The 212,782-nt window shown below is 33.4% G+C and overlaps 14 protein-coding genes, 1 long non-coding RNA gene and 1 pseudogene across 25 annotated transcripts; 9 read left to right on the forward strand and 7 right to left on the reverse strand.

Annotated features, from left to right (window-relative positions):
- The first annotated feature begins 2,630 nt into the window (after positions 1-2,630).
- On the forward strand, positions 2,631-7,796 carry LOC149910310 (uncharacterized). 3 transcript variants are annotated; one of them, XR_016457725.1, is made up of 4 exons: positions 2,631-2,835; positions 6,990-7,043; positions 7,419-7,486; positions 7,606-7,796. XR_016457725.1 is itself a non-coding variant. In XM_090112312.1 (3 exons), exons 1-3 carry the CDS (start codon positions 2,821-2,823, stop codon positions 7,699-7,701), a joined length of 165 nt encoding a protein of 54 aa, XP_089968438.1. In that variant the 5' UTR covers positions 2,638-2,820; the 3' UTR covers positions 7,702-7,796. The 3 variants fall into 3 exon arrangements, 2 of the variants coding, with proteins under 2 accessions (XP_089968438.1, XP_089968428.1); XM_090112312.1 differs by lacking the exon at positions 7,419-7,486 and having other exon boundaries at positions 2,638-2,835; XM_090112302.1 differs by lacking the exons at positions 2,631-2,835; positions 7,419-7,486 and adding an exon at positions 6,628-6,870.
- On the reverse strand, positions 7,751-8,546 carry EMC4 (ER membrane protein complex subunit 4). Its single transcript, XM_090112291.1, has 2 exons — positions 8,364-8,546; positions 7,751-8,269 (listed from the first exon to the last, which is right to left on the reverse strand). The coding sequence occupies exons 1-2, from the start codon at positions 8,417-8,419 to the stop codon at positions 7,807-7,809; spliced, it is 519 nt and encodes a 172-aa protein (XP_089968417.1). The 5' UTR covers positions 8,420-8,546; the 3' UTR covers positions 7,751-7,806.
- Positions 8,547-15,043: 6,497 nt separating this feature from the next.
- On the forward strand, positions 15,044-18,239 carry Tat (Tyrosine aminotransferase). The gene is made up of 5 exons (XM_090112327.1): positions 15,044-15,299; positions 15,579-15,907; positions 16,662-17,135; positions 17,358-17,540; positions 17,962-18,239. The coding sequence occupies exons 1-5, from the start codon at positions 15,155-15,157 to the stop codon at positions 18,160-18,162; spliced, it is 1,332 nt and encodes a 443-aa protein (XP_089968453.1). The 5' UTR covers positions 15,044-15,154; the 3' UTR covers positions 18,163-18,239.
- Positions 18,240-25,260: 7,021 nt separating this feature from the next.
- sicily (NADH dehydrogenase (ubiquinone) complex I, assembly factor 6 homolog sicily) lies at positions 25,261-27,103 on the forward strand. 2 transcript variants are annotated; one of them, XM_090112337.1, is made up of 5 exons: positions 25,261-25,550; positions 25,630-25,867; positions 25,955-26,187; positions 26,480-26,642; positions 26,774-27,103. In XM_090112337.1, exons 1-5 carry the CDS (start codon positions 25,432-25,434, stop codon positions 26,951-26,953), a joined length of 933 nt encoding a protein of 310 aa, XP_089968463.1. In that variant the 5' UTR covers positions 25,261-25,431; the 3' UTR covers positions 26,954-27,103. The 2 variants fall into 2 exon arrangements, with proteins under 2 accessions (XP_089968463.1, XP_089968471.1); XM_090112345.1 differs by having other exon boundaries at positions 25,424-25,550; positions 25,626-25,867; positions 26,774-27,101.
- A 166-nt stretch (positions 27,104-27,269) lies between these two features.
- Positions 27,270-29,765, reverse strand: Paf-AHalpha (Platelet-activating factor acetylhydrolase alpha). Its single transcript, XM_090112357.1, has 4 exons — positions 29,567-29,765; positions 29,169-29,375; positions 28,974-29,096; positions 27,270-28,889 (listed from the first exon to the last, which is right to left on the reverse strand). Exons 1-4 carry the CDS (start codon positions 29,630-29,632, stop codon positions 28,608-28,610), a joined length of 678 nt encoding a protein of 225 aa, XP_089968483.1. The 5' UTR covers positions 29,633-29,765; the 3' UTR covers positions 27,270-28,607.
- Positions 29,766-30,723: 958 nt separating this feature from the next.
- On the forward strand, positions 30,724-31,801 carry LOC149910315 (deubiquitinase OTUD6B-like). Its single transcript, XM_090112385.1, has one exon. It carries the CDS (start codon positions 30,813-30,815, stop codon positions 31,677-31,679), a length of 867 nt encoding a protein of 288 aa, XP_089968511.1. The 5' UTR covers positions 30,724-30,812; the 3' UTR covers positions 31,680-31,801.
- On the reverse strand, positions 31,798-34,930 carry LysRS (Lysyl-tRNA synthetase). 2 transcript variants are annotated; one of them, XM_090112373.1, is made up of 8 exons: positions 34,795-34,930; positions 34,218-34,590; positions 33,891-34,142; positions 33,404-33,796; positions 32,961-33,143; positions 32,697-32,857; positions 32,136-32,376; positions 31,798-31,968 (listed from the first exon to the last, which is right to left on the reverse strand). In XM_090112373.1, exons 1-8 carry the CDS (start codon positions 34,827-34,829, stop codon positions 31,870-31,872), a joined length of 1,737 nt encoding a protein of 578 aa, XP_089968499.1. In that variant the 5' UTR covers positions 34,830-34,930; the 3' UTR covers positions 31,798-31,869. The 2 variants fall into 2 exon arrangements, with proteins under 2 accessions (XP_089968499.1, XP_089968493.1); XM_090112367.1 differs by having other exon boundaries at positions 34,658-34,796.
- Positions 34,931-35,381: 451 nt separating this feature from the next.
- Positions 35,382-39,442, forward strand: Mo25 (calcium binding protein Mo25). Its single transcript, XM_090112395.1, has 7 exons — positions 35,382-35,485; positions 35,704-35,891; positions 35,967-36,083; positions 36,173-36,315; positions 36,787-36,955; positions 37,312-37,581; positions 37,981-39,442. The coding sequence occupies exons 2-7, from the start codon at positions 35,763-35,765 to the stop codon at positions 38,158-38,160; spliced, it is 1,008 nt and encodes a 335-aa protein (XP_089968521.1). The 5' UTR covers positions 35,382-35,485; positions 35,704-35,762; the 3' UTR covers positions 38,161-39,442.
- A 15,020-nt stretch (positions 39,443-54,462) lies between these two features.
- Positions 54,463-63,740, reverse strand: LOC149910318 (uncharacterized). Its single transcript, XM_090112405.1, has 14 exons — positions 63,579-63,740; positions 63,180-63,222; positions 62,893-63,091; positions 62,758-62,816; positions 62,494-62,680; positions 62,210-62,382; positions 60,837-61,152; positions 60,639-60,744; positions 60,452-60,569; positions 57,200-60,131; positions 56,904-57,111; positions 56,692-56,820; positions 56,388-56,579; positions 54,463-54,735 (listed from the first exon to the last, which is right to left on the reverse strand). The coding sequence occupies exons 3-14, from the start codon at positions 63,085-63,087 to the stop codon at positions 54,581-54,583; spliced, it is 4,770 nt and encodes a 1,589-aa protein (XP_089968531.1). The 5' UTR covers positions 63,088-63,091; positions 63,180-63,222; positions 63,579-63,740; the 3' UTR covers positions 54,463-54,580.
- Positions 63,741-64,364: 624 nt separating this feature from the next.
- LOC149910319 (uncharacterized) lies at positions 64,365-67,352 on the forward strand. The gene is made up of 3 exons (XR_016458157.1): positions 64,365-64,416; positions 66,700-66,787; positions 67,215-67,352. It is a non-coding gene; the product is annotated as an uncharacterized LOC149910319 (long non-coding RNA).
- A 19,372-nt stretch (positions 67,353-86,724) lies between these two features.
- Positions 86,725-190,943, forward strand: LOC149910320 (uncharacterized). Of its 4 annotated transcripts, XM_090112731.1 has the most exons (16): positions 86,725-87,282; positions 120,417-120,447; positions 144,280-144,335; positions 146,133-146,193; positions 164,447-164,653; positions 165,676-165,804; positions 166,357-166,474; positions 166,563-166,671; positions 166,924-167,246; positions 167,322-168,883; positions 170,468-170,610; positions 173,649-173,846; positions 175,937-176,063; positions 176,265-176,452; positions 182,934-183,005; positions 190,122-190,943. In XM_090112731.1, exons 4-16 carry the CDS (start codon positions 146,147-146,149, stop codon positions 190,208-190,210), a joined length of 3,312 nt encoding a protein of 1,103 aa, XP_089968857.1. In that variant the 5' UTR covers positions 86,725-87,282; positions 120,417-120,447; positions 144,280-144,335; positions 146,133-146,146; the 3' UTR covers positions 190,211-190,943. The 4 variants fall into 4 exon arrangements, with proteins under 4 accessions (XP_089968857.1, XP_089968840.1, XP_089968845.1 ...); XM_090112714.1 differs by having other exon boundaries at positions 86,726-87,282; positions 166,563-167,246; XM_090112719.1 differs by having other exon boundaries at positions 86,726-87,108; positions 166,563-167,246.
- LOC149910321 (putative RNA/DNA demethylase ALKBH6 pseudogene) lies at positions 142,884-143,510 on the reverse strand (annotated as a pseudogene).
- Positions 190,944-191,001: 58 nt separating the features above from the next.
- chic (profilin chickadee) lies at positions 191,002-194,914 on the reverse strand. The gene is made up of 4 exons (XM_090112819.1): positions 194,694-194,914; positions 192,328-192,499; positions 192,102-192,201; positions 191,002-192,020 (listed from the first exon to the last, which is right to left on the reverse strand). The coding sequence occupies exons 1-3, from the start codon at positions 194,802-194,804 to the stop codon at positions 192,104-192,106; spliced, it is 381 nt and encodes a 126-aa protein (XP_089968945.1). The 5' UTR covers positions 194,805-194,914; the 3' UTR covers positions 191,002-192,020; positions 192,102-192,103.
- Positions 194,915-195,640: 726 nt separating this feature from the next.
- eIF4A (eukaryotic translation initiation factor 4A) lies at positions 195,641-202,090 on the forward strand. 2 transcript variants are annotated; one of them, XM_090112421.1, is made up of 8 exons: positions 195,641-195,837; positions 196,279-196,651; positions 196,762-196,976; positions 197,277-197,424; positions 197,684-197,815; positions 200,684-200,907; positions 201,361-201,506; positions 202,018-202,090. In XM_090112421.1, exons 1-7 carry the CDS (start codon positions 195,815-195,817, stop codon positions 201,503-201,505), a joined length of 1,260 nt encoding a protein of 419 aa, XP_089968547.1. In that variant the 5' UTR covers positions 195,641-195,814; the 3' UTR covers position 201,506; positions 202,018-202,090. The 2 variants fall into 2 exon arrangements, 1 of the variants encoding a protein (XP_089968547.1); XR_016457733.1 differs by having other exon boundaries at positions 195,643-195,837; positions 201,361-201,567.
- Positions 202,091-204,241: 2,151 nt separating this feature from the next.
- On the reverse strand, positions 204,242-206,727 carry LOC149910324 (uncharacterized). 2 transcript variants are annotated; one of them, XM_090112433.1, is made up of 2 exons: positions 206,494-206,727; positions 204,242-205,614 (listed from the first exon to the last, which is right to left on the reverse strand). In XM_090112433.1, the coding sequence occupies exons 1-2, from the start codon at positions 206,573-206,575 to the stop codon at positions 204,428-204,430; spliced, it is 1,269 nt and encodes a 422-aa protein (XP_089968559.1). In that variant the 5' UTR covers positions 206,576-206,727; the 3' UTR covers positions 204,242-204,427. The 2 variants fall into 2 exon arrangements, with proteins under 2 accessions (XP_089968559.1, XP_089968566.1); XM_090112440.1 differs by lacking the exon at positions 206,494-206,727 and adding an exon at positions 205,929-206,161.
- A 1,372-nt stretch (positions 206,728-208,099) lies between these two features.
- LOC149910325 (activating signal cointegrator 1 complex subunit 1) lies at positions 208,100-212,503 on the forward strand. Of its 2 annotated transcripts, none has more exons than XM_090112457.1 (7): positions 208,100-208,236; positions 208,430-208,608; positions 208,777-208,909; positions 208,985-209,113; positions 209,500-209,660; positions 209,828-210,000; positions 212,115-212,503. In XM_090112457.1, the coding sequence occupies exons 2-7, from the start codon at positions 208,526-208,528 to the stop codon at positions 212,381-212,383; spliced, it is 948 nt and encodes a 315-aa protein (XP_089968583.1). In that variant the 5' UTR covers positions 208,100-208,236; positions 208,430-208,525; the 3' UTR covers positions 212,384-212,503. The 2 variants fall into 2 exon arrangements, with proteins under 2 accessions (XP_089968583.1, XP_089968576.1); XM_090112450.1 differs by having other exon boundaries at positions 208,509-208,608.
- Positions 212,504-212,782: the final 279 nt, after the last annotated feature.

Here is a 212,782-nt window from a genome sequence, read left to right on the forward strand (position 1 = left end):
TGATAATAAAACGCTGTAAAATTTGTTCCCGAAAACAAAAAAAAAGATAAAGCATCGTTTCACAGGTTTTCTGTAGATTATTTGGCTGATTCATTTCTTTATACGAATAATAATTTTACAGATACGAAGGAATACAAAACTTCAACGTATGTTGCCAGTATTTTGAAAATGAATTTGCCATTTTTATTGGTAAAACGGTAAAACGGTTAAAAGATCTTCAGGGTAATGCTGTTGGATTTTTCGATCGTGAATGTGATTATTTGTAAAGTGCACTAAAGGTTCAAGATCATTATTAGATTATTTTAATAAGCATAATACATTATTTTGTTACTTTTATAAAGCTTAAAAACGCCATGGTCGTTTTCGCTGGCGATTTAATTTATGTGAACTCCATGATGGATATTATGATGAAAATAAAATGTCCCGTATTCTCGACTAAAAACTACCGCTATTTGCATTCTGAATATATTTTGAAAAATAATATAATTATTATAGTTAATATTGAAATTTTTTTAAGTGAAACTTCTATAACGGGGTTGGAAAAAAATTTAGTGTAACATTTTTTCGTTTCGTTACGTGCCATCTTTTTCTTGTCCCTACCACGCGTGATTCGACGTAGTATTTCTGTAAAGTTACAAATGATTTTTTGAAAAATAAGGTCATAAAGAAGTTTCACTTCTTACGTGTGTACACTAGTACACGCACAAATTTTTTATGTAATTTATTTAATTAAATATTTAATACAATTATTTTGTCCATATATAACTTTAGTAGGCAGGTACTTTATATAATAAAAGATTTTTTACAATATTATAAAAAAAAAATAATTTGGAAAATCCAAAAGTGCACGCCTCATAATTTTTTTTTAATAAATATTTATTAATTATTATTTTTGTTTATTTAATAACAATTAAACCACATCGAATCAGACCCTGAAAAATGAAAGGGTTCTATTCCTGAGCATACTCAAGCGTAAGAGAAAAAAAAAGACTCGATTAGTAAAGTATTTCGGTCGCTATCGTGTTAACAAGAAAAAGGATCCGCACATACAGACACACGGACGTCCAAGACAGAACTTTTTTAAACTGTTTTTTAACTAGTTTAAATAACAAAAATGACATCAAAAATATCATGAACGTTAAAAATAGTGTTTTTTCTTAATATGTGTGTGTATGTATTATCTTACAAGTGCAATGTATGATACATAAAGAAGTTTGAAAAATCAGATGTTTTGCGCGAAGTGACAGTAGTACCCACCTCAACGCTTCGCTTATGAGGCGTGCAATATATCAACAAACCCGAAATAATATTAAAATAAAAATAATTTGGAAAATCCAAAAGTGCACGCCTCATAATTTTTTTTAATAAATATTTATTAATTATTATTTTTGTTTATTTAATAACAATTAAACCACATCGAATCAGACCCTGAAAAATGAAAGGGTTCTATTCCTGCGCATACTCAAGCGTAAGAGAAAAAAAAAGACTCGATTAGTAAAGTATTTCGGTCGCTATCGTGTTAACAAGAAAAAGGATCCGAACATACAGACACACGGACGTCCAAGACAGAACTTTTTTAAACTGTTTTTTAACTAGTTTAAATAACAAAAATGACATCAAAAATATCATGAACGTTAAAAATAGTGTTTTTTCTTAATATGTGTGTGTATGTATTATCTTACAAGTGCAATGTATGATACATAAAGACATTTTAAGTTTGAAAAATCAGATGTTTTGCGCGAAGTGACAGTAGTACCCACCTCAACGCTTCGCTTATGAGGCGTGCAATTAAAACTTGACTGCTAATTTATGTATATAGCCTACGTCACTACCGCCACTAACATAATAATTCAGATGATTGCAATGAAACCTCACAACTCAAAATCGGTCCAACGGTTTATACTGCAGGGCGTGTCAAAGAAATATTATACATACATACATAAACTCGAAAAACATAACCCTCTTTTTTCCGTAGTCGGGGAAAAATTTGGGAAATTTTTCAATATCTGGTAACATTACACGCACACAGAAGCACCGTGTACGTACAGTGCAGCGGCGAAATGACAGCACACATAGCTTTATTGAAAATGACGATTAAATCATTCGGTTTAGTTCGGCAACGCTCCATCTGTCTTTTATTTTGTAATCTAAGATCAAGACATTATGAATCAAGCAAACGATTTTAATAACAGACCTTCCGATTTAAAAAACCAAACTGCAATTATTTATTGGCATTGCGAGTTTACGTCCAAAATGAAAGTGTCGTAATAATTGCACCATTTATATGTATAATACTAGCTGCGTTCAACGGTTTCACCCGCGTGGCTCCGCTCCTGTTGGTCTTAGCGTGATGATATTATAGCCTTCCTCGATAAATGGGCTAGCTAAGTTCTAACACCGAAAGAATTTCCAAATCGGACCAGAAAATATGGCTAATCCTGATCTGATCATAAAATAACATGCTGATATTATATTCTAACATGCTTTTGAAACCACAGATAACATGTGAGATTACTAAATATTTATATTGTACCGTGTACGCATGTACACATTGTACATAAATATTGGTACTCTGTACAAGTCACTGTGACAGATGAAATAGTAGATATATGTCAATTGTCAGATGTCAATGTCAATATGAAATATGAATAGTTCATTCATGACTTCATAATTCAAATAATACCTAAAGGATTTAGCTTAAAAATATCTATTTAGACGTAACAAAAACAAATTAAACGCAGCTGGTGATCTAGGCGTGATATAGATTTAAGTAATAAGTTATAATTTAGCCGCACGGTTTAAGGAGTAAAATTAAAAAAAATGTTTAAAGGACTGGTAAGATGTAAAGACTGATTTATTTGATATCTATAACCCACATTTTAAATAACATTTTTTTAAATTAATGATTTGTTTGTTTGTGATCACTGTGAGTTTCTTTGTTTACTTAATATCTGTGAAATTATTTAATCTTTCATCATCTCTTTAAATCCATGTCTAAAAAGAAGAAAAAACAAAATCATAATGTTTATTATATAATAAACTAGCTTACCGCCCGCGGCTTCGCCCGCTTTATCTAAAACCTTCCTCTTGAATCACTTTATCTATTAAAAAAACCGGATATAATCCGTTCCGTAGTTTTAAAGATTTAAGCATACAAAGGGACATAAGGACAGAGAAAGCGACTTTGTTTTATACTATGTAGTGATACTTAAATCACTTCTTCTAATCCTTTATAATTAAAAAATAAACTTTATTTTTGTTGAAAATGTTTTTGTTTTACAAAATTTACTCTCTGTTTTTATTTTGATAAAACATGTAAGTAGTTAAATATTGCCCAACACTGTGGATTTCCAACTTTAAAATTTAGATTTCTAAATTTTAAAGTTATTCTTATAGGAATTGTTTTTGCTAAATGAAGCTTGTAATTATTGTAGGAAAAAAGTTCATTGTATGGTTTTGAGTGGTTGTTGAGAGTCTTACTAACAACTATGTACATTTATTATCAATACAAATAATTAAACATGCATTATATCTAAACCATTCCAAAAATACAAGTGTGATCACATTCAGCCACCTTTATACTTTTGTACATATATTTTGATATAAGTATATGAATCTAACCTTAGAGAAGGCCTTATACTATATTTTAAATCACCAAAACTATTGTTATTTTCTGTGATGCCATGTGATGTAGATTGTAGGGTGACCCTCAAATGCTTGGGACTGAAAGCATGGACAAAGTACCAAATAATAAAGAGTAGGCATAGGGAAAAAATAATAAATTAGTATCTAAAAGTATATGTAGGTTGAGACCATAGAAATCTAAATAACAAGACACATAGAAGTGCTAGAATGTCATAATTCGTGTGAAAACCGCTGTCGCCAAAATCAACACATTCAAACCGAAAGCTAAACAGTACACACAAGTAAACTATGCCTTTTATTGGACAGCTTGATTTTAGTGAAAACTAACTTATCTATTAAATTAAGCTTTTGAATATGTATCCTAACATTCCTAACGCACGAATTTACGGTTTATTTTAGAAGAACATCCCTAATAGACTGGAGTAGATAATTTTTGAAACAAAAAAAAATCGCAGTCGGATGAAACCCATTAGAAAAGGAAGGGAATATGATAAAAATGTAAGGAAAAATAAATTACGGTCAATCCGAGTTCGGGAAGAGGGAGGGGGGAGCTTTTAAGAGAAAAAAATGGTTTCTCTCGATTTCCGACAAAACTACAAGTCCTACAGAAAAAAGTTTAATGGCAAAGTTGTAGGTAATTAAAAGTTCTACAACTTTTGTATTCACAACTTTTTCACATAACCTCAAAATTTAGGTGAAAAATTCAAAAAACCAAGTTTTTGGTCTTTTATTTTTATCTACTTCAAAATTTATTTTTTTTTCTACGAAATTTGGTGGAAACTTGCTTTATTATGTCCCAAATACACTGTAATTTATTTGATTGAAAATATTTATTTTTTCGCCTTATTTTGAATTAATACCAAAAAAACAACCTAATTTTCAATCGAAAAGTCACCCGTCAAAATATCAGCTTTTTTCAAAAACTTGGGATGCCTTTTATTCATTGAAATCTCTACTTTCATATGGTGTAAAAAAAATAAACACCACCATAGTAAATGTTCTCAGGAAAAGCATACAGACAGTGTGAAAATTAGCTTTTACTAAATCAGGCACACTTCTTGAACTACCTGAAATGTTTTTATCGACATCATTTTGCTTTTGAATATGCTGTAAAATATTAAACTTAGAACAGATAATTATTTTTCTTTTGAAATATTACCGAAAAGCCGATACAAGAGAAGATATAGAGTTCAAGAAGTGTGCCTGATTTAGTAAAAGCTCATTATCACACTGTTTGTATGCATTTCCTGAGAACATTAAATGTATCTACAGACGCTCCGATTTGGTTGGTGCCAACCATATCGGAACCGACAAGGCAACCATTCCAACATTGCTACAGATTGTCCGACGGTTGGCCTTCCAGCTGTCAGTTGACCATAGAGTAATATGTCAGTTGACCATAGTACGAAGAGAATGGGCTAAATTCTACTATAGAAATAGAGAAAATTACAGTCATATGCGGCTCTTACAACTTATTTTTTAAGGTTTTTAATGTAGCCGCACTGTCAATTTTTTTTAATACTTCTAACAAAATAAAATACGCTTGATTTCTGGCATCTCTATTTGCGTAATATTTGTTACTTAAGTCCCACAAACAGGGAAAGTCTTTATATAGTTCCAGCAATTTTATTAATATGTCACGTTCGATGACCGTAACTCCCTCGGCGTTCATGTTGACGTCCTACAGCGGCGGCGTTGCGAATGTGAATGAGCCAATTACCTATATTACTCTATGGAATGAGCCGATTTGGTCGGAACAAAGCTTCCAGACGTTCCAATTTGGTTGGATCGGATAGGAAGTTGGTTTGGTCGGTATCGCCGGCGCATCCGACCACGTCAAACCAATATTAATAATAATTATGTCGGACCGACCGCTCTCTACACTTTCCGATTTGGTCGTGGTCGGATGGTTGGCACCAACCAAATCGGAGCGTCTGTAGATGCTTTTACTATAGTAGTGTTTATTTTTTTTTACACCATATGAAAGTAGAGATTTCAATTAATAAAAGACACCCCAAGTTTTTGAAAAAAGCTGATATTTTGACGGGTGACTTTTCGATTGAAAATTAGGTTGTTTTTTTGGTATTAATTCAAAATAAGGCGAAAAAATAAATATTTTCAATCAAATAAATTACAGTGTATTTGGGACATAATAAAGTAAGTTTCCACCAAATTTCGTAGAAAAAAAATAAATTTTGAAGCAGATAAAAATAAAAGACCAAAAACTTGGTTTTTTGTATTTTTCACCTAAATTTTGAGGTTATGTGAAAAAATTGTGAATACAAAAGTTGTAGAACTTTTAATTACCTACAACTTTGCCATTAAACTTTTTTCTATAGGACTTGTAGTTTTGTCGGAAATCAGGAGAAACCATTTTTTTCTCTTAAAAGCTCCCCCCTCCCACTTCCCGAACTCGGATTGACCGTAATTTATTTTTCCTTTTATTTTCATCGTATTCCCCTCCTTTTCTAATGGGTTTCATCCGACTGCGATTTTTTTTATCTTTTCATTATTTTTAAAGGCTTCTACCCCAGTCTATAAGTATATGAGACTTTTTGCTCCAATACGAACAAACGTGATAATAAGAATGGTCGACTGTGTCATTCATTGTTATTTCGGTTACTATGGTGACACTCGTAATACTTGTAAATATTCTATAATTTTAAGGAAAAACGGCATTATTTCTAAAAAAAAATATTTTCCGAATTTCCGATGAAATATTATTCCTTTATAAGTATAATTACAACTTGTGGAAGAATTTCCGCAATGGGAATTGCTGAAACACACCATGTATACACTCATACGTCTCCAGAGCAACTGAACAGTGACGAATGCACTGGTGATGTGCAAATCACCTAAGTGGCGACAAGGTCACGCACGCTTACGACTTCTAGTGTCTTGTTATTTAGATTTCTATGGTTGAGACTACTTATTTCTACTAAGTAAGGTATAAATAATAATATATAAAAAATATTTTGTAGACTATACTACACATTTTTTAATGCTGTATTTTCTGGTATGGCAAATTATTATTATTATTCAAATATAGAACTAGTTTTATGTGTCAAAGCAAAGGTGTCACTGAGAAATACATCAATCAAAAATATTCAAAATTGTTAGTTAGTTATGTAAAAAAATTAAAAATGTAAATAAAGTTGAGAATAAAATAAACATCTACATGAATTCTTAATAATGGGTGTTTGTACATCACTTTTTAAAACTAGTGTGAGTAAAAGAATATAGAAATTCATGAAAATATAATTTCAACCATATTGTGTGTATTTTAAATATTTAATAGAATTTTTGCATATTGAGGATTAAAAGAAAACCTATACCTTTTTCAGATTATATTTGGATCTGGGGTATATACAGGTGTATATATAGCACAAACATACCAGGTAAATAATCTAAGGATTATAACTAAGCTACTAACATAGATACACAAAACAATATCATACATATTACATAGTACAGAATAGTATTAGGGTTTAATAATTATCCTATAGTATCAGATTTATACTGAGAATATTTTTTTTCAAAATGAAAATAGTATTTAGTTTTAAAGGCAAAGGAGGCCATGTTCTAGCACAATAATTTTAATAATCTAGCACTTATTGCAGATAAAGGATATAGCACCAGATTTAATTTTATATTTCTATCATGTATGATTAGTGAATATTGTTCCTGGTTCAATTCTCTATCAGAGAAGGTATGGCCTCTTTTGTTAATCACCTCAGTTTTTATTCTTAATGTTTTATTTCTATTATATGCAGGCTATTCTTGCTATATTTTGTAAGAAAACAGCAGAGGAATGTGAAAGAGTTCTGGATAAAAAGAAATGGTTTGTTTTTAATTTTTTTTTTTGGTTTTTACATTTTCATGTACATGAACCAGGCACAATATTCATAGTCATTTATACTTTATTGTTTGTTTAATTTGAATTATTGTTTTGCATTTTAGATAGACAAGGTAGAGTCTCCACAGGTTCTATTTGAAAAAGTTCAGGCATTTATCAAAGAGAAAATGGCTGACGTAAGTGGCAAAAAAGAAGAATAATGTTGAAGGGATTACCTTAGGCCTCAATTATCATTGTAAATAACGGAACTATGTAGTACGATTTTATTTTCCAATAAATACAAAGCAATTTACAATGCATTTCATTTATAACATTGATAAACCACCTCCTATGTGTTCTACTCTCGTTAATGGTTCTTCAAATGCCAACCAGTCACTAGAATGTGTAGGAAGTAATCCCATACTTTGGAACTTATAAAGAGCTAAAAATATATTAACAATGTTTCCAAAGATGTACACCAATTTTTGTCCAGCCGCTTGAGTGCCTTCTACCATTTTGAATGTACTTTGAGTCGAGAACAGTGCCTTGATGGGACGAACAATAAGCATACCCACCATCATGATTGGGAAAATCGAAATTGAATTTCCAGCCATATACATAATAAATAAGTTCATAGGCACTTGTTTGAGAGGCCCCAAAGCGACATCCCAAAGCTTCTTTATAAGGAGAAGGTTTGAATCTGAATCTTTTGACGATTCTGCATAGTTTGCGCTTGTCGATTGACTATATCCTGGGGGAAACGGTAATTCTGTTGTCTGGGATCGAGGCCTATAAAAAAATTGGTTCATTGTCATAATTCATAATTACATATAGTGAAATGTTAGTAAGTTATGCGAATTTCCTTTAATTGATAAGTACTTACTTTTGGTTAAAATCTAAGGCCCATTTGAACTTTTTGTTTGATTTCGTTAACGACATTTTTGTATTAATGATTTTTAGTAGGAAATAGCTTCTTTACGTTAGATTACAGGAAGAATTTAATTTAAATACAGCAAATACACAAAATTATATTTTGTTCGAAACGTCAAGTCACAAGTGTCATCTGCTTAGGATGTCAGCACCTGTCAGCACAGTATAAATATATTGTGATGTCAGTGTCACAAAAATACAAGTTAGGGCACAGACTAAATAATATTATATTTTTGCACATTTGAAACCGGCCCTATCATATTTTCTAGTTTAAAGATACATTATGCATATTAATATTGTGTATATACATACATACACAGACACGCTTATATACATAAATACATACATGAAAAAACACCAGGGTCGATAGATTTTATTTTTTCATTGTATTTACTTACCTTTATTTCTATCTATTGTTCTTCGTAGAAGAGCATTTCTGTTTAGATTATGTAATTATAATAATATGATGTTGTATCTTACTATATTGTTAATCCTATCTATAAATATAATAATAGGGGTGTCTTAAAAACAGCGCTGTAATGAACAGCAAAAGCTGAGACCACAGCTGAGACGCACCCTTTCACTTTCTTACCTATAACGAACTGTAATGATAATCCAATGAAACTCCTAAAATCCTGTGTAATTCAATGAAATGAAATTTATGAAGCAACAAACGATTTTATTACTTATTTATTTATACTTATTTATTTTACTAACTGTATGAATATTTATTTATACAATTGAAATAAAAGAAAGACGCAGGTTCAGATCCTAATCCTACCTACGATCGATTTTTTATATCCTTTATAAAATTTAAATTACCCAACTAAGTAATTATTTATAAACAATTTAATTCATGATATATAAATAATAAAAATAACTACGTTAAAAACAACCGACTTCAAAATCGGAAAAGTAAAAAATAAAAAAAAAATTAATAATTATTAATTACTATATACTTAATATTAATAAGATGTTCTATTTATTAAAAAGGTTTGATGTCGGTGCTCAGGCTTAATACTAAGTGCTTAGTGCTTGTAGTTATTTTTATTTAATACTTTTTAGTGTATTTTTCAACACGAATCAAACGAGCCCAAACTTGATTTCAGCTCAATCGGTTACCGGGAAGTGAATCAAAGTTAGAGTCTGTCAAGCGAGTCTAGTCCCATGAAAAAGGCGGCAAATTCAAAAATCTTTTAGGTGTCAACACTGATATAGCACGCTGAAAACTTATTGATACTTGAATTTTTGATAAAAAAAAAACATATTTGAAATAAATAAAAAAAAGCATTTCAATGTAAGTATTTATTTGTCACAATCAGAACTAAAATCAGAATCAAGAAATTCAATGCCTTCATATGAAAAATCACTGTCAGTATCATCATTACGCACAGAAATGATGAAAGTAACCTGTCATAGCAGCAATTTTTGTCAGATAGTCTGTTTCAGATTTCATTTTTTTATTGTCTTCTATGGCTATGACTTGCTTAACTTAATTACATATTATGAATTGTGCTTTTTATTAATTCATCATCCAAGGTGGCTGAAAAAAAACAACAATTTTTATAGTAGTTTTCACTTAAAGATGCCCCAGTAAGTTTCAAGGTCATGAACACGACGTCTGGATCTAAACCAAAACGGAAATCGTGATCACATCACAGTAAAATAAAATAAGTTAGACAATTGACAACATTTCAAAATTTTAAGCTACTTATTTTTTTATTTTAATGAAAACTAGATCAAAAATTATTATACACGTATTTTTTGCTTTTTCTAAATATGGAAGTTTTCATTCATCTTTTTGGGTTTTAAAATCATCTCATTCTAAAATGTCGTAAGCGCCAAATGACGTCATACATACGGAGGAATACATTTTTTCCTTTGCCACATACCTAGTTTAAATTAAAAAAAAATCTTGACAGTTTACATTTTGGCACATTTGTCACTTTGATTCGTCAAGCTTTGTAAATATTGTTATTTGTTATTTGCTGATCCAAATTTTAAACAAAAGAAACTTATTCACAAGTACTGATGATGATGACTTTATGCAGGATTTGTTAAGGGGTGCTGAAAATTTCTGGGAAACAAATATACTATCCCAAAAACGTTGGAAAGTGTTAAATAAATACAACTTTTAGTAAGTAAACAAAGTCTTTTATTTCAAGAAAATTATGAACACTGTAGGCACTATTTGTATAATATAAATGAATTAGTCCAACTCCAATCAAATAAATATCACGCTAATGAGATTAAATTAGAAAACCAAAACACAATAACACGATTTAAAAGTTTGTTTACATGAATAATTCACAAAAATGACATTATATGAAATTTGACACATGCCATACCCTGTAAATGTCAGTGATAGTTTTTTTTTTTAACTTTTTTTAAATTAGGCTAATGCGCATTTTTATTCCTCCGTATGTATGACGTCATCATCACATTTATCGTTTTTATTTAATTTCTCTTAAAATATGCGATTAAAAAATGAAATAATTTTTTTTCTGTAATCGCAAGAGCAAAATAAAGAAACGGTTTTTTTCTTTCATGGCCTTATAAAAAATGAAATGTTGTCAATTGTGCTAAAAGTATCAACACGTTGTTGCCAACCTACCTGATGTTGAAACGATTTCATCCAAAAGTCGTCGTTTTTGCGATAATACGTCGTCAGATTCACTCTGTACATGATTATTAATCATTGTAAACAACAAGCTCCTGACACTACTTTTAATAGGTTTCGGCATTATAACATTAAAAAACTCAACAAAAACCGGATTATTACGAGGTAATAACTGAATTTGTGACAATCTGTTTGACAGATCATAGTATTGCCATTATAAGAAATCAGTAAAAGGGTTGTGGACTCGACTCGCTTGACAGACTCTACTTGCTACATTATAAAATAAAAACAAGCGGGCCTATCCGAATAAAATTTTTATGGGACCAATTCGATTCCTCATCAAACAAAAAAAGAATTACTTAAATCGGTTCAGAAACCTCGGACTAATCGGTGTACATGTACATTAAAAAAAATATACCGGCTGAATTGATAACCACCTCCTTTTTTTGAAGTCGGTTAAAAATTTAAAAAGATCCATAGGTCGCTGGTTCAAATCCGGCTCGAAGGACCAAAATGTAGGGCGATAGACCCAGTGGTGGGCTGCGTGGCTAGTTTTGGAGGGATTTGTTATAAAATTAAACTAAAATTGACACTAATTAATTTATTAATAAAATCACTGTTCTACTTGTTTGTTACAAAACACTGTTATACTTGTTAATGCTATTGTTAATAATTGTTATATTATATGTTAATTATTCTGTTAAATTTTTATGTTCTGTTATATTAAATGTTTAATGTTAATGTTACGCGTCGCGACGGTAATATGTTATATCGTGGACTGCATTAATTTATGTTAAACGCCGCCCGCGATACCTAGTATTGCTGACTAGGCTGTTCGGTGGTCATTGCACCAAACAATAGATATTATTATAAAACCTTTTGTGTCGTACTGATTGTAGGTTTCCAAAAAATACATATTATATGTACATTAATTGGAACACCTTAATTCATTAATAATCAAATACTTATTAAAATAAAGAGGTTTTTTTTTATTAATTGTATGGATTAATTGTAAAGAAATTAAAGTCTTAATAACTACCTATACCAGACTTATCTTAATTAACGATTTAAATTTGAATATAAACGACAATTACCAAAAAGTAAGTTACCTATCTTTTTATAAACAATAAGAAAAAAATCAATTAACTTTTTTTTTCTTTAACATGTTCATTTCAAAATTAATATTGCATTTGTGTAGATAGCTTTATAAATGCCCGAATTGTAATGCAGTGCATGTGGGTATATAATATATAGTGGGTTTACCTGTGCAGTTTTACTGTGCAGGCAAACCTGAGCGTGTATGGGGCAGTTCGACATAGACGTCAGTTTTCCAGTGAGTGCTAGCAGGGAAACACGAGCATATGTGTAAAGGAGTCACAGCTGCTAAGGCGCGGGTCAAACACAAGCGGCGCGGGCGCGCTTGTGTTTGACCCGCGCCTTGAATAAGCGCACCTCTTCAACCTGTTTTGCACCACGTCCTTCTTCTACATTTTGTATGAAAGAACTTTGGAAATAGCCAATAGCGCACCCGATGCACGCCGGCAGTGCGCCCGATGCGCGCCGCGCCGCTTGTGTCTGTCCCGCGCCTAATAGTTTGAGATACGTCTTTTCATCCATTCGTAGGTAGTTGCAAAAATCATTTGGCTCAAATCTCAATTCTTTCAACAAGTTACATGAGAGTCCTCTTTTCTTAGCAATAACTATGGTTTGCACCATCGTTCACGGTATCTTCGTTTATATCTCTTTTTCTTCAATAAAATAAATAATAAACCAATAATTAACGCTACTGCGTCGATATCAAGCGCCGCGGCTGAGGTTTCAAATGAAAGTTTGTGCAGGTTTACTGCTGCGTAGTGCGTGTATGTCCTCTTCTCAACTCAACTTTACCTGACAGGCGTAACTGCAAAGGCAAACCTGTCCGGTACACCCTAGCGTGTATGGCCAGCTTAAGCCGAAATAATTATAATTGATTGATTCATATTTAAAATAAATATAATATGAAGTTCTTTTTTTTTACCTATATCACTAATAATTAATATAATTTTTTAGCATGTTTACAGTAAAAATAGCGATTAGTAATTAATTAAATTATTCTATTGTATGTTCCCGGCAACCGGTTAGTCCCTCATAGCAGCTTTACTTAAAAATGCCTCCTCTAAAACTTTCCTCGTAGTCTCTTATTCATTTTCATTGCTTCCTCTTCTTGACTGCTTTCATAATTTTACTTCAGCCATTTTCTTAATTTTCATTATTCCACTTTTCATCATAAATTTCATATCCTTCTGCATGTTTAATGTAAGAAATACTCATTGCCCTAGATTAATAAACTCATTAACATTTTCTATTACCTGGTTATCAATTTTCGTAGTAGTTATAGTGTAGGTATATTATACTTACCTAAATATTCTATGCCTTTGTATAGTCTAATTTAGAGAGCGCGCCTTCGTTCTTTTGGCACATACCTAATTCCTGTAGAATTTCTTCCAAGATATTCGGGCATTCAGAAAAAAGGTAGGTAAGTACGTACATTGTCGTCTGCAAAACAAAATAATTAAATTTTCATGTTTATTTTTATTAGTCTGTAACTATTATAAATTACCTAAATAGGACCTACTTATTTGAATTTTTTTAATTGTGAGCCGATCCAATTTACAAAACGTTTTCATAAATATATGAAGTAGATAAAAGTAATACAACTTTAATCATAATTTATCATTGAGCATGTATAAATACCATTACAAAGGTGATCACACCTATCAGTATCGCTGTTCGGTTTCGATTCGGAGACGGTTATAATAATTGTGTAAGTATCTTAAAGTTTTAAGAAGATTCGAATATAGAATATTCGAAGAATAATTTCTAATTAACGTAGGTATTATTTCAATAAGTACTTAAAACAAATACAAAAAAGATGTGTGGCACTCGGGGACTGCCGCGGTAAAGCTATTGCATGCTGTGCCTTCAAGCCACACCTCCGGGCCCGTTGGAGTGGGGAGCGTGAGGTTTTTTCGTTACGGAATTTCTGGATTCGGTCCCCGCGCTCAAGGCCTGCGATAGAAGCTATAGCTTAAAAAAAAGTTAGGGACTTTCCCATACGGTACTTTTTCAAATTAAATAACGGCTATTTTGTTATACTAAGTTAAGGCACACTAGGTTAAAGCACGATTGAACACGCCGTAAACACGCAAATAAGTTTGTTTGTAAACATTCATTCATTCGACATTTATGCAAAATCCTTCGTGCAATATCCAATGCGTCACTCAAAGGAGCAAAACAAAAATATTTACGATTATTTTATTATTGTAGGTAGGTATATAGTAAGCTTAGTACTCGCTGTAGGTAAATGAACGATTGCCCTGTATGCATCTAGCCAAATATATCGCCTTCAACGAAATAAATATTTAGAATACCGCCTGCATCCTCTCAATATATGTACCTTTTTTGTTTACTTACATTATAATTACTATTGGCCCGTCCGCGTCGTATATCTATGTCATAACACTATGGGATCGTGTTCGAATATTTGCGTGATAGGAGTAATAAAGATCCATCCCAATATCCGTGTTTATAATGTAACTAGTTACTAGGGAATCCACTTAGTAGGAGAAGACCTAACATTTTGTTGGTAGCTTTAGTTTAATATTAAAATGCTATTTAATTTAGGATCAAAATGTTTTCCGTCAAAGTAGAGATGTGAAATGAGAGATTACCGCTACTAAAATTTAGCCGCACTAAATGAAATAGTATGAATGTACAGTGATGAGTGAATGTATATATGTACTTTGTACCAACATAATACAATATGAAAAATATTCTTCTGTATCTTCGTTCATCCTGATTCCCTGTTGATTATGCCAGAAAAACTTTCTTTTACCAGAACTTTCGATGGTTAGATTTTTACTATAAACGAAGATTAAATTACTTATGTATCTTGTGACCAAGGGTGGAATATTTTAAATAACTCGCTCTGTCGTCATCTCATATACATAATCAAACCAGTTCCACGACTCGGGAACTGGTGATCGTCAAACGTTTTCATACAAAAGTAAGGTGTATCGAAAGGCGAGCTCTATTCTTAATTCAAGTGTTGCCGCAGTTTTTAATTCACCTCAAGTTTGGTGCCCATGTCGCGAAGGACTCGAGGAAGGCAGGAGTGGGACGTGCGCGCTTCCACATTAGCTCGTAATACCACTAACACCATACGGAACGTCGTTGAAAACCTACAAGTTGAACCGAACCCCCAAAAGGAATTGATCGCCCTTTCGATTGGTATGATATACGCAATACGAATTTATGACGCAAATTGTTCAAAGTGCTTATAATTATTTTTAGAGACTATCAATTATATTATAACAAAAAAGTGCTTTGAAATGAGTTGATAATGTTTTTTTTAAATAAAACAACATTAAAAACTACAAAGGCTGTAGATAATTCATTAATCGTAAAAATTATTTCTATTTATTAGGTATTTTATTGTTATTTTTTTAATAACAATTTATAAAAAATAACATCAAACTAAAATCAAATATTTCACTCTAATAACAACAGGTGATCCAACAACTTTTGGAAACCTAAATCCTCCTGAACAAGTATTGGAAGCTATTAAAGCAAGTGTTGAATCGGCGAAAAGCCGAGGCTATGCTCCTGCTAAGGGTCATTTAGAGGCAAGAGAAGCAGTCGCTGAATACAGTGCTCATCAAGGGAATGTGACCGCTAACGATGTTATTCTATCTAGTGGAGCTTCGCACGCGATTGAGCTTGCTATCACCGCTTTGGCGGATTCCGGACAGAACATACTTGTACCACGACCTGGTTTCATGATCTATCAGACCCTAGCTGAAGGACTGGGGATAACCGTAAAATATTATAGTTTATTGGTAAGTCAATTTTTTTACTTCGACTTTTAAATGATATTCTTTTAGTAATTTACATAAATAAAGTAAAAATGCCCGGTTTTCGGAGCATAATATGATCTATACCTACCCCCAAACCCTAATTTTCGGTATCAATGCGGATGTCAATGTAAAAACTATACTAATGGAATTTTTATCGAGTTCATTAATTCATTTTCTTATCCACGTAATGTGTATATATACGAGTACCTATACTACCTGTAATAACAGAACTTACCGACCTATATTGAATATTTTTAGGTAACTAAGTATAATACAAACTTATTAAATATTTAAAGTTTGGGTTTATTCTGATTAAACTAAAATCATTCATTTAGATATTCTAACTCTTTTTAGGCAAGAGAGTACCTAAATGTTAGGAACAAATATGTACTAAACTTTTTAGACAAATAAATGGGCTTTTTAGACAAATAAATAGACAAAAAATATTGGCCTTGAATAATTAATAATGCCATATTACAATTTGATGTCTACCGACAACGAAACAAGATTTAAAAAATGGCACACATACTAATCAAAAACTGTATAAAAAATAAATTTTCCAACGTATCGCTTGTATTTTATAACTTAACAACAAGTTTCTAGAAGCATAACAAGTTTCCAGTTTATTGTGGTTCTCGATTTGCATACCCACTATTTACGTCTTATTCTTTGAGATATCCTTATAAATATTGTTTATGATTAAAATATTTCGCTCTTACTATTCATTTCATTTCAGCCAGACGAACAATGGAAAGTAGATATAGATGACTTAGAAAGTCAAATTGATGAAGATACAGCTGCAATTGTTGTAATAAATCCATCCAATCCTTGTGGCTCTGTTTACGACAAGGATCATTTGAGCGAAATCTTAGATGTTGCCTCTAGAAACCACGTGCCGATTATAGCTGATGAAATTTATGAACATTTTGCTTTTTCCGGTCACAAGTTCCATGCCATATCATCGTTATCCAAAGACGTACCAATACTCACTTGTAGTGGGCTTACTAAAAGATTCTTAGTTCCTGGGTGGAGAATGGGATGGGTAATAATCCATGATCGTCACAATATATTCGGGAAAGAAATTCGCAATGGACTAAATAATTTAGCAACAAGAATCCTGGGACCAAGTGTCCTAGTACAGTTAGCACTTCCGTCTATTCTTAAATACACACCACAGAGTTTCTTTGATGACGTTATCTTATTTATTGAGGTAAAATATTCGACTATTAATATTTTATTAGTAAATAACTGCCTATATAAGTATTTTCACTATTTTCATTCAATTTTTTGTTTGCCTTATAATTTACGTTACGGAACTTAATGTCTAAGGACTAAGATAATTAGTGTGACAAAGTAACTGCTGACTGTAATTTTAATTGCTTTTAAGAAAATATAAAATTATGTTAAACATAATATTCTAAATTTCTTCCAGAATCAAGCAAAGTCGGCATATGAAGTATTACGCAGAGCTCCTGGTTTGCGACCAATTATGCCTCAAGGTGCCATGTACATGATGATTGGTATTAAAATGTCACTTTTCCCTACTATCAAAAATGAAATTCAATTTGTAGAGCGTCTTGTTAAGGAACAATCTGTCTTTTGTTTACCAGGAAAGGTAAGTACTAAGTACCCAGCTCTTAACTACTAAAGTTCATCCCGTATGTTACCCAGGATATGAGATGTCATCAACATTAATCACATTTCTTCTTATCAAAATTAAGCGGAATTTAGTAGGCTGTAAATTATATATTGGGAAATATCCTACTTTTCTTTAAGGTACTACTATCATCGTCATCAAAAATTTTGATCCCATTGAAATAATACAAGCATCCTCTCTTATCGAGCTATCCACTTATTCTGACTCACAGGTTAAGATCTGGGTTGTGTGTGTGTGTTTACAGAATGTCATTATATGTAATATCATCGACGAATTTTTTTCCATTAAATGCTTTCAGTTTCCAATCCTCCAAAATTATTACCGACTCTACCTCACTCCTAAATACATTTATTGATACTTAATATATTATTATTTTCAGTGTTTTGAATACCCTAATTATATGAGAATTGTACTAACAGTACCTGAAGAATATTTACGAGAAGCTTGCCAAAGGATAACTTTATTCTGCAAAGAGCATGTGGATTATGGAGAGAAGAGGAAAGAAATTGAGAACGACGATGTGACCGTAACAAATACTATTGAAGTTTTGAGTGAAAGTGACATATCAGTTCATCCATAAGATGAATCCTTGTTTCTGTTAATTACTTAGACATAATTGAAAGGTAATTTAGGAAATAAACTTTATCTTTATTGTTATTTTTTTTTTATTCTTATTTTACCTTTAATTTTTCAAATCATTTATTTCACCACATGGTGTTCACCACAATCATTATTTGAAAAAGGAATAGCATTACGTGAAAATAAAAAAAAAAATACACACGCTTTTTAATTGAATACCTAAAAGGCCTCATAAGTGATATGTATTTAATTTTGTTCCCTATCAACTTAATAAAAAAGTTCATAATTTAAATAATGAACTACAGAAGCATTGACATTTAAAATTTATTGGCAAAACCACAGGGCAAAACTTATCACGGCCTTTTTTTTTATTAAACTCAAAAATGTTATACTACTACTAGACTACGGTACACCACGTACGTGTGCACCACGGTCAAAAAAATGGTCCGAGTGAGAGCGTTCTTGATTCCATCTTGTCTCTTTTTAAATTAGGTGACCGTGGCTTAACAAAATAGGGGAAAAATTGCTTGAAAACCGAGCGAGTAAATATACTGTACACATTACATACATATTATATGGATGATACGCTACTAATGTATGCAAAAATAAACTAAAACATAGTATATATATATATATGTATGTTACCTAGAAGTGTAAACACCGTAAGTTATAATTTTCATACATAATACCATAGGCTGACCACTGCTGTGGGCTGACCGGCTGACCCAAGGAAAATTTCATACAATGTTCATAGCTGATTTAGAAGGAGTTGCGTCGCTACGTGCGTGCACTTTCATACTAGCCCAGACGTGATGTAAGAGATAAAATAATTGAAGAGACAGTATAAAGGTGCAAACAAACTATCGAACAAACTATCTAGCTAATATTTGTATATTGAGATGTGCAAACTATAAGACGTAAGTCGCGGACGAGTCCTTGGTCTGTCCTTGAGCGTTTCGACGTCCGACGCGAATCTGGCGAACTGGAATCTGGATTGCCCTACATCCATACTAATATTATTAATGCGAAAGTAACTCTGTCTGTCTGTCTGTTACTCAATCACGCCCTAACTACTGAACCAATTTGCATGAAATTTGGTATAGAGATATTTTGATACCCGAGAAAGGACATAGGATAGGTCTTATCCCGGAAATCCTACGGGAACGGGTTTTTCTTTGAAAACGCGGGCGGAAAGCTAGTACTATTATACATTATACTCTTTGATCTGGATGTTTAATACCTACTGCGCACACCTTTAAAGCGTCTTATTTACGGTCCATCTTGACGTACGTCCCGCCAAGGTCATACACGATGCACGACGCAAAACGACAGTGAATAGCGTTGACGTACGTCAATAATTATTATTATTATCTTGCTGGATGTGCACGACCAACTTTTCATCCAGCAAGCACCCCCACCACCGCGAACGTCGTGCAGATGGACAGTGAATAGCGCGGACGTACAGCAGATTAGTGTTGCCAACAGAAATTAATGTAAATACTTGGAAACGTGGCCTATTGATATGATTTTTTTTGTACACAGGAAATCCCAATTATCATTACTTTTGGATCAACCTTGTACACATGGACAGTTTATATTCAGAAGTTATTATTTTAAAAGAACTCCAAGGCGAATTGTTGAATAACACAGATTTTATGCAAAAGTCCACTGCAGAAAAATGGCAATTTATTTAAAAAAAATATCTTGACGAATTTGTTTGTTTAAAAAAAAATGATTAGCTATATACTCTCTGTTCCCGCCACTTTAGCATTTACTGAAAGAGTCTTTTCAGTCATGAATGTGAAGTGGCGGGAAGAGAGAAACCGAGCTTCATTAAAAATTAATTAAAAATGAGCTCTTGAAATATATAAATTTAGATTTGGAATGTTTGGATTCATATAATTCATTTAAAAATAATGAAAAATTCTTAGGTACTGTAAAAAGTACAAAAAATACATTTTTAAAAATATTTATTTACTCTTTATTTACCTCCTTTAAAATCATATATACTCTATTTCTTCAAATAAAAGTTGGCAACCCTAGCCATGCTTGATGCGCGCACGATCGTCAGTAGGATACATCCAGCACCGCGGCCTTGAGCCGACGTACGTCGGGGATGGACCGTGAATAAGACGCTTTAAGCGTTAAGATTAATTTTTAATGAAGCTCGGTTTCTCTCTTCCCGCCACTTCACATTCATGACCGAAAAGACTCTTTCAGTAAATGCTGAAGTGGTGGGAACAGAGAGTATATAGCTAATCATTTTTTTTAAACAAACAAATTCGTCAAGATATTTTTTTTAAATAAATTGCCATTTTTCTGCAGTGGACTTTTGCATAAAATCTGTGTTATTCAACAATTCGCCTTGGAGTTCTTTTAAAATAATAACTTCTGAATATAAACTGTCCATGTGTACAAGGTTGATCCAAAAGTAATGATAATTGGGATTTCCTGTGTACATAAAAATATAAAATAACCGTTTCTTGCTTGCTCATGTACTCACTAAGTTATCACAAAAAAATCATATCAATAGGCCACGTTTCCAAGTATTTACATTAATTTCTGTTGGCAACACTAATCTGCTGTACGTCCGCGCTATTCACTGTCCATCTGCACGACGTTCGCGGTGGTGGGGGTGCTCGCTGGATGAAAAGTTGGTCGTGCACTGTTGGCTGTTGCACATCCAGCAAGATAATAATAATAATTATTGACGTACGTCAACGCTATTCACTGTCGTTTTGCGTCGTGCATCGTGTATGACCTTGGCGGGACGTACGTCAAGATGGACCGTGAATACGACGCTTAAGGCACGTAAAACGTTTGGGTTTCAGTGTCCCGTTGATTTGACAGCGGTAGTTAAACAAAGATTAACTATAGAGAACTTGCATACTTATTAATATTATAATTTATATGATTTATTTATTTATAATTGACTTTATTCTAAAAAGTACGATAATTTCGAACCAAAAACGCGTAATGTACGATAATTTTACGCCCCTGGTACGATAATCAGCTCACTTCAGGTTGCTAACACTGCGGCGCAGGCCACGGAGTCGAGCGGTAGACGCGGCGACTACTCCCGGAGCGAACTTAATTTAAAATAGTTTGTTTTTTTTTTCGCGAAAATGGAGACGGAAGCTTTTATTGCAGAAATTCTAGCTAGACCAGCTATTTGGAAGTCTAGCCACCCGCAACATAATTTTTCATCATGCCTATATTTTTCATATTTTTGGTGGAATTCTCCGTCTATAACACGATTTCTATTTAATTCGTGTACTCCACTATATCTTCCAAACATTAAATCTTGAGCAAAAAAGCGGCAGCTACTCTCCAAACAACGTCGAGCTAACTTTGATAAAGCTATCTCGTCTCCTCGTCTACACTGGTCGCGGCGGCGAACGCAACTGCCCGTGGCATGCTTACCGCGCCGCGCGACTTGCCGCGCCGCCCGTCGCGCCGTCGGTCGCGCCGCCGGTGTCCGTGGCCAAGGTGTCAGTCTTCAGAAGCGCCAGCTGTCAACTGTAACTTGTCAATTGTAAATTGTCATTTGTCATTCGATAACGATAAAGTTGTAAACAAACCGCGACTTAAAGCCAGCGCGCACGAGCAACTTTGTCTCCGCAACTATTTTGTCCCCGCAACTATTTTGTCTCTCCACCCATGGACTAGTATGAAAGTGCGCGCACGTAGCGACGCAACTCCCCATAAAATTGATGGGAGAGACAAAATAGTTGCGGAGACAAAGTTGCTCGTGCGCGCTAGCTCTTACGGATACGGACTTAAGCGTCTTATTCACGGTCAATCCCCGACGTACGTCGGCTCAAGGCCGCGGTGCTGGATGTATCCTACTGACGATCGTGCGCGCATCAAGCATGGCTAGGGTTGCCAACTTTTATTTGAAGAAATAGAGTATATCTGATTTTAAAGGAGGTAAATAAAGAGTAAATAAATATTTTTAAAAATGTATTTTTTTGTACTTTTTGCAGTAACTAAGAATTTTTCATTATTTTTAAATGAATTATATGAATCCAAACATTTCAAATCTAAATTTATATATTTCAAGAGCTCATTTTTAATTAATTTTTAATGAAGCTCGGTTTCTCTCTTCCCGCCACTTCACATTCATGACTGAAAAGACTCTTTCAGTAAATGCTAAAGTGGCGGGAACAGAGAGTATATAGCTAATCATTTTTTTTTAAACAAACAAATTCGTCAAGATATTTTTTTTAAATAAATTGCCATTTTTCTGCAGTGGACTTTTGCATAAAATCTGTGTTATTCAACAATTCGCCTTGGAGTTCTTTTAAAATAATAACTTCTGAATATAAACTGTCCATGTGTACAAGGTTGATCCAAAAGTAATGATAATTGGGATTTCCTGTGTACAAAAAAAATCATATCAATAGGCCACGTTTCCAAGTATTTACATTAATTTCTGTTGGCAACACTAATCTGCTGTACGTCCGCGCTATTCACTGTCCATCTGCACGACGTTCGCGGTGGTGGGGGTGCTTGCTGGATGAAAAGTTGGTCGTGCACATCCAGCAAGATAATAATAATAATTATTGACGTACGTCAACGCTATTCACTGTCGTTTTGCGTCGTGCATCGTGTATGACCTTGGCGGGACGTACGTCAAGATGGACCGTAAATAAGACGCTTAAGTCCGTATCCGTAAGAGCTAGCGCGCACGAGCAACTTTGTCTCCGCAACTATTTTGTCTCTCCCATCAATTTTATGGGGAGTTGCGTCGCTACGTGCGCGCACTTTCATACTAGTCCATGGGTGGAGAGACAAAATAGTTGCGGGGACAAAATAGTTGCGGAGACAAAGTTGCTCGTGCGCGCTGGCTTTAAGTCGCGGTTTGTTTACAACTTTATCGTTATCGAATGACAAATGACAATTTACAATTGACAAGTTACAGTTGACAGCTGGCGCTTCTGAAGACTGACACCTTGGCCACGGACACCGGCGGCGCGACCGACGGCGCGACGGGCGGCGCGGCAAGTCGCGCGGCGCGGTAAGCATGCCACGGGCAGTTGCGTTCGCCGCCGCGACCAGTGTAGACGAGGAGACGAGATAGCTTTATCAAAGTTAGCTCGACGTTGTTTGGAGAGTAGCTGCCGCTTTTTTGCTCAAGATTTAATGTTTGGAAGATATAGTGGAGTACACGAATTAAATAGAAATCGTGTTATAGACGGAGAATTCCACCAAAAATATGAAAAATATAGGCATGATGAAAAATTATGTTGCGGGTGGCTAGACTTCCAAATAGCTGGTCTAGCTAGAATTTCTGCAATAAAAGCTTCCGTCTCCATTTTCGCGAAAAAAAAAACAAACTATTTTAAATTAAGTTCGCTCCGGGAGTAGTCGCCGCGTCTACCGCTCGACTCCGTGGCCTGCGCCGCAGTGTTAGCAACCTGAAGTGAGCTGATTATCGTACCAGGGGCGTAAAATTATCGTACATTACGCGTTTTTGGTTCGAAATTATCGTACTTTTTAGAATAAAGTCAATTATAAATAAATAAATCATATAAATTATAATATTAATAAGTATGCAAGTTCTCTATAGTTAATCTTTGTTTAACTACCGCTGTCAAATCAACGGGACACTGAAACCCAAACGTTTTACGTGCCTTAAGCGTCGTATTCACGGTCCATCTTGACGTACGTCCCGCCAAGGTCATACACGATGCACGACGCAAAACGACAGTGAATAGCGTTGACGTACGTCAATAATTATTATTATTATCTTGCTGGATGTGCAACAGCCAACAGTGCACGACCAACTTTTCATCCAGCGAGCACCCCCACCACCGCGAACGTCGTGCAGATGGACAGTGAATAGCGCGGACGTACAGCAGATTAGTGTTGCCAACAGAAATTAATGTAAATACTTGGAAACGTGGCCTATTGATATGATTTTTTTGTGATAACTTAGTGAGTACATGAGCAAGCAAGAAACGGTTATTTTATATTTTTATGTACACAGGAAATCCCAATTATCATTACTTTTGGATCAACCTTGTACACATGGACAGTTTATATTCAGAAGTTATTATTTTAAAAGAACTCCAAGGCGAATTGTTGAATAACACAGATTTTATGCAAAAGTCCACTGCAGAAAAATGGCAATTTATTTAAAAAAAATATCTTGACGAATTTGTTTGTTTAAAAAAAATGATTAGCTATATACTCTCTGTTCCCACCACTTCAGCATTTACTGAAAGAGTCTTTTCGGTCATGAATGTGAAGTGGCGGGAAGAGAGAAACCGAGCTTCATTAAAAATTAATCTCTTGAAATATATAAATTTAGATTTGGAATGTTTGGATTCATATAATTCATTTAAAAATAATGAAAAATTCTTAGGTACTGTAAAAAGTACAAAAAATACATTTTTAAAAATATTTATTTACTCTTTATTTACCTCCTTTAAAATCATATATACTCTATTTCTTCAAATAAAAGTTGGCAACCCTAGCCATGCTTGATGCGCGCACGATCGTCAGTAGGATACATCCAGCACCGCGGCCTTGAGCCGACGTACGTCGGGGATGGACCGTGAATAAGACGCTTTAATATTCATTATACTCTTTGGTTTTACGCGTGGTACAGACTACAGACCTGAACCGATTCCCTTCCCTTTCCACTTTATGTTCAATAAACGCGCCAAGTTTAAAATTCAATCTGACAAAATTTCACTGTTCCCATGAAAGTTCGATATGAAACACGTCAAAATTTCATATTTGTATGGGTGAAATAATATAAATTCTCGAATTTTGCCTGATAGAAATTATCGTAAAATCAGCGTACGATAATAACATGCTATCGTACATCGTACGTAGGCACCAAATTATCGTGTTTGTACGATAATTATCGTACGGTTGGGAACGCTGCTGCGCCGTAATAACTCATACATTTGTTTCGATCGCTAGTCGTGCCGCGCGATTCGCTCGGGGAAATTCGCCGGTCGTCTCGCTGGTCGCCGCTGCGCGTGGCATGCCCAGTACATTTCCATACATTTGATTCATTCGCAAGACGCGCCGCCAGTCGCGCCGCGCGAATTTTCGCTATAGCGAATTGTCCGTGGCCATTGACAATTTAAGTTATTGCAAATTTTTGTTGGGTTAAAAAATAATAATAAAATAAACGAAACAATAATATGAATATAATATAAAATAGAAATTTAAGGCTAAGTGGGAATACCACTCATAGTATCAAGAACAGTTGTTCAATTGAATTAGTTATTGTAACCTACAAAAAACAACCATGTTAAAAATCTATCCTAGCGTTGAACGATTCATAATACAGGCTTCTATTATAAAAAGAACTGCCTCTCATAATGCTCATAAAGAGAATGGTTTAAATTACTGTGCCAATATTGTAAGGTTCGTATTTTGGGAATTTTTGTCATTGAAATAATTTTACCTTAGTGATTCTGCTACTTTGTGATTATTTTCTAGATAGACAGCATGATTACGAAAACTATTTGGCAACTCTTCTTATGACAAAAACCATTCGATCACCAGCATTGGTAGTCAGAGCATTCAATGCAGAAATTGCTCGAATTCAAGATCAAACATCAGATCCACAGATAGCATCTATGAGATTACAATTCTGGCAAGATGCTCTTGGTACTATCTACAAAAAAGCTGAGGACTTATCTGGTATACCTGCTAATCCTGTAGCTCAAGAATTGTTCAAAGTAAGATTAGTAGTTTACAATTTGCTAGACATGTTAATGAAACATCGATTTAAAGCATACCTAAATTAATATAATTTACATTTTCAGGTATGTAAAAGTTATAAGCTTCCACAAATGTATTTAGAAAGATTAATATCATCCAGGAGTAGCATACTCAAAATGAAATACTTTCGCACAGTAGAAGATATAGAAAAACACTCGGAAAACTCAGTTTCATCAGTCTATTACCTCCTTCTTAGTATAGCTGGAATAGCAAATGTACATGCAGACCATGCTGCGTCACATTTAGGAAAAGCTCAGGGGATAACTAATATATTAAGGTAATGTACCTTATTCCATACAAATATTTAAATATGAAATTAAAAATGTGTTTGTATATTTTTAAATGAAACTTTATTACTGAATGATGTTAAATGTACCATATTGAATGGTACATATTTATAGTAATTTATGAATACTTCGCTAATTTTATTTAAATGTTCAAAATGTATAATATAATATAAATTTTTAGATATGTGTATGCATATTCTATGATCTTAATGAAACTAATAATATTTAAATAAAAAAAATATCCTTTTGTTGTGTATGTGTATATTGATTTAAATTTTACAGGTCTATTCATGTATCCAATCATCATAAAGTGGTCTCTTTACCAATGGATGTTTTAATGAAATATAAAATAAGCCAAGAATCAATATTGAGGGGAATAGATAATGAAGATATGAGGAATGTTGTTTTTGAAGTTGCAAGCAGAGCAAATAGTCATTTACAAAAAGTATGTCACATAAAATTCTTTGTACAATATAACAGCTTACACCTGATAATAGATAACATTTTTGTTATAAATATATGACCTGATAAATAATACTTGTAAGAAATTGATCACCAATAATATTTTTTTTTCAGGCCAGAGCTATAGAAGTGCCCAAAATAGTTCACCAAATACTTTTACCAGCTACTGCAGTTGAAAATTATCTAAAGAAGCTCCAGAAAAATAATTTTAATGTTTATGATCTATCATTGCAGAAGAGAAACCCAACATTACCTTTTCATTTATATTATAAAAGGCTTCTTAATAAATATTAATGTATACTTTCATATCTGATTATTAAATTATCTTAGTAAACAGCAAATGACCATCCAATAATAGTGTAAAGAACACAAAGAAAATATTGTACAAACATAGAAAAATGTTACCTTATTAGTCACAAAAATGTTGTTTTTGTTATTATGTCTAAAGGGAAATTAAAACAATTTGTAAGAAACAATTGCACTTTTACTTCAAGCTTAATCATGCAAATAAATAATAACATTTGAGATTCAAGCGTTTGGCAACTTGAGTAGCTAATATTCTACAGTAGTATGAAATTGTAATACTTTACACTGGAAACAAATTTTATCACTGTTTATGCCATACCTTCATACCTCAACACAATGCATTCATTTACTATTCTATGAACTGATTTTAAAACATTTTTCACTTATGGAAGTAGTTTTTTTGTAGCATTGAGCATGGAACAAAATTGAATGAGAATATATTTTACACAACCATTGCTGTAGATGAGATCTTGCTTATAACAACCCTTTGTGATATACATATTTCAAAGTCTGGTGTTAAATTCAACCTTTGGTAAAATTAATTCTTTGGTTAATTTAATCAATTCTCACGAAAAAGTTTTAGAAAAAGTAAATTTATACAATGCAAATTTTATTTATCTTTTTGCACTCGAGATCATAAATTTTATCAAATGCAAAATTTAATCAATCACACTACTTTAACAAACATATTCAGTTACATGTATGTCTTCACTCTTCACTAAGAATAAATTTTATAATAAGTACATAACCCTGTTAGTAAGTTAATTTTTCAGTAAGATTATTTATTTGTGGCAGTATTTCTTGATAACTTTGAGATGTTTTGTTCTCCTAAAAATAACCAATGGTTAATTGGTCCTTAAAATATTATTCAATATAACACATATATGAAACTATTGAAATAGATACAATTTATAATTGAGGAATTCCATAGGTGTCCTAAAACCCTGATATTTAATTCTAATTGTGATTCCAATGCATATTTTAGTTGACAATAACATTTATTTATGTTCATATCCTTATTTTCATAAAATTGACCATCCATTTATTGTTTTTTTTTTTATATAAAAAAAAATATTTCATACGAGGCCAGATTCATAAAGAAAGCTGCATTATTATTCAGTATAATGATAAAAAGCAACTTGATAAGACACTTAACATAATGTGATAAATATAAATGCTAGAAAGTAGAAACATTCAGTACAAAATTTACAGGCTTACCATGTATCCAAATTGTTGTCTAAATAATTATAATAAATGCAACTTTACACAGTACAATCCATTAGGACATAATTAAAATGTATCACATGCCATTAATTCCATATGAAATAATTAATCATTTTATTAGCCAATTGATAATTTTTGCAGATACAAAAATACTTCATTTGAAATGAGTTGAATATTTTACAATTATCCTCTTTAATAATCACATTTACTTTATTTTAGTTTTTTTTAATCAGATATGCCTAAATATACACAGCCAATACACATTAAAATCGGGAATGTATCAGTGAAATATAAACTATTCAAGACATTAAATTCTTAAGCCTATAATAAAAAAGCTAAATATAAATAAGTACTACTGTATAATCACAATGAGCTTGCCAAAAAAAAGCTAATATATATATCCTGAATATTATAAAGTTTATTCTGAAGGTGTTAAGTCAATTTCTGGTTCTCCTTCAGATAATAACTGATGTAAGAGATCATGAACGGGTTCGAAGGCCTTCCGAAAGGCTGCATTAGTTGGTATTAGGTAATCGTGCATATCATGGTGGCTAATTGTTCCATCACTCTGAATAAAACCCTTATCAATTGATACCATATCTACTTTTTTCATGGTGGTAATTTTTTCTCTTAATAATTGGTTTATTTTAACATGTTTCTCCCTTAAAGAATTTGGATGCCTGCCTCTAGGGAGAAGACTCTGAAATAGAAATTATTTTGAGAATAAGTACACTGCATTCATCACTTTTTCAAAATAACACTATACACTTTTTTATATACTTACAGGTATAACAATATAGACACTAGGATGTTTCTCTTGAATAGTATGTATAATTTCTATGATACCTTCACAAATTTGTTCAGCTGTGTGTTCTATATTATTAGTTCCTACGTGTAACACAATTACCTGTAAGTTAAATATTGTTTAAAAAAGGAAAGTTGTATAAAATACAAGTTAATTAATAAGTATTTGACTTACTTTTGGGTCTACATGGTCAAGTTCTCCGTTTTTAATACGCCATAGTACATTTTGTGTTTGATCCCTATGAATACTAAAGTTAAGGCAGTGTAATGGAGCAAACCATTGGTTCCATGTTTCTGTATGTTCTAATGCTTGAAGAATCGAGTCACCAATAAAGATTACATCGGCATCTTTTCCTTTGGCGTCGGAAAGAAATCTGTTGTGCTAAAATTAAAACGATTTTTAAAAAAGTAGTGTATTGCACATTAAATTATTCGTGAACTACTTATAATCTACTTTTTGAACAAGAATTTATACAATTTACAGCCATAAATGTATGACTGTAAATATATATTAATATCCAACCACGTCGCATGATACAGAAAAATTATTTAAATATTATCATAGTAACTTACAATGCTATTCCACCTTCCATCGCCTTCTGTATCCTGTTGGGGAGTTGCTATGGAACAAGGATTCATATTATCACGACTTTAAATATTAACTGAATATAGCTCAGGATTTTAAATTAAAATCACAGTATTTTCAGTTTTCCTATTTGACAATTTTCAAATAAAATGGCTTTGGCTTGATCCGCTGACTCTGAAAATCCAATCTGTCAACGTCAATGATTTTGTGATAGGTACCACAGAGCAAGTAATTAAAGTATAGAATCAGATATTTAGTTTACCTTCAAATGCTTTGTAAGTGAGAATTAAAAAAAACATAATGATTACTTGACGGGATTCAAAACACACGCTAACCACCGCCCGCGCCCTATGATTATATGATATTATTGATCATTACAGCAGAGTGCACAGGCAGAGTGCATAATTTTAGTGAGATTTGAGGCCGAGATTGAGGCGATCACAGAGGCGCTCAGAGCAATAAACCTATTATTCCTCTGAGCAGAGGCGATATCGAAGCAAAAGTGAAATGTCAATCACTGTCAAAATTAGCACATTGCGCATCGTGACATTTTAAAATAGACAATATTAGGCACGAGATTAGGCAGTTCAATAAAGAAACGAATTTCAATGGCGGCGTAGAGTGAGAATGAACCATTCTCACTCTACGAATGGCGGCCAAAGCTGACTTTGACAGATGGTAGGATCAGCAAAAAAGAAAATAAAAATAACGTAAATGGATAATTATTTTATTAATTATTTCAAATTGTTTGTTGACAAACTTTTTTGTTATGGTATTTGTGTATTTATATGAATTATCATATTTACGTATACAGAATGTAACAAAATACCCATAATATTTGTAATGAGCCCATAAAACTGAAGTCTGAACAACTTTTCCCAAAGAACATATTTTGTCAAATTCCAATAAAACATTATTTACTTTCGCAAATGCATAATTGTCATTGTAAATTTATGATAAAAACTATTATAGGGAAAATCAAATACATTTTAGTGATTTTATTTTTCCATTATTTTTTAGCATACTGTACGGCCGTGTGTGAGCGAGAGGGAATGATCTATCCTTCGCGCGAAGCTGTCAAAACTCAAAAAGCAAATAATTTAAAATGGAATAGTTTCTGTTATAAGTGAAGGTTATATAGTTTCTGAGTATATTAATTTATTATAATACGAGTGCCTTTTGTCTTAAATACCGGCATCGCTAAATAAGCTTTAATAATAAAATCAAAATAATATGGAAGATAATATTGACGACTTATGCAATTTATCAATTGAGGATAGACATAAAAAAGAGCGAAAAGAACTACAAGCCAGGATACAGGGTTTAAAAAAAGTTGCTAAAAATGATAAATCAAGGAAAAAAGAACTAACCGCTGAAATTGCTAGGTTAGAAATGGACATTGATATTCGCCATAAAAAAGAGATTGAAGAATCGCAAAAACAATGCCATAATGAAGATGAGTTAATTGAAGAAATAAATAGTAATGACAATGATGAAGAAGGTACAAAAACTAAATTGTCTAAAGCCCAAAAACGTAGGGACAAAAAATTACAACAGGAAAGAGAGCGAGAAGCACAAATAAAGCTACAAGAAAAAGAAAATCTGCATGGACCTAGAAATAAAGAAATTCAAGAAATTTCTTCCCGGCTTAAACAAAGGGGGCTCACAATTTATTCCATTCCATCCGATGGAGACTGTTTATACAAAGCAATTTCACACCAACTGACTATTAAAAAAGATTCTAGTGTTACAGTTGAACAATTAAGAAGTAATGTTGCAACTCATATAAGAAGTAACAAAGATGATTTTCTACCTTTCTTAACTAATCCAGATACATTTGAAATGCTGACAGATACTGAATTCAATGAATACTGTGATAAAATATGTAACACTAAAGTTTGGGGTGGACAACTAGAAATAAGAGCTTTGTCAAATATTTTAAAATGTCCCATAACTGTTATTCAAGCCACTGGCCCTGAAACTATTGAACAGGGAGAAGAGTACCCTGGACCTTCATTGATAATTACTTATCATCGGCATATGTACAGTTTAGGAGAACATTATAATTCAACTCAGATATTGAATGATAATCAAGAGTAATTTATTATAAGGTTTAACTAGTATTTAAGTAATATTTAATATACTGAATAAAGGTACTTTCACATAGTAAAGGTATACAAACTATTGTTTTTATAATTATCAAATAAAACAACTAGAATGAATGTGGTATATTTATTACTGGTTAGTATTACAAATTTCGATGAAACACAAAATTATCAATGCAATCAAATTATGCTCCATTCTGAGTAGGGGTTTGATTAGCTTCACCATCCTCTGTGTTGTGTTTATTGGGATCATCAGGTTTCATGGCAGGGAAAAGCAGTACCTCCTGTAAAGTTAATCAAAATGTAAATTAAAATATGTATGACAATCAATTAGTTATTCTTTTTATCTTATAATATAAATTAGTTCTATCATCTGTAGTATGATGTAAAGTAGTATGTAAAACTATAACATGCAATTTTATAATTTACAACTTGGACAAAGGTGCCATACCTTAATATTATTAGAGTCCGTTAAGAACATAGTAAGGCGATCAACACCGAGCCCCCAACCCCCAGTGGGGGGAAGACCATATTCAAGAGCAGTACAAAAAGCTTCATCTGTGGGTGGTGCTTCATCATCGCCAGCCGCACGATCCTTGGCTTGCTGTTCAAACCTCTCCCTTTGGGTTGCTGGGTCATTCAACTCTGTGTATGCATTGCATATCTCTTTCTTCATAACAAACAATTCAAACCTAAAAGTAGATATTTTTATAGACTAAAAATTAGTATGTATTTATATGACTTGTAATTGACAAGCATTGTATAGCTGTTTATTATAATCTCATAATCATAAAGAACAGTGATATTTTAATATGTTAATAGTTATGCAGTATTTGCTTATTATTGATAAGTAAATGCATAAAATTACTTTTAGTTACCATGCAAACAATGGTAACTAAAAATTTATCAGCCATTTATCAGTGAAGTAAAAAGTAAAAAGGTCATCATTATTAAAGTTGCTTAAATATAATTCAGCATGATGCTTTTAATATGTACTTTAACAAAAATTTACCTTTCAGTGAGTCCTGGAATATCTCTGTGATATTTAGACAGTGGACTCATAATTTGAGGATGATCTAATATAAAGGTTGGATTAATACATTTCTCCTCAAGGAATTCACCAACCAGTTTGTCCAATAATCTTGCTGTTGTTCTGGGTGGTGGACATTCAACCTAATGGTATATTAGAGTTATAGTTATTTAAATTTATTAAAATAATATTTTCTATAAGGCCATTTCATTTATATAATTTAAGGTTTAAGAAATCTGACCTTACCTCATGTTTTTCACAAAGTTGGCTCAAAAATGCATTGGCTTCAGCTGAATCAAGTTGATCTGCTGCTGGCATTTTAACTTTCAGTTCTTTTTCAAGTGTTGCAATCATGGGTACCCGAGCAAATGGTGGAGTAAAATCAATCTCAACTTCTTCACCCTCTGGCCCATCAGGGTGATATTTCACCTGAAATATTTCATCATTAATCTTACAATTCTTGGTACAAATTTAAAAATAAGATTTATCTATACTAATATTATAAAGAGGAAAGGTTTGTATGTATGTATGTATGGTTTTCAAGCATAAACTACTGGACCGATTTTGATGAAATTTGGCACAGATAATCTTTAGACCCTGAGAAAGAACATAGGCTACCTTTTATTGCGAAATATGTACCACGGGCGAAGCCAGGGCGGACCGCTAGTAAATAATAAAATGAGGATTACCTTGTAGCTACCATGGATGCTCTTTACCATCCCAGAAATCATGCTTTCAGTAATGGACATCAAGTCATGGTAATCAGCATAAGCCATATAAAATTCACAAGTTGTAAATTCAGGGTTGTGGGTTAAATCAATACCCTCATTTCTGAACTGTCTGCCAATTTCATAGACTCGATCCAAGCCACCAACAACTAACATCTTGTGATACAACTCTGGGGCTATTCTCATATACAGATCCATATTCAAATCATTGTGATGTGTAATGAAGGGCTTGGCTGTAGCTCCTCCTGGTATCATGTTCATCATTGGAGTCTCAATCTCCAAAAAGCCAAGGTTGTCTAAGAATCTTCTTACATATGAAATAATTTTTGATCTTGTGTAAAACGTTTGTCTCACCTGGGAACAATTTTTAAGAATAAATATGTGGTTCTAGTATTATTTTTCTATTTATTATTAGCATAACAAATATATTTGACATCATATTACTTACCTTGTCATTTAATATGAGATCCAAATACCTCTTCCTAAATCTAGTTTCCTTGTCCTTGAGACCAAAATGTAAATGAGGCAACATATGAAGGCAGGGAGAGAGCAATTTCACTGTTTTAGGAACAATAGATAACTCTCCTTTCTTAGTTTTACCAGGATGACCCACACACCCAATAATGTCACCTCTTCGTAATTTATCAGTGTCATGTATGAATTTTTCCTCAGACTCATACATTTTTGCATTAGCCATTACCTATTAAAAAATAATAAGTTTATTTTTAAATGTCATGCTTATCTATGTACTACATACAATAAGATAAAAATTAACCTGAATCTTCACGCCTTCCCCTCTTAAATCATAGAAAATTAGTTTAGCACCAGACTCTCTTATAGAATGAATTCTGCCAGCTACTGACAGAGTAACATTTTCAAGAACATCCCCACTATTTAAATTATTATATTTTTCAATAAACTCCTCCAGTGAAATTGTAACAGTAAATTTATGAGGATATGGGTGATCTTCCTTTGAAGCATTCTTAAGGGCTGCCACAGCAGCAGATCTCAATTTGTAATATTCATTAGGACTTATTTCTTCCTCCGCTTTTGATGATTTCTTTTCTACATTTACTATAGGTTGCTGAGAAGCTTTCTCAGCTTTTTCTTTTAATTTCTGTTCGGCTTTCAAACGCCGTTTCAGTTCACTGTAAATGACATAAAAATGAATTTCTCAATGTTTAGACAATTAAGAGGAATTATTAAAAAACCAACCGTGGATTTAGTGTTGAATATAACTGATTTAATTGTTTGGAAAATATACTTTTTCTGCACATTAAAGCACCAGGTAAAACTGATACCGTCCGTAAGGTAAACATATTGTGCTTATAATTCTTTCACACAATACTCACTTTTTTGATAACTTTTCAGTGGTAGTTTCTGCCATTATATTGTTCAAATCCTAGATTATAATTCACCTAAGAATATACAAATTTATAACCTATAAAATAGGACATACGAAATCGAACCCTGAGGTCTCAAGTCATACGTCATTCAACACTCGTCACTCGACACGTTCATGAATTTTTGCCGTATTCTCACTCTACGATTTTTGCAATTTGTTGTCATATATTTTATACTATCTGTGGCCAATTGATACGTAGAAGAATGCTGAATGACTCATTAAACTTCATTATATTTTGAATTCGAATCATAATTTCTTTAATTTGAATGCTATCTTCATTGATATAGTTAATTCAATTTATATACATATTATTAAATTTTTATTATGCATAATATATATATTGTTATATATTAAATATTATATTTTCAGTTTATGTTATGTACAGTTTCAGACTAAAATTATGAGCTGTGAATATGAGTATCATCAGAGACCGTCAGAGACATAAATGTACTATCACAGATAATATAATACTGTTGTAAGTTCTTAAATCTTTTTGTAGGATGATTATAATTTTTATTTTTTATGCTGGTAATAATTGTATTGACATCACAGCTGTTCGATGGCTGTTCGGTTCGTTTTGTGATTTGTCTGGCACTGATAAATGTCGCTAGGTGCGATTTTAATGTAATAATCAGAAAGTGAGTGTGTTTTTTTAACATTTTTATTTGTAAAGTAATGACAAAGTTTTTAAACTTTCTTTTATACCCTTTTGATTGTAAAAAAGTTGGCGAATATACCATTAATTTGTCAAACTCATTTTTATTTCTGTTTCATTCCAGTGGACATAGAGCAAGTGAATAGATCTGTGGATTCGTGATAATATGTTTTTGTTTTTATAAATAGATATCGTTTTCAGGTATAATCTTATGTGGACTGGATTATTCCGATTATCAGTGAAAAAATAATTAAAATACTATGCCTCTTTTTGGTAAGTCTCAGAAGAGCCCCGCGGAGCTTGTTAGATCGTTAAAGGATGCGGTAACAGCTCTGGAAAGAGGTGACAAAAAAGCTGAAAAAGCACAAGAAGATGTTAGCAAAAACTTGGTATGGTATTTGAAGAATTTACTTTGTTTTGTTGTAATAAGATTGTTTATATACTTAGCCTTGGTTTCATTATAGGTGTTGATAAAAAACATGCTTTATGGCACTTCTGATGCAGAACCACAAGCGGATATTATAGTGGCTCAGCTCGCTCAGGAACTTTATAATACAAACTTACTTCTTCTTCTCATTCAAGTAAGAATAACTAAATATTATTGCTTTTTAAGAGAATAATACTCATTTTAGGATTACTTAATAACTAAAGTAATACTTGTTCAATACAGAATTTAAATCGCATCGACTTTGAAGGAAAGAAGGATGTTGCCCAAGTGTTTAATAATGTGTTGAGACGTCAAATTGGCACCCGATCACCTACTGTTGAGTACATATGTACTAAGCCAGAAATTTTGTTCACCTTAATGTCTGGGTAAGATTTCTTTGTGTTCAAGATTGTTTGTCTTTACTATTTAGATTTACTTATCATGATTATTTAGTTATATTTGAAAATTAATTTTTAACTGGTGTTCTGCTTCTACTTTGATTTTGTTTATTTAAAACAACGGAAAAACCAAAAGAGAAGGTAAGAAATAGAGAAACAAATAGTGTTATTTAAAAGGTTTATCAAAGGTCTAAGAACAAAAATTCTGTTAAATTTATATTGAATAGATTTAGTTTAGTGATATAAAATGTTAAAAAGTAGTAATTAGTGTAATATTAACATTAACAAATGTATGCAATATATACTTAAGGAAAGCTGTATATATTGCATTGAGATTATTTTATAAAATCTAAAAAAGACAATTTTTGCTTCATAGCATCTTTGTACTAATAAACTGATTAAGTTTGTGATAACAACAATTGTTGTCCACATATTATCAATTTATTTGTATTATTACAGATATGAGCATCAGGAAATTGCATCAAACTGCGGTACCATGCTCAGAGAGTGTGCCAGATATGAGGCTTTAGCTAAAATAATGTTATACTCTGACGACTTTTACAATTTCTTCCGTTATGTTGAAGTATCTACATTTGACATTGCCTCTGATGCCTTTTCTACATTTAAGGTAAATTATATCTTGAATTATTCATAATTGTTTAATTACTAGAACAATTACCATATTTAATTTGTGATTGCATTTATAATTCAATTACCATGAAAAATTAACATAATAATTTAGACTATACTTACATCTTTAACAGTTTTAGAACATAGAATATACTATACTCTTTTACATCTGAATTAATTGTGATTTTGAGATTTATCCTAGAATAAAATTGACAAAAATCAGTTAAAATTGCATGTTTTGTTATTCAGGTTGTTGTTATTGTGACATTTTATTATGAATACTTAAAATTTCTCTTCCTTCAAGATCTTTCAATGCTCATTTTACAAACTTTTATAATTTTATATACTTTTTAGGAATTATTAACAAGACACAAATTATTGTGTGCTGAGTTTTTAGAAGCAAATTATGATAAGGTGTTTAGCCATTACCAGAGATTGTTGAACTCGGAAAACTATGTTACTCGACGGCAAAGTCTCAAGTTGCTCGGTGAACTACTCTTGGATCGGCACAACTTTTCGATAATGACACGTTATATAACCAACCCTGATAACTTAAAACTTATGATGAATATGCTTAAAGAAAAATCACGCAATATACAATTTGAAGCTTTCCATGTTTTTAAGGTAAGTTGTAGTTAGCCACCTATTACATGGTGCTAATGTTCAAATAGTTGTATGCGCTTATTAGAAAACTCTGCCTCCATATGGAGGTAGGCTATATATACAGGTAGGCAGAGTTTGGCTTAGCATAATTGTGATTCAGTGTTTATTGCATGTCATGACATGTATAGTTTTCTTCAGAATTCATAATCTATTTAAATGACAATACTTCCAAGCAAATAAATTCAAAGCTTGTTATTTAAAAAGTTTCCTGAAGAAACAAAAATACTCATTGTATTTTTTTTTATAACTGTAAACACAAGAAAATTTTTAGGTTTTTTTTTTTGCATTGAAAACCTTCATTACAAAATTCTTGAAGTACCATTTTTCGTTTTTATACAAAAATAATTTATTTTTTTACAGGTTTTTGTAGCTAATCCAAATAAACCAAAACCAATTTTAGATATATTGCTCCGAAATCAAGATAAATTGGTGGATTTTCTGACTAAGTTTCATACAGACCGCTCCGAAGATGAACAGTTTAATGATGAAAAGGCTTATCTTATAAAGCAAATTAAGGAATTGAAACCGTTAGAACACTAACATTTATTGCATTTTGTCACATCACCACTTCCTCATGATAGAAGTTAGTTATAGACGCTATATTATATTTAAACGCTTCTAAGTCACCAGATGGTGTCGTGCCGAACACTAGACTCCCAAATAATTATAAACGATATACATTCGGTCTGTGATGAGTCAAGAGTAAAAGTATATTTGTGCTACGAGCAAATTAACATTTGTAGGAATTTTTAGTGTTATTTCTATGGTTTGCTTATACTTTTTGTAAGTTGTTAAAACCATTTTAGTTATTATGACGTGTTTAGTGACAGTTCCTAAGTCACAATGGAAATAGTATATCTATATTATTGTAGCATACAAACAGTTGTTAAATTAGGACATTAAAAAGTTGATGAGAAAATCTGTTTCTAAAGATCTTTTACCATACTATTGTGTAATTTGTAAATATGACATATATTTTTTACTTTTTATCATTTTATTCATGTTTGAGCCATTAGGATTGAGCATCAATATCATATATATATCATACAATATTGTCAGTATTGGTTATTTATTCTTAACGATATATCTACATTATGTATATATTGCTGATATGTTGCTAAGTGCTTTGAGAATAACTAGTTTAATTTAGCAACACTGTTAAATACTTTGTAAATTCAATGTCTTGTTTTAAATTATAATTTATATAATCATTTTAAGAAACGAGGCATAGTTTAAAGATTTCTTTTGTCATCACATTTATACATTCTGTCAGCTGAATAAAATATTTATATCAGTATATAATATTTAATTTTATTTGCGAATGTTACAAATGAACAAATTGTGTTAGATGGTGTTATCGAAGTGCTATGTGAATCGGCCGAAATCCTAAGAAAATGCTTTAAAAGAACCAATAGAAAATTATTTTTACAGTGTTACTTATATCATTTTATTATTATTTTCTATTGGTTTTTTTTTTCAAAATATATAAGTTTTATTAGATGGAATTTTTAAAATGTCCACTGAAATTGAAAGTCACTGCACATGTTGCTTATCTATACGATTTATCGACAATTGAAAGAATCGCAGTGGTCACATTATATGATAAGCAATTAAAGAGTAACGTTTTGCATCGATAATATCGTAGCTTGCTAGGCAAAGATAATTTATAAAATAATTAATATAGACAAGTCGAACATATTTCGAATCGTAAAGCAGGGATAATGTCTTAAAAATCTAAATTAGCCACAATATACCTAATAACATAACCACATTTTGTACATTGGGCAAATTTTGTCACATGATGAATAAATTATTAGAAAAATGCTGTCTTTTTTTCTTTATTCCAAATCTTACATGATAAATACCCTATTTTTTGTTAATAATCAATAGGTAATTCCTATTCCTTTATTTATTTTCTAAAATGGGAGGAATTTATTACTAATTATAAACTACCTACATACATTATGAAAATTAATTTGTATAAATTCTGAGAAGATATGTGTTATTAAAAGATAAATAAAAAATGATATAGTTTTCAATGACAAATAAGTCAGTGGAGCAACGCACTTTCCACCTATTCAGTACTTTTATTTATGTTAACAATGTGTTAATTCTATATATTTTTTTGGAATATAGGAATTAAAAATAATAAAGTTCAGTTTGAAAATGGTATTATTTCAGATATTCGCATTACATTTGTACAAATAAAACGTTCAAGCTTTATACAAATAAAAATGGCCATGGCTGGTCCGATCGCGCTGAAACTTGGCACAGGGGCTTTAATCGAGCCGCACATTAAGTTGGCATACTCATAATCGAGTTTTCACTGCTGGTTTCCGAGTTTCATACAACGCGAAATTCGACGGCTCTCCGAAACGGCGCCAGATAGGTGGGAGGTGTAGAACTAAAAAATGATCAGAAACATGGGGCGCTACCAGGGCAATGGAGAAATTTCAAATTGGACGCAATTTTTTTTTCAAAAATGGCCAATTTTCAAAGCAAGATGGTGGCGCCGGTTACTTTACGATCGGTCTGAAAATTGACTTCTATGCTCTAATCGGCCAGATTTACAAAACTGCATACTCAGAATTTCTCTCCGACCCCCGGTTTCCATTTTCCATACATCACGAAATTCAATGGTTCTCTGAACTGGTGGCAGGTAGGTCAGGGTCGCCGAAGTAAAAAATGCTTCAAAACCTGGTCCGCTTCCAGGCATATAAAAATTTTTGGTAAAAAGCGAAATTTTTTTTTCGAAAATTTTGTATGGAAATTTCCATAGTAGGAAGGGTAATAGGAATATAGCAACGGAAAAAGATGGCACCGCGGGCTGCTTGCTGCCCGCGCACCGCGCAACCTCGAAGGTCGACAGCCTCCCGGAGTAGAAAATATTTATTAACTTTTGAACTACCGCACGAGCCAAGCGAGCGAAGCGAGCGAATCACGGCAGCGGCTGGCGTAAATATTCAAATTGGTAGCGAGGAGCGAAGCGACGAGCGAGTTAGGTTAACTTTTGAACTACCGCACTAGCCAAGCGAGCGAAGCGAGCAAGTCACGTCAGCGGCCGGCGTAAATATTCAAAGAAGTAGCGAGGAGCGAAGCGACGAGCGAATTAAGTTAACTTTTAAGGCTTTGTCAGACAGGACGCGTACTTAGCGCGCGTCAGAGCGTTAAGTTGACGCCGCGATATGACGCTAAGATGTGTTCTACTACCATCGTAGAATACCGTCAAACAGAGCGCCGGCGCTAGCAGTACGCAACGTTCTGTCGCGGCGTTAGGACGCTTTAACGTCGGGTGTTGTATTTTTTTACAAATTTTACTTTAGCGTCGGAGTTAATAGGCGTAAAATAATAATAAAATACTGCATAATGACCGAAAATTTGATAGAATTGGTTAGAAAATATCCATGCGAAGGATAGTTCATATAAACTATAAAGATAATATATCAATGAAGGCAAAATCGGAGAAGAAATTAATGAAACTGGTAGGTAAAAAATTCTTCCGACTCCGGAGTTAATATCGCTGTACCTTGTTTTGTTCGTAAGTAATAATTATGTAAACAACATGCAGCTTTAATAATATCAATTGCTGTGTCCTAACGCGCGCTAAAGCGTTCTGTTTGACGAAGCCTCGCGCGACGTTAAAACAGGACGCTGTAGCGCTACTACGCAGCGCTAAAATACGCGTCCTATCTGACAAAGCCTTTAAACTACTGTACTAGCCAAGCGAGCGAAGCGAGCAAGTCACGTCCGCGGCCGGCGTAAATATTCAAAGAAGTAGCGAGGAGCGAAGCGACGAGCGAGTTAGGTTAACTTTTGAACTACCGCACTAGCCAAGCGAGCGAAGCGAGCCAGTCACGTCATCGGCCGGCGTAAATATTCAAAGAAGTAGCGAGGAGCGAAGCGACGAGCGAGTTAGGTTAACTTTTGAACTACCGCACTAGCCAAGCGAGCGAAGCGAGCAATTCACGTCAGCGGCCGGCGTAAATATTCAAATAGGTAGCGAGGAGCGAAGCGACGAGTGTGTTAAGTAAACTCTTGAACAGAAGCGACTTTAGGGCGATTCCCAGTCAAACAAAAAAACTACGTAGGTTAAAAACTATTAAAACTACATTAAAAAAACCGACTTCAAAAACGGAAAAGTAGGTTCTTATTTTTAGTGCCGAAAGCATACTGAATTTGATTTTAAACGAGGCTACTAATGAAGTTTTCAATACGTAATAATATACACATCTTCACACATTTATTGAGTGAATGAGATGATTTATAAGCGTAGGACTTACACCAAGAGTAGTGTAGTTTTTATATCGAAAATAGCCAATTTTTTGTATTGCGAATAATGTAATTGAATTATGCAAGTAGGTAGTTCTTGTATCAAAAAATAGCGTAGTTTAATAAGTGCTTAGTGCTTGGCACCGACTTCAAACCTATATAGTGAATAACACAACTAAATAATATGTAGTAATTAATTATTTTTTACTTTTCCGTTTTTGAAGTCGGTTTTTTTAAAGTAGTTATTTTTATAGTGTAACGATATCTAATTCGATACACCCTTTGACTGTAGTCCTATGGCTTTCACTTAGATATTTTTAGTGCCGAAAGCATAATGAATTTGATTTTAAACGACGCTACTAAAAAGACTTGAAGTGTTCAATATGTTTTATACATCTTCACACATTTATTGTCTTGAACAGTTTATTATGATTATTTTTCCGACCCAAATATCGACAATAGGAAAAATCACTCGCGCTTCGCCCTCGTGATTTTTTAACCTGAAAAACTTGACTCCTTCATTTGTTTGCAACGAACCTTTCGGAAAATACCCGATAATTTTGAAGCTCTTGTGGTATTATAAGTGAAAAAAAGTCACCGCTGTGACACCTCAAATAAATGAAATTCGGGATCACGTTTCAAAAATTTAACCAATATTTGAATAAGTAATTTATATGCAGTTTCGACCGACTGTAGAATCGCTGTTAGCAGATGTAACAAATGGACAGGAAATTCGAATGCATTTTCAAATGACTGAAGATTTCTGCCCTGGGATGAGCCGCGAGCTGCTTGCAGCTCGCGCACCACGCACCCTTGAAGGTGGACAGTCTCCCGGAATAGAAAATATTATAATGGGGAATTTATAAGCACTTCCGATTGACTGTGGAATCGCTGTTAGCAGATAATAACAAATTGGCTGGGAATTTTAATGCATTTTCAATTGACTGAAGATTTTTGTCCCTGGGATGTACCGCGGGCTGCTTGCAGCCCGCGCACCACGCGCCCTCGAAGGTCGACAGCATTTCAGAATATAAAATATTTGAATGGGGAATTTATAAGCACTTCCGATTGACTGTGGAATCGCAGTTAGCAGAAAATTACAAATGGACTTGGAATTCTAACACATTTTCTAATGACTGCCCTATTGCTTCAACCCAGGGGCAAAAGGGGCTCGCGGGCTGCTTGCAGCCCGCGCACAACGCACCAGCTAGTAGTAAATATAAATATGTACGTTGTACATGATTCTAATTTATATAATGTGTAAACTTATTAATATCAGGCCATTAGTACTAGTATATGATATCAATAAAAAAAAATAACTACGTATCACGCATCATTGAGTACTTAATTGTCGTAATATTTTTTTTATACATATTTAAATTAATACTGGCCGTCAGACCCAGCTCCGTCCAAGAATAAAAAACAAGCTAGATTACTCGGTATAGTAGATTGTTAATTAAATGTTGTCAAAGGCTATAAAAAAAATCGACAACAATAATTTATTATCTGTGATATAAGCATAAATAACAGATTGGTCATACGTAGCATGGGAATATTGCTGCGGCGGATAAGTTAATCGTTATGTCAACCGCTGTCTTTGATCTGTAACATAATGAGTTTTCGGACCACAGCCACACTACCTTTTACGGGACACTGATCAACTTCTAAAACAGAGCTTGAGTAGGCACTAATAATGTCCATCTTCAAGAATCACTTGTTATTAGTAAATGTCGAGGCTAAACTTTATGTACCTACTGTTAAGTAGTAGGTCAGAATGACCTCTTGTTTCTCAAGACTGTAAAGGTCTAAATCGTTGAAGGTTAAATAAATGAGCATACCGAACTGGATAGCGTGCTTTATTATGGTTAAAGTATTACATTATATCATTATAGCTAAAATAAAAAATCATTTATAGAGTATTGAATGTTTGACTTCATGAAATTACGGTCAAAATCTTTTACAATATTGGGATTCTTGGTTTAAATGTTGGTGAGGAAGTTCAGAAAACAGAATTCATGGTACAATCTTAAAATCTAAAACTACAAAACGATATATATATATGTGATTGCATTTAAGAATATTTTATAACTTATTACTGCAAATATTATCCGATTAAATTTAAATTCCTTCAATTCTATCCGATAAGCTAATAAATGCTGGATATGATGACTGCAGCTATATTCCAAAACAGTAGAGCTACGTTTTTACTCGAGTTACTCTGTAAGAACTTTATTTAGAAAATATTTAAGGCTATTTCGATTAGGTATAACTAAAATTAATATTTTTCGGCAAGTTCAAAAAGTTCTTCTGATCTGTAAATTAAGAATAACTAGTGCTTGTACACAATAAACAATGGAGTTTTGTGTACTATTTACTCGGCATATACTATGGGAAACCTAATAAATAGTCGAATATATCACAAATGATTTGCATTACAATTTTCACATCAAGCACTTTTTGATAGAATATTCTCACATGCGTTCCTTAAAAGCTTCCCAAAAGATGCCGCCAGAACAACGTTTTATTCCCACCCTCATTTGTTATTATAATACATGTATACACCCCTTGACGATTCCATCAACAATAATACTACGGTTCGTTACACGACGTCAATTCTCTGTACAAAAAGTAAAATTTCCTTTAAAAATCTAACAAATCTGATATGTTTAAGGCATGAAATATATAATATTGACAATTAAAAGTTGCCCGAGCGAAAGCATGAGGTGAGGTGAGAAAGGCCTCTAAACTATCGTAGGGAGGAATGGTCAGACACCGGTGGTACGTGCACTCGCAGCATTGATAAAGTTGCACCGAACCAGAAATAAATGACTTAACTGAACGAGGTCTAACTTTGGAATAGCCTTTAATATTGTATGGTACTAAACAACGCATGAAGTTCAAACTGAATATGGGAGTTAGGCGGAATTCCGGCAGAAGCGTTGTTTGTAGTTACGACTGGTAAATAATTTAGATGTACAGGTATTATATGGATAAAGTTAAATCACTTGAGTTATACCTTTTCGTCCAAACGTCGAGTTTCTTTATGAGACTCTTTTGTTGCACCGTTCTTTTATGAAAATGGCATTTCTCACATAAATAGTACCTATGTACAGCTTTGCCGCATTACTTAACAGTATTTTTTTTAAAATAGAGAATACGAAATTGCCACAAATATGAAATAAGTATGTAATTACATAATATAAAATAAGAAACTAGCTGGTGCGTTGTGCGCGGGCTGCAAGCAGCCCGCGAGCCCCTTTTGCCCCTGGGTTGAAGCAATAGGGCAGTCATTAGAAAATGTGTTAGAATTCCAAGTCCATTTGTAATTTTCTGCTAACTGCGATTCCACAGTCAATCGGAAGTGCTTATAAATTCCCCATTCAAATATTTTATATTCTGAAATGCTGTCGACCTTCGAGGGCGCGTGGTGCGCGGGCTGCAAGCAGCCCGCGGTACATCCCAGGGACAAAAATCTTCAGTCAATTGAAAATGCATTAAAATTCCCAGCCAATTTGTTATTATCTGCTAACAGCGATTCCACAGTCAATCGGAAGTGCTTATAAATTCCCCATTATAATATTTTCTATTCCGGGAGACTGTCCACCTTCAAGGGTGCGTGGTGCGCGAGCTGCAAGCAGCTCGCGGCTCATCCCAGGGCAGAAATCTTCAGTCATTTGAAAATGCATTCGAATTTCCTGTCCATTTGTTACATCTGCTAACAGCGATTCTACAGTCGGTCGAAACTGCATATAAATTACTTATTCAAATATTGGTTAAATTTTTGAAACGTGATCCCGAATTTCATTTATTTGAGGTGTCACAGCGGTGACTTTTTTTCACTTATAATACCACAAGAGCTTCAAAATTATCGGGTATTTTCCGAAAGGTTCGTTGCAAACAAATGAAGGAGTCAAGTTTTTCAGGTTAAAAAATCACGAGGGCGAAGCGCGAGTGATTTTTCCTATTGTCGATATTTGGGTCGGAAAAATAATCATAATAAACTGTTCAAGACAATAAATGTGTGAAGATGTATAAAACATATTGAACACTTCAAGTCTTTTTAGTAGCGTCGTTTAAAATCAAATTCATTATGCTTTCGGCACTAAAAATATCTAAGTGAAAGCCATAGGACTACAGTCAAAGGGTGTATCGAATTAGATATCGTTACACTATAAAAATAACTACTTTAAAAAAACCGACTTCAAAAACGGAAAAGTAAAAAATAATTAATTACTACATATTATTTAGTTGTGTTATTCACTATATAGGTTTGAAGTCGGTGCCAAGCACTAAGCACTTATTAAACTACGCTATTTTTTGATACAAGAACTACCTACTTGCATAATTCAATTACATTATTCGCAATACAAAAAATTGGCTATTTTCGATATAAAAACTACACTACTCTTGGTGTAAGTCCTACGCTTATAAATCATCTCATTCACTCAATAAATGTGTGAAGATGTGTATATTATTACGTATTGAAAACTTCATTAGTAGCCTCGTTTAAAATCAAATTCAGTATGCTTTCGGCACTAAAAATAAGAACCTACTTTTCCGTTTTTGAAGTCGGTTTTTTTAATGTAGTTTTAATAGTTTTTAACCTACGTAGTTTTTTTGTTTGACTGGGAATCGCCCTAAAGTCGCTTCTGTTCAAGAGTTTACTTAACACACTCGTCGCTTCGCTCCTCGCTACCTATTTGAATATTTACGCCGGCCGCTGACGTGAATTGCTCGCTTCGCTCGCTTGGCTAGTGCGGTAGTTCAAAAGTTAACCTAACTCGCTCGTCGCTTCGCTCCTCGCTACTTCTTTGAATATTTACGCCGGCCGATGACGTGACTGGCTCGCTTCGCTCGCTTGGCTAGTGCGGTAGTTCAAAAGTTAACCTAACTCGCTCGTCGCTTCGCTCCTCGCTACTTCTTTGAATATTTACGCCGGCCGCGGACGTGACTTGCTCGCTTCGCTCGCTTGGCTAGTACAGTAGTTTAAAAGTTAACTTAATTCGCTCGTCGCTTCGCTCCTCGCTACTTCTTTGAATATTTACGCCGGCCGCTGACGTGACTTGCTCGCTTCGCTCGCTTGGCTAGTGCGGTAGTTCAAAAGTTAACCTAACTCGCTCGTCGCTTCGCTCCTCGCTACCAATTTGAATATTTACGCCAGCCGCTGCCGTGATTCGCTCGCTTCGCTCGCTTGGCTCGTGCGGTAGTTCAAAAGTTAATAAATATTTTCTACTCCGGGAGGCTGTCGACCTTCGAGGTTGCGCGGTGCGCGGGCAGCAAGCAGCCCGCGGTGCCATCTTTTTCCGTTGCTATATTCCTATTACCCTTCCTACTATGGAAATTTCCATACAAAATTTTCGAAAAAAAAATTTCGCTTTTTACCAAAAATTTTTATATGCCTGGAAGCGGACCAGGTTTTGAAGCATTTTTTACTTCGGCGACCCTGACCTACCTGCCACCAGTTCAGAGAACCATTGAATTTCGTGATGTATGGAAAATGGAAACCGGGGGTCGGAGAGAAATTCTGAGTATGCAGTTTTGTAAATCTGGCCGATTAGAGCATAGAAGTCAATTTTCAGACCGATCGTAAAGTAACCGGCGCCACCATCTTGCTTTGAAAATTGGCCATTTTTGAAAAAAAAATTGCGTCCAATTTGAAATTTCTCCATTGCCCTGGTAGCGCCCCATGTTTCTGATCATTTTTTAGTTCTACACCTCCCACCTATCTGGCGCCGTTTCGGAGAGCCGTCGAATTTCGCGTTGTATGAAACTCGGAAACCAGCAGTGAAAACTCGATTATGAGTATGCCAACTTAATGTGCGGCTCGATTAAAGCCCCTGTGCCAAGTTTCAGCGCGATCGGACCAGCCATGGCCATTTTAGCATTTGTATGGCGGCGGCCATTTTTTCCGCCATTTTGAATTTTTTTCACTATCTGTGGTAATTGCTCGAGATCTACTACAAGTTTAGTTTGAGCACCCCAGATGTAGCTGCTACCGTTTGCGCGGGCCGTTGACCGTCTCCGCGGGCTGTGAGAAAGTTCAAAATTTCGGATTTTTCTGGATATCCTGGGAGCTGGGCGAGTATGAATGCATCATTGGTGTGTTTCTCCGTTGCGCCACCTCGTCTAAATTTACGTTTTTATGTTTGCGCCAAAAATGGTAAAATTCCAAAATCGAGAGTCCCACTACGGCTCCCTGGTAGCGTCCCAGGGTGGTGATCATTTTTAGTTCCGGGACCCCCCAACCAACTCGCACCGTTTCCGCGGGCCGTTGGATTTTCCAATGTATGAAAGTCGGAAACGGGGGCCCGGAGCCACTCGAACGGGGCACCGATCGATTTGCCGGCTCGAACAGAGCACGTGTGCCAAATTTGAGACGTAAGGATTCATAAACGGCGATTTTGGCAAAGTACGGCGGCCATCTTGTTTTCGCGAAAATCGCCATTTTTCCACCACCCCTGGTAATCGCCACCAGTTCCGAGCATTTTTTGTTCAGACACCCCCCCTCCAGGTATCACCGTTTTTGCGCACCTCCAGGGGTCCACTCGGTTTTCGAAGGTGATCGAGATCGCTATATTTTTCCTCTGGTCACTCGGCGCACCTCTACACGATCACGTCGTTATCCCCCCCACTTTCCGCGTAGTTTCCGAGAAAACCGATGTCAGTCAGTCAGTGAGTGAGTGGTAGTGTAGCTTTATATATTATAACTAGCTGGTGCGTTGTGCGCGGGCTGCAAGCAGCCCGCGAGCCCCTTTTGCCCCTGGGTTGAAGCAATAGGGCAGTCATTTGAAAATGCATCAAAATCCCCCGTCAATTTGTTATTATTTGCCAACAGCGATTCCACAGTCAATCGGAAGTGCTTATAAAGTCCCAATTCAAATATTTTCTATTTTGAAATGCTGTCGACCTTCGAGGGTGCGTGGTGCGCGGGCTGCAAGCAGCCCGCGAGCCTCTTTTGCCTCTGGGTTGAAGCAATAGGGCAGTCATTTGAAAATGCATTCGAATTTCCTGTCCATTTGTTACATCTGCTAACAGCGATTCTAAAGTCAGTCGGTAATGCTTATCAATTCTCCATTCAAGTATTTTCCACTTCGGGAGGCTGCCCACCTTCGAGGGTGCGTGGTGCGCGGGCTGCAAGCAGCCCGCGAAGCATCCCAGGGAAGAAATCTTCAGTCAGTTGAAAATGCATAAAAATTCCCCGTCAATTTGTTAATATCTGCTAACAGCGATTCCACAGTCAATCGGAAGTGCTTATAAATTTCCCATTCAAATATTTTATATTCCGGGGGGCTGTATACCTTCGAGGGTGCGTGGTGCGCGAGCTGCAAGCAGCTCGCGGCTCATCCCAGGACAGAAATCTTCAGTCATTTGAAAATGCATTTGAATTTCCTGTCCATTTGTTACATCTGCTAACAGCGATTCTACAGTCAATCGAAACTGTTTATAAATTACTTATTTAAATATTGGTTAAATTCTTGAAACGTGATCCCCGAATTTCATCATTTTGAGGTGTCTCATAGTGGGCAGTGACTTTTCATAATAAACTGTTAAAGAGTTTACTTAACACGCTCGTCGCTTCGCTCCTCGCTACCTATTTGAATATTTACGCCGGCCGCTGACGTGACTTGCTCGCTTCGCTCGCTTGGCTAGTGCGGTAGTTCAAAAGTAACCTAATTCGCTCGTCGCTTCGCTCCTCGCTACTTCTTTGAGTATTTACGCCGGCCGCTGACGTGACTTGCTCGCTTCGCTCGCTTGGCTAGTGCGGTAGTTCAAAAGTTAACCTAACTGGCTCGTCGCTTCGCTCCTCGCTACCTATTTGAGTATTTACGCCGGCCGCTGACGTGACTTGCTCGCTTCGCTCGCTTGGCTAGTGCGGTAGTTCAAAAGTTAACCTAACTGGCTCGTCGCTTCGCTCCTCGCTACTTCTTTGAATATTTACGCCAGCCGCTGACGTGACTTGCTCGCTTCGCTCGCTTGGCTAGTGCGGTAGTCCAAAAGTAACCTAACTCGCTCGTCGCTTCGCTCCTCGCTACTTCTTTGAATATTTACGCCGGCCGCTGACGTGATTCGCTCGCTTCGCTCGCTTGGCTCGTGCGGTAGTTCAAAAGTTAATAAATATTTTCTACTTCGGGAGGCTGTTCACCTTTGAGGTTGCGCGGTGCGCGGGCAGCAAGCAGCCCGCGGTGCCGTATTTGCCGTTGCTATTCAATTACCCTTCCTACGATGGAAATTTCCATACAAAATTTTCGAAAAAAAAAAATTTCGCTTTTTACCAAAAATGTTTATATGCCTGGAAGCGGACCAGGTTTTGAAGCATTTTTTACTTCGGCGACCCCGACCTACCTGCCACCGGTTCAGAGAGCCGTTGAATTTCGTGATGTATGGAAAATGGAAACCGAGGGTCGGAGAGAAATTCTGAGTATGCAGTTTTGTAAATCTGGCCGATTAGAGCATAGAAGTCAATTTTCAGACCGATCGTAAAGTAACCGGCGCCACCATCTTGCTTTGAAAAATTGGCCATTTTTGAAAAAAAAATTGCGTCCAATTTGAAATTTCTCCATTGCCCTGGTAGCGCCCCATCTTCCTTATCATTTTTTAGTTCTACACCCCCCACCTATCTGGCGCCGTTTCGGAGAGCCGTCGAATTTTGCGTTGTATGAAACTCGGAAACCAGCGGTGGAAACTCAATTATGAGTATCCCACCTTAATGTGCGGCTCGATTAAAGCCCTTGTGCCAAGTTTCAGCGCGATCGGCCCAGCAATGGCCGTTTTAGCATTTGTATGGCGGCGGCCATTTTTTCGGCCATTTTGAATTTTTTTCACTATTTGTGGTAATTGCTCGAAGTCTACTACAAGTTTAGTTTGAGCACCCCAGATGTAGCTGATACCGTTTGCGCGGGCCGTTGACCGTCTCCGCGGGCTGTGAGAAAGTTCAAAATTTCGGATTTTTCTGGATATCCTGGGAGCTGGGCGAGTACGATCGCGGTGTGAGTGTGTTTCCGCGATGCGCCACCTCGTCTAAATTTACGTTTTTATGTTTGCGCCAAAAATGGAAAAATTCCAAAATCGAGCGTCCCACTATGGCTCCCTGGTAGCGTCCCAGGGTGGTGATCATTTTTAGTTCCGGGACCCCCCACCCAACTCACACCGTTTCCGCGGGCCGTTGGATTTTCCAATGTATGAAAGTCGGAAACTGGGGCCCGGAGCCACTCGAACGGGGCACCGATCGATTCGCCGGCTCGAACAGAGCACGTGTGCCAAATTTGAGACGTAAGGATTCATAAACGGCGATTTTGGCAAAGTACGGCGGCCATCTTGTTTTCGCGAAAATCCCCATTTTTCCACCCCCCCTGGTAATCGCCACCAGTTCCGAGCATTTTTTGTTCAGACACCCCTCCTCCAGGTACCACTGTTTTTGCGCACCTCCAGGGGTCCACTCTCTTATCCAGGGTGTTGGAGATGTCAATATTTTTCCGGTGGTCACTGGGAGCACCTCTACACGTCCACGTCGAAATCCCCCCAACTTTCCCCGTAGTTTCCGAGAAACCCGATGTCAGTGAGTCAGTCAGTGGTAGTGTAGCTTTATATATTATAATAATATATTTAAAATATAAAGTTACAACATAATGGAAGAACTGTAACATAAAAGAAAGGTTTACTACTTAAGGATGCACTACGAAGGAGCTGATACGCTCTAAAGACTTATTTACAAATTTCTCATAAGTTAGTTTTTACGTATTATAAATTAAAATATAAAGAGTCTGCAGACTACATTTTCTGCTCGGGATTAGATGTTGAAAATAACCATGGCTAGAGTAAGCACACTGACAGCTTTATTACTAATCCAATATTTAAATAAAAACTTAACCATTATTCATCTTAAATTTATTTTACAAACAATACTATTGTTTATAATCAATAATAACTAGGGTGGTAATTTTAAAACATTATTCAAAAGAAAACTGCGGGTAAAAATATTAGTAGTCTAGTTTCAAGCATACAACTCATTTGTTTTACTTAATATTAAATTATTTCGACTGCTAATTATTATTATTATTGAAAATGAAAATACAAAAATTTATTCACAATCAGGGAACATAACTTAATAGAAAACGCCGCGAGATAGGATAATAAACTTTTAATCTGAATCTTAAATTTACCAATAAAATGTTAACTTATAGAATATGTTTTAATTATATTGCATAGGTTCAATTTCAGAAATGATTGAGAATTTATTTAGGCCCATGGACGTATAAAAAAAGACGGACGCCGTATTACGAACAAACAACGTGAAGCCACCATAGTAAGCTAGCGATCGTGTAAAGACAATAAACACGCACACACTCTCACCATAGTAAGCTAGTCGGCCGCCATTACGTCGTGAACTACCGACTGATTAACTGCGTCACTGTATCACAAAAAATATTTAAAATGCCGTCTTGCGTGGTTAAATGGTGTCGTCAACAGTACAATTTTAAATAACAAAACACAAGGGATTACATTTCACAGGGAAGCAAGTTATTTCTTTTAAGTTTTAATGACAAAATTATTACGGCAAAATTTATAGAAAAAAATACAGCCGCCATTGTCATCAGGACAGCTGTTGCCATGGCAACATGGCACACACACATGGATGTTTCGCCGCCATTACTAGGCTTCACTCAATGTTTAGGCGATATACCGTCCGTCTTTTTTTATACGTCCATGTTTAGGCCATAACCTTTTATTAATTTTTTGATAATATGTAGACAGTTTTTAATATTATATGAAAGGGAACAGACACATTGTAACTCACCCTGTAATAAAATGGCATACAGAAATAGGATGATCTAAAATAAGAATATTATCAAGGTTACAGAGTTTATTATTGTATCGTAATGTCCCTATTAATAACTGACAGTAAATTATTGTTATACTCATCGCATCGCATTACTTACGATGCTGTTCGTTATCCTACTCGTATAAATTGTATAATACATATCTGCATGAGATGTTATTTTGTATTTGACATTGTAGCAAACGTTTTGAATTTGAGAATGTAGGCTGATGGATAAAAATTGAAAATTACTTCTTAAAATGTAAAGAAGTTAATTTTACTTTACATTGAATTAAATGTAATAATTGTGCTATTCTTGCTTGTTTGCTTTATGGCTGGGAATGTGATTAAATAGCATTCTCTGATTTTGAAAAGACCGTGTATTTACATAAAAAAACTGTTTATTTGTCGATATAATGTTTGATGTAAAGATCTAATCCCGAACCAGATACACAAAACAAAATAATTGTAGTACTTTAATTTTTATTTAGCTATATAACATCAAAGTTTAATTATTTATTAAGTATTAAGAACATGAAAGCGACATAAATCTTTGTACAGCATAATCCAAGTTCGGTTAAATTAGTGTGACAAATCGATATTCTTTAATTACCTATTACACAAATGGTTATTATAGATATAGTAGTATGATGTTATTATTGAAAAACAAAAATAAAAGACTTGTACAAAAAAAAAAAAATGAAATAAGACCACAGTCTCAAAAGATTAGGGTCAGTAGTAATATTTGTGAACTTAATTTAACAGTCATTGACTTTGTAACCTTCTTAATAATAAAGAAAATTACATAGCTAAACCGATTAAAAATTTTGGCATTTCCGTAATATAGTCGGATTGTTACATTCATAATCTGTATATTATTTCCACGAAATATATAAAATCTCGTGTCACAATGTTTGTCCTCAATGGACTCCTAAACCACCTAACCGATTATAATAAAATTCGCACACCATGTGCAGTTCGATCCAACTTGAGAGATAGGATAGGTTTTATGAAAAAAAAAACGTAAACATGTAGGTACCACGGGCGAAGCCGGGGCGTACCGCTAGTATTATGTATGTATAATGTATGCAATTCTTTATCACCTGCTAGTTTCGAATATGTAAAGTTGATCACCAATATACATTTTAATTAAGAAACTAAAGCAAGCACGGGGAGATTCTTTAAGGTGTTAATTTTAATTGAAATGAATATTTGAACACATTTACTTACCAAATACTGCGATGTGTGATAAAAAAAAGAATGTATTGAAAAAAGATCGCACGTTAATCAATTATTTTATATGGAGAATAATTAGATTAGGAGATTAGATTCAGTAAAATGCATGAAAAGTTTAACATATGAGTTGCAAAAGTTATATCGCCAATAAAGCATTTGAACCTACATGAATTATTTATGTAACAATCCTACATTTTAGGCTTTGTTAAAATAAAATTAGGATTACTTTAAATACATATTAACAAATTATTACTTAATTAGTATACAAACGATTAAATATCTACTTGCTAAAGGCGAATAGGCTTCAAGGAAAGTACATGATTTAGATATCTTATGAAAGGAAGCCTAAGCTATGTTTTGGAACTAATCTGGTAACATTTATAAATAAAATTTAATTTATAATTCGCATATTAACAAGCAAGAGATCAGTTACATTAAGACCGCTAATAGATGAACTACACAAATACATTTACAACAGTTGCGAGGGGTTCACTAAACATTTCAATCGACTTAACGACTCATTAAGTCTATGCTTAAATCATAACATTAACGCGCCGCGTCACGGATAATAGGCGGTATGTATAAACAATATTCGGTGTTATTGCGTTTAATTGATCTGGGAACATAAATTCGTTAGACTTAACTCATAATAATAAGTTGTCCCGTGTTATTAGCGTACACGAGGCCTTGTCCGGGCTGCGGGGCCCAGCGCAGGCAGTTGAGGCTTGTGAAGCCGTGCTCCCACGTCTGCTCCAACTCCTTTATCGGCGACAAACCGGTCCTACTGGAACTTTCTGCAATGATAAACATAAAATATTAAATCATATTAGACTAGAATATCATAATAAAATGATTTTAATTACTTTTTACCGCGGTGTAACATCTGAAAACACAAGGGGCAACAGGGTAAGAATGGGACAGGGGCAAATTAGCAAATAATTAAAAATAATTAAAACAAAATAATGAAAACAAATTCATCTGAATATTATAATAAGTACCTACAAGTACAGGTTAGCGAGGAGCGATGCGTCGAACAAGTTGACAGAAAACCAATACACGTGCTGAGCGAGCGTGTCGCAGCAGCGGCTGGCGCATGCCGGAATATATGATTTCTAGAATTAATATTGACGAGCACCGCCGTGTGCAGGCACTGCCTTAGCCGCGACCGCCCCACGAGCACACGATACGCACACGTGCACACGATTTTTTTTTGTGGTGTTTCTTAATGTTAGCCAGGCTTCTACATTTTAACGCGGACGCGGGAGTGAACTGAACGTTCACCCTGGTAGCGACATGCGCAAGGGCGTCCCCCCGCCACACAGTGTAAGGAAATCGCAATCTAGCGGGATTTAATTCTGATGATACGGAAATTATTAAGTTTGATTGAAATAGGTTATAATAAGTGTTTTTATAGTTAGTAAAACACTTTCAGGCGAAAAAGTTGTTTTTAACCAAATCACATTTTTTTCTAAAAAAAACGACCCCGATGACGATGGCATGTAGTCGATTTGACTTCAATTTGTTGGCATAATGCTCTCAACAAACCCTTGATTTTATTTTTCTAAAATCCATAATAAGTTACACGAGGATAATACCACATAAAAAATGAAAAAACTTCGTCAAATTGATTACTATTAGATGATCAAATTTCGAAAATTTGCATTTTCGTTATTTCGATAGCCATGCTGAAAATTGAAAAAAAATGTATGGGTGCCGCAAAAAAGCGCAAAATTTTTGAGTTGCATCAGTTAGTTTAAATCATCAGCTTTATTGTGATGGTATACACTTTGCTATATTATGCTATATAATGTGTTTTCGGGTCCAATGAATTTAAAATCTAAATAAATCGAAGTATATTTCGTGTCCTAACAGAAATGGTTGGTTTTGCCTATTATTGCCTGTTATAAATCAAACAAAATGTGCATGTACTTACGTATTAAACACTAACACTATAATAAATAAAGTAAAAAACACTATTGACTTAATAATCGCTTCGTAATAAGTAAACGGAATTGGCACAAATTAACACTGGAAAACACGCAGTGAGTGTGACTCCGTTTTGCTGCCGATATAAACATTTTTCATATTAACGTTGACCTTCCTACATAAGAAAAAAATAAGCTGTCCTATTAAGTAGTAGCTAAGGAATAAATAGACATCAATAAATGCTAGATAAATCAAAGTTCAAATTTTGAATTAAATCCCGCTAGATTGCGATTTCCTTACACTGTGCGCCACGGGGATCTCGAGCCTCGGCTTGGACTGTCGCTTGAGTGGAGGAGGCCGGAAGGGCCTTTCACACCAACTTGGCAAGTTAGGTGTGAAAGGGATAAAAAACATACAGGCGTCATTCAACGTCATATTTTCTTGTTACAATTTAATGGTCATAGTGCAATCTCCAGTGTATTAGATATAAGCTTCTTGGACGGGCCGATACGATACGCACCGAGCGGGTCGAGCCGGTACAGCAGCGCGAACACGTTGGTGCGCGCGTGGTGCACGGAGGTGAAGCGGCGCGAGCCGAGCCCCACGGCGAGGTGGCGCGCGGTCGGCGACAGCGCCACCGACACCGCGCTCTGCTCCAGCACCGCCGTGTGCAGGCACTGCCCCAGCCGCGACCACTCCAGCGAGTACACGCCTGCGACACATCAAACACGAACCATTGACGTACCATAAACGACTAGACTCACAATCGTAAATTAACCCGTCGACACATAATATTAAAGAAATCATATGAAAACATAGCTCACCTAACCAGTGATTAGTATTACGTAACCGAGGTACGGGTAGCAGAGCGACCAACAGCCTCCCATCTTTGGATATATCGATGCTTGCATCGTTATGGATTCTGCATCTTTGGACTACAACATTCTTAGAACCTGAAAAATATTGAAGTTTTAACATAATATAAATCGTGCATATAAAAACTGTATTAAAAACAGTTATTATTTTGAAAACGTACTATCGGCAATATCGGGTGTGTCGCCTTTGGTAAAGTCCCAAGCTTGCACTCGATGCGACGGCGCTGGGAACGTTTCGGATATGATGCCGGCGTCCAGCAGGCCGGCCATGCCGCTCATGCGCCTCGCACCGATACCAGCGATACCGTTGCCCTCTGCAGCACCTCCCCCTGCGCCATCACCGTTACCGTCTTCGTCGGCCATGGCGTTCTGTTAACATTTACATTAGTTACTTTAAGCAACAAGGATTAACGCGATTGCTTTGTAAATATATCAATAAATACTATAAGTTGTGTACCTGAGCTAAGATTATTGGCTGCAAATATTCATGAATCCTTGGCAATCTCTGCTGTTGATTCCCTTGTTCTTCCGGACTATCAGGATCATTAACTTGTAGAAGGGACAATGCCGCATTACTTATAACGGCGTGCAGTGGGCCAGAATCTTCTGATTGGGCATTCATAGGTAACCGTGGTAAAATTCGTTCTCTGCCAAGAATTGGTGAGCGACCGTCGAAAGAAGGTCTACGACTACTTTGATCGGCGTTATTTTGTAATGGCGATGGATTGCCTTGCTGGTTTTCATTATTCTCCTGAAGAGTAAACATTTCTCTCACTGACGACGGTGTATACAGACGAATGGTTTGCAAACGCCTATATCTGCTTCTTGCTACATTTCTAAGCCTTACAGCCTGCATATGGGCTATTCGTATTAAATTTATCCTATGTTCAAATTCGTTCATCACTTCTGGAGGAAGTCTAGATGGTTCCTGATTAGGGTTTTCTCCTGTGGAAAACCTTGAAGGACCAGCGACAGGTTCGGGATTAGCAGATCCAATTCTGGGTGTCGAAGGTGTTTTGATTATATTTTTACGAGGGAGTGAACGTAAGACCGGAATCCTGTGTGTGGCCATAGGAGGAAAAGCTCTCTTTTTTATTAACGGATGCGCCGTTGGATTAGTTCGGTGTAATGCTTTCAATCTTCTACTCTCTTGGTATAGTTCTCTCCTACTTCTTGCAGTTGCTGAATTATTTCTATTCGCTGCAGCTATAAGTACAGCAAGACGGTTACTCCATCTCTGTGTGACTGAATTTGGAGAAGATACAGGGGAATCATCTTGCGTATTATTAGCATTTGATCCTGAAGCTGATGTCGTTGAATTCTCACGATTTGTAGATGTACTTCCGCGAGTTCGTTCTTCTTCAGTCTCACTTAAAATCGAATTATGCGTACACTCGCTTTGTTCATTCGTATTACTAGTAGTAGCTTCATTGTTATCTACGCGATTTGTATTACGGTTGTCAGATCTTTGAGGCGATTGATTGTTACTGGCGTTTGTCCTACCACTGTTTCTATTAGACATTAGCATTAAGCACGTAATAGCTAAAGCTTTTTTCAGCGTTCGTAACATGTTAATGATGAGTTGGCTTAAACCTCGTTCTTCTAAACACATCATCATCATATTGAACATAACTGATAAAACTTGCATGGCGCGCATGCGTATCTCATGCCTTGTTGCACTAATTTCTATAGCCCGGGCAAATTCCCGGCGTGGTCTATTGTTATATCTTTGTGATAAACGATTAGATGCAGAATTACGCGTTCTTCGTCGAAGATCATCATCATGTCGCCATCTATAATTAGGTTGTAAGCGTCGCCTTACAAATGGCGAGTATCGACCTCCCGAAGAAGATCTTGTCTGTGAGGTCCTACTTGATTGTCTATTGTCATTTGTGTTGTCTGGTGTAGTACTCTGTTCATTTTCAGGAGTGTCTGAATTGTTAGAAGCATCTCTATTTGTCTCAGAATTCCTATCTTCTGACCTTTGACTACTTCTAGTCCTACTGGAGCCACGATTGACATTGTCAGTCACTTCAGTCAGCATCATACACCTTTCTAATAGAGATCTTGTATAATAACTAGTAACATCTTGTCTACCTGTTTCTCTGTGTAACATCAGAATACGTCTTCTCAAATTTTCCCACATGTTACGTAAATCCCGCATACTTATACGTTGACCTCGAAGCCAAAAATTCGTAAGTTGTTGTGCATGTTTCTGCAATGCATTGACACCACCTCTTACTTTCCTAAATGCTTCATCTGATGACAATGTATTACCACTTGACCAAAAATTATCTCTACTAGTTGATGGCATGTTTGGGTCAAAGTTGCTGTTTTGATTTCGATTTTCAGATGGCTCATCATTATTTCTTGTACTCGTACTCGTACTTGTACCTTCATCGGTTGCGTTATTTTGAATGCGCACATGAAATCTTCTACTGTTAGAAGACACATTTAAACCACTTCTTTCAGGAACATTATCTGAGACAGGTAAATCATTGTTCAATTCGAATACAAGTCTATCAGTAGGGTTTTCTAGCCTATTAGAATTATTACTACTAGATGTTTGACGATTAGTATCTCGTGTATTATCTTCTCTAAAAGTAGAATTTCTCGTTCTAAATATATTTACTTCAGGGGGATTGTCACTGTCTGACTCTGAACTAGAAGACAAAAATATTGTATTTTGATGTAAGCCACTAAATAAACGTGGACGTGGACGATTATTGCGAGTTCTCGCAACACCATCACTGTCATCAGAATGTGCTCTAGTTTCATTTTCTCTTCTTTGAATATTTCTTTCTGCCCGGGTCAAAGTTGACAGTGACATATTAGTTATTAAATTAAGTAACCTTGTTCCAGAATCTCTAAGAATGTCTCGTATTAAGTCTAGACTTTCATTAATTGTTTGAGCATCTACTGGTGTCGACATTCGGGCTTGTGTGTAAATAGAATTTGAAGGTCTATGAGCGCTAGAACTGGCAGAAGTGTTTGGAGTCGATGAGGAGCTGAAAGAAGAATCATTATCGTTGGTAATGGGATTCTCATTCTGATTGTTATTTGAGGGATTCGGGGAACATCTATGCAGTGATAAATCAAGAAGCAATGGAGATTCAGACCTATGTCCTGGAAACAAACGTGTGCGAGACGATCCTGCAGTAGATTCGTTATCCTGGTTATTGAGAGGGCTACTTGTAAAGGAAACTCGGGAAGGTCTCGGAGTGCCATTTGTGGACGAAAATGGATTGGGAAGAAGTCGTGTCACGCGTTCACTTTGATCTGTTTGACTTGCTGACCACAGGGATGTTCTAGAACTTTCACCTAAAGGTTGAAAAGCCGAAGGTCGGGATCCAAATATGGAAGATTCTTGTCGCGTGGTGTTTTGATCCCTAAAAGAAGTAAAAATCTTAATATCTTAATCTTAATACTATTATAAATGCGAAAGTTTGTAAGGATGTATGGATGTATGGATGTATGGATGTTTGTTACTCTTTCACGTAAAAACTACTGAACCGATTACAATGAAATTTAGCACACATATAGAGGGTAACTTGGATTAACACATAGGATAGGTTTTATCCCGAAAATCCCACGGGAACGGGAACTATGCGGGTTTTCCTTTGAAAACGCGGGCGAAGCCGCGGGCGGAAATCTAGTAATTTATAAAATTATATAAAAACAAATGTACTTCATTGAGAACAAGAATTACCTTGAAGGATCATTGCCAAATGATAAAGCATCAAGATTCAATAATCTACTGCTATTAGCTTCTACATCTGTGTTTTCTGCATTGTCTTGTCTATTTGATGTACCCGGTACTGGATCATCTAAAAATTAAAATATTATGATAGATCAAAATACACATAAACAATTTTTTAATAACAGTGAAATATTACCATCGTCAAAATTAAGTAATGTCGATAAATTGGGTCGCGCCATACGTGTATATCCATTGGCCTCTGGTGTTGGATCAGTTTCCATTGGGTCAGTACCTCTGTCCGTCTGTGGAATAGTTAAAATATATTAATATTTTATAACACACCCTAACAAAGACTGAATTTTAATTTCTCGAGTTAAATAATGCACAAGTATACCGTGCTGGGCGGTGGCGTTGTCGCGGTGAGTCTATGTCGTACCATAAACAACCTTTGATAGTTTCTCACAAGGCTATCATATCTTTGCACTAAATTTTGATAAGAGTTCACAATCACATCCCTTGTTGGTCCCGGGCTATCTTGAGATCTATTATTTCCAGGATTTTCATCAGGATCATCCCTTCTACGGTAATTTATTACATGTGGAGGACTGGAATGAGTGTTTCGTTGAAGGAGAGATGTGTGGCCGCCTGGTGATGTCCACAGCGATATGCCAGTAATCAATTTGTATCCGAGAGAATCAAATGCTACGTATCTGCAAAAAATAAAAGTTATTTTGAATAAAAAAGAATTATGTAAATCTTTTGTAACAACAAAAATGTTAAGTTGTTCAGGTAACGCACAGAAGATTAGCAAGAAGAATGTTCTTGTGCATATTACTGATTATAGCATTAGTTTAATAAATTAAAATCACTACATAGTATAAAACAAAGTCGCTTTCTCTGTCCCTATGTCCCTATATCCCTATGTCCCTTTGTACGCTTAAATCTTTGAAACTACGCAACGGATTTTGATGCGGTTTTTTTAATAGATAGAGTGATTCAAGAGGAAGGTTTATATGTACAATAACATCCATTAAATATTGGAGAAGTTCTGTTATTTTTGAGGTTTCTAATGTGATGTCGTAAATAATTACATTTTTTCCGCTTACATTGCAAACGCAGTCTGAACCCTACGAGTTTTATCAAAATAATGTACTAAGTATTGTACACATTGAAAAGGTCTACAGAAAAGTCCGCGACGGTATATGTCTATCTCTTATGGATAACCCACAACAACTTTTTTTTGTCGTTTACTTTTTACGACAAATGATGGCTAATTTTCGATGCGATTTTAACCAATACAGCATTAATCCTTAACCAATTAAATACCTGGAATACATTGTTCATTTAATAAAGATCTATATGGGCCTTTACACCGTATGATTTAAGTGAATATTTTCGAAGATATTACAGATTTAAAAATTGCGGGACGTAGCGTTTGCGACGGCCGGCCGCCATTGCACCCGTGCGAAGCCGGGGCGGGTCGCTAGTTTATTATAAAATATTTATTTTTTAATCAAATCAAAATTTTATCTTTCCAAATTTAATGTTGGAGTTCTTATATTTTTCTGAAGCAAACACCAATTTACTAATTCATACTTTTTTAAATTGTCTAGCAAGCAAACATTTATATTTATTTCTGAATATGACATTTCCATCTAAAGAAATAAAACTCCAATGGGAAGAGGTTGCATGATATACTTTATAGTTCTAGGTCAGTTAATAATTGGTGTTCAATCAATTATTGGTAATCTAATTTCATAGACATACCTGACTTTTTCATTAATATTATTTGTGGATACTTTAGTGAATGGAGCTGGTCGACTCCAGTCCCAGAAGTACAGTTCATTGTAAGTAGCGATGACTAAAAGTTGTTCTCGAGGATGGAAAGCTATGGATGCTATCACTGTTTCCTTTTGCACACTCCAAACTTCACTTCCACCCTATAACATTGAGTCAAAATATATTTTCATAAAAACATTGAATAAAATACATTTTTATTAATATTTATCATTTAACAAGCCATTTTTAATAAAAATAACAGGTGTACTTACACTAGAAATATCCCAAACTCTAACTTGTCCACCCAGACAGCCAGAGCCTATTAGTTGAGGGTGTGATGGATGGAAAGCAATACACCATGGTGTTCTGGGGTGTCCTTTCAATATCCTCACATGTTTGCCACTTGCCAGCTCCGATACATACACATTATGATTGCCATGTGTAGAAGCAACTTTAGTCCTAAAAAATTAATAACATTTTAATAAACACCAGTCAATTAAATCTCATACTTAAATGTAGAAATGAATTTGGCTTACCCATCAGGACTAAACACCATGAGAAATGTAGATCTAGGATAGCCTGGCAGATCACAACACTAAGAAGGTAAGGTTTTAATTAATATTTATATTTTTCATTATCAAGACAAGAAATTGAATGTAATGGGAACTTACTCTTATTTTGAGAGGTTTCTGCACAAGTATGTCTTCTGCTACATTCTCAAGCACAGTCTTGTTACTAGGAGAGTGGAGAGGATTGACTCCTCTCTCCCTCCATTGCCAACTTCTTGCAATATTGCCAATATTTTGAGCTTCATCAATTTGGTCATTTTTGCTTCCTAGCCATTCAGGGTCTATTATTGGATCCATTACCCTAACATAAAAGAAAAACTTGAATGAGAATACTACAACTTAGTATGGATCACATTTGATTTGACTTATGTAATATTTACAATTATTACCTTATTACTGGGTGATTAGTTTATCATATTGGGAAAAATAAACCTGAAACAAGAAATAGTCAATAAATTTCAATTTCCAGAGTTGATATCTTAAATTATGAAAAATCACAGGGCGTTAAAAGCTTCGCATGGACAAGAATATTATTTAATAGTAGTGTTACGACAAATAACATTGAGGATTCGTTGTTATTAGTATGCAAAATAAGTGATATAACTTAAGAGAGCCATATTGGAAAATCGTTACAGGTTATATTTACTGGAAAAATAAATATTACATGGAACATGAATAGAAGTAAATAGTACTTCAAGAAAAAAACATGTAAGATAATATTTTTTTGATATTCCATCTAGAATTGGAAGATTGGCGTCAACAATGTGTCGATAAACAACAACACTTACCTGACTCATATTGATATATTCACGTCGAGTAGTGAAAAACAAATGATATACCTGTAGGTTTACAATTACAAAGCTGTAAAATCACTAATTGCACTTTAATTTAGCCTACAAAACTATAACAAAACTCTTTTACGGTAAACACACAGCTGCGAGCTGTCAAAAAATTCGGATGTCGAATTTAGGGGTTACCACTACCCTATAAAATGTATCGAAAAGATAGACTATAGTCTATGTTCAATAAAAACATTTTTTTAATCCTACAAATTTTTGTAATTTATAAAATACAAAAGATACAATACTTTGTCTGTATTTGTATAAAATGAGTCTGTATATACACCTTAATCTTTTGATTTTAGACACTGATTTTAGAATTTAGACCAATAATGTAGCTTCTAAGCTAGATCTAGCTAGTATATATATAGAAAGTTCTAAGTAGTATATAGTAAGCTATAGAAATACATTCTTTTTCACGCGAATTTGTCTGTAAGGAAAACACGATTCTAAGTTGGTCAAAGATTTTATATTTAAATCACATACGGGCCTATTCAACATTGCTATTTTAATCTTGAAGGCGCTGCATAATGTTTAAGTTGATTTAAATTCAATGTTATTAAAAGTTAAAGGTATAGGTTACCATACAACATTGAAACCTCAATTGAAACATTCTACCTTTATAAATGATACACTATCGCCCACACACACCCCACACACGATTGGATGTCAATGTGAAATGAATCAATTATCGTGCGTGAAACAGTGACAACTGATTACTGAAGTAACATGTGCCTAATTCGCCACATTTTGACGTGCCACTCCAGTAATTATGAGATTTTGTAAAGTAAGTTTTGTAAACTAGTTTTGATAACTCTAGGTACTTATTTGAAACATTATATGGTAGGTAGTTAAATGGCAAAAGTAAACTTGTATAAATTCAAAAAAGACGGTGCGCAAACTAAGATTCCGTATTATTTTCTCCAATGATCAAAAGAAATTTTAGACTAAATAATATATCATTAGCTAACCTAACCTATAATAAAAAAAAAAAAAACTTCAAATTACATCTTTATAAAAATTGAAACAGATTGCGGTTTTAGTAGATAGGTAATGAGTAATGACTAATGTTAATCTCATTTTTCCTTCATTTTTCTAACGATTTTCCTTTTAAGTATTTTTATAAGTCTAACTACAAAGGAAGTACCTAAGTAATTGTTGTAACTTGTTCGATATCTAGTCGTGATGCGATCGTTCGTGGATACGTAGGACATCTTTGAAGTTGTGGTTATCATTGCTTTTGAATAAAAACTTTTATAATTAATTCCAAATGCAATGATGAAATCGACTAGGTATTCAAAAAATTTAATTCGCGCGAAATTTGCCAAGGTAGATTTCAATTTAGATGGTAGATTGGTATTATTCAATAACATACCTAATAATATTACGTTTTTTAGTAATAATTATTATCCATTATCTAATAGATTTCTAATTTTAATCAATTTTAGCAATTTTAATTTTATAAATGTAATTTCGATTTTGTATTGTTTAAAGTAAGAAAGAAAGAAAGAAAATACATTTATTTGTACCGATGCACATTAATACATAAAAATAAATAAAATTAACTTATAACTAACTAGTTACAACGGCACAAAATGGATAATATCCACTCAGTGGTTTGAGAATCTAAGGACATAATTATATAATACACTTAGATTCTCCACTGATTTTCAGTGGACATCACATTGAGATCCTGACAGTGGCAACTGGCAGTGTACTTATTATGAAAAAAATTAAGAATAAAATAAAAGCAATAATATATAAGTAGGATATAGGTAAGTAATATGATCAAGTGTTTATGATGATGAGCTTTTTTCCATAGAATAATAATTGTGTTCGTATTAATTTTTTAAAGGATTATTTATTTTTGTCAAACATACAAAAACAACCTGGCGAGCTGCTAGCTGTTATAATACTATGCGGGTTTTTATTTGAAAACTATATATTATATTACATAGTGTTCAAAGAAAAACCAGCATAGTTCCCGTTCCCGTGGGATTTCCGGGATAAAATGTGTTAATCCAAGTTCCCCTCTATATATTGTGTGCTAAAGTGGTGCTAAATTTCATTGTAGGTAATCGGTTCATTAGTATTTGCGTGAAATAGTAACAAACATACACACCAACACATACCCATACATCCATCCTCACAAAAAATTTCGCATTTATAGCGACCCGCCCCGGCTTCGCACGGGTGCAAAACGGGTGCGTTTGCAATGTAAGCGGAAAAAAATGTAATTATTTCCGACATCACATTAGAAACCTCAAAAATATAAAACATTATTGAATGAAGTTATGTTATTATGGCAATTTTATCTGGTTAAGGAAAATAGTTTTGTAGAATCAGCGTTTTATTATTAAATTACGAGTATTAATTAATCATCAGATTCTAGATTTCCGCCCGCGGCTTCGCCCGCGTTTTCAAAGGAAAACGCGCATAGTTCCCGTTCCCGTGGAATTTTCGGGATAAAACCTATCCTATGTGTTAATCCAAGTTACCCTCTATATGTGTGCTAAATTTCATTATAATCGGTTCAGTAGGATTTGCGTGAAAGAGAAAGAAACACACACACACATACATCCTCACAAACTTTCGCATTTATAATACATATTACTATGAATTACAATTTTGACATGGAATTACACATTATGTTTACATTAATTTATACGCGAACCTACTCTGGAGTAAGTGCTTCTCCACTATTTAATGGATGTTGTTATACATATAAACCTTCCTCTTGAATCACTCTATCTATTAAAAAAAACCACATCAAAATCCGTTGCGTAGTTTCAAAGATTTAAGCGTACAAAGGGACATAGGGACAGAGAAAGCGACTTTGTTTTATACTATGTAGTGATGATGATGATGATGAAGTACCACAGACATATACATGTCTGTGTGAAGTACCTAGGTAGATATAATATTATGTAGTAGGATTTTAATCAGAGAAATCTAGTCGAAGATAATGAGGAAGATATTATTAAGCAATAAAGGTAAATAATTATATTCACCATCATTTTTTTTGATTTTAATAATAATAATTGTTTTGTATTTCGTTATACTTTTACAGATATTAGGAATATGACGGCATGAAGATGATTGCATCCAATCAGGCGTGAAATAGCTTCGGTGATCTTTTCTGAATCAGATCTAAGAAAGTATGTATTAGCAGTATTATATACGTAGGTATGTTATATGTATAGGTAGGTGTTGAGATTTGATGGCCGCTATCACAGATCACAGGAGACCATAACGAAAAAAAGAAATACCTACCACAATCTCTGTTTTACCTAATATACAGGTACCTAATTAATTAATATTTAGATATTCCTTTTTTTAAAGTATTGTGTTGTCATTTTTAACATTAACTTTTCTGTGAAAACAAATAGTGACAAGTTTAATTTTAGAAGACTTCGTTTTAGATTCGATCTGCTTCTCGTTGCCATTTCTTGAAACGAACTGCAATTCACTTAAAGTCTGTATTATTAATGTCTACAAAAATATCCAAGAGGATATTCCGAGAATATTTTATGTTTCTACTCATTCTTATATTACGTTTTAAAATTAAAATTGATTTTATTATAGGTACGAGACCATTACAAATAACACTTCAATAAAAATATGTTGATAGTATGAAGTATCATATGCAATATAGGTAATATTGTAAAAGATATATTATTACGAGACGAAGAAACGAACACTGATCCCATGCCAGATTTGATTATTGTGCAGTGCGAGCTATATCACACTGTATGGATGTGTGAAAGATTTTAACTCAATCGAATACGGGGAAGTGGGTCACATTCAACTTGTAAGTATGATTATTCACATGTAGATTGTAGACTCAAACGAAATAAAAGCTCACGAAAATAATCAATACTGAACTGTAAAGCTCTGTATGTAAAGAAATTAGTTCACGTAATTGTTCGTTCAAATGTAAATATAGGCGTCATACATATATCTTATGACATGTTTGTAAGATTATTTCTACCTTCTTCCCAAGTAACGAGCTCTTTTCGGTACTTACAAATAGGTATCTACCTACATAGCTAACATTATGAAAATCATTTCCGTGAAAAACTCCTGACAACTGTTTGTTCATTGTTGTTGTTAAAAGGAGCTTAATAACAACAAGCTGCAACAAGTAACAACGAGTCATTCCATTAGCTTTATGAACAATCTAAAAACACTCGCGTCTAGATGCTAGTGTATTTTATAAGCAATATAAGCTTAAAGCTAAAAAGTTCAGACATTTAGGCAATATTTCATCGGAGGGATGGGCTCATTGGAAAAAGTGATTGTGTCACGTTTGGTCTCAACTTTCAGAGAAGTCAGGCAGTGAAGGGTCGTCTGAGGACGTGCGCAGTGCACTAATTGTTGTCAGAACCATACACTCCGCCCACTACGTTTTTCAATTTGTAGCTCGCTATATTGGTATGACGTAGCATCCCTCTCGAGCTGTAACCATTGACCTGGCAAAAATATTTTGCTACATAAGTTGGTACATATAAAATAAAGCATAAAACACAATAGGTTCATTAACATCTAGTTTGAAGTCCATAGCCGTAAAAAATTAAAACGTTATCCATAAATTGAAGGAAAATTCGTCTTCAAATTCTGAAAGGATTACCTACTTGCAAGACATGAAATTGTGAAATGTATTTGGCTAAAACATGATATGATTATTTTCAAGCCACTACGTTTATTTTATGCTTGGAGAAAACAACTTTCGTGAAAGTGAATGCAAAATAAATCTAAGGATATCGATATTGCGTCTTTGCTGACATGCCATCAATCGTAGCCCTATTCTTGCTTAGTGAATCGATTGAAGCCGGTTTCAAGAGTGATCGTGTTAGTACAACATATTGATGTAGCTTGGAACCATTGAAGATGTAAGTACGACTGTATAATATGAACGTTTTTAAAATGTGGGCTATCATTTGATATAGGTATGTAGTTAGTGACATTAGAATTTGTTCAATACGAGGTCTATGGTAAAATATTTTAACTTTAGTTTAAATATTTAAGTAGTTGGTTTTGTTTATTCGTCGTTCTTGCAAAACATTAATAGTATTGTTAATGAGTAATACAAAGGCCTTTGGGCATAATCTGCAAAAGCGTTGAAGCATAAATAGCTCTTATAAGGGTCCGAACGGGTGATTTCGTCCCTTGCATGTCATCAGAAAGGTCAACCGAACCTGTCACTACATTAGGGTAGCCACATTTTCCTGTGAAAAGACGGAGTAGACACAGCATAGTTTTTGTATCTATTTACGTATAGGATGCCCTACACGCCAAAATATAATACCCATACTGCTGTAATATTAAATATGAACTAAATTTATTCATGATTATTTTTACACAAACTCCACCGTTCGTAAATAATTTAATATTTAAACGAAACAATCCGTCGGATTCCACCCACCTGGCAACTCTACACCTAACACAGAGCAAAAATAAATGTCCCTTTTTTGCAAACGCGTCTATGTATTTTATACCTTTCAACCCAATTATATTTCCATTAATGCTAATTTAAAATTTAAAGGATATTGTACTATTTCTGTGTTTCGGGTTGGCAAATAAATGTGGAAGATATTTATATCCACTCGTTCATTTTTAAAAATTTCAAGGCATTATTTTACGAATAAAAATGGAGTAGGTAGTACCTAATTTATAAATATAAGTATGTTTTTTACGTCATTGGTAAAGAGTTATAATCTATATATAACTCAAATATATATAAAACTCAAAGGTGACTGATATATTATGTAGTGATCTATCAACGCACAGCCCAAACCACGTATACAGGGTGTCCCGCTCTTGGTATACTAAGCGCGAAGGAACTTGTAGTTTTGCATATACTGATCACGTAAAAAATACTAAAAAAAAAAATTACGTCCAAAATTTTTTGCTAAATTTTTCCTGAAAATCCATGTTTTCTTCTCTAGCTTCGCGCAGCCGGCATATACCGCTTCTCTAATATGAGCATTTTATCTATGAAAACATAATCTTAAACGATAGCTCACGTGCTGGTGGCAAAGTTGGGCGGCTCGCTTGTTATGGGTGTACACATAGAGTTTTAAGAATTCATCTATTTGAAAAAAAAATGCGTCTGGAATTTTTTAATTATTTTTTACGTACTCAGCGTATGCAAAACTATAACCTCCTTTGAGCTTAGTATACCAACAGTGGGACACCCTGTATATCGGGCTGAAATTTGGCATGCAGGTAGATGTTAGGACGTACGTAGGCATCCGCTAAGAAAGGATTTCCCGTAATTCTTGCGGGAACGGGGAAAAACGGGGATGCACGTACGAAGTCGTGGGCGGAAGCTAGTCTATCATATTTTTTGATCGATTCATGATTATTTATATCCAACTAGATTTCCGCCCGTGGCTTCGCCCGCGTTTCAAAGGAAAACCCGCATAGTTGCCGTTCCCGTGAGATTTCCGGGATAAAACCTATATGTTAATCCAAATTACCCTCTATATGTGCGCTAAATTTCATTGTAATCGGTTCAGTAGTACTTGCGTGAAAGAGTAACAAACACACATACACAAATGAAACCAACTTTCGCATTTATAATATTTGTAGGAAGTAGGATTGTAAATAATTATACCTTAGCTATCTATATAGCTATAGCATATGAACAATTCTTTCGAGTGCATCGTAAATTTAAATTATTGCGGTTGGAGTGTTGCCAAATCCATATCGCATAAAAGAACTTTGCTACTTTTTCATTCATACAAGTGATAGAAGCTAAACTTGTTGCAATAAAAGATAACTAGCTTTACCAGTCTATACAATAGCGGTAACTTTTTGAGATAATTCGTACCTACTCTAACAATAATCAAGACTAGCCGATCATCCCTGTTCCGGCTGAAGGTTTGTTTGTTTGTTTGAACGCGCTAATCTCGGGAACTACTGGTCCGATTTGTAAAATTCTTTCGGTGTTAGATAGCCCATTTATCGAGGAAGGCTATAAGCTATATATCATCACGCTAATACCAACAGCAGCGGAGCACTGCGGGTAAAAGCGCGGAGCACAGCTTAGTAAATTATAATATGGTCCATGTGACTAAGTAAATATCTGAGTATGTGCTTTCTAATCGTAAAAGAATTTATTAGCATATTTTTTCTCTTGAATGGCTATGTAAAGAGTGAAGTTATTGTAAACTTTTCATTAATCATGATCGATTAGTTATTCCCCGGGTAACATAGTTGAATGAATTCTATTCATATTTTTCAATACATGTCCACTAACGCACTGTGCCGTCGAGATTCAATTAAGGTCAAACAGAACGTAGAAATGTACTCATCGTGCATTCGTAAGTACATATTCACATTTTAATGGAAACTACAGTATGTTTGAAAATTAAATTGCACGAATTGTTTCGTAATTGAACTGTTTAAATTAACTGATAACACCTGAATGCATTTTCGTTGAATAATCTATGAAGGTAAATATTTTATCTGAAAAATTAAATAGTTATTGATATTTAAAAGAAATAACAATATTGCTCGTGAGTTTTATTTCATTTCTCTACTACCACGCACAAACTGCTGCACTGCATTTATCTATGAATGATCTGAATAAGGAATTGTTCTCTATGTATTATTTTCACATTATTTTACTGTTAGTGTAAATTACAAAAGGCAGTTTGAGTTTCAGTAAAAAGTAAAACATTATTCTTAACGTAAGGTTTCTACCTTACAAATTCTTTGTATTCGTCTGGCGGTATGTCGAACATAATTTTTATAACAATAAATTTTGTTCATTTTCCGTAATATCCGATCCATATCCATCTAATAGGATTAGTAGTGTAAAAGTTAGACTCTATGACATAACTCCATTAAAATAGGAACATAAAGGATGAGAAGATAGAAACAGATTAAAAAAACTCATTGTTTTAACCTCCTAAGGACCAATGGCCTCATATAAGTACATAAACACCATCACCATTACAACCCAAAGCACCAATAAGTTTTAACTAAATTACCAACCACCGTCCTCATCCGATGACAAAATCGAAAATTCGAAATATCTTAAAAAATACCGCGCTTTTCTGCCTATGATCACTGTGTAACGCGATTGGCTGAATTGAACTATTAGGTTTGGTAGGTAAATGGGTTATCCAATCACAGAATTTTAAAATACTTTAGTTAAAGTTTTTAAAATGGCTGGTCAACGTAACAGAGGTAAGTTAAATCGTTAATTATCATATTAATCTCTCACTTGATTTTCATTTGGCATTGAAAAATAAATAGTAAAAACAGTACAGGAACGTATTTTAATTAAATTTAACGAAACAATTCATATTGTATTTTTTAAATTCACGGATAATTTTTATGTGATCATGTGAGAACATTGGTCGTTACTTACAACATTATTTTCATTTTTTTTGTACTCAGTTGAAGACATTGGTAGTCAATGACTATAAAACATTTAATTAGTTAATAATTTATTTTGTTGTTTTACAGTAATTTTGAGTATAATTGTCCTGTTTTATGATTATAATTTATTTAAACTGTCAACAGGAATTACTATTGCAATCAAAATAAACAGTTATCTTCCTTATTTTTTCAGTTATTCGTGACGATAATATCATCGATTTCCTAGCCGACTGACGGAGATTTTATTCCTAGTGATGAAGACTTAGGAGACCCACCATTTGTTTCCAAATCGATTTTTAGTTAGCTATTGATATTTCAAGTTCCTAATATTGTACTTCCAATGTTTTTATTTCTTTTTTTAACATATGTTCAGATAGTTTAGATATTTTATTACCTAATATGTAGTAAACTTACACATTAAGAATTTAAGAAAAACTGTTTCTAATTCTTTTGTATACTTTTTAGAGGTTATTGTATGATCTCATATGTTATAACATAAGTAAATAAAAAAATCTACAAGTAAAACCTAATTTTAATAAAAAAATTTTTGGATTCACTTAGGTCTGATGTGATCACATGGGAACAAAATAAATCGAGTTTTTTTTTCAGAAATGTATTCTATAAGCTATATTTTACACAGATAAAAAATCCCATAAGTAAATTTTAACTCTAACAATAAAAAAAAACAAAAAAATACCATTGGGTGGCAGGTCTGTTGTATTTTTATGTACTCAGGTGAGAACAATGGGTGGTAATGCAGAATAGGATTTTTTTAGCTTGGTCCTTAGGAGGTTAAAAGGGATCTCGTTAGTCAGTCCAATTTATTACGCAAACAGGAGACCAGCAATCAGATAATTTGATGAACATTTTAAAAATCAAGTGACTATGAACGCCGTAGTCCGTATGAAAAACGGAAAATCAATTTTGCTATCACTAAGGGCGAAAAGTCACTAAACTATTTTTCATGGATAAGGGAATGTATGAATATATGGTATTAAATGACAAAATTTTTAAGATAAAGTAATTAATTTTTATCTTTTGTAACTTGGACATTAACACTAGGGTATTTAGAAATTACAAACATTGCAACGAAAGCAAATATGTAGATAATTAATTCCATGCAGATATTGCAACCGGAGATTATTTTTTAAAAACGCTGTAGTCAGAAACAACGAATGAATTGATTGGTCTTTGACTCTATGGTTTCTCGCATATTGAGCTGATCAAATCTTCATGAAATTTTGTACTGAGTACATTTTATTATACTTTCTTTTCATTCAGGCAACACGCGAGTGAAACGTAAAATTAAAATATATTTGACGTCGAAACGTACGTGGTACGGAGTATTATGTCACATCAGGAAATCGTTAAATTGAATGTATATAATATAATATATATTATATTATACTATATACATTAAACATATAATATAATATATATTATATTATATTAATGTAACGACTAAACGTTGTAGACATAATACTCCGTACCACGTACGTTTCGACGCCGCATTTCTCTTCAGAACAACCTACTGAAGACTGCTTCAATAAGATAAGCCGCTTTACACTCCTCCAGCATTGTTGTGAATTTGGGGTTCCATGTTACATATATGGAATTGTACTCGATGAATTAATGTTGAATAATTATGTATAGTATACATACGCCTATAAAATTTCCATCTAGAAATTAGTAAATTACCAATAAAATTATATCCAGATCAGACCGACATAATCAAATGACCAAATTTAGCCCGGCAATTGTCGAAAAATAAAAATACATTCCGACTTCATGTGGATCACCATTTTTGTACGGCATCTCTGTAGAAATAGTATGTTCTATACTGCTTTTAATCCATTATTCCGCAACGCCGTACAAAAATCATGGAGACAAGGGGAAAAAATCTCTACCTGAACTTTCGAATTCTCATCTGCACTCAGATGGACAGCTTACAAGTGACGTCATAGTGCTGAATCTTATTATTTTATGCTCTTATATATCGTTCTAGATAGGTCAGCTGGTGGGTCAAATGACCCAGTATATGTTAACCTAAAGGAGAGTAAAATAAATATATTTCATTTTTCAATACTATTTAAATTGGATAGGCCTAGTTATGACCTAGTTAGTTTTCTTAAGGTTGTTACGCGCTATTGATTTTAAATGGTTTCCCAATGGAGCAATTTCTGTTATGAAATTCATGGCATTTATTGCGTCGACGCGTGATACACCGTAGAAAGATCTTTTCATAGCTACTTTAAAACATTTTAAAGCTTCAACTAACATGGTTCGCTGATTCGCAGCTTACAATTCCTGAAGTTTTAAACATACTTTTTACCATTTATTATATCTTTATCTAAAAAAGCATGATAGTGTTTTCAGATTAGATATTGTTTATATGTATGTTGATTTCATTGTATTTATTAATAAATACCTTGTTACATAAAATATATTGTCTTTGTATACCTACTAATTACTACTACGGCTGTAATCAAATATATTATACTTTCCAAATTTGTTCAATAAATATTCACAAACTTTACATGAAATATTTTTGATATTTTTTATAGGAAAGTAAAATACGATAATTTAACGAAATAATAACAGAAACATTTATACATGCACGCCGATAAATTAAATATATATATATATATATATATATATATATATAAACATATCAAGAAATTAATTAGTGAAGTCGGGCGACTAGAGAAATGTTTCACGATTGTTTATCACGCTTGCCGAGACAGCCTGTGTCACCCCTCGACATTTATTTGTATCGTGATTTTCAATTAAATTAAATTAAAGTACATACCTACATCCATCATACTTTTTCATTTCATAATTTATTTTGTTTCATTTCGGTTATATATAGAAGTTTGTTTTGAAGCTCCATCAATATTTTTAATAATGTTGAAAATTGAAATATGTATAATATCATAGCCAAACAGTACTTAATTCAAATTAAAAAGACATCGATAGCCTAAAATTATACAAACAGAAGTACATTAACAAGTCTTATTTAAATTGATAATTTTATATTAATCTTAATATTAATTAGAACTAAATATAATTATTTTACGCTACAAATTATATCCATGCATATTGTGATGGTTAGTTGTACCAACTATTGTAACTTATTCTAGGTTCCAGGGATAAGTTTGTCTCTAACTACGACGAATGGTCATAACGTTAACGATGACCGATTACTTTGGGTATTATGATGGATAATATTATCTATAGGACTATAATTATCTGTGATACTATTATGTATTTGTTTTCAGTTTCGTTCTTGATTAGTTAAGGACAATAATTTATGATGATTTGAAATATTCTCCGTACCGTATTCATAAAATGTATATTTCAGTTTTGAAGTACATTATTTTTCATAATAGCGCGCAAGAAAAATAATTGCTATCCTTGAAGACGTTTGCTTTTCACGTAGACGTTTAATTTAAGGCGATTAATCATCTAACATGCAATTCCTTCATTACCACAAAATTATAAATAAATGAAACTTAGATAAAATAAGTAATTCTATCTACATATTCTGATAAATTGAATAAGATGTTAAAAATAATATTTTATGTTTGTTTTTCTCTTTACATAGCTAAAGGAGTTGCTTAAATTGTCTCAAGACATTAGCATAATTATAAAGCCTTAGAAAATTTAATGAAGGGGTGCAATTCGCAGGTGTTCCCAAAAACTTTCCCGTTTATTATAAGTTTTAAAATGAATATGTATTTATATTTAAATTTTTGTACTTAAGATTATTTGTGTAGAGGCTTATTTAGATATTTATTGTTTGCGAAATTATTATAAGTTCAAATTATTTAATAGGTATATCAATTACATAAATAAAGGACGAATAATATTGGATATAATGAAGCATTTAATACCAGGCTTTACACAAAACGTTTCGGTTTGTGTAAGCTAACTGCAATGAACACAGTTTATTACAGTTGGTGACGCGATGTTGTTAGTTCGGTATACTTATTTACATTCGGTGAAAAGGAAGACTCACACTCCGTAATAAGGTTAACGAGCTGGTTTAAAATGAAATGCCAAGTATTTCGCGCATTTTATTTTGCTTAGAACGCATACTTGAGATGGCGCGTTGGAAACGTTCGTAATATTTAGACACATTTTTAACTCCAATCCCTGAATGGTCTTTTATGCTATTAAATATTTCTCACAGCAATAACATTTTTTCTCAGAATGTGGATTGCCTGTTCTTAAAAGGGTGGTCTGAATATAAATCCTACAAAATCGAAAATCTTATTACAATTGCTACCAGGGTTGATTAACATAATAGCTTCGAGCTATGTTATTACAATCGGTTATAATTGTTTTAATTAACTTTCCAGGTTAAGACATTAGAAAGGAGAAATAGGAATCTCCATTTATCCAACCAAACCTAATACAACTAGATATATAATTGTTATAGATTGTTTTAACAACATTTGTTTTTAATATGAAAAGATTGACTAATCATTTTTGTTTTGATACAATCATAAAAATGAATCGCAGTCACATCCAAAGGCATCTTAGAAATACTTGGGCGAAGTTGATCCCTCGTATCTTGTCTCGGAAAGTTTTATGAGCCGGATAAGATAAATTGAGCTTAGAATGCATTATTGGCTATCTTAGATTGTGTCAAATCCCTTACGTAAAGTTTTTATTGATTGAAGGACAAAAAAGAGGACTCTATTTTAGTTTTGAAGAATTTACAATTCAACGTAAAAACTATTTATACTTCCCACTTGTTGTTCTTCATATCATCATATCAGTGAATGCAGTATTTTATTGAAAAGAAAAGAAACACCAAAAAGGGAGGTGATAGTAATAGTTTCAGGTTCTGATAGATAAAAAAAAAACCGTAAGGTTTTTCGAAATAAACAAGTGACTTCACTGTGTAAATTATTTCCCGGTAGGTACTATTCCGTTTAATTTAAAGCTTTATAACCGCAGCGAACCTATGATAGAGCCATGGTAGAGAATATTCAATTTGCTTCTGTTAAGACCCTTTATTATTAAGTTTACACGTGGTCAAGATTATGTAAAACTAATAGTTGAAACTCATAGTTAATAACTCAATTGCTTTAGTTTGTAACTTAAACCTTACTTAGACGTCTAACTATCAAGCATAAAAATATGAGAATGCGGGATTTATAATACATACTTGTATGTTTTATGTACAGACTAGCTTTCCGCCCGCGGCTTCGCCCGCGTTTTAAAGAAAAACCCACATAGTTCCCGTTCCCGAGGAATTTCCGGGATAAAACCTATCCTATCTCTCAAGTTGGATCGAACTGCACATGGTGTGCGAATTTTATTATAATCGGTTAAGTGGTTTAGGAGTCCATTGAGGACAAACATTGTGACACGAGATTTATATATATTAAGATAATTATCAGATATATATGTATATACCCCTCCATGATCTAAATCACGCTCGCTAGTGAATTATAATACCACTAGCGGTCCGCCCCGGCTTCGCCCGTGGTATATAGTTACGTTTTCTACCATCCTCGTACTTCAAGGAATATAATAAAAAAAGAATTATCGAAATCGGTTCAGCCGTTCTCGAGTTATGCGCTTACCAACACATTTTGCGATTCATTTTTATATATTATAAGAAGATTACATTTATAGACGCACTCTTTATAAATTTTGAGTTGTGCGTTAATGGTTAAATGACATAATTAAAAAATATAACTTATATAGCTAACACGCAATATATTAGTTTAGTTTTCATTTAAAATTATTTGTATATCCGTAATTTTAATCTAACGTCATATCATTTCACTTTTACTCAATTTCGTAACGGCGCCGTGTACTTTATTTGCCTCCCGGTCACATTAACAAATTGAATAGCTGATGTTATCCAGGTAGATAGCGAATGGGCGAGTTTGTCAACCAACCATTGACTGCATTTCTGTTTGCAATCCAATAACGAGATTGGGAATATTAAGATCGCGATGCGATTCCCCAGTTCAGCTCGGAACACAGTGCCTCCTTATTCAAATGCAGATTTAGGTCAGGCGTCAATTGATTTCCAACAATGTAATTAAAAGTTTGTTGGAAGTTTGATTGCGTTAAATAATTGTTGAAGGATTCAAAGGAGATAAGATCGTGGCAAAGCCGTGTTTTGATAATAATGGAGTAAGGGTATTCATTTATCCACAAATACCTTTGCATCAAATAGAATTTCTTACATTTTATGGCTTATTTCAGTGATAGACAAGGGTTTCATGTTATAAAGAAAAGGGCAGGTAATACATCTACCCATTTGTTACGTTTCAAGACTTTTTCAATAACTTCAAAATAATCTCGTTGTTGACAATATAATCCTCATTGAATTTGATAATAAGATATCTGAAATGGACAAATATATTTATGAAAAAAATATGTTTATATTTTCATATAATCCTGAAGAATGAAAATATACGAGAATGGATTTCTACAGGCACGATACCTTCGTTTCTTACGAAACCATTTAAGCGGCTTAATCTATACATATAATAAATCTGTAGAAGGGTCAATTCTGTACATTGAAAATATTGAAAAAATAAATAGTAGGGGGTGTTACTGGATCGATACCAAACCCAAATATGTGATAAAAAAAATTTTTGTCTGTCTGTCTGTCTGTCTGTCTGTCTGTCTGTCTGTCTGTATGTGAAGGCATCACGTGAAAACTAACGGTTCGATTTCGATGAAACTTGGTATAATTATACCTTATTATCCTGGGCATAAAATAGGATACTTTTTATCCCGGAAAAATACGTAGAAAAAAAATAAATCTTAATTTTTCCGCGCGGACGGAGTCGCGGGCGGAAGCTAGTAGCCTAATAAAGGAAAACCGTCTTGTTCACATTTATGTAACGTATAAATGAATGTAAATGCGAACGCACATGCCTCGTGCGGCGTTTCGGTTCGTAATGAAGTCGTGGGAGATTTAACATCTAATAGATTTCTCAAAGGGATGGAAATATAAGCGAGACAGGATTATAATCGTCTACGGAATCCGATTCGAGTTACTGTAGCAGAATTTCAATTATTCTGACTATTTCTTGCAGACAATATGGCTGCTGGACCATCGGCCCCTTCAAAAATAAATGTCTTGTTACAACATTCAGTCATTTATTTTACCTCTGATGCAAACGAAGCATATAGACCTATTATAGAATATGTTTAGGTATCTGTGCCTGTCTGGCGTCCTAATTCCCGAATTGACGAATTAATCAATAGACTCGGTAGATTTAAGTATATTTTCATTGCGAAATAGATTTCAGTTTTCAAACGCAGAAGCAAGAAATGGAGATAGAAATGTACTTTTAGTTTATGACTAAATTATTTTCCATTTGGCTACTATCATGACGTCGTGTTTCAATTTATAATTAATTATTATTAATTATTATTAGCACTTTTAAATTAGTTTTATTGTTGATTTTTTTAGAACCTATAATTTTAGCATTTTCATCGGCGCTAGGTATCTATAAATCATCATTTTAATTCATATCTATAACTTACATTTCCAAGAAAACTATGTTATATAATAACAGGAAATGCTGTAATATTAACAAAAACTAAACGCTTAACGAAAAGGAAACAAAATGTGTAGCATTGGTAATGGGTTGTGCGTGACCAATAGATGCAATAATAATTAAACAACTACGTGTGCGTAATATATTAAATTAATTAAACATTAGAAAGTATACTATTGCCTATAGCCGTGCAGAATTTTTACTTAAAAATAATATATGTTTTATCAAAGTATCAGTTACACGGTTGCACTTGTAGAGTGTAATACAAACAAATACATTTAAAATTACTATATGCGTGTATGCTACGAAAATAAATTATTTTAATTTACTTCGACTGTGCATTTCAAATTTTAGATACGGTGTAGTATTCTGTATATTGCTAAGAAAGTTAAAATGGACATGGTTATTTTGATAATAGATTTCTAAACATAAAAAGTATTCTTTTAAATTGTGAGGTCTAAATCTAAGACTACCAAAGTGTTACAAAAAATGTAGGTACTGTAAGAAATAACCGTTGCCGATCCGATTAAGCCAGGAGCTGTTAATTGCAGAGCCGTCACTTACTTTCCTGGCTTGTTTGTGGGAAAGCGTCTATAATCTCTTTAACACTTTTATGTAATGATCCCTTTGACAGCCGACAAAGTTTACCTTTCAATTTTGATATAATGGACAAGTTGAAAAGCTTTGTAGATAAATACTTTAAATTTATAATTATGTATTTACATTGCGCTTATCTGTGGAATGGGGGAACTGTGGAATTGTTGGCCTATAAAAACTGGCTGCCTTTTTTATTATGAATACTTCAGTTACGTGAAATGGTGTAGGCAATGATTATACAACTTTCTTACCTTGTTGTTATACTTTTCTAAATAAGATTTTTCGGCGAAGGTAATATGTATCCGTCTATTTCGGCTTTGCCGTCTTCTCGCGACCGTTGCACTCTTCATCATTTGTCATACACCTCGGGTGCCTGCCAGTGTGAATAATAGCCTTTGCTAGCTTCAAGAATGCCTTCGAGACAGATTTATGGTCCGCTTTATAATAAAATTATAATAACGATAATAACATATTTCGATATTTGACGCTTTAAATATACTTTAAATAGCTTGTTTGTTGAAAAACAACATTAATCCATGCCATTAATTTATGATACGGTTCCGTTTATTGCGGCTATTACTGTTTCCTTGCGGGGAGATATCTACATTGTGTGATATGGTGAAAATATATTATGCTGTTATCATGGATGGTGTTAAGTGGTGCAAGATTTGTGAAGGGGTGCAGACGGCGCCCGAGGGATCGTCGACCCGCTTAATTCTGGATCCCCGTCCCACATTTTTCTTTGCGGACACTATGCGTCTGCCGGGCCTTAGTTATGGGGCGTACCCGAAATACGCTTCGTCGCCAAAATATATTGTGACTCTATTTTACGTTGCAATGTATACTATCTTGACTATAGCAACACATGTTGAAACAGCAACATATACCCACGAGAAAAATTATAAAACAGTTAAAAATTTACCAAAAAGCACTAATAATAATTATTCTTTGATTTTTTTGTATTTGGTATGGTATTTGCGTACTATAAAAGGATGTTTCTAATGATGTGTTCTATATATTAAGTGTAATGCACAACGATATTTAAGGGTATCGTGTCAGATATATACCAAGTAACATTATGTCCATAGTCCATAGCAGAAATGAGTTAGAAACTTTAATGGCTTGCTGAGGGCCTTGATAATAGGCTTACTGATACTTATAGAACCTCTCAATTATGCTTTTCATGTTTTGCAGCGCAGTGTTCGATATATTTCATTTGAGAATATTGGAGTACCTATATAAAATACGCTAAGGTTCTTAGATAGTTTACTGATTGTCTCTTTCTAGATTTTATTTTTTAATAAGAACTTGAGAAGAATAAGAATTAAACAAATGTAAAAATTGCATTGAAGGGAGGCACAATCTTATTTGAACCATTTATAGATTGTACAAGAGATTGCTAATAAATGATTAGTCGCATAACATCAATTGTTCAAATAGACAAATTGTTTAAATATTAAAAAATGTGAAAACTGTCCGATTGAAAATCAACACAAGCCTTTTCAGGGAGCGCAATGGTGGAAGCGCTCCCGATAAAAGCTTATGACAATGTTCTTAAAGTTCGACTTTTTCAAAGCGATTGAGCCTTTCTTTTGAATAAAACATATAATTTTAAAGAGGAATCAGAATTATTGGACCCACAGGAAACACTATTTCCTCCAAGATTCTTATAAAATAAATTGAAAGTTATGAAAGGAACCGAAAGAAACTTATTTATGTGCGTTTGTGGCGTTCACTAGGAGAAATGTAATATTACGAAGTGTCGGCGGAGGAGTCTCAATTACATTTTATTCATAAAGTAACGAGCTCATGTGATTCGCAGCATTCATTTGCGTTTATCTTAAAGAAATTGAAATTCAACGTCTTCCTTTATAAATTTAGTATATTGAGCCAGCTCCTTAGGTATACTTTTTTGTATTCATGCGATGAATGAGTGGGACGAAGGAACTTTTCGTACAAATATACCTATAATATTCTTCTGGTTCTGTAGAGAGCTTGATAAAATAGAAATACAGAGTCTAGAACGTCTAGTCTAGTCTTCATTTTTTTATATTATTAGTTCAATTAGTATAAAAAAACAGTTCAGCAGGAAGTTTGCTTGCAGCATACTATAGGAAAGAGAGCGTCAATTCGCTATTGCCAATAGCGATCTTACGCTTGAACTATGTACTAATATGACTTTCAATAAAAATCTAGGTATATTTTTCTTACCTGGCCGTTAGCAACAAGCGTCTACCTGTTGAAATCTAATAAAAATTTCATATCGAGTAACAAAATGGGAAAATATTGCATAAGTAGTATTCTTCAGTCAGTGTTTTTGAAAACATTTTTTGAATTAAGTATCTATTAAAATTGGCGTTACTTAAATTTCAATGTGATTTTTTTATAAATGTCTCAAAATATTAATATCTATTGTTTTACGGTCTGATCCGTATATTACCTATATGTATGACCATTTATGAATTAGCCACCATTAATACATATTAATTAATAAACAGAATCCTCTAACTTTGCTTCAATCCTGTAAGTGAAGCTATGAAGATTAGTTGTTATTACAGTTCGCTGAGCTTTGGTCGCCTTAACTACACATATTGGGCTTATTGAAGAAACAAACGATCCACATGGGCTATACCAGTTCTTGTTACACACGGCAAACTGAAACTAACTAAATTTTCTGAGCCTCGGCCTTTTAGATCCTATCTATAGGTTCCGTATTTATTGTAAAACCAATATCCTAAATTCCTAACTCGCTTGTTTGGCATATACCTACATACTTGATGATTTTATAGATATACTTTCTGTGAACCATAACAGGGATAATATAATAGGTACTATACTAGTACCATGGCTTTGCCCGCAGGGAAAAGGAGGAGTCACTCATAACTATAAATTATTGTAATAATCGGTTTCGTCAGATGTTATTGCATGGGAATCAGATGATATCGCAAAGTAAGCTTATGTTGTATTCTAATACTATTTATTACCTCTACAAAAAAAAAATCATGGCAATTCCTCGTATCTCTTACATCTATATATTTTAGAATTTCGAATAAAAATTCTAAAGTAGGTATCGTTTTATGTTTGTCCCTCAAAATATATGTAAATATATGGATATGCATCTAAATTTATTATTTTCCTGTGCTTTCTATAGGTGGTTGTTTACTCATCTAAGCCCTAAGGTTTTAGCCCTAAGTGTAGTGTAGGTAGGTCCTGATACTTAAACAATGACGATACCAATATTTAAATAATATTATAATGATACGTTCATATCTATTGTACGAATACATGTTCCGAGCATACATGGTGTTGTCAACCAAGTTGAGTAGCAAATAGTCAAGGTAAACGAGGTCATCTCTATACGCATTAGCACAACAAATTGAAAAGCGGGTCAGACACGTTACATGACCTATCACTAAATTGCACGTTGTCAGTATTTCAGCTGTTTGCGTTTCTATTCCGACTATTTGAATTTGAATAATTATATGCAAATTGTAACAAGATGAGCTAGCAGCTAATTAGGGGTCTCGATGAGGCTTAAACGCGGCCTGTCCGAAATGCTACTACGGTATGACGTCAAAGTGTTCTCTTATTATGCGGTACCGTAACATCGGGGTAACTGGATAAATACAAGGACGCGGTGGGAGCACCAATGCAAATGAACGTTTTTATGTCTCCCGGAACGGCGCGCCTGCATTCGTCTCGGCGAGTATTAAACTTCGCATTTGAATAGGTTTAAGATGAATGAAAGCTGTGTATGCACAATGCAATAACAGTTCAGAAACAAGTTGTTTTTGTTGAATGAACTTGTACGAATTTTAATTTACCTGCAGCAGCCGTTAATGTTTGCTATTCCTGTTTTGTTTTATATTGTATCTTTTTATGGGATCATTTACGTTTAAGACTTACGCTCAAGAGTCATAAATGTGCAACTAACAATGTATGGCCAGAGCAGGTACTGCAGTACTGTTATTGCAATAATTTTTCACGATAATAATTTATCAATTTTAACCACTTAAACATAATGAAATATCTGTCTTGTAAAGTTTTGTAAAACTGTTATCAGATATTGTGTTAAGGTAACGCAAGATGTAAACGTGTTTATTCTGCATATAACGTGCGTTATCGTTAAAAATATTGCTTATTACAATCACAATACTTTGTTCGTTGCACTATAACGCACTTTCATAATGGGTTTATCCATATTACCTATTACTTGTTAGTAATAAAGATTTGTACACAATTATTTATTATCGTCAAAATATATTTAACATTTTAACTGTTGCGACTCTTCCATCATCCTCTGCAACCATCAGTTCATGCAAATTGCTTTATTTTTGTGAGAGACTGTTGGAAAAAGAAGGCTCTGACTTTGTAATTACAAACTTGGTAGTAGGCGAAATACAATTTAAGATCTACTTATTAATTACAAATAATATAGAAATGCGATATTTCATTAATTACCTACGTGAAATAAGTACCAAAATTAGACGCCATCAATTTTGATTTAGCACATAGCGTAACTTTTGAGCGTAGATACAAGAAAAATCTTAGTGTGGTCACTATTTTTCTAGTATCTACGCCTGAATATCAAGATGGGATACGTTGGTCGTGGCGGTTATAAATGTATGCCTAATTAAATTGATTATCACCATAATATAGTTATCAACTTCCGTGGTGATACATGTGTTGAACGGTGTAGACGTCTGAGCCCCGTCTGCACAGGAAATGGCCCCCAGATGAGCAGCTGTGACTGCGCGGTTCCGTACCGCCTCTCGATTACAGATGACATGGCTTGTAATAATCGTATAACTGTAATTAAAATTCAAATGTGTGTTTTATAGATGGTAATCGTAGTTTTTATTGTGATCGAGCCGATAGATCAAGCAAGAATGATTGTCAAACAGTATATTACGGATTCTTAGTTTAGATTCAGGTTCATGAATTCTTCAATATACCTTTATTTATAATACACGTGAATTCTTATTTCTTTAATACTTTTAATGGAATTGGAGTTTGTATTGTAGCATGGTTATTACCTACATAATACATACTTTCACAAATTCTTTGCTATTTTGCTACTGCTGCATCTTTTCGACCATTATATATAAGCTTCTACCATTTTTTATTCTGAGATAATCGAATATATATACATATAGCTTTATTCCAGGAATGGTAGAGTTTTCTATATTTTCTTGTTAGTTTTTGATTTTTTCATTCTTCATATTTTTACCTTTTCCGTAACCGGATAAAATTTAATTTAAAACCCATATAGCTACAAAAGTTTATTTATTATTAATATCTCTTTGTTTTTCTAATTCCTGTCTTCCAACGACTATTAAAGAAATGACATAGGTGCAGAAAAGTATTGATTAATAAATAAGAACGCCAGTAAATGTAAAAGTCTATTACGGAAAATTGCGTGTAATTCCACCTCTTATAAAGCTAATAGCAGAGGCGGTAAGTGGCCGCGACTTTCTTGGAAGAGAGGTTAGTAGGCTACCCCGAGATCTTATATAAACATCTCTACCTGTCTCCCTCATATATACCTGGCCATTTGTATTAGGACCCTTTCTGAGCTCGTTAACCAGACCTTTTTAAATAATTTAACTTAAACGTTTTTACTTAAAATTTTAAATATCGGTGCATTATTATTTTGCTAGATTTAGATATACATATTAACTTTAGTGACTCTATACCGGTTTATATTGGTAATCGGAATCGGACAAGATTTTAATTGACCAAGAATTTATAATTAGAAAATATTGAGCTGAGCTGAGTTCAACTAAAATTTTACAATTTATTCATTAGATTGTAGAGAAGAATCACGAAACCGAACAATCAAGGCAAACTTGCAATTTAGAGATCTATATTTACGGAAAAATCAAATATCTAGGTAACGAATGAACACTTAACACTGATTGTTTTTAAATAACTATTTGAGGTGTCGTTTACAGGGTGGAAAGTTGAGGTGGGAAGTTGATTTATCGGTAAAGCTTTAGTCAATGATTAATCATTATTGGTGAATGGGGATGAAGCAGTGACACTCGCAGGTTGTGTACACTTTTCACCCTCGCCTTCCTGACGTGCCGATAAGGTCTCAATCCTGTCACTATGTTCTTGACATTATCGAGTGGCTTAAATCTTCCTCTATTGGTAACTATAGTGTCAAATACGGTTTATCTGATCTGTCCATTATTCCTTTAGCTGGTTTTATCAGTCTAATGAAATCATTTTCTGACCAAAATCATTTTAGTGAACCTCCACTCTAGTTAAAAGCCACAAAAAAAATATATAAACAATTCTTGTGAGATTCTATAAAACATAATAAAACTGTTCAACTAGTTACTACAGCAACAGGTTTTTCAAGTTTTGAAGTATTACATAACTTATAAATATCACAAAGCTTATGTATTTATGAATTTATGGAGATGAAAATAATGTTTATTTATATAAACATCAGCGGAAGCTTCTTGTGATTGTTTTCGTTTAGAGCGGCGAATGCAGAGTGGCGCGCGCAGCCGGCGGCAGGCAGCGGCGGTGCCGGCGGTGGCGGTGTGAACTGTAGAACACGGCGAGGCGCGGGGTCCTCGCGCGCCATACGGTCGGCGGCGCCCTCGCCGTTCAGTCACTGTCTGACTACGAGGGAATGAGTGTTGTCATTTCGTTCGCGGTCTGCTACGACCGCATCACTAATATTTATACCTAATTCGCAATCGACACCGCTCACATTAATGAACTATTAAGACTGTAGACTCCTTATTACTTTACGAACCCGGCTTCAAAGTTGACGTGTGATTGTTTGGCCCAACTGACAGTGTGCGTGTTGTGCTTTATCGATAATATAACCTGTAAGACTTCAAGGGCACGGACAACTTTGTGCTTTGGATGCGGTGTAAGAAGCTGTTCTAGGGATTTTGGCCTTGTCGGCTGTTGCTCTTTTATAAAATGTAAGTGGGCGTATTCGAAAGTTTGAAAATCGATCGGGTGACGTGCGTGCGTGGGATTGCGTTTACGTAATCTTTGTTTACCTTGGGAATATGCACTGTGCTAATTGATTACTCCGATACACCTTTAATTCCTTCATCTTCGGCAATTGCGGAAACACCGATATCTTCTTACGGGTGAGTATTCAATTTAGTTGGAACGTCGTTTCTTTGTTTATGTATTGCTTCGGTATTAGTTGTATTGAATTCTATTTTGTTTAATGCCTTTTTAATTGCTCTATGCATCTCTTAGATTTCAATTTAGTTTTAGTATTTAGTTACTTTAATGTTATTACTGCTTTAAATTAAGCACTTCGCATTATTTTTGTTATATTTTTTGTATGATATAGACGAAAATTTATTCTAACGAGAATTTCAGCAATTGGTAATTAGCTACACCTGATTGGAACACTTGTCGGCTTTATGTCTTCAATTATAAAAACTATTCACCTAACATAAACCAACACTAAAATCAGAGCCTACAAATTTACTGTTTTAAAGCACTGTATTATTTCAATTTCTGCTTATTTTGTCTAGTAGTTTAATTTAAAATGTATTCCCGTTTATCAACCCCACGGATATTTCGCAGGGTTTAATGTAATAACTATAGTTTTTTTTTATTACTAAGAAGGTGCAGGTTTGAAAGTCACGAACTCCATTATACGGCGAGTAAATTGACTGGTTTTTTATGGGAATATCGTACAATGGAGACGGGTTTTGCATAATAGGCTGCGTGTGAGAAAGAAATAAAATTTAGACGAGTTTCGTTTTAGTGCCACGAATCACATATCACCCTTAGGCTTTTTGTGTCAATATTAGGGGTTATAGGCAACTATAGCGAACAAGCTAGGGACTTGTAGTTCTTTCAGGCGAAGCATTCATATTTCATGAGCACCGGTCTGAGGCACAATGGCGTCGCGATGAGGTCGTTGGACGGGCATAGCTTTTAACTTCCACTTCTCGCGTGCATTTTTTTGTTTATATGCATGTTTATTTACTATGCGTTAATAAAGTATCAGTTGTGCATTGGGTAGTACATATTTTAAATAATATATGTACCTATATCTACTTCGCAACCTGCTGAGTACATTAATAAGGATTTTAATAATTAATACCAAATATCTTAAGAACCTATAAAATGGACATACCCTAACGCTGTTAACACGCTCTGGAATAGAAATAGCTTTTAAGAGAATCATTAGTCCCATGGGAAATTAAACGAATTAGATACGAATAATATGTAGATAATATTTAAATACGACACGGTGTCAGAATTTTAGTGTGGTATACTATTAGCAATACCTAATGGAATTTGATTGTCAGCTGATCCTTATCTGTAGATTACGAATTATTTTAATAATTATAGATAGTGACAGTAATTAGAGCTTCATTTTTCTTTTGCGAGTAGCAGTTGTGAAATAAAATGTATGTTTGTAAACAAATCCAGACGGAATGAGATGTCATCAGTGGATCGGGCCGTGAGTCAGAATGATGCCATCGAGAGCACGCTGCACGACAGGAGCTGTGGCGCCGACCACTATTTTTAATGCGACGCTAACATAAATATTTTTACTTTGATAGAAAAAAATGGAACAAGCCATCGGCTACAATCGAGTGTGCTTACAGTAACCGGTAACGAAATCTCTGTCATTCTACCTACCTAGATAGATTTACTGTTTTGCTCAAAAGATTTATACTTTCTCTCACTTCTACTAAATGGATTGTAAAATGTCTGACAAGAGAATATTAATAGGTATTAGCTACTGTTATTATGATAATTTATCTTAAGGATTTCAGTACATTTCATATTGTGAATTGTGCGTTGAACCGTCGCGTTGGTAGTATTCTTATTTTTCAATAATACAGTTAAATATGTAATTTAATACTAAAAAAATAAATTATGACAAAATAACATTTTCTTCTACCAGTAATTCATCCATTTGCGATAGGTATTGACTATATTGCTTGAATATCAACGGCTCGGAAACTAGCTGCCGGCTGGTAGAGTATGCTTTCGTGTGCATGTTTCTAACTCCATATTGCGTAGTTAGTAGTTCCTAGGTAATGTATGAATGTAGGGTCTACTTATCTGCGACGCACATTAGCGCTCTCGAGGGACGACAATACGTACCTCCACTCACTTCGTACGTGTAATGAACTAGAGCGCTATAATAAACATACCAGGGTAAACTTCATAATAAAACCCCACTTCCGTGATGAGGAACACAACTTTGCAGTATTTTAAATATAAATGAGAATGTCATGGGAGGAACACCACTATGGACCAAAAACTTTGCCACTTAAGTACAACAATATTGAGATCCCAATGTGACACTTTATGAACAATATTTTAATTCGGATAGGTACATACCTGCAAGTGGCATTCATATAAATCTATTTATTTTCATATTATCGTTTGAATTGAATAATTTAGCGCATCCTGTTTCATTTAAGTATCTAATTGACATTAAAGAATTAATAATATAGAATAGCTGAATTGTTTTTGTAATATTGAACTTCCCACACACTCATTTTCGAGTTTATTGATTAATTATTTATCTAATAGGTGTAGGTAAAATTTTCAAGATAAAAATAATACAAAGTTTATAATATTGCATGAATAATAATATGAAGTTTTTATAGTGCAATGAACGTGTTGAGAAACGAGGAAATTATGTATCATGAGTAGGTTCTAGGTAATCCATACTAATATTATAAATGCGAAAGTAACTCTGTCTCTCTGTCTGTTTCTCAATCACGCCTAAACTACTGAACCAATTTTCATGAAATTTGGTATGGAGATATTTTGATACCCGAGAAAGGACATAGGCTACTTTTTATCCCGGGAATATGACGCAATCCCGGAAATCCCACGGGAACGGGAACTATGCGGGTTTTTCTTTGACTGCGCGGGCTAAGCCACGGGCGGAAACCTAGTATTAATATAATATGTCGCTATTATAGCGATAAATATTAAATACCTAGATGTATACTCAAATCGTGATTTACACTTTCCACAGTGTCAAAAAGACTAATGAAGGAGAACTAGTTTGTAAATAATGTATCGAAATAAATGACTATTTTACGAATTTATTAATTGAGACAGGCACATTAATTGCAAACACTGCCTACACTTTTTCGGTTTTATTATTTATTTTTTTCGAATAAACTAATAACTAACAACTTTCCATTTTATCTAAAAATAGCTTGCAATTGCACAACACACTACTACATTTAAGGAAATTATATTACTTTCTAGTTTCTCTGTATATTTATGTATTCACGGAATTGCTTTTACCGATGTAATAAAAAAGAAAAATACATTGTACATTTATTCTCCTTATCCCTGCCTGCTCTGTTATTAGACTTAAAAAGGACAAAAGAAATTTAATAATAATTTGAAATACATACAATTTTAAGTAGCCATATCCACCCTCGCATATAACATAAGAATACCGCTGACGTATAAATCTCATTATTTATGGCTCAAGGGGTCCGTTTCTTACCTCATCCTGAAAATCTTTTACCTTCGTATGGAATCAACTTTCTTATCTTACGGATTTGCTTATTATTTTTGCTCTCATATAAAGATGTACTGGCAGAAAATAAATCTTCTGATCTAATCGCAAAAATTACAATATTGTATTATAAACATGTTTATATTCTGTTATAGTTATACAAAGATATATTCTGTTACACAGAAATATATTACTAAATCTATCTATAGAATCTTCAGTATAAGAAATTCGATCACAAGAAAAATAAGTTACATAATAGTGAATCTAAGGTCTAGGCCATAATCTTGTTAATAGCCTGGGGTCAAATAATAATTAGTTTTCAAGCCAATTCATGTACCGGGTTCCGTACAATCGGGGTCGAGGCTAGACTGATTACTTTCATTAATGCATGACTTACCTGGACCTCGCGGACCTGGCTGCTTGAGTATTGGATTGCAGTAATGTGAACTCGGATATCAAACAAAAACCACACGAGATAATATAATTATTCACCATTCAATACATATTTATAAAGATGTTATATTTATTTTTAAAGATTATACCTACATATGGAGTAAATGGAAGTTACAAGGGGAACGAAGCATTTTTGGACATAATAACGTGATTTAATTTAAGATCAGTTGCATAAAATTTCGAGAATGCTGGTTTGGTGGAATTGCATGTTGGTTCAATTCCCATAGCTTTTTTTTTTTATTGGTAACAGGGAAGCGCTTGACCACAATCTCGCCTGATGTTAAGCTGAGATGTGGTCTAAGATGGAACGCGCTTCCCTAGAAGGTACCTGTCTGAGTCTGTGCGCCTCGACGATCGATAGAAGAACGGGGATGGCGGAACGAGATCGTGCAGTTCCGCAGCGTACTCTCCAAAGCGTATCCGATAGAAGACCGATAAGAGCTGGCCACTCTGCGGCGGTGACAGAGGCTCTGGAGCTTTTTGCCTACTAGGTCATCGTCGTTTATGAGCCTCTTGGCACACCTCTCTATCGCCTCAAGCGCCTCCAGCTGGTACTTGGCGGAACCGTCCCAGAGGTGAGAGCAGTATTCCATGCACGATCGAACTTGTGCTTGATAAAGGTTGAGCAACTGTCCAGGGCTGAAATACTGTCTTATTTATTATCACATCATGCACTTATCCTTACAGCAATTCCCCTTGTGTTATTTTAATTAATGGTTTTTTGTATGAGAAAAATTAACACAAATAGGTACATTAAATGTACCTATATTAGAGGACACAGACCGGAACCGACAAGTGCAGCCGAGCGAGGACATTTCAAGGTCGCACACGCCTTTATAATCTACTTTATCAATTTCAATTACTTAAAGAAATTGGAGGTAAAATATATTGATATTTTTTGCGAGCTTCCGTGAAAATGAGAAAGGCGTAGGTATTTACTTGTATTAAATTGTGTTCTATTACGTTTTCGATTACATGCTATTGTTATTCAAAAAATTCACGCAATCATTTAAACAAAATATCTAGTAATTATGTTACACGCGAAGGAATACTTTCAGTTTTCGAGCTCTTTAGTGGTAAACATCTTCATCTTTTTAGATTATGTAACAATTTTGAAATAAAAATTAAACGAAATTAAATTGTTAGGCCATATTTATGACAGTTGCGTGACTGCGGCTGATTGCAGCAAGATTTCTCTAGTAGACTTTATAAAAATTCTGTTTCTAATCATGGGCATTAAGATTCGAATGCCGAAATATATTTTTTGTTAGTTCACACTTATTTTCGGAGAAAACGCGTTCTGAACATGCGATTAGATCATAGAGCTCTATTTGGCCGTGTAATTTTGGCTTGAACTGTACAGCTGTGTTTATTTGATTACATATTATTACCAAAGAAAGTGTTGCTGTAAGTAGTGAACACATAGAAAGAAAAACGAATTAAGCAAGTATTTCATTAAGTATCATACACAATATGAGATTAACTAAACAATAGACACTTATTGCACCTATTTCACATTGTATGTCATAGAAAAAAAAAACAACACGTTTTAATGAAATGAAATATTTTAGGTTTATCAAAGTAAAACAATTTAGATTTCGTTAAAAGGCATCTATTGTTATTGATCGGAGCCTCCCTTCGGTACTGTGGTTGGACACGTGGAAATTGAAGATTACATTATATTTTGTTTTCTATTGGACCCTTCGTAAGACTACCAGAGACGTAGATAAAAGCAGGATTAGTAGCCCAACTATTCACTTAGGGGTAATTCCATAAAGTGGTCTGTGTGTAGTGGTGTATCTTAAGCTTCTTTTATTTATTTGTACAAAATAACAAAAAACAATTAAATTACATTTATGAAGCATCGATTGCCTTTTTAGTTTTTAATGATAACAATGCCAGAATCGTAACAGAATATAAATACAATGTTGCAAAGCCACAGGAAGAGCTTTTAATAGATCCGCTGTCAGGAAATGGTTCTAGTCTTGTTTCAGAGGATTGCTCTTAATAAATCTTCGGAGCCCGTCACGGCGACATTCAGAGCGCGGTGCGTATCAAGTATCGATCTAGTGAATGGTAGCTCAGCTGCGTCGCCCCACATTTTACGGTTCTTGCCAATTCAGACAGTCTGCTCTGATCATCGGAAAATATTATTCTACCGGATTACTTAGCGAATACGTTAGCGTGTATATGGAAAGGAAAATGGGCTAATGGAATTGCCCTGTCAAAGATATTTATCATTGGCTGCTTTCTCTCATTGAAAATACTGAAACTTTTATTTATTTATTTATTTATTTGTCAGAATTGTGGTAATATATAAGGTCACATGATTCAATCAACAAAACAGTCCACACAATTCGCCAAACAATTGGCATACAAATTTTCACGATTACATTGCAGATTATATAACATAGGTACATACATCCAATAACATCAAAATTAACAGATTTTTATTAATACATATCACGCTTTAAAAAATTCATTTAAAGAATAAAAACATTTTTCCGCCAACCATATTTTCAACCTTCTACGCATCAAATTTCCTGGCATTTCACGCAGCTCTTTAGGAATGTGATTAAATACCTTTATGCACATCACACTAGCATTGTTTTGAAAGAGCTTAGATCTACAATTTGGCAGCAATAGGCGAGTAGGATCCCTAAAACCTAATTGGGAATTGTTTTTGGTTGGTTTGAAGAGTTCACTGTGCTTTTTTACAAACATACATATTTCCAATATATACAAACCAGTAAGTGTTAAGAGACGTTTTTCTTTGAATTGAGGTCTGCAAGAATCAAGAGGACCAATATTACACAAAGCTCTTATACACTTTTTTTGTGCGAGAAATACGTTGGAAACATTGGTAGAGTTACCCCAAAATATAATCCCATACCTTAAAACTGAGGTAACGTAGCTGTGATATGCAGTTAGTGCAGCATTAAAAGTTACAGTTTTTCTCAACCTCCTTAACGCAAAGACAAACCTGTTTACCCTCCCAGCCATCGCTTCACAGTGTGCCTTCCAACTTACATGGCGCGAGCGCAACTTTTACGCATGTAGTTACATACAGATTTGCGTATTCATACGATGCGATTTTCCAATACAGGTAATTCAATGTAAATATATTTATTATGTATTATATTATTTATTTTGTTTTTGTTGATTTTGAATTAATTAATCGAAAGTGAGAATGATTTATTATTATACATTAATTAATAGTGCGATTTTTTGCCGATTAACCGATAATAGGTGTATGTATAACGCACGTATGGTCATCATTTACATAACTATACATATTATTTGAGCGATGCGGACGGTCAACGCATATACTACGAAGTACGAACATTCACATTGGACCATATAATGTGCGATTAGTTAAACGTTTAAATATAGGAACGTGCTTTAATGGGGTTACTGGTTACAGATTACGTAAACATGAGTGTGATCTTTTTAGTGCGTGGCCCACATAATGCATTGCAGTAAACATTTCGTCGCGTTTTGTATAAATTATGATTTCCAACAAGAAACATAAAACGCCATGTTTTGTTGCAACTTCAGTGAACAAATTTTATCGCGCAATATAACAAATGGTATTTATTAAATGACAGTTGATGGATGAAAGTTGTTATCGTGTTACAAAAACAGTTATCATGTTTTACGTTATGTTTTATAATTTTTAAAGCATACGTTCAATGCATGCAATGACATAATAATTAATTATTACTATGTCGTAATTATGTATGTTTTGATAAATATTTTCTTCATATTATTTTTCAATATACTAATAGTTATAATTAAATGATAAAGTATACGGTATTCAAAATTCGTACAAAAAAATATTCTTCCAAATCCTTATGGCCTTCTCTCTACAAAATCACATAAGTATACATTAAGCCTAACATGTCGCCTGTCTTCAAATGCAGACCAAATACTTCCCGTATGGTCAGGAATACGTACTTACATGGTAATGTATCGGAAGGTTTGCATAACACCAGATGTTCAGTGACTCAACGTACAAGTAGGTGTTTCTACTTTAGGGCTGAGAGCACACGTGTCGATGGTATCATAATATGCTAATACCATTAGTGAAATGTTGAATCATTAGTGTTGATAATTCGGACTAAGCTTCGTTTTATATTATACTAGCTTCCGCCCGCGGCTTCGCCTTCGTGGTGTTTTTTTGCAATAAAAGGTAGCCTTTCTCAGAGTCTAAAGATTGTCTGCGCCAAATTTCATCAAAATCGGTAGAGAGGTTTAAGTGGGAAATCGTAACAGACAGGCAGACAGAGTTACTTTCGCATTTATATAATATTAGTAGGGATTTTTTTTCTAATTAAAGTAAGTAATATTATGACCTCCGTACTCCGTAGTATTGAAACTCTTAACATTTATTTATTCAACAAGAATATTCAGATTGAATTTTCATCGTTTTTTATTCGTTTTCATCGATTGTTACAAAGATACTTCAAAATTTGAATAGAATGGGAAAATAATGCAAAAAGGACGGATACCCATGATCAATACCCGTCCCTTGATGTCTATTGATCGCCATTGTTCCTACTCACCCATTTTGATCTTGATAATTTCAATATTGACTCGCTCGTCACCTTTTGCTGTGCTCTATATTGCCATTTTGATATTTTAATTTTCTAATTACAATATTTATTTTTGCTTAAGTCGAGTTATTATATTTTTAGGTAAGAATTATATAATAATTATTAGGTAAACTGATAATCCGCTCACAAAGTTACCTTCAAAAGGTAATGCGTTAATTTAACAAAGTTGGATTTAATAGTAATTTATGCATGTTATGGTTTTACGGCTAAACCACATTGATTCAGATTTTTGTTAAAATATGTAATTGAAAACCGATGATCAATTAGCTATAGTCCTTTTCAACTAGGATGATTCCTGTGACACTTCATCGTGTTCCGAATTACGTATTTTATGTTTAAAACGCCAAAATAATTTTAGTGCATAATATCATATTTTATGGCGGCATTATTGCCAAAAATATAAAAATGAAACATCTTAAGCTTATAAATCAAAAACAGTATTGTTTAGTTTAATATAATGAAAAATAAAATAAAATAACACAAAAATATAATACCTACGCAATTCGTGTACATGAAATGGATCGTTGAAAAATCATAGAGTTGGAAAATCATATAATCGCGCCTATCTTGTGATCGTTTGTCAATCGAGTCAATCGTCTGTACGAGTGCGTCAGCCTTGTATACAAGTTGCATTTTTGTATTGATACTTTACGTGGTATTTTGTTATTGTTACTAATTGTTATTGTTGACTTTTTGTTGCTGTTGTTTGCTAAGTTTCCTTAGTTAATTGTTGGCGAAATGCCGAAAAAACTAATTTTGGTACTTTATTCAAATCGATTTCATTTCCATATAAAATATTATCGATTATCGGAAAAAATTGATATGATTTCAGTAAAGACATCTCTACACGTGTCAAAAATCGATGTGTCACAGAACTCATCTTAGGTGGAAAGGACTATAGTAAAACTCAAGGATGGATAATCTTCATTTGTTTTGTTTGTGAACACTATAGTCATATAGTGTGACTATAGCGACACCGGTATTGTAATCATAGCATAGGTATTCGATTTAATGCCTACCTAGTTGTTAGTAATAACACCCATGTAAAATGACCACTGGATTCCGTTAGTTGCAATACCTACTCGATATTTATGAGAACCGTGAGAAATGTTTAAAATCAACTTTCCGCTATTATTGCCACGCAAGAAAAACTGCATAAATAACTCGCTTAATGCTTATATTTCTTACATTCGCGACGCTAACTTGTACACCTTAGCTCGCGTATGTATTATTTAGGTCATTGAACTAACGGTTTTATAAGAGTAAATTTATTCCTTTATCGTGACTGAAACGACACGTAACATCATTAAGTTTTCATGCATCATTAAACAATCAATTATGAACAATAACAGATAATGACTTATAGCTAACTTGGAAGAAATGTTCTGTCGATACATAAGAAATATATCGGCATGTATTTGGCAGGTATCATAAATTATTTTCCCACTTTTACTGGCAAATCAAGCGGAACTAATATAACTGTTTGCCCTTTTAATTGGAATCGATTTTGTGCTGGACGGTGACACTAATCTCTGTCTATACGATTGAGCACGTTCTCTTTAGTTTCTGAGTTTGGACATATTAGCTAGGTACTATCTTCAACTTCGTCTATGTTTCGTTTTCTGACCACAGCTGTTATTTCCTAGGCTATTGTTTCCAAAATTTCAAAGCGATGGCATGAGAATTATCGCCGGAATAAAACTTTCATTTAAAAAAAGTTGCACTACACTTTACTAAATTTGATAAAATGTATACCTACTACAAGCTGCTCATCCTTGCTTTCTACAAGCACACATACCTATACAATTAGACTTATTGAAATAGTTAAAACATATTTTTTTTTTTATAAAAGTTATTCAAACCAATTCTCAATATGAAATAAACTCATGTTAAGATTTATCACAACCTAGAGGATAAATTAATGCCAATATATGTACATGTAGAAATATAAGTAGGTACATAACATGCAAAATACGTAAACATATTGAAATATTAAATGTAATATGTATATGAACATAGCAGTTGATAGCGACCGTGAACGTCAGATATGTACAAAATTAATATAAACTTACTTCGAGTAACAATGTCTGGAAATAAATGGATCAATAAATTGATAAAAAGCGTGGTCTCGACTCTCGACTCTCGGCGTATGTAGTGGGCGGTGTAAGGTACCTATCGAAGGCTTTTGTGAGGCGCTCACGTGGTGATTGACAAATTGCCGCTTAGCCAGTGTTACAGGGATATGCGCCCATCTACACCGATCGTACTGTGCTTCGTCAACTGAGCTTAAAGCTTATGTTGGAAGCACCTACTGTACTATCATGACCAGAAGTTGTTTAGAGTTAACGTTAATCCTTTTTAACATACTTATACTACGTCGTAAAACGTATGTCTACTTACAAAATTAAATATTCAATCCGATACTAATCTTATATATAAAAATGAATCGCAAAATGTGTTGGTAAGCGCATAACTCGAGAACGGCTGAACCGATTTCGATAATTCTTTTTTTATTATATTCTTTGAAGTACGAGGATGGTTCTTATGTAGAGAAAACGTAAACATGTACCACGGGCGAAGCCGGGGCGGACCGCTAGTCCCGAATAAAAAATAAAAAATAAATTGTAGGATTCATACCCAATCGGGTAGATCGGGAAAAACGAAAGCCTTGTCTGCGGTTAATCGTCGAAATCGATTAAAAGCACTACACCGAGTTCTATTTGCAAAGCGCACATAAGATATACGTACCAATGTGGCTCAGAGAGTTTGGAAATTCTGTATAAATATATGTTTTCAACGTCATTTCACGATCGTACACCTTCGACGGGTGGTGTCGTGATTTTACCAATAAATTTTACATTTCGATTCGCTCTTCAATTTCCTTCACCTAACCATACGGATATCGTCCTGTTCAAATCGTATTATACTTTTTCTCCGAATATATCTAGATATAAAATTGTATTGCACGTATTATTTTGTTGTAAACCAAACTTTACGTACGGATGGATATGAGCATAATTTATGATATACTTTATACTTAGATATAATATACTTAGATTAAAGTAAATGAATAGGTAACCAATACAAATTTTCATTACATATTTTTAATGTTTATAATATCGAAAATAATCACCGAACCTACTGCATAAAACTTGAAATTAATTACAGCCACACAACATGACCTCTGACTGCTATTTTTAGGTATCATTAATGCGGACAGCTAGTAATAAATACAGATGATTTCATCGTTTGGTAAACCTTGTTTATCAGAAGAATAGTGATGACGTGGTATGTTTTAATTTTTTGTACCAAAATGCGTAAAGCAATTTAAAAACCACCTTTATGCCTATTGTTTACTTGTTTATATCGAAATTTATAAAACGATAACAACGATGATGAATTAATGAGCATTCAGTACATGAAAATATTAGAAATATGATTTCAAAACGTATGAAGATAATCATTTTTATGCTAGATGAATTTATGGAATATATGTTTGTCCAGCAAAGATTTGTCCCCAGTTAAGATACCCGGAAGAAACCCACTTCGAGATGAATCCGCAAATAGACGAGATCAAAGAATACCGCGAAGGGCTAAACGCAGAGGCCATAAAATGAGGGATATCTGAATATCTTAAGATGTATTGTTAAGATTTTAGAAAATACCGAACATGGAGAGTGCTTGTAATTGTTGAATAAATGTAAACACAATTTTAATAAAAAATAAGAAATTACTTTCATGTAAAGAATAATATTTTAAAATGCTAATTTAGTAATGCATTTCATTTCGTTAAAAGTTAATTAATTAATTATTTTATATTAAACAATAAAACCACTTTCATGCCGTCTATTTTATATTTAACAATTTATACAATAAAAAAGCAAAAGCATCTTGAAATTTTCTAAATTATGAAATTAGAAGTAGGTTAATTATTTATCGACGTAAAAAAGTTATCTAGTGAAATAAAAAGTACTTATGCGTGTACTAGTGTACACACGTAAGAAGTGAAACTTCTTTATGATCTTATTTTTCAAAAAATAATTTACTATATGCAAATTTACAGAAATACGTCGAATCACGCGTGGTAGGGATAAGACAAAGATGGCGCGTAACGGAAAAATGTCACGCGTAACGAAAAAATGTTACACTAAATTTTTTTCCAACCCCGATAAAGAAGTTTCACTTCAAAAAATCTGTTTCAGGCAAGTTAAAAAACATGAAAAGTTACAAACATTATAATTTATAATATTGCGTGAGAGGATCATGCTAAATTAGAAACATTTAATTTGGAATTTGATTTGAATGTTTATGAATTTTATAGAAATAATCATAATCTAAGATATTATAAGAATTTTCACAATGTTTCGCAATAACTATAATTAGAATCGGTTTATAATTGTATGACAATTTATTTTATACAAGCAATGCAAATACTACCAAGCTCTAATACTATTTGTCGTATAACATCTAACTATGAGTTGTTATTGTAATTTGTAGAAGCTGTGTGTGCACTCTACAAAAACCGCAACGCCATATAAATCGCTGCGGCAAACAACGTTTATTTAATGTTTTATTATTTACACGTTCGTTTATTCGTGTGGAGTGACGTTATTTTTTGTAAAACTTAACTACGTTTTACTTTCCATATGTATTAATGTTCTATTTCCATGTTCCAATGTTCTATACCAGTGTAAATTTCAAGCGAATTTATTATTAAAATTATAACTTGAAATATGATTAAAAATTTAATTCGACCATACACGAATAATGGTTTTACTTTTACGTGTGGTGCATACTAATTAAGCCATGAAATGTTTTACTCGTTAAACGTAAAAAAAATTGTATGTGTATTTTTGTTAAAGGGAATGCATTTACATATTTTCTTCTTTATAACATTTAAGAATTTATATAAATGGGTCATGTCGACATCATAGTACCTAGATTACCTAGCTTATTTTTTTTAAAGATACGTACTAAATTGTATTTCCTAAATTATTGCTTATTTATGTGAATATACAATTATCGGCCAGATATCATTAAAATTGAGAATGTGTGCTCTACCTCGGCATACTTAAACTACTAAAAAGGCTTGGCCTACGAATACACCGAAAATTGTCGCTAATCAGCTTGTTTAGAAAATTCAGTATAAGTAAAAATGAAGTAGAAGGAAAACGCTTGTTTAGTTGCAATAAATTCTTATTGATTTTTGTTAAAGCCGAGTTTCTGCTCAATTATTTAGACGAATCTAGAGCTCGTAGCTATTTATATTCTATACGAAAGACACGTTTCAAAGCTTTACCTGATTTAATAAGTTGAACTGTACTTTCTATCTCTCCTGAGACATCAGTTCAGTTAAGTGTGATATAAAATAGTATGAAACTGCATATGTATAAGGGCCAGTTCTCGATGTGAATAATAAAGAACCCAGTTGTTGCGAGTTGAACGGAGGTCACGTCTTTACCACATGGGTGGCGGTTTGAAGCTTGCTGTATGTAATAAGTACACTTGTTGAACAGATAATAAATCGTCTATAATATTACATTGGTCTTTACACAGAATGAAAAGTAAACGCAAAACTGAACGCACTATGGGCCTCAACGTAGAAGATTGATTTTATGTTCTGATACATATTTGACAAAACTTATTTACCTGAACCATATTTTCTTTAAGATTTAACAATTACATGTATAAAAATTTTTTCAAGTTTCATATGAATATAAATTTTAAAGAAAAAGTTGTTTTAAACGTATAAATGCATAGTTTAAGATGCAAACAGCGTCCTATTAGGTGCTGTTGCTTAACTATCGTGCTTTTTATGTCAGCATTTCGTCTTGGCCAAAAGTGGCTCGTGACATAAAAAGAAAAAGTGAGCCACTAGTAATTATATCAGCGCGGTGAAGGGATCACGCATTCGATTGTTTATTGCCTTTAGCGCCGGATGTTTCTGTTCCCTTCTATTTAGACGTCAATACAGGTATTTATATCTCCAGCATCGAATGAATTATTCTTTCCTGCCTATATGGAATCTTTGTTTAGATCAATGATACATTATTAGATATCTTAACAAGAATCACTCTTCCATTTCGGAAGTACCAAGTAAACGGTTACTATTTTATATACATAAACTATTCAAGAAAGGCAAGTAATCAAACAGTCATTAAAACGACAGCACTTGCAACGTTTACCTCCTGAATACCAATGGGTTCGAAAGCATTTCCTTTTCACTCAGACAAGATTAGCAACTTTAAATGGATTCGACAGCTTGCCTCAACCTCGATGTCATAGGAAGCTTTCTAGAGAAATCCTTATGACATTTTGATCCAAATGCGATTATCATTTGATGTCCATTTGTTGAAAAATGTTTAATTCAGACACAGTGAGGTAGGAAGTTATATCAACATCTTGGATTGTCGCAATCTATTACCCATTCATTTTGATTGTATGAGAATAAACTAGTCCTTACAACGCAGTATCACGACTTCGTTTGACTGACTTTCTCTTGCACGATCGTTCTATATACCCTTAAGGTAGTTATGATGATTAGAGCTCTCATATTTTATATTATAGGGAAAGGAGTAATTTTTTAACTGCATTATGTACACTGGAAGAAAGAATTTATAATTTATGATATACATAATATAAAAAGTGTTATTTTTATTGATGATATTTCTTTTCAAACATTTTGTAATAAAAACTTGAGAAAAGTTAAGTGTATTGCTAGACAACTCTATTTAATATTTGTTAAAACATATAATTATTTATAACATACTTACATAACGGGGTCGGCGAAGCCGGGGTAAGTAGTAGCTCTGAATAATAACAACTCATACCAATTCGGCAATTCATCACATTTGCTACCTCCCTAAATCTGGTGCGACAGGTCTAGAGTGCGTTTGGTTGGAAGTATGATAACCGAAGTGTTCTAAACATTTCGGTTATCAATGGATTGCGTTGATGCATATGGAGACAGTTTAATCGCTTAAGCAAATAGTGCTAAAGGTTACTAAACTGTACCGTGAGAATTTGTGTCGCAGTCGATTGTCATTGAACGTTGGGTAATGCAGTATTTCAATTTCAGTTTTTCAGATATGGTTGCATTCACAAAAAATATGTTCTTGAAGGAAATATCTAGTCGAGATATTTCCATTAAAATATAATCGAGTCTCATTGAAGTATACGTCTAAATGAGCTTTAATTTAATTACACAATTAATATAATTAATCAGATGGGTACAGTAGTGTAAAAGTTTGAAGTTGAAGTTTTGGTATTGGGTCAAGTTGAACACTTGGGCATATTAAAATATGCAACATGTGCATGTACCCATGCGGCTCGGCTCGCTCGGAGGTCATGCACTTATCCTCCCACCACCCTGTAATTATAAACCACGAACCCACCCGCACGTTATCGTTTCTTTAGAATTATCTAATAAGTCGTGTGTTCGCTTCTAATTCGCATGAGAACACTTGCGCTTTCCCCCCGATGCAATTAATTACCAATGTTATTCAACATGTACCGCATTATTTTACGCTCCACGGATTTGCTAGTTTTTCCGGTGGTGCTTATGCTCGCTATAATGTCTCTCTCAAGGCGAATATGAACACGATTTTGACATTTCTGGTCCAATTCTCTCGGCTTATAGTCTTACCAAATGCCACGAGTGTTCGTTTCGTAACACGATCTCTATTTTAATTAAACATAGCTTCGCAAAAACAGAATATGGCCACATAAATAGTTAAATCCAGTAAAAATCATTCACTCTTCATATCTCGAAGGACTACGCTGAGGATTTATAGCTACTGGCTTTTCAGTTTAGATTTTATGTTAGTACGCAAGTACAATAATCGTAAAAGAAGGCTTTACGTCGAAAACTGTGTAAACTGTCCGCAAAGCGTTAAGGAAAATGCATTACTTCCTAAAGCGAATAGAGACCGTTTCCTTTAAGGGTCCTTTCGAATAACGGATCGGGCCATTAATGTTCTACTTAAAACAGGCCCAATTTAAAAATTCTACCGTCTACTTGTTATATTCGACCTTAAAAGTTGGAAAATGTTATATTTTACTTGATTATCATGGCGCAAAATTTGGTTATTTCAAGATACCCTTCATAACACAATATGCCCTCAGTAATAAAAGACGTCTATAAATTTATATTTCCTGTTTATGTTTCATATGTTTGGGGAATGACTTCTCCATTTGGAATAAATCAATATTATGAAGGTCTTCATATAAACTTTGTTCATGTTGATGTTTGCCATTATTTAGCATGGCTCTTTTAATGCGCATTACTATTAACTATAATAATAGGTACATGACTAGACGTAATACATTGCTGATATTTTAAGCTCATTGTGCTATTTTATGATTGTATCGTATGAGGTTTTATACGCTTGTGACTTATGTGTACTTATTTATGCTTTTGTAAATACCTTCTGTACAACACATTTTTAGGCATGTATTCACTCAGCAGCCCGCAATGCAGAGTTACGCTCATTAGTCGAAGAGGGTTGAGCTCTATAGAGCAATATAAAAAGCCTGTTTGCTTTGTGCGTCTAATCATGCTAGAAATTCTTTGCATGCGTGATACATGCAACAATTATGAGTAAAGTATAAAAGGTTGCAGTACTTTTGACACTGCACTATGAGATTTGAACTTTCTCATTCAAAATAATTATCGGACATCGAATTTTACTATTATTAGCTGAATATGTTAGTATTTTAACAATACATAATTTCAGGCCTTAAAATAGAATGTTTAGCAATACAAAGTTTTTTTACTTTGAGTGTGAATATAGTTAATGCTACCCACAAATGAAATAAATTATGTTGCAAAGATATACAGATATACTAAACAGCCAGTTATTACAGAGCGTCATGAAAAAGATGGTGCAAAAGGATGAGGCCGACAATTTGTGACTTCACAACAAGCAATTAAAATAGACATGAAAAAGGGATGAATGCTGACACAAGGGATAGAAACTTTTAAGAAGTAAGGAGAATATCTTAGAAATAATAACGACAAAGAAAGTGAATGTTGTATATTTCTCGGTAGATATTTAAGGCGATATTTCTTAATTAATATTGAGATTAATAACTAACTTTGGAAATGTTTTTGTTAACCACTAGATTCGATCCTATAATTTGAATACGTTGATGTTTTCAATTAAAAAATATCGGTACATTAGGTTTGATGTGTGTAAAATCATTCGCATGAAAGTTAACAAAATCGGTCAAAAGCAAACGAAATCGGTCGAGCAAAAATATAACAGTAACCGAATATGTACTTATCTCAATGTGACCTCTATTAAGTGAGCTTTATTCAACGTATCATACATATTTACGCGTGCTATCACCGTACATAACAAAAGCATCGTACGTAATGTACCTACGCTCCTTCCCCGAGTCTTGAGGATTTTCCCTCCTCGTCTGTCCCTCTCGAGGTGGTAGAGAGCGCGAGCAACGTGACAAGATTATAAGATAAAGTAGAATCAGGATCAGTAAAACTAGACGACCCGTGAACCTGCTTAAGGTTTTCTATTTACATTTGTTGCATTATATTTAAGTGTTATTTATCTTGATTCATTTTCGTGTTCTAGACCCATTAATTTGCGATAAATGATTGAAGATTCTTTTAAATTTACAAACGATCGTTATAAATTACAGTCTTGCTCATTTTTGCGATAAATAAAACGTAAATTAGATTGCCGCTGTTAAGAATACCGATATGTATTTAAAGTGATATTATGAGTACGTCTTTAAAACATACTTTATTGCTGGCTTATCCTAACTAGGTAACAAATGGTCTAAACTATAGTATAGTGCTTGGATATTACATAACGGATTAGTTAATACTAATTGTAATTTGCAGTAGTTACAGGCTCATGATAATGAGGACTATAGCGTATGTGCAACGTTGAATAATTGAAAATCAAACGAACTTACCAAGTGAAGTTCGATGACAATTATGTGAGCAGCTTCATTCGAAGCGATTTATATTGACATGGTGTAGTAGCGTTCCTAGCCTGAGCCTTGCACGGGTTTTTTAAAGTTATATTATTAATTTAAATTTATATTTTTATAATTTTTAAATTATACTTTTTTTTTTTTTTTTTTTTTGTGGCAACACTTTTTACCCCTACCATTTACCTACCCCCATCATTTCTCAAACGGTTCGTTACGATGTGTAGGTCATTTGTTGAGAGATATTTCACATTTTGTTTTTATATAGGGCAGGGAATATATTAAAATGTTATGTAATACGTTTGTTGTCGAATTAACTGTAATCTTAGGGTGGGTATCTATAAATCGCTTCGAATGAAGCTGCTCACATAATTGTCATCGAACTTCACTTGGTAAGTTCGTTTGATTTTCAATTATGTTTCGCAGCTTCATTCTTTGCGATTTATATTGACATGGTGTAGATGTTTAGAGTAAATAAAATGTGAAATGGTGATAAAAATTGAAATACTTTCGGTAAGTTTCATATTTTTATTTGTAATAATCAATATAAATATTATTAATCACACATTATTTTCATAAATTAACCATTAATTATTTTTCTTGCAGGTTACAATCATTATTAGATAACAATGTTTTAGCAAAGCTGGTAGGATCAGTAATTACATGTCTATTGTAAAACTTAGCAAATACTGCAGAAGAATCGAATAGACATTTGGCTGGACAGATTTCCGAGCGACTATTGAAGTAAGGAATACTTAAAAGAGGCTGTAACGAGTACGGCTTAGAAGTTTTAATTAAATCTGAAATCATTATTATTATTTCACTTGTGCCTCTTATATCAAGGTCCTTTAATTTAATAAGAGCAAGTGTTTGTACTCGATGCGCTGTTACCAAAGCCAATAGAGTTGCAGTCTTTTTGGAAAGAGTTTCCAAACTGAGTTCATTATTTGGCCACTGTTGGGCTAAATATTCGAGAAGTATGCTCGGATCCCAGGTTATATGATATTTAGGATTTGTTTTACTCTATCATCTTCTAAATTAGATAAAATTAATGATAAGGCAGACTTATAGGAGTTAATGGTACCGTATTTAGCACCTTTATTAAATAAATCGGTAAGAAAATGTAAAACTACAGGGACAGATGCCGAGATGTATTTATAGTTGTGAGTACTGCAGTAGTTTATCCATGTCTTTATGCAGCCATCGTATTGTTTGTAGGTAGAATCAGATAACGATGATAACATTATTTGTACCGTACTTGGTGACAAGCCTTTCCTTAGTAAAGCTTGCCTGAAAGCTTCGCGGCAACCAACTTCAGAGTTCTGTGTAGGTTGTGGTTGATCCTATATCTATATTACGGATCCACCAAAACATATCCGATTTTAAATTATCTGGAATTTTAATTATCTGTTCGTAGCTAGCGTTTTTAATCCTAGAAGCCTAATCTACGCCTGCGAGGCGTACAAGAATTCGAATATTGGATGTATCTTTTTAACGGTTGAAGCTAGCGCGTCGTACTCTTTAGTTATCTCAGTGGCCGACGGGAGCTAGAGGACGATGCCTGTATCGTTAAGGTAAGTCCCGCCATTTTTGATTTATCGAAGTGTTGCACGCCTGTGAGACGTATGTTTAGGCTTTGTGTAACTTTTAACTAAGATTAAGTGATTTTACTTTTGATTGTTATTCGTGTATTTTATATCTTTTTTAGGAATTGTTTCAGGTATAAATATGTCACGGTCCAATATATTAAATGAAGACGACATTATCGCGATTTTGAACGGAGAAGACGTCCTTCTCACGAGGATTCAAATTCCGAAGTTGTGGATGACCAGATTATCGACGACGTTCAAAGCGAGGACGAAAATAATGAGGTGTTTGAGTTCGTTGCGTCATTACAAGAATCTGGGCCCTCTGAAGAAACTAATCCAACCATGCATGTCAAAATTAGTATGTAATAAATGTAAAAAAAATCTGTGTGTGGCGAACACAAGGTTGATTTATGTGTAGACTGTTCCTAAAGTTAATCTAGTCCTTTACAAGTCTGGTAAGTTGTAATGTTTGATCTAAGAATATATAATTACCGTTAAAAAAAAAAAAAAAAAAAAAAAAAAAAATTGATACTCTATAAAAATAATTTATGTTTTAGTTGATTTTGAAGAAGTTAATTTTTGTTCCAATTTATGCATATTGTTTTTTATGTTGTAATAAACAACTGTGATTATAGTTATAATTGATAACAGTGTGGTTTTATTTTTAATTTATTTCCCAAATTCAAATTTCCGCTTTATTAAAATAATAATAATTAAACAATATATGTACCTAAAATAAGGGCTTTTATATGTGTACGCCTCTGAGACGTATATTAAGGCTTTGTGTACGTTCTATATAGATTAGGCTTCTAGGGTTTAGCAAACACATATTTATACTGTTCGAAAATTTTAGTATACTATAACCAAGCATATTGAATTGCGGGACAAGCTGAAATTAATAAACCGATAAATTGAGTAAATTCTCGTAATTTGCATTTTTTGCTTTTTAAGACGGTGGAAACTTTTTCTTTAATTTTTAACTTCTTATCGTCGGGTAGTTTTAAAAACATATTATTGGAGCCGAATACTTGCATTGCATCTTTGGTACTAGAACGAACTTTTCTCTAAGTTAATCAAAAAACCTAGTGTTTCAAAAAGAGTTTTGGTCAAAGTTATGTTTTCTTGGCATTCTAATAGCGTTCTACCAATACAAAAGACATCATCAAGATAAACGACTGATATCACACGATGAGTTTTTCTTAAAAATTCAAATATAGGTTTTAGAAGTTTTGTAAACACGAACGGTGCGGAGCATAAACCAAATGGCAAACAATTAAATTCGTAAAGGACTCCATCATACTCAAACCGTAAGTACCTTCTGTGCATTTTATTAACTGGCACTAAAAATAAGCATCCTTTAAATCGATAGTTGCCATAAAACAGTTTGGAGTTATCAACTTTGACGCAGTACGATAATCCTCCATTTTAAAATGTTAAGTTTCAATGAACTTGTTAAGGCATTTTAAATCTTATATATATAAAAATGAATCGCAAAATGTGTTGGTAAGCGCATAACTCGAGAACGGCTGAACCGATTTCGATAATTCTTTTTTTTTTTTTTCTTTTTTTTTTATTATATTCCTTGAAGTACGAAGATGGTTCTTATGTAGAGAAAACGTAACGTAAAATATTATGTACCACGGGCGAAGCCGGGGCGGACCGCTAGTCTTATATATAAAAATGAATCGCAAAATGTGTTGGTAAGCGTATAACTCGAGAACGGCTGAACCGATTTCGATAATTCTTTTTTTTTTATTTTTTTTATTTTATTATATTCCTTGAAGTACGAGGATGGTTCTTATGCAGAGAGAACGTAAACATGTACCACGGGCGAAGCCGGGGCGGACCGCTAGTTAAGAATAAATCTCTTGTCACCATTTGGTTTAGACACTAGGAAAATAGAGGATAAAAACTCGCCCGGTTCATGGTTACAATGCGATATCGCATTTATAGATAATAAGTTCGACAAACACGTATCAAAATCTTGTCGTTCTTGTTCCATTTTAGGATACACACTAGGCTTATCGGTTCTAAACGGATAAGACTTAAAAGGTATAGAATAACCTTTAACCCACGATAAAATGATCTTATCATTAGTTATATTACGCCAGTTATTAAAATAATGCTGAAGTCTTCCAGCATATCGCACCTGGTAGATTATTGCCTCCGCTGCGGTGCTGGTGTCTTCGAAGGCGGATACGTCCGGTCGGGGGGTCGTCGTGCACTGTTGCTCGGAGGTGGACGCGACGCCATGTTGGGCACACGAGAGAAACGGTTGTCGTGGCGTTTGTTGTCCGCCTGACGCTGCTGAGGAACATAGTTCAAACGGCCCTTGTTGACTTCATAAGTCGACACAGATACACTAGGTCTATTTTTAGGTAGTCTTCAGGCAGTGCAGCCTTTACCTCCGGGTTGAGAGCAGGGGCCAGCAACAAATCGCAATTATTGGGAACTAGATATTCTTTGTAAAGGATATCTTTTATTTCCTTAGGAAGTCCTTTGGAAAGGATGTCCTGCCACATGCTGGCGACATCCTTATGGATCGCAGGGCCCAGCGAAGTGTCGGTTTTTGGAGCGTCTCCTAACAATTGAAGGACGTCTTCACCCAGCTCCAGCTCTTCATTTCGTTTATCACTGTCCACCGACGTTCCCGGTTGCGGTTCAACAAACTCATCAGGTCGTGGCGAGTCGGGACGTGGCGCGATTTCTTGAGGTGACAAAGGACATGGTGATAACGGTCGAGGTGCCTCATCAGTTTGGTGGTCCCTCAGTGGCGAAAACATTTGCAAAAACATTTCTATATAGAAAATGTTTTTTAAAAACAGCGACAGTATCAGCCCAAGTATAGCAGTACGCGTCGCTTTATTTGTGATAGAAGAAACCCAGGTATGGTATCCTCGCATCACTAAGCATTGATTAATGTTGATGATAGTAACAGCCCAATTTTAGCAGTACGCATCACTAATTAATCAAAACAAAAAACCGTTGTATTTTTTAAAAATTACCAACTTACTTATCATATTTTCTTCCGACGAATCGCTTGTAGATTGATTTGCTCTTTTGGCAAGCCGATTTTCTAGTTTTTTAATCTTTCGTCTAATTTCTTCGTCCGTCTTTTCATGTTTCCTTTTCTTCCCCATATTGAGCACTAATTATTTTAATTTTTTAAAATTCAAAAATGATTTTATCGGAGACGTGCGAAGGCTTGAGCACGGAAACGCAGAATGACCTACACATCGTAACGAACCGTTTGAGAAATGATGGGGGTAGGTAAATGGTAGGGGTAAAAAGTGTTGCCACAAAAAAAAAAAAAAAAAAAAAAGTATAATTTAAAAATTATAAAAATATAAATTTAAATTAATAATATAACTTTAAAAAACCCGTGCAAGGCTCAGGCTAGGAACGCTACTACACCATGTCAATATAAATCGCAAAGAATGAAGCTGCGAAACATAATAATTGTATCCATGCAAATAATATTATGAATGTTTTATAGGTATTCATGTCTCCTTACCGTTACAAGTTAGGCTTGAAAGTTATCCATAGCACGTTGGAGCTAAGGCCTGGTTTACATTTGAGGTGCAGTTAGTAACTTATTAACAACACTAATGTTACCGGTTTAGATCTCATAATTATACGAATACGAAGTATTTATTGACCAATATTTTTTGCATTATTAAAAAATACGAAAAAAATAGATGTGCACTTGGTATTAGGTATTTTAAACGATTATGTAGGTACCTATAATAGTTACTGACCTTTCAGAATAAATTGAGGGGATCGATGGTATAGAACACTGGGCTTGTTTAAAATTATTCGTTTTAGAACTGTTAATCGTAGCGTGAAGTTAACGACCATTAAATTAATTTAACAATTATGATAACATGACATTATAAACACATGTTTATTATTCAAATAAGATTTTATGAACACGTTAAACAATTTTAATGGTCAAATGAAATTTGTAATCTAGGTTACTTTGTTACGGTTTGGGTAACAATATTGAAATATTCGTATATAAATAACAATGTTTATGATGTTCAAACGAGGGCAACCGGCGAATCGACCTTAGGTTGCGTGCACCGTGGTTCTTCCGCGCAAAAGTGATTAACGGTCCCTTGAAATCGCGGGTCATTGACCGACCCTTGCAATGTACACGTGCTTACGATATTATGTCAATGTATTCCATGTTATACAATACTAAGCCATGATACTGTAACCAAGGGAAATGTTTGGCTTCCGCTTTTGCGGTCAAACGTCTTTTATTTAATCGTATTAGATTGTATTACACGCCGTACAATAGAAAAAAAAAGCAGTAAGTAGATAAATATCTATTCTCTTCTTTCTTCTTCGATGATTAGCAATAAAAACTATGGCTAAACTGTACATTATAGGGCGTGGAGTTGAGAGTCGTAATTTTTTTTGTGGTTAGCTATTGTCCTATGGAACCTAAATCTGAAATTTCACAGCGCGAAAACTTTTTGTTTTTGAGTCACGAATTTTTGAAAATCGGAAAATTTTACTCCATTTTATCTTTGAAACGCGAACTTACTGTTATGACAGTGTCAAATTGACCTACAGCGATTGTCAAACGCGTTTCATTTCAGGTAAAACATTTCTATCTAACAAAAAAAATATTATAATTTAAATTTTATATATGAAATTTGTATATTTTTTAACAACAACATTAAAAATAATTATTATTAAGTATAGTTTTTGTAAAATAGATTAAATAAAATAAAATTATTAATATTCGCAATTTATAATTTAACAAAAATATTAATCGAAGTGTCTAGTCGTCCGCTAAACGGATGAATAAAATAAATTAGTCGTCCGATTACCGGATGAATAAAATAATTTAATCGTCCGATTATTCGGATTACTAGATAACCTTTTAACACTAAAGCTAGTTGGGTTGGACTAAAGCAAAGGGGGCGCAGGACTTTTGATGGAGTTGGTGTCATTTTAACACCTATTTATTATTGTTTTATCGTAAAGATAACGCTAATATAAGCATGTTTTATAGGAACAACTTTTCTCTAAAATCAAAAATGGCGGAGATATTCACCCTCAATTCGTTAGGTTAGGTTTAGGTTAGGTTAGCCTTTAGGTTAGGTTAGGTTTCTTAAAAACAAACTACACAGAAATAGGAGCCCCGCGAAGCGGGGCTCCGTCGACGCGCAAAAAAAAATCAAGTTAGGTTAGGTTAGCCGTTAGGTTAGGTTAGGTTAGGTTTCTTAAAAAAAAAAACTACACAGAAATAGGAGCCCCGCGAAGCGGGGCTCCGTCGACGCGCAAAAAAAAATCAAATACCTACGTGTGCCCTCCTCCCCCCACAAAAAACCTATAATACGTGCGGCAGTTCTCTAAAGAAACCCCGATAACCTAACTATATAGATAAATAGATGTTATCGGACGATTAAATTATTTTATTCATCCGGTAATCGGACGACTAATTTATTTTATTCATCCGTTTAGCGGACGACTAGCGCTGTCCAATATTAATTGTACGCTTTGTACCGTGGAACAAAACAATAACGACGTCATTTTCAGTTACCGTTCGTTTGCTGCCTTTCAGTCGAGATCGTTTCGTGCGTACTCCTGTTAAGCCCTAAAACTGTACAAAACTATTAAACTTTTACTTTTAGCATACAAATAGGTAGCGAGGAGCGAAGCGACGAGCGTGTTAGGTTAACATTTGAACTGCCGCACGAGCCGAGCGAGCGAAGCGAGCGTGCCGCGGCAGCGGCCGGCGAGTGCCAGAAGCGACTTTAGGGCGATTCCCACTCAAACAAAAAAAAACTACAGGTCATACTAATGTCTATTACATTAAATCTGTCATATTTCAAATCAAAGAGCTAATGCAATATTACTAGTATTGAAAACTATTATTGTAAAGTAATAATTAATATTAATTGCTTCAGATCAATGTGGAACTGGAAAAAAATACCTAAAGCAAAGGGGGCGCAGGACTTAGAAAATTTTTGATGGAGTTGGTATCATTATAACACCTATTTATTATTGTTTTATCGTAAAGATTACGCTAATAAAAGCATGTTTTGTTGGGGCAACTTTTCTCTAAACTTGATAATTACCAAGATACATGACGGATTGTAAAATGTAAATTTTTTCAATGATGGAATATTATGTATTCAATATTAAGCTGCGAAAGTCCGAATCTAGCTAAAAAACGTTACGCTAAAATAAGCATTGCATTATCATAAGACTTGCCACAGAACCGAAGCTGTCAACCCCGAATTCCACGTGGTCTTGTCTGCCCTACCCCTAGAGTGTATGTAAAAAGCCGGAGGCGCGGAGGGAGAGCAGCCCTCGCCCGCCGTGACAAAGCTCGGGAGCCGTGCGGAGCGGAGCGGCTGAGGCTGGTCGCCGAAGGCGACCAATAAGCTGAAGCTGCGAAGTGGAGTACGGGCGACCGTGCTTTGTCACGCAAGGGCGGAAGGGCTGCACTTCCCGTAGCGCCGGAGCTAAGGCAGTGTCTGAGACAATATAAAAAAGACATGAGGAGATAGGGAAAGGGTTAGGTTAGGTTTTATCATCAATCTTTGAGGGCGAATATCTCGGCCATTTTTTATTTTAGAGAAAAAGTTTTTTTTATAAAACATGCTTATTTTAGCGTTTTGAATAAAAATTATGTATTTTATGATTCCTATACAATTTTCACTTTAGATCAAAAATTTTCTAAGTCCTTACTTTGCGCCCCCTTTGCTTTTGGCGGACCAAAACTTAATTTGTAAATATCTCGAAAACTATTAATTTTCGCGCCCCCCCCTTTACAGGGGAAGTTCCTAGTACCCACCCCCCCTTTCTCCACCCCCCACTACCCCCAATTTCCACGCCCTATAATGTACAGTTTTACCAAAACTATTTTAGTAGGTAACGTCATAAATATAAATTTAGGTTACGTAAACTTAAACAAACAAAGGAGAAACTTTCGATACATAATATCATACCTACGCGGGCTACGATCTGCACATTGTACGAATGTGCTATTTTTAGTAGTCCTGTGATATACTACTACGTGACCAAGCCAACTAGACCCTTTTCAACTGTGACGTCACCCGCCCATGTCTCGGGTACAGATAGCAAAAAAAAAATATTAATAATATCACTGTTCGCTCTCCGCTATGAATAGTCTTATTTTTCCCCATTTCGAGGGCTGTCTATGAATAACAACACAGTAAAAACTTAAACAAATAACAACGAAAAACTTAACAGTCAACAACAAGCTTTAACGATTAATAATAAAAAGTACAGAAATAACTAGCGATGCGAAACGTACGAATGCGTCGATGCTGCGAACCGCTAAGGCGAACGCGGTACCTGAGGCGGTAAGCGGGCGGGGAGGCCGCATTCCACCCGAGCGTCTAGTTGGCTTGGTCGAATTAATATAAGTAGCGATGGATTTAATTGAGTAGATACTAGATAATAGAGAAATTAGAAACACATAGAGGTAGGTGGATATAGAAAACCAAACAGTGTACCCTAATAAACAGCATAACAAGAAACACGCATTTATACACGATTGAATAATTGATGTTGGTAAACAATCTGCCAAATATTTAATGATTTTATATAATGCACATAATATACTTATGCTAAAAGAAAACATCTCTAAAAATGTAACGTACATACTAAAATTAATTACCAATATTAAAAACAGCAGCGGCGTATATCACTTGATATTATAATTAAACAGAAGCATACATTATGTGGAGATAAGACAGCCATGTGGTCCAGGCACCATCTCGTGCCGAAAGATATTTTTGGCTTCATGCCATCGACTAATGAATATATTATTCAATACTAATATACTTGCCCGTTTTACTAGGAAATACGGAAGATTACGGGTATCTCATACATATTCTTCAATCAATAGATAAAGCCTGTCAAGTGCGTAATCCTTGGTTCCAACAAATCATGGCGGAAAAGTTCCCGATAACATACTATATTCGGCTATTTCTTTTCATGTGAATATAATCTTTTGTTTAAATTTTATCATTTTAATCGCGTTCAATTACTTATCATGATATAGATTATATACAATAAACATATTTTGCTTGCTCATTGGATGATAATTTGTATTATTTTCTAAACTAGGTACTTTATATACTAGACAGTACCATGTGCATTTTTTATTTTTTATTGAAATTATAGAAATACCAACTTATAAGTGATTCAATGCGTTTTCAAATAAAAATTTATGGTTCTACCGTTAAGTATAAATCTAGCACCTAATAATTACGCGGCAACTTTTAATGAAGCCGACATAAATAAAGCCGTTATTATAATTTAATTTGATATAAAAGTTTATTTACTTCAATATAAGGTCGTTAAATTTTTATGCAATAAAATTAATAATTGATGTAAGATTATTTTTTAAAAAGAAGAATCTTAACAAAAAAAATAATCTTGAAAAATTAACAATAAAAAATTAAAACGTGTTCCTGTAGGTATATCTTGGATAGAAATAATTGTTCGAGCTACTAGTCAGAGAAGCTTTTATAAATATGAACCGGTTAAAAACGAAATAACAATACAATTATTTTAACATGTGACAGTCTGAATCCGTTTCGTTTCGCTACAAAAAGTATTTGACTGTTCTAACAATAAAAACGTAACAACGTCTAAATAATAACGTTACAATAATTTCTCAACAAATGTTCGAGAACTTTGTTTCATACTTATTCGCGAACGGCAACGCGTTTATGTGTCAGAAAATCCCTGAAGATGAAAGTTATTTAGTAACATAAGCATTTATAGTAACGAAGGCGAACACTGTATTGTGTTGTATTCCCAGCTTTCAAAGCAAATTTTCCGCTTATCATCCTTGACACACTTGCGATCCCCGCTGCGGGACACGGTTAAGCGGGGTTATTGTTTTATAACGATTACAAAAAGCATTTACGGATAATCGAATTTGTCTAAGGGAAAACTGGTTCAACGGAACTTAATTATAGAACAGTATGGAGATAATTAAAAACATAACACATTTAAAGTTAATTGTATAGTAATTCAGGAACTTATATAAAATTTGTTGTGCTGAATTCTACATATTAGTATAAAAACTTGTTTTTCCGAGATAGTACGACTGATAATAATTTTTAATCAATGGATCTATAGGTAAATGTTTGTATACAGTTATTGCTCTATCTTTTCATAGCAATAAAAACTGCCAATTAACAAATATATTCTCTGTATAAATATAACTATAATATACGAAAACTACGTTAATATTATGGATGACATGACGATATTTGCGAATTGGGTCGTCTAATGTAATATGAGGGAGATGGAACCGTTGACGTCACGCGTACATATTGGGCTATTCATAATCATTTTATTTGGCTACTCGCTGGCCGTTGAAAGATATTGATGAACTCTGACGTTAGTTATCGAAGACAACGGATATCCTTCTGTATCATACGTCGCAATAAAGCTTAATGGGATGGGAAACGGTTCAGGCGTAAGCGGGAAGTTCGCCCTTATTAAGAATTTTAGATTCATAGAACCACGTTCTCGCGGGATTAGAGATAGTCCATTGAATGAGTCCCTCCAAGGGGGGTCTAGAGTGCGTGAGTTAGTAACGTAAGATGTTTCTTCGGAAACATGTCAAGAGTCCCTAGGTAATAAACATACTAAAACCCCGGGCCACTAGGAGGAGCCCCGGAGTGGGGGGAGGGGGGAAATGGGTCCATTTTTTCATTTTTCGCTTAAATCTCAAAAACGGTACATGTTAGAGAAAAACTTTCAAGGAAAAATTGAAAGGCCATAAAATTATCTACAAGTTGTACCTGAATCATTTTTTCCTATATCCTACCGTTTCTGAGTTATACGCAGTAAAACATGATTTTGGCTCAAACAATTTCAACATCAATCAATCAAAAAATATTTCTTTCTTCCAAAAAACTCAAATGTGCAACTTGTGACCAGTACTGATAGATTGCTCTTAATTAGTTCTATAATTGGTAAAATAAACACATTCCTCCATGGAAGCCTTTAGGAGGAATCGATTGTCAAAATATTATATTAGTTATATAAATAATATATTAGTATTTAATAATATAATATTTAATAATAAATTTATTAATAATATATTTATTTAATAATTTATTATTTAATAATATATTAAATATTATATTAGTTTGAGTTACTGAACTTGATCTTTTTATTTTTTTCTTCCAAAAAACTCAAAAGTGCAACTTGTGACCGGTACAGATAGATTGCTCATAATTAGGTCTATCATTGCTAGAAATACCAGATTCCACCACGGAGGCGTTTACGGGGAATTGAATTTTATCAGGGTAGTTACGATACATGAACTTTTTATTTTTTTCTTCCAAAAAGCTCAAAAGTGCAACTTGTGACCAGTACAGATAGATTGCTCAGAATTAGGTCTATCATTGATAAAAATACCAGATTCCACCATGGAGGCGTTTACGGGGAATTGAATTTTATTAGGGTAGTTAGTTAAAAAGTTCATGTATCGTAACTACCCTAATAAAATTCAATACCTCCTAAAGGCCTCCATGGTAGAATCTGGTTTTTTTATCAATGATAGACCTAATTATGAGCAATCTATCGGTACCGGTCACAAGTTGCACTTTTGAGTTTTTTTGGAAGAAAAAAAATAAAAAGTTCAAGTATCGTATCTACCCTAATAAAATTCAATTCCCCGTAAACGCCTCCATGGTGGAATCTAGTATTTTTATCAATGATAGACCTAATTATGAGCAATCTATCTGTACCGGTCACAAGTTGCACTTTTGAGTTTTTTGGAAGAAAAAAATAAAAAGATCAAGTTCAGTAACTCAAACTACCCTAATATAGTATTTTGACAATCGATTCCTCCTAAAGGCTTCCATGGAGGAATGTGTTTATTTTACTAATTATAGACCTAATTAAGAGCAATCTATCAGTATCGGTCACAAGTTGCACTTTTGAGTTTTTTTGGAGAAAAAAAATAAAAAGTTCAAGTATCGTAACTACCCTAATAAAATTCAATTCCCCGTAAACGCCTCCGTGTTGGAATCTGGTATTTTTATCAATGATAGACCCAATTATGAGCAATCTATCTGTACCGGTCACAAGTTGCACTTTTGAGTTTTTTGGAAGAAAAAAATAAAAAGATCAAGTTCAGTAACTCAAACTACCCTAATATAGTATTTTGACAATCGATTCCTCCTAAAGGCTTCCATGGAGGAATGTGTTTATTTTACCAATTATAGACCTAATTAAGAGCAATCTAACAGTACCAGTCACAAGTTGCACTTTTGAGTTTTTTGGAAGAAAAAAATAAAAAGATCAAGTTCAGTAACTCAAACTACCCTAATATAGTATTTTGAAAATCGATTCCTCCTAAAGGCTTCCATGGAGGAATGTGTTTATTTTACTAATTATAGACCTAATTAAGAACAATCTATCAGTATCGGTCACAAGTTGCACTTTTGAGTTTTTTTGGAGAAAAAAAATAAAATGTTCAAGTATCGTAACTACCCTAATAAAATTCAATTCCCCGTAAACGCCTCCGTGTTGGAATCTGGTATTTTTATCAATGATAGACCCAATTATGAGCAATCTATCTGTACCGGTCACAAGTTGCACTTATGAGTTTTTTGGAAGAAAAAAATAAAAAGATCAAGTTCAGTAACTCAAACTACCATAATATAATATTTTGACAATCGATTCCTCCTAAAGGCTTCCATGGAGGAATGTGTTTATTTTACCAATTATAGACCTAATTAAGAGCAATCTATCAGTACCGGTCACAAGTTGCACTTTTGAGTTTTTTGGAAGAAAGAAATATTTTTTGATCGATTGATGTGGAAATTGTTTGAGCCAAAATCATGTTTTACTGCGTATAACTCAGAAACAGTAGGATATAGGAAAAAATGATTCAGGTACAAGTTGTAGATAATTTTATGGCCTTTCAACTTTTCCTTGAAAGTTTTTCTCTAACATGTACCGTTTTTGAGATTTAAGCGAAAAATGAAAAAATGGACCCATTTTCCCCCTCCCCCCACTCCGGGGCTCCTCCTAGTAGCCCGGGGTTTTAGTATGTTTATTACCTAGGGACTCTTGACATGTTTCCGAAGAAACATCTTACGTTACTAACTCACGCACTCTAGAACTTTTTATTCAATGGACTGAGACCGTTTCATATTATTTATGATCAGGAAACTTTCGCACACAGGAACTCGAGGGAAAGTATAAGTTGAACACGATTTCCTATCAAATCATACACATAATATTATATACCTATAAGGGTTAAACTATAATGTCTAAAAAAAATATAAGCCTTTTTTTGGAAATTCTGAATAGACAAAATGATCGAGTTTTGAATATTAAAACTATATTGTTGTAATATGTATCTAAAATCAAGCATTTACTTATTTGTTAAGTATAGAGACATATACAATATACATAGCTAGGCGCCGTGTCTGAATGGAGAATAGTCATGAATTTGAAATACAGCAAGGAGTTAGCTACGAGTACCTATACCTAAGTCTGAGTTATAAGAGAGAGAGAGAACCAACGATATTTAAGGGACCTTCGCAAGCCTACTCCAAAATTATTTAGATTCGCCAAGTTTCTTTTACGACGCCCTCTGCATTATTGTACGGGACAAAGTGTAAAGTTATACGGATTTGAAGGACGGCACATAATTTTGTTTTTCAAGATACTTGACTAAATACAAAAGGAAGGCGTCCGGAGGGCCTATTGTTGTAGAGAATGCATAGCACGATACCACCGGAACTCTTGAGAAATACTCCTGGTAGGCAAACGATCACTAATTACCACTCTCAACACGCCACATTGTGTCGAGTATAAGCCATCAGCCATGCAATGCGTACAGCACAAATAGCGTTCATTATTAAACAGGAATTATTCTTATCGATTGTTCCCATGCGCCCAATTATATATTTTCAGTAAACATTTATACTCCAATTCTTTATAATTAAATATGCCAATGTTACAATAGCAGCCAGTCTCGTTATCTTGTTGTTCATTATGGATTGTTTACATCGCTTTTTATTCAGTATCAATTGCTAAAATTTAATAGCATTTTAAAACGCTTCAGGATCGTATTTTTTTTTAAAGCTGTTTTTTTATTATTTCAGATGCCGACATTATTTATTGAGCGGGAATAAGGTATGTATTACAATTTACAATAATCCATGTTATAAATCTCAATGAAATTATTTCTCACGCTTTTTAATTTCTTTCTTACACATTATTTGGACTTAAACAGAAATTCCCCTATTTTTTATACGAACAGCATTACGACGCGATGTTCAAAAAGAAGAATGGTAAAACTTCTAAATAAATAATAATGCAATTAGAGCTTTTTACACACTCGACCAACCCCTGTTTTAAGAAAGTTCTTTTGTTTTTGTTGGATGTCCTATAGCTCGTAAAGGGCTCCTTTCTTGATTTAGGGGAAAAGTTCCCTTGTTTTGCATTTTACGAAGACGCGTAAGTCACCCCAGAGATCTAAATAATATAGTAGTATAATAAGTTGTCTAAGTGTGTGAGATGCGTAAACATATAAGGTGTTCATTACGGACGTAAAGACAAAACATAAACAGTAGAGCGATGCGACAACTCCTCTCAGGGCCATTAAATGTATTTTCTCTATTTGGTCAGTTCCCATTTACGTTGCAATAATTTCATTTATCCACATGACCGTTCTGTTAAATATCAATGTCAGTGAACATAGGTTTTATCCCACCCAACGGAAACAGACAAAATAAATAACCAGATCACAGTAGGTATTGGATAAACGAAAATTCCACGTTCAGAGGAATAGAGATTTTTATCATAGGTTCAGTTTTTAATTAACTTTGTTACTTTTTCTGCGATCTATCCATTGACCTAGATGCTTACAGCTTGCACGTTACTGTGTTCATTACATTTTTGGTATGTGAATGCTGTCCGTGAAGGACTATTAATATACCCGTTGCCGTGCATTCATTTTTATGCGTTCAATTTAGCATATGAATAAAATGAATGTAAATATTATTTTGATTGATTCAATGTCTCGATTAAAGATTTTTTTGAATTGTACTTTATAGTTCAATTATAATAAAATATTAAAAGTGCTAATCACTTTTATCTTTAATTGAATTATAAATTATAAATAATACATAAAGGTAATTTAATTTATCATTGACATATAGGCGTGCATGAAGAGTTTGAAGTTTATTAATATTCTCTGTATTCTAACTATTTTTACATTATAAATAATTCTTCACCTCTGATATAAAATACAATAAAGAAAAACATTTCAATGTTTGTCTGGCTGCTATCAGAGCTTCCGCGTCGATGGCTGCTTTTTTGTTATATTTTTTATGAAATAAACGAGACTGCAACAGGCGCGCTTCGCCTTTCTTTGTTGTGTTTATATTCTGTAATGATTGCCAATATTGCCTCCCACCTACATTTTGTGCTATAAATCGTTTGTGTTTAGAAAGCTTTGATACTTTTCAATGAATATGCTTTGTTTTTCAATATTGAAATGTTAACACCGTTCATAGTTATAATATCAATAATTTATTTCGTAAACAATTTTTGTATAAAGGACGGTGAGAAAATTCCTATCTTCCTAGTGAATTAAGGTTCCGTAATGGCATAAGGGGATCCGGCAAACGACGTACAGACGCTGATGAAACTGTATCGAATTATATAATACACGGTAGAATTTGATGCCGGCTAGAGCACAGGCTAGATAGAAGGGTATGGATAATCTTTTATCAAGGTTTATTTTAATAACGCAGATCTCCCTGACTCCAAAGATTCTTGTTCGCAAAAAATAATTGTCATGTGAATATGTACTACATTTGTCTTTGCATTTGACGAGCATACTGCATAGTCTGCAATATTAAAATATTAAATAAACACTCACTTCCAGTCACGCAGCTTACCTACTCTAAAACCTACTCCTACATAAATATTACCAAAAAAATTGTTGAATTTTGGTTCAACCGAACGGATACAACATAATTTGCGCAGCGCGCTGCTTAATGCAGCGAACGGATTACAAACTATCCGATGAATTAATATCTAAATCCGTGAAATCCCATCGTAATATAATGGAAGTACGTAGAGTACTCTGTGGTCGTGTTTGCCCCTCCAGCCTGCCGACGGCGACCAATAATCCAGTTACGACCGCACGCGCCACGCCGCTGGCTCACCAAGCCCAGATCGAAGCGTAATTGGGTGTACTCACCTTCCCTACCGACCGATTATAAAATAAACAGCATTCTAGTCATTGGCTGCGACGTCAATTAATTTCTCCTTAACGACCACCCGACCCTACCCTCATATTTTAATTGCGGTGTTCGTGTTTGGCATACGGGAACCCTGATTGCGGAATGTATATTTTTAATGTTACTTTCAACTGCTTAAGCAGAATTAATTCTGCATTTAGAGCAATAATAATAAATTGAAGAATATAAACTTGATCAATATAAACATTAACATAAACATGAAACTACTAAATTATATTAAATTTTAGGTTTGAATCAATTCAGATAAAACATGTCAATTTAGAAATCAAAAACCACATAGAAAACAAATCCACGGACTTATTTAACGTTTTGAAAACTTACAACATGTGTGGCTACAATATGCAGTCAGTGAAACCCATTAACTTATTCTGTATTTTTCTAAGTTAAAATAAGTAAAATATTAAAATTCGGACACAGTTACAAAGGAGCAAAGTAGTGAATATTTTCAAATTTTAATACATTACATAATGACCGAGTCATCGAGATTTAATACATCTTAAACTTCGTATTGACTAAGTTTGAACAGAAACCATACAGAAACCCTTATTTGGTAAACGCAATTTTGCCTGCATGTGTGCCAGTGTAAAATCGCCATAGATTACCAAACCCGTATGAAATAAATTTGTTTTCAAAATTGCCATTGTTTCCAAGTCTTGTATCGCAGTTTGGTCCTAGGACGCAAGTTAGCCTGTCACATACATCGCTGAAACGATCAAAACTAGCTTTGCTTTCCACTACGGTGGCCTGGACAAAAAGCAAACTCAAATTGAAATGTCACTCTACTAAATTATATTGTTTTACGCCCCAATTCGTTTTCAACTGCGGCGTACACATAATAATTACTCTCGCAGGTGAGAAATCACCGTTGCAACTTTAAATCTAATGCTTTAGCTTATTCCTATAAAATTTAAAATTGATTAATAATGCCTCCATTAAAATTTAATGCTAAATAGCTAGGTAATTCAATAATGTATGACATTATTCTCAGCATTTAAATATGGCATTGATATAATGCATGATCCCTTATTCTAATGCAGTAACGACTCCGTTTATGACACTCGCCTTTAACACATTCAAACCACGTACCTATACGTATGTACAGTGTTAATTATTTTACTAACGAAATTAGGTCCAGACGTTGAGCGTTCTGTACGAGAGTTACCATGATATAACATTGGATGGTAAGCTACAAATACCAAAAATTATCTCGTTAAACTTTAACTATTATAATCCATCAGACAATATACAAAATAATAAATCATCGCATCTTCTGCATAAGTGACCTTTAAAGCAATCAAACATTTTAACCTAATAGAAGTGAATTGAACGAATCTATAAGAAGCGCAGTAATGCCCGACAAGCACATTGAAAGCTAGATCTTTGAATGTTGTCATTTGTTTCCGGGACACTCCCGACAGACTTTATTGTACCCATTCTAGTGCTGGCCTTGTCCGACATTAGATATAACTAAGGAAATCTTTGTATAACATCAGGAGCGGCGCGTGTAACCTTTTACCTTTTAATGTCTAGACTATTGAAACAAAAGTCCCTTCCACGAATGAGTTTAATAAATGGAAACGAAAATTTGTTGGAATAATGTTATTTAAAAATCAACTGTAGACCGGTGTTGTTTTTATCATAAATTTTAAACTTTTTCTCATTTCGTGCTTCTCTTTGCTTTCATTTTTAAAATCATTTTCAATCATCTTCTGGTTTTTCTGAAAATAAAATGCGTTCATTGAGCAAAAAACATGACGGATCGAGCGAATCGATTACTGTAGAATTAAAAAAATATTTACCTCTTTCGCCGCATCATTATTAATTTCTGTGGTATCTTCATCGTCTGCAGATGGAGACAATGCAGTAGTTGTCCCTGTTGTTTTACATATTTTATCATGTGTATTATAAATTTGTGTAAGTCATATAAAATATTATGAAATATATATTTTATACTTACGTTGTTCTTCCGCCATAACAATGCTATTAAAATATTCTGATAGACTTTCAATCCTTTCATCGGCATCTTTAATGTAAATGGAAAGAGGATATTGTTATTGGAGTTAATAAATCAATTTACATTACAAAAATCAATTGAATACTAATTATGTAAATAATTTCATTCGATACTAAAAACTTGTTTCACCTTACCCTGCAATTTATTTGGTTTCATACTAATAATCCGACTCTCCACTGTAAAAGAAAATCATGCATATGTATTTCCTTAATTATTTTAATTAAAATCATTTAACTATTTAGGTCTATTCATGCATATTTTAAAAACTTACATATTTTTTCAACTTCTTCATCCACAAGCGATATTCCTACTAATGGAACGAGAATTTCATTTGAATTTATTTTAAAAATAATAGATTGCAATATAATAGTTATGTAATATGTATTTATTATTACTTACACATCTTCCGAAATTGTTGAATTGCCTTTGAATGTTCATCGCTGGTGTGAGGAACTTTTATGTCTAAAAATAGAATTGCATAAAAGAATCAAGCTACATGTGACAATGGATGTGAAAATAGAAAGAAAACGGTTCTCACTGTCTTCTTTTGCTTCTTTTTGATCCTTGCACTTTGTGAACAGTTGACATGTGTCTAAATCAGTAGGATCGCTGCACTCGTAGCCCCAATGACAGGCTGATTGTTTATCCTTGGTAGTTGCTGAACATACACCATACAAATCAACAAAAATATGAACTATTGAGTATCAAAACCATTTTGTATTATGATTTTACTTACAATAATCTCTACTTACTGGTTTTATGTTGTACTTGGCGTCGCTTATTAACGATTAATCGTCTTGTTTTCCTCACTCTCATAAGTTTATCGCCTTAAAATTTTTTGATTATAAGTATTAATATAAGACAAATAAAGGTACCAAAATCGAAATTTATTTGCTTGTAAACGATAACACATGTCGGACTGTCGATCTGTCTGTCTATTCCGTGTCAGTCTGTCCGTCTTTCAAACTATTCCCCTTGAAATTGTGGAATGGATAAATAACGATTTGGTTTATTGATTTTTTATACAGAGGGAATATTTTAGATCGTAAGCCCAGACTAGTAATAACCATATAGTAATATTTTATATCGCGATTAAATAGTACAAGTAAAGAACGATTTTAAAAATATAGATTGAAACAGAAAACTTATTGTAAAATCCAATTTCTTAAATATTTCAAGATGTACAAAATACTTGTCTACAAGTAGAACTTACACTTGACCGATTTTTATTTTAACCTTATTTACCTGGTGCGCGTCGATGTTTGTTCACGACCAAGCGCCTTTTCTTCCTTAATTTCTTCGCTAGTTCAATGCCTTTGTTTAAAATGAAAACAAACTTATAACCCAAACATTAAGCTATACAAATAAGAGATTTTGAACAGTACATAAATAAAAAATATGTACCTCGTCGTTTTGAGTTTTTAGACTTGCTTTCTTTACTAGCAGTCCTTTTCATTATAACTGAAAAAATATACACGGTTGTATAAATCTATATGGAAATCAATAAAAGATTTGTCCGATTATAATATTATGATGCCTACGGTTAAATCTGCTTGTCTTTGGCTTGTTACTCATTTTGACAAATTGACCTGAAATTAAAAAAGAAGCAGAATAATATACTAAATAAATAAACAACTGTTATTATTGTCTTCGGAAGTATATTTAAAACGTACCTCGTAAATACTTTGTTTGTGATGGTGCGGTTACTGTTTCAGATATATTTTGGACCGCTAAGCAAGAAAAATAGTTTAATATTCGAAATATAATAAATGATTGTATTTTATTTATAATATAAACCACACCTTCACCACTGAGAGCCAGAGCTTGAAGGGCATCAAGTCCGGTAATATCAGGTTCTAAAAAAGGCATATTGAAATACTATTAATATATATATTTGCATTATTTTTGCATACATTTGAACATAAAAAAAATATTGTTCACGAATAAAAATATAAGTAATTCAAACCTCCAAGTGTAACAATACGTTTAAAAGTCATGACTGAAAAAAAAAGAAAAATTAAAATATTAAAATATAAATAATATTAAATCGTATTAAATAATAAAGCATAAGCTAACAGAATGCTTCAAATAACTTATCCGCTAATTGTTCAGGACTTTTCGATGAACTAACAAATCCTTTGCCACCTGAAAATATGAAAATAAATTTTAAAGATAAAAATCGATTCAAAGAAACACAATTTATAATTAGATACATACCTCCCGGTTTGTTCACTGCAAGTGAATGGTTTAGAATTAGTAAGAATATATTAAATTCATGAAACATAAAAAATGTCAAATAGTTTACCTTTTGCTCTCAATTTTATGGCCACTGGCAGCAATTCTTGTGGTGTAAACGTATCGCCTATTCGAAATAATATTAAAATTTGATTATATTTAAAGTACTACTTCAATAATATTGTATTGTATCACCTAGAATAAAGCAGATGGATTGAATTACATAAACATACATACCAACTTTAAATGGTCGTGTCTGATCTACAGGAACAGAAAATTAATTGTAATCAGTTTTTAATAATAATAACTCTATATTTTCTTTCATACTAATAAGAGAGCAAGTTTATCAATTAGATTATTAAGGAAATATACCTTCATTACTAATATTTTCATCTATATTGTTATCTTCTGCTTTGACCTCAGATTTAGTTTTTTTATCTCCATGGGATTCTGGTTTTTCATCGTCCATCACGTCGTTTTTTAAAGTTTCGCTATTAACGGCACTTTTATCATTGTTATTCTCTGTATCATTATCATTTCCTTGTTCAGTGTCATCGTTTTTATTGAGCAAATTGTCTACTTGGGTTATCGCATCTTGATTTTCATCTTTTTCGTTCGATATTTCTTCATTTGTTTTACTTTTTGCTTTTTCTTTAGTGACATTTTCTTGATCGATATTTTTATCCTCTTCATCTGGACCTGATTATTTATTTTGTTAATTTATACTTGTGTATAAATTGAATACAATTTTAGTTTGTGTATTTTGGAAATCACGAATATTTAGTGAATTGTTAAGTACTTACTCAGGTGACGTTTTATATTTGAATGTATAAGTCCACAATATACCTAAAACAAACATTTATCACAATACTACGCTAAATATTTTATAAAATCACATGTGTATAAAAGATTTACCAAATCAAACAATAAAATAATTAAATACAAAGTCACCATTCGGAATAACATTTTACAAAAAGTAACATTGCCTACAACTCAATTATCAAAAAGCAATTACATTTTGTAATACCTAAGCAACGAAGCATTCAACTTAAAGTCGATTAAATTTTATCTCAAAACAGGGAAAAATACATGCCAAATATTTGCTGGACTGTTTATTTTCAGAATTCTAAATATCAAACAACAATTCGACATGAATAAAAGGGAAGAAAAATATTACGAATTCCTTTGATTATTTCTATAAAACCGCAAATGAGACGCTTTATGTCGCCACACTTTTTTGTATTATTATTCTAACAGAATGTTCTTGAACAATTGAAAAAATGCTATAAAATTATGAGTACAATACAAGAGATGGTACAAATAGTACAATACAGAGTGCACAAAACGTTTTAGTGAAAGGTTGTGCGATGACCCGCGACTGATACGCTCGTACTGAGGCTGATACCATACTCTTGTTCCATTGTCGGACCGACTGTTTCGCCACTTAGCGCACTCTCACCAAAGAGAAGTTGATGCCAAAGTCCCACAAATTACTAACAAGTTTCGTAAAGAACGCATTGTTCTCTAATCAAGATACATCTGATTTTACGTTCTCGTTTTACGTTTTTGTTAATATAAATCATATCATAATAATTTTTATAAGAGATTTTTTCTATACCAGTGAATTCACCATTTTATCTTGACTAAAGACAAAATTTGCAACATTTAGGTAAAGTAACCTTAGTATATGGTATGATACATTCATAATTCAATTGTTTTTAGAGTAACAACAATTAATAGAACTGTTTCACGATAATGGAACATTGTTCATAAATCAGGTAGGTATTAATTAACTTTGAGACAAAGGCATTTTTGCAATATTCACATTCGATTGATCAATTAACATAACTCATGCAGAAAGTGTTATTTTAAAGTTATATTTCCGAGAAGTTTTTATTTGTGGTTACTTAACTGTATACTTACTGTATCTTTAAGCATGAATATATAATTTAGTGATACGGGGTCAGGAGATCTGAAGAAGATTAATGATTAAAATAACCTCCAAATCTGCAACAACGCCCCCGTCACATAATTTTACTGAGACCGATAGGGATCCGACGCGCCGTCTAGACGGGACGGGTGCGCTAGACTTGTTCCACAACTATAAACAGTATACTGCGGAGGCAATTGGCGCTACTCCTCGATCCATCCACCAACCGATCTGGTGGAAAATATAGACATCGGTGACGCTAATGCAAGGTTTTCGAACGAATTTAAATCTAGCAGCGGTGACAGCCTCTCGCAGAGGTAAGTGCAAGCAAAGAGTTGCTGTAGCTTTATTGACAGATTGAAAGCCCTGAAGTTCAGACTTGTAACTGAATTCTTTTCAAAATAGACTTCATTATTTCAGTTGTAGATATTATAAATAGTATGCTGATAAATGATAACTCTTATATTTTATACGTAAACAATGCTATACTAATAAAGTAAATGCTCAAACATTTTATATCAATTGTACAAAATTTTACACTTATATCATATCAAGGTGCTGAATGTAACAGTGAGATCACCGATATGACGTTACGATGGCCTTCATAAAATATACTGATTATTATTACTCGTTTGAACGTTTCATAATATGTTAGTCTTATTTACATTAAATTATGCAAATAGTATCTACAATGTGTACGGATAAATTGATTTTAAATTGGTTGAGTTTGCATTGCTTGAATATTTGTTTATTTTCGAGTAACGTTTCGATATAGGATTTGAAATTCAATTTTGAAGTTTTATTTTTAATGTAACTACTTGTGTGCGTGAGTGTATACCAATGACAATGTTCTTATCTATTTAAAAATATAAAAAGAAAAAAAATACTTACATTGATGTTTTTCTGTAGAATGAAACGTTATCAAATTCAATGTGACTAATGTTTCCGATGTTTCTAATTACGTCTACAATTTGCAATCGGTTCCAAACATTTCGCTTTCTCTTGTTATCGTGGGATTTGTGCATGTCGTCGTTTACTTATTTTTGATCAGTTAGCATGTATTGAAACGGATGTTATTTCATTTTTATTTAGTTCGCAATACAAACTTTGTGATTTAGTTTTTTTTAATCAATTCAGTTATTTTTATAAACTGTTCATTCATACTGAAAATCTCATTTTGCGATTTAGACAAAACTTTGTCACGTATTCATCAAAAGTTATAGTCGTATTAACAGCGCTCAATGATGCTCCATGCTTGTTACAAAAGCCGTTAAGGTAAACAAATAGGAATAAACTTTCCATAACTAAAAAGCGTAATCGATTTGTATATGATAAGATACAATAAAAGTGAGTCAAGTTCATAATGATTGACGTTCAATGTCAGCGCGGGCGGGCGGCGTGGAAACGGGCGGCACTTTCCCAGGGAACCGCTGCGTCCGGGAGGGGATGACGTCATTGTTCCCTTGCACTGCAAATGCACTAACTCAGGATTTCCTTCATTACACGTATATGTTAACTGGGCTAGAACTTTCTACACCTAATGATGTCATTATTCGAATTTTCTTTCTATTTAAAAATAAGTTTGTTTCAGCCATTTAGTAGATATTATTTATCATTAATACTAACATAACTATAATGGCTTCTCAAATTGTATTTGGTTGCATTTTGAAAGTGTGTTTACAAACTTTCGAATATACTTATTACCTTTCTCTAGAGAGAAAGATTCAATCGAACTAATTGTTCCATGTCATGCACATGCGTCATTCGTTTTACTCGATATAAAACAACGAAGTGTCTAGTCGTCCGCTAAACGGATGAATAAAATAAATTAGTCGTCCGATTACCGGATGAATAAAATAATTTAATCGTCCGATTACCGGATGAATAAAATAATTTAATCGTCCGATTATTCGGATTAATAGATAACCTTTTAACACTAAAGCTAGTTGGGTTGGACTAAAGCAAAGGGGGCGCAGGACTTAGAAAATTTTTGATGGAGTTGGTGTCATTATAACACCTATTTATTATTATTTTATCGTAAAGATTACGCTAATATAAGCATGTTTTATAGGAACAACTTTTCTCTAAAATCAAAAATGGCCGAGATATTCGCCCTTAATTCGTTAGGTTAGGTTTAGGTTAGGTTAGCCTTTAGGTTAGGTTAGGTTAGGTTTCTTAAAAAAAAACTACACAGAAATAGGAGCCCCGCGAAGCGGGGCTCCGTCGACGCGCAAAAAAAAACTCAAGTTTAGGTTAGGTTAGGTTAGGTTAGGTTTCTTAAAAAAAAAACTACACAGAAATAGGAGCCCCGCGAAGCGGGGCTCCGTCGACGCGCAAAAAAAAAATCAAGTTTAGGTTAGGTTAGGTTAGGTTAGGTTTCTTAAAAAAAAACTACACAGAAATAGGAGCCCCGCGAAGCGGGGCTCCGTCGACGCGCAAAAAAAAATCAAGTTTAGGTTAGGTTAGCCGTTAGGTTAGGTTAGGTTAGGTTTCTTAAAAAAAAAACTACACAGAAATAGGAGCCCCGCGAAGCGGGGCTCCGTCGACGCGCAAAAAAAAAATCAAATACCAACGTGTGCCCTCCTCCCCCCTCCTCCCCCCACAAAAAACCTATAATACGTGCGGCAGTTCTCTAAAGAAACCCCGATAACCTAACTATATAGATAAATAGATGTTATCGGACGATTAAATTATTTTATTCATCCGGTAATCGGACGACTAATTTATTTTATTCATCCGTTTAGCGGACGACTAGCTTTGTCCATAAAACAAAGCGTACAATTAGATAGGATTTAGCTGATTTAACTATCAATATCCACAAAAATACAACGCATATAATATGTTATTTGTAAATATAACAACTGCGTATTTATTCTCAATAAAACTATGTCTATTTTTTCAATAAAACGCCTGTGATTAACATTGTATTTGAATTCACAAAAGAGCGATATTAATAAATAAAAATTAACAAAATATCAAGAGCCAATACATAGGAATTTTCTTATTCGACTCGATAACGCTACTAAACGTAAACATTCCTGATACAAACAACAAGGGAAAATGCCAGTATACTCTATTACGCAATTTTCGATACTCGTGTTATTGGCATGATAAATTATCATGAAAATTTTTATTCTGTCGGTACCCCAAAACGTAACTCACATTTGGCTGTTTGCCAAAAGGAAGAGAATCCTGGCGCAGAGTCAGGACGTTTTGATATTATCTGTTTTATCGTCTGGATCTACTTAAGTTATATAAAAATTACTGTATACTTATATAATGTTGGCTAAGACATTGTTCCGATCTGAAGAACATTGAGGAAATATTTGTTCATTTCTTTCCGTACATGTATTAAAATAAACTCTTTAAAATAAGTATATTAAGTTTTTAGTATAGTCTAAGAAAGAGTACAGTCAATAACAATGGCATCCCTTTCTATCGATAAGTACTTACAGTATTTTGTTTAAAGTATGTAATACAAAGAATAATTACGAATTAAGTTGCGATCATGTTGCGATTAAGTTACGAAATATATTTCAATAATTTAAATTAAGGAGTAACTACTTCAGCAAAGGAGAGTCGCTAAGCGGGCGGCCATTAATTTTTATAGAGCAAGATTTAGCGACCCTCCGCCTGAGTTCCGCCGAGTTAAGCACTGAAATAACATTGCAAAACTTTCTCCGCTTCCGTGTTATTGTCCATTTCAAACTTTACGACTGTATTGACTGTTAATTATTTGATGAACGTCCAAAATGTAAACAGCCGGTCAATTGCCCCGAATTATTCATTTAATTTAAATTAATAAAGGGCCCTAAACTTTACAAATTAAGTATTCAATTAGACATAAATAATAGTGTTTGATATTAATTTAAAATTGAGAACAGTTAGTGACTAATCTTAATCAAAATCCGTCTTGAATGGTGTACTAATTTTGTGATTAATAAATGTAGGTAACAATTCATTTCATCCTTGTGTGCTTTATGTAGATCGCTACACCTTCGTTAAGGCTTTAATGACAATGTTCTCCTTTCATTAAGCCATTGTGAAGGTATTTCGTCACGTGTCTGTGATATGCTAATTTGCACCCGAACATTCAATATAGGCCGATCCGTGTATCCCTCGATGCCTTTTTCATCGATCAAAATGTATGCCGCTGCTTTGATTGTTATTACGCGTATTCTTTTAAAGTTTTTATTTTATATTTTGGCCCACTTATTCATTTATAGTTCATAGCTTCATTTATATCTTATATATTTTTGAGAGATAGGTACATATCTAAGTTAAGAAATTGAAAAATCTAGTGCTTTTTGAGGAGATTTCTTTTAACATCCAGCTTAAGCTTAATGTTATATCTCCGTTGTTCAAAAAAAAACAATAAGGTCGGATACATATCTCTGACTTTTTCAATTCAACCAATAGAACTGTAATACATTACTCAGACAAATTCATTTTTCTATTGTTCGATTCAATAATACCCATCCATAAACAGATACTTTAAATACGTAACACTACAATCGAATAATTGATATTTATGACTTCGTTAATAGGAATGGCTGTCGTAAATAGTGATTCAATAAACTTTTACAGCGCTGTCATCCTTACAGCTTATACTTTTAAGTTTTAACGATCAAAGGCAGCTTTCATTACCTCTTGTTAGTTCGTATATAATACATTAAATAGATATGTTTGGTGCGAAGCTTAGGCGATATGTAGGTCAGTGGGGATACTGCATTCTGTTGACACTGGTGTAAATCGATATGGTAACAATGCAGCCCAATTCTGTGCTCAAATTCCCGCTTCGGACATGAATAGTTCTTAGTCCAGGAGGAATCGGCGCATGAGTACCGAAAACTATTCCACCTCAATTTTTTTACGTGATCCTCTTCAAATTGCCCTACTGATGATATAAATGCATGTTGCCATGGGGCAACCCGGTGCCATATTGTTTAAACCGAAATTGTTTAAACAATTGCAAGGAATTGTTATTTTTCAACCGGACAAATTTTTTTTATATTTTTTATCGAAATACCAATAAAAAAGGTCCAATTACTTTTCACGATAAAGTTAATATTTTCAAAGATATGAATTTTTTAAGGTTTGAAAAATCTCAAATTTGGGTACTTTCGACCCATGAAAAATATATTTAAAAAAAAAATAATATATAAGTAATATTTTTTTTTCAATTCTCTATACAATAGTTAATAATATTGTTAATAGAGATTTAAGAAAATTTCATTGTTTATATCTGTTTTTTAATTGTTAACTTCGCGCGCTCACAAGTACGCGCCGCTTACCTTTAAGTATCGCCGTCTCTCTCTTACTCATGCGCTGCATCGGCCTCTCTGTGTCTTGAATCATTATTTATCATTTATCTTAAAAACTATCAACTTTATCAAGATTTCTAAAGAGAGCAATCTTATTAATAATTAAATTGTCTACAATTTGTTTCTTATATATTTTTTTCTGAAATCAATTTTTTTAAAGTTATTTAAGCATAAATTGAAACATGTAATTAAAATTACTTTTTTGTCAGTTTATATTACTTTTTTGTTATTGAAACAGCAAGTAAGGTAAAAGACCCAGTTATTGACACTGGCCTAGTTGTTTGACACTCGCAATTTGATTTTAATTAAAAGAATGAAATGTTCTCAAAAAACCAAAGATCTTAAAATTTTTAATTCAAAAATTATATTTATTAATTTATTAGAATTGATTTGTTTTTTTTTTAACTAAAATAAAATTTAAAGTGTCAATAACTAGGTCTTTTACCTTATTAATTACATTGAATAACTTCTTCAAACGAAAGTTATAGATGGAGAAGTATGAAATAATAAAACAAGATTTAAAAATAAGTATTTATTTATTATCAATATTATTTTTATATATTATATTCTTACAGTCTTCTGAATCACAACCACATAGAAGTATGCAACTTATATTATTTTTTTTACAATAACAAGCTTTGGTTTTACAGGCTTTCTTACAATTACACGGTTTTTTAAGATTAGTTGGGAATGGTAAAAAACAAATATAATAAAGGTAAAAAACAGATATAAACAATGAAATTTTCTTAAATCTCTATTAACAATATTATTAACTATTGTATAGAGAATTGAAAAAAAAATATTACTTATATATTATTTTTTTTTTAAATATATTTTTCATGGGTCGAAAGTACCCAAATTTGAGATTTTTCAAACCTTAAAAAATTCATATCTTTGAAAATATTAACTTTATCGTGAAAAGTAATTGGACCTTTTTTATTGGTATTTCGATAAAAAATATAAAAAAAATTTGTCCGGTTGAAAAATAACAATTCCTTGCAATTGTTTAAACAATTTCGGTTTAAACAATATGGCACCGGGTTGCCCCATGGCAACATGCATTTATATCATCAGTAGGGCAATTTGAAGAGGATCACGTAAAAAAATTGAGGTGGAATAGTTTTCGGTACTCATGCGCCGATTCCTCCTGGACTATCTTGTTTACCAACACTTCTCCATTGTATTATTTAACTTACATTAATACGTACCATGTGTTATGTGAGATCATGAAGAGACGTAATTATAACTGTAAGCAGCTTTTAACTCATAATTTCCCTATTGTTTTTCAGAACGTTTAGCACACTCAAAGGAGTTGTTAGCCCTTTTTCGTCACAACAGAAAAATCTCGAGAGTAAATTTTATGATCTTAAATAAAAGCTTTAAACATGTATTTTTCATTTTATTACACTCTGTTCTGTACACAGGTGAGTTATTGCAAGCACTTTAACTAGGAACAATATGTGCATTGTTTCCGAGGTGCGATTTATACACCGACCGCTCTCACGGTGAAACTTTCGTTTTTGAAACGCCTTGATTTGATCAGCTGCCTTTTGTTATGCTATCGGAAAGTATTAAGTGTGTTAAAATATTGCAGATATGTAATTTATTTTAATATGTATAAACATAAATTACATTTAGAAAACATATTTTACATGGTTACAACTTACATACCTATACATTATTACATACCGTTAGGTAAATAATAAATATATGTACTAAAAATGTTTAATTCAATAGGTACGCTGTTCACGTATTTGTGTTGATCCAAAACAATATCAATTCTGTACGTCGCCTGATAAAGAATTATTTTTGTTATAAAAATCTAACGATAAATCATAGAATATATCTAATAGCAAACACCGCGAGCCAGCTCTTGCCTACAATAAATCAACTTTTTTGTGTGACCGGTAAACTAAAAAGTGAATATGATTTACCTATTTATGAGAACATGATAAAACTTTAGGGATAAGTACTTTACGTGTGACAGATAATTGAAGTCGTAATATAAACATGAAAAGCTCTATTCCCAGACCATCAGTCAGTTACAATCGATATATTTTACGCTTATCAAAGATAATAGGCCGTAACTGTTCCGTACAAGTTATAGTCTTTGTGGAGAAGCTAATTTATTATTCACAATGAATTACTCGCGTTCTGCATTTTTCGCCCCAAAGGACTTCTAATGTCCTTTCATTTATTCAACAGGACCGTCTATTTAACGGCAATATTTCTTGCGATAAACGTTTAGAAGTTGAATGCCCAAGACGATACTTGGTCTCTTATTATATTACTCAAATATATCATTGTTGTATATTGTATTTTATCTATATTAAATATTTGGTTAATAATAAAAATAATAGACTCATCTATTCACCTATTCAGTTTTAATTTAACGTAAATAAGATTACGTTTCTTGAAAAACATCGAATAATTACATAAAATTAACTGTTACCACCTTTCAGGGCCGTTAACATTCAAGGAGCATCTATCACGTTGAATTTATGAGGCAATTTCTGCTGAATCCTGTTTTCATTAATTCTTATACGAATTCATTAGCAATTATAATAAAAGGTGAATACATACAGTTTGCTGTTGTTTGTTTTTGGCAGAGACTACGACATATTATGTGCTGCAGACTAATTCAAAATTTACCTATATCGTTCTATATTGTAGAATTGTATAATAAATAGATACTATGAATAATAATATAATTCTAATTCAAAGTAACTTTTACCATTTATTTTTTATTATAATTAAATTAATATTTATGGTCCAATATACAAACGTATCAATTTTTAAAAATAATATGATCGCTTATAATAAATTATTCATTGTCATTAACTATAAGTTACAAGAAACGACCTATAGGCTATAACACTAAAAATTAAAATGAACTACTCAAATAGATTGAAAAATATGTTTTCAAACTATGTCACTTTGTAAATAAACATTATGTAAAAATCTAAACTTTCCTGCATCAGGTTTGAAAAATGTTTCTTAACAAAGTTGTTCTGTCGTCCTTAAAAATTCATAGGCACTTTAATTAAAAAGTAAAAACTTTTCAATAAGCGCAGTACGAAGGTTCTATTCGCACACCAACTTTATCTTTTCTTTTTTGTGTAAGATACACCTTATTCATTATTCAAAGCATCTGTTTGTGAATTATGTAACATCCAACAAAGTTTTGTAATTAATAGAAATCCTTAACGTAAAATATTATCTATATTGTTGATCGAGATTTCTGTATTCCTAACAGCTACGCGTCTTCCAATTTCCGCCTTATACGTACCAAACTTATCGGGATTACACCTACAGTGTATTAGATTTTCATCGAGCTGGTAGATGAACAAACTTGCGTAAATATTTGTCCCTATGTTATCTGTTCTGTGCACGATATAGGCATAACTAGGTGATTGTAACAAACAACTCAAAGCAAACACACTCCATATATTTCTATTTTTCCGAAAATTGGCTTCATGTAAATTTGAACTGGCTGGCATGGCATATATTGAAGGGGCCCGCCCTGTCGCTTCCCTATATCCCAACACTCGTCTTTGATATACGCCTTTTGATGTCTGCTTTGCTTATTACAATGCTACTTTCGCTCCCCTAGCTGAAATAACTTTCTTTAGAGGTTTTAGCTACATTTTACCTCAATGATGGCCCTCAGCATAATGCTACGCAGACAACTTAACACGTGCTATATCAGCGATTACAGGCTAATTTCATATTACGGCATCGTGCTATTACGTGGCTATGTCAGATTACCATAAATTTGGAATAATTCTGTTGCATTTAAACTATTACACAACCATAATGACTTAATGCTGTGCAAATGAGAAACATTTATATTCTTCACCGCATTTTAATGACAAATGGCATAAAGCGGATAACGAATAGTAGTAAGTTGTAAACGAATGTACTGTAAGTTTTTCAAGTTATCAAAAGTGAGCAACATTAGAGAGTGTTCTTCCGCAACGGACTATTTTAGCCACGCACGTCTAGCCCGTGATCGAGCTATAAAAACTTTTACTACCTCATTTAACGTGCCGCCTCACAGATAAATGTCCATAGTAACGACTGAACTAACGGATTATGTTGTTTGGAAAGAAATGTAATCACAACAAGAATCGTCTTACATTAAAGGCAAGATCCCCTTTAACTTTCCCTTTCATTGACTTCACCATAATTTTTTAGCTTTCCTCGTTTTAAAAACTGTATTTAAATCTTTCGCTGTAGTTAGGTGCAGTAGCGAGCTCTTTCTTATAAGAGCAAGCTCGTAGCTTTGCGTTGAAGTTTTTAATATCTTCCTTTGTACTGGAATATTAGCAGAGATCAAACTGAAGCTCGTTGCTTAGGTGCGAAATTAAAACTAAGGAACTTTTCTTTTGAATGGAACTAGAAAGACTTTTGTTATGACATACCATAATATTTACCTATGTCCATAAGTGATATGTAATAAAAATGAATTTGTCCCGATCTACACCCACCTTATTTTTAATATATTATGTACTGTAATAAATTTAATATAACTGTTACATAAGATTAAAAGAAATATATTATAGAAGTTTACAGTATATACTCATTACAAATTATGAAAATACGCTCGCGTAAAATCTACAAATCACCGTGATATTTAGAGAAAGCGCCAATTTCTCTAAATATTAATTGAAATTGCGAATATTGCAAAAATCTATCGTGAATTTCTAGAAAGCACAAATGGGAAAATAGCAAAGTTTCATTAAATACAAAATAAATAAGTTTCAGTCAGTGCCGCCTCTTGTCATCAGATAAGGACCGAGCTATTTCGTTGAATAACATTTGAATTTTTTCAAGAAGATTGCAGTTAAACTTGCATGCAATGTGAAACAGAGTCGCGGCAGTAAATTTAACATAAAATCTGACTCGCATTTTTATATCTTATTTTATTATCTTTGTGTGATGTATTTTTATATGAATGATGTAATTAGGTAAACATTTACCTAATTACATCATTTATATCATCACGCGGAATGTATGTAAAACATCGCCTTTCATGTAAGTCATAATATTTTGTACCTACTTAAAATCTATACATCTACATTCTGTTTTACTATTGCATTACATATTATGTGATATGGACGTAATCCATACTAATATTATAAATGCGAAAGTAACTCTGTCTGTCTGTCTGTTACTCAATCACGCCTTAACCACTGAACCAATTTGCATGAAATTACATAGGAATTACATAGGATAGGTTTTAAATCCTACGGGAACGGGTTTTTCTTTAAAAACGCGGGCGAAGCCGCGGGCGGAAAGCTAGTAATTAATATATTGATTAAACTTCTTACTTCTTCTGTCTTTTTATTAGATTTGGTTATCCCTCGTATTCTTAAATTATTCATTGTTTTATTTTTATTATTTATTTGGCTGAAATTAATATCAGCGATTATCCCAACTTGAGTATCATTCACTAACACACATTTATTTTATATTATCCCATAAAATATAAAATAAACATTGAAACGGACGGACTGTAAAAGAGTTTAAAATTTTTAATTAAACCAACATCCGATATTTAATCCTTTATAAGAGAGGCTACCTTTCTGTTTTGTTTTTGACGGAATCCATTAGCAAATGAGCATAATATAAACGATGTTTATAAAATGTCCATAGTTGTAAAGTTTGCACAACCAATTTGAAATAAAAAATTGATGCCTATTTGTTTTACAAAAGTTATAAAATATATTCATTACATATTCTATATTGAATTTCGTTTGCTTTTATATAATTATGTGAATAGAAATCTGTGTTATTTATTTAACTTAAGAAATATTTCAATCCATCTTTTCTATGCCAAACAGAAATATGGATTGAAATATTCCCGCAAGAAATTAAAATAAAGAAGAATATTAAAATGTTTATATTATTTTATTTTTGTAAGTCGAAAATAATTATAATCTGGGTCGATAACAGAAAGCGAGCGGGCAAAATTAAAGTTTTCATTTTAATAATTTAAAATAGAGGATATTTGAAATAATGATTTGCTCATGAATTGAATAGACAATGCAGTGGAGCTGTAAATGAGATTGCGGTGTGCGAACTGGGGCTGCAGGCGGCTGCCGATAAGACTCCGCTTGCCTTAAAATATTATTTGTTATCACCAGTGTGCTTTACGAAATGAAAATGCATTAGAGTTCGTACATGTTTGGAACCGAGCCTTAAAAACTCGTTCAAATATAGAACACGACTGTTTCATAGTGCAATATGTTGTCGTCACGTCATTCAAGTTGCTTAACCTGTCCATTATAAGTTATAACCATGTTATAACTATAATAACCGTCTATTACAGATTCGTTAGTTTTTATATCTCATTATTATTATAAGAGATACCATGTATGTTTCAAATTTTTAATAATGCGAGTCTAATTGTATTCAACGGTAAGCTCTTTTGTAACATTTGAATGGCAAATATCAAATTACACAAACTCGTATTTCAAATTGCGCTTGTCTGGCTTTCTGAGTGTGTCGTCTTTCCGTCAATCGAAATCGGAATCTGAAAGTAAAAGAATACATAATATTGCGCGATTATGGTCCCTATTATTGATAGGTAGGTACATATTTCCTGCACAAAGACAAAATAGCGGTTATTCGTTGAAATTGACCGCTGTAACCTAAATTCACGTAGCAGGTCATAAATATACGTTATAATTGAATAAGTATTCCTAATTAAATATCTACCTACTTTTAAAAGTTAATAAACTTTTTCCCATATTAACAGCAATCCTATTTATATAAGCTATTTTTCTCATATGTACCTACACATTGTTTTATAAAACAGATATCATTATCTACTATAATGATATCAGATATAAGATTTACGTAATGTCCCCAAGTGATAAATGTTATAGAAAGTAGTGGCGCTCTGTTACAACGCGAACGTTAGCGCCCACATCGTAGCGATACCCTACATTTTGTTTTATTTCCCTATAGAACGTTTAACAGGCAACAGAACTAAACTGGTTAACACATGGACGACTCTAATGGCACTCTCCATTGTATCTCGCTAACTAGGCCACTTGGCTCCAGGATATAGGACAGTTTAACACCGCTCGCTAACCTGTTTCATCTATTTTTATGAGCAATTTAAATAACAATGGAATTGAAGTTGACACATTTAACGCACAATATGTCATGTTTGAATGAAACTTTTATACACAGAAATAGGTCTCACGTAGTGCAACTGTGAATTAACTGACTTTTTGCATTTGTTCGTTAATTTCGTAACGTTTTAATATTAAACTTGCCGCCACCGATTAGCAAAATACTAACTTCCTTCCGCCCCCCGGTTCATGAATCGGCGGATCTTTTAATATCGCCTTCGGGAACTGTCTGAGATCCGAATTCAGAGGTTTATTAGCTTACGTTCTGTCTGTGAACTATGGACCGTTGCCAACCCCTACTTAAACTTTCTTTTTGTTGTTATTCAATCGGAGCATTTAAAGCGTGAAAATTATATCTAACTTTAGAGTATTTTTGAACTTTAATCTTGAAGTAACTATGAGGTTTTAATATAAGTGAAAATGAGCCTATTTTTTTAATGTTTTATGTAAGGTGCCATCTCAATCACCAATGTGCATTGTGCAAGTAAGTATGTAACCATGATTTTTTTTAAGAATTTTTACGCCATATGTGAAAGATTTCAGCTCGATTTAGATGTTCTTAAAACAATCTTAGTCCTCCATAACATTAACTTTATAACAGCTATACAATGATATGTCACTAAACGATCAAATAAAGTATACCTTTTACATATCAACATAAAGATTTACGACCAGGAAAAATCTGAAACGTTCAAAATTTCGTGTAGCACTTCGTAGGCCGTAAAGTATTTTATTACAGCCACAGGTGCGGTTTTGGAGACCGCGGCTCACTTTGCTCGTAAATTCCTGTTTACATGTACGAGTAGCTCCATTGACTTCACAGTCAAGTATCAAGAGGCTTATCTTCCTATACTAAATAGTTAAGACCTTGTTAGATACATTTCACACGAAGTATTTGGTTTTAGAGTTTGTCGTGTATACTATACCTACTACCTTGTCTAGGTGCTTAAATATTCAAAATGGTGGATAATTATAATATGTAGGTGTTAATAACGATCATAACAACGACGATGTTTTGACTTTGATTTGATACGGTAATTAATTGTTTCCTAAAGTAATCACACTTAAATTTTAATAATATAAGCTTTATTTTATGTAGATATATTATCTGTGGTTTATATACTGCTAGTAAAAGTATGGCCATAATATCGGTATCGGTCTATAACTATTGGGAGACTGTCACCGACCGACTCAATAAATAAAAGCTTTTCAATTAAAATCATTGCTCTATGAAACATATCGATGACAAAATATTGGTTTTGCACGCCTCATAAGCGAAGCGTTGAGGTGGGTACTACAGCTGTCACTTCGCGCAAAACATCTGATTTTTCAAACTTAAAATGTCTTTATGTATCATACATTGCACTTGTAAGATAATACATACACACACATATTAAGAAAAAACACTATTTTTAACGTTCATGATATTTTTGATGTCATTTTTGTTATTTAAACTAGTTAAAAAACAGTTTAAAAAAGTTCTGTCTTGGATGTCCGTGTGTCTGTATGTGCGGATCCTTTTTCTTGTTAACACGATAGCGACCGAAATACTAAAAAAAAAAATATATAAATTTTAATCAAAATTTGTACACAGCCAATAAACAGCAACTAGTTAATAACAATAATATTTAAATTAATTTTAATTGAGTTCTATCTCTTCCCAATATTCAATTTAAACTTTGTTGTTTTAGGGACATGTCTAATAGTTAACGATATTCTAGTCTGCCGATCAACTACAGAACCTTTACTATATTTATTTGAACACATATTTAAATTTAAAATAGAATCATCAATTGTATCCTGCTTAACTTCATCTATACCATGCAAGTAGTGTTCAAATAATTTATCTTGTAACACTAGCAAACTCCTTGGTTCTAATAAAAAAGAAAACACTGGCTGCATAGATTTGTTGTCTGTTAACGGTTCATAAAAATTTAAAACTATATGAGAGGCTATGGAAATGGTAGTTATTGTTGGGTAGAATAGGGAACCATCTAGATGAGGTAGGATGCCTTGTCCTGGAGTATATTCATTGACTAAAACATGGTTTGGTTTGTTTCCCCCCATTAAATTTAAACTATGTATTCTTTCTAAATACTGATCGAGCCAAGGAGGTATTGTTTCAGCTATCATGCCCTTATTGTGAGGGATTCCGCCCCAGTTCTGTAGCCTACGGTTAGACAATTGAGTCCATTTTGGTTTAGGTGTTGCGTATATGTTGTTAATTATATTCTTTTCTTCCTCTTCAGATATAAATTCATAATCATCATAATCATTTATTCACCATAAATATAAAATTAAATACATAGAAATCATTATCTTAAATTAATTAAACATAAAAAATACAACAATAATATAATAGGACCTGATGATTAAAAGATAATATGACCTGCAGGCCTACACTAAGACAGCTTGTATCGTAGGCCTGCAACCCTTCCTGATGCAGATAAGGTAAGTGGTGCTCATTATATACTAATCGAGTCTTTTTTTTCTCTTACGCTTGAGTATGCTCAGGAATAGAACCCTTTCATTTTTCAGGGTCTGATTCGATGTGGTTTAATTGTTATTAAATAAACAAAAATAATAATTAATAAATATTTATTAAAAATAAATTATGAGGCGTGCACTTTTGGATTTTCCAAATTATTTTAAAGCTTTCATAAAATAGTAAATACATATTCAAAATCTTCTCTGCAATTCTGCATTTATTGATATTTTATCATAATTAATAATTATACAGGACAATCAAATACATAATTGTTTAATATGGCTTATGAGTTATTCTCGTGTTTGTCGGTAATAAATTGATCTGAGCGAAATCGAACACAAATTCAATAACAGACTTGTGTTTATGACGCCATTATTAGTGAGTTCCACTGCTTATAAATAAAACATATAGTAGGGGAGACTGGAATATGTCAGATCAGCGGTAGTGATCTCATTCAAATCACAGATATCGATTGCCAAATAGTGAATCGTGGAATTGTATTGTGTCTAGTCTCTGACAAAGGAAAAAATGTACTCACTCAATTTTTTTTTGTTTCAGATATTATTTGGAATGGTCCAAGTTCGAAGTCACCGAATACGGCCCCAAGCGTCCAGGTATTTTTTCAGATTATTTGAGATTGAAATTTTAAAACTGCTTAAATTTCCCATTAGGTAGTTAGTCGTTTCTTAAAAAATATTGTTGCATTTTATCTCCGTTTACTAAAATTATTTATTTTTCAGTTTCTAGTTAGTATTTAATTTCTGCCTTAGCTTTAACTTTTAACTATTCGCTATTTTCAAGACTCCGCTTATTTTTCATGTAAACATGGGCCGCATAAAGCAAAACAAAAACGTCGACAAAATTTCATGCGAGTTCCCGCATCAAAAGCTGCGTTATTTCGCATATAGATGAAGCGCTTAACTTTAACAGCATACAACAAAATTACGCATGAATTTTGTTTATCTCCCTTCATTTGTTTTCTGACTATAAACAATAATGAACGCGTTTTATTAGCCCATAGAATTAAACCCAACGTATGAGTTGTTTCAAAACATGACGAGCTTATATTATGGATGAGAACATGCCTCAAGGGACTGGTAAGGTCCAATTAAACGAAGAGCAGGCGGCCCTACTCCCTATAAGCAGTCATAGACTGACAAATCAAGGAAGTGTTTCATATGACGCAATGTTAGGACATGTACCTATGTGTGGGTAACGGCGGGATCGCGTGTCTAGCCGAATTATCGCCAACATTATACACAATGTGAACTGAAATCCAGTGATAAATATGGCTTGTAATCCACTTACAACTGCCCCATTAATTTCAGACATACGCGACGGTATAAATTAACTATATCGTTACGGCACGCGTCAAAGCGCTAATGTTCATTAATTGACATCAAACACAAATAGTAGATCTATGTTTGCATTATTTAGTATAACGCTTACATTTTATACACAATTATCTTGTAAGATTTGTTTAAATGTAATTTATATAAATAAGAAACCAGATTATATTGAATTTAATTTAATTGAATGTCCTAATTGTTAATCTATGTGCTCTATCCTGGTTTAAAATATATATATGTTATTATGTTAATAGCCATTATATGTACCTACTTAGTTATAATACAATATTACTTAACACAATTTAAACATAACAAAAGGCAAATAAATTGCTTAGCACGTTTGTAAATCCCAGGAAATTTATTTCAACCCTTAACATAACGAAGATACTAAAAGCACCATTATCTCGGCGCATTTCATAAACTATTTGTTGCCTTGGCTTTATCAACAGAAACGATGCTTTAAATCGCTCCCCATAAATTAACGTGTTGGATCAATCTGCACCTTTTGTTAAGATGTCGCTATTTGAATAGACACTGCAACGTTTCAACTGAAGTCTTCGTTAGTAATCCATCAGGCTCCAACAAAATTGATTGCTCATTAAACTGCCAAATCGGTGCTTTTGTTCAAATTCTGCTGAAAGTGCTCACTTTTAGTCGTAAGTTAATTACAATTATCATTTAGATTGTATCATTGTTTGATGGCGTATCTACAAAGTTCAAAAGAGATTTTAGACATATTAATTGATTTATGAAATCTATTAAATTGTAACTTAAATATAATGAAATATTTTTTTGACTGTTAAGAAGTCTGGCTTTAGTTATATGATTATGTTAATCACATACAATCTTCAACTCATAATATGCACTTATCATACCATATCAATGATTTGACACGATGTTAACGAAGTCCTTTTCCAGTCTAGTAAATTGGCCCGCTTAAATTACCTGTAATACGTTTGTCAGCATTATTGGTGAAAGAATAGATGATCTTGAGAGTATTTAGAGAGTTAAGACGCGGGAAAAGTCCGACGTCCAACGTTAATGGATGGTGGTTTTTTGCAGGGTGTGGGCGTGAGATGGCACGAGCGGGCATGCTGCACAGGGGTGGAAAAAATGCTGCCGAGTAAGTGTTCGCTTCTTTATATTTACTTGTAACATCTTATTGGTAACGTAGTCTTCAAATTTTAAATTCATCCATCTCTGTAGTCTGTTATTATTGATGGTGGTTTTTACAAGTAACTTATTGATCTATATAATGCAAATAGATCTTTCATTTTAGTCTGGCCTAAAATTATTTTTCGCGAACTACGCGACATAAAAAATTTTATATTAGCTTTCAAACCAAAAAGAAATAGCTCATTTTCAAATAAATTATAATAAGATATTACATAACATTATAGGCGGAAAACAACTGAGAAAATATTAGGACGTGTTTTATCCGAAATCAAATTATACTCTTTTGGACACGATTCAGCACTTAACATAATTGGCACATACTTGTCGCTAATGGTCACATATTAAGAGGCGAAAAGATGCTTTCTACGCACTTCTTTGATATCAGTAAATTCCTTGCCGCCATTCGCTATATTATATAATATGTATTTCAATAGATATATCAAGGGAATAGGGAGACTTGCTTGCGTAAAATAAATCTACATAAGCATTTTATCATAATGTTTTGCAAATTTTGTACCTGATGCAGCTAATATCTGATACGTATACATACATAATCGAGACTTGTGCGTAGACAAAGTGGATTGAAGTTCACTAGAGGACCGTTCACAACGTGGTACTTAAAAAGGGTGTTTTAGGGAAGAGGGGTGCGTTTCACCGGGCGTCAGGTGCAAGCTTGATAGAGCAATTACTTATTTTAATATTTTTATACGCTCTCCTGCGAACGATCTCGAGATGGATTATTATCTGGTTGTGTTTATTTAGATTAAAAAAAGATAGAAAAAATATTATTGCCATAAAAATATTAAGGTATATAAAATGTAAAATCTTTTTAATTCAAATTTGACGTCGGTAAATATTATTTTGTTTGAAGATTCGAATTTCGAAGTTTGAAAACTATGTATTAATAATTATTAATTATTATAATAGAAAGAACATAAGAATGCAATATTATAAAATTTACGATAATTTTATAATATAAATGTCAGAACTAATCACATTGTATTTACGGTAAACTTCTCAGACATCCCAATGGATCGGGATGTTGGGATGGTTACTTACAATTCATGAGGGATTACCTCTTGTTAAATTGACTCAAATGGATCTTTAAATGTCTATGAAAATATTTCAATATTATCTTAACCATTTGTATGTTTTTATCAAAATGTCTCAAATGAATTATTTCTTATCCAGCTATAAATTGCTATAATTTAATCGTATTATGTAAAATTTAAATTTCTTATTTTATATTATGTAAGTAATTACTTATTTCATATTTGTGGCAATTTCGTATTCTCTATTTAAAAAAAATAATGTTAAGTAATGCGGCAAAGCTGTACATACTATTTATGTGAGAAATGCCATTTTCATAAAAGAACGGTGCAACAAAAGAGTCTCATAAAGAAACTCGACGTTTGGCCGAAAAGGTATAACTCAAGTAATTTAACTTTATCTATATAATAAAATAAAAAATAAAATAAAATAAAAATCATTTATTGATCAATTTGTGGGTTAGGTACAAACATGTAACGTTTGGACCCCAAACTAGGACAGCCTGTATTTTGGGGTCCACCTTCCTTAATGACACAATAATAACAGAACTATAGCATAATATTAACTTAAATAATGATTTAGGCAATTTAGCTATTTTTATACAAAATTATACAAAATAAAATTTAAATTATACATTTTTTACTCAAGTTTAGTAGATATACTCATATGTTGTGCGTGCGTGTTTGAATGAGTGCGCGTGTTTGTATGCATGTGTGAGCGTGTGTGTATGTATGAGTGTGTGTGTGTGTGTGTGAATGTATGTGTGTGTATGAGTGTGTTAGCGCGTGAGTGGATGTAGTGGCCATAGATAGAGGTTTGCTAAATTTTTATTTGAACTATGTATTGTTCAGTATCTGAATAATTCTGGGTCAGCAACCACTCTGTAACCTTCTTTTTACATTTTACTAAGGTAAGACTGTGTATAGAAAGGCTTTTATTCACCTTTTTATATAAAAATATACTCATGTATGAAGATTGGCGACGAAGGAAACCAGTACGCGGAATAAGGTTAGAGCATACCAGGTCATTTCTTCTCTTACCAGAAGAGACAGCACAAAGAGGTGTTATTTTATGTTGTCTAAGTGTTATTTGCAATATATATGTCTGCCTTACATTCAGAATTTTAGCTTCCCTATACAGCTGGTCAGTTGGATATCTAAAAGGTTTATGAAGAATGACCTTGAGAATGCCTCTTTGTGCTCTCTCTAGAATTATTAACGACGTTTTGAAAGTGCCACCCCATACCGAAATGCAATATTGGATAATTGAGTGGCAAAGAGCTTTGTAAACCATAAATATGATATTGTGTTCCAGTAATACCCTAAGTCTTTTAAAAATCCACGACAGTTTCCGAACTCTAGTGGTTATAAGTTCAATATGTTGCTTCCATTTACAAAGGTTATCGATTATAACTCCTAGGTATTTAATGTGTGGAACCATTTTTATAGCAGAACAATTGCATAGTATATTCGAATTGAATGTATCACAGTTGTGAACTTTTAATATAAAATCATTAGGTGGTTGAGAAGAATTAGTGGGACTAAACGCAATAAAATTAGTTTTTTCCAGATTTAAGGTGAGTAGACTACTTCGCAACCAATTTGAAACAGTTCTAATGCCGTTCTCCGCGTGGAGGCACGCCTCAGCCCAACTCTCTCCATGAAAGATAAGTGAAGTATCATCTGCAAAACTAATAATTGAGCCATTGGCAAGATTTAAGTTACAGAGAGAGTTTATATATATTAAGAAGAGAGTTGGGCCGAGCACACTTCCCTGCGGTACACCGAATAACATAGGACAGTCATCACTAAGATGATCATTTATTTTAACACACTGAAATCTATTTTCGAGGTAGTTTTTAAAAATTTTTAACGGAACATCACGAATACCATACCTTTCCATCCTCTCCAAAAGTATCGGAACAGAAACTGTGTCGAATGCTTTTTTTAAGTCTAAAAAGATACCTAGGACCTTTTGTTTTTTATCGACATGATTACCTATTTGATTAACCAAGTGATTAACTGCATCTTCTGTGCACCTGCCCTTTCGAAAACCAAATTGGAAGTTTGAGAGTAGATTATATTTCTCCAAGAAGTTAACAAGTTGTTTATTAAGAATTTTTTCTAATATTTTCGAAAGGACAGGGAGCACAGAGATAGGTCTATAATTATTAGCATCTTTTCTGTCCCCACTCTTATAAACAGGATGAATAAGCGACTTCTTGAAAACATTAGGAAATATGCCTTTAGCTATACATGAATTGAATATATTAGTTAAATAAGGAATTATTATGTGTTTCGCCTTTTTAATGAACTTGGTTGGGATACCATCCCAACCACATGCACTACTATCTTTTAAATTACTTATAATACCATCGATTTCCAAGTCATTTGTTTCCAAGAGAACCATAGATGTTGATTGATTAGTTTGCTGATTTTCAAGAAAATTAGTACCAGAATTATTATTAGAATTTAGTTTAATATTAGCAGCTAGATTTTTCCCAACCGAACCAAAGAAGTGATTAACTTTATTAATAGAAATTTTAGGATCACTGTTGCACGAGAGTAAATCAATCGGAGGTGTTTTCGTTTGTTTGCAATTAGTTATCTCTTTTAATTTGTTCCATATTAACTTATTGTTGTTGCTTGCTTTTGAGAATTCCGATCTCTCATATGCTAATTTCAAATTTTTTAAAGTTTTATTACAAAAATTTCGATATCTTAAATATGTTAATTTTAGGGTCATGTTATTAGGCTGCTTTTTTAATTTTAAATGCATGCGGTCTCGCGTACGTATACATCGTAACATTCCAATAGTTATCCAGGGTTTAATAATTTTCTGACTGCGAGAAAGAGAAATAATTTTGGTATTTATTTTTAAGGAGTTCATGATTGCAGTAGTGAGATATTCAGCAGCTAAATGGGGATTTTTTATATCGAGAATTTTACTGAGGTCTGTATTATATAAATGACTAATGGCACCTTCATAGTTAATTTTATGTATGTTTTTATTTATACTGATATTTGATTTAAAATTTAGGTTAAGAAATACAACTTTATGGTCGGTGATAAATGTGTTAAAGACGAGAGATGTGCCAGTATAATCCGATTTCATAAAAATATGGTCAAGACAATTCATTTCCCTTGTAGGAAGTAAATGAGCGGGTAAAAATCCTTGACCGTGTAAAAAATCAAGATAAGGTGAGCTATTAGGGTCATTATTCTCTGGTTTAATATCGATGTTTATATCTCCAACAATATAGATATTTTTGAATTTATTAAGCTTAATTAATATATTTTCAAGAGAAAGTAGAAAATTATTTATACATTTTATAGAAGGAGAACGGTAAATTGATATAATTGCGGTATTACTGTACGTAACAATCAGGCATGTACCATCTAACAATTCCATCTCGTCCACATTACAAATCAAATGATTTAAACAGTACACAACAATACCATCATTTTGGTTACGGGTTTTTTTAGTCCAAAAAGAATTGTAGTTATTCAGTATAGGAGGTATTTTGTATTTATCCAACCAGCATTCCGTTAGAGTAATAAACATCGGTTCCAAGTTACACCGGTTCAAAAATAGTTCAAATTCATTAAAATTTTTATAAACACTTCTTATATTTAAAGTAATAATGAAGTTTGTAGTATCTTTGTTTGTCAGATAAAGGTGTGACTCATCGGGATTGCATGTGAACGATTGTGTCTTGGAGTAGTTGTCTATTTCAACCGATATTTTATTTAATAAGACATTATCCATAATTTTTATAATATGTTAAGGTTAAAGTGTTATAGGCATATGATCCCATTTTTACGCATATAGTTTGTAAGTTTAATTTAGAGAAAACACATATTTCTAACGCATAAATTATATCTATATAATAAGAAGGCTTCTGATAGGTCATTTTTGATACTTTGGTTAATTGTGTATATTGGGTTTTGATGTGAATTGAGGTGTATATATGATGTATATGTAAGGATGTTTTTATTTGTATACAAATTAAAAGATTGTACTTTGATTTGAGTGTGTAAATTTTGTAATAATTGTTGTAAGATATGTAACTTGAGTATATTTGTAGGAATGAGTATTTAAACATTATATTAATTAAAAGTATTATAAAATAATATAAGAAAAAAATTAAAAATAATTTTAGCTTAACATCTAGTCACTTTTTTAGTTTTAGTTGATTCAATTGATCTTCGCTTTTAATCAGAATATACGATGCCCCTTCCTTCTTCCGGAGGTAGACCCTGTCATTGCTCATCCAACAAAATAGATATTCCTCTGTCTTTGCGAATTCCCTTGCTAGGTAAAACAGTCGTCTGTCTTTAGGGGTAAGATATTCGGAGATGTACAATGGTTTTGATTGACCTTTAATGCCCAAATTATTGCTGTTTAATTTTTGTGATGGGTTATTTCTATTAAATTTCTTGATGGCGTCTATAACAGTGTTTCTAGTTAATGTATTAGAAAATTCAACAATCATGGTTGAGTCAGTGGAGAATATATATAATAAAATAAATAAATATAATACCTGTACATCTAAATTATTTACCAGTCGTAGGTAACTACAAACAACGCTTCTGCCGGAATTCCGCCTAACTCCCATATTCAGTTTGAACTTCATGCGTTGTTTATTACCATACAATATTAAAGGCTATTCCAAAGTTAGACCTCGTTCAGTTAAGTCATTTATTTCTAGTTCGGTGCAACTTTATCAATGCTGCGAGTGCACGTACCACCGGTATCTGACCATTCCTCCCTACGATAGTTTAGAGGCCTTTCTCACCTCACCTCATGCTTTCGCTCGGGCAACTTTTAATTGTCAAAATATTTAATTTTAATATTTCATGCCTAAAACATATCAGATTTGTTAGATTTTTAAAGGAAATTTACTTTTTGTACAGAGAATTGACGTCGTGTAACGAACCGTAGTATTATTGTTGATGGAATCGTCAAGGGGTGTACATGTATTATAATAACAAATGAGGGTGGGAATAAAACGTTGTTCTGGGGGCATCTTTTGGGAGGCTTTTAAGGAACGCATGTGAGAATATTCTATCAAAAAGTGCTTGATGTGAAAATTGTAATGCAAATCACTTGTGATATATTCGACTATTTATTAGGTTTACCTAATAAATAGCCGAGTAAATATTAATTATATATTATCAGTATATATAAGTAGTTGTTGTAGCTAGTGGTTAATCGAAGCTCTACTCTACTGTTTTGGAACAGGTAATCGTAAAATCCAGCATTTATTGGCATATCGGACATAGAACTATAGGAATTTTAATTCAATCGGAGAAAAATATTTTATTACTTATGCCTATTGGCAGCAATAAGTAATAAAATATTTTTCATTGTAATTATCGTATTATCGTTTTGTAATTTTATATTTTAAGATTGTACCTATATTTGTTCTGTCTTATTAACTTGCTCACTAATATTTTCTAATACAAATAATTCGAACATTCAATATTCTGTAAATGATTTTTTTATTTTAGCTATAATGATATAGGTAACGTAATACTTTAACCATAATAAAGTACACTATCCAGTTTGGTATGCTCATTTATTTAACCTTCAACGATTTAGACCTTTACAGTCTTGAGAAACAAGAGGTTATTCTGACCTACTATTTTACAGTACATATAGTTTAGCCTCGACCTTTACTAATAACAAGTGATTCTTGAAGATGGACATTATTAGTGCCTACTCAAGCTCTGTTTTAGAAGTTGATCAGTGTCCCGTAAAAGGTAGTGTGGCTGTGGAGTGTGGTCCGAAAACTCATTATGTTACAGATCAAAGACAGCGGTTGACATAACGATTAACTTATCCGCCGCAGCGGCCGCAGCAATATTCCCATGCTACGTATGACCAATCTGTTATTTATGCTTATATCACAGATAATAAATTATTGTTGTCGATTTTTTTTATAGCCTTTGACAACATTTAAGTATTTAATTAACAATCTACTATACCGAGTAATCTAGCTTGCTTTTTATTCTTGGACGGAGCTGGGTCTGACGGCCAGTATTAATTTAAATATGTATAAAAAAAATATTACGACAGTTAAACTGTACTCAATGATGCGTGATACGTAGTTATTTTTTTTTATTGATATCATATAGGTACTATATAGTACTAATGGCCTGATATTAATAAGTTTACATATTATATAAATTAGAATCATGTACAACGTACATATTTATATTTACTATAGATATTATGTCGGCATATTGCGGCCAATGTACGGACGGTCAATGTTGCTTGGTTTATACCCTAGGGAAAAACCCCACTAATAGTATGGATTTTTACATTTCATGTTTATAAAGCTTTATTATGTTATGCATAACCAGTATTATTTTCAGTCTTTATTAAAATTTATTAATTTTATTGTCCACATGTGGCTTCTATTAATTTTTATTATTTACGTACGTACTACAGATTCTAATACGAATAGGTACTTTATGCAACTGTAGGTGGGAATCAAATTGAATGCTCTGATTAAGTATGAATTTATGTTGTCGGAGGTTTATTGAAGGCATATATATTCATAAAACATAAAGTGTAGATTATATAGACATTGTGGGTCGCGATTGGAAACGGTTTCCAATTTAGTCGATTGCAAACGATGTAATTTCCGATTTCTGATGGCATTTCACCTTATCATTTATTCAAGCATTTATTACATTTATGAGGGAAAACGAATATGGCCTGTTTGTGTACGTTCTTACTGGCAGGGAAATACAAAAATTAGGAAATGAAAATGCTATAAATTGGTGTAAATTTTGATGTCTGTAAAATATTATGTATTTTTACTAGATTAATTTTAAAGGCGAAATGCATATGGTCAACAATCTGTATATCAATGTTAAAGTAATGTTCTTAACGTTCTTTACAACATACATAAGAAAATTTAATTTAAAAAAGGGGCTATTTACATCATCAATAGGTAGGTACATCTATTCAATATAACGAGGATTTGTCAATTTGTTTAGGATCACAAAAACTGACCCATCTGACGGGAAATCGATTTATTTTATTTTGTATCTTACTTAAAATTTATTCAATTGAGAATAAATTTCAAGAAGAATTAGTTATATACTACTTTTTATCCGCTATTCGAAATAACTCTACCGCCACAAACAATTCAGGCGATCGATTAGTTTTTTTAAAACATACACACCATTTGATTCTATTTTACCATATTCTAATGGTTTCAATATTTCGGGTGTCTCACAAACAAACCAAATCCAATGACTTTGAACAATTTAACCCATTAACTAATATAGACCACAACCTTTGACCCTAACACTTTGATTGCGGCATAGATATGACGGACGATAGCTACGCTATGGTGTTATCAAAACCCCTTACACGCCCGAACAATATTTTAGGGTGTGCCATGATTTAGTGGCTATTTCTGTAATCAAAAAGAGTGTTATATTGCATGTTAGTAAGAAGGCAAGTCACCGATGCGCATTGTTATAGGAACAAACCTTTATAAACTTGCCATACGGTATGTTAATTGGTAACTACCAAGATTCATTTCATTTCTCTTTTAATTTTAAACTATAAAGGTTTTACTTTGGAATTCTCCAATGGGTATAGTATTTCTTCCTAATAAAACCATTTTTATCTCCATATAAATCAATGTAAATGAATGAAATAAGCTTTTCGCTTACCAGCTGCCAGACGTGAAATAACAGTACTCGCATATAAAAGTTTTATGGGGAATGAAAGACAAAAAGGATCCAGAACACTACGGGAATCTCATTGTTCTATTTTAAAAAGCTAAAAGAATATACATATGTGTTCAATTAATAAACCATTTTCTTTTGGTATGAGTCGCATGTGCAGATTTGTTTTAACTTCACACAAACGGATGCCGTGTAATGATTTAACTGTGAATAGGTTCAATGCTTTGTTTTTCTTTATTGTATTTGTGTTTAAATGTGTAAAACTAAGCGCTTTAGTGCTTTTTCTGTAGAACCTGACTGTAACACAATGAGGACACAATTTTTTTATCAAGTTTGTTTTTAGAATAAATGCTTATACATGATATACGTTTTAGACAAAAACAACGTACGCATTTTAGACGTACTTTTTGTTATATTATTCTTAGTACTAAAATTTGGAAGGTCAACGTGCGTCACAAGTCGTGTGACGAAAATATAATCTTACCCCTGTACACCCTCCAGCCAGACTTTACCGCAGACGCGGGGAAACCTTCGCAGTAATGCTTGTTACATATATTGTTACATATCTCCATGAAAAAGTTTTCATTTTTACAGTACCTTTAAAATTTAATTCAAGTTCTATTGTGATTCGTGTTTTTTTATTCTTTTTAATTTTTCAGATTGTTTTATCTGCTTATATGTTAGTTGTAAAAAATATATATTTTTTATGAATACCTAACAATCTTTACGAATACATAGAAAATAAATATTATATGATAAACGATAATTAATTACAATTAAAATTGTATCTTAATCTATTTATTGAAATATTGAAATACATAAAGCATAATATAGAAACAAAAAGCTCCATTTCGGGAGGAATGGAAGTGTAAAGGGTAAAAATTTAATTTCATAATATAATTTATCTATTTGTAATTTTAGGTCTAAATCATCGATAGTGTTTAGCTACTATTATGTATTCTGTGTCATCGATATTTTAAATTTCATACTACCGATAATCAGTATCGACAGAAAAGGGTTCATTGACCTACAAAAGAAACATTTCCCTCGCACATTTTAACTAAGTTACGCGTTTGAGAGTACACAAATGTGGTATAATTTAACCTCTTCCACTAACGAGCTGGTACTCTTGCAGCCCCGTTCCTCATTCACTAGTTACCATGGCCCACATGAATAATTGTTATACCCCTTTCATTACACTTCATACTTTTACAGTCCGAATTGTTAATACTTAACATTTTTTGAAATGTCTATGGTATGTTTTATTTTATATAGGGATGCGACTGAAATTTAAATATTATAAAAGGATTGAAGGGATTGAACAGGTTTCCACGTAAGGGGATCCAGATAGCGTGTAAGATTTTCACTTGCAACAATGCCTACGTGTAAAGTGCTTCCGTGTCGTCGACCTTACAACGACCCAACTCTACATCAAATGCTTTTATCGTTTCTTTGGAAACCATCTATGACACTTTTGCATCGATTTACTACTCTTGGGAACATTTCAAACTTTACTTCATCCAGCAAACATCATAATAAAAATTACATTTTAAAGCTTAATATTATTACATAGCCTAGGTATATTATTATAGCTATGCATTTAGCTTTAGAAAGTTAAAAAGCATTTACACACATTTGCGAATTCTTTACTTTAAATTAAAAATGCTATGTTAAGACACAGTTAAGCATAATTTATATTGAATGGAAGCATTTAAATATTTAGATATAACTACCTACATGTGGCACGCGACATTTTTATTTGGCACAAACGAGGTATGATTTAAGAAATTAAGCCCACACGATTACCCTTTGGTGTGAAGATTTACTATAAATATTAAAATGTCTAAAATTATCATATTATAGTGAATAGTCGATGACCAAAAAATGTATCCTTTATTATTTATAGTGTAGGTTTTCTGTATTTTTACAATCATAACATCTTACTTACATGAATTTTAATCCATCAGTCCTCGGAATCACAGACACAATAGAAAATCTATTGTGTCGCGCCCCGATCGGGCCTTACGGTGGTCAATGGGTTAATATAAATTTCATAAAACGTTTAAAGTAACTTTCTGTTAGGAATTTTCCTTTCTACGCAATATATTTACGTCCTTGTAGCCGACATTGGTCCCCGAGATGGAAAATTTTATCATATCATCAAACAATGGAAATAAAATTGGTTAAATCCGAAATGATTGGTTTCTAAAATAGATGAAAATAAACTGTTACAATAACTATCTTCACTGAATGTAGGCGTAGGGTTAATGGAAACTTGTATTTAGGAAAACATAATTTTTACGACTAACTCTTTCAACCCGTGAGCACTTCGCGTTTTAGAGGCCGTTACGTGTTTCCATTAGCACCTGGTCGTCAAAGCGAGTGTGATTAATCTAATTTATCCGTTTGAAGCTTGAATTGCGCTCTCAGGGTGTACAGGCACAGAGGGCCGGTCTATTCTTACTGGTTTTTGCCTCAAAACGTTTGCCTCCTTGCCGTCACTTAACTCAATGGCTTAACGTATTAAACTTTTGAAAAAAAATCAGCCCTCGTTTTATATTTCTCTGTATAGGTAGGTATATATTTTTAAAATGCTTAACCTCATTTGAAAAGTTCGCTCAGAATGTTAACTTTTATTTAATTCCTGCCTTCATTTAATTGAAACGAGTGATTACACCTCTCTTCTAGATGGCCGCATACGAATCTTTAGCTTGACTAGTTACATCGGGGAGAAATTGGCATCGGCAACGTCTTCCCCCTTCATTCCCCTCCTATATAATTAACTGCAGATAGGTACCCCATGTCGTAGGGTAGGATCAAATTTTATACACCGCTTTTTAAAGAGCGGCGAGCGCCATCAGCTTTGGAGTGCGGTGATAGGGTTCAAACAATTTGTTAGGGTGGCACCGTAAACGGATGTGATTATATTGATTTTCAGCATGAATTTATGACTTATTTATAGCGCCCAAAGCTTTGAGCACATACGCATACATTTCTTAATTTCAAATTAATTTGTGAATGTTACGCAACATTGTCATATGTATTATTGAAGATCATAATAAAGAATACAAAATGAATTCGTAGGTATGTGATATGTAGACGTATACTTTCATTTCCTTTTTGTAGCCATTCAAATTCAAATCGTCCCATTGGAATAATATCCATTCATATGATACCTACTTATCCGATTTACATATCAATACTGTTCTCTGAACACGATTTGTTCGACGCGTCGTAAAAGGATGCTCGAGTTCCGACTAATATCGAACAGTGGCAGCCCCATTCATTGTTTGTGGAATTACGCAAGTACACACGCCGCCAGACAAATAAATCACGCAACTAATGCTGCAGCATCCGGCCCGTCTCTGCTTATTGTCGCGAAGAGGCGACATTTGCTTAATGCTGGTAACTCCGACGCCCTACGCGGGACCCTCTCACAATACCATGGCAACTCCAACTAGGAGGGTGCCGACGTAATTTATTAATTCACGTTCACACTTATTGTTTTTCAACGCCGGCATTATTATTCTTTGGTTGTTATCTAATTCCTATACCAACATTACCTTCATATCCTGATTCTTTTTTTTATAACTTTGTAACCAAGCAATTTAATATTATTTTAATATGTCAAAAAAAATAAACACATCAAATACAAACATCGTACATTTCATACTCAAATGCTTTACGTACTGCTCATAAAGAAATAACATTTGTACACACTGTGTATGACATGAACTCGTAAAATATTATTTAAAATCTGCACTATGGATGAAAATTATTATGCTTGTAGAATAATAAAAACAGCGTGAATGAAACCACAGTTTTTATAGGCACGTCGCCGTCTAGCCGCAGTCTAGGATCGATAGAGAATGTCGGCTTCCCGAAACCTAATTACGTTTTGCATGAAGTAAAATTTGCTATCTTGTCGTATAAATCCTGCGGAATTTTTTAAACTTTCTCTGAGCTTTAAGATGAAAGATTATGTTTTTAATCAAATGTTTTGATGCACAAAAAATTAATTTTACCGCGAAGTGTGATGTGTGAAAGAGTTTATAGACATTATATATTTAAAAACTCATTGAATTATTTCTGAAGTGTTTGAATGATTTATTAAAACATTGTTGAAAAAACTAAGTCATTAAAATTTTATTACTTATACACATTACACCATACACGTTACGAACTACATAATTTGTGATAATAATATTTTGTGTATGTAACACACTGAAGTTATACATATTATTATAATTGTTGTGATATAATTTTGTTATAAAAGGTGTAACGTATAATTTTGACACAAAGAAATGTCATCGCGAACCCTCACTTAACCTTATAATTGCTCCACAACAAGTAAGAAATGTAAATGGTAATCTCATTTGCACATGTCACATCAGTTGCCTGAAAACGTAAATTTCACTGAGAAATTGCTCTTCATCGTGAAATGAAAATGTCACGGTGATATAACAAAAATTTGATATTACCCACGCGCCCTTCCCAATGTCGCACACACACAATTCCTATGATTGTCTGGAAATGATTTAGGGCGTACGGTACACCGTACTCTCCCTCGCATCCTCTGGGCTCTGACCGTTAATGCGCAATAAATTACTTTGCTTATGAGAATTTAGGTTACGCTATCGTTAAATTGGTATTTTGGTGTGATAGAGGTGAATATGTAAATAGTACCTTAAGTAAATTTTAGTAAATGATCTGCATCAAGTAATTCCTTCAACTTGAGCCTCGCGCCGTGCATCGAAGCGAGCTGCGAGCCCACGCTAATTGCTTAATTAACACCTCCAATCTGAGGTCGTCTGGCATCGCTTTGCAACTGTTTGCCATTTTACTGCATTCAGCAGAATCTGTTTCTTTACTCATTTAACTATGGCAAATAATAAATACCGGCATATTGCAGATATCAATTCAATATATCTATACTAGTTAATCAATTTTCATTCTGATGTAAAACTGAGATTTTTATAGAATATATTCAAGATTATCATTGAATTAACCACTACCATTGTAGATTTACATAAAAAAAACTTGGCTACTAAATAAAAAAAACAAATCTTCTCTTCATTTTAACACAATTACGGTTTCTAGACAGAATTAATGACCTTAATAAATCGATACAATAATATTGAAATAATAAAAGGCTCGACGCTTTCTTAGAAAATTGATTGTGAAAAACATTATAAAACTAAAGTCATCAATAACATTGCCAACTAAACTTAAATAAGTTTTCCTACCAACAGCTTCTAATAAATTTAATCTAAAGAAATACATTTTTACATTTACACAAACATTTTTATAACATATTAATCATCATAAACCTCAAAGTTCTCTCTCTATTCTCTATCATCTTTGATTTATTTCAATGGGACGCATCGCTCCCTTGAGTTGAAAAGTTCAATATTGACTTTCAAAATTGCTTTAAACCGCTGCAGTTGATAATAAAAGTATATGAGGTACTTAAATATATACCTTATTTCAGGGCTTGAAAGCTTAAAATAATTTAAGACCTGTTACAGTAAAGTGTTGTTACAAACGCCTCGACTATTGGCAGGTACTCGAAGCTTTCTTAGGACCGGGTAAGATTATAGCAAAGTTAATTGTCTGGCAGTTGGCTGGAAGTTCAATCAATATAAACATAATACCAAGGTTGTTAAGTGCTTGGAAAACTTAACACTGGAATAGTCAATACCGACGCGGTTCTATTATTCTTTCTCTATTGAATGGTATCTCTACCATACACCTTTTTAATGTTTTTCACAGTTGTTGCTGTTATTGTTTTGTAGATATTAATTTCCTGAATCATGACCAGATGAGGATCTTTTTTCCGTTATCTGCATATTTTATTTAATCAATGGTCATTGTACATAGAGTTCTGCCATTGTCGTTAACGAAACATTATTTGATATCTTGATGCTGCTAATATCACATCACCTCATATACAATACATTATACCATTACCTTGCCTATTTCACTAGTGTAATGGTAGATAGATGGAATATTTGAAGAGCATTGCAGGCATTTGCATTTGCATTCATTACATAATGAAATAAAAGTCGACCTTCCGAGAAATCTTACTACAGTTCTATCAACAAAACTTGGAACCTCAGCTAGCTAATTGGCCAAGTTTTATGAAATTTAAAAATTTGTTGCGTTGAATCAAAAGTTTTTACGTGGGTATACCAAATTATAAGTTTGTCTTTATATTACTGAACTCTACAAATTAGTTATGGACCACTGTGACATGGCCTCTAGATAAAACATTAAATAAGTATTTATTGTAAACGTATTCTAATTATTTTTGAGATTTTAATGTATAAAAATAATCCAACTGATGAAAAAGTAGTCAAATAATACGTATAACCTACAGAAAAATGGGTCGCTTACAAATCGTAGGTATAGGTAGGTAAATAAGCAACAGCACCTACTACTCCATTAAGCACACAAAATTTAATATATTAGAAATCATCACGATTTATCAATATTTACCAGTTCTTTCAACTGCATAGTTCCTACATGCGCTATTAGGTGCGTAAGCTTCATAAAGTAAGCGACGCAGCCATTTACTGATTGATCGCAGATTTTGCGTTGTATTGGTAAGAAGACGCAATTCAGGCGGTTGCGGCGTGTACAACTCGACATTGCGGGTCGACGTCCGGGGTGCGTTACAGGGTTGCCACTAATTAATTATTAAAGATGGCGTTTTTTGGACATAGTTTTATAATTTAAGAGATCAAGAAACTTTTTAACGACCATTACCAGATTATTTTCAATGTATTTTCTGTATAGCGTACTACATTATGATAAAACTTAAAAGTATATAATATAATTTTTTATTAATAGAAATATTTACGACGAAATAATTAATTCATAAATATTATTCAAAAAGTCCCCCAAAATTGATATCCCACTTTGAATGCAATAGTTATATTCTTGCGTTAATTATTTTGTTCAATTTGATAATTTTTAATCAAATTATTCAAGTTAAAGCTCTAAATTACTATTATTTTAAAGTAACAGGATATAAACGGTTGGTAGCCCTGAATTACGGGCGTAAGGGGGGCGCTTTACACTTCCGCCTCGCTGCACTCATTTCCGCATAAACAGTACGTACTCAGTACTCACTGCATCAAGATGTGGGCCCTATGGATCATGCAAAATAAACATTTTTACTACATTGTGTTTATTTTTATTGAGATATCATTTTATTATTCATACAATATTATTTCTTGTTATACCTACGTTTTTAAAATGATCTGTTATAATTGACCTTAAATATTGTATAGATTGTTATTGTCTAATCTCTTATATCGTAATATATCGTAGTATCTCTTGCTTGTCGTAACTACGATTCTTTGGAAAATAAAAAATTAAATTGTTATAATGAGGTATAATATTATGTGATGGAAACCGTGATAAGTAGGTATATTATGAAGTGTCTGATGAATTGCTATGCATAACAGACATCACTTGAATTAGAATGATGCTTGAAATATGAAATCGTCTTATATCTTTCGCAACGCTCAAAATACTATTTTTCAAGAATAATATTCGAAAACTATTTAGGCAATAGGTACACATTCGCTTCATTTAAAAATTCATGCGCATTGCGTATTTACTTTACAACCGCTTGATTGCCGCGGAAATGAAACTTTTAACGAACTTCATGTAGCAACTAATCAGCGCAAATCCAGCGAGTTAAAACAAGGAACGCAATTTAAAGACGCTCTTAAAAGTTTCGAAAGCGAAGGAGTGTGGGTGAAATAAAACAAAGGCAGGCGCGCGGCGCGGCACTCACCCTGAGTGCTCTGCTTTGTGGCAGGCCGGCACAATGTAATAGGCGATACACACGCCAGCCTACCTTCGCCGAGCCTACCCCATGCTTCCCTGATACGGCTTCCTCTTACGCGCTCCACGAGAATACTATCTGTCTTTCACATTTCATTTCATGTACACTTTCATTGCATAGCCTCTATTTGCTTTTAATTCCGTACTTTTGAAATTCATCCCCATACGCAGTAGTGTTACCTAAGGGTTGTTTTTAACATTTGACATAACCTACTCAAAGCAGACAAAGAACAATTTCACTGCACTGTTTATTTTTTCTTTGTGAAGTTTGTAGCTTTTTTATTTTTCTCCTGATAAGCAATGTGCCTACGAAATACCTACACTGCCATTTTTCAAAAGACTAGGAAAATAACAGAGTCGAATCGCCGGTTTCACTACGTTGAACTGGCTTTTAATAAATTGGAAAATTGTTTTCTCGGCTACGTGCCTGACAAGATTAGTCTGAGGAAAATAAGTCTATGCTGTCTGCAAAAGGAGCACGCTTGAAAACAGCAGAGATCATTAGTGAGGTGAACTCTAATGAACCACTCGATCGCTACGAAGATCTGGAAGAAACAAGGGTGTACGGACTTTATCGCCGATCGCTCGGTCTTATGGACACATGGCTGTGCAGATAAACTTCCATGATCTTCCCGATAATATCTTGCTGGCAACAAATTAGCTTTAAATGTTGTACGATTATAATAAGAAAATAAAATTCTGAATGGATCTGAGGATATCGATTCAGTACAGAATAGTATGTAGTAATAAAAGAGAAAGCGCAGTAAGTATTCATCAAATAGCCGAGTTACAAACGAAATGCATTGACAAAAACAATCGCGCCCCTGTTTGGTATAAGGACTTATCGAGAGTTGGCGTGAAAGCGGACGCCTCTTGGCTCAAGCGGATTGCTTTGTGCCAGCCACTAGAACCACTTCAATGGTATTGGGAATATACTTCCCTTTAAATTCTAATGCATAAAATTATTAGCAAAGTAGTGAACCTCGGCTATGTAACATTTTGAATATCGACTGTTTAATAAAATAGTACAATCCAAAAAAGTAGACAATTTCACTATTTGCACAAATGAATTTAAACTAGTTGGGATGTTTTATTAACATTTATCGTAGTGAGATAAAATCACGCTAATAGATATTAAGTGAAAGCGGAAGATAGGAGGAGCTTGCATCGTTATCTTCTAATTCAGTCTAATGGTGCAGTTAACGGAAGCGTTCTAGGGTCAAATCCGATGTACCTCGTGAAGGAAATGGGTTCAATCTAACATTATCTTAGAGAATTTACTACCTCGACCATATCTACTCATATCGCTTTACTATACGTTTAGTTTTGATCTATAAGTAGGTACGTTTAGTTCGTAATTGTTATCTCTATTTTTATGTAGAGTCGTTTTAAACAATGTTCTTCCAGTATTAGTACAATTGAAACGGATTTTACGTAACTACATGCTACAAATCTTAAAAGAGAATTTTATAAGAGTTTTTGTATCTTCAGGGTATTCATACATCCAATTAACAATCATCTTCGTTTTAACTTTCTTTTACAATATCAACAATGAATTAATAGTTTCCTTATCAATTGCAGAGGGTGCGACGACGTGCAGCGTTCTCTGGAGCTGCTAGACCAGGTGCTCAGCGAATACGACGAAGGCGAGCCGCGGTCGCTGGAGGCGCGCGCGCCGCCGACCCCAGCGACGCCAGCCACGCCCGCCACGCCGGCCACCGACGACGACTCGCCGCTCGCCGGGCACACGTCTGAGGACGATGGATACATGAGCATGAACGGGAGACGGTAAGCGCTTTATACGAATCCTACTAGTAATATAAATGTTTGTAAGTAGATGGAAAGAACACAGAAAGAAGAAGAAGAAAGAACTTCACAGATTTGGATGAAACTTAACACTAATATGGGCTATGGAAATACTGAAAATGATTTTTACTGCGGGTTCGTCCGCGGCACACGCTGCACGGCTTACACTAGGTCCTACAATTTTTTGTCGCAAATCAATATGACGTCAATGGCAAAGTTCCCAAATTATGAAGGAGTGGTAATACTATAAGAATAGTATCGCAGATCGCTTTACTTTATACCTATACCTTCCTTCTAAGTTGTAGCGCATAATTATCTGATAAATGATAGGTCAATATTATAATTTATAACAAAAATGTTTGAAAAAATTTGACGATTCCATGTTTACTCAATGAGCATCAGTCAACGATTTAATTACATAATTTACTGACAAAAACAAACGTTTTATGACGCAAACGTTTGTATTTACGCAAATTTTTAGAGACCTTGTCGATTATAATCGGATGGGTGGGACCCTTGATCTTACCTAAAGACAATAATTCAAGTAAAATCTGACCTCGACGAACGCACTGGAAATCATTATAATATTATTGGAAATTAAATTTATCTCGTTTACTCTCCCTCAGATTAATTATGATCATAGCGACATTATTATTTTTCATAATCGCAGTACTGTAAAAATTATCAGCATTGCGATATTATTGCCGCCATACTATAAAAAATAATTATTATGTTTGTTTAAACTTAGTCTGGAGTTAGTCACAAAAATATTACCTAGCTAGCTTAGAAGTTAAAAGTTCGTTTAGTTTGCCATTAACTGCTAAACGGATTTCATGCTACTATAATTAAAATTAACTATAAGTGTAATAATTCCACTGCAAAAAAGTAATATTTTTCTTTAAAATTAAGTTGAAGTTACGTCCAAGTTTTCTTCATATCCCACATTTCGAATGCAACTTGTAAAAGTGACATTTTTATTTAGATTTTCTGAATATGGTTTTCAGAGCGAAGTTCGCCCTGGGGTTCAGACCGACAGAGGAACGTGAGGAGCCGTCGCCCCCGGACCCGCCTTCGCCGCACTCGCCACCACCTCCAGAAGAGGCTGAAAGAATTATTTCAACGTTGTTACCAAAGTAAGTATTAAAATAATTCATCATCATCACAAAAACAATAAATGTGTAGTTAAAAGAAAAGTGGAGGAGTAAATTAATAACTATATTATTATCCCAATCTTATTTCTTTATCTAATATTACCAAATATGTATAAATTTACTGTCTTAAAATTGAATTGAATTAATCCTCGAGATTACTTAAATTTTTTCATTTTTCCGTTTGGTTCGTAATTCTAGCCATCCTACGTAATTCAAAGCAATTATTATATTTGCAACATTAGATGAATACTTAGACTTTTTTATTATCTTTTATCATCATCATCATGATCATAACCGTAAAGCGTGACTTGATGTATATTAACGACATATTAACGATATATTAACGACGCGAAGTCTCCCACGATTAATTCAATAGTTCAATGAATTAAGTCTAGTCATACTTGTATTGTTGCAAAGAAATAATGTTTTTTGGAGGAAGTGTCGAAAATTAAATAAGTTATCACCCTTTATTTCATATTTGGTTTGTACGTACAGACTTTATATCGTGCGAATAAATAATGTTGCAATTTTCAGAGTATCGCCAGGCAATTCAGCAAAACGAACAATTTCTGTAGAACGACGGGAAGCTGAAGAAAAATTAGATTCGATTATTAGCGTTAATGGAATAACTGCAGCTACTCAGACAACATTTGTAAGTTTTTTAAATATAGGTAGTTACATGTATTTATGTATTTTTTTTTGTATTTTAAAAATTAAATAACCCGAAATTTACTTTTCAGCCGAAAACAAGACACCAGCGGCCATATGGATGGGATAAGGATGACTCGAATAACTTTCAGTTACAACAACCATCAGTACCACCTTTCAAATTTAGTTCTCTTCAGCACGGTACGAGACCACCACAACCTGATGGCATACCTGCGTGGCTTCCACCACGGCATGGAATGCAACCTACCGTAAAAAAATCACCTAGTCTAGAAAATCCACCAATTTTCCCGTTCATGGGATTTTCAAGTGAATTTAATGATAAACCATATAATGAACACCCTGTCACAATTTATCCAGGGCCGAGTATACAATTCAGTAGACAATCACATTCACCCACATATAAAATATCACCGTCCAATATTAAACTTGTAGATAAAAAGAGCGGTAACAAACGAGACAGCAGATCTGACGATGAAATTTTGTCCCCAAAAACAAAAATACCTCCGCGAACTCTCGCCGGTTCTATGGAGCGACATAGAGAAGTGTGTAGAGGATCTTCGGAGAACATTATGGAAAATTGTAAGATAAGAGGTTCGAATATAAGTAATGACGACGAGCATTTTTCGGATGATTCCTTAGAAGAGTTATTCCCACCGCCGCCGCCAACCGCTAATACACCTTCGAAACGTAATTCCATAGCTTGGGAAGTGTCTCTCGATGGTGATGATCCTCTTCTTACTCCAGGAAGTACAAAGGTAAATAAAAATCCTGTTTAATAACTTTATGATTATAAATTTACTGTTATTAATGACTGTCATTTACATTTACAGGTTATAGGTAGACGCAGAAGGAAATCTGGAGATCAATCACATTCTAGTACAAGTTCGATACCTCAACGATTAGATGATGACTGGGGTGAAGAATATTGGCCTCCACCTCCCCCTTTATCTCAATGTGATAGTCAAGCATCGCCCCCCTCAGATGCTGAACCAGAAACCCGCCGAGTTAATAATGACTTTGCGTGTGGCACGTACGTGATAAGAAAAGGAAAAAATCGTAAACAGTTACCAAGCTTCGCAAAAAGTCCTAACAATAAAACTAACATTACCAACAACTTAGCACAAAGCCATAGTCTCAATAGGAGCACAGAAAAATCTATAGATGGTTCTAGTATATCAATAAGTGGCTCGGGTTCAGTTGGTTCATATAATTCCAGACCAAGCTCTGATTTAAGTTTACCTCAGTCTAGACATAGCGTTGACTTAAATTCTAGGTTGAGTCGAGAACTCAACACACCCAATTCAAGATATAGTATAGACTTATGTACACCGAATTCTAGAATAAGTAAAGAAATAACATCTCCTAAATCTAGGCTTAGTTTGGATCTTAACAACAGTCAGGATAAATACATCAATCAAGACTTCTTTGCCCATAGCCCGAAAGCCAGAAAAACACCCGAAAAGAGAGAGTCAAAAAGTAGTGGTATTCAAAATAAATTATCGCCACAAAATAGGTTTACCGATTTTAAAAAATATTCTTCCACTTTTGATAATATTCAGTCATTAATAAAAGAGGGCAAAGTTGAAGAAACTCCTCCAAATGAATGTAATGAAATGGTAAGCGAGCTCTCAACAGTTCCACCAAATATAGTGCGTGTAATATCATTACCAGCACTGGGGGCAGAGGCAGATAGCAACAGTGCAAGTAGACAAGCGCTGATAACTACAGTGGAAGAAGAAGAGGATCAAGAAAGTGGAGAACCAGAGTCTAGTGGCGAAACTTCTCCCCTAAGAAAAATTGAAAATAATATTAGTGCTATACTAAGTCAAGGTCGGGACCAAAAACTTTTTACCCCATATTTACCTAAAGACTGGAATATTCATAAGGACGAGTACTGTGATGAAGTATCTAAAGATATATTAGAAAACAGTTTTCGCTATAGTTCTAGAGAGAGACAAAAGCGGCATGATATACAGAAATCATCAAGCCATAATGAAATCCAAAATCAAAGATCCATAGAGCGGCGAGATAGATCGTCAGGAAGAAGATCTAATAGTATGCACAAATCCACAAGTGCAAAAGATGTGCCAGTAAATTTAATGGGTCAACCATCCTCATCCGATTCTGCAGTGTCAAGCGGAGGTGATTTCCCGTTAAATGTACAAATAGTTGAACATTCATATAGACACAATCAATTACCGCTTTCTCCGAATTTAAGCCATGAAAGAGGACCTTTGCCACAAACACCTGAATCGCCAAAGTTTCCTCCTTTACCTCCATCCCCTGTACAAGAAGTTGAAGATGAATATACAGAAATAATGCAACCAACAGAAAGAAGACACGTTAAAAAAGCTGACACACTTCCTACCCCAACAATGGAGTCAAGAAGAAGGTAAGGTTATAAATTAACGCTATTATAAATAAGAAACTTTGATTCTAAAATCTTCACTACATAGTATAAAACAAAGTCGCTTTCCCTGTCCCTATGTCCCTATGTCCCTTTGTACGCTTAAATCTTTGAAACTACGCAACGGATTTTGACACGGTTTTTTTTAATAGATAGAGTGATTCAAGAGGAAGGTTTATATGTATAATAACATCCATTAAATAGTGGAGAAGTACTGTTATTTTTGAGGTTTCTAATGTGATGTCGTAAAAAATTACATTTTTTCCGCTTACATTGCAATCGCAGGCTGAACCCTACGAGTTTTATCAAAATAATGTACTAAGTATTATACACATTTAAAAGGTCTACAGAAAAGACCGCGATGGTATATGTCTATCTCTTATGGATAACCCACAATAACTTTTTTTTGTCATTTACTTTTTACGACAAATAATGGCTAATTTTCGATGCGATTTTAACCAATACAGCATTAATCCTTAACCAATTAAATACCTTGGATACATTGTTCATTTAAGGTACCGGCCGGCCGCCCGGCTATCTATTTTAACTCGTGCGAAGCCGGAGCGGGCCGCTATGTTTTTATATATACAACGTTCACAGTTTTTCTGTAGTGTATTTAGTATCAGCATTGCACCCGTGCGAAGCCGGGGCGGGTCGCTAGTATAAAATAATTAAGAATACCGCCTTTTTACTAGGCACATACCCATATTCTTTGTGCTTTGATTAAAATAAAAGGAGGAGATAGCAGATAAGCTGTAAGATAGAAGATAGAAATTTAGCGAAAAAAAAAATACAAAGTGAACCAATAGTCCGGGATACATCGCCCATTTTTGCAAGTGATTACTATCAAGCTAATTTTTCGTGAGTAGCTTTATTTTGATGAGATGCCCAATAATTTCATGTACGAAACTCTCGATTGTGGTAGCTTACAGAGGTAACAAGGATAAAAATTTTTGATTTAACGGTTCTCAAATATTTATTACGCAATTTGTAGGACAATATGTCTGTTGAATTATATAAGTATTAAATAAGTAAAAATAAAAAAATCAGCTTGCTAGTAATCATTTATGATGACTTCGTTTTGGAAAGGGGGACTCTTTGATCAAACCATAGATTTTGTAGGACAAATATTTTTTCGACTAATTTAGATAATTATCTTGAGATTGAACAAAAAAAAACATTCAGTTAGTAATTAATATTTGAGAACCATCAAATCAAAATATTTTATCCTTGTTTCCTCTGGTAGCTACCACAATCGAGAGTTTCATACATGAAATTATTGGGCATCTCATCAAAATAAAGCTACTCACGAAAAATTAGCTTGATAGTAATCACTTGCAAAAATGGGCGATGTATCCCGGACTACAACTTTTATAATCGAAAAATATTTCAAATATAAACGTTAAAAGACTCGGTCACAACGCCACACCTCTACCTGCAGAACTTACAGTATTATGCATTCATTAATCTACACTTGTAAAGTTTTAAGAGTCCACTAGATTCAAATGCTGTGAAAATATATGCCCTTCATTTAATAACACCCCTAATAATTTTTATTTGATATTGCAGACCCTCGGAACCACCTGCAGTACCTCCACATAGAGATACCACAAACAGTCTAAAAACGAGATCGATGGAAACAAGTTACAACAAAAATAGGCGAAATAGTAACTTTAAAAGTGGGTCAACAGATAGAAGAACTTTACCAACAGGTAAATATACAAGAATTATTATGAAAAAACAACAGCTGGTCACTTTTTAGTTTCATTTTACGATATTTCATTTGATATCTTTATTGCTAATAAATAACCTGCCAAGGGCGAGTCGGACTCGCGTACAGAAAATTTTCAGCATTAACGGTTGTATCTTTTGATTGCGTTGGATTATATTTTTGTTTTTTACATAGCTCCACACGTTCCTGAAAAAAGGGTCTTGACAGATAGACAGACGGCTGGACTTAAAAGTGATCCTATAAGGTTTTCTTTTTTTCCATTTAAGGATCGGAACCCTAAAAACAAATCCAACCCCCTATTTTAATATGCGAACGCCATTTTGTTAATTTATATAACACTAGCTTTCCGCCCGCGGCTTCGCCCGCGTTTTCAAAGAAAAACCCGTTCCCGTAGGATTTCCGGGATAAAACCTATCCTATGTCCTTTCTCGGGTATCAAAATATCTCTACACCAAATTTCATGCAAATTGGTTCAGTAGTTAAGGCGTGATTGAGTAACAGACAGACAGACAGAGTTACTTTCGCATTTATAATATTATAGTATGGATTATATGTCACTACCATAATCCCATAATAGGAATATAACAAGAATAAAACTTTGTGAGGAAAAATTAAAATGAAATTTGAATTAAGAAATTATTAAATTTCACTTATATTTAAATTTTTCAAATTTAAGATTTATGATATCAAATTACTTACATTTAATTTAACAATAAAAAGGACTAGAAGAACCATTACACTTAATCCTAAACAGTAAAACCAGTGCTTAACAATTAATTATCACATAGGTACCAATTACCATAGTTTATTTCTTCGTTATAAATGCATTTTAAAACGGTGTCAATTGAGAGAAAAATAAAAATGTTTATGCCCTGGAAATGAAAATTCCACCGAACATTCTATTTCTGTGAGACTGGTATTTGGCACAAAATGTGGTATAACTGGCCGGTGCCAGTTATACCCCGGTGGGTATTCCTGTGATTGCTATTTCATATAAGTACCTGAAATCTAAATATCTATAACCTATATTTACTTCCGAACCTCAATTCTTATTAATCAGTTATATTATTTTCTATTATTATTTATTTAATTTTTAAATAGCTGAAATGCATTCGCACTTCTATTCCATACTAGAATAATAAACGTCAAAATGTGTCTGTTTGTCTGCTTTTACATTTTCATGATTTGGATGAAAATTAGTTGAATACCGATGCTAAAACACAGGCTATTTTTTTGTTTGAAGTTACTTTACGTGTAGAGGATCATCCTCTAAACGTAAGGTATCTAAGTATATGGGACAGTTCGAAGAACTATTTTTTAAACAACCCCCAAACGTGTTGAAATACAATGGGAAATAGAAAATATCTAGTAGTCCAAAAAATAACGTTTTAAAATACTTGTAAGTCTTGTAACTAACTGTGATAAGATGATGCATATTATTTAAAAAAACAATAAATAATAATATTTTATAAATCATTTATGATTTAATATAAACTTTAGATTTTCGTTTAAATGGATTTTTCATGTCTATTTGAATCTTTATAAATAAAAGCCTAAGCGTGTGATCATCGAGATAAATTGAATTAGATAATTTTTTGTCTCTACACCTTTATTGTTTCAGACTGGTTTTGACCGACAATCAGATCTGATGTAACATATATATATATATACATCTCCTAGGAAATGTATATTGTATAAAATGCTATTTTAAAAATAATTTGATACATAAAATGCATAGTATACACATACATATTATATGACTAACCGATTGGCTTAGTTGGTAGTGATCCTGCCTTCCAAGAAAGAGTATGTGGGTTCGATTCCCACCCAGGGCAAATATTTGTGTAATGAACATATAGACGTTTGCTCTGTGTTTGGGTGTTAATATATAAGTATTTATTTAAAAAGTATATACATATGTATGTTTATCAGCCATCTGGTTGCCATAACAGAAGCGAAAGCTTAGTACGGGATCAGATCGTTCCCGGTTCCGTGTGTGAAAAAATTTCCAGAAATATTTAATACTAGCGGTCCGCCCCGGCTTCGTCCGTGGTACATATTTACGTTTTCTCTACATAAGAACCATCCTCGTACTTCAAGGAATATAATAGAAAAGAATTATCGAAATCGGTTCAGCCGTTCACACGTGATGCCGTGACAACGCGAAACGGGTGCAGACTGCAGACCCGCCGCCTTTTATAGCTCCCGCCGCGAAGCGCGTCGGACGCGGCAACTGATACACAAAAATAATCCTTATGGCATGATTCTGTATTCACGCGCGATGATATGCGCGTTTTCATGTATAACTTTGGTGTTTCTACACCGATTTACATGATTCTTTTACCTGCCCAGGATTATGAAGAATAATTGTGCCAAATTTGGTTAAAATCCGTCGCGTAGTTTTTGTTTCTATAACGAATATACAGACAGACAGACAGACAGACAGACAAAAATTTTACTGATTGCATTTTTGGCATCAGTAGCGATCCCTTATCACCCCTTCATAGATTTTTTTAAATATATTTCATGTACAGAATTGGCCTCTCTACAGATTTATTATAAGTATAGATTTATTTATTTATTTATATGCGCAATATACATTTACTAGGAATTCTGCTGCTGTGAATAAAATAAATAAAAAACAAAGAATAAAAACATCAAGATTAGAAGAAGAGTTTTTTAATTATTAGGCATTCAATGGGCTAAATCGCGTCGCTTCGCTCCTCGTGTACCTATTTTTACACTAACTAAATACTTTTCCGTTTACTATTTAGGAAATGCATAAATATCCCAGGAATGGGTCTAATATAATTTATTTTACTCATATCTGAGCGATTTTAGAAATTATAGTATACATTTCCTGTAAAATTAATTAAAACTTCAAAGATATCATAAGTATAATAATGTATGCGACTCTCTCTTTTACTCTTTACATAAAAATCAATTGCTTATTATTATTGATTTAATGTTAAAGAGGTAAAATAAAATATCTTAACAGATAAACTTTTATTCCTCTAGATACCGGTGCTAGTGGGGCACGTCGCCGCACATTACAGAGACAGAACCGTGAAGTTTCTGGTCGAGGACAGCTGCAAACGTCGGCAAGCCTACCGGAGACGCCTGTATTTGCGCGTGGCTGTGATGTACCCCGCACACCACCTAGAAATTCCACTGGACCACCTAGAAATAACACAATGAATTCCATGCAAACTATAGGTCAGTATTGTCTAAATTACTTATGTACCACCAGCTGTTTACGCAACAGAAGGACGTACATGTGTTGCAGCCATAGAAATCTAAATAACAAGACACTAGAAGTCGTAAGCGCGCGTGACCTTGTCGCCACTCAGGTGACTTTCACATCACCAGTGTGTTCGTCACAGTTCAGTTGCTATGGAGACGTATGTGTGTAAACATGGTGTGTTTCAGCATTTCCCATTGAGGAAATTCTTCCACAAGTTGTAATTATACTAATAAAGGAATAATATTTCATCGGTAAATATTTTTTTTTAGAAATAATGCCGTTTTTCCTTAAAATTATAGAAAATTTACAAGTATTACGAGTGTCACCATAGTAATCGAAATAACAATGAATGACACAGTTTCAACCTTATTGGAGCAAAAAGAAACAAAACGTCTCATATACTTAGGGATGTTATTCTAAAATAAACCGTAAATTCGTGCGTTAGGATACATATTAAAAAGCTTAATTTAATATTTAAGTTAGTTTTCACTAAAATCAAGTTGTCCAATAAAAGGCATAGTTTACTTGTGTGTATTGTTTAGCTATCGGTTTAAATGTGTTGATTTTGGCGACAGCGGTTTTCATACGAATTATGACATTATAGCACTTCTATGTGTCTTGTTATTTAGATTTCTATGTGTTGCAGCATTTTAACTTTGATACCATCTCAATTAAGTATAAAAATAATCACTAGAATAGTGTGGAGATCATAGAAATCTAAATAACAAGACACATAGAAGTGCTATAATGTCATAATTCGTATGAAAACCGCTGTCGCCAAAATCAACACATTTAAACCGATAGCTAAACAATACACACAAGTAAACTATGCCTTTTATTGGACAACTTGATTTTAGTGAAAACTAACTTAAATATTAAATTAAGCTTTTTAATATGTATCCTAACGCACGAATTTACGGTTTATTTTAGAATAACATCCCTAAGTATATGAGACGTTTTGTTTCTTTTTGCTCCAATAAGGTTGAAACTGTGTCATTCATTGTTATTTAGATTACTATGGTGACACTCGTAATACTTGTAAATATTCTATAATTTTAAGGAAAAACGGCATTATTTCTAAAAAAAAATATTTACCGATGAAATGTTATTCCTTTATTAGTATAATTACAACTTGTGGAAGAATTTCCGCAATGGGAAATGCTGAAACACACCATGTTTACACACATACGTCTCCATAGCAACTGAACTGTGACGAACACACTGGTGATGTGAAAGTCACCTGAGTGGCGACAAGGTCACGCGCGCTTACGACTTCTAGTGTCTTGTTATTTAGATTTCTATGGTGGAGATAGTTTCAGTTACAGTAACAACAATAACACACAATCTAACATAGTAATTCAAAGTATTTACAGATTTAAATAAATATATTCGTATAAAGTTATATCCATTCTTCCCCATTCATGTTATAAATGCGAAATTGTCTGTCGTTTTTTTCTTTCTATGACGCTTTCACGGCTAAACTGCAGCTTGGGTTTTGATTTAGTTGGAGATACAGGGTTTGACCCTGTATCTGACAATTTTTTTTTTCAATAATCCAAGCAGTCCATCCCAAAGGGTTGCAATATGGGATAAAATTCTTTGCACAGATAGCTTTTAATATTTAGTCGTAAAAGCTGAAAGAGATTCATATGAAAATAAGAATCATTTGATAATAATCAATACAAAAATGGGCTATGGCAAGCGTTCAGTATTTACGTTACTAATTTATTCTTAGACTATTACAAATTCTTTTCATGTACTGCTCGGTAACTGCTTCAGATCCCTATCATTCATGCGTCACTGAATAATTTATAATAAATCATCCTTAGTTGGAAAGCCTTTGAACACGGAAAAAGTGAACAAACAATGATGACTAACAATAAAAGAAGAGAACTTACCTATACAAATAAGAAATATATATATTATATACATAGAAAATATAGAAACAATTTATGAGAGAAAATACTGGAAAATACATAAACACACACATGCGTACAGATTACAGACGAACCTCTCCTTTTTGGCAGTTCAAAATCATTCAAATGTATGTTTATTTATATAGGAAGTAGTGCGACACTGGGTGGTTATGGTCGAGGATCCGTGATGGGTGCAACCGGCGTGTGCACGGGCGCTGATCTTCTGAGACTGGGTGGTCCGCCGAGAGGCTGGTACCCACGGCAAAGGCACCGGTAAGGCACTCAATACCCAATTCATTCAATTATTTGCACTCTCAGAAGCACTATTGAACAATGATTACTACGCCACAACAACAACAAACAAACAAATTATAAAAAAAAAACAAATTATAACGAGCTAGAAACTCACACTACCTAATTGTAATTACCTATGCTTTAAGTTTCAAATTTATTATTACCTATTTATTTTAACAGGCCGGCATCAATCGAACATCTGGACAGAATCTCAGCATCATCAAAAATGGCGGCTGACCATCCTGTAGCGTGGGATAATTCGGGGGCCCGCAAGCCTCTCACTTTACCGCCAAATTTAACGCCTAAATTCTTTCAAAAATCACCCAGAGAGGCTCTACGGAGGGTCACGAGCTTACTAATACGAAAAGGTTAGTTGCCCTATAATTTACTATCTTTCCACGCGCGACTTCGCCCGTGCAGGCAAAGATAATTCCCATGGATATAAGATATTTATCCGCGGTAGCCTGTAACAGCCTAATAGTTGGGAAGCTAAATACCAAAAGTCTTTGCGACGGGAAAGAAGGACAAACATACATTTGCTTTATGGTTTTAGCTCAATTGGTATTGTTGATAGTTTGTGATTCATTATGTTAAAGAAAACTATCATTGCGCTTTGTCAGTAAACAGGATACACCATTAATTACCATCTTGAATACCTAACAAGTTCCGCAAGAAACACATTATCTAGTGAATTTCCTACTGATAGATATTCTAATGAACAGAAAAGTCTACGCGTAACATAGCAATGCAAAATAACCGATAATTATTAATTGGTAAATTCTGATATTAAACTCACCTAATCAAGAATTGATGAAAAATTTATTCCTCGATAGATTTATCACGATTTGTTATATTATTGTATAGAATGACTGCTTTTCAACTCGTATACAGTTTTTATGTTCATTATTTTATTCAATTATATAAAACCGCTGTAAATAAGACAAATATTTATTTCTACCTGGATACCTGAAACCGTTGGTAAGTAGAATATCTCTATAAGTGTGACAAATTTGCTGGACTCTTCAGTCAGAGTCTCTCTTAACCAGGTTTCATTGTATTTGTTTTGTTATTACCTATCTGGGAATATAAATGCCTGTAACCTATTGTTGCCATGTAGTTGGTTTATAAATTATGTGGTTTTCCTGCTCTTGTAGAAATAATTGTTATTTATAGAATTGAAAATATGTAGCTCTGTCAAAAAAATCTTACTTATCTAAGCCTGTAATAATAACTATGACTTTCATTACGTTATTTTGCTCAACGCGTTTTTTGTTTCCTCTGCTAATTACTTGCCCAAATTAACATAAATATAATATGACGTCAAAGCCACGTCATCAGTGGCATCTGCTAGTCTTATAAAATAAACAAAACGCCTACTGATCTCCGACTGTGAGTTAAAGTACTAATAAAATTATTAAATGGTCTAAATATAATTACGAATAAATCAAACTTGATATGAAATATGTATGTGCTATCAGTGTTAATACTTGTTTACGTATTAATATACCGAAGATAAATTTAAATGAATAGTAATGTGTCCTAAAACAGTGTTCATGCTCCAGAATAATTATTACTATTTTTACAACAACATAAATGCTATGTTTAAGTCAAATCAAAAGCTTTTTACAGAATTTATTTACCATGTCAAAGAATGTATTTTTTAAGTACAAACTACTTAACTACATCAATATACCAAGTAGTACAAAATAGATTTAACGATTTAAAAAACATATTTGAATATCTCTCTACCTCTCCAGAGCTTACTCTAGAGCTCTTCCATATGAGATGAGAATTACACAATTTTTATATTCTCTTGAAGCTTATTGTTGTTATAATCCATACTAATATTATAAATGCGAAAGTAACTCTGTCTGTCTGTCTATTACTCAATCACGCCTAAACTACTGAACCAATTTGCATGAAATTTGGCTACCTTTTATTGCGAAATATGTGCCACGGGCGAAGCCGGGGCGGACCTCTAGTATCATATATGTATATAAATGCTTTACATTTTTGTAAGCAATTTAATGAAGAATCTTTTACTATATTCTGTGCAAAATCTTATGATAAGTACTACGATTAAAAATTATCTATTTAACTTAGACGTAAATAAATCATATAAAACTTATATCTATTACTTGTACTTTTAAAAGATTTAAAATAGCTTTTTTAATTGAGAAAGTATAATTTTTAGCATGATTTTAAATTTCAATTATGTAGTTTCTTAATTCAATTTCAACGAATTCTCGATTAGTTTTCTCGGATGTCACTAGATGTCGCTACTGGTAACTACATTGCATTTTACTGTAGATATAAGATTCTATTAATACTACACAAACATAAATTATTTATTTGCCGTTAAACCGAGCGTTCAGGATAAAATTCAATAAATAATAACAGGATATTAATACTGTGTACAATAATTATGTATCACCAGATAAACGAACTTCCTTTTAAAAATAATCACACTAATGAGTTTCGACTGAAGCAGTGCTTATGAACCTAATTTTATTTATGTTGCTATTAATTTAAATTGAACTCTTTAAACAATCATCTGTATGCTCATATTGATATTATTATTGTTCCAATCTCGAATAAACCTACACATTCGACCTATTGAACAGTATAACAATAAGGCGCTAACAATCGGTTAGGGGACCTCAAAAGTTTGGCTGCACAATGGCATCTAGCATACAATAGCGATTCTGTTACCTGCGGCATCAATATGTGCATAATAGTATGGCGTGCAATGATTCAGACGACGCCAACCGTTCGCCCTACATGACGGCAACCGTCGGCTGCGCTCTGACTCACCAAGTTTCAACGCGAGGGAGTATGCCTTTACACCTATATCCACTGATTAATATTTAATACTATCGCGGAACTCGCCGAAGTAATAGATGTATTCCATTTGACTCATTTGTTTATTGCCCGCGTAAAATTTACTAGGAACGCTGGTATTGCTGATTTATACTTCCATGAAAGTGCCTATATCTCGTGCTAGATTTCAGATAATAAATGTTAGCAAGAATATACTGTTACGTTCGAAGTGCCCGTATGCTGACGAAACCGGTCTCTGCCAAAGATGGCAACCGGTCAGGCTTTGAGGCCGACATGGCCGTACCAGCGCCCTACATATGACCTAACTGCTATCTCTCCGATAGGAGAAATAAATCGCTTCTCACCTAGACACACATACTCCGACCTTGTTGTGTACCAAGGAACATAAAACAACCCATTTGTTAGATAACCTAAAATTATCGTTTCTTAAATGAAGTATCGTGTTTATATATCTCTTTTTTGGACCCGAGCCAAAATATATTTCATGGAATTCAAAGAGATGGCTTATTTGCAAGTGTTCTTGTCCTGTGACATAAATAAAGCTAAAGTATCTTTACGTTAAGTACAGTTCTGTTGGAACACTAAACACTTATACAAATCATCAATTCAATCAATTAAATAGGTTATTACCTTCCAACAGGAGTAATAAGTTGCAGTTATCGCTATAACTACACGCCTTTTACTTTCCTTTGTTCATATCCGATGGTGATAACAAAATTGATATAACCATCATATCTCGCAGATAAAACCAGTAATCTTTTGCGTATGTAATCAACCCAATCGAGAAGACCAATTTGTTAGCTCTATATTTTGAACACAGTAAATATTAAATGATATCTAAGTTTTAGTTTAAATACAAATTATCAAGGGAAGCTGTAAAAACGGAAATACGATCTCTTATCTACTTTCCGTTTGATAAGGTGTTCAAGCTTCTTTTTAAGATTTTTATGTCGTTTATTTTTAAAAAGAGAAAATTAACAATTAAATGAAAATCTTTGCATAATTTGTTTCTTTTTCTTGAGATTAAATTTTCCGTACTGGCTTTACGCACGGTCATCATGATCAAATTTCTTAGTTGACTACATTTTATTGAATTTATTACGAAAAATTTTAACTTGTTCGCTTGCATTGAATATTCCGATCCTGATCCCTTCTGCGCATTGTCGTCGAAACCACGCCACGCATGCAAATGGCGACACATCCGCCTTCGACCAAATCTACGACTATATCCGGTCGATGATACATCCACTATATTTGCAAATGTTATTTTTCACATTACGATACGATATGATTGTATAGTTAGTGTCCATTTCAAAAATACTTTAATGCTTTCACTAATGCAACTTAAAGACTGTTGAATCAGTATTATATATATTTTCTTATATTCAGTCTACATTATGTAATATTTGAATCAAAATATCAGGTTCAAGGACGACAAACCATTTGTAATTATGGCTTCGTGTACTCGAATATGTTAAGGTAGAATGATGGCGTCATTTTGATAACCAAACAGTTGTTCGTTTCATAAAACTGCTTTAATACAGACATACTACATTTATAGTCGTATAACCTAAAAGCTTTTATGGTCATGTGCACGACTTTGACGACAACCATCAAAGCCATATGGCACTGTACACTGTACAGTCATGATAAAAAATTAAAGACAAGATGAAATGTAAGGTATCTTAATGTTAAATATCTTAAGGTATCTTAATCTTAATGTTAAAATGAAAAGTTATATGATCTGTTTAAATAATTGTAAACTTATTTAAATATTATGAATCGTCGATTTATAAAATTTAATGAATGGACCTGGAATATAAAATTGTTTGTACGCAACCCTTTACTTTAGAAATGTATAGACACTCCGCTCGATATTACTAAAGTTGAGTTGTTTGTATCATAATATAGTTGTCCTTTTGTACGGCACACAGCAAGCACACTCGAGTAAGGCCACGTAGTAATTCAATACATCTCGGCGCCATGCTTGACTTAAAGCTCGTTCTTTTGTCATGTCACTTATATTCAACTTGTCTCATAAAAGCATGTCAAACCCGTACGTTAATTGTCTTCTAAAGAACAGCAGGAACAGCAACTAAAAGAGTGTAATATGCGACTTAAATTCCGTAAGATAACACGTGTCTGTTATATATTTCATACGTATATTTGATAAGTAACAAGGTAATGAGTTGATCTATATTCTATGCCTTCACATGATTCATGCCGGGCTGCTTTATGTAAGTCAGTCAAGACTACCTAGGTAGTTTATAGCAAGCTGTTAACCATATATGGTTAGTCTTTATAATTTTAAATTGCTAGTGTTTTAGTTTAAAAATCTTGGAATACGTGTGTGAACTCTATACCATACACTGTACACATGCAATTAGTTTTAATACAAGGACGTTGCCCATATGTTATTTAAATCCACCTGTACACACATACAGTAGGTATTCACATCAGTGAAGTACCTAACTAAATCAGTTACTAGTCGTATAACGAAACAGTATCCATTGTTTGCGTTTTAAAGGAAAACATTCTATTTATTATTAAACCATTTGCAGACTAATTAAAATCGGTCCCCTAAACAAGAGTCAAGATATCACTTGTGTCAATTCTAAAAATAACATTGCCATAGTTATTGTCCTTTTCCACTGTCGATAAATCGCATGTAAACTGAATACAATGTGTTTAAATAGTCTTAAAACGATTTTTCCTGTTGTTGAATAAATCGTTTCCAAAATACAATTACAACGGCCCTAAAACAAAGCGATGATCGAGCGATGACTATCAGATATTATTAGCGAGATTCGCAATTCGGTTTGTCGCCACATCTGGTATATGTCTAATGTTGGGGTCTATCGTACACATGGCGGATACTCATGTGAAGTCATACTTGTCGAGTATGGCCGCGTCGACGGTTAGATAGTTAGATACGATTTGAGGCCGTGCGAGAGTCAACGCCACTGCCAAGGTCGGTTCGTCCGCGTCCGATGAACAATCGTAAGGAGTCAATGCAGTAAAACAATATGTAGTATGTATATCTGTATGTGATAGACTCACATATTTAACTAAAATGTTACCTACTTAAAATATCAGAATATAAAATGGTAAGAGAATCATGTTAAACATCTGCATATTTTACCTAGCGACGATAATACAGGCATCAGTTTTATATTTTATATTGAAGCCGGTTAGTACTGAGATAAAATACCACCGTATGCATCTATATGCGAAGGTCCGGCGTATTGTTAAAAATTGTGCGGTGTTTTGCGAATGGTCTGCCGGGTTGAACGCTCGCTAACCGGTCCGACGGGCGGCCGCCGCAAAAAGGATCCTTCAGGGAACGCTCTGCGACCAACTGCCTCCCACCTCAGACCTCTATCTGTAGTCCGTATCGAGATATTTCCGGCCGATATTGATATAAAACAAGTCCTAACAAAACTATATACAATATCACACGACCAACATTTTCTCGATTGATTACATTTAAATGTCTTTTTTACTTACATATGTTTTAAAAATCATTTTTACACTTTTATTACATCACTATAGATTAGATAAAGAACTGTATCTGCCATATCTTTCTGTAAAATCGAAAGATAAATGGAAAGTTGCATTTTATCGATAGAATTTTTGGGTATGTAGGTACTTACTAAGGCTCAAAACTACGAGTATAAAATTACATATTATAAGGATAAGTCAGAACTTTAAAGAAATAACATAATATTAGAAGGACTGAAATTACTCTGTGAACATTTAAGTATGATACAAATTTTTAACATCCCAAAGATCCTTTGAATCATACCTATTTACTATTTAGTATATACCTACCAACTAAAAATATTTTTATTTTTGTTTTTATTTCAAAACAAAACTTTAAGTCCAACTTTGTTGTCTATTACTATGATCATTTTATGCATCAGGTTACATAATAATTATTTAAATACAGTAAACGAGCAACTATTGAAGATGATCTTTATACTCAACAATAATTCTTATTTGTTTAAGGAAACAATGGGAAGGAAAAGGAAAACACTCGAAACAAGGAGGCAACTTCACCTGCAGCTCGCTCAGCAAACGGTGAGCATTTTATATTAAGAATAAACTGCCAACAATGGATGATGAGCCATCGTGTCTCGTGAAACCTTTAACCTGTTAGATGCCATAATAGAGGCGGTATAGCAGCGTGAATGGGCGCTTAATGATCGCTCCGTTTCCACTGCGAGGGTTGCGGGAGGAGGTCGGTGTCGCACACATGCTGCGTCTCGGCTCCGGAGGGTTGGCTCGGCGCGCGCAGCCGCGGCCACCCCACACGCTATTCACCCCGAGTCCCGACCATAGATGTAAAGCCGGTTATTAACGATTTTAACCGTGCGGTTAAAAATGCATTTTTCGTTATTAACGGTTAATTAACCGTTAATAACCGGGGGCGGGGGGAGGTTGCGCGCCGGCAGCATGAGATGATGAAAGGTTATCGTTTTTAGGCTATTTATTTCATAATTAATATGTTGCAATGATTAAAGAATCTATTTTAATCAATATGTATAGTAGGTAGGTATCAGTCGTTTATGTTATGTTATTTATTATAGGTATAGGTTTGTAGTATGAATATTTTAGATACTTAAATTGTGTTTAGTTTACGTTAAGTGACTTACAAAAAAACAAAACACAGTACCATTTTTATAGGTCGCAGTCGGATAACTAACCGTTATTTACCGCACTTTATGGGTAGCTAACCAAAAATTTAGTTAAATAACGGTAGCTAACGGGTTTTTTACAACTATAGTCCCGACGCACCGCCAGCCGCACCCGACCCGCGCTCCCCCGCACGCCGCTCGCCTCGCGCCCCGCACCCCGCACCCTTCACCCCACACCCCGCTCTGCAGGGGTGGCAGCTCTATACGACTGCCCGCTCCACACAATTTTGCGGAAATTGGAATTTTTCCCTTCAATCCGATACTCAACGTCCGATATCTTCTTCGCTGTCATTACCACACTAGCACTCATAAATTAAACTTGTTTAATGATCTGTAAATATATCAATCCGCTCTCGACGATTATTGTCCATAAATATTAATAAATCATTTCCCGTGATACGAGGCAAGAGATATACTAAACAATGAACGGGAGCTTTAAATAGTTTACATTACACGGTCGACGGTTATGTAGATTCCACTGTTTATAAGCGATCACAATAAAGAAAGGAAATAGATTTATGTAGAGTCGATTTAAAACATCGTTAATTATTTAATATAAATAATTTTGAATATATTATCATACAATATGATATAAGAAATGGCCAAACCTGTCGGATTGAAAAATACTCACGCATAAATTACTATTGTGTAGACAAAGGAATCCTGATTCCTGACGCCCAGCTGATATGATAATGGGACGTTGATGCTTTGTGTCAGCATATCGTCGTACCGCGTACGTGACATATCAATGAAAACAACATTTAGATATGTAGTGGAATGTTCACATTTAAAAACAAATCTGACGACTCACCGTTATGGACCTATATTGATAAGTCAGTTCTTGGTAGGTACATAGTTACTGCAGTACCTGGTATATACCAAGAACCGCTTTACAAAAAAATTGCAATCGAGATTTGCTTTTAGAAAGAAAGAATCATTTATTCGAATATAAAGAATATAAAGAAATTAAAAAATGCTGCCTTTGAAATCTATGAAAGAAAACTGACAATTATTGAGGGTACCTAATACCACATATGACATAATATATTCAGTATAATCGGTGAATTTTCAAAAAGTAATTGGGTAGTTGTAAAATCGTTCAAATTACTTAATGAGTCATTATTTATTTTTGTACGTGGTCCAGTAGCGCTATCTCGGTATGACCATTGTTTCATAATAACGCTGTCAGTCGAATTAATAACATAGGCCAAACTTAAAACAACTATTGTATCAAAAGGATCATTGGACTCATAAAACCATTGTACTTATAAAACATATTTTATAAATAATAATTATTAACAGACTGCAATTTGACTCAAAAAGAAATGCCTCATGGGCTTTCATTGAATAGCCTGACAATAATAAAAGTAATTTTCAAATGGATGTAAGCAGTTATTAAATGACGTTATAGTATGGCGTTCCCTTGTGAGTCAAAAGGACAGCTGGCTAATTGGTAAGAGTCCATATTATATAGTTTGAAGCACCAAGCTTGCGTCCAGTAATTATTAATTGAAATGGCTCTTTATGATGAGGTGAAGTATTTAGAACAAATACCTGTGAGCAGTATAACATGAAAAACGGTTTTTAATATTATCTTTGTCCCTTGGTCTTGTCTTTATCTTCGGTAATTGAAAATATAATTTTATAATATGTATGTAGTTTACAAAATAGGTTATCTTAATGTACACGATATTAAACTAACCTGTTCTGTCGAAATTTCTTCGTGAATTAATAAATATTCGAAACATTGTTCTTGTAATCTTCATTATACCTAAAATAGTTTCAGTAAAATTCTGCATTATTATATGAGTTGTTGAGTAGATATTTATATGAAAATGCATACAATGTTGATAATATAATTAATAACTTACGAGTTACGGTACAGTACCAAAACTGCAGCGTCATTCGTTTAAATAACCACCAAATAATTTTTAGATACAGTTTCAACTGAAAAAAAGGCTATGCCTAAGTTTATACATCACAAAAGTCTATCGGCTTGCGGGTCAATGACCGACTCGACTTAACGATAACAGTAAAATTGCAATAATCACTTACTAAATAAAGCATCATGAACATTGAAATATGAGCATTATCCAATTTTAACCATTGACCTATAATAAACAAAAAATAATAGAGCGGAATTTTCTTTGCTTTTGCACCACGAAACATCAGTAAAATTTTAATATACAAATAACTAACTACTTTTCACATAATTTTACCTCAGCAACATGGTTTCCCGTTTATTTCTGGCATAACTAGCAACGCCTAGTAAACATTTACACTGCTCCTGCCATTTGGACCTGGTCCAGGAAAATGCCACATGAAATACTTATTGAGATAGTAAACATGTGGTATAGTTTTTCAATTAGATTTTCATTCATTCGAAATCATTTGGCGGTGATGTAAGAATTTATTAATTATTGCTTCTAGGAAATGCCCTTGAATACGATGTAACTTATGTAATATAAATTATAATGTACATATTATATCTTCTACCATCATCAACTAAAATATTTTTTATTTACAAAAAAAACAAAACGAATAGAGAAATTAGCAACGACGCTTGTTTTGTTTTTTAACATGTGATCCACATAAATTTTACCTTTTTGCCCATGTATGTTTATTAAAAATGTATTCAGTTTGAACAATAATTAATGCAGTGCGCTGTAAATTAGTGTTTTTTTTTTTTATTAATAAAAGTTCTCGTTACAAGAAATATATGTATATATAACAGTGATCAATATGTAGTTATAAAAAGATAAGACTGTCAGATAAATAATGCAGTAAAATATTGATAGGAGTAATGACTGACCGCTATTGCTGATGCTATACCTACCTACATTCTCGTCCAAAAGTACATTGAACCCACTTGTCTACAATTAATAATTCATTTTGCAGTAGCGGAAATTTCAGAAATATTTTAATAAAGTTTTAATAGTTATATATTTTTTAATAACGCGCTGAATTCGCAAGTACCTAATCTGAGCAATTCTGGGTAGACATTAATAGATATGCGTCATCTTATTTTAGATGAATCACTCAAAATTATTATTTTCCTGCAATCAATGTGACATACCCTATACGAAAAATGCTTTATCCAAAGAATGTAGTTCGATTTTGACGACCTCATTAGTAAACGAAAGTGAGTCAGCTCTTGATAACAGCCCATGGTCACTTTGAGTTTTGGCTTACTTATCTTAAATATTTTTGTTCTATTGAACGACAAGTATAATTACAACGAAAGATACGAAAATCGAAAGCAAAATTATTTCTCTCATTACAATTTTAGATTAGGTAGTTTACATGTAATGTTTAGTGTTTACGTAATATATGTACCTACTATCATCGAGGTAAGGAGTGAAAGGTTGCCGACGCGAAATAATTTAAATTTCATAAAAGAGACAACGCCTAGACTGCACTTTACAAAGACCAAGAGCTTTACCGATACTGGTTTCAGAAGGAAAATTCCTGAAGAAAAATTCCTAACAGAATCAAATTTTTAAGAACGAACCATAAATTCAGTGAACGGTTTTTATTATATCATCTACCTACTTAACTATCAACTAACTTAAAATATAAAAATGCACAAACATTAATTACTATTTCTTTTATATATGAAATTATATTCTGTTTCATAAATTTTCATATATTAGAATTTAGATTTCATGATTTTAGCTCTTAACATCCATTAGTCTCGATTCTCGCTCGAGGTAATTTGGCTTTCTCTTTAGTTAATTAGTGCACTTCTCTTTTCTCACTTGCCCACAACTCATGTGCTTCTAAGATTTAATTGTCTACATTGAACACACCAAAAACGAAAATTATTGTTGATCTACTCGGCGCTATGTAGAGCAGAAAATATTAAAACTTCTTAACATGTAGCCGATTAGTAAAATTTGTTACTAAGGATATATTTAGAAAGATACTGTAAAATATGACATTTGTTTAATTAGATAGATCGCATACAAATATAAATTCAAATATTTTGAATATGTCCTAGGCTAGGAATTATATCCCAATGTATATTAGCTTAGAATTTATTGGGCAACAATCGAAGAAGTAAGTGAAGTCAAGTAAAGTCCTACACTAATGTGGGTAAAGTAGTAACTAGGTACATGCAACAATCATGTTCCACATAATATTATAACAAAATACAATATCATGTTAGACATTCTATTATTTATTTATTTATTTTTTTAAGAAAATTTTTCATTACTAATTTTTTTATACATACACCTCTATTCATATTTCGTCCGGACTCTAGGATAACGAAAAAACTTTTTTTGTGAATAATCCAGGCATAAGCATTGTTATAAAGCCTGATTTTTACATTCCTGAAGCTGTAAAACACACTGTCATTATTTAAAAAAGCTACTGTATATTATTTTTAGTATGAGTACTTATTAAAACAAACGAATAGTAATTTATTATTCTATATTAAGTATCTAATTAAATTAATCACAGCGACGATACAATTCACGAGTTCAATGTCACTAACATTAAAGCTTTATCGAAATATCAATGTCATGCGATCATTGACCGCTAGGATTATTTGTTTATATAAAAAATATTCTTAACAAAAATTTCTCGTTTCATTTATTCAAATATCGAGTAAGTACAACCATATTAATTAAAATAAAAAATTTAATTGGTTTAACCTGTTTTAACAAAATGGTGAAAAGAAATCGCTATGAAATTATAAGTAATTATTATTCCGTGTTAAAAGTTTAAAACTAACTTTTAATCTTGGTATAGTATGGCTTCAATGTTTGTATAAAATGCGACAGTCTGTCTGGTGAGTTCGCAGCGTATTCTATTGTGGGGAATTATTTAACGGTAAGCTGAGAGCATAGTAGAATATGGAGCCAGGAGGAACAGTCGGTGCGGGAGAGCGGAGGCTGCGGGATCAATACATGGCACCCGGCGCGCCGCGTCGCCATCGCGCGCCGTCGAAAGCGAACGCACCGACCTCGCTGCCCTTCACCGGCGAGTCGACGAACCCTGCACCCCCCACCCTACCGCCCTCCCCTACCCCTGCCAGCCCTATATATCCCTATAAACTTCCCCATCGCGATCTTCGTGACCCGATTAGACACTTAATTGTAATCATTAAATATTTTATCTTAATAATATAATTACAAAAATAATACCTGACTTCAAATTACTAAACAATATTAAAATCCATGTGCCTATTTTAAAAATCTTTTTCGCCAATATTTATCTCCATAATATTATATCAATCACGCAAAAGAAAATTGTTTGAAGTGATAATTTTATAACTAACGCGAACGCCTGACTAGAGAGTAGAGATAAAACTTGTCTTCCTTATGCGATCAATACTGTCTCGTTAGTATTCTGAGAACGAAAGCATTGGCTCCATAGTAGATCCGGTGTCTTCATTTTTTACCTACCATTTGATTGTACTTGCCACATATTACTGCGCGACCCTACAGCATTTAAAAATGTAGAAGTTACATAATATCTAACTTTTGTACAAATTCGCTTGTACACGCTTATATGTATAAGCACAAAATTAAGAATAAGAAATACTTATTTCATTGAAGTATGAACCTAAATGTTCAGATCTAACTAATATAACAAATCAAATCAATATAAGAACTCGATCTTTGCGGGTAGTCTAGGCAATGAACTTGAATGCGATGCGACGGGCCTCCTCTGCGCATGCTATAAATAGATGAGCACACTGTCTGTTTGCTTTTAATACTACAAATCATGATGAATTTCGATTTTTTAAAAACTGTTGCTATGAGTTTCTCTCATTTTACGCCATAGAATTGTGGGAATTTTCCATTGGATAGCCTACTATTAAAATCACAACGCTTAAAGTATATCTACTATAGGTATTTACTAAAAGATTAATATTATTTAATATTTTCATTGAAGAGTTTTGCATGATAATACACCATAATAGTTGATCTTTGTACCGGCATCATATGTCGAGATCATGATGAGGTCTATTTTTGGCAGCACGCAAAACATTTGGGACGCGCGCTGGAAAATATCTTCTAACCGATCTATTCTTAGTTGCCCTACTAACGGCACGCTCTCTTACTTCATCGCAAAAAATCACGTATTTTATATTTATAAATTAATTTTTAATTTTCTCTTCTCTAGCTATTCTCTCGCTATTTTATTGGAATTTTTGGTGCAGAGGGAACTAATAAAACGGTCCTTATAAAAAAAATTGCTATCACAATTATTTTTTAACATTATTCGTATATTAACCTACATATTATTGTAATTAGTTGCTAATTACTAACAAGACCTTACATAGTGACACAAATGCATTTTAGTTAATGGTTATAGTTACGAGTGACCTTATGATACTGCCAAGATCAAACTATACTTATCGCAATACCTACGTTGATTGATGTATCTAATTATAAGTTTCATAGAAGTCTTACCTATTATGGATATTACGTCCTGTCCAAGGTTACATTGTATGATTAAATGTTACTTACTTTCTTTTTTTCTGCAGGTGAAGACCATCCAGGACAGAAGCAACGAAAAGGATTTTTTAGAAATCTTTGGAAGAAATCGCGACATTACTCATTGGAGCATCCGTGATTTCAACAATAAATGCTACTAGGTGGTCATTAAACTAAGGCTCGTGTCCGCTCCGTTCGAACGGCACCATTCTAACCGCGCACAACTACCATTGCAATTTTAATTTATTCAAAGTATATATTAATATATTGTTAATAATATTAAGCGTTAAAATTTTAACTGATAGTATACACGTGTGAATGTGGCTTTTGAATTATTATGGAATGTGTAGTTGTAAGTGGGCTTATGTAGGTACCTAAGTTCCGACACGTATTAATTGTTAAACTAACTGTATAGATGATCATATAAAATCTATTATAATAACAACTCGTAAATTAATTTATTTCTAAGGCAATATACAATTTTTAGGCAACTAAAATTTTCCTTTCTTTAATATAGTACTGTAGAAATGTAGATAATAACCACGTAGAATTTTATGTAAGTCAATGCTTTTGTTTCTAAAAATATGTTCTTTTTATAAAATACCATGATTTATAATAAAATTCACATCGTATACATATTTGTATTTACCACAGTATCGGCACAAATTTTTATAAGTTTAAATATATAATATTTTTGTCGTAGAATTTAGGCTTGTAAAATGAACCTTGTATTGTGTAATTTCTAAGAACCAAAATCTTTTTTGAAGACTACAAGTTTTAACATTTTATACCAATTCTTGTATTTGAGTGTACTTAACTCTATTATTATTGTAGATTTTGTCAAAAGAAAATAAATTATGTTCATTAGCAAAGAGCAGTTTTATTTTTTACGAATTATTCGGTACCTGGGAAAATAATCAAACAAGATGATATAATACAAATCATTTTATTATTAGATAGACACAGTTCCCATCGCTTATCAGAAACAATGTACAAAGCTATAGTAGTAATATCAAATATAAACAATATGCACCCTTCGTTTACTGCAAGCCTTGTTGGAGGATACAGGGTAATAATAATAATTGAGCGCTTCTAGTTACTGCAGCTAAGAGTTAAACAGAATGCAAATGTTTATTTTTCACTACACAAGATTATATTTGCGGAATAATCAAAAAGAAGCATAGCAAAAATTGTTGGCGTGCACAAACTCGCGAGAGACGCCGCCCCGAGACCGCACGCTCACTTCATTATATTATTGAATATACTTTTCACACGATGGTTCCAGTGGGACTAGAGATTTTTCATTAAAAATGTAATATTTTTACTTGGGTTACAGTGTCTTTCATTTCATAACAAGCCCTTACACAAATGCCTATTTGTAATTACATATATAATTATGTTGTATATTGTTACAGTAATTTCATTACGTGGTTATAGTGATTTCTTATCAAGCATCTGTAAGCAAAAACTTAACTCGATTTGCGAACGGCTGTTACACTTTTTTATAATACTAGCTTCATTTATGATGTATTTAAAAATTAATAAAAAGGAATACGCGACATATAAAAATTCATAGGTGTCAGAATGCTTGAAAAGAAATAAAAAAAATCTCTATACATCATACTTTAAGACCCGCTAGCAAAACTGAAATCGCTTCACTGCATCGGTCGATAAAAGCAAATTTTTAAAATATAAATTTAAACCACACTACAGTAACAATTACTCTGTGGAAGCGGTGAGCGTGTAAAAAAGGGTCCAGAATCCGCAAAGTAATTGTATCTGCACACAGTTACTAAGCGCATCAGACACTGATGGCGCCATAATTTATCAAATATCAAAACCAATGAACGATCCTTATCACTTTTATAGAATATACAAAATGCAGTTACTTATTTCCCTGTGGAAAAAATATTATCTTATCGTATTCTTAGATCACGGCGCGCTTCGATCTGCAAAGGAAAAATAAGGTCATTTATCTGGTACACGACAATATATTCAAATGTATTCTAATGAAAAAGTAAATTATATACCTCTAATAACCACAGGTAAGTAAATAGTCTCCTAACTTCTCAACTACGGATGCGGCTTGTTGGGGTTGAATGGGTTCTTCGTAGAGAGAAATTACGATGGCTGTGAACAAAAGTTAAAATCAGTATGGGTCACTATTATCATGCAGGAATGCACTAAGTAACGAAGTTTTCTAAAATGCTGTAGACAAATAAAATTGCAGTTAGTGTTGTGTCCCAGTGAACCCACCTTGCTGCGTTTTCATGCAATGCACGCCGACTTTGCCGAGCTTTGCGCGTATGATGCGGTCTGTGCCACTGAGGTAGATGTACCGCGTGCCCGCTATCGTCACGCCGCCGCTTGTAAGCAGTGATTCATTTTCATAGCCAGCCGCGATTTTTGCAACTTCATCTTTTGATATCTGTTAACAATTGATTTAATTGAATTTTACGTGCGTAATAGTTACCGCCTATTTGATAGGAGTTAAATCTATATATGAAACAATTTGTTTTGTAGTATCTACTATCTATATCATGAATAAGTCACTAAAACATTATCTTTCAAAAGTCAAACTTTTCAGTGAATATTTCAAGTCAATGAATGGTTTATTAAATTTAAGACATCCTGAATTTAAGAAGCAACACAATAATTATCTGTGATCTATCAACGCACAGCCTAAACCACTGAATGTATCAGGCTGAAATTTGGCATGCAGGTAGATGTTAGGATGTAGGCATCCGCTAAGAAAGGATTTCCCGAAAAACGGGGATGCACGTACAAAGTCGTGTGAATAAAGTACACACCCAAAAATAGATGATTGTTTTTTTTTTTATTTTAGATTACATTCTGAAAATAAATTGTTAGGTATTTATTGTTTAAATAATTTAAGTATTTTCACCTTTACAACTACACAATACCTATGAAACAGTGTCAAAAACAAGTAATCCACGCTAGTCAATAAAATATAAGCAATAGCAAATAAATGAATAGGAATTTTGTACTTAATTCAGGTTTCAACACTTGCCATAGTAACATTTATTAATTATGTAGTAGAACATTTAAAATACAATTAACTAAGTTTATAGATCAACTGTTAAAAGTGTAAAGTAAATTCTGAAAAAAAAAAACTGTATTTAGATTTTACATATCTTTAAAACACAAAGGCGAAAAAAGGCCATCATATAATATGTGAGGATATTCATTTCATAAATTACCCATCCCATATGTATTTTTTGTTTAAAAAAATTGCAATACATTGAGATTTTTTTTATATGTATTTGTAATGATGTAGAAAAAAAGGTTATGAAAACATTAAGAAAAATATGTAAATAATCCCTCCATAGGCCATTTGATCAAAGTCAAATTGTTTGATTTAAATTATTCTTAATTTCATTAGTTAGAACTCCTATGACAAAATTGGAAATCAATTAGTTTGGTTTTCTTTATATTTAACTAATTTTTAGAGGAACTTAATAACTCAGGCCACGGAATCACAGACACAATAGAAAATCTGTTGTGTTGTGGACCGATCAGGCTGTTCAGGGCTCAATGGGTTAAATTAAGGAAAAGAAAATTTCAATTTGTCAAAAAAAATAAAAATATTTGTAGCTCCAATTATGTTACATCACTACCGACATGTATAAAACAAAGTTGCTTTCTCTGTCCTTATATCCCTATGTATGCTTAAATCTTTACAACTATGCAATAGATTTTGATGCGGTTTTTTTTAACAAATAGAGTGGTTCTCGAGGAATGTTTTAGTAAATAATTTATTAGGTTTTAGACAAAGCGGACGAAGCGGCGGGCGGAAATCTAGTTAAATTTATAAATGTTTGAATATTTTAAATTGTAGATTTTAAAAATTTATCACATTGCTCGATCCTTATCATCATTATCAAATAATATTTATGGATTACATTAATTTATATACAAGGAGTGGTACTTTTAAAATTGAAATCGATGACATCATCAAGTTTAGCGTCTATTAAATCGATTATTTCTAAGAAGGAAATAAAAAGATTATAAGCATGGAGTAAGTAAATAAGAATATTCATGTTATAATAGAATTGCATATAGTGCACAATAATGAAATTCAACGCAAATAGTTACGATCGGCGATGACTCACGATGGTGTGTTCGTGATAATGGAGGGATGGCGCAGAATAAAAAAACCAAAATACAATTCTTAAACAATTTTGGTATAAAATCAAGTCTCTAGTGTTTAAATCACTAATTACATTTTTAATGTTTTTGTCAATATTAGGCGTCGGCTACGTGTAACTTTGACCTGACTCTTGGCCAAAAGTACCGGCCGGCATTACTAACTCGATAATTAGCGGCTAGGAAGCTCACAAATCGTTATAAAATCTACTAAACTGGTTTTATAATGTTTAGATGTTCATAATACAACAAATTACATTTTCCAAAATTCCATGACATGATAAAAATCATTTTCCAATAGGAACAGGTTGCTACCACATGTCGCCATCTTGTCAACTTGCCGGATTGGTCATTAAACAAATTTAGAAATGAGATTAAATTCACATAATTTTTGTCATTGTCACTAAAAATCTCGTTTTCTTTCACAAAACACAAAGTACTAAAAAATAACTTACGTCGAAGCCTTCCGACTTGGCCCAGACATTTCCATCATGACCGGCAATTGCAGCCTTTGTAACACACCTGGATGCAATTAACTGTTTGTCAACATAATCTTGCCAGCTCATTTTGCTTAAGTTCTTACAAATTAAAACTAAACTTTGCTATAACACAGTCTTATCGCTGCAACGAGCTAACGCTCCACACGAACAAAAAGCACTGCCGTTTCAAAATGGCAGCATGCACATAGACACGACAGGAAGCGCTTTCTACCAACATAACGACAATAACGCTACGTTCATTGCTTTGTAAGTTTGAGAACTAAAAATTTAGTTTTCTCACATTTTGGTCGTTGTCTGTAAAGATAATATAAAAAGATTATAATAAAAAGAAGTTTTATGGAGTTAACAGGAAGAGAACGGAAAAATAACTGTTAACAAATAAAAAAATCAACTTGGAAATATTCACTTTTCAATTCCTGTTATTTTGAATTAACTCCAGAATTGCGTTGTACTAGGTACTGATTATAACGAAATAATTAACGTAAATATTTTTTACAATATAACAATAAAACAAAGTTTTCACACGGGTTATTGTTAGTGATTTATATGTGATGATATAAAATATAATTTCGTATTTATATTTTATACACAATTTACATTAATTGCTTGTGCACGAATGCTTCTTTTAGCTTCTTTTGTATTGCAAATACTTTGCATACAGATAAAATAATGAAAGTAATAGCTATATAAATTTATTTAAAAATTTCCACAAAGTAAATAATTATTCTAAAGTTGCGTTCATTATTTTTACTGGATACTCAATACCAGACAATAAATAACATAGACAAAATGTCACCGATCAATAGTGGCATTTGCTAAAGTGTTGCCTACTAAAAATAAAGTCTCAGTATTTCCGTCGTTTTATTTCCTATTAAATTAGTAATTCGCATCTCTCCGTAATTTACAGTGATATTAAAAAATTCTGTGTTTTAATAATCATTTTAAAATATTAAAATTTTGATCCCTATCCCTAAAAAAGGCGAAAATCGGTTTAAGTATATAACCATAAAAAAAGCTTTTGCTAAACTTAACTTGACCTTGCTAGTTCTTTTCCGTTCAGCTACCGCGATTGGAACATGTCTTATTCACCTGAAAGAAGGTAAGATAAGTTTTATGATTAATTTAAGCAGTGTTTAATGAAATAATAGTGTTTGAGAAGTGTATAAATATCATAAAGTTAAAAATAATATGTGGTATTAGTGGTTCTATAATAGTTATTGTAAAAAATTATTCTCTCCACGGTTGCCGATTGCCAACATGGCGCTGGTAGGAGGAACATTATTACTAATTCGGCTCTGCACGTGTTTTTATGATGAAAACGATTTTTTACTCTCGATTAAGGCTTTTAATGAAGTTATCAAAATTCTGTGTATAAAATGACCGCGTTAGGTTGGTTTCATTAAAAAATTGCGTATAATATGCGTTAGAAATGCCATTTTGACAGTTCTGAAATTTTAATTGATTTTGCTTATTCACTGCATTATATCTTGTAAAAAATACTTTTGATACTTTTAATATGAAACATAATTTCGTTTAACAGATCGGACGATTGGACAGACGACAAAAATGGCCCCGCTAAGGATCAAGGCTATGACGGACCTCCCGGCATGGAGCCCGGTGGAGCTCTCGACACAAATTGGGACGAAGTCGTGGAAAGCTTCGATGACATGAATTTGAAGGAAGAATTGTTGAGAGGAATATATGCTTACGGTTTTGAGAAACCGTCTGCAATTCAACAACGCGCTATAATGCCTTGCATTCAAGGCCGTGATGTTATAGCTCAAGCTCAGTCTGGAACTGGGAAAACAGCTACATTCTCGATTTCAATTCTTCAACAGATTGATACCAGTATTCGTGAGTGTCAAGCTCTTATTTTAGCACCAACTAGAGAGTTGGCTCAACAGATTCAAAAGGTAATCTTTTGTTCTCAAACTCCAATATGTATTAATTCAACTAGATTTAAAACTTATCACATCATAATGAATAAGAATATAATAATGTATAATTGATTATATTATTTTAGGTGGTGATAGCCCTTGGTGATCATTTAAATGCCAAATGCCATGCTTGCATTGGTGGAACCAATGTCCGGGAGGATATGCGTCAACTTGAGAGTGGTGTCCACGTGGTTGTAGGAACCCCCGGTCGTGTATATGATATGATTACTCGTCGAGCTCTGAGGGCCAACACTATCAAGCTCTTTGTACTTGACGAGGCCGATGAAATGTTGTCTAGAGGGTGAGTCATACACTCTGTTAAGTATTTTAAGTTTCCAGTCATGTTTCAATCTCAAATAATAATAATCTTATATATAAAAATGAATTGCAAAATGTGTTGGTAAGTGCATAACTCGAGAACGGCTGAACCGATTTCGATAATCCTTTTTTATTATATTCCTTGAAGTACGAGGGTGGTTCTTATGTAGAGAAAACGTAAACATGTACCACGGGCGAAGCCGGGGTGGACCGCTAGTAAATAATAAAATCTTCTTTATTTGGTTTATATTTAAGTAAATATTTGTTTTATTTTGAATTCCAGTTTCAAAGACCAAATTCATGATGTATTCAAGATGCTTTCTGCTGATGTACAAGTTATTCTGTTATCGGCTACTATGCCTGATGATGTATTGGAAGTGTCTCGGTGTTTCATGAGAGATCCCGTTCGCATTCTTGTGCAAAAGGAAGAGGTAAATTTTAATATTTCATGTTGCATTAATTGTGCTAATCAATTATTGTGGTATAATTGCAAAAGTATTCTATGTTACCTTGAACAGAAACAAGATAATTAAATTACATATCATATTGATCTTTTTAGAGGCCATGTAACTACATTAGTTATGTAATATATAAAGATAAAAAATTATTTTTTGACGAAAGGATATGATTTACTGTACACTTGATTTAAATGTAACAAATTTATTAATTTTATAAACATTTATATTCTAGCTTACCCTGGAAGGTATTAAACAATTCTTTATCTCAATTGACCAAGAAGAGTGGAAGTTGGATACTCTTTGTGACTTGTATGATACACTCTCAATTGCTCAGGCTGTAATTTTCTGCAACACCCGTCGCAAGGTCAGTATATAATAGAGTTAAAAGTTTACCTCTAAATATTTAAATTCAGAGGCAATTCTTAGTTAGTTTAGCTGTTATCAGTAATTTAATTAAATCATTTTTTATAAAACTACTATATATTTATTTTTCATAAGTATTCACAATTTACCTAAGTTCAATATTTTAATTCAAACATTTTTTAATATGCATTACCTTTCAATCCTTTATGGTGATAAAATTAAATATAGCTGCAACATTAGAATTGATAACTTTATTGTTACTAAGCTTGCAGTAAAACGGCTTAGAGGAGGATCATATTTCAAAAATGCATTAGTTCATCACAATTTTTTACAATAAATATGATGTATCATATTTACATTATAAACTTTTCGTTTTATAAACCTTGTCAACCAAGTCAATGGAAATTACTACAGCAACATAAAAGCATTTTTTTTTGTTATAATGTTATATGCTTGCAAATAAAATTGGACTGCAAAAGCTAATGTTTCGTAATTTTAAAGAACATTATTTGCTTTAATAAATTATTGCCTTTGTAATTTGTTAACACTGCATGGATAAAGGCTTTGTATGTGGTTTAAGACCACCTATGGTATCCACCACCTTGATCAAGTTCAGGTTGTCAGTTAACACTTGTTGTTGAAATTCTCATCTCAAATCCCCCATTTAGTGATTAAAGTTCAAATGCCAAACGTCTGAGCTACCACAATCTTTTATAAATTATGCTTAATCTAATATAATAATTTATAAGCTATCAAGAGATGCAATAAATATATTTATTAATTGTTTAAGTCAAATGTCAGCTATGTTTTATATTTATGGGTACAGTAGTAGTTGTCCATTTAAAAGTACAATAATATATCGGGCGAACTTTCTATACTAGTTTAATATAAGGCCCTTTTTTTAAGAAAACAAAATGATGTTATATGTACAAGTTTAATACATTTTTACAAATATGTATGAGATATCTTTCTTAATATATATAAATCTCGTGTCACAATGTTTGTCCTCAATGGACTCCTAAACCACTTAACCGATTGTTATAAAATTCGCACACCATGTGCAGTTCGATCCAATTTGAGAGATAGGATAGGTTTTATCCCGGAAATTCCACGGGAAAGGGAACTATGCGGGGTTTTCTCTGAAAACGCGGGCGAAGCTGCGGGCGGAAAGCTAGTAACTTATATAAGGGGCATTTCACGCCAAGCGGACACAGATTTCAGGGTCAGGTTTCAGATTTCGGTTATATTTTAGTATGTTACACCTGTATATATCCTCGGTATGTATACGAAAAATTTTTGCATTTAGAAGCTTAGTTTTCAAAATACAGGTCTTTGAAGATGTTAGTAAGCGCGAGGTATGGGGGACTTTGAATGTAATTATCAGTTCAAGAAAAGTAATTTTTAAATAAATTGATGACTGAATAATATACCCCATGAAATAAACTTTTTATGCTCATATTTCGAATTTTGAATTTATATTTAAATTCCTTAGAAAAATAAAAATATATTTTTCTTTGTCATTTTTTACAAACTTTGCGTATTTTTAATTTTTTTAAAGATTATTAAATAAATAGCTTATATTATGTTTAAACTTCATGCAAAGTTCTAGAGTGGTCATCGCAGGACTTTAGAAGCTACATGTATTATAATGTCGAAGCGCGGCAATATCCCCATACTAGCGCTTAGTTGGTTAGCGCACCATACTGCAGTATTTATCTCATTATAGTTAGTTAATAACACCGTTTCAGGTTTTAATAAGATTTTATAGTGGTAAATAACAAGCAAGAAAATATTACTTTTGTTTTCTTAAAAAAAAAATATTCAGTAAAGTAATATGACATTTTTACGACTTTGAATACGTATATCTCGTCAATTATTTATTTTAGCATAAAACTTATTCATAAATCTCTAATCAATTTTTAAAGACCTATCTGTTGACACTTCATTTAATTCAAATTTCTAGAATTTATTTTTTGTCCCCGTTTCTATGAATATTGCAGTGCGACGCGCTAGGCGCTAGTATGGGGATATTGCCGCGCTTCGACATTATAATACATGTAGCTTCTAAACTTCTGCGATGACCACTCTAGAACTATGCATGAAGTTTAAGCATAATATAAGCTATTTAATTAATGATCTTTAAAAAAATTAAAAATACGCAAAGTTTGTAAAAATGACAAAGAAAAATATTTTTTTATTTTTCTAAGGAATTTTAATATAAATTCGAAATTCGAAATATGAGCATAAAAAGTTTATTTCATGAGGTATATTATTCAGTCATCAATTTATTTAAAAATTACTTTTCTTGAACTGATAATTACATTCAAAGTCCCCCATACCTCGCGCTTACTGACATCTTCAAAGACCTGTATTTTGAAAACTAAGCTTCTAAATGCAAAAATTTTTCGTATACATACCGAGGATATATACAGGTGTAACATACTAAAATATAACCGAAATCTGAAACCTGACCCTGAAATCTGTGTCCGCTTGGCGTGAAATGCCCCATAACTTACATTTTACAAAATTTAACATTTAAGTGTGCCCTAATATAAATTGACTATAATTGACCGCCTCCTTGGTACAGTGGTTGACGCGTGAGCGTAGCACCGAGGGGTCCTGGGTTCGATTCCCGGTGGAGACGAAGAAAAAAAAATGTCTCGGTCTGGTAGGACACAGAAGGCTGATCACCTACTTGTCCCTAAAGAAAATCGATCAGTGAAACAGATGTATAATGCATCTGCCCCTTACCCCACTAGGGGTGTAAAAGCCCTTCAGGATAACATTGAGAGACACCACACAAAAAAAAAACCCACTAGGGGCCATGCATGAGACTTCACTTTTTTAATATAAAGTGTATTGTCGACAGGTGGACTGGCTCACCGAGTCGATGCACGACCGTGACTTCACCGTGTCCGCCATGCACGGCGACATGGAGCAGCGCGAGCGCGAAGTGATCATGCGCCAGTTCCGCACCGGCTCCTCCCGCGTGCTCATCACCACTGATCTGCTCGCTCGTGGTATTGATGTACAGCAAGTTTCTTGCGTCATCAACTATGATTTGCCAACCAATCGTGAAAATTACATTCACAGGTGTGTAGTGTACCATTCAAAAAAAAAAAATCTTTATTTGGAACATAATAACAAATTGTACATAAACTTAAATTACGATGACATCCGTAAAAGCATACCGCTCCTCCCATAAGCATGATAAATTTTAATTGATAACACACAAATTTTATCAAGTTACAATTTATTGTAATAAATATAATATATATCTATACATTTAAATATCTGTATATTTACTAATACGAAATAAATGACTTCTATCATTACAAAATTGAAAAAAAAGTCGAGAGATAAACTAATACTCAGTAAAAATTTTTAATGAACGGCGAACGTCACGCTGCCGTAGACCCCCTGTCCCCCCTTGTCACATCTTGTCACACTCGCGAAATTCCCCCCCCCCCTTGTATGCGAACGTATTTTATGAACGGCCCCTTTTTTGACTTTATGAAAATGATACTTATTCTTAATTATTTACAGGATTGGTAGAGGTGGTCGTTTCGGTCGTAAGGGAATTGCTATCAACTTCGTGACTGAAAATGACAAGAGAGCGTTAAAAGATATTGAGGAGTTCTACCACACTACTATTACTGAAATGCCCAGCGATGTGGCCAACCTTATCTGAGGTGCCTACGCATTCCGGTTTATACTTTTGTGTCCTGCATTCTATTGCGATATTTATACAGTGTGAGTATTAGGAGCCGCCTTCCAAGTACCGCTGTGCTGATTTTTATTGGAACTCATTTCATTTGGACCGATATTTGTTTTAGTTTATTTAATGAATGCATTATACTATTATAGTCTTATATTATAAGTTTAATATACATTATAGGCGTAAGACCGGCTCGGCCGGATGGCCCCCGTTCCGCGCAGACCTCTCTGCCACTTGCAGAGGGGTCTCATCGGGTACTGGAGAGGCTATTTCAATCACAAAAGTACTAGAAGGAAATAATGTATTGTAACCTCTTTTTTCCAGTTGTACATAATATGGTAACTGTTTTTTGTAATTCAGTAAATAAATATAATTAAACATCTATTGGTATTGTTATTGAAGAGGATTTGTAGCACTCCACTCCCGATCGGAACCTTAATTTCATAAAAATTCTTGTATTGAGCTGTAAAAATTTTTGTTTACAGAAGATCTACCAACTCGCCTGAACACACTTTGGAAACAACTATGTGGAAATAATAAATCAAAATTTCCTCAATATGTTCATTACTTTCTTTTTATGGGCCCTATGTTTTGTCCTTTTTGATATCCCCCCTATTCCCTGTTATTTTGACCCCAGTATGTAATTATATATTGTGGCTCTTGATCTATATCCAAAACCTGTTTTACAACTTTTTTTTTATTGTTTTCTACATGGTTTTTTGTTCATTTCGATTAATTTTATATTTTCAAATAAATTAATTTTAAAATAACATGAAGTTGGTGATTAAGGTTCCTGTATACAATTATTTAGAATAAAATACAATAGTCGTAAATGTTTATTGTGAATTCTCTTTCAACATAATATAATAATAAAACATGTAAGCACACAAGCAAACTTATTGTTTAGTGTATGTCAAGTTTCTAATACTATATGCAATTAATCATAAAATACAATATGTGTACAATTAAAGAATTATACCAATAAAGTAAATATCTTGTATAAATTTATACATATCGGACTTCCTGAAACACATCTACCTAAATAAGAAAATACATTATCCGAACACCTAATTTAGATAGTTCAATATGTTACGTATTGAGTTTTTTTATATATTAGTTACAAATTAACTGCAGATACAGAACTGCCAATCCCAATTTTTTATAGCATAGAAGTACATTTTAATACCTATTTAAATGCATGAGTACTGTCATAAGTAGTAAGTAACAATATACGTCACTACTAGGCATCGCTTATTTTATATTCTAATGACGTCATAACACGAGCCGATCTTTCATCCTTCTGTTTCCTGATAAGGCCACTATCTAAAAATTATCTCTTCAGTTGAACCATAATACATATATAAACTAATATTATAAAGCTGAAGAGCTTGTTTGTTTGTTTGAACGCGCTAATCTCGGGAACTACTGGTCCGATTTGAAAAATTCTTTCGGTGTTAGATAGCTCATTTATCGAGGAAGGCTATAGGCTATATACCATCACGCTACGACCAACAGGAGAGGAGCCACGGGGGTGAAACCGCGCGGAGCGGCTAGTTATGAATAAGCGTAGTAAGAGTAAGCGGGTTTATTATAACTTGGCATTCTATGATTGGACAGCCTAAAATACATACAAAAATGATCATGAATATTGCCCATGTGTAAAACATGAAGCAAATAGTCATCATTTGTGTTAGAAAATTGTATTTTCTTACGAATTGTATTTCCAGAAAAAATTCCACCCCTTGCCTCCCCATCTATCCAAGATATAATACTAGTCGCACCTTTTGACCCATAAGTTAAACTTCATTCTATACAGGTGGTGGTGGTATACACTATTCTGTCTGTTTTTAATATTGAAATAACATGGAAATAACCGATTTTACTAACACTACAATCTACATATACCAAAATAGTAATTTTAACAATTTTTGTCTGTTCCGGCTAATCTCAGGAACGGCTGGACCGATTTTGACGGGAATTTCATTGTCAGATAGCTGTTGTTATAATAACTTAGGCTATTTTTTATACCGATATTCCCACAGGAACATTAGGATTAAAAGGGAAAAACTCATTCAAGAAATACTTTACCGATGTTATTCTTTCACCGTTGGATATGTCTACGTCGTTGTTTACCCAGTGCAATAAGCTTTGTATGTAGGTACCATGGGCGACACCGCTCGCTAGCATAATTATTTATAACTAGCGGTCCGCCCCGGCTTCGCCCGTGGTACATATTTCGCAATAAAAGGTAGCCTATGTTCTTTCTCAGGGTCTAAAGATTGTCTGTGCCAAATTTCATCAAAATCGGTTGAGAGGTTTATGTGTGAAAACCATACATACATAATTTCAAACTTTTCCTCTTTATAATATTATTATTAGTATTAGTATAGATAAAATCGAATTACAATACTTATCCATGTTTTTTAATAATTTGGTTTATTGGATAATGGATTGGTATAAAAACGAATAAAGTAAATATCTTGTATAAATTAAATATTTATTGGATTGGACTTTTATAACGGTATACGGTATAACTACCTACTGGGCGGCTAGCTAGTTTCAAAATGCTGGTCAGTAGACAAAATAAAATAAACTTGTTACCTAGTTATTAATTAATGTAATGTATATTGCACATACATATTCTAAGAAAAATTCTAAGAAAAATATATGAATTGAAGCAGGATATAATATATTAATAAAAAAGATCAGTAGAATAATAAACTTTATTCTTTACAACAGTAATAAAATTATATGCCAGGCAAAATAACATCACAGTCTTATAGGAGGACTTATATACACAAACATTTAAATTCTTATCTACTAATAAATCAACGTCTTACTCTCAGTAATATTTACTCTTACTAATAGTGCATACAATAATATTTTAAACAGATATCATAAAAATGCAAATAAAAGTATAAGTAACAACACTGAAACTGGAAATATTATATAAACAGACATTCTAGGGTGACAAACAGACATTAGAATGGAAGTATCATCATCATTTCTCAAACCATCTTTTGTAGGTACTTCTACAATAACTAACTCATCACTAAACATTTCAATATTAAAAGAACACTCTGTTTTATTCAAACATACCTTAGAATCTGACATATTTGAATAGAGGAAGATTGGCTTGTAAATATCAAATATTGCATGAACATCATTCACAACAAAGTCATTATCACTGTAAAATATATAGTAGTAATATCCGTCAGATGTAACTTCATGAATAACTTTAAGTGTTGTAGTGACTTCTAAATATTTGGTGTTATTGCATTGCATTGAATATGGAAAATATTCATTAATCAGTATATTTTTGTTGTAACATAAATGCAAGTTATTTTCAAAGCTGGATACAGATGCATCTTCTTGTAGCTTTGATGTGTTAAATGCATTGCCTCCATGGTTAACACCAGTGTCTAATATTGTGTTAGGGTTATGTATTGAAGGATTGAGTGTATCGCGCTTGTCTCTTTGTTTATTTATGACATTGATTTCACTGGCATTTTCATCAATGTTTTTATTTTTATGCATATAATTAGTACTTAATTTCTTAATATTTTCTTTTTCACTAGGTCTCTGTAGAGTAACCATAACATGACCATTTTTACCAATGAGAGGAGGTTCCTGTTTGTATTTATTTCCCTCTAAAATGCCACATGTATCTAATATTTTATCTCCTTTTACAACTAATATTTTGGAACCTTCATATCTAGAACAAGCTTTTAATTCAACAGTAGCCCCAGAGAATAAGTAGAATCCCCAATATTCTAATGTATCGTCTGGCAAAGACATTGACTTCTTAAGTGTTATATGTTTTCTTTTTTTAGATAAACGTGGCCTACCCTTCATTTGGAATGCATTAAATGTTGTATTCATTTTTAAGGAATGTTTTTCACAAAATATTGATGATTGACCCTTATGTATTTGTATTACATCAGAATCTGATATTTTATACATAACATCAGCATATCTTATGTGCCTAAGATATAATGGAAATATAATGAGTATTGATGGTAAAACTGTAGTGAGCAAACAAAATGTTACAACTCTTCGCGTTCCATGCATTTTGGTACCATCTACAACACAATAAAAAAATATATGTTATGACAATTAATAAATAATAGCTAGTCATAATATGGATTGCTTTTTTTTTAAAGACATGCACGATTATTTTTTAATCAAACTCATTGAATAATCTTCAAAATTATGAGAACAGGTAGGATTATAAAGATATAAGCTTCGATCATTATGATAGGTAATTTAAATAACTGTAGTCTGTCTTATAAGTAAATGTTCTAAAATTAACGGGAAAAACTTTAATCTTACAAGAACGCAAGGGAAATGTTAGTTTATTTAAAATAAAGAGGTATTTTTAAAATTTAAGACATACCTACTAGAACGACGTTTCCTTGATTTATTTTTACAACAACAACGGCATATTCTACACTTTTCTAACTATTTACATTATGGATTAATATTTTAACCTTGAATAGTCATAAGATCACGAAAGGAAGTATATTTTTTATTTACCAATAAAGATTATACTACTTAGAGTGGAACGGTGTCTACATTTTACGAGTTTTATTTACATTTTTTATCAATAAAATGTAAATCATATGTCAAATATCTCAAACATAATTTAATAATTTGACAACGTCAAAATGTTTCTAAACGGTTAATGTTTCCGAACTTTAAGGTTTCTTTGCATGTTTTCAAACTAAGTACATAGGTATATAATATTAAAAAAAATACACTCAAATACATAATTTAAAACGTAAAAATTGGTAAACACATAGTTATTAAAATATACCTAACCATTTTTTGCTCGTTTTTGTATCTGCATATTTCAAATGGATATTTCTATGTGTAGAATTACATAGTCATTTTGATTTCATTTTGAACAAAAACCACTCATTTATTGTTTAGAGGAAAAAATCTTAAAACAGCTTACTTACCATTTTCTTTATTGTGAATAGACGTGTAATGATGATTAGCATTGTAGTACGTATTACAAGAATGATGGAACTTTTGACTCATTCTTACCGAACTATGTACTTAGTTTGTTTGTTATTTTTTTTAAATCACAGAAAAATATTTATTTTTACTAAACAAAACTATTGTTAACATTAAACACATACTAGTTAATATGCAAAAATAGAAGGAGCTGTTACAAATGAATTACATTAACGATTTATGTAAACGCAGTGTCCGATAAGCTTATCATCGAAATATATCAAGAAGATAATAACATCTACAAATAGGGAGAGCGTATGGTATGTACTAAATAACGCAACATTATTACACTCTCGAATTACTTTTATATATTTTATATTCAGAATAGCTGGTATTTAATATAAATTTTTATTCAAATTATTTAAAATGAATGTAATCAAAACATTATTCAATGCTTTGTAAATGAAATCTGTTTTTAACGTTTTGGTGGTAGTAAAATATGCGGATGGTATTATCGTATTATCTTATCGGTACCATAAAAAAGGGATTAGCCACTTATGTGCAGACTATGAGATAAACAATAAGTTGAAATATTATTTTAAAAATATTATATTATATTATAGGCTTCCTAACGATTTCAGTACATATTTAATTTGATACATCAACTATGACTTCTCTATAAGTTTCCGAATTATGAGCCTTCATCCAAATCTGCTTAGCATTTTTACAAAATTGATTAACCAAATCAATAATTTTAGAGGTATGAATGTTGAATACATACAACAATAAAAATATAACTGAAATCTGTTGGTTTTAGCGGGATGCTATAATTTTACCCATAGCCTTCCTCGATAAATGGGCTATCTAAACACCCAAAGAATTTTTCAAATCGTGCCCAATTTAGTTCAATTCTTAATTTGGCGTGGCGCGGCGGGGTGTGAATAGACGGGCAACTCTTGTCTTTTTTAACCTCCGACGCAAAACGAAGAGCTGTGACGAGGAGTGTTATGATCAGTTATGATTCTATCAAGATTCTATATTATGGCTGACTTGCTTTTAGTTCCCACTTCCTACCTCATAAAGTTCCTACCACAGAACAGCTGTTGTTCCTACCCACTTCCTACCCATTTCCTATCTTCGGTGGGGGACTTCTTATGTGGCTCTTCTTCAGGGGCGTAGCTACCGCCGTATCTGCCGTATCAATTATACGGGGCCCCCGCGCCAAGGGGGCCCCCAACGTGCGCTTTTGTGAGAAATCTTTACCCTTCCTAAAGGCCCCCAAACAAATTTTTATACGGGGCCCCGCCAAGGCACGCTACGCTTCTGCTCTTCTTATTTTTCTTCTTCTTTCAATTCAATTCAATTTTATTTTATGAATGGCAGGGCTGCGTTGCCACAATTTTGCCAGTGTCTAGTTGTGGATAGTTTTACATCTCATTTGCATCTCATAGATTTCTTCTTCTTTTTTACCTCTCTTGTTTTCAAACATTTGACTATTGATTATTGACACAAAGTTGACAGTTGACACTTGACAGTTGAAACATTTCATTTACCCACATTTTTTGATGTTTTGATATTGCAAAAATCTCAGGCAAAAATCGTTACTTAGTAAACAAATAAAAAAACATCCAATATGAATGATACTCTTAGGCCAGAGTTAGTATGGATTGAAGGCAGATGTTATAGAGTAAATGATGCTACTTCCGAAATTTCAACTCATGTTGAACACGATCTATATGAAAATGGTGAGGAATGTTAAGCCTTTATTTACAAAAAGCAGTCTAATTTAAATTTATTTAATTAACAATTTTAGCATCGATTTGAATATGTTTTCAATCATTCTCTTGTTTGATTACCTATATTATAATATATTAAATGCATTTTTACACAAAGAATTAAACTAAGTAAGTAAACTTAATAACTTGGGGATTGTTACAGAAGTGCACTTACACCATTTACTTTAAATTTAAATCAATCAAATATAAATGAATCAAATCATTATGACAAATATTTGCAGAAATTCCATTCCAAGATATGCAAGAAGATGATGATGATAATGAGTTTGCTGTTGAAATTATGGATTCAGGCAGATATTGTACAAGTCTCCATGTTTCCAAGTAAGATTTTTTATCATTAGCCATCTCCTGCAGTTGTATAGAGAAATAACAAAACAACTATGTATGCCATGTCTAGTGAGTTTTGCCTGTAAACTAGCTTAAGATGGAGATCACAATGTACCAAAAAAACAGTTCAATTGTATATATTTTTTTAAATTTAATTTTCAGACATTATCTCGGAAATATAATTGGAAAGAAAGGCGCGATGAGAATGCGAATACAAAGAGAAACCAACACAGACGTTAAAATCCCCAGGATTGGAGAAAACAAGGATATACTCATATACGGTCCAAGCATTGCAGTTAGTTCTTTTACAGCTGGATATTTATATTAATTCTTATATAAACTTAAATTTGAATAATGATGTTGTTTTCAGAATGTAAAAGCAGCTTGTCGAAGAATAAATGTCATTGTAATGTCTGCTAGGCGGAAACAGAGAGCGACCCATTTTATTTCAATTCCACTGAACCAACCTAACATACAGAAAACATTTGAAACATTCAAGGTAAATAATAGGAAACTCCTGCTTGAAGCTTGATGAAGGGTGTCATATTTGCTTATGCATGTATAGAGAAATATGTTCCACTTATGCTGCCCAATCATCTTATGAGGGTAGAACTAGCAAACCACCTTATTCTAAAAAAAAAGTATCTTACTTGTTATAAATAAAAAATGTTTGTATTTGATAAAATATGATAAATACATACAATTACAATTATTACAATTTTTTATATGATGAAATTGTATTTATAAAGGCAGTATCTCAGACATTCAGAAAAATGTACCTTAATATGTATTATTGAAAGAATATTTAATATTCATCAACTAGTTTTCACATAAAAATCCCAAAAGAAGCGTAACCTCTTAGATTAATCTAGAAGCAATTTGTAGGAATCTGTTTTACGAGAATGTCAGAGCAGGGCTTTGGAGGAATCTTTATTTATACCAGCGACCAAGCTCCATCTGACTGTTGGAGTGATGTGTCTCATGGATAACGAGGAGAGGTTATTGGTGTCAAAACTGCTCACTGAAGCTGAGGAGCGGATAATCATGTAACTATGTATTCATTTTGTAGCATGCGGTCTATTTGAGGAATTAGTACATTAGGATATCGTTTTTTTTTGGACAATGGTATGAAAAAAATTGCATATTTCCTCTTGTTAAATTTTTTAAATACTTCTTAAAACAATAAAATTAATGAAATATATTAAAATTACAGGCCTATTATACAAGATCATCTACCATTAAGATTAAGAATAAAAGGTTTATCCTATATGAATGATGACCCAAAAGAGATAAATGTTTTATATAGTTGTGTTGAAGAAGAAAACGCTCCAGCTGGATTGTTGCAAGAAATGGTGGATGCGATAGTAGATTTCTTTTATAAAAAAGGTAATCTTTTTAAAAGACATCATGACATCAGGGTCTTTTCCGTATTTTAGAGTTTATTTCTACAATATGGTAAGTAAAAAAAATATTATCTACCATACATAACTAATTGATATTGATAATCTATATAATTAAAAAGATTCGTCAAATGTGTTGGCAAGCGCAAAACTCGAGAACGGCTGAACCGATTTCGTTATAATATTACTTGAACTAAGAGGATGGTTTTTATGGAGAAAAACGTCAACATGTACCACGGGCGAAGTCGGGGCGCACCGCTAGTTATTAATAAATTTTTAAATATTAAGAATTATGAACCTAGTTCGCTTTTAAAACATTCAATTTAATTCTAATACATTTTGTTATAAACGGGCTGGCATGAAAAGAAGTTGAGTTAATTTAATGAAATTAGTTTCGCTCATTAACGCTTGGCTTCGTTGTGGATGATAGTTAAAAGTAATTGTGGTCATAAAATTATCATTCATTGCATAAAGTTTCGTACTTATCCAAAATTATAAGCCAATTATGTAGTAATTATTTACTAGGTACATATTTTAAAAGATATGTATTCACTTATCCATACTAATATTATAAATGCGAAAGTAACTCTGTCTGTCTGTCTGTTACTCAATCACGCCTAAACTACTGAACCAATTTGCATGAAATTTGGTATATTTTGATACCCGAGAAAGGACATAGGTTACCTTTTATTCCGAAATATGTACCACGGGCGAAGCCGGAGCGGACCTCTAGTTTTCTCATAAAATCAAAACTAAAATTTGTATTAACTCATCATTTATCTTCATGGCTCAAATTCACGCCTAACATAAAAGATGTGAGTAGATAGGTTCCCGACACAACATTCTATCTAGAAAAACTAACACATTATTAGACGTCAAAGTAAAGTAAATATCGTGAGCGAAATAGAGAAAACTGGTGAAAATTGTGGCTAATTACGCTGTTCCACCTCCGGAGCGCTAATAAGCTCTCTACACTTTTTTACTTTATCATTGCCGTGCTAAATATAGGTGATATTTTATTTGAGGAAAGGATCTACCTAGGGAGCCAGGCGCAAATTTGGTTAATTATTTCCTCTCAAGAGAAAATTCGTCAGACGCATCAGAGTATAGTATTATAAAGCCTCGTGAACGTCAGCTGGCGCTCGGTTGGGGCGAAAACAAAATTTCAGCTCAATCGGTTACCAGGAAGTGAATCAACTTTACTTGCTTCATTTCAATTAAGTCATCGAGATTAGACAAAAATGCTCATAAAATAAAAACTACTGGGCCTATCCGAATAAAATTTTTATGGGACCAATTCGACACCATTCCGCATCAAACAAAAAAAAGAATCACGTAAATCGTTTCAGAAACCTCGGAGTAATCGGTGAACATACATAAAAAAAACATACCGTCCGAATTGATAACCTCCTCCTTTTTTTGAAGTCGGTTAAAAAATCAGCTAGCAATAAGTTGAGGAAAACCTAGTCAGCTGATGCATATAAATTGGCAATAGATGCTTCTGTCTAACTCCTATTAAATAACTTTCAAAGTATCAGCTGACGGTTTTTCCACCAAGATACAGCCAGCTGACTTATATATTTATCCACAGTTACATATAAGCTATCATCAGGTAAATTTTTGTTTGAGAGGAAATCACGGAAAATAATTGTTTTTTTTTCATGTTCGAGACACCAGCTGACGTATAATACACCACGTTGTAACCAGCTGATTTTTTTTTTCGTTGAGATATTGGGTTAGCTACAATTTGACAAATTTTTAGCTGAGAGGAAATGAATGAATATATTTTTTTTTCCTACGTGCGTGGGAGGCTACAGCCGCTCATCCCCCCAACCGAGCTCCAGCTGACGTTCACGAGGCTTCATAATACTATACTTTGATGCATTTTACTAATTACCGCTTGAGAGGAACTTGGTCATAAAATCTGCTGCTGGCTCCCGGACCATATAGACGCGCAAAAATAGGTGATTAATGAATTTAATCTTGAAATGATGTTAAGTCTATATTTTCATTTTTCAAAACTATGTTAGGCGTAGAAAAAAAAATGTTTAACATACCTACTTCATCTGTGGTGTGATATTAATTAATAATTATTTTTAGGGTTTATGGAAAAGGAGTTTGATCGCGATAACGTTAAAATGCACGTCACACTCCTCAATACAAAATATAGGGGAAGGAGTGAAGACGAAGATGACAGTATGCCTCGGAACAAGGGAACCAGGCAGACTTTCGATGGGTCAGATATACTGAATAAGTTCAAAGATTACGATTTTGGCGTGGTTCAACTTACAGACATTCATTTATCTCAACGTCAAACAATTGGCCCTGATGGGTATTACCAACCAACATGTGTAATAAATATATCTTAAGTTATATTTTGTCAATGTTCTGTTCCAGAAGCTTTCACAAACCTGTTCGTTTGTTTCGTTTTTAAACTATATTTGTGAAATATTTCGTACGATTAATCAAAGAAAAATAAATATTTTAGTATGAAAAGGTGTGTTTTATTTTATTAAGGGAGGGATATGAAAGAAAAACCACTGGGTTCCATCCCCGTTTTTGTGCGTTGCTATTTATAGCGGACAAAAAGCTTGTTAAAAAATAGAAATAGACCAGAAGATGTACAAAGTCACAAAATATTTATTGGTTTGTACCAGTATGGCGGTTCTTCAGGGGCCTAATTACGTAATAACATAATCTTAAATATAGTTTAAAAAACTAAAAAATACACTTTACTTATAGAATCAAATCAAGTAAATAATATATTT

This window comes from Colias eurytheme, chromosome 2 (assembly GCF_061535395.1).
Source record: "Colias eurytheme isolate Ceu_HAF_F1 chromosome 2, ilColEury1 Martin Lab GWU primary, whole genome shotgun sequence".
NCBI classification, from domain to species: Eukaryota; Metazoa; Arthropoda; class Insecta; order Lepidoptera; family Pieridae; genus Colias; species Colias eurytheme.

Excerpts from the sequence above, each read along its gene's own strand:
- LysRS (XM_090112367.1), bottom strand. The coding sequence starts at position 34,761 with ATGTTTACCTTACGGACGGTATCAGTTTTACCTGGTGCTTTAATGTGC. Across the intron at positions 34,591-34,657 it reads TATTCAACACTAAATCCACG|TGAACTGAAACGGCGTTTGA; the intron begins GTTGGTTTTTTA and ends TGTCATTTACAG. Across the intron at positions 32,858-32,960 it reads AACTTTGTGAAAAACATGAG|GTTGAATGTCCACCACCCAG; the intron begins GTAAGGTCAGAT and ends ATATACCATTAG.
- Mo25 (XM_090112395.1), top strand. The coding sequence starts at position 35,763 with ATGCCTCTTTTTGGTAAGTCTCAGAAGAGCCCCGCGGAGCTTGTTAGA. Across the intron at positions 36,084-36,172 it reads TACTTCTTCTTCTCATTCAA|AATTTAAATCGCATCGACTT; the intron begins GTAAGAATAACT and ends TGTTCAATACAG. Across the intron at positions 37,582-37,980 it reads AAGCTTTCCATGTTTTTAAG|GTTTTTGTAGCTAATCCAAA; the intron begins GTAAGTTGTAGT and ends ATTTTTTTACAG.
- eIF4A (XM_090112421.1), top strand. The coding sequence starts at position 195,815 with ATGTCTTATTCACCTGAAAGAAG. Across the intron at positions 195,838-196,278 it reads TCTTATTCACCTGAAAGAAG|ATCGGACGATTGGACAGACG; the intron begins GTAAGATAAGTT and ends TTCGTTTAACAG. Across the intron at positions 200,908-201,360 it reads CGTGAAAATTACATTCACAG|GATTGGTAGAGGTGGTCGTT; the intron begins GTGTGTAGTGTA and ends AATTATTTACAG.
- LOC149910318 (XM_090112405.1), bottom strand. The coding sequence starts at position 63,087 with ATGGATCCAATAATAGACCCTGAATGGCTAGGAAGCAAAAATGACCAA. Across the intron at positions 60,745-60,836 it reads CAACGCCACCGCCCAGCACG|ACGGACAGAGGTACTGACCC; the intron begins GTATACTTGTGC and ends ACTATTCCACAG. Across the intron at positions 56,821-56,903 it reads CACACCCGATATTGCCGATA|GTTCTAAGAATGTTGTAGTC; the intron begins GTACGTTTTCAA and ends AATATTTTTCAG.
- chic (XM_090112819.1), bottom strand. The coding sequence starts at position 194,804 with ATGAGCTGGCAAGATTATGTTGACAAACAGTTAATTGCATCCAGGTGT. Across the intron at positions 192,500-194,693 it reads CCAAGTCGGAAGGCTTCGAC|ATATCAAAAGATGAAGTTGC; the intron begins GTAAGTTATTTT and ends AATTGTTAACAG. Across the intron at positions 192,202-192,327 it reads TTGCATGAAAACGCAGCAAG|CCATCGTAATTTCTCTCTAC; the intron begins GTGGGTTCACTG and ends TTTTGTTCACAG.
- LOC149910324 (XM_090112433.1), bottom strand. The coding sequence starts at position 206,575 with ATGAGTCAAAAGTTCCATCATTCTTGTAATACGTACTACAATGCTAAT. Across the intron at positions 205,615-206,493 it reads TATTCACAATAAAGAAAATG|ATGGTACCAAAATGCATGGA; the intron begins GTAAGTAAGCTG and ends ATTGTGTTGTAG.
- EMC4 (XM_090112291.1), bottom strand. The coding sequence starts at position 8,419 with ATGTCGTTAACGAAATCAAACAAAAAGTTCAAATGGGCCTTAGATTTT. Across the intron at positions 8,270-8,363 it reads GCCTTAGATTTTAACCAAAA|GCCTCGATCCCAGACAACAG; the intron begins GTAAGTACTTAT and ends ATTTTTTTATAG.
- sicily (XM_090112337.1), top strand. The coding sequence starts at position 25,432 with ATGTTAAAAATCTATCCTAGCGTTGAACGATTCATAATACAGGCTTCT. Across the intron at positions 25,868-25,954 it reads TAGCTCAAGAATTGTTCAAA|GTATGTAAAAGTTATAAGCT; the intron begins GTAAGATTAGTA and ends TTACATTTTCAG. Across the intron at positions 26,643-26,773 it reads CAAATAGTCATTTACAAAAA|GCCAGAGCTATAGAAGTGCC; the intron begins GTATGTCACATA and ends TTTTTTTTTCAG.
- Tat (XM_090112327.1), top strand. The coding sequence starts at position 15,155 with ATGTCGCGAAGGACTCGAGGAAGGCAGGAGTGGGACGTGCGCGCTTCC. Across the intron at positions 15,908-16,661 it reads TAAAATATTATAGTTTATTG|CCAGACGAACAATGGAAAGT; the intron begins GTAAGTCAATTT and ends ATTTCATTTCAG. Across the intron at positions 17,541-17,961 it reads TCTTTTGTTTACCAGGAAAG|TGTTTTGAATACCCTAATTA; the intron begins GTAAGTACTAAG and ends TATTATTTTCAG.
- LOC149910325 (XM_090112450.1), top strand. The coding sequence starts at position 208,125 with ATGAATGATACTCTTAGGCCAGAGTTAGTATGGATTGAAGGCAGATGT. Across the intron at positions 208,910-208,984 it reads TATACGGTCCAAGCATTGCA|AATGTAAAAGCAGCTTGTCG; the intron begins GTTAGTTCTTTT and ends TGTTGTTTTCAG. Across the intron at positions 209,114-209,499 it reads AAACATTTGAAACATTCAAG|GAATCTGTTTTACGAGAATG; the intron begins GTAAATAATAGG and ends AGCAATTTGTAG.
- LOC149910320 (XM_090112714.1), top strand. The coding sequence starts at position 146,147 with ATGGCACGAGCGGGCATGCTGCACAGGGGTGGAAAAAATGCTGCCGA. Across the intron at positions 176,453-182,933 it reads GAGCTTACTAATACGAAAAG|GAAACAATGGGAAGGAAAAG; the intron begins GTTAGTTGCCCT and ends TATTTGTTTAAG. Across the intron at positions 183,006-190,121 it reads TGCAGCTCGCTCAGCAAACG|GTGAAGACCATCCAGGACAG; the intron begins GTGAGCATTTTA and ends TTTTTTCTGCAG.
- LOC149910310 (XM_090112302.1), top strand. The coding sequence starts at position 6,838 with ATGGGTGTTTGTACATCACTTTTTAAAACTAGT. Across the intron at positions 6,871-6,989 it reads CATCACTTTTTAAAACTAGT|ATTATATTTGGATCTGGGGT; the intron begins GTGAGTAAAAGA and ends TACCTTTTTCAG. Across the intron at positions 7,044-7,605 it reads ATATAGCACAAACATACCAG|ATAGACAAGGTAGAGTCTCC; the intron begins GTAAATAATCTA and ends TTTGCATTTTAG.
- Paf-AHalpha (XM_090112357.1), bottom strand. The coding sequence starts at position 29,632 with ATGAATCCTTGTTCCATAGCAACTCCCCAACAGGATACAGAAGGCGAT. Across the intron at positions 29,376-29,566 it reads ATGGAAGGTGGAATAGCATT|CACAACAGATTTCTTTCCGA; the intron begins GTAAGTTACTAT and ends TTTTAATTTTAG. Across the intron at positions 29,097-29,168 it reads TTGACCATGTAGACCCAAAA|GTAATTGTGTTACACGTAGG; the intron begins GTAAGTCAAATA and ends TTTAACTTACAG.
- LOC149910315 (XM_090112385.1), top strand. The coding sequence starts at position 30,813 with ATGGAAGATAATATTGACGACTTATGCAATTTATCAATTGAGGATAGA.